General features: G+C 41.2%; 3 protein-coding genes across 5 annotated transcripts; 1 reads left to right on the top strand and 2 right to left on the bottom strand.

Moving 5' to 3' along the window:
* The first annotated feature begins 15,459 nt into the window (after positions 1-15,459).
* ANO3 (anoctamin 3) lies at positions 15,460-175,995 on the top strand. 3 transcript variants are annotated; one of them, XM_053389410.1, is made up of 27 exons: positions 15,460-15,660; positions 76,569-76,775; positions 76,909-76,980; positions 83,696-83,832; positions 102,908-103,066; positions 103,593-103,693; positions 109,392-109,436; positions 116,961-117,092; positions 118,307-118,413; positions 121,205-121,260; positions 123,425-123,546; positions 126,194-126,328; positions 132,699-132,795; positions 136,367-136,427; positions 156,733-156,815; positions 157,410-157,550; positions 158,037-158,201; positions 160,919-160,955; positions 162,347-162,458; positions 163,212-163,269; positions 164,354-164,451; positions 164,944-165,089; positions 165,930-166,082; positions 166,722-166,869; positions 170,683-170,763; positions 171,812-171,917; positions 172,385-175,995. In XM_053389410.1, the coding sequence occupies exons 1-27, from the start codon at positions 15,609-15,611 to the stop codon at positions 172,565-172,567; spliced, it is 2,994 nt and encodes a 997-aa protein (XP_053245385.1). In that variant the 5' UTR covers positions 15,460-15,608; the 3' UTR covers positions 172,568-175,995. The 3 variants fall into 3 exon arrangements, with proteins under 3 accessions (XP_053245385.1, XP_053245395.1, XP_053245406.1); XM_053389420.1 differs by lacking the exon at positions 109,392-109,436; XM_053389431.1 differs by lacking the exons at positions 15,460-15,660; positions 76,569-76,775; positions 76,909-76,980; positions 83,696-83,832 and adding an exon at positions 93,705-94,032.
* MUC15 (mucin 15, cell surface associated) lies at positions 139,607-153,016 on the bottom strand. Its single transcript, XM_053389456.1, has 4 exons — positions 152,740-153,016; positions 145,380-146,119; positions 143,711-143,866; positions 139,607-140,649 (listed from the first exon to the last, which is right to left on the bottom strand). The coding sequence occupies exons 2-4, from the start codon at positions 146,074-146,076 to the stop codon at positions 140,483-140,485; spliced, it is 1,020 nt and encodes a 339-aa protein (XP_053245431.1). The 5' UTR covers positions 146,077-146,119; positions 152,740-153,016; the 3' UTR covers positions 139,607-140,482.
* A 2,517-nt stretch (positions 175,996-178,512) lies between the features above and the next one.
* On the bottom strand, positions 178,513-200,208 carry SLC5A12 (solute carrier family 5 member 12). The gene is made up of 15 exons (XM_053389445.1): positions 199,561-200,208; positions 197,254-197,319; positions 194,322-194,373; positions 193,629-193,696; positions 192,451-192,605; positions 191,435-191,575; positions 190,640-190,769; positions 189,883-189,971; positions 188,603-188,715; positions 185,830-185,897; positions 184,512-184,598; positions 182,900-183,075; positions 182,329-182,432; positions 180,757-180,887; positions 178,513-179,150 (listed from the first exon to the last, which is right to left on the bottom strand). The coding sequence occupies exons 1-15, from the start codon at positions 199,915-199,917 to the stop codon at positions 178,986-178,988; spliced, it is 1,902 nt and encodes a 633-aa protein (XP_053245420.1). The 5' UTR covers positions 199,918-200,208; the 3' UTR covers positions 178,513-178,985.
* Between the last annotated feature and the right edge of the window lie 88,150 nt (positions 200,209-288,358).

Here is a 288,358-nt window from a genome sequence, read left to right on the forward strand (position 1 = left end):
AAACACAGGCCTTTCTAATGTGATTTTGTTTGACAGCTAACAGGAAGATGGGCTTAAATTGCTCTCCAGTGGCTAATTGTCCACATTTCCAAAGCCACAATTTATTTTATTTTTATTCTTTGCATACCTGACACTTTTGTAGTTCCTCAGAGCCAAGATCAACATTACAAGGGAATGAGTGAGTGTCTCAAAATGACTGAGGTAAATTGGCAGAGAGATTTTTTAAAAAATAATAATAATCTGGAGAACTTGCCCAGCTCTGACTTGCACAATGTCAAATGTGATAAATCTCTCACTTTCAGTTTGCAGGAATGAATCATCAAAATTGATTTTTAAGTTCACCTCTCTGGTTTTGATCCCACAGGTCACATACGGCTTTTCACATATTTTCATATACGTGCCAGATCTCTAGAGCAATTATTTTCTCCCCTGCAGGTAGTAGAAATCCACCAGCTTTTACATTTCATCAGGGAGGATGCAGTGCAGTGAGTCAGTGACTCTACAATATTACAACAAAACACTGCCTGTTGGCAAAGAAATGAACACTGCTGGAATGAGAAGAAGCTGAGAGTTTTGACCCAGTTCAGGAAACTAAAAGTGGCATAAAATGAGCAAGTCTGACTTGAACAAGGCAGTCTCTATTGTTTTTAAAGTAAAATGTTGACTTTTTTTTAGGGAATATCTTATTTTAAAAAATAGAAGCAGAACTGCTAAATTCTTCAGAAATGTGAGACAGCATCAGCCAGTCAGTGCTGGAAGCCTCTATTAGGGATAGACAAATCTGTCAATTTCTATTTCATTTATGTTTCTCTGTTTTCCAACTTTAAGTTCAGTTTTCCCCATACTGTATCTGCATCAGTTTGTAATTAGGAAAAAGAGCTGCATGAAAATTTGTTTACATTTTCAAGTATGACAATATATATACATTTCTGTACACAATTTCCCACAATACATACATTTTTGTAAGCAATTTCCCCTAATATATTTCCCTAATATTTGCATGCATCATTTTCATCAGTATAAGCATTGTTTTCTCCCCACGCAGTCCACATATGCTTTTTTTTATCGGCTGGAAAACTGCACCTCGGAGTTCAGAGAGGTGCAGATTTTGAAGGTTAGCTGCATTTCAGTTTTGCTGTTGATTTGGGAGCTGCAAATTTCGTAGAGTGTGCATTAAAATGTGAACTAAATTTCCCCCCATCTGTAGTCTATATAGAGCAGGAAACAGTAACTTTGGAATTTAACGTATTAAGTATGCATGTACATAGAAGGATTGGCAGTGAATCCTTCTTTAATGCAGATAAAGAAAAAGCTGTCTGTGCTTAGTTGGGCTGCTTTATCATTTCTCCCTTGTTTCTGAGAGAACAATGGACTTTATAGTCTGCAAATGTTATCCACAAGAAACCTTTTACATGCAAGTAAAGGAACCATACACCTGCAGCCATTTAGCACTGAAGAACTTAATCTTCAACCAGCCATGAAGAGGTAACTAAGGAGCCTAGTTTGTGTGTGCGCTCTCTCTCTCTCTCTCTCTCTCTCTCTCTCACTCACACACACACACACACACACCAGTTGTCATGACCAGTGTTTAGGCTATATCACCTCAGACTTAGGATGGGGCTTTCGTAACTAGAATTTATGCGATATTGGGGATCCAAGGAAAGCTAGTGGATCAAAATATCAAAAAAATCTGATATTTAGTCCTCTAAGAAGCATTAATGGTGCTGTTGCATTCTGAATTATCATTCCTCAAGAGAGCTTGTTTCTTATTCCAGTTTATGACTGGTGAACAGCATAATGATAATGTTTAGCGAGACACTTTGTATCTGTGTGAAGTTTCCTATTACTGTTCTGTTCTTTCCTGAGAGAGACAATAAAGTACTTGTATAGTGGCCCTCACTTTTATTTGCCCAGAATATGACTGCCCACAAAACTCCGTTGCCATTCTTCCAACTATTTTTGTAGGTTAAGTGATTTCCTTTCTCTGTAAGATTTAAGTACAGTGGTACCTTGGTTTACAAACTTAATCCGTTCCAGAAGTCCGTTCTTAAACCAAAGCGTTCTTGTCTCTTTTCGTTTTTCATCTTTTTTGCCATTATAAAGGCTTCCCAGTAAGATTGATAGATTCCTCAACAACTTTTTAATAAGTTCATTATTGAAATATTATTGAAGTATCACTGAAATAATTTAGACTAATTTGTATTACTGAAATAATCTAGATCAATTTGTATTAGTTGTGAGGTTGTGTGAGGGTGGGTTGGACTCTAACCAAATTCGGAATTAATAGATTGTAAGCTCACCAGTTGGGGTCTCAATCGGGAAATTTAACCGACATCAGAGATCCTAGAATTGAAGCTGGGAATTATTTAAGCTAACTTGGCAGCATTAACGTATCTGTTGGAAACCAAAGGGACTGAGAATAATTTGAATCATCACATTTAGTTTCCACATACCTTTTTATAATTCTAAAAGGTTAAAAACTTGAAATCCGAGTGTTCAAAAAAGTGTTTGTGAATTTAATGCTTGACAATTAGTAGGATAAGGCTTAGATTGTGCGCCCCCTAGGGGAGAGAAAAAATATTGCAAGAGACTTAATTTAATACTAGAGAAGGACAAAATGTCGGGAGGAAATGGAAAAAAGATAGGAGGAACACCATTGGAAAGGAAAACATCCCGACAAGAAGAGATTAAGGACCTAGATATTTTATGGTTAAAAATAAAAGAAGAGTTCAAACAGAGTGAAATACATATGGGGAAAAAATTAGGAGAGATGCATGAGTTAATAGATAAGAAAATAGAAGGGGCAGTAGGAGAACTGTCAAACAAAATTAAAGATCTGACAATTCGGTCAAAAACTCTGGAAGAAACAAATAAAAAAATGCAGAAAGAAATTAAAGAACATAGAAAGGAGACAGATAGAATAAAAGATGAGATAGGAGAATTGAATAGAAATCAAGACCAAGTTTTGGACAACCTAGCGATGATTGAAATGAAACAAAAACAGTTAAATTTGAAATTTAGGGGAGTAGGAGAAGAAATAAATGAAAACATTAAAGAAAAAATGATTAAGGAACTAGCGAAGTGGCTAGAACTGAAAGAAGAAGAGGTTGCATATATGATAGAAAATGCTTTCAGAATTAAAACAAAGACCAAACAAGTAAAATAAAAAAAAGTTGCAGGAGACTGTTTAGTCATTTTCAATTCGATAGAGATGAAAAATATGATATTAAAAATAAGCTATCAAAAAAGACTAATTATTGATGGCAGACCAATCATCATCTTTAAAGAGATACCAACTAGACTCCTACGCAAAAGGGAAGGTTACAGACAGCTGGCAAGTGTCCTAAAAAAGAACAATATACAATATAGGTGGGAGTTCCCGGAAGGGATCTCCTTTTTTTATAAAGACAAAAGATTTAGGATTGCCGAGACCCAAGAAGTGAAGAAATTCTTGCGTAGATATGAGAAAGAGTTAGGAAGAGCAGAGGAGAGATATGAAGGAAAAAGTGAAGGTCCAGAGGAGAAGGGAAAGAAAAAAGAATTAGGGAAAAATAAAGAAGATAAAGTCAGAGAAGAAGAAGTAGATGAAGAAGAAGAGATAGCAGCGGAAGAGGAAGAAGAAGAAGAAGAGGAAGTGAACGGAGAAAACAAAACCACTCGAATCTAAACTATTAGCTATTGGTAAACGGGAAAGTAGTCATTATAATGAACTTGAAAGTTTTGTCGTGGAATGTGAACGGTCTGAATGAAAAAAACAAAAGGAATAAAATAGAAAATGTGTTGAAAAGAAAGAACCTAGATCTAATCTGTTTACAGGAGACACACGTGACTAAAAAGCACAAACATATTCTGGTACACAAGTTGGGGGTTGAGTTTACAAATTGTATAGCCTAAAAGAAAAGAGGGGTAGTGATATATGTGAAAGAAAAATGGGAACCCAAAATGATTTGTAAAGACGATGAAGGAAGGATTTTGGGAGTACAAATTAACTTCCAGGGTAAAAAATTTAATGTGATAAACATATACGCCCCAAATCTGAATAAACCGGAATTCCTTAAAAAACTGGAACAAACCTTATTGGAGTTAGAATGCAATAAGACGATATTTTTAGGAGACTTTAATGGAGTACCGAAACCAGAATTAGATAGACAATCAGAAAGGAAAAAAAACAATCAAGGGAAACTGCCAGGATCCTTTAATAATTTGGAAGAAAACCTAGATCTAATAGACATTTGGAGATACAAACATGCTTTAGAGAAACAAAATTGCAAAATTGATTATAAATAATAATCTAACAAACTCCTTTAAAATTGAAAAAGGAACAAGACAGGGATGCCCTCTATCCCCGCTTTTATTCATTATGGCATTAGAGATAATGACAAATAAAATAAGAGTAACATCAGAGATCCGAGGGATCAAAATAGGAACAAAAGAATTCAAACTAAAAGCGTATGCGGATGACTTAATGTTATCCCTGGAAAACCCGCAAAAAAGTGTTGGCAGGGCTTTGGAGTTGTTAGAAGAATTCGGCAAGCTATCTGGTTTCAAATTAAATAAATTAAAGACAAAAATGCTGACCAAGAATATGGGAAAGGAGGAAAGTGAAAAACTGGAAATGCAGCATGGAATTAAGGTGGTAAAAAAAAAAGATATCTGGGAATCTGGCTAACTACAAAAAATATAAATTTAATTCAGGATAACTATTTTACAACATGGAAGGAGATTAAGAAAGACCTAGATACGTGGAACAGAGTGAAGCTCTTGTGGAGGGGAAGGATGGCGGCGATAAAAATGAACTTACTTCCAAGAATGTTATTCCTGTTTCAAAACATCCCAGTGATCAGAGGATCTAAAATGTTTACGGATTGGCAAAGAACCCTTATGAAATTTATATGGCAAGGTAAAAGACCAAGAATTAGATTCAAAATCCTTACAGATTGGAAAGAAAGAGGGGGTTTCTCGGTACCTAATCTGAAATTATATTTTGAGACTGCTTGCCTCTGCTGGATCAAAGATTGGATTAATCTGGAAAATACTGATTTGTTGGACCTAGAGGGGTTCGACAATAGGTTCGGCTGGCAAGCCTATTTATGGCAAAATAAAGAAAAGGTACATAAAGGATTTTCAAGCCATATTATAAGAGGGCCCCTATACGAAGTGTGGGAGAGAAATAAAAAACTCCTAGAATGGAAGACACCCTGGTGGTTATCACCAACTGACATTCTAATAACAAAAAAAGTAAATATGGAGGGGAAAAGGCTAACCTATGAAGACCTACTGATAAGATCAGAAAATGGATGGAAGATGAGAACATACAAGGAGTTGAAAGACAAATTAACTGGCTGGTTACAATTCCATCAAATAAATGCAGCATGGACAGACGATAAAAAAGTAGGGATGAATGAAAAGAAATCCAAGTTTCAGATAGAGATAATTGAAGGTAAATCCAAATTATTATCCAAAATGTATAACATATTATTAGAGTGGGATACCAAAAATGAAGAAATAAAGGGGGTTATGACAAGATGGGCAATGGATCTGGGATATAATATAAAAAAGGTAAAGGTACCCCTGCCCGTACGGGCCAGTCGTGTCCGACTCTAGGGTTATGCGCCCATCTCACTTAAGAGGCCGGGGGCCAGCGCTGTCCGGAGACACTTCCGGGTCACGTGGCCAGCGTGACAAGCTGCATCTGGCGAGCCAGCGCAGCACACGGAACACTGTTTACCTTCCCGCTAGTAAGCGGTCCCTATTTATCTACTTGCACCCGGGGGTGCTTTCGAACTGCTAGGTTGGCAGGCGCTGGGACCAAGCGACGGGAGCGCACCCCGCCGGGGGGATTCGAACCGCCGACCTTTCGATCAGCAAGTCCTAGGCGCTGAGACTTTTACCCACAGCGCCACCCACGTCCCATGGGATATAATATAGAGTACGACAAATGGCTGAAATTATGGACTAGTGGAATGAAATTTACGGCATGTGTAACACTCAGGGAAAATTTAGAAAAGATGTATAGGTGGTACATCACACCGGCAAAGTCAGGGAAAATGTATAAAACAGGAAATAAGAACTGCTGGAAGTGTAAAAATAAAGAGGGCGATTTTTTCCATATGTGGTGGACATGCGACGAAATGAAGAAATATTGGGAACATATTTATAATGAGTTAAAAAAAATATTCAAATATACATTTCCCAAAAGACCAGAAGCATTCCTACTAGGAATAATTGGGGATGAAATCAGAAAGGAAGATAAGATATTATTTCAGTATGCCACAACTGCCGCCAGATTATTAATTGCCCAAAATTGGAAAAATCAAAACACCCCATCAATTAGAGACTGGCAAACAAAACTATTTGAATTTGTTGAACTCGCAAAAATGACACAAAAAATCAGAAACCAAAAAAATACAAAGTTTATTAACGATTGGAACAAATTTATGATATACATCGAAGGGAATTACAGAAACCTAAAAACTATAGCAGGTTTGATATAAATCTTACGATGTGCAAACCATTAACAATCACTAGCTGCAGGAAAAATAAATTATGTATATTAAGAAGCCTGAAAGCGGGAGGGATGGAGGTCAATAGGGTGTAGAAGAATGATTTAAGTTCTTAAAGATATAAAGAGACAAGCGTGAAGATAAAGAACTATAACGGAAACAGATAATATTTTTATGTTATGTTTAGATATTTTTTATCTATTTTTTCTTTGTATCTGCTGATTTGTTTTTCTTTTTGGTTACTTACATGAAACTTAATAAAAAGAAATTTTAAAAAAAACCAAAGCGTTCTTAAACCAAGGCATGCTTTCCCATAGCAGCAGGGGACTCGATTTACAAATGGAACGCACTCAACAGGAAGCGAAACATGTTCTGCTTCCAAGGCAAAGTTCACAAACCAAAACACCTGCTTCTGGGTTTGCAGTCTTCTTAATCCAAGTTGTTCATAAACTAAGCTGTTCTTAAACCAAGGTACCACTGTACTGTTTTGAATACATCATAGGCCATACAATAAACAATAATCTAAAGCAGGGCTAGCGAATGTGGTGTCCTTGCTATGTTGGCTATCTTTGCCGGAAAAGATATTGGCGGGGAAACAGCCAATGTGTGCGAAGATTCTCTGGAGCTTCAAGGCATACAAAAAAAAAAAAAAAAGGATATCACTTTTTAAAAAAACATAAGAATTCAAATACCAACCATAGCCAGAAATGCCTAAGACTTCAAGAAGAGCTTCTCTTTGGACTGCTCCATCTTGCCCTTATTCAACATCTTCAGGTTCATTAGGCGTGTCTGACCAAAGCTGTCATGTTCATTCTCTCTCTTCACTGTGAGGTATCATCCAAGTCACAAGCTGCATTTCTGTAGAGATACTGCAGGTATCGGAAGTGAGTGTTCCCATACAGCAAGGTACACTTCCTCCTGGTTCTGGAACATTCTGTAAATGATGTGATTTTATTTGAAAATAGAATCGGACAAAACAAAGTAATTCAGTTTAAACGGGAGCATGGGATTCTGGATTGGTGGGGGGGGGAGAATGATATCTTTAAAATAAAGAACCTTCTTTCGTGTGGACACACAGTATTGTTTTTTTAAAAGCAGCGTCTAAGTGAGCACTGCATTGTGGAAGCACTTAAAATGCACTGTATTATTTATCAGATGTGTGTGTGCTTTCTACATGCTCCAGTGATTTTGAAAAAGTCATCTTGTGTGTGTAAAATTAGTCTGGCCCGTGACGAGAGCCCTGTGCTCATTTCCAATTCAAAATGAATTCACTTGGTTCCCATTGTGGATGCATACCCGTTAAAGGCTGTGGAGGCAGTGCCTTTAGAAACTGCAAGCATTAGAAACTGTAATCTCATTTTAATTGGGTCGTTTCTGTTTGTGACTGAATATATATTGGTCTTCTTCCTGTTTCACCTGCATCTTCTAGTTAATGCCTTTGCAGCACAAAAGGGCAGCTTGAGTGATGAGTCTAGCGGGTTACTTGTGTGGAAAAAATTGTTAATCAGTCTGGTGACAGTCTGCCAGTGAATCTGCAACAAGGGTTTAGCTGAACTTTGATTCTTATTTTTTTTATTTTTAAAACTGAACTTTTCCAAGAGAGAGAGAGAGAGAGAGAGAGAGAGAGAGAGAGAGAGAGAGTGTGTGTGTGTGTGTGTGTGTGTGTGTGTGTAATAGCTAAACTATCTCACTTGCTCGCTATCTGGTGCTTTTATATGTTGCCCTTTCTCCAATATGGAGTGAAGGGCAGCTAGCAAACAGAGACAAATAAAATAACAATAAAAGAATAAAACCACATAATAAAACTATATAATCATAATACAACTATGCTAGGAGCAAAGTAATAGTCTTTCTAAAGTAATTCAGCTCAAGGACCAAATGAGAAGATATTTGGCTTCCTCTTAAATATCTGTGCAGTAGCTGACAAAGCAAACATCAATGGGGAGGGAGTTCCATGGGTGAGGTGCCACCACTGAGAATGCCCTGCCTTATGCACCCCTGTTCCTCCGCCAGTGTGTGTCCCTCCATTTTAGCCTTTGATTCGCATTTAAACTATTGGGTAAGGTTGGTTTGCTTTCTCTCTCCCCCCCCCCCCCGCATTCCCAATGTGGATCTTTATTTCCCCCTCGTTCCTGATGTATATCTTCACTCACCCATTCCTCCCTGGCAGGGAGGCAGCATTTTGTGGTTCACCTCAGGTTCACCCAGAGTATCTTGGGCCTGCCCTGGTCTTCTCTCACCTTTCTTTCCCTTGCCCCAACTTCCTGCATTTCTTCAGTCTTTAAACCCATAATTCTACATACACAAAGGCAGCACTTTCAGACTTTCCAGTCAGCAGAGATATGGGGCCAATGAGCAATGCTCCCCACATTTACCACATGCATGGAGACAATGCCTCCACAAGGCTATTATTTCATATTCATCTCCAGACTTCTTCTGACTCTGAGATGCCCAAATTCTTACCTGACCACTTCCCACAAAAGCAGTTCTTACTGTCAAACTAACTCAGGTCTTAAACTACACGTTGTGAGGGAGGAGCCACACAATATGACCACACACTGAAACAATTCAACTGATAATTTCAGCAGTGCCCAATTTGAGTTCAGCTTAAATTCTTTTCATGCTAATGAGCAGAAACACTGCAGCGATATCTGATTATTTAATTGGTTTCTGTAACACAATTGTTTGTGTCTGTACGATGCAAAAAAGCACCCAGAAACACTGTAAGTAGTTTTCCTTTGATTTAAAATGACGAGAGGTCTTTAAAAATTGATGCTTAGCTTCTGGTGCATGGCTTATCAGTGTTCATGAGCACATCTTATCATTCTCAAAACAACATTGTTATCTGATTGATTCTATTGTTACAGAGGTAGCGAGGTAAAACTGCTTGGGTTTTATCAGCATTTTGAATCTAAAAATGGAATGAAAGTGACATTGGAATTAAAGGAGGGGATTGGAAATCATGATCAAATTATATTTTGCTTGTTTAAAGAGATTTGGTCTGGCTAGAGTCTTATATTCCACTCATGATCCTAAAGATGTAAAGGTTGAAGCAGAGAGAGAGTGAGTTCTGAATATTTAGAAGACTTTCAAAAATATAAATTACATTTGCTCTTGGATGCCTTTTCAGGTCTCTGGATCATTACCTTTGTATGGATGGAGACCATTGCATCATAATCAGAAATAAAAAGGTGAAACATTTTCCCTGTCTGGTGATGTAGTAATAGGAAAAAGCTGCATATCTTGATTTCTTCCTGCCATTCAGCTGCCGGATAGAGACCCAGAATGAGCTAATCTTTACAAATCCTGACTCCCAGGGAGTTGTGGGATTACACCCAGATGGATGAAGGGTCAAATGAAACATCTCTGTGTACTGAATTACTTATGGATTCATTTCCAGCACACTAACACCATATTTTCATTTTCATTTTTTCTTATTCTCTGTTACAGATTTGAGTTTAACATTATTATTATTATTATTATTATTATCATTATTATATTTATTAATTAGATAAAATATTTTAAATGGTTTATATTGTGTGTGTGTGTTTATTGTTAAATCACTTCAAGATGCTTCATAGGAAGTAGTTCATAAATGAAGATAACTAAATGTAGACCCATTTTCAGTTGGCTGTCTAATCAAAGATTTAAGTAGTTAACTTGAACCTCTCATTTTTTTAAAAAGCACTGTCTTTTGTGTACTACATACATATACAGTGGTGTATTTATTGTGTCTGCCACCATATATTAGTATAATATAAAGATTGAAATATTTATGAAATTCTTCCAAGTAGACATTCACATCAGGCTCAGTTGCTCATCTGAAGGCTCAACTTTCAAAATCTGCCATGGTTATTTTGACTGGTACAGGTATTGCAAGTTTGGTTATAAAACCAAAATCCAGTGCTTATCACGCCACATTTTGTTCCACACTGAGATTTGGTTTGTACGAAATGCTAAGCCAAATCATTATTTAGTTGAATGAACCAATGTGCATGTTATTGGAAGGAAAACCATAGCTGCTTTGCGTCCCTGCCCCTGGGTTCTGCTCCAGCTTTGCTACCCAGGACTAAGATATGGTTTGGCTTAGTGTTATGCCTGAATCTTGGGTTTTGTCTTGCTTCAGATAAATCATGGTCTGTAACCAAGGTTTGTTCTTGGTTTACCATTTGTGATTCAGTAGTATGCCAGACCATGGCTTAGCCCCATTTAGCATGGTGGCAGCAGCAGAAGGTGATGCTTTCTTGGAGGCCAGATCCAGAAGAAAGTCCTGAATTTGAAGGTCTCAGGGTCTGTTCTATTGGAGATGATACATAATAGCAAGAGTGTGTGTGTGATGCAGGTGAGATCTGCCCATCCCACAAGGCCTATTGGAGATTATGTATTTTGACAAGTAAATGTGCATCATTCCTTCTCCACGGTCAGATTAATTCCCCATTCCCCATGAGGTATGGTGAATGTACACAATGGCCAATTGTTATTCATATTAACTATGCAACTTGCATTACTCACTCTCAGGGCTATTAAGAAAATTTTATAACTAAACTTTATGACACACCACCAGGTGTTCCATAAACCCAAGTTAAGAGTGAAGGAAAGTCAGATGCAACTAGGCTAGAAAAGACAGAGATCTTAAGCATGGGAAACATTTGCACATCAGGCAGATGGAGAGCAGGAAACTACAGAGGAGAAACCTAATGGCTTTCCTCAGCAACATGTTACCTAGAGTGAGGAAAAAGAAGAGGAGGAGGAGGAGTTTGGACTTGATACCCCACCTTTCACTCTCCTTAAGGATTCTCAAAGCAGCTAACAATCTCCTTCCCCTTCCTCCCCCATAACAAACACTCTGTGAGGTGAGTGAGGCTGAGAAGTGTGACTAGCCCAAGGTCACCCAGCAGCTGCATGTGGAGGAGCAGGGAAGTGAACCTGGTTCACCAGATTATGAGTCCACCACTCTTAACCGCTACACCATGGTGGCATATTAGACCTTAAAGCTGGATAAGAGGAAGCAGAGTGGGATTGGCTGCTCTCAGTTAACTGACTCTCTAGCTCAGCAGTTTCTAATGCATGGCCTGAAATGTCTGTTGCTCATTGAATCAGGAGCCAGCGGGTTCTGATTCAGCCCTCTCATACCTGATGTGCACAGCCTAAGAAACCCTGAGTACTAGGAGACATTTGTATGGGGGACAAATCAGGGAGATGAAATCCACCTCAAAATAGTGGCCCTACCCTGAAGCAAAAAAAAAAAAAGCTTCACATGCTATGGCATGGATGGCATGAGGGTGCGGTGGTTCCTGAATCATTGTGAGGTTGGAGGGTGGGAAGATATTTAGTGTCTGAGTATGGAATAAGATACATGTGGTGTAGCTTCTTTGAAGTCTCTCAGCCCCACTCACCTCACAGAGTGTTTGTTGTGGGGGAGGAAGGGACAGGAGAATGTTAGCCGCTTTGAGATTCCTTCGGATATCAAATTCAAACTCTTCTTCTTCTTCTCCTCACACACTTTAACAATGGGGAGAGAGGAAAGGGGATTTGAAAGGCAGTTAGAAAGTATCAACCTTGAGGGTAACCAAAGCTGTGCCCTCCACATATTGTGGGCTAACTTTCAACATCTCTCAGGGTTGGCCATGCTGGCTATGTGATGGAAGCCTATAGTTCACAACTTTTGAAGGGCAGCTACACTGGCTACCCCTACAATGCTGTGTTACTAGGATGCTACTTTTTAGTAGGATGGATGGCACAGAGGAGCTTATTTAATTTCTTATTCATTAGCGCCACTAAAATATCTTTTCTTGTTTAGCTCACGGGTGACAACAAATTAGTGAACCTGCAGTTTTGTTTTTCTTCTAGGTTAACAAAACAGTTGTACATTTCAACTGCTGCATAATTGCTCTCTTTTTTGGCCATTGCCTACCAAGATTTCTCACTTCTCCAGAATTTAGTTTTAATAATAACACATTCATAGTGTTTGTAATATGGTGAAGGATAGCAATTCCTAATGAGACTGCTATCTGAAACCTAATTACTTAAATCACAATGATAAAACTTATCCTATGTTTATACTGGTGGATCAGGCTTATTTTATGAGGTTCATATTTTCATCCTATTACCTCTTATTTTATATTCACAGGTTGATGGAGTGGAGGAAAATGAATTTAATTTAAACTTTAAAGTTTAAAGCCTATTTTATGGGCATATATTTGCCTTCTTTTAACAGGCCTTCCCCAGCAGCCATATTTTCTATCTCATACTTATGTCTGCCTGAGGGTTAAAAAAAAAGTATGTTTCTATTACAAACAGCCTGGCAAAAAATGTTTGTGTTAACTATTTCATACCTTCCTCCAGATTTGCTAAAACGGAAAAAAAAATCTGGTAATGTGAAAAGCAATTTTGCTGCCTACGCTCAAGGGAGCAGTGGCTTTGAAATGTGTGGATATTTCTGTCTAAAAGCTGCATGTTGGTATGGTGCTTTGACTGAAGCTGACAAACTGCTCAAACATGAGAAAAAGAAATCTGGGCTTTAGATGCCATGAGGTCCATTAGATTGAATCCAGAGTTAGTCATCCTTAAGCTAACTTAAGTCCCATTGATTTCACTGGGTCTCCTTTAAGGATGACTAGCTTTGGCTCCAAACCATTGCTTTTTCTGATATGGGAGACTCCCCAGAGCAATGAGAGCATCAGATTCACAAGTAGATCCACTGGAATGAATTGTTGCAACTCATTTAGGACTATTGATTTGAATGGGTCTACTCTAATGTAACTGGATAAAACCCTTTGCCTTTGTGAAGAGCAAGCCAAAGCTCTAGCACAATATTTAAATAATACATAACTACCCTAAGTTACATTTAAAATTATATTTTTTAAAAATATTTTGTTTTTGTCTTCTTCCTGTGCATCATTAAAAGAAAGCTCTTCAAAAAATAACTCTATGCTGACATTTTTTATTATTATTATTATTATTATTATTATTATTATTATTATTATTATCATACCTGCCCTTCCCTCTAGGGTCCTAGGGAAGGTAGCAACATTAAAAATATAACATTAAAAGCAATGTAAAATAACAATATATAACTTCATGAAACAAACACATAAAAAACAAACCCAACCAACCAGGGCAGTATTATAGCACTTTAAATAGTCATGACTATGTGAACTGTAGTCCGTTAAAGGGGCTTAGAATTGTTTGAAGACATCTATTCTCCCCACAGAGCTACAATTCCAGAGTGGTTTAACACTCAATTGGGGGAAGATATGATGAAGTAAACAGTAAAAATAAGGGGGGGGTGTTTTTCTATGCTTTCCCCTACACAATAAACTTAGGGTCCTTCTTTGGAGGTGACATTTCCCCAGTCTAATATTTTCTGGGGATTTATTCTGTTTTTCCACACACACCCCTTCCTGTGTGTAAGGCAATGGAGAAAGATTTCTCTTCCAGAGAAAAAGCTGCATCCTCAAAAATCTGAGCCACAGTACAAGCATGATGTCACCAAGGTACCTTGTGGTAACAGAATTCTTGCTAGAGTGACATTTCCTGGAGATCCATGATCTCTCTCTCTCGATATCTCTCTTTTAAAACACCACCCCCTGCCCTCTATTATTCCTCTTGGACACATTCCCAAACAGTAACGTACTGTGGCTGAGTTGGAATTCAAAACCTGGACCTTAGCACCTAATTGTGTTAACTCTACTTCCCATGTGGGATGCGGGTGGCACTGTGGGTTAAACCACAGAGCCTAGGACTTGCCGATCAGAAGGTCGGCGATTTGAATCCCCGCGACAGGGTGAGCTCCCGTTGCTCGGTCCCTGCGCCTGCCAACCTAGCAGTTCGAAAGCACGTCAAAGTGCAAGTAGATAAAAAGGTACCGCTCCAGCAGGAAGGTAAACGGTGTTTCTGTGTGCTGCTCTGGTTCGCCAGAAGTGGCTTAGTCATGCTGGCCACATGACCCGGAAGCTGTACGCCGGCTCCCTCAGCCAATAAAGCGAGATGAGCACCGCAACCTCAGACTCGGTCACGGCTGGACCTAATGGTCAGGGGTCCCTTTACCTTTACCTACTTCCCATGTAAGGGGGGATTCCTACCCAATCAGGGTCCCCTCTCGTATGGAGGGATCTTTACTTACATCCCGATGTATGTGCTTAGCATCCCTTATCAATCCTGTGGTTGGCAGGAGGCACAGTTTGTCCCCGTATCTCTGTGATGTCCGTCACATATTCTTGGAACATGAATCCTGCCTTTCCTTAGCAAGAAATGTGTTGAAAGTTCCATGCCCTTATTTAGAGTGAATAAAGCCAAGTGTCCATTTGTGTCATAGTGATCACTTATAAAGTTTATTTATTCTGTGTGAAAAAGAAATGGAAGGAAGGAAGGAAGGAAGGAAGGAAGGAAGGAAGGAAGGAAGGAAGGAAGATTGTAAACATGTTGGCTCCACAGTCATTGTATTTGTAGCAAACTATAAAATACCAGTGAACGTCACCCATGTGGACAGTTTTGGGGTTTTTTTCTTACATGGAGATTTGGCATAGGGAAAAAATGCCACGTGTTGTGGGTGACTTTTAGAAACCTTAAACTCGGGAGCTCTGAAACGTAAGACAAAATAAAATGTGTTGTGTGCACTGCTACTCTACAAAATTCCTTGGTCACCGGTGTTCTGACAGAAATTTAAATTTCTCCCCACTGTTTAGCTCAAGGGTATCTTTCTATGGATGTCTGGGAATGGTTTGCTGATACAGTGATCATAAAAAAGGGGGCGGGAGGAGAATGTGCTTGAGTTTTCTTTCTTTACCTTGCCGGGTGGGGGGAATTTTACCACCAGAAGGTTCAGAACAATATATTGCTGCATTTCCCATTAGATTGATGTAGTGACTTATACCTAAAGCATCCACTAAGGGGAGTGTGATGCTGGATCAGCCTTTCTGGTTTCTATGACAACAGAAGGGAGTAGAGTCTTCCAAGCTGAGAGCGCTCACTGAAGCAGGTGCTGGGTTACATAGCTGTTCCAAATCTGCTGGATTCTATGGAGCAGCAAGCCAGGCTGTTTCCTATTTTGAAACACCTTGATTCCCTGAAGCTCAGTAAACGGCAACAGCCAAGCTCCCATATATGAAGATGGTTCACCACTCGGGTTCTATACAGTCCTTTAAGCAGCAGAAAGGTAGGTGTCTTTTGTCTCTTGAACGACGAGTGTTAAATCATTCGGTCTGCATGCCCTTGCAGTATTCTCAAGCTTCAGCACAGTGGCTGCTGAAAGCATCCAAAGCCCTGTGCAATGCAGGCACCTTTTAAACTCTTGCATCAACTCAAAAGGTTCTTTTACTTTCGACAATGGAATAGTTCTCTGGGTAAAAAAAATGAATCCCTCTTTGCTATATTAAATAGTTTGTTTTCCTTGAGTGGCTCAAGAGGATCTGAGTTATATACCAAAAATCATTCAGAGATCTCTTTGTCACAGGAAATTCATTCTTTATACAGTTGCAAAGCTCATGGTCGTGGGCACACACACACAAGAGACCGACACTGCAGTCATTCAGCATTGAAGAATTTTGCTATCACTGTATTTATGTCATGGAATTGAATTTGGCTTTGTAGACTTGAAGATGGCAAGTAGACTGCTTTCCTGCCTTGCAAGCATGCTGGTACAGTTTCTGTGTCTGGCTGTAGAAACATTTTCAGTAGCTGATCAACCCAACTTTATTCAAGATTTTACCCCTCTTCTGCTGATTGAACTGTATTCCTGCTATCTCCTTTTGGAAAGATGTGGTCTAGCTTGTGGTGCAGAGGGGAAGAATGCTGTGTGGATGAGCATACTGGGGGTGATCTGAATGATCTCGTGGTTCCATTCCATCTCTTATAGTTCTATTAACCCTTGTATTTCCAGCAGTGTCTTGAAAGGAAATTGAGTTGTACTTTCATGGGGAGTGCATTGCTGCTGGACATTTGTATGGGGTTAATTTCTACATCACTTTCCAGCATGCAGAATGTGCTCCAAATCCTATCGTCTTCATCTTCACAACTAATCCAATTTTTGCCGATGGGGAACTGAGGTTGCGAGATACAGACTTAGGACATCCAGTGATAGAGAAGAGAAAGTCAAAAATCTCCAAAGCCTACTCTGTTTGCTAAGTCAGACTAGCTCTCAGGGTCCCCCCCCCCCAGCTGTTTAGAGTACTTTCTTTCTTTCTTTCTTTCTTTCTTTCTTTCTTTCTTTCCTTTTTATATGCTGTATTGGTTTTTAAAAGTGTGTAACATAAGTAATCAACATAAAATAAAAACGAAAATGAAAATGAAAATAAACAAACATTCATTCCATGTTTGGAGTAATTTCATTTTAATTTTAATTTTTAAAAAGGGGACAGTCTAGGAAGTTGTGTCCCCCAGAACCACCACAGTGTTCTTGAGGGATCTTTTAGAGCAGTATGTGAAGTGTTACGGGCTGCAGGAGAAAAAATGAATCAAAAGTCACCATATTTCCCCTTTGCCAGAAGGATCAAAAGCTTCTTGTGGATGAAGAAGACATTCTATTTGTGGAAGGTGAAGTCTTCAGTGCCAAGCCAAATACTATTTTTCTACATAAAAAACTTTGCATTCTTTCTGTTCTTTCCTCATTCTTGCAACCATAGGCCAGAAAAAATACATGGCGGTGGCTTGATAGTCCTTTCCTATGGTGTATAGTCAGTGCTGTGACCACTCTGAGCAAGAATGCCTTTGTCTTAACCAGTCTGTCTGACCATTTGTGAGAGACTCACTAGTGCCGAGTGGAAGTTAGTATTGCACCCTGAATCTCCAACAAGGCCCACAGAAATGACTCTTTGCCTCTCTCATACTTGTTTACAGTTATTTCCTAATTTAAGAAAATGGTCTGCTTACAGAAAAGTCATGGTCCTACAGCCTGTGACCCTCCAGATATTGTTAGACTCCAGCTTCTGACAGGCCTGACTATGGACAGTGCTGGCTGGATCCTGATGTAAGTTGGAGTCCAGAAGCATCTGCAGAGCCACTGGTTGCCCATCCCTGCTCTACAACAATGAAGTGCACTCCTGGGAATGTAGCCACAGTGGTGCCATCAGAGTTCTGCTGGTGTAGTGGCACTTCCATTTACTCACCACTACCACCACCTCCTTGCCAAATGTTTTCTGAAGAGTGCTCTGATGTCAGGGACTGGTTGGATATAAATGAATGATGTGGGGGGGACCAGCTGGGGAACCCCCAAGGGAAGAAGGCTCAGAGCCCAGGGAGTGTTGGTGGGATGATAATGAGTGGTCAGAGGGAGAAGACTGGGAGGAGGTAGTGTCAGAAGCTGAAGAGGTAACAGGGATTATTGAGCCAGGAGAGTCTGTGGCAGAAAGAAGTCCAGAATTAGAGACAGAAGCTGAAGCAGGGGAGGAGGGAAGCCGAGAAGCAGAGATGGTCAGGCTTGTGAAAAAGCACAGGTTGGAGCGGGAGGGGGCAACACAAGTTCCCCTCCCCCTGATCACCCACAACCAGGAAAGGCATGAAGCAGGAGGAGAGACAGGTACACATGCAGAGGAGCCAATTGCTTGGAAAGCACCTTAGAGAGGAGGAGACATACCTGGCTGTGGGGAAGCAGGACCTTTAGTCTTAGCAACTGCTTCATGAGGGCAAGACCTGAGTTGATGTGCTCGTGACTCCTGTGCAGGTCCTGTTTTGCTAATAGAGTTAACTCCAGCTTGTTTGCTGTGATTTACTGCTGGCTTGTTCCTGTCACCCAACGTACTAGAGCTGCTTTTGAGAATGTGTAGGGGGCTGCAAGGGAGAGGAGGAGGAAGTTCCATTTTGCTGGTGAAAGTCAAGTGAAATTCACAAGTGAATTTTAACCTGCCATCCCATCTTACGGCATATGATAATGGGCTCTTATACCAGTAGTTGCGTGTGGGAAAGAATGCATATGGCAGACACTGATTGCCTCATAGCAAAGTCCATAGAAGCAACCATTATCGTTGAGATGAAAAATCTGTAGGGTATCTATAGTACCAAGTCTGTGAGGTGTATATATAGTATTAAGATCTCCTTATTGTTAGAGCAGTACAAGGTGGATTCAGTGGGTACATTTCCTGTTTTGCCAAAGAGTAATATAGACCCATGGAGAGGGATATTTGGTGCAAGAGAAGTCCAGAGCAAACCCTTTTCCACAGTACAACCCCCCTTCTTTCATATGGGTAGTTGGGATGGAGAACTCTGGTGCACTTGCTTGCTTCTCCTTTCTGTGGAGATTTCCTTGCTACCATCTGCTTACTTAAGAACCTTTCCCCTCAGTTAACCAATTAAACGAAAGATCCACCAGAATATTTCAGTGCCATAAATAAACGTTAAATGTAGGCTGAAAGGCCTCAACTCAGTGATCCATTGCAAGTTTTGTGACAACCCACTTTTTTCTTCAGTATAATCAAGAACAGCTCTTGTCAGGGTGATCCTATATACTTCCTTTGGGGTGGGGAGGACAGTCAGTACAGTGGTACCTCGGGTTAAGTACTTAATTCGTTCCGGAGGTCTGTTCTTAACCTGAAACTGTTCTTAACCTGAAGCACCACTTTAGCTAATGGGGCCTCCTGCTGCCGCTGTGCCACCGGAGCACAATTTCTGTTCTCATCCTGAAGCAAAGTACTTAACCCAATGTACTATTTCTGGGTTAGTGGAGTCTGTAACCTGAAGTATATGTAACCTGAAGTGTATGTAACCCGTGGTACCACTGTAATCTGCAGGCTGTCAGCATTCGCTTTCTGTGGAGCTGTTGTTGTTTGGTGGGCTGGCTGAGGAATTTGTCTCCTGCAGGTGATGCTATGAAAGCGCCTTCGGCACTGTGGATGCTCTGTGGCCTGCTTATTTCTAGGGTCTGTCTAACAAGAGCTATCCCCCTCAACATTGTTGTTTCCCCACCCAACAAGTGAAGAATCCTAGACATCTTGTTTTTTTAAAAAAATAATATTTATTGAAATTTCAAAAAAATACAAAAAAAAAACATCTTGAAGAGTTACGCAAGGGGCGGAGAACAAGTTTTAACTGGCAGGAGAGATCCAGTTGTGGCCAAGCCTCTGCAGGTTGCACTTAACAGGTGGCAGAGCTTCCAACCTATCCGTCACCTAGTGTATGATGTCAGGGATGGCTGAAGGTATACCACTTTTGCAAAGTAACAGTTTGGAGCCTTCGTTCCATACTTGGCAATGAAAGCCACAGTACCACATTAGATCCACTCAGGAGCTTAGGAGTGGATCTGACCCTGACCTGCAGCTGTGTGGCTTCTGTTTGGCACTGTATGCAAGTTTTGCAGCTTTTGGCAGACATCACATCCGCTTGGGAGCTCTGATTATTTGCTCTCAAGTGGCTTCAACCCTGGCAGCAAGGTTTACTTTATATTAATTGTGTAATCTTAGATCAACACATTAAACACTGAGGATCATACTTTGATTTTTGGATCTTTTCTATATGGCATGCTATGTTAGAATATGGGATTCTTTCAAATCACATAATTCCAAAGAATCCTACCAAAGTGTGTCCAAAGAAAATAGGTTATCAGACGCTTTTCTGAGGAAATCTTCACTGGTGTTAGTTGCCCAAATATTTTATTATGAATTATCAGACATGAACACTGAAGGGTTTAATTAACAAGGAAGAAAATTAAGGCAAACATCCACAGCTTTAATTACAAAAATCATTTACTTTAGTTTTCTGTGTATTTCTGAGCCATTCATGCCATAATCTCACACTTATGAATCCAAGCTGCATGAAAAATGAAGAGAGAGAAAAGTGTCCTAAATTCTATTTATACAAAAGCTGTGATAATCTCTCTGGATTGGCCAACTGCCCCTCACAGATGTTTTCTCCATGCTTCAGAACCATTTAAACCTTGTGGCTGGCATGGGGGTAGGAAGCAAATTTTATTTACTGGCAGTGTTTAATAGGGATTTATTTGTTCATGGAAATGTTGATATTTTAGCACAGAGTCCAGCCAGTTCTGCATATTTGCATCTCTTAGATGCAAATATATTAAAAGGAAGTCATTCCTTTTTTCCATCAGTAAAATATTTTGTACTAAGAATGGTTAACTTTTACCATATATTTTCCAGCAAATCTTCAACTGACGCATGGGAAACGTATTTTTACCGCTTGAGAGGATGATGAAATGGGTGGTTAAAAAACAAGTATTTGGCCACACCTGATATGTGGCAAATTTTCATCTGATTGTGTAGTAAATTATGTTTACCACTTAGCTCCATTGTTTCTATCCTGCTGTAAGGGTGAGAAACCTAATGTGGACAACTGGGTTACCAAATAGTTACATGCACATTGCAGTAAATTACTGCCCAGTAAATTCTGTATTCATGCTCAGTCTTGTCCATTTCACAAGGCAAATCTATCTTCATTGATAGCCTACTGCTATTTTCAGAGTCCATAAGCATCCGTAAATTGGGTATGATAATAGCAAGAGCCCATTAAGATCCATCTGTTTAACGACGCCATGCTGCACACACTCTAAGTGCACTTTCTTAATAGAGCAATCTTTAAATGTTAAAAATTAAAATTATATGAAGCAAAATAAGCAAGGCTTATTTAAACACACAAACACACTGGCTATTCATAGCAAGATTCCACAGTGATGTGGACCCATTTAGTCCAACTGAGTGCAATAGAACTAGAGCGGCTTAAATGTAATGCTTGCAGCATAATATAATTGAAAGACAGTTGATATTGAGGGTGGGATTCAACTAAGGTTTACTCACAACATTTACCCATGTTGGTACATTAATTTCAGAAGGTCTACTCTGAGTAAATCATAGTTGCATACTACCCTGAGTATTTTATTGATACCTTCTGGGCAGGTCACCAAATTGCTCGGTTAAGGGCAAAGGGTGATGTTGAATATTGCACTAGCACAGTGGACCTTCACTTGTGCAAATGGGACCTTCACTTCTTCCTCTTACAGCCCCCCCCCCCATCTGTGCTAAAAGAGGGAAGAGAAAAAGTGAAAGTCCTGTCACATCTGCTGGATCTTACCTAATGCCTAGCAGGCCAAGGATATCTTGCAAGCCAGTGATGTCAGACTCAATAGATATACCACAAAACTAAAGAGGTGATCCCATCACAAAAACATTCTGAGACTATCCAGAAAAATGTACATGTTTGTGTACCTTGTAATCAAAACCTACATAGACATAAATGCATTTGTCTCTTATCTATGGTCTTTCAAGGAGGTTAGGTATACACACACACACACACACAAACAAACAAACACAAATGTCTAACGAAACAGATATTAAAGTTTTTAGGGATGCGGGTGGCACTGTGGTCTAAACCACTGAGTCTCTCAGGCTTGCTGATTGGAAGGTCAGAGGTTCAAATCCATGTGACGGGATGAGCTAGCAGTTCAAAAGCATACCAGTGCAAGTAGATAAATAGGTACTGCTGCAGCGGGAAGATAAACAGCATTTCTGTGAGCTCTGGCTTCTGTCACAGTGTCCTGTTGTGCCAGAAGTGGCTTAGTCATACTGGCCACATAACCCGGAAAGCTGTCTGAACTCACTTAGCCTGAAGCAAGATGAGTGCCACACCCCATAGTCACCTTTGACTGGACTTAACTGTCCAGGAGTCCTTTACCTTTACCTATTAAAGTTTTTAAGCAAAAACAGTTCAGCTTCCACTGTCTTCAGTTTCCCTTAAAGGTAAAGGGGTAAAGGGGCCCCTGACCATTAGGTCCAGTCATGGCCGACTCTGGGGTTCTGGAGCTCATCTCACTTGATTGGCCGAGGGAGCCGGCATACAGCTTCTGGGTCATGCGGCCAGCATGACTAAGCCGCTTCTGGCGAACCAGAGCAGCTCACAGAAACGCCGTTTACCTTACTGCCGGAGCGGTACCTATTTATCTACTTGCACTTGGACGTACTTTCAAACTGCTAGGTTGGCAGGAACAGGGACCGAGCAACGGGAGCTCACCCCGTTGCGGGGATTCGAACCGCCGACCTTCTGATCGGCAAGTCCTAGGCTCTGTGGTTTAACCTACAGCACCACCCATGTCCCATTCAGCTTCCCTTACATGAATCAAATTGTGTTGTAGCAGCCATCACCTTGCTTTAAAACTTAAATGTTTATGCCACTGTAATAAATATATGGTTTTTAGTGATTAACCACATCCTTCCACCATCCAAAGCAAACTTTTCTGAATTCTGTTTGAAGCTTTAAAATTGTGTGTGTGTATTCTGAACTGTCACTAATTTGTAGTAGTGGAATGTTTTCTTCTAGAAACATAGCTGAATGTGATTTCCAGTCTGCTAAAGGTCAGTGGCTTTGAATTTGCTTACTTTAGAGACCACTTCCTTTCTTATGTTCTCTTAGATCTTTTGGATGTGGGGAGAGAGGCATTCTGGGAGGTTGCCTTCACAACTGTGATGTTCTGCCTTTGAAAGGTGTGTGCCTAAAGTCTGGCCTGAATATTCTCCCAAGTCATTCCTGGTAATTTGGGCTTGGACTTCAAGGGCTGTTTTGAGGTCACTGTAACTGGAGATAATTGTAGCTGACACCAAGCCCCAATTTATGATTCAGCCATTTCTGGAACTCAGGCTCTCTACTTCTTTTTATTTTATTTTTTAAAAAAGATATTTATTAAAATTTTCAATTTTTTATGCAAACAAAAAACAAACAAAAAAATTAAAAAGACATATAGTTCATAATACTTAATTTTCAATAACATATTTCTCTGACCTCCTCATACCTCCCCTTCTTGTATTCCAATTCAAATTATTTGTTCAGCAAATCCTTAACTCAAAGCATTACAGCTTATAAAAACACCTTATTTTCTATCCAACATCTTAAGTTATTATAACCTTAAATTTTTACTTATAAAGAACCATTTTTTCGTATTCCTTTATACCATTACAGCTAGAAACCACTCGATTTCAATCCAGCATCATTCAACATTCCTTAATTTTACAATATTTCTGTAAATAGTCCTTAAATTTTTTCCAATCTTCTTCTGCCGACTCTTCTCCCTGGTCACGGATTCTGCCAGTCATTTCTGCCAATCCCATACAGTCAATCAGTTTCATCTGCCATTCTTCCAGAGTGGGTAAATCTTGCGTCTTCCAATACTTTGCAATGAGTATTCTTGCTGCTGTTGTGGCATACATAAAAAACGTTCTATCCTTCTTTGACACCAATTGGCCGACCATGCCCAGGAGAAAGGCCTCTGGTTTCTTCAAGAAGGTATATCTAAATACCTTTTTCAGCTCATTATATATCATTTCCCAGAAAGTCTTAATCCTAGGGCACGTCCACCAAAGGTGAAAGAATGTACCTTCATTTTCTTTACATTTCCAACATTTATTATCGGGCAAATGATAGATTTTTGCAAGCTTGACTGGGGTCATGTACCACCTATACATCATTTTCATAATATTCTCTCTTAAGGCATTGCATGCCGTAAATTTAATCCCAGTGGTCCACAACTGTTCCCAGTCAGCAAACATAATATTATGTCCAATGTCTTGTGCCCATTTAATCATTACAGATTTAACCGTCTCATCCTGAGTATTCCATTTCAACAGCAAATTATACATTTTTGACAAAGTCTTAGTTTTGGGTTCTAACAATTCTGTTTCCAATTTAGATTTTTCCACCTGGAAACCAACTTTCTTATCCAAATTGTAAGCCTCCATTATCTGATAATAATGAAGCCAATCTCGCACTTTATCTTTTAATTTCTCAAAACTCTGCAATTTCAGTCTGTCCCCTTCTTGCTCCAAAATTTCCCAGTATTTTGGCCATTTGGCCTCCATGTTAAGTTTTTTCTGAGCCTTAGCCTCCATTGGTGACAACCACCTTGGGGTTTTATTTTCCAATAGATCCTTATATCTAATCCAAACATTAAACAATGCTTTCCTGACAATATGGTTTTTAAAAGCTTTATGTGCTTTAACCTTGCCGTACCACAAATATGCATGCCTCTCTACTTCTTTTTATATCCAGTGGTTGATTTCTATTGATGGCATTAAATGGTTCAAACCTGGTGCATTAATATAAACACATTTGCTGCGGGTATAGGCTATATGGTACTGTTTTACTTATCCTTTTGTTTTACTTGAAATTTTAAATGAATGCAAAATAACTTGCTGTATTCTAAAGCAACAACTCTATGAAGCAGCTGAGGCTGCAATCCAAATTCACCTTGTACCAGGCTGGGGAATGGGTGGGTAGAATTGGCTAGTGGTGTCCCTCTGCCCAGCCCAGCCTCTGCTAGATCAATGCAAGCAGGTGGGTGTGGCTGAGGCAGCCCCACTGTCATCTCTTGACAGAATCAAGCTGAATGTGGGCCTGATCACTGTGCCACCTGCAGGCTGCCACAGCAGTTGACCTGCCTCTGTCCTTCCCATACCAGCTTGCATGAGTGACAGGGCTTCAGATGCAGGGCTGATTCTGCTGTTGGGTTAAGCTCTTCCTCTGCCTAGCCAGGGCTTGGTCTGCAGAGTCAGAGAAAGTGAGGGACTGGCCCAAAGTCACTAAATGAACATTATGTCTGAAAAGGGATTCAAACACTGGCTTTCCTTATTCTTTCCCAACACTCTACTTGTCATCCTACACTGGCTCTCTTTCATTCACAACTTAGATCATAATAGAGAAATGCTGATGAGATCTATAAAACTTCCAAATCATAGTCAAGCCAATTCTCTGGCAATTTGCTTTCTGAACAAACCTAATGATTTATCTCGTGATCGACCTCAAGGCAATTTTATCTGGACAATATTTTCATCATAGTCCATTTGATCTGAAGTTTTGGGTGCTGTTGCTGCTGACATTTGCAGCAGGAGTTGAAGCTTTGAAAAATTGTTTGAGAAAACATTAATGCCTGCATTGCATACAGGAGGCTTTTGTTTTGTTCTTTAGCTCTGCACTTTGGGACAGATTATTAGTCTATGCTTGTTGGCCATCAGTAGCAGTGACGAGTTCATGCTTTGCATCCAAGTAGATGTTCTTCTTCATTCTGTGAATTCTCAGTGTGCTTATATGAGTGTTAAGATTGTCAGACTAGGTCCCGGGAGACCAAGGGAGCGAATCCGTATTCAGCCATTAAACTCACAGGGTGACCTCTGACCAGTCACTGCCTCTCAGCCTAACCTGCCTCATAGGATGGTTGTGGGGGTTAAATGAGGGGGGTGACTATCATATACACCACCTTGAACTCCCTGGGAAAAGGTGGGGTATAAATTGCATTTTAAAAAAGATTTCTGAAAGGAGTTGGTGCACTCATGTCACATTTACAAGCCCAAATTTTGGAGAGACTAGGAAGCAATTTCGGTAATTTCAGTAAATTGTCACCACTTGTCTGGAAAATTGAAGAATATCGGGGACAAACAAGATATCTATTTTAGAAAAAAATCTCATATTTGATCTAGAGATGCAGAGAAATTCGTTCGGTTTACCTTTTAATAGAAAACTACCAAATTTGCCTTACTTGAACCAGACCACAAATTAAAACACAGCTCTGCTTGAAAATTCACACTTGTCCAAATTTTTTGATGCAATTCTCCAACCAATGCATGAAAAAGTGTGTATTAGTGAAAAATGTGTGCCATAGTGCATACATTAAAATAACATACAAAAATGCACTCTGTTAGGCAAAAGTTGTTTGCAAATATGTATATACTAAATGAAATTGCTCACAAAATGTGTAATATTAAGAGAAATGCTCAGGAATAGGCATTTAAAAAGTCAGGTTTTTTTAAAAAAGTTATTTTGATCATTCTGTAATTCTTACCTTTGTTTAAAAGGCGGGAGAAGTCACTAGATATATCTATTAATTCACAATGCTCTTTCTATTCTGCTGCTCTTCCCTCACATTTTCATAAGGTCCATGTTAAATCGCTTTTCTATTGTCAGCAGACCAGCATGGGGTGAGAAATCACAAGGAGGGGAGTTTTAAAACATCGTTTTCTGAGTGTGGGGAGTAGCATATCGACTTGGGTCATGCTGGCTTTTGTCCCAGCTGCGGCACCACTAGAATGCAGCTGCTGAGCAATGGCAAAGAGGCATGGCTTCCCCAAGGCTGAATGTGGTTCCATAGCCCTGCTCTACCTTGTCAGTGACTGAGTGGTGCTGCTGTCAGTTGAGAATCTGAATCTCCTTCTCCCACATAGTTGAAGTGCCCTAGTGATGTCACTTGGCAGCCTTTAGTAGGAAACTTCACTTCTGTAAGGGCTTGAAGAAATTGATTGCGGTTTCCATGTGTTGTGCCAGGAATGGCATTTGTAAAAGAAAACACCTCTCTAACTTTTTATTGGATTCATTAAGGAATTCTATACGTACATTTCCCAACTTATGACACAATCCATTCTCCTCGTTGCCCGTAAACATAGCTACACATATGTCAGGCAACTCATAAAAGGGCATGTTGATCCATTTCCTCCTTCCTGATTTTGCTGGCTATTTCTTTCTTCAACGGGAGGCACACCCATGCCTCACTTGCAAGCAAACCACTTGTTACATGTGGAACTATAGCCTGATGGCTCTGTTTAGCTTCATGTTGCTTTGGATGGGTGCAGCTGAGAACAGAGAAGCAGAATGAAAGGTGGGTGGGTTGTATCTGTTTCCTTGGCCATCATTTTCCTACTCCAAATCAGCCCCTAACTTCATGGCTTTTCCTTCCACTGAGGTTTACATTGGATGTTAACAGATTTGGAAGTACTGTATACCACAGGGCAAAATATACCAAGGAGGTAGTGTTATGTACTGAAGTTCTCACCCTGGGCCAGCAGAGGGATACTGTAGATAGTTTTCACTCAGGTCCACATATGCAAATAAGGGATTGAAAATGACGTTCAGTGATTGGATAGTTACAGAAAATGGTTACTGTTGCGTTCTAGTGGAGCTCTATATAAGCAGGCTGGCTGAACCCTTCAGTTCAGTTCTGTTCTGGCCTGTGAATAAACAAGAGCTGTTTGAAGAATCGCTGTGTCGTCTGATATGTTCATCCACAACTTAACAGGTAGCATTTAGAGTAGGGAAATACACAGGGAACAAGATGAGTTACCCCTTGCTCCTGCTGCTTCTTTGGAATGACACAATTGTTGGGGAGGGCATTTAGAGAAGGGAAGTGGGCTTATTAGGCAGAAGCTTCTTCATTCTCAACCACCCTTTTGGGTTTATTTATTTTTAAATGCCTCCAAGCTATAGTTACACACCTTTGCACTCGTTATGCAATCTGGCTTATAGAGAGAGATGACTCATTCATACTACTGGTGCTCTGGGCAATTGGATTTCTCTATCGGAGGCATGGATAAGTTTCCCACTGGAGGTAATGACCAGTTGTGTTGTCATGCATCTAGCCAAGGGCCATGGTTTTTTAAGTAAAAAAAAAAGGGAGAGATAAGGAGCTCTAATCACCTTCATGTTGAAGATGGGCTAGAAAGAATAAATGAAATGGTAAATATAGTGTATAATATTTAACACACCTAGCATAAACTTGTAGTGCAAGTATTAAAGGTAAAGGGACCCCTGACCATTAGGTCCAGTTGTGACCGACTCTGGGGTTGTGGCACTCATCTCGCTTTATTGGCTGCGGGAGCAGGCATACAGCTTCTGGGTCATGTGGCCAGCATGACTAAGCCGCTTCTGGCAAACCAGAGCAGCACATGGAAACACCATTTACCTTCCCACTGGTGTGGTACCTATTTATCTACTTGCACTTTGACGTGCTTTCGAACTGCTAGGTTGGCAGGAGCAAGGACCAAGCAACGGGAGCTCACCCCGTCGCGGGCATTCGAACCGCCAACCTTCTGATCGGCAAGTCCTAGGCTTGACAACCATATGTCAGGAGTGCTCTGATGGTGTTTCCTGCTTGGCAAGGGGTTGGACTCGATGGCCCTTGTGGTCTCTTCCAACTCTATGATTCTATGATTCTATGATTCTAGGCTCTGTGGTTTAACCCACAGCGCCACCCACGTCCCTTGGTGCAAGTATTACCATCCTGGCAAATCAAGGTCTCTCAGTAACCTTTTACAATTTCTGTGGCATCTTTTTCAGAAGCAGTATTTTAAGCAGTTATTTTTTGCTGGTGTCTACTTGTCCTGTAAACAGTTTCCCTCTCCTTCCAAGCTATAATTTAAAATATTAATATCTGTTGGCTGGGCAGAAGGGGTCATGGAATGACACACTAGGGGAATTCTGGGAAGTATCTGAAAAGCACAACACAACAGCTTTAAAGCTTGAGCTTTGAGTGATTTTGTTTTCCAAGGGCAAGAGCTAAATAATTGCACAGTGCGCTGGCTGTGACTTTTTCACATCGCTCGCAGGATAATTAAACGTATACATAGAACAATGCTCGTTAGAAAGAGGGTGAATGAAAGTTAACTACACTAATTTAACAAGGCCAAAACCTGATTGCACAAGACTAAAGCAACAGTATATCAATTGGCATAGGTTTTCTTTTTTTAAAATAATATTTATTCAAGTTTTAAAAGGTTACAAAAAAGAACACAATATGTAAAGACAAAACATATCCAAGAGAAAAATAAAAATAGAAAAATAGAAAAAGCCAAAACAACTAAAACACACACACACACAATCCAAAAAACAAAAAAGAAAAGCAAAAGAACAAATTAAACCTTAATATAACTCCCTTTCTGAACTTATCTCCTTGACCTCCTCACACCTCCCCTCTTTGCATTCTAATTCATATAGATATTTCAGCAAATCCTTCACCTTATTTTTATCCTTATATCTTATCTTATTATACTATAGTTTCCCATTCTTTCTTTCACCAATTAATCATCCACTTTTACTTTATTTAATCTTATTTCTCATTAAAACTTATATATCTAAGCTTATTCTTAAAACGTTTCCCCTAGGGTCAGAAAAAATTCCATTCCACGATTTTCCCATCTCTCATTAAAAGATAAACAAAACAAAACAAATTATAATATATACATTTTAAATTCCCAATTTTCTTTCACCAACTCCCCTCCCCGGTTTCGGCCCCTAGCGATAGTTCCATCAATCTCGAAAAACCATCAACCCAGAGATCTTAAGTCCGAGGCTCTTAAATCTCTTTCATGTCCCCTCTGCCAGTCTTTTTGGTAGTCTTTGGTGTTAAAGAACAGATCTCGGTGAAGCTCCAACCCGTCGGTAGTCATATTCCTTCATAGCAGGTATGCCAGACTTCCGTAGTTAAAAGTAGGGCCTATAGGATATTCCAAATCTTGTTTCACACTCCTTTCAAATCCAAAGGCCCCAAAAACTCCAGCCTCTGCCTGACTCAGATTTGTATCCCAAAAGTCATTTGATCTCCACATAGGGTGATCTCTCCATCTTTCATTTTCCAAACCAAGCCGGGCTTCCATCTCCAAAAACTGGCTCCTCCTAGTTGCCATCATGTAAGGCCTCAAGTTATAGTCCACCATTTGCCTCTGTAGGGTTACGGCTCCCCCTTGCATCACTTTAATCACAACAGATTCCTCCTTCTCAGATTCTTCAATTTGTTCAGTTGGAAAAGATTCTTGTGCCGGGTTCTTGTCAACTTCTTTACTAATGCCCACTTTTGTCCCCAAGGTTACAACATTGGTAGCCATAACATTTATCTGGTCTTGCAGCTTTCCCAACAAATAAAATGTTCTATTCAATTGACACTCGACTTCCTTCCCGACCGCCATCCTTAAGAAGTCCAAGGTCAAAACTAGTTTCTCAGAACTTTTATCTTAAGCAATTTCCCAGCTGCATCCTTACGACAATATCCCAGAGCTCCCTCTAGAGGGACACAAGTTCCTTTTATCACTCCTTCCAGCACAGTCCCAAAGGTCCCAAACGTAAAATTGTAACAATTCCTTCCTTCTTTTTAAATACTGAAACGGACAGTAGAAACAAAGTCCTTCTTTTATATCTTGATAGCTAGCTTGTATCTTAACAGCTAGCTTGACAGCTGTCAGATTTATCCGTCAACGGGCTCTCACAGACCGCTCCCGGGTTTAGGGAAGTGGCACTTCAGTTCCCAAATTTTAACCCTCACCTGCAGGCTTCCCTGCTTCTAAGAAGATATTGATAGTAGTTTCAATCAGTGGAGTTTAGATCCTTTACGTAAGACTTTCCACGACCTTAGTTAACAAGTTCTTTGCTTCAGTTTATTTACAGAAAGGGGAGGTGGACTTCCTGTTTAGACCTTCCCCGATCGGTGCCAATTTAAAAATACTTTAAAAGCCCAATTTCCGTTCTACTCATGGGTTGTTGTTTAAAATCCAATTGTCCACAAGAAAAAGTCAGCGCTCTCCAGCAACGGCTATGCGGCTTCGCTCCGCGACAAAAGCAGTTGACTCACAGCACCGCGCCACTCACCCCGCTCCGCTCCGAAGCCCGTAAACGGGTCTCCTTGCGAGTTGGGGGGGCGCAAAAGGTGCCCGCCGAGTCCCACATTCACAGGCTTCACCCGCCTATGATTTCTGTAGGGTCTCTGCTTCGCCGTAGCGGTATAGACCCAATTTCCGCGGAGCTAGTCCCTCCAGATCAGAGGGAGTCCGCCATTAGCTGATGGCGCTAACCTGGAAGTCTGATGGCGCTAACCCGGAAGGCATAGGTTTGCAGCTTGGTCCCCAAAGCTCTCGTTTAATACACATTCAGCTAATATTTGAGCATTTGGACACTTGCATGTAAATTGAGTTCATCAGTAAGCCGCAGCTGCTTTCTCAAGCTGACCTTGTAGGAATGAACGAATGTGTAGGGTCTGCCAGTTCATTATCATAAATAGTATGGCCCAATGTAAAAGGTCTATTGAGGTATGTTTGGTGGGGGTGGGGTTGTGATTTCAAGATTCTGGGCAGAAGCTTTCAGTGTCCTGTTTTAATGCTTCCAAGAAATGATTTGCATAATGACTGGAGAGGTGGTACCCTTCACAGGCACACTCTACTGCCCCATGCCACACATGAAGATGTCCATTCTTCCCAATGTGTCCATGCCTTCTTAGGTTCTGAACATAATGTGTTTGTTCTTAACACATGTGGTTCTGTACATATGACAGAACCAAAGCTCCACTTAGCCTATCATCCTGTCTCTAAGAGAGGCCAACCCAATGCTTGTGGGAGTTGGCATGAAGGAAACCTTCATGAAAATGGAGTGTACAATTAGCCAGCAGAGCTAATAACCGCTGATCTTTGAGTTTTGTCTAATCCCTCATCAAAGCTATCTGAGCCATTGACCACAGATTCTAGAGGTCAATTAATTGGTTTATTAGCACTCATTGGATGGCCCCAAGTTCTGGTATTATCAGAGAAGGATATACATTCCCTCTTCTATTTGCGTTTCCATTACATTTCTCTTTCTAAACTTCTTGGTCTTATTCCACACCACCCAAATTTCATTCATTTATATATCCACACTTTATTAATTTAAGAAAACTTATATGCTATTTGATTACAGTGGTACCTCGGGTTACATACGCTTCAGGTTACATACGCTTCAGGTTACGAACTTTGCTTCAGGATGAGAACAGAAATCGTGCAGCGGCGGTGCAGCAGCAGCAGGAGGCCCCATTAGCTAAAGTGGTGCTTCAGGTTAAGAACAGTTTCAGGTTAAGAACGGACCTCCAGAACCAATTAAGTACTTAACCCGAGGTACCACTGTATAGTAAAACCTTTAAGCGGCTTACAAGAAATATTAAAATTATCAGTAAAGCAATTGAAAACATCTTAAATAATTAAATAATTAAAAGTAACAGTGAAAAGGATTCAAATACACCAACTATGTGTATTTTATGTGTCTTGCTAGGCTTGCCTAAACAGTTTTAGCCACCCAGAGTGGCTTTTGTGGCAACCCAGTTGGATGGGCAGCATGCATTTTTTTTTATTTTCTGAAAAGAGTACAGTGAAGGTGCCTGCCTGTTATCATTAGGCAGGGAGTTCCAAACTATAGGCCCTGCCACAGTGAAATATTGATCTCTGATCATTTCATTTCCTTTTGCTCATGCCATAATGCAGTGCATGTTATTATCATTTATTATTACTTATTAAATTTCTATTCCGCACTTCATCTGAGGATCACAGGGTGGTTTGCAATCTAAAGACACAAAAATACATGCATGCTGATCGTTGAATGGTGGAGCACAATGGAAAAGGAATCCAGAGCAAAGCCCCTCTCTATTTCAAGAAAAATTGGAAGAGATGTGCTCAAAGACAGAGATAGATAACATTAAAAGGAAAATAAGGAATGGTCCTTGATTGGCTGGGCTTTCTTCAAAGGATGGGGAAACCTTGTACAATCTTGCCACTTGGTTTTTCTTTTACTGTCCTAAATGAGCACTCATGCAGTACAGAGAGAAACATTTGTCCTGGTACAAGTTCTTTAAAAATATATACCGTATTTTTCGCCCTATAGGATGCACTTTTTCCCCTCCAAAAATGAAGGGGAAATGTGTGTGTATCCTATGGGGCGAATGCAGGCTTTCGCTGAAGCCTGGAGAGCGAGAGGGGTGGGTGCACCTTCCTGCTGTCCCCCGACCTGGTTTGGAGGCTGGCGGCGGGGAGAAGCATGCTTCTCCCCACCGCCAGCCCCACAAGCTCGGGGGACAGTGGGGAGGCGGAGCGCTGCCATCCCGCTATTCCCTGACCTGGTTTGGGCTTCAGGCAGATATCTGCAAGGCGTGGGAGCCCGGCAGGAAGTCGCGCCGGTCTCCCAAGGCTTGCAGAGAGCTGCCTGGTCTGGGGGCTGGGGTCGGGAGAAGCTCGGGCTTCCCCCGCCCCAGCCCCGTGCCTGGGGGGGGGAATAATTTTTTTCCCTTTATTTCCCCCCTCCAAAACTAGGTGCGCCCTATGGGCCGGTGCGCCCTATGGGGCGAAAAATACGGTATATAAAACAAGCCCTAAAACGAGCCAACAATTTTATGGACATAGTGCAGATGAAGAACATGTTTCTTTTTTGACATTACTGCTGCAGCATATTTATTTTCTTAACATATTTTATATTCTGGCTTTTAGGGTAGCCATCTGAAGGTGATGTACAACTAAAGGAGAACCAGTTGAAATACATTTGAGTGGCAAAAAAAATAAATTCAGAAACATTCAGGAATCAGTGGTATAAAAACACTGTTAATGAACGGCTGGCAGGAATAAATCAGTCTTTCTTCAAAGGTCTGTGCTGTAGGAGACTTTTGTCAGTTTGTAGAAAAGCTATTCCACACCCGGGGAGCCATCACTGAGAGGACCCTATCCCTTGTGCCCATCGACCTAATAGATTGTACTTGTTGACACTCAAATAAGGTCTCTGTAGATTAAAACAAAAAACAGGCAGAATAAAACCATTTAGAGCCAGCCAAAGCACACCAATTACTCCTGGTGATCACACAGCCATGACTGAATCCCATTACGCAGACTGAATTCTTGGAAACCCACTCAGACATTTTATGTTCTATTAAATAAATAAATAACTTTATGGCAATGTCAGATGTAGTTGGAGGGAGAAAACAGCACTGGCTTCAATCTTAGAGGTCAAAGGTTGTATTCCATACAAGCAAAGGGCTTTAGAGGGTCCAGGGCATATCTATACACAACCTTAGAATGAGGTAAACAAGTTGCCTTAAACTTTCAATGTTGTGGGAAACCTTTTTACAGCAATGTTTCTTCACAGATACTGGGGATATGTTGGCAGGTGGACACCGAGTTCAGGCCATATTCTTGCCAAATTGCTTGAGCATCTCCGCCATCTCATGTGAAGTAACAGTGCAACTAGAAGACACCGACTGCCCAACTCTTCTTATATATCATTTTGCTTCAAACATTTCTGTTGTAATGCCTAGCTGACTTCAAAATAATTTTCTACTTTGTTTCTCTTAAGTGTTAAATTAGTGATTTTGTGAATTATCAATTTTTAATAACTCATAATTGTTTTTATCTGCTGAGCTTAACAGGCCGTGAGACTCAGGGAAAATAGCTGCCTAATGCCTCACTTAAAACCAACCAAATTGACTCATTTTTTAAAAAAGCCAATTAATACTGAAAAGGCTGCCTTAGATACTTTCCATAAAGAGTAAATTGAATTTATAAAGCTCTATCATTAATCAGAAGGAATAGTGTAAAGCTTTGAACAGCAAATATTTTGGGCTTAAAGTCACATTATTACAATAAATAAAAACCTTTAAATTTAAACGTGTTAAGTGCTTGGACCTCACCAGCAGAGCATGTAATGAATCTATTTAAAGTATGTGGTAAATTAACTATCATTAATATAAATGCATATTCCAAAATGTGTGTAAGAAGTAGGGATGAAGATCTCCCAAGGTTCAGTGCTCTCTTTTTTTTTAAAAGAAATGAGGTGCTAGTACTCCTATGCTGATACACATCCTGTGGGTGCCAGCACAAAATGGCTCCCATGGGTAGCACAAAAAGCCCTTCTGGTTCTTTGTACTGGTGAGGACTGTCACACACAAAAAAAGCCCTGTCCAGGGTTATTCCTTTATTGCAGGGACAGATCCTTGGGACTCTGAAAATGCCACACCCCCTCACCAGTTGTGCCACTGTCCCCCAGGCCACACACTCCACTCGTCCTGCTTCACACACCCTTGGGTGTTTTGCTTGACTGGAATGTCTCTTGGAGCTCTGACGATGCCTCTTGCTTTCCTAAACAGGGGAAGGAGGGTTGCATGACGAAAGCCGTGCTCTGAGCAAAAGTAAGATTTGCATTTGTTGCTCTGCCCACTTTTGCCTCTAACCCCGCCCACCAGCATCATGGGGCCCGCTGGAAGATTGTACAGAAGCGATGAGGCCCTCAGACTGAAAAAGATTCTCCACTCCTTCTTCATTGTACTGTAGATTGTTCTGCCCTCCATGCCACATTCTATGAAAGGAGAAATGGGATGTGGATGAGTTCTGATGTTCTACCCCCTGGATGTCCGCAGACTGATGCAGACATCTGCATAGAGAAGGCTTCCCCACTGTGCTCCTTCAGCACCTGCAGAAGCTGTGCCTAGAGAACAAGTGAGCAAGACTATAGAGGCAGTCATAGTATAGGACCCAGGTGGAATAAAGGGTAGCCCATCAAGGGTGGGTGGGTGCCTGCCTGCCTGCCTGCCTGCCTTATAGACTTGACTCACTTAGGCAGCCAGGCCAGAACCAAAAGAGGATGTAGCTTTCTGGAGGCCGACGAGGAATAGGACATATTATAGGCCATTTGGGAAGGGGGGGGGACAAAATCTGGCATTTCAGCAGCTTTGTGTGGCGTCATAGTGTTTGTAAGCTGCTTACCATATGGATAGGCCTGATTACAGACAGAGTTGCCATGCCAGCATCAGTGGCTGTTAGGACTGTGTGCCTTAGCAAAGTACACTTGGGCTTATCGACATATTAAGCAGTTTATAAGCTTCCACACAGAGTTGGCATGATATACAAGGGTTTTTTTGTGACACCCCACCCAAATTGGTCTGGAGAACATAATGTTAAAATTGTCCCTACGCATTATCTAGATCCCAACTGCCGTCACTTTTCATTTCATTCCATGCAATATTTTGTTCGGCCCTAGGAATTATGGACTCCAGAAGGCACCTCATCTAGCCCCATTTGCTACAATGGAGTGTCATGTGTCTAAACCATTTTTTTTTAAGGTGGAATACCATGTGCCTTTTATAGAAATAGTGCATGGGGAAATAGTAACATCCCACAGCTCCACTAGGTAATCTGTGCCACTTCTGAATCCATTTTCTCACAAGAGAATGGCCTTAAAGCTCCAAGACATTTCTGGACTTTGTTTTTACTGCCAAGCTTCCTGCATTTGACAAGCATTTCTATTATCTGTCCTCAGGAGGGCTTGGCTAACTGCCTACTTTTCTCTCCAGACCCTTACATGTAAAGGTCAAGAGAAATTGTCTCAAAGCCAAATTCCATCTCTCTCTCTCTCTCTCTCTCTCTCTCTCTCTCTCTCTCTGTGTGTGTGTGTGTGTGTGTAAAAGCACTAGGATTCAATGGGGTGAATACCAGGGTGCAGTTTGTGTACTGGCAAGGGATGCATGATTTCTCCCTGTTACCTTAAGTGTCTTTGTCAACCTCTAATTGACAGTATCTGTCAACCTCTAATTATTCTGTAATCGCGCAAGCAGCTGTATCCCTGTTGCAGTTGAGAAACACTTCAAAGGATTTGAAAAGGAAGCTGTAGCAGTTGCAACATCTCTACTTCCCAGCTAGCTAACAAATCTGTATTATTCATTCCTGTGGTAATATATAATACATTGCATTTGAAAGGCAGATGACTGCAGTGCTAATGAAAAATTGAAAATAATCCTCTGATATTGGCAAAACAGCTGCATGGGGCAAGTCCAGTTGAGCATGGGCTCTGCAGCTATCATTTAATCTCCCCCCACCCTTTGCATAATCCTCTAAACTACATTTAGGCACCCGAGTGGCAGGCACAAACTAAACCATTTCTGGAACTCATTCAAAAATCCACTTCAAGGAGAAGAACTTGCAGTCCTATGCATTTGGTCAAGTTGTAAATCCCACTGAATTCAGTGGGGCTTACTTTTCAGATAGTGGGACTGTGATTGCAGCCTCATTCTGCTATGTTTTTCTGTGCTACTGGGACATTTCCAGGATATGGTGAGCAATCACAATGGACCTCATTTTCAGAGTTAACAGCATGGGCTTTCAGGGATGCCGACACTGAATTAATGTTAATCACTTCAATGAAGCAATGTTATTGATTCATGGTCACCTGTCTCTCCTAGACTTTCTTTCCTATTAATGGAAAGTGGCTTTGAAAGTCCTTGCTTGAGGTAAAGTTAGCCAGAGGTTTAAGTGGAACTACACAGATAAATTTCCATCTGATTTAAAATGTAACTCACAGTCTGAGTAAGGTTTAAAAAAAATAATCCAGGGATTGCTACATGGTGCCCTTCAGATGCTGTTGCACTACAGCTTCCATCATCTTGGACTATTTACTATGCTGGTTGGGGCTGATGGGAGTTGGAGTCCAACATCTGAAGAGCCACAGTGCCTCCCCTTCTGTTTAATTGGTTCTCCCGCTTGGACTACTGCTTTTCTGTCTGATTTCAGAAACCCCTCCCTCCCATAGTGTGACTCCTGGGTAAACCTAGGAGCAATACCCGGGGCAGGTGTTGGTAGTCTTTTGTAATATGGCACCCTGTGCGAGGCCAAAATCTGGCTCCCCCAAATGGATCTTCTCAATTTTGTGTCCCTTTGGCACGGCACCCTGTGTGAGGGAACCGCCTGGACCCACCCTAAATCCAGCATAGCAACACACTTAATTATGCGTACCCTCCAATGTTCCACCAATTAAAATTGGGATGTGCACCTTTCCGTGTTGTGCTCCTGTATGAGCCAACTGGGGCTTCCCTGCCCCAATCCTCCGTTACTGGCAGCAGCAAGCTCAGCGAGTGCTGCACTGGTACCTCTTCTTCCCTGTCATTGTCCTCATCCTCATTGTCTTCTTCTTCTCCAGTGGGGCAGCAGCATTAGGTACAAGAGGCATGATGTCTGGGCCCAGTGGGGACAGCCTGGTGGTCTGCGCCATTATCAGCTCCACCTCCATGGGCTCCTGCTCGGCCACCTTCTTTCACATGAAAGGCAAGCATCTTTCAGTGCCAAGCTTTTGCAGGAGCTGGCTGACTCAGATGAGAGAGTGGCACTGAAAATGGGACATTACAGGATCCAGTCAGAAGCCAGGATGGCTTTTGTAATTCTGGAATGTCCTGGTCAAACTGGGGTGGTTGACAGGTATGATATATATCATTCTTTCTTTAAAATGATTGGGTGTGGGGTTTTTTAAACACACACACACACACACACACACACTGATCATGCCCTAGCATGGCCAGGCACATCCAAAGTCCATTTGGGGGCCCTAATCCGGCCCGCCGGTTGATTTAATCTGGCCCCTGTGGCAGTATATGTCCTGGGCTAAAATCCTTAAAAAGCTCAACAACTTTGGTCGGTCCCCACGCATGTTCACTTCATCAAATCTGGCCCTCTTTGAAAAAAGTTTGGGCACCCCTGCGTGACTCGACAGTCAACATACTAGTTTATAGTAGATAAGACAGCAAAAATGTAAAACAATTTAACAAAACCCCATCCCACCATATTATAAATGACAACTTATTTATAGCAGGCTATAACATACTATCCAGAAGCAGTCATAGTTAGCTAGTCCGTGTCACCCAGTTACAAATTTAGGCCTTCTTAAACAGAAATGTTTTCATCTGCTGGTGAAATGCAGAGAGGAGGATAGTCAAGCTCATGTTTCCCAGGAGCATCTGGTTGACTGCAGGATGTTAAGCGAGATGAACCTTGGTTGAAAGGGCCTCATGGTTGGGTTTATGGGGTGTTTGTTTTGGTAGACTATTCCCACAACTTGAATGCTGCTAATGAGTAAAACCTGTTCTGGGCTCACACTGAAGGAAAGAACGGGATGTATGGGCTGTTCAGAAGAAAAGCCTCCACATGTTTGTGTGGGTGAGGAGTGGGACCAGGCCCATTGCACACATATCTTGAGTGGCTACATGTATGGTGTTGCAAGCATTAGAGGGTGGGGTTGGTGGCATGTGACAGCAGGTGCATCAACACTGGGATGGAGCTAGTGGATGTGGTTCTGCTCTCTGCTCATACAATAACTGAATGAATCAGGGGGGGGGGGCTTGTTTTCTGAACAACAACCAGGCTTTTCTGGTTATTTGAATTCATTTGGGAGGAGTATGTGAGGGACCCAGGCCATGGTCATAATGGATATACCTTCTGATTAATCAAAGGAAGTGACAAAATCTGGCGTGATAAGCTTGTGGCGTCTTCATTAACATATATAAAAGTCTTGAATGAGGCAAATGACAAGATGTTGTCCAAGGCAAATGATAAGCTGTCACTCACCTCTCCCCCTGTTCTATGTGCATGACCTGGCTGGATTGGCAGCTGAATCTTACTTCCACACAGGTGCTCAAGCATCCTACTCTAAGACAGCAGGCAAGTTTAGGGGATGCAAAAAAGGCCATGTGGCATAAACAAAGCTTTTGCCCTCCAATACCTCCCTGCTACTCCGCAACTCCCACCACTTTCTGCCTGAGACAGGTTGTTCACTCTCCCCAATGGTAGGATTGGTTTCTGATATGCCTTCTGATATGACTTGCTGCCAATTCTCATTAATAACGATACTGGAAGCAGGAGTGTCAAACAATAATGAACTATCCATGTCCCCACTAGATAAACAGGAAATGATAGATTGCCCTGGTTTCTAATGAATTTTCTGCAATGAATTGTCAAAGAGAAATTAAAAATTTAATCGCTCACTGATAGACAAATTGCCCTAAGAGAAATTCAACTGGCAGTTCTGGAGATTGAGAGAAAAAACACAATTGTTCCCAAGTGTCTCACAGCATTGGAAAAGAAGTAGCTCTGTTTTTATGAGCCTCTTGAGGTTGGTGCCAAAACCTTAACACAGAGAAAATAAGAGTATTGCTGTAATGGATGGTTTGTGTGGTTAAAATGACTGCCAGAAAAAGAAGCATTTAATATGGAAGTGCAAAATGTGAACAGGGAAAAATGCTGCAAATTTTTATAGGCATTGTAGTTTGATAAAAGGAAAGAATAAAAAGAGTATCCCGGGCACAATCTGATGTAATCCAGTTCCCTGATGACAGTTTGCTTTCTTGCCTTCCTATTCCAAAGTTGTGATGTACAGAGGGACATTTGGTACCTAAAGATGATGGGACCTATGCCATCTCTAGCCTTCCCTACTGCCAGTTTTCCTCTTCCATAACACCCACTCCACAAGATGACTTTGCAAAGTAAGGAATGGAGGAAAAGGGAAAGAACTATCAACTTTCCCAGTCCTATACAATATGTATATGGTAAGGAAAGCTTAGTAGCTGTTAATGAAAATTTGCCAAACCAGACAAGACTAGAAAGCAACCATCATCTGTTTAAGAAGATGGGCTGAGAATTTCTTGAGGAATCCCACATTAGGACTGAAGGAGCCATAATTCTGGAGAAGCATCTCACAGGTATTTGAAAATGACTCTTTAGGACAATGACTGCACTATTGGCTTTTTACAAGCTCCAGTTTATGATGTCATTGACATAGGTACATGAGGCTTGGTGCCCAATAGATTTTCATATTTTCCTTTCATGTTTTTAACACCTCCTCCTCACAGGAATGAGCTACAGGTATCATGATTCAGAAAAGGCTGGGATGAGCATGCACATATTTAAAATGGAATATATCTAATATTTATTTATTAAGGATGGGATTTATCTAATGAGCTCTGTTACTGGAAAGCCTACACAAGGACCCCTGTGTGTGCAATGGAGCTTTCCTTTCTTCTCCCCCTGGTTTTCTCCTGGATTCTCCAAAATTCACTGGGGGGGGGGAGCTTGTAGGAACCCCTAGAACAATGCATACAAGGAGATGAGTGGGGATCATTTTGTCTGGCATGCTGAAATGCTTGCACAGATGGGACAATTGGAAGAATGCTGTGTTGAAGTCTACCTTCCCAACTTTCCTCCAAGGAGCTAGTATACATGGTTTTTCCACTTCAAAATGTATCTGTACATCAACCTTGTTGAAGTAGGTTAAGCTAAGTAAAATCACCCAGTGAGTTTCATGGCTGAATAGGGTCACAACCACAACACCACACTGGCTCCCACACACTCTTGTACACTGTTACTTCAAGTATAGTATTGTATAGATGGAAAGGAGTACAAATATATCATTCTAGTGTTGCAGATAAAAAAATTTAACACTGCAGCCTAGTAGAAAATAATGCCTATAAACACAGCTCCTGCAGTAAATACCCGATTGCAGGTGTTGTGTTGATACCACAACTGTTCCAATTACTACATGATAGTTTGAAGAATGCACCATGTGACTATAGGATCATCTCAAGGAAGGGACGGAGGATGCCACAGGATGTAAATCCCATGGGACTGGGAGTGACAACACCCTTTCCACATATTCTTGCTTAGGATAAACACAAGGCTGCGTACCTCCAATTTGTTTCATACTAAACAGATTAGCTATTGTAATGAAAACATTACAATATGAGATAAGGCAAAAATTAAAAAGTGTAAGATAAAACTGGTATAGAATGTTAATCTTCCTGCTGTCGCAACAAAACATTAGCACTTTAACACAGCTATTCTATGCACACTTTCTTTGAGATAAGTCTCACTGTGTCTTACATAAATCTTAGTCTTTAATAAGTGTGTTTAGGATTGCAGCCAAATTATTTTTTGTGCTGAAAGTAATTTTGCATTCACCTTCAATTATTTATGGAATTTTAAAGGTAAAGGTAAAGGTACCCCTGCCCATACGGGCCAGTCTTGACAGACTCTAGGGTTGTGCGCCCATCTCACTCTATAGGCCGAGGGCCAGCGCTGTCCGGAGACACTTCTGGGTCATGTGGCCAGCGTGACAAGCTGCATCTGGCGAGCCAGCGCAGCACACGGAACGCCGTTTACCTTCCCGCTAGTAAGCGGTCCCTATTTATCTACTTGCACTTTGACGTGCTTTCGAACTGCTAGGTTGGCAGGCGCTGGGACCGAGCAGCGGGAGCGCACCCCGCTGCGGGGATTCGAACCGCCGACCTTCTGATCGGCAAGTCCTAGGCGCTGAGGCTTTAACCCACAGCGCCACCTGCGTCCCAATGGACGCGGAATTTTACAGTATAGGTATTTTACAGTATAGGTTATGGGTCAATTATTTTCATTGCTTTTGGTTATGAAAGCTAGTTGGTTTTGCATTAGCTATCTCATTTCACAGATCTGTTGGTGACGTAGGAATCCTGGTTGATTGCTCCATTTGTTTTTCTTATATTAACAGAGTTGATATTTTCACTGTGTCTTTGGGATTAATGCAGCCTTTCTTTTTGCAGTAGATTTAGTATTAAACCCTTGATACACTATGGACAATAGTAATTTTCTGCCTGAGTTTGTTCCAACTTCTAAAATGAATTGGCTTTGTTGTCTCTTGTTATGATTAGTTTCACTAGTTTTAAAGCATCTTTGGCAGTCCAAGGAACAAAAGGTACCATTTATAACACAAAATGATGGATAATCCTTCCTACTGGCTTTGCAGATTTCAGCCAGTCGTTGACTTATCTAATATACCAATGCTCAAAATGATTTGTTGCTGGATCCAATTTATGACCTTCCATAGGTGGAATACATCATTAAATGTTTGCATTCTCCCCCTCCCCCCATCTCTCACAAGGGCTACATTTATATTAAACAGGTAATCAGCCAAAGCAGTTTATTCAGAGATATCGTTCTTGTTTATCTTATCTCAGGATTTTCATTAACCTGTTTTATATTTAGAACAGGGACACAAAATGGGAGTGGGAGGTATTAATCTGGAAAATGATGCTAGATTAATGCTTGCTGTAACATTCACATCATAGCCCCCATCATAAATAAGTTAAGAATGAGAAGAACTGTCTTCTGTCTCCTGTATGTGGAGAAGGAGACCATCTTCTGCCACCCAGACAGAGTTAGGAGCATGAGGCACCCAAGGAAGTGGCCTGGACTGGGACCACAGCCCAGGCTTTATACTTTATTTGGTCCGAAGAGGCATGTGATTAACAGACTGCTTAAATGCATGTGAGATAAAAAGGTATGAGCTAAGCTAGTAAGGCATTTGAATGATGAAGGGAGGTTCACCTCAGGAACTTAGCAGCTCAAGGAATCTGGCGGCAGTGATACTAGCAGGACTTCCTCATGAAACCCTTAAAAAGTGTGAGCAGAGAACAGTAGGAACAACTGAATATCTGATCCAAAGCTTAGAACAGGGTGGGGATACCTGAGCAAGGAAGATAAGGAGGTGATGTCATTTTCTAGATCCTATATTGGTAGTGAGAATTCCTGTTGTGCTCCTGTTGAGGTCAGTGCCTCTGACTCTTAACCAGAAGGCTGGTAGTTCAAGCTGATTCAGAGAGAGTTGTATTCCTGTATTCCTGCATTAAAGGGTATTGAACTTTGACCCGTGGGGGCCCTTCCAACTCTACAATTCTATGATTCTATGAATCAGAAGCAGTGTTTGCCATGAAATAGCAGCTAATTAGTTGACTACATTGTAGATCAGCCATGCAAAATTAATAAGTAACAGTCCATCACTAAATCTGTGCATGTTGCCTTGTATCTTCATATCACGGGTGCAAAGGGTAAATATTGACAATAGTTGCTGTGGGTGCCTTGAATACTTTTGGGGAAAGTTATAATTAAATTAGTTGTTACAGGGTTATTTTTTTAAAAAAAAAATACTGCATCATTTTAGCCCTTATAGTTTATTAAAGAATTTAACTGCAGAGGAGAAAAAATCTACAAGAGCAGAAAGTAAGAGGCAGTGTAAAAACAGATCCAAGTTGATTGGCTTGGATCTAGAGTTGCTCTTCTGCAAACAGGAAGATCTTTGATCCAGGAGAGGACCCAGTGGGAGGGGGGATTTTTGCTCCTAAGCCTCAAGAGCAGATTTGGGAGATGCAAAGTGGAAGGCAAATTTTGAGAAACATACCTTCTCTCCTTCCATCATATGATCTCTGCTTCCAATTTATTGTTTTCAACCCTCCTGAGTTAAACTCTCCAAATATGGATATATAATCCTGCTCTATCCTGAAAGTTAGTAAAATACAATTGCTATGTGAAGGCCAGGCTACATTTTTCACATTTGTGAGCAATGCTTTTTTAATGAGCATATACTGTAGAAGACTAAGTGCATCATGCTTACCAGCTATAGTTTGACATATGGCACCTCATCAAAAATATATTTAAATTGTTAATTACATGCAAATAAATATGCAGAGCAGCTGCATCAGACTTGTTATATATTTCCAACATGCCCTTCTGTACTGAGCAAATTGCTCATGCTATCTTAAAAGCATTTTCATGGTATCTTTAAAGCATGTTTCCAAAATATATTTTTTTATACAAAAAGAAAATAAATTACTTTTCAGAAATGTTAGTTGAAAATGTTTACAGTCCCATCTGCTTGTCTGAGATTCTGGTTCCACTGCTGCTTGTTCAATCTTAGGAGATATAGTAACTTGAATTACACCGAGAAATGGACCAGCAACTCCAAATCTCTTGATTTAGAGATCAGGGTTAAACATAATCTCTAAAATTAGCACTTGTTGGTCTCGTAGTGACAGCATTTTCCCCACTAACTGTAATTTCCAGGTGGTGTTCAAGCACAGCCTCACATTAGAACACATTACAGTAATCCAACCTAGATATAACTAATGCATATGTGACCATGGCCAGAACTGGCCACCCCAGGAATAGGTGTAGCTGCTATACCAGCCAAAGCTGGAGCAAAGGGGTGTTCAAGTGCACCCTCAAACTGCACGCCTGATCTTTCAAGGTGAATGCAATCCCCTTCAAAACAGGCTGACCCTATCTCTGGGACAAGAGCGTTCCTAATTCAGGAGCAGTTCAAAATGCAGCTGCCCAGATGATACTGGGTGCATCACTACCAACTTAATTCATGTTAAAGGAACGTGGTTTCTTGAACTCGCCTGTCTAAATTGGGTTTCACAAAGGGCAAAGATGCTCAGAAAAAGTGTCCCGCTTTTAGGTTAGGAGCAGAGACCAAAGGGCTTCCTTATTCATTTTGGTAATTGCACAAACTTTGCTGTAATTTGACCCTGTGAATCTCATCATAAAGCTGAGCTGCTCTTTTAGGGGTGAGGAAACTGTGACCATTGATCAGGCATGATGGAAGCTGTAATCCAGTAATATCTGAACAGTGGCATGGTTCTTTCCCCTGAACTGTTGGAAAATAGTCCTCTTTTCTCCAACTCCAATAGTAGATCTGTGTTGTAATCAGGGATGTACAAAATTAGTAATATCCGCCCAGTCATTTATTCTTTGTAAAGTGAAATGGTTTCGTTCCACTGTTGTTTCCATCCAGTACATTCCTGTATCCACTACTGTTTGCTATAGCTGCACTATACATATTTGTTGTTGTCATGATCTACACTATATAGATTACACTATATAGTTACACTATATTTACAAATCAATTGCCTTTCCTAGCGTTCCCTGCTGAGGGATAAAAGCAACATAGAGCTATGTGATACCTTAAACACAAACATAATAAAGTGACTAATGGCCCATCACAAAGCTATCTAAGGCTGGAAGATCTACTCAAAAGTAAGTCTCATTGAATTCAGTGGGTCTTACACCTAGGTATGTAGGGTTAGGATTGCTGCCACTCTCACTACCTTGACTTCACAATTCAGTGTCAGCTTGTCATCCTATCTCCTCCCCCCCCCCCACTTAGGCATCATGGGGGGAGAGTTTAGATATGTCAAGAAAACATTTTGTGAGGGGAAAGGGAGAGGAAGGAATTTTAAAGTTAAATTAACATTTAAAATGCATTTTCAGGGTGTTCAAAAATGGGCAGTCAAATTCAGATGGTTCTCCCTACTGGAACTTTAATGGAGGAACACAGATGAAATCTACCAGTAAGAGAGAGTTCTTCTTTCCACATGGAAAGAAAATAATGAGTGATACATAACATTTTTTAAAAAAAAATTCACAATTGGAAGCAGATTAATGCTGAAATCCTAACCCCTCCTTCCTGGGAGTAAGCCTTACTGAATTCAATGGGATTTATTTCTGAGTAGGCATGGCTAGCATTGCAGTCTTAGTGCATGTAGGCTATCTTTGGCAACTTAACAATGTTTTAGGAATCAGACAAGCAAAGAGGCACCTCACTACATCAATGGCTTTCTCACACCTTGGCAGCCCCTCTGTTAGCCAAGAACAAATAACATGTGTTATTAGATTCCCTGTTTGTTCCCTTTCATAGTAAATGAAGCAGCTAATGGCCCATAAATTAGCTATCTCCCTGCAGGGTTCTAAACCTTTATTGAGCTTCATGATAACAGAAGGAAATGGCAAACAAAGTGACATGTTAAAAACGTGTCATTAATTACATATAATCTGCAGACTTTAAAAAACAAACACATTGCATTTGGTTCAAGGGATTCTATTCCTGAACAAATGAATGGAGGGGATTTCTGTGTCTTCATCCATTTAGAGCAGGTTTCTCTGACAACCCCATTTGCAAGGACTTCTAAGCAAAGCCTCTCATCATACCAGCCAGCTGTTAAGAAGCAGGAAGATTTCCCAGTCTTCTCGTGGGGTTCCCCTTTCTCCAGGCTTGCATTTCCATGTGTCATTGTGGCTCAGAGCATGGGGAAGCTTCTCTTCATATCCAGTTTCTCAGTGAGACTATGAAGAGAGTAGCAGAGGAACACCTTTCTTTTGCACTTTTGGCTCTTTGAATTTGAGACAATCATTCTATCTTATTTCTATGCTACTGTTACAAGGTGTGCAATCTTTCAGGTGAACCTCACAAGGCATAAAAATATTAACAACAATGAATGAGAGACCAGAAATAAAACAGCAAATACAAGCAGGGATGGGGAAGCATTGTCTTAAAAGTCAAACCACATCTCCTCCCTTGACAAAAACCATCACTGAGTAGCCCTGTCGTGGCACCTGAGGAAAGGAAGAGCCAGCAAAAATGGATTAAGTTTATTTATATGCCACTTTTCCACAATCGGCTGCGCCCACAGTGGCTTACAGCAAACATTCAAAAATGTAAAAATGCAAATATATGAAATACAGAGCATGTCAGTAAATTAAAAAATGACAAAAATCAACAATTTAACAAACACAGAATAAATTCAATATTACCAAAACCAACAATTAAAATACATAAATACAAAGCAAAACAAGAGTTAGTGCTCCGTGTGTGTTTGTGTGTGTGTGTGTAGCAGAACTCACCATGAACGCCACCCTTGTTCTCTTATAATGGCAATGGCTACCCCCTGAGAGGTGCTGGAACTGAATTCCAGTGAATTCCTGCTCGGGAAAAACCCCAGGACATCCTGTCCTTCAAGAAGTCTGACTTATATACAGTTCAGAGGGGAATGGTTCTCACATCAGGCTAGATGATGAGCTGGCTCCCATATCCTTACTCCAGAATTTCAGGAACTAAGTGGTGGCCATTTTTCCAGGCAGAACTGTTTTAGTGACAATAATTTATTTATTTATTATCACATTTGTAGCCTGCCACCACCACCACCACCCCTGGTTTTCTCCCTGCACATGGTTATCCTCACAACAAACCCATAAGGTAAGTTAGGTTGACAGACTGGGACTGGCCCAAGTTCAACAAGTGAGCTTTCTGGCTGTGTGGGGATTTGAACCCAGATCACCTAGGTCTTGTTCCAACACTATGGTTCTAAATTCAGAGCGATTCATGCCTGCAAACTAGTTGAAATCAAAACAAACAAATTACTTTGGGTGATATTTTTGAGTGGTATTACTCAAATCACACATATTGAAATTTATGGACCTAACTTAGCCATCTTCATTCATTTCAGTGGGTTACTCTAAACAGAACTTAGTTGAATTCTACCCTGTGTGATTCAAGTACAGACTTGGATGGTAAATATAAACAGTTATTGAAATCATGATCAAGTTAAGGATTTGCCATCAATGAGCTCTTTAAAAATGCTGCCTAAGATAACTTTGAATGTAATTTGGTGGAAGATAAAGCTAAAAATATTGTTCAAAATAACACTGAAATAAGAAATGTCAATATTATCCTACATCTGACATTTTCAATATGTCACACAATAATTTTTTTTAAAATTTGCATTTTATTTATTTGTTAACATTCTTAAATTACATCGGTAAACATTGCCATATTACATTACAGGACTTACTATAATATAAATCTTATTATGGTTTTGCTTAAGATATTCTGAGTTTTGCATTTTGTGATTCCTTACAAACTTCAGTTTCTGGATTTCAGTCTTGTGGGAATAAATTCTAGTTTAACTTTGCTTTGGTCCACTTCACCGAACTGTATTTTTTAACCATCTATTTCATTATAACTATGCTGTTCCAGCTATAAACACTTGCAAATGTCGTGCCTAAGCAGTAGACAAACCTTTACCAAGAGCCCTCAATTCAGCTTCAAATAAGCATCAATTAAAAACCAGTACTGCATGTGAAGGAAAACTCTCAGCTTACCCAGCAAAGCACTTAAAGTAATAGGACTACCCATGCTTGAAATATATATAAGTGTTTTGCTGGCAAGAATTAAGTGAACGACACTTTTATAGGTGCTCGTACAAATGTAGCATCTAAAGCAGTTTCCATTTGAGGCATTACCTCTGGCCTGCTTATATAACTCTAAAAACAAAGCATAACATTACATAATGCAAAGTTGAACTAAAATAGGAAGATAGTAAGTGCCTGCCAACAGACTCCAACCAACTGAAATGTCATATTGGAACCCATAGTTACTGGCTATGAGAGTTCTGGCTTCAGTTGATTGCACCTGCTGCCCTCACCATTCCATGAACATGCTTACAACATGTACATGCATAAGCTCTCTTGGGAACTCTGCAGAAAGCAGAACCTCCAATGGCAAGCATAGACCCTAGCTGTACTTGCATATGTTCTTTTGTAATTTATGCACAATATGCACAGACAAGGTGGCAGGAGCTTTCCTCTGCACTCATTCATACGTGGCTGTTTATGGAATGAAGGCTGCCATAAACAGATTTGCCCAGCACACTTCCCACCAGGCATCAGCAGGGTTGAAACAGAGTAGGCAGCGAAGGGAGAGGAAATCGGCCATGAGACTTGATTGAAGAGCAACGCATGCTGATCAGAAGGTCGGCAGTTCGAATCCCCGTGACGGGGTGAGCTCCCGTTGTTCGGTCCCAGCTCCTGCCCACTAACAGTTTGAAAGCACGTCAATGTGCAAGTAGATAAATAGGTACCACTCCGGCGGGAAGGTAAATGGCGTTTCCATGTGCTGCTCTGGTTCGCCAGAAGTGGCTTAGTCATGCAGGCCACATGACCCAGAAGCTGTCTGTGGAGAAACACCATCTCCCTTGGCCGATAGAGCGAGAGGAGCACGCAACCCCAGAGTTCTCCACAACTGGACCTGACGGCCAGCTGATTTAGGGAAGCTTTTAATATCTGATGAATTATTGTATTTTAATGTTTTGTTGGAAGTCGCCCAGGGTGGCTGGGGAGGCCGAGACAGATGGCGGGGTATAAATAAATTATTATTATTGTTGTTGGTATTTATTAGCTGCCGAACATTCCGGCACCTAAATGATCGAAAACTGGAAGTGAGTGTTCCGGTTTTCGAATGTTCTTTTGGAAGCTGAACGTCCAACGGGGCTTCCTGCAGCCAATCAGAAGCCGCAATTTGGAAGTCAAACATTTCGGAAGTCAAACGGACTTCTGGAACCGAGTCTGTTTAACTTCCAAATAGGCTCTAAATAAAAGTGCAAATGCTTGGAGCCAGTCTGAATAAGGATCAGTATAAAGAGCAAACTGGGAGGGTGTTGCTAAGCAGATGGGTTCTTCTGTTAGGCACCGGCTGGATCTTTTGTCAAGGCATGTGCATTATTTTTTTTTCAGGCAAACAGGAACAAGCATATAGTTCCGAACAACATGACCATTGCATGGCAGAAGTCAGAGGTCCCCTGGCAAACAGAACCTGGGAAGCTGCCTTATACTGAGTCACAGAATGATAGAATTGTAGAGTTGGAAGAGATTCCTAAGGGTCATCTAGTTCAATCCTCTGCAATGTAAGAGTTAGCCCATGGGTCCACCTAGCTCATTATTGTCTACAATACACTGATAGACAGCAGAGAGTTCTGGTGATTTATATATATTTTTCAATGTCTGCTTTATTGGTATATATATGCAGATACACTTTTGGAAGCAAAGAGACCCCTATAATAGGCAGGAAAACATCAGCTCCAGATTTCTGGGGAGCTACTGTTTTGGTCTCCCAAGGCTGCATCCTGAGTCCAGCTAACTTCAGCTAAACTCTGCCCCCTGCCTGCTTTTCTAAATTCAGACTGAAAGACTGGATCCAGGCTGTTCTATTTCTCTCACTAACTGAAGTGCATCATTTTCTAAAGAGTGTTTTCCATCCATTAGAATAATATCCCCGGTCATTAAACATTAAGTCTTTGTTCATTAAAAAAAACCCCTCTATCAGGCAATGGCCCATTTAGTCCAGCAACCTGTTCTCACACTGGCCAACTGGATGCCTATTGGAAACCAGCAAGCAGGATTAGAGCACCGGAGCACTTTCTCCTGCTGAGGTTTCTGGAAGCTGGTATTGTATTCAGAAGCATTACAGCGCTAAACTATGGAGGCAGGGCATAGCTATTGTGGCTTGTAGCCATTGGCAGCCCTGTCCTCCACATCCAATCTTCTTTTAAATCCATCTAGACTGGTAGCCATTACTGCCTCCCATGGGGTTCCTTTTGTCAGTCCTGAATCTTTCTATGTTCAGCTTCATGAGATGCCCATGTTAGTGTTGTGAGAGAGGGGGAAAACACTTTTCTGCATCAGTTTCCACCATGCCACCTCTTACTCGCCTTTTTCTCTAAATTAAGAATTCCCAAACACTTCAACGGGACGCGGGTAACGCTGTAGGTTAAATCACAGAGCCTAGGACTTGCCAGTCAGAAGGTCAGCAGTTCGAATCCCCGTGACAGGGTGAGCTCCCGATGCTCGGTCCCTGCTCCTGCCAACCTAGCAGTTCGAAAGCACAACAAAGTGCAAGTAGATAAATAGGTACCACTCTGGCGGGAAGGTAAACGTTTCCATGCACTGCTCTGGTTTGCCAGAAGCGGCTTAGTCATGCTGGCCACATGACCCGGAAGCTGTACGCCGGCTCCCTCGGCCAATAAAGCAAGATGAGCACCACAACCCCAGAGTCGGCCACGACTGCACCTAATGGTCAGGGGTCCCTTTACCTTTAAACACTTCAACCTTCCCTCATAGGGGAGTCATTCCATCCCCTTGATCATTTTGTAGCCTTTTCCTGAACCTTTTCCATCTCTGCAGTATCCTTTTTCAGTAGAGGTGACCAACTAAATACTGGGCACAGTATTCCAAACGAGGTCACACCATACATTTGTATTATGTTTTATTTTCAGTTCCTTTCCTAATGATCCATAGTGTGGCATTTTCTTTTTCCACAGCGGCAGCACACTGGGTCTCTAGTTTAAAGTTCTTTGTCACTTATTAACTGCCCATTCACAGTGGCCCTTTCATAATATTCAAGACATCAAACCCACAACACTGTTCTCCCATCAGTGGAAGATCCCCAAACAAAGTCTATACAACTTCCTGGGAAAAAGAAAGATTAGGTTAACACAAAAACTAGCAAGGTGATTCATGGCAAGCTACTTACCAAGGTATTTCTCCTCCCTCTAAGTGAACTGTCAGTAATCCTCATCACCAATAAATGCTTTTTCCCCAGACAAAACTCTCCCATAAATGATTTCCATTAAGACAATTACAGTGTCCACCATTAAGAAAACAGAAAGTCAATGTTCACCCATTATGCAAAGCCACTGTCCCATCCTTATGTATATATACACATGCTTATTTGAAGTCAGGCACATCCTCAGGCTCCCAGTAGATTACTTGCTGCTCTGAAATACAAGTTACAATTCCCTTAATCATGGTCCTTCTATAGTCCTCATAACTGAGGCCCAAACTAGACATGATATTAACTCTGTCTTTGAATTTAACACACACTTTTAACACACACCTGTATGTAGCCAATATCCTAGCAGGCAAGGAGGGTTGCCTGTTTGTAATAAATTATTATTATTATTATTATTATTATTATTATTATTATTATTATTATTTTATTTATACCCCACCCATCTGGCTGGGTCTCCCCAGCCACTCTGGGTGGCTCCCAACAGACTATTAAAAACACAATAAAACATCAAACATAAAAAACTTCCCTAAACAGGGCTGCTTTTAGATGTCTTCTAAAAGTCAGATAGTTGTTTATTTCCTTGACATCTGATGGGAGGACCTTCCACAGGGTGGGTGCCACTACTGAGAAGGCTCTCTGCAGTAGGAAGAAATCCTACATTGACACAAAATGCAGAATTTCCTCCCAATCCAATGGTTTCAGACAAGGGATTCATTTCCCCCTCTTTGCCAGTTGTGATCGTGTTAATTATACCGCCCCCTCCCAGAAACAATACTTCAAAGAAATGAAAAGGGCCGGGCAAGGAGAGGCAAGATGACAAAGCCTTGGGCTGCTGGGGGAAGAACTGGGGGAGGAGCCTTAGAAACCAGTGGGAAGGCGGGGTCCCTAAGTCCTCCTAACTGCCTCATTGGGGCAAGAGCTACTGGGAAGAGTTGCTGTGAACACTAGGCCTGCACTGTTTGGGTCTCTTTAAATAAAGAGTTAACTTTGCTGACACTGGGTGTTTTATTGCTGACTGGCTCCTGGCAAAACCCAGTAGCATAGCACTTTGTAAGTGGTTACAGCCAAAAAAATCTTACTGCAGTACTCAAGTCAGCAGCCTAGCAGTCAAAGAAAATTCGATTGGATAATTTTTCCCTGTGAGAAAATGGCAAAAATGAGCCAGAAGCATTACCGAACCAAGGGAGACGTATTCTGTCCCATTAATCTCAATTAGAGAGTCAGAAAGAGAATTAAGCACATGCTTAACTTTCCTATTAAATACTGTGCTTAACTTTGGCTGGATCAAGCCACGCTTTATATATAAATTTGAACATATTTTTTTTTACCTATATATAGAAAAGGTTAAGAGCAAAGGCACACAATGAATATGGATTATAGCTTTCTAATTCCAGTGTCACGGTGAATGTATCAGGTGCTTTCATAATGCTCTAAAATAGCATTAATTGTGCCTTTTGAAATTTTGAAATGGCGCTGTTTCCTTTTTCAAAGTCTTCTTTTAAAAGAACCCTGTCCCCTTCCCAGTTATGTAACTTAAAAAAAAAGAGGTTGAGATCTTATCTGCAGCAGTTTTGGTGGGAAATAGGTTTAAAACGGCACATTTTGACTTAACATACCTGTGCAGTAAATCTTCAGGTGCATACAGTGGTCCAAAAAGCATTGACATACAAGCAAAGAGATTTTTGGATCAGTTATGAAACGGCATTTTTAAAAGAAGAAGGAAGATGTATAACAATGGGCTGGTTCATTCTGTCCTTACCAAATCCTCCTTTGAATGGGAACCCAATAGAAAGGCACATTGCAGCTGTCAGAGGAATTCTTTATATCTGCTGTTTTACATTCTCCTTGCCTACATGTATCTTCTTTAATCTAAGAAGCAGTGTGCTGTGAAGTCAGGGTGATAGTATATAGTGGTTGCTTTTTGTTTTGGTTAATGGGGACTACTCACAGCTGGAGGTGGGGGAGATTTGATTCAGGGCACATTTAAATGTGAATTGACCAAATTTCCACTTTCTGGTGAAAAATACAGACCAGAACACACCTATTATGCAGAATTCGCACTAATCCGAATATTGTGATGCAGTTGTTCAACAAAACAATGTCACATGAATGCACATATTAGGGGAGATGGGGCATACAAATATATATATTGCTATAAATGACATACCATTAGGGAAATTTACTAGTCAAAACTGCATATTTTAAAAAATGTGCACATTGTAAAAAATTCACCCAAAAATCCTGGTAATTTTTCATGAGAATTTTTACAAAAAAAAAAAAAATACAAATTGCTGCAGAAATGTGGGGAACTAAATTTAAGATTGGAAAAATTAGCTGGACTGAGAAAACTGAAATGGACAAATCCCTGCTCACAGCTAAGTGTCTCTGGTTGTAGCAATGAATTTCATCAGCATGGACTACAATCCAAAATAGACTTCGTCCAGAAAGAATAGCCTTTCTCTTTTTGTTTGGGCTCAGAGCTTAGAAGAGAAATACAAGCAAGCAATTTTCTTCATTTGGGGTATTCTGTTCTATGGCTGTGGTTGACCAGAGCTGTGTTTCCGTGTGACCAGAAACCGCAAGTGCAGTCATTTATCTGTTCCAGTTGTCGACTCAAGCTTATCTTCTCTTGGGCTGTGGGCACTGCTATGACAGCGGAAATTCACAGAGAAAATCTGGCATTGTACATACATTCATATTACTGAAGTACTTTTTTTTAACATTGTAAAAAGTAACATAAAAGATGCTAGCTTAAGTATCTAGTGAGGTTGGGGGCAGGCCAAGATTGACGGAGGGCCAGAGGGCGCACATGCCCTGGGTGGCAGGTTTGTGAGATTAGAGATTGTGAGGTTAGAGGGGAGGGAGGCCACTCACCTCTGCTAATAAGCAGAGCTCAGTTGGAATATCAGGAGCCACAAACATGCGCTGCCTCCCTCCTCTCTCTCCCACAATGCATCATCCTCATGGCTGGATTTCTCTTTTATGTTCCTGCTGGCCCTGACAACAATGAAAGGAAGACTGCATGGGACATGAAGGCAAGAAATGTTTTCCTCATCATGCCCCCGCACTAGCTCCAGGAGAAGGAGGAACATTAAGGCAGGGGGTGAACATTAAGGGAGGAAAAGCTTTGTTCCCTTTCTGTCCCTCCCCTGTGCCTGCTCCCTTCTCTCGGTGGCAACGATGGAAGCACACCAACCTGCAGGAGAGTGGGGGCAGCAGTGAAGACTTTGGCCCCTTAATGGCAAAAGGTTTAGATCTGGTTGAGGGAACAATGCGCTGCATGTGTCCTGAAGAGGGATGCTACAACATGCATGGTGAGCTGCCTGGATGCATTTTGCTGGCAGAAGAGCATTTGCCTGGATGCATGTGGACATTGAGCAGTGGCAGGAGTGCGCAGGCCACTCTTATATGAATGGGATTAGAACACTAAATGATCAGGAAATGCGATGAGCATCTTGCACATGCTCTGAGGAGGAGCAGGGCTTGCATACTTTTCTTCAAGCCCACATACGTTCACCCCAAACCAGGTCCTGCAGTGGGCTGATAGCTGAATATTCTGATAATAAGCTCTTAAATACCTTGTAAAGCATGGGTAGGCAAACTAAGGCCCAGGGGCCAGATCCGGCCCAATTGCCTTCTACATCCAGCCCGCGGACAGTTCGGGAATCAGCATGTTTTTACATGAGTAGAATGCGTCCTTTTATTTAAAATGCATCTCTGGGTTATTTGTGGGGCATAGGAATTCGTTCTTTTTTTTTTCATATATAGTCCAGCCCCCCACAAGGTCTGAGGGACAGTGGACCGGCCCCTGCTGAAAAAGTTTGCTGACCCCTGTTGTAAAGGATACAATGTATGAAGCTTCCTAAAGAGTTCTAGTATCTTTTGTAATTAGCTACAGCTTCTTTTCAACAAGCAGAGCTCTCTGCTGCCAGTGAGCTTTGGTGTGTGAATACAGAAACTTTTTACGCATTGCTACCTTTTTTTCTTCCTGCCTCTAACCTCTGTTACAATTTGAACAACAAGCAGGCATTTAAGAATTGAAATTTACCCCTTCACTCTGTTGCCGTCATCACTTTTGTTCCTGTATTGTACTTAGAAAATAAGCGAATTTCAAATATCTAAGTAAATTGTGCCTGTTATTAAGCTATTTCACAGCAGCCTGACATGAACTGATTGAGGCAATAACTTCTAATTGATTAGAGACTCGCCTTGCCTGGACAAGGGGAAAGTATATGTGCAGAGAGTTTTGAAGAGAAATTGAAGCATGTAGTAGTATCCTACCAACTTTCAGAAATGGTACAGTTCTTGAGGACTGTTTTCATAAACCTCTTGCTCACTTCGTTGTCTGGGTTTGTTGTTGTTGTTGTTTTGTAGAGGACAATAATTCAATAATTTATGCTGTGTGGATTGAATGTCTGCTAGTAGGGTTCCTTCTTCCTTTTGTTGTTTGTCTTTTACCAATCTGCATTTCAATCCCTTGCCCTTCCTTCCTGCTCACCAATTTTCAATTCACTCATATAAGTTTAAGAAAGCTGTGGCCCACAGGAACTCACAGTAGGCTTCATTTCTTCATCTCAACAAGCTTCCACCTGTTCAGCTGAGTCCATGGTGATGACTCATGCAGGAACACAGCCGTTCTTCCATTACTGTCACCAGCCTGCCTGCACTGAGCAGAGTCCCATGAGACTGTTGGCAGTGCTGCTGGGTGCCCCTGGGAGCTACCTCAGTACAGTTGACTTGAAGTCAGGCCCAGTTGTTTTGGCCTGTGTTGTCAGGACAGTTCTACCCAGAAAACAACTCTCAGTCTAAGTGGGTTGACGGCACTGGCTATCATTTGGGATCCTAACACAATAACATAAGCATAATAATGGATGAAGTGACTAATAACTTGTGAGCAATAGAGCCCCCCCTTTTTTCACTCTGAAGGACGTGGCAATTCATCTTGCTTGATTATAATGAACAGTCGTCTATCTACAGGGGAAAATATAAGCACATTACCCCAACTGAATCAGACAACTAGATGTACTAAATCAATGGTAGGCAACTTCGTGCTCTTGGCCTAATTTCACGCACCTCTCAGCCCAATTTCAAAAGCTCTCTGCAAGCAATCAGCTCAGACTACTGTAAAGAATGATCTACCCCATCCCCTGGAAGCCTGCAGGGTGAGGAGAAAGTGGGGAAAGAAGAGAACAGGGAGGCTGAGGGAGAGAATGCAGTCTCCCATGCTGGGTTCTGGTGCCATCCACCAGTGTCCTAGGCCCACCTACCACCAGAATATGCCCCCAAACGTGTTGTCCTCGGGGGGATGTGGTTCTTTAGCCAGAGCTGGGTCAAGACATTTTGCTGCCTGAGTATAAGGACAAGGGGTACCCTTTCCCCCATTCCATGTATAGAAGTCACCTGGAGTGGCAGGTGAATCTCACTTCAAGGTAACAGGTTAGTTTAAGGGCCATGGGATAAGCTGACAGCTCCATCTTTCAAAAGAGGGGAATGGCTGAGGACTCGGGAGGAAGAGCCAGTGAGCTGCTACCTCTGCCCTCCAACATTTGCCACCTGTGGCATTTGCCTCATTCTGCCTAATAATAGGACTGGCCCAACTAACAACAGGAAGCAGAGTTCCCACCCCTTTTCTAGATGAACAACATCCTGTTTCCCACCATGGCCAGCTAGATACCTCTGAGAACTTCACATGCCTGTCCTGATGGCACTAGCCCATTCTTACAGTCTGCCTATCTATCTATCTATCTATCTATCTATCATCTATCATCTATCTATCTATCCATCCATACAGCAAATTGCCTATGAACATGACAGTTCCGTTTAGCCATCAAGGCTAACAGCTATTGACAGAGTTATTCTCGATTAATTTGTCTTCTTTCCAAGTTTCATTTTATGACAGCACCACATCATGTGTCGGTAAATTCCATTAATCAATTAAACAAGGGAAAGGGTGCCCACAGGAGGTTTGTGGCATAGTTATAGTGCTGGAAATATACTTTAAGGATCACATATAAGTGAGTCAATACAGGTGAACACCAGATTTTTTTTAAAAAGATCTCAGCGTCACTGGGTTTTTCTAAAGCTTTCTCTTCCTATTGTACTTTGTGGTTGGTGTGCAGGGGAGCCCAAGAAATTGAAAAGCTATGAAAGGTATGAGCACTGTTTCCATGTGTTCATTAACGAAGATGCATGCTGACAGGAAAGGAAGTTATGCTCCCTTTGGGTTTTGTCTCCATTCATCACTGGAGCTGCAGTTCCTATGGAGAACAGGAGTCCCTTTTCCCAGCAGACACAGTTTTCCCCACCTTCACCCTCGGAACCTTTAAAGGATGAAAATATACCTTGTGGGAAATCAGCCTACAGTTTGTAAGGCGGGGGGAGAGAAGAAAAAACATAAAAACTGATCACCGTGGCAGCCAGAAAGTAACCTGTCAGTTCTTGGCAATACTTTTGTTAAAGAGGGAATTAAAGGCTACAAAATACAGGATTTGAGTACCCCAGATACTGTGCATTTCTTTCTGCCCAAGAGGTAGAGCAGAAGCAGCTGTAGTCTAAGCTTCCTACCAGCAGCACTCTGAGTACCCAACATGGAACATGTCTCACTATGTAGAATGATGAAATGTAGGTGTCATACACATTTGGCCTGTGGCGGCTTCTCTTGAAGAACAAGCTACCACATCAGAAAGCACTGGGTGGGAAACCTCAGGCCTGATAGCCAAATGCAGCCCTCCCATCCTCCTTATAAGGCCCTTAGGTCTTTCCTGAGGCCGCACCCTCTTCCTAGCCACACCCCTTATGGACCTTGCTTCCTGCCTTTCAAAATGGAGTTTTGCAACCAAATACCTATGTCACATGTTCAAAAGACAAGCCACCAGTGTTAGAGCAGAGAACATTCAACAGTTAATTATCAACTCTGTTAGAGTTCAGTATGCTTCCATGGCAAAATCCCAATGTTAACAATACACATTTAGCCATTCTCCATTTCAGTATCAATTAAACAATTATACTTAACACTCTTCACATGTGGAAAAGAGTGCTGCTGGTAGGGCTTTGCTCTGGTAAGAGTGGGGAACTGGAGGCTTTGCATTGATGGGTTACAAAACCTTAAGGGATCTATTCCTTGAACCCCGCAGTTGTGCAAACTGCAGGCAAAAACAAAACAAAACATCCTGAGGGGAAATAGCTCCCACTTTTCACCCTGGCCTGAGCAAGCAGCAGAGCTTGGGATGTGGTGGTCAAGTCGCTGCTCCCTCACTGCCCAGCCAAGGTTAGGAACAGGATTGCTCTGTAACTCTCTGAAGTACATAAACAATAGTTTATCCCCATCCTCAATATAAATTTGCTTAAGCCAATGGTCATACTGGAAATAAAAATCACTGCATAAGCTGCCTGACATAGCACAGCTTCTGGAACCAACAGTTATAAGTTAGATTGTAAATAATAATTAATACATCAGCAGATGAGATTCATCTTGAAACACAAGGGGAACTCATGGGGAAACAGATGCTGCTCTAGGTATTTTTTTTGTGGGGGTGGAAGAAAAGAGACTAGAGGCTGTGAAAGCAGCAGCGGCAGAGCCAAAAGTGCTAATATGGACATATGAGAGTGGTAGAAATGCTTGGGGGGGGGTGAAATCCTCAGGGTATAATTTAGGTTTCTGATCAAAATCACATCCTTTTGCCCAACTATGTCTTCCTTCACAGTACTTCTGTAAAGTCGGTGTGGTATTATAGCCACTTCCTTTATATCAGGAAGAGGCTTGCCTGGTGCCATCCCTACATGTCTTTAGGCACCAGGCAAAAACATTCCTCTTTACCCAAGCCTATAGCCATTAAATAACTGGTGGCCTGTGAAAGTGTGGGGAAGTGGATCGTTATTATGATTATGATTATTATTAATTTACTATTAGGCTTTCTGTCATTATGTTTTTTATCACTGATGTAATGTGTTTTTGATGTACACCACCCTGGGATCTTTTGATAAAGGGAGGTATATACATTGAATTAATCAGCATCATTATCATCAGGGGGGAGTGCTAGAAAAGCACACCTAAATGCCGTTTGTGGCAAATAGGACCCTGTGGACAGACCAGACAAATTTATGCCATATCAATTTTTTATTTTTATTTTTTGGTATTTGGGAAAATTTAATAAAATTATCTAAATAATAAAATAAAATCCAGGGGAAAACAAATGAATTTTTAAGCAGTGGAAGGGAGCAAAGCAAAAACATGACTTGGTAGGCTTCCTCAGTCAGGACATCCTGGAGGTACCTCCAAGGAGGGCTTCAGTTTAGTCACCGCTACACCACTTAAAGCAGCCGGCTTCCCCCAAAGAATCCTGGGAGTTGTAGTTTACTCTTCACAGAGCTCCATTTAGCAGCCCCAGTAACAAACTACCATTCCCAGGATTCTGTGGGGAAAGCCATGGGCTTTAAATGTATGGTGTGTATGAGACAAAGATTTTACCTCATGCAAAAATTATATTTTTCTTATTTCTTAAAGAAACTAGGAAGCGCATAATGGGAACCATAACTGGTTCTTTTTCTTTTTCTTTTCTTTTTTAAGAAGAGGAAATGCGAAGGAGGTACAAGATACAGTGCAGCCATTGCAAGTCAACAGGGAAGCAGATAAACACGCCACAGGAACCATTAACTTTTGCAGAAGAAAGATCCCTAGCTAAAAATATTCTGGCAGAGAGTCAAAGCCCAGCACCTACGCACGTATAGCTCAGTGCACTAACCTGTCATGCTGAACAAAAAAGCACCTGAAAAGCCGTGCATAAATGACATTTAAAGAGACTCGGAATACATCGTGATTGTCTGCAAGGCACAAAAGGTGGCCAGGAGAGGGAAAGTGTGAATTCCTTCCCCACACCACCTGTTTATCACACACACCCCAACGCCTCCACAAGATTCTAGTGCTGTGGTTAAATTTAGCCTGCCCCCCTCCCTTGATTCTGCATTTTTTCGGGTGTGGAAGAAAATTAGAGGAGGCAGCTAAGGGCTACTCAAAGCCATGTCTCCGTAGGACTCTGATAGCAGCAACAGATCCATAAGTGTTAGTATGAATATATGCGAGTGTGAGGAATGCTAAGAATACAGGAAGCATCGCAGCTCAGAGGTAGAGCATCTGTTTCGCAGGCACAAGGCACTGACTCAACCCCTAGCATCCCCAGGTAGGACTGGGGATGTTTTCTGACTGAAAGCCCAGAGAGATGCTACCAGTCAGTGCAGACAATTATGTACTTAATGTATCAATAAGGCCTGCGAGATGAGCACTGCAACCCCAGAGTCATCCGCGACTGGACCTAACGGTCCCTTTACCTTTTACCTTTTCTGTATTTCTTATATTTGTCTTTTTACATTTTTCAATCTTGGCTTTAGGCTGCTTTCAGCACAGCGCATTGTAAGAAACAGGCATATAACTTAAGCAATCAATCAGTCAGTTGTCTGACTTGGTATAAAGCAGCTTCCTATGTTTCTCTCATCTCCACAGTGAACTCAAACAAGGGTTTGTGCATCCACTGTTCCTTCAGGCAGCAATTTGCTAGCTGGGTGTTTGGAACTGGTATGAGGCGATGTAACATGTTGTTTCTCTGTTAACAGAACTATGGCTGCTGTTCTGTGCTAAAGGAAGCCAGGAATTCATTCATTCCCATTCATACATACACATCCTTGTTGTCACATTTCTACTTGTGCCAAGTTTCTCCTCCCTATGAGCCCAGGAGGGCGACTGGTTGCAAAAGAGGCAAGGCCTCCTCAACAATTTTCTTAGATGTGGGAATTACAGCAGGTGGAACTTTTCTGTCTCTTCTCCATGCCTGCTGAGGTAAACCTCCAAAAACACCCTTCTCCATAGCTATTCATGATCCAGAAGCATTTGTTTTGTCAGGCATCATGATGCCATTATACATCTATGGTGTGTGACTGAATTTGGAATACTGTGTACAATCCTGGTTGCCTTGCCTCAAAAAGGATGTGGAAAAGATTCAGAAAAGGGCAAGTGAAATGATTAATGGGATGGAATGACTCCCCTGTGAAAAAAAGGTTGTAGCATTTGGGACTTTTTAGTTTAGAGTAAAGGTGAATGGGAGGTGTGTAACATTTTGTATGATGTGGAGAAAGTGACAAGAGAAAACTTGGGTTTTGTTTTTTGCTCTCTCATAACACTAGAACTCGGGGGATGGGACACAGCCAGCAGCAGTTCTATTTGGCTGATTCCAATCTCTGGAAGATAGTGACCAGGACTTGTGAAAGGGGCATTTTGAGATGGAGTTTTAGGGGGAGGCCTGAAGTGCTGTCCAAGAGAAATAGATGGCTAGGGAGTTGCTGCAGTGACTTTCAACACCTATGCCATGTTTGTCTTCCTGCCTGAGAATGTGCAAAAGTACACCTGCAGCAAGTGCAGGCTGGTTGCCTTGCTGATTCTGTGACATTCAGAGCTTTCTGAATTTGTGGAGGCTTACTGTGAATTTTTTTAACTCTGTTCTTCCAGGGTTTCAAGTGTGTGTGTGTGTGTGTGTGTGTGTGTGTGTGTGTGTGTGTTGGAAGCAGAAAGCAGAAAGCCCCCAACTTCACACAGAAATTCAAACAGTGAAAAGTGGGGCAGACCTAGCATACCCCAGTCCCCCCCAAACCTTGCATGACAACTTTCCATGGCAACAGAATGCCCAGATAGAGCTGGTGTGACAGAGAACTGTGATGACTTTTGATCTGAAGTCCCTTTTCAGCCACAATGCTCACTGGGTAGCCTTAGGCCAGGCACCTTTTCCTAATCTAAATGTCCTCCTAGGGTTTCTATGACAATATAAAATAGGATAATTCCCATATGTGCTTTTTTGTGCTCCTTGGAAAGAAAAGTTGGGATGCAAATGTGATAAACAGTAATCCGCACGTCAGTTCTTGCTGATATATATTCTTGCTGCTCTGCTTGCAGTCTGCCACAAGCCTTCCCTGTGTTAAACATTTTCTTGATGGAAGATGAATGTTTCAATCAAACTGGTGGTCACACTTAGGAATTTAAGTCAAGAAATTTTCCATGTTCAGCCTTTTCCCAAAGGGGAGCATTAGTGTAGTAGATGCATACAATTTCAGATGCTTTGTGTCTGAAAACACTGACACCAGTGGAAATAACTTAAGGTTTACAGTACAAGCATTTAGGACTCAGGTCAGTCACCCTGGTTTCATATAGCAATTTGCTGTTGCTGGCATCCATCTGTCTTGGCAGACAATGGAGGAGTGCACCTTTGGGGTTGAAGTCAGACTGCTGGAAGGTTACAGCATTTGCTATGGCTGTAGATACAGAGAGACATGTTTTGTCCTCTGATCACTGCTATGGATTGAACTGAGGTCTGTCTCCAGGCACTGCAGTTGTCTGCAAGGGATTCCCACAGGGTGGTGTTGATGTTACCAACTTTCATGTCACATTTACAGACATCTTTGTCTTGCATTCTGTGCACATGACCAAGCCAGCATAGACATCGCTGAGACAGGAGTGTGTGCTCCAGCATAGCTGTCCCTCCTCCACTGTCAGTGCTCTGATGGTGGAAAGGTGAAAAAGAACACATTTCAGGGACATCTTGGAAGCAGACCAAGTGAGACTTTGGATTCATTGGAAAGAACTCTGAAAATATGCCAGCCTTGGAGTTTGCATGCTTCTTTCTCCCTCCTATTGGAGTCAATGGATGGGGAAATTGTAAACAAAACAAAAAGCCAGTGGAGGACTGATAGCAATGTAAAAAACCAAACAAACAGCACATGCAGATACTTTCCCCCATGACACGGTGAGGCTGGCAGGGCTTTGGGTTAGGCAGTTTTTCTGCCTCTTCCGCCACCCAACCCCTGCCGCACACACCTATTAGGATCAGTGCCGGATTTACATATAAGCTAAACAAGCTATAGCTTAGGGCCCCACTTTCTTGGGGGCCTCCCCAAAAAATTAAGAAAAAAACAACTGGATGCACATTTCCAAAATATAAGATAATAAGTAAATAAAATAAAACCTACAAACAACAACAGTGTTTTGTGTTGTGTAGGCTCCTATGCTGTAAGTAATGGACCCTGCCTGCTAGCCTGCTCCCTAAGATATCACTGGTTTGCTCATTTCTATATATAGGGTGCCAACATTCTGCATGGACTGGTTGCATGGTAACATGTGCAAATGGCTTTCAATACCTGTTAGGTCCATAAATTACTATATCACATATATTCAACACACACACACACACACACACACACACACACACACACAGAGTGATACTTTGTTGTTGACAAAGGACAGCTGGACATATAAAGGGCCCCATTATCTTCAGTAGCTTAGGGCCTCATCAAACCTAAATCCAGCCCTGATTAGGATCACTCTGCTTCATAATATTTTGCTTCTAAGACATTAAGACAGCTGATAAACTATATACATTTCTTTTGGCTTATCATGATGCACCTGAAAATGCACACCACATCAATATTTCAGATGCTACAGCACAAGCAAAATGCCCCCGTTTACAATCAATGGAGGTGCCAAAATGAGAGAAGCCTCTTCTCAAATGTGATTAGGGGATGAAAAACCAACATTGAATACCTCCATCAGCATATGAAGCTTTTGTAAATGTTGATCAGCAGTTTTTGTAACTGTAGGGATATGTTTTTTTAAAAGCAAATGCCTAATGTGTTTCCAAATTATCAAAGAAGTTTGCTTTTGGATACATTGTCTAAAGAATTATCTGTTCCCATTTGTGTACACTTGTTTCTGGAGGTCTTTGATCAAACTGGGTTCTGAAGAGGGATGAGGATATACAACTTGAACAATAACCCCCCTATAATCTACTTTTAACCCTCTCTCACACACACCCCTATTTTCTGATTCCTGTCATTAACGATGAGTGTATTATTGCACTAGAGGGCAGTAATGCACTTGTTGACTCTTCATTAAAATAGCCAGGTTCACTGTATGTCCCTTTATAATGGATGTAATCAGCAATGACATATAGCACTTGGGGCTGTCCTTAGGAATTTCCCACGTATATTTGAATGACTGGCGAAAGAGAATCTCACAATGGGTTTAAACAGGCAGTCTTCCATTGCCTTTTAATCCTTGACCATCAGAAGAAATGCCTACTATGTAGCTCAATTAAGAGCTCTGGAGAACTTGAAAGCTTGCATGCTAATCTGAGAAATTTTAGGAGCAGTCCTAAATATGGGAAGTAGCGTAAATTACACCAACTGAGTTGAATTGGTGTAAAGTACACCAGATACAGACTCTGGCTGAGCCTGCATAAGTCCAGCAGAGGTAGATCAAGCCTTTAAAATAATAGTTTGAGTTGCACCACCCTTTGTGCTGGGGTAAGGTCCACCAGGTTGTCAGGTTGCATGACTGAGCTGAACAGAGTTAGGATCCATAGCAAGTACCCTCAGCCTAATTTTCCCCAACACACTCCTTTGGAACTAGGGCCAGATTAAGACCTTCAGAGGCCCTAAGCACGTAAAATACTTTGGTGCCTCCATATATATCTAATTCAAAATATAAACATGTGAGCCTTGGTGGACTGAGTGACAGTTTACCAGTTAGCCAGATTCTTACTTTGTCACATCCCCAAGATTAATATATTATTATTATTATTATTATTATTATTATTATTATTATTATTTCTGTGATTTTTCAGTTATGGTGGGAGCCTTTGTTTTTAGCTGCACCATATTGTCCTTGGTAAATCTGGCAAGCGAAAATTTATGTAGTGTCCCCCTTCCCTTGATGCCCTAAGCATGGGCTTATTTTGCTTAATGGTTAATCCAGCCCTGTTTAGAACTCTCATTTTTCAGGGCACATACCAGCATAATTTCCACCAATCTTGGCTCAGCCATTTAGCCAGGATTGGGGATAGTTCTATCCATCTATTTTGCTCTATTCCTGGAAATGGTGCTATCTCCCACATACCTAAAAGCCCTAAAGCATTGTAATTGGAGAACTTCAGAAAGGAAGCTCAGAGGTACTATTTTGCGTAGGACTTCAGAGCAATGGTGCTTGTAATTGGCATTTGATTTAATCCACTGTCAACAGAAAACGATTCCCAATTGAGAAATGATGTAAAAGGCTAGGCTTTTATGTCAACATGTTGAGCCTATCAAACAGGCTTCAGAGTTGCATGTGTGTATATTTACATCCTAATCTGAGTCTTTGGAACTTTGAGGGGAGCATTAAGCTCTTCAGACATTCCCTTTGCAGTATCCTTCCCGTAAGAGGTGATGAGAATAGTGATTCAGTTAGGGACTTCTGTGTGCTGAAACTGAAATAAGGAGATAAACTTGGTTTGCTTAGTGACTTGTGGGAGAGTTCAGCTCCCCTTGGCCGCTCTGATTGGAAGCTTCCAGCTGGAGACAATCCCAGTGGACTTGCATTCAGAGCTGAATTTGAAAGGCGCTGAAGGCAAACCACACTTGCAAAGGAATAATTGGAATGCCCTTTAATGTTTGTTCCTTTCCAACCATGACTTTCTATACCCCATAACTGTCATCAGATGTGATGCCAGGTATGTGACAGCTGGGTGTGACTGGGGGTAAACAGGGCCATGGGCCAAATTAGGACCTCTGGGCCAGAAGTTCTCCATGCCTGACCTAGTCCATGTTTTCCTTTTAAGCTACATTTCCTTTTTTTTTGGTCTAATTTTTATTATGGTAATGTTGATAAACATTTTATATATTTTTGTTCGCCATTTCCTTGGATGTTACAAAATGCTCCAAAGGCTTGGATCCTAAGAGGTGTCAAAGTAAGGAAGTTCGCAGAAGGGCAATTTTCTCTACTCTCCTTTTCACAGCCACCTGCAACCCCCCGCCCCCCAAATCCTCACTGGAGGGTTGGCTTGAAGATCATCCTGAACAATGTAGGATGGCTGCCAGGCTGCCATGTGAGGGCAGAACTCCTTCAAACAGTGATTCAAGGAGGAAGCTTCCCCGTAAGCCTCCTCTCCCTTGACAATCCCACGTACCCCTTCCCACATTCTTCAGGAAGGGCCCCAATGCTCCAATATTTTCTTCTTCTCTCCCCCCTTTTTATAACAATTTTTATTAATTTTTCAGTTTATACATCTCAAAACAAACTTTTTACGTAATACCATGTAACAATTGATTTCTCTCCTTCACCTTTCATGGTTCATTTTATTTATCTATCATTCCTGCATATTTTACTGTAGCCAGTCTAATTGTTTCTCCATTTTACATCCTTCAAATATTTACCATACTGTTGAATGTATCTAAATGCTACCAGCATTTAATTGTGCACAATTATTTTCTAAATATTCCACACAAAAATTCCATTCCTCTTTGAATCAGGATTCTTCTTGCTCTATAGAATAACAGTTAAACCTGCTGCTTCCACAAATTCTATCATCTTAAATTGCCAATCTTCCTTAATAGGGATCTCGCTCACTTTCTATCTCTGGGCTAGCAAAATTCAAGCCTTCATGGTTGCGACATAAATAAACCATTTTTTTCCTGGAGTGGCAGAGGACTGCACAAAGAAGGAGGGAAAAGGAAACTTTACCTCTGTGAATGTCCTCACATTAACATATCTCATGTTCCTAGCTCAAAATAATAAAAAAGTTGTAGTTACAAAATAAGATGAGCAACTGAAATGATGATGCGATGATAGGTTGGAGGAGTGATGCTTTGTGTGACTTTGTGTTTCAGAGTCAATAATCCACTTTTTGGTTCATAAAACAGAAATTATAAGAATGTGATAGATATTTTGCCAGATTATTTCATCTACCAGGAGACATATAGATGTATATGATTTATGGCAGTAGCACCTTGTAAATTTTTATTTTGTTATTATAAACTACTACCATGAGCAGCACTGGCATGCATGATCTGAGGAGGAGCATACCTAGGAGACAAAAGATCAATTTCTGTTCTAAAAAGCAAGATAAGTGTATGCTAAAATGTTACTAAATGCTTTACAATGCATCTGTACAGTATGCATTTTATATTCCTTTTGAGATCTGATTGAGAAGAGTTCAGCAGGAGATGATATTTAGAGACAATTAAACACTGTTCCATTTGTTCTCCTGCAGCGCATCCATATGGTATGACCATAGGATGGGGGCTATTCTCAAATCTCTTCAATTAGCAACTCCCCTTTCATGAAACACTTCCGGGTGTTTATAAATTATAAAGTGTGAGCATCATAGAAATGGACAAGCAGAAAAATGAAGCTGTTTTTGAAAGGATAAATATTGCAATATATCACTTCATTTGCATGTGGAATGCTTATCTGCTTCAGGTACTTACAGTTGCATAGTTTCTGGCTTATTATTCAAATAAAACACAATCGCAGTTCAGTGTTTCATCTGCGTAAATTAATTCTTGGGTCACAGATATAAACTTGCCAACAGCAAGTAAGAGTTGTGTTAGTTGAAGAAATGTCCATGGTTCTACTAAAGCAGACTGCAATGTCTATCTAGGGGAAAGCTCCATTCACTTAATGTGTACTGTTGCCATCTCAGTTAAATCATTCGCCTAGATGGCTTTCTTGGAGAAGGCGCATGCCTCTCCTCTATCTGCTTTGTGGCCCAAGGTGCTCATAGGTACGCAGGCTTTGCATGATTCTTCTCCCTCAAAATGAAGGGTTTTGAATTGGATGATTCAAGCCACTGTGCGTACAGGTCTCCTCATGGATCACCTTCATCGTCACATGTGCCTTTTGGATAAAGAAGGAACAGATATTTCTTCTCTTAACACGTGAAGGAATATATTAGCTCATATATTTTCCTAAGGAGAGATGAATAATATGAGCTGGGTCACTTTTCCATTCCTCCCTGTGAGACTATAGTTCCTATTCTTGCTTAACACACACACACACACACACACACACAGGGCCTGTGCCACCAGAGACCTGGTATTTACATTATTTTGCTGCATTAGAGAATACAGCACAACCTTCTTATTAATTTAACCCCTATCTGCTGTTTGTTCAGGCTTGTTTAATTATTACAGGTCTCATAAATCACATGGGGCACCATCCAGCAAAAACAAGCAGAGCCTACAGTAGCTCCGTCATAAAGGGCTAACAGCAAGTAAGAGTTGTGTTAGTTGGGATGTAAATGGCTAAATGGGATGTAATCCTAACTGAGTTCTGCTGGATTGTGTTTCTAAATTCAAGTCAAGGTGCTGGTGTTAACTTCTGAAGACCTACTACGTGGTCAGAATCTATATTATTCATATCATCTGTGCTCCCTTTCTTCTTCCTATTCGCTTGGATCACCAGCTAGAGATCTGCTCCAAGGGAAGTGCCTATAAGATTAACAGTTACAAGATGCATGACTATTTGAGGAGTCAGGGAGGACAGTAAAGAAATCCTTACACTGGGCATTTGAAGATGATTTTAGTGTGTCCATGGATCTCATTTGAATAACTTTGAGGTTGCTGTTTTAATATTGTCTGTTGGCAGTTTTATCGTGGATGCTTTATTGTCTCAGCTACTTTCAGTGCTTTTTCCCTGGGGGGACACGGGGGGACACATGCCCCTAAACATTTTGTGAATCTAAGTTTGGCCTCATTGAGGGGCAGTATTTCAATGTGAATAGGAAAATGAGAGTCCCCTAAACATTTTTTTAAGAAAGAAAGCACTGGCTACTTTCATTCTGGAACTGGTGAAGTGCTTTTGGTAGCACTAATAGGCCAAAAAGTCTGTCCCTCTCTCTCTCTCTCTCTCTCTCTCTCTCTCTCTCTCTCTCTCTCTCTCCTTCCCCTCCCTCTTTTTCTCTCTCTTTCTCTTGACTGGATAATTCACTCCCTACTAGAGATAGATGAATCAGAGTGATATATAAATGCTTCCTCTGATCTGAGAACTTCATATTTGGATTTCACGAAGTCTTGCTTAATTGCCAGTTAAAGCATCTAAGATCTAAATGGTCAGCCATCAAAGTAATAACTGTGGTGGTAATATAAATTTCTTTTTAAAAGTTTCCTCTCTTCATGATTTAAGCTGCTTAAAGTCCATTGAAGGAAATGGTTCTCAAAATACTGCTTTCATGTTCACGGCTCTCTCATCTCCCTCAGTGATAGAAAGTAGCAGGCAGCGCTGCTACAGTGTTTGCTTTTTTTCTTAAGAGGAACGTGCTTGCAAGGTTTATGGCTTTGTTGTGATGTTCTTTTATTTACAAATGTGCACATTTTGCACAAGGAAGTTCTTCAGGAAGCAAAATAGCGTATCTTCCACTCGCTCTGCACAAATCAAAGACAAATTAAATTTCTAAAATTTAACTTGATGGCAATTCCTAGTTTTGGTGCTTGGTTATTTATTTATTTAGAATTCCTATAGCTCATTTAATAACCCCAAGAGGTGGCCACAGTGGCTTACAAAAGATTCCTAAAAATCACACTAAAATCTAGTAAATAGCATGGTGTACATATGAAACTACAGGTGCATTTCCTACTCTTTTGTTGTTACCCCAAGAACCAGTTCCCACAAAAATGCCCCTGAGACAAGGAAATAGAGCTGGATCTGTCCAAGGACATGATGAAACAGCTCCCCCTGAAACATAAGGCAAGTGTTACAACCCCCAAACTCCTCTTCTCTGGCTTGGATTTTAATATGAGCAAGAGAAGTCAAGTCCACTCTACGAAGAACCAGATGGGGAAGGAAGAGACAAATGATTTCACTCCCATGCTTTATCACACTGCCTCCACAACCACAAACCAGGTAAAGCTTTGTGTGGAAGGAGGCTGCCAGGTGGGTGTGAGAACGGTGAGTCTCCAGACGCACTCAGGATAAGGGCTCAGGCTCCATCATGTCCTTGGTGGTATGCTTATTTTGCATGTGGGAAGCATTAATTTGGGTTGACTTGGCACCCAGAAGAAATTGAGCTATTTAATTATTTTTTTATTTGCAGAAATCCATTCATTTTCCAAGCCCATTTTCAAGAAGTCTGACCAGGAGTTTGTCCCTTCACTATCAAAATCATCATGCCTACACTTGATAGCACACAATAACCTTTGCATCACCGTATAGAATGCAATGGCAATTTTTAAGTCACTGAACTAAAGCATTAAATAAGGAACCAGGAATGTGGAAGTGAAGGTAATCCTGTTTGGTCCAACAAAATATATGAACTTGAATTTTAACAAGATTGTGTTACCTGTTTTAACTGCCCTGCTTTTTAACCCTGCGTTTTATCCTGGAATTCTGAATATATTCGTGATCATATTAAGAATGGTTTAATGCTCTTGTTATTGTATATTTTACATTGAGAATTGATTCCATATTTGTAAAATATATTATATTACATGCCAGCTATGTCAGCTAGTTATATTATATGGAACCACACCCCATTTTTTTAACCTCACAAGAGGAAAAGTGGTTTAAGGAGACAGTTGGGCATGGAAAAAATGTAAGCAGGAAAAGGCTCAAATGAACCCACCTTCCCTTATTTCTCTATACCTCTTGAATTTGCTTTTCTTTTTTTCTTGTGATGGCATCAGAGATGTCTTACACATCTTGTCTGAAATTTTACAAACAAATGTCTGTTCTCTGAAAAGTGGAACCTCATTCAGTCTCTAGATTTCATCATGTTTTCATCTGCAGCTTGTTTCTTTCTTTGGGCTATAATTACAGAATTCAGATCCTAGGTATAACAGAAGCAAGAATATATAAAGGCAAACTAGTTATCTCTGTGTTGTTGTTTTCACCAGGGAAGCACAATGTTTTTGCTTTGAAGTGTTAATTACTTCATAAACTAGAAAGCCTGCAGGTCTGTACTCTGGATACTTAAAAAATTAATTGAAAATGCACCTTGTTCAGTAACCGCCCCCCCCCATTCTTTAATACTTCCCAATGTCCTTCCAAATGTCTTCAATGTGCAATGCCAAAATTCGGCACCCCTCTGCCTCTCTCACACCATTCTGAATCATAGTCGCAGCATCCCCAGCAACACCCCTGAAGTTCCATGCCCAGTGCAGCCAACTGCTTGTGCTCCCCTAAATCTGCCTCTGCTGTGAAGCACCACCTTCCTGAACAGACAAACCATCTACTCATAGAACCTTCACCTTGGTGGAATCTACACACATATAAAAAAACACTGTGAAAATGCTTTAAAAAAAGTTTTGGGGAAATATATTGAATTTGCCATAGCTCACCTTTGTATATTGCACTTTTCAACACACTTAAAATGTTTAATAATAATAATAATAATAATAATAATAATAATAATAATAATAACTTATTTATTTATTTATACCCTGCCCATCTGGCTGATTTTCCCCAGCCACTCTGGGTGGCTCCCAACAGAATATTTAAAACACAATAAAACATCAAACATTAAAAAATTCCCTAAACCTTCTGCCTTCAGGTGTCTTCTAAAAGTCAGATAGTTGTTTATTTCCATGACATCTGATGAGAGGGCAATCCACAGGGTGGGTGCCACTACCTAGGCCACCCTCTGCCTGGTTCCCTGTAACATCGCTTCTTGCAGTGAGGGAACCGCCAGAAGAACCTTGGAGCTGGACCGCAGTGTCTGGGTTGAACGATGGGGGTGGAGATGTTCCTTCAGGTATACTGCAACTATATAGCTGAGTTTTCAGTTATTAGCCCATTATCCAGCCAATTACTGTTGCTAGGCACTGATCCAAGACTTCCACCGCTTCATCCGGATTAGATTAAAAAGAAAGAGAGAGCAGGGTGTATTCAGCATACTGATGGAGCCTCACCCCATATCCCTAGGTGGCCTCTCCCTGTTGTTTCTTGTAAATGTTTTAAAAAAATTCAGGAGCCTATAGCATAGATGCCAAAGGGCCACGTATAGCACTTCCTTTTGAAATTAGCTCTCCAGAACCATCATATCATTGTATGTCCAACTCCTATCCCAGAGAACCTATGTGGAAGAATAGGTGGTCAGTGGTATTGAAAGAATGTGGTCAGTGGTACTATAAGGTGCTAAGAGAACCCAGAGACTTAGCAGAATTGTACTCCCCACATCCTAAGGCCTGCCATCTTTCTGCCAGGATGCAAAAAACAGAGGGTGGCTACCAGTTTACACTCTTTATATGAGATGCAGGGGAAATACTGATATATTGCTGTTCTTATTCCAAGTAAATATTGCACATGGTATTGAAAACCCTACTTGATTTAACTAAGATTCTTAGATCAAGAACCCACTGACATATTAACATATTCTGATCACTTTGATGAAGAATGAAGTCTCAATTTCAGCTTGCCATTATCATTCAGCATCTTATTTCTTTGCTGTGTGGGGGGACTGGACAGTCCCAGAAGACATGTCCAGTGAAGGTTAACACAATCAAATATGTTTCTCAGTTGACTTCATTTGATACATTGACCAATGGACACAATGTCCCTGTCTCTTCAGCTTCCAGGATCCATGACAGAAATAGCACAATATGTGGGTAGCACCACATCTGCTTGCTTTGGGCATCAACCCATGGGCTCTGGCCTTGATCAGGAATGGACTTTCCAATTCACTTACATGAGAGGAGCAGTTCTTCACAAGTCCCTGCCATTGAAATGATTGGGGCAAAGTCTTTTATAGAACTCTATAGTGTTCATCAGTGTCCCAACAAGATCAGAATTATCGGATTGTTAACCTTCTCTGATACATACACAATATAGGTTTGTTGCTGCATCTTGTAGGGCAGGTCTGAAGCATTTATGGTGCTGAAATTTTAGTAATCAAATGGAATTCTGAGGCAGGAGAATAAATATTTAAAGAATCAATAACGGTAAGTCTGTTTTCGAGGAAGATATCTGTATCTATTCACTCATAATACTTTTATCTTGCCATTCCCTAAAACGATTGCTACTTATGCTGGCAACTTGTGCGGAAATATGATTTTAGTGTTTCAGGAAATAAATTACTATTAACTGGGGTGGCACAAAGCCATCTGACAATTTGCTTAGATTTGTTTGGTTAGATTTGTAGTCCATTCTGGGTTGTTGTTTTTAAAGCTATGTTTACAGAGTAAATGCAATAGTCACAAATCACCTGACACTCTTCTACTTTGATCTTTCAGTAAATAAAAGGGGGGAAAACATAGCAAGGGTTATGTTTTGGAAAGTGGAAATTGAGACTGCTGGAAAAGATTGGTCTTTTTGTCTGCATAAGCTTACCTAAATCAGCATCTGGGGCAGAGAGCTGCCTTATCTCCTGCTGTAAGGAGCATATCCTGAAATGTATAAAAGATGACCAATAATGTGCATTGTGGTCCTTATGTAAGTGGTGGAAGAGTACATTGGCTTAGCTCCAAAGACACACTTGCAGAAGAAGGAAATTCCACTAGCTCAGGGTGGCAATCCTGATTCCCTCCTCCCTTTACAGCAGGTGTGGTTGACCTGTGGCTCTCCCTATGTTGCTGGACTACAATTCCCATCCTCTCTGACCATTGACCATGCTGCTTGGGGTTGCTGGGAGTTGGAGTCCAGCAACATCTGGTGAGCAACCCCTCCACTTCAGCCTGGGCCCTTGACTGTCATTTTGGAGGGTTCACTTTCTGGAGTTCAGGGAGCCTGTAATGGAGAGGAAAGGCCCAATCATGTGCCAGGAACATCACTCTCACATCTCAAGAGCCAGGTCTTTGTTCAGTAGTCAACACGAAAATCACAAATAATCTGGTGCTCTTCTACTTTGATGTTTTGGGAAATAAAAGAAAGCTACAGCAAGCTTTACATTTTGGAAACTGCTGCTACTATTGGGAAAGATAACCCTTTTGAGCTTCATTTTTAAGGATCACATAAGTTTACCTAATTGCTATCTGTGGCAGTGATTCTTCTGAGAAAAGCAGGAGGCTGTACAAGAAATACCCATAAGAGTAACACATAATTATTATTACTAAAAAACCCTTTTACTGGCTTTTTCAAAGATTGGTTTAAGAAAGATTACCAAGATGGTCTTAGACATCATTTTTAAGGCATCCTTTAATGCTTACTGCTCCAATATTTTATCGGAGGGTTAAATGGCTGTTCAGCAAGATTAAACAACTTAACATTTTGGCTATGTTCCTACTCCGTATGGTCACAGTAACGGTGCATGGAGGAATCACCAAAGGGCATTACAGAGTCCTGTTTCTATCTCCATTCACACTAGGCTACTACAAAGAGCAAGAGGTCTCTGTGTGTGGAGATCAGAAGATGTAATATCTTAACACTGCCATAAAGTGATAAGCAAAGTTATGCTCGCACCTGACAAAGTTTGACAGCATTAGTAGATACAAAGTGGATTCAAGAACTGCTAGGAATAGCCAAGTTAATCCCTTGCAGCAAAAGTAGCATGCCTTGTGGCACCTCAAAGACCAATAAAAGTTTCATTAATTAACTACAGTCCACTTCAAGGTGATGACACACTGTGCTATATTTCATAGAATCATAGAGTTGGAAAGACCTTAGGAGTCATCTAGCCCAACCCCATGCAATGCAGGAATCTCAACTAAAGAATCCTTGACAGATGGTCATCCAATCTCTGACTCTATGTGAATCAGAAGAAGCTTTGAAGGTGTTGGACCAGGGTCTGCAGACTGATAAGACAGAGATGGGGGGGCAGATTTTGTGTCCAGAAATTAGGGGAACAAGCGGTGCTAGAAAGGCTGGTACTTGCCTTGAAAGAACAGGTATGTAGCTACTTGATTTAATGTGTCATTGGAGGCCCAGCTGACATCTATGCAAAGGAGTACTTATGCAAAACTTTTGACTAGTTCAGCCCTCTAGGTGGAGTGCTAGGTTGCTTGTTGAGGAGCAGAATCTCTTGCTGTGACTACCCCATCCCTTTATAACACAATTGCAAAGTGTGTGTCCTTGTTGGATCAAGGGCATCACTTAAGTATGACCTGCTGTGCCTTGGCATATCAAATCCTTTGAGTAGTTGTGTGTATTATTGTGTGCCTTTGAGTAGTTCTTCTGCATATGTACTGTATCACACTGATCTGAGCATTGCAGCTTTGGGGGGGGGCAGGTATCTGAGTTTGGATTCATGATCAAGTGGGGGCCAAAACACATTTGATACTTGAAGAGCAGTAGGTTTATAGCAGCCTTCAAAATTGCTGTTATTCATGGCAGATCTGTAATGTTAGTTTAAATTTTGGTAATGTTCTAAGCTCTGGTGTATGGCTGCCCCAGGCATCTTTCGGTGGAAGAGCAGAATGAAAATCATCATCATCTTCAAAGGTTGTGCATACATAGGTTTTACAATTTCACTCATCAATTTGTTTTCACTTGGATTTCTAAATATGCCTAGTTCTGTTGTTGCATATTCGGAGTCAATTCTACAACAGAGGCGTAGCTTGGGAAGTATTGCTTGCATGCCTGTAAGCAATTATCAGTTCTAAAACATATTATGATGTGCCCAGTGGCAGTATTGTCATAACTGAAAGTTGATCTGTTTGCATAAGTAAAGGCATAATGAAACCTCCCCAGTCAGCAGACCACTGACCTCTACACCTTCTGCAATTCAGTTTGTTGAGTTACACGCCAACTCTCAAAAACTGCTTTACAGGGATCAGGCAGGCCTCTTGAGTGGGTAGGAGGTGTTGAAGAAAATCAAACTCCCTGCTTTATGTTAGCAGAAATTGGGTGCAAGCCACTGAGTGTAAAAACTCTATTTTGAAAGTAACCAGTAGCCCACATGTTTACTGTCTCTGTTTGTGCTGTTAAAAGATTCCAACACATTTGCAGATTGTTTTTTTTAAAAAAAATGTACATAAAACTGTCAAGATTATTGCTGTAAAAATGACTTTTGCAGTGCAGGTTCAAATTCCCTTCCAGCAGTTGACAGAAATTGATGAATATTTCCTTAACGGTTCTCTCTTTTGTTTCAGGCATGAACACTAGCAAGAGCGAGAATGTCAAAGAGCCCCCATTGAAGCCATCCCGGAGATCCTTGCCATGCCTTGCTCAGAGCCAAACACACCCGCACAGCCTCAGCAAGCATTCCTCATTCCTGCAGCCAAATCGAGTGCAGCCTCAACCTCAGCTAGGGACTGCAGGGACATCAACTGCTACCGTCGATGTAGTGTCAGAACGAGGTGAGCTCTGGCACACTGAGGCCACTGGCATTTTTCCACATCTGTGATACATTCTGAACTTAGCAAACAAAAGGAACGGGGCTGTGTGATATAAACAGTGACCTGAATGTAAAATGTTTATTATGCCTTTCAGCTAAAGTGATGGAAACCTTGGAAAACAATTTACTCAAATTATCTAATACAGAATACAGCGATCCGTTCTTAGGTGAGTATGCCCTGCTCAGTTATATTCTATTGTGATTGTTCAAAATAATCCCCCTTTCCTTCCACTTTGGGCAACCTAGAGCTGAAATGTGAAATTATTAACCTCTGAAAGATTCATTTTAAAGCAGCAATTGAAATCCCTGTGTGTTGGCCTTTAATTCATCTCTGGTAATTCAACTAGGTAGGCCAGGGGTGGGGGGCCTCTAGAGCACAGGCCAAGCAAGTTGACCCATGTTTTCCCCCAACCACATTCATGTCCATAAACCCATTAGCTGATGTCATTCATGACATCATCTGATGAATACAAGGATGGAGTTAAATCCTGCATTGGCTGTTCCTGCCAGTTCCCACAGAAAACAGCAGTGCACAACCAATCTGAGCAGGATTTAACCATCGCTCACCAGCTGATGAGTGTAGCTTAAATCTTCCTGAATTCTGCAGGATTCCAAGTAAACCTCTTCCTGATTCAGTAAGGCAATTCTATGCAAATCTGTATGGTAGGGGTGGGGAACCTTTTTAGACCCATAGACCGGATGTATATCAGGATCTGCCTCTTGGGCCAAATTTGACATGTGAGTGGGGCTCCCCACCTGTCAATCATGTGATGACATCTGATGAGTGGGAAAGTGGGATTAAACCTTGTGTTGGCTGTTTGTGTCTGCTCCCAGCAGAGATCAGTAGTATGCAACCAAGCTGAGCAGAATTTAAGCCCCTCTTATCAGGTGATGAGTGGGGGTTAAATCCTGCTGAGTTTGGCAAGATTCTATGCAACCCCCTTTCAGATTCAGGAGCAAGTTTGCACCACAATCCCCTGCTAAAATGGAGGGCCCCCTCCTTCATTTTAGTAGATGCATACATTTTGATGTGATGTGATCTCTCACTTAGGTCGTACATATTTAGGTTAAGAACATAAAATATGAAGGTTGGATCAACAAAGTTAATCCATTGTGTGTAATTCTGTCCTAAGCATACAGGCGACTCCCTACTTATGTGCGGGTTACGTTCTGGGGGCCCGTGCACATAAGTGAAATTGCATAAAATTGGGATTACCTTCTCGACACCCTTTAAACACCCTCGTTGCTGCTCTCTCTTCAATCCATACCAAAAAATGCTGTATCTAATAATATCCACAACTAGAATTGAAGCTCTGGGGCTGGCAGGAGGCTGTAGGATGCAGAGGAAAGTGATTGCTGCTGCTGTGCTACCCCGCATATCAGCTGTTAGGTAGAGAGGCTGAGCAGTACAATGCCCCGCTGTGTCTCTTTGGGGCTTCCTGTGCCCTCATTGATGTCCTCTTCAGGCTCCAGGTAGGGTCCACTTATGAGCCTCAAAGTCTGTCCAGCACTCTCTTGCTATTTCTGGGTATGAATTGAATCATTTAATGATTTTCCAGTGCTGCGCATATACATGGTCAGAAATGAGTAGAACATGGATCAGTGCGAGGGTGCCTGTACTTACAATTGCAGCTTCAGACTTTGTATAGAGGTATTTTTGTTTTTAAGCTGTAGCCTCTGATCCACAACATTTCCACTATCACAAGACCTATTAAATGGGGCTTGTTCTTCTTGTGAAACCCTCTGGCCACGGAGGTGTTGCATGAAAAAGTCAGGACGACATGACTGCAGTCACTCTTGGAATGCTGACGGGGCTTACATAACCCCTGTGATTAATGACTTTCATTTCTTCAGTGATCTACTACGAACTGCCCCAGGAGGATATTAAAAGATGGATCTGAATTAAGTGTGTGAGATAAATATTTAATCATGAAGCTTCTAGGAAGGACAAATAAAAGGGGAAACGGTACAGCTCTGTACAAAAGAAGGCAAGGAAGCACGGCCACTGAAGCCATTAGTGCAAAAGGCTAAATTCCAGCTGAACTTTGAGCCAGCAATACAATAAGATGTAATTGCCATGTTTAGAACGACAAGGTGCTCTGAATGAGTATGGATAAAAACCTTGTCTCATGGTTTGAATGTGTATGGGCAAAAAAAATGTTGATGATAATCTGATGGGTGGAGAATCCTATTGCAGGGAAGCAGTGGCTAAAGATTCAGTTCTGGAACGATACAGTTCATCATTGATGAAATGATTCAGATTTGGTCTGAAGAATCTGTAATCCAGCAAGGCGAATGCCACTTTCCAGCCACCTATCGTAGCCAAAAAGATATTTGGGGATCCACACACCCAATTTTTGCAGCCCTAGGCCAGCAACAAAGACTGGAGGCATATGGCAAGCTGCAGGCATATCTGGTGGTCTGCAGTTGATTTGACTCACAGGTTGCAAAGGCATAATTATGTGCTGCACTGAAAGAATGTGCTACTTGTAAACTTTTCTTTCCTGGTTTGCACATGATGAGACAAAGTTTAAAGGTTCTGTGGTTTGTAACAAAAAGGAGCTTCCCATTATGTCTCATACAGAAACAGGGGTTTGTTGAAGCCACAGTATATTATAGCAGTCTACAGTGGGCTACCCTTGATGGTCTAAACTGCAGCTATGCAGGGGGAAGGGGAAATTGGCAAAAGTCACCACCCCATTCATTCCTTAGAAGGTTTCACCAGATTTCAGTCTTTCCGCAACTGGAAGGAGACTTTCTGTTCATGGAATAGACAGTCTGGATCCAGACCTCTGTTTTGAATGTGGTTACTTTCCATTATACAAGTGCTGAAATTTATATATGGCAGAAGTTTCACAGAGAAGAAGTTTTATGTACAAAGACATAAAGCATGTTCCCTCTTTACTAAGAGAAAACACGGTTTACTTTTAGACACGGAATGGAAACACTCCCAACACATCAATCAGTTTGTGGAGTAATCTGTAGAGTCAGCATATTAATTAACCTACATGCCACCTTGAGATTTCAAATAAATTGCAAAAAAAGCTTAGTAAAACTGTGTTTAAAATGTTGACCATGTGCATGAGCATAGGAGGCACTAAACAAGCTTTTCTTGGGGGAATGGCTGTGCATAGATAAAATCTGTGAAGAATCTGTGCTTTGGTTTTTAAAGATGACACAGCTGAAATCATCAAAGGAAGCCAAGTAATTAAAGGAAATCAATGTTTGCTTTACTATTTGATGTTCAGAATCCGTGTGAACTACTTTTAGTGGATCTCTTTCTTTTTTTTAGTTTTAAGAGATAGTAATCTTTGCATCCCAAGCAGTAATGCTTTTTTGTATATGCTATAATTTAATTTTCAAATTCCTTTTTTGTTGGCTCCAGGATCACTGGAATGGTGCAAATGTAACTGCTCCATGGCTGAGAGTTTAAAAATGTGCTGTGGATGTGAATGCTCCCTTCTTTACTCCCAGTGAATTCTGCCATGCCTTCCACAAATTGTTGTAACAACAGCATTATATGTGCAATACATCAGCATTGAGAATATTTACCAGGCCTGTAATTAGATAATTAGATTTTGTAACCAGGATTTAAAGCAGATATGAATCCCACAGTTATTACAAACCAGGGAGAATTGGGTGAGAGTATGTGAGGCCATTCTAATCAAGCTGGGAGTTTGTTATATCTACATTAGCCAACAAAATAGGAATGCTAGTTTCCTGATAAGATTATAAATTCTGCTATTTCTAGAACATAATTTGTCTGAAAATTGGTAAATAAGAACCAGTGAGATTCATCCATGAATGTGGGTTTAATGCACACCAGAAACTTCTGCAATAGAATCTGAGAACTTCCTTGCCACTGTAATATCCTAGATTGTAGAATATATTCCTTTAGTAGATTCAGGGACTCCCAGCTCTTTGGCACAGAGATCATTAGTGCTATTTTTAGGATTCTGAAGTTGGCAGCATCTGTGTCACATGCATATTAATAGCCTGCCATGTTCTCTTGCATGCCAGCCGGTGAGTTTGAATTTGGGTACTCCAAAAAATAAAAAAAATAAAAAAACTGTCTTCTTCAATATTTCACCTTGGTCATGAAATATTACTTATGTACTAAGTTAAACTAAATTATAGATGATGATACTGCATCATTTGGATGGAGTGAAGTGTTGTGTGTGGTCATCTAAGACACAATTAATTCATGAAAGAGTAATTGAAATAAGGGACTCGGTGGAAATCAAATTACTTTTCCAGACAGCAAAGATGCAGAAGGTGTGAAAATTAATGGCTACTACTGCCCTCGACCTGCCGTCCACCACAAAGAGTTGTGCTGATCTTGTATCTTTACGATGATGTTCCAGTACTTAGAATCAATACATTATTTCGCTAGGATAATGATGAAACTAGCCTAGTGAAAAATTCCATTCTACCGTTGGAATTCTATGTGAATTAAGTAATCATTCCAGAGTGTCTTCTTAGAAGGCTGGCTTAATGAATGGTCTGAAGATGAAACTTACATGATTCACAAATCTACTCCCAAATAATGTGTGTGTTTGTATATGCACAAGGCTGCTTGTAAAGTCAGCTTTCATCTCTGCAGCTTAATCATCACATTTATTAGTCATAAAAAAATTCAAAGCTTGCTAAGGGTGAGGGTGGGGAATTTCAAATCATCTCTAAGAGTGGGATAAGGGTTTCACTTCCCTAAAGATTACATAGTAGTTCAACTGCTTAACAAAACAAGGGCCTAAGAAATATTGGCTTGGATTCAGAGTTCCTAATCGTATGATACTGGGAAAAGAGGAGGTGAAAGATTTTGTGACCCATGAAAAGCTGCTTTTGGGATCTGAGGCATTGTCTGAAAACAACCCATCAAAATCAATAGGGCTTGGTTGTCAATCTCTCTCTCTCTCTCTCTCTCTCTCTCTCTCTCTCTCTCTCTCTCTCTCTCTCTCCTCTCCCTCTCCCTCTCCCTCCCTCCCTCCCCCAGCTGGGTCTTAAGTTTAGTTTGCTCCAGTTCTACATCAGTTTACGAACAATTTTTTAAGTCTGCATGGAAAAGTATATGCATTCTCTGTGCATTTCTGTCAGTCCTTTCTTTGTCTTCTTTTACAAGCAATTTCCAGAGAATAATGCATTTCTGTATATGCACAAATATCCAGGCTGTGTACAAGTAACTCAGAACTTATACATATTAACTTGAGTGCATTCAGCTTTATGTGGTTGGCAACAATTTTTTAAAAAAAATAAAGGTGGCAAAAAAGCAGGCGGCACCTGGGGTCTTTTAAAAGGTGAGGGTTTTTTGGGAGGGGTTATTGGGTAGATTTTGTTATGATTATGTATTTTGTGGTTTTATATTTTGATTTTATTCTGTAAACCGTCCTAAGACCTCAAGGGTGGCATATAAATTCAATTATTATTATTATTAATAATATCACCCACCATTAGACCCAATGTATTTTTACTATGCACAATTTTGGCTTTGTGCACTATCCCCAGAATATAACCCTCTGTATACACTTTCCCTTCATATATGCTTTTTTGTGCACAAATTTTGGTTGGAGAACTGCACCACAAAATTCAGAAAACTGCAAAATTTGAAAGAGTCGTGTTTCAATCTGCATATTGCTGTAGGGAGTGCAAATTAAGTGTGTAGTGAATAAATTTCAGCCCTATCTCTACTTGTTTCTGAGTAATGCTTATTTTGCACATGTTAGATCTGGCTCTGGAGAGCTTAAATTTGGCAAGATCATGCGTATTATGTTTTCAAACTATTTTTGAATTGACAAAATCATGATTTTAAAGCAAAAATATGATTTTTCGCTTCTGCCTTTTGCATATTTACTCAGATGTATTAACGCTGAGTTCAGTGGGATTCATTCCCAAGTAAATGTGCATGCCATTACACCTTAAGTTGTCTCCCAAATATTTAGCTTTGGAGAAAACTGGGAAACTACCATCCCGGTCACCAAATTTGAAATCAGAGCTGCATGAATTGTAAAATTCCATAATGGAAGATTGCACCCTATTTTTACCACAATGTACTATTATCTGCAAAGGTGCTATTAAAAAATAATAGTCTTTTGTAGCGAATATCAGAAGAAATGTGAATACTGTAGTAAAACAAACAAAAAACCTGAAGAAATCCTGTGTGAGATATTTTTAGTTTTGTATACATTATTGTAAGCATTGGCAGGCAAAGCATTGCAATAATAGCGAACAAAAGTGTTGACCGTGCTTTTAGAAAGTGTTTGTAGTACTCTCCCAAAAAAATCAATGTTTGGCTTTGCTCAATGTCTATTACTTTTGTGGCCTGCAAGCACTGTGCTTTGCTGAAAAAGCAAAGCAAAAAACAAAGCAGCTCCTTAAAATTTCTATAGCTATTGAAGATGTTCCCCCATTCATTTGATGGCCAGAGCACCTGAGAATTATTCATCTCTGAATGGAGAATGGAATGTGAATCCTCCAGTTGTTCAGCAGCATTCAGCAGGGAGGGCAAGCAGGGTGGTGTTATGTGCCTGGCTTCCCAATCTGAGCATAGTTGCCATTTTCTGAGAGGGCAAGGGCAAGGGGTGAGGCTCAGTGCAGTGCTAGTATGGCAGCAGAGCCAATTCAGTGCTCCTGTTGCCCATGCTACACTGAATTCCCCATGCTTCACCCCTTCCCCTTCTGAAAGCTCTTCAGAACTAAGCAAAGAAAAAATGCTTATGGTAAATTTTGGATTTTTCATTACAAATAGGGCATTGGAAAGTGATGGGAACATGTGACAGAGAAATGAAAGGTGGATCATTATGGGAATTGTTCTTATAGCTTTTCTAGAATGTCTCCATAGTCATATCAAATGAGTCCATCTGTTTTTGGTATTTTTTCCCCTCTCAGACATAGGAAGAGAAAAAGACACATATACTGATGATTCAGAACATGGGAATTATGATTCTCGTACAGATCAGTCTCTGCTTATTAAAAATACGCCTACGAGACAGAAACCAGAGACTCGGACTAAGTCATCATTGAAGGTAATGAATTATAGGATACGGTTCTTGCAATGTATTGTTATTTCTGCTATCGGGATGGTTTACTTTTAAACATGCATTAGGTTGGTCCATTACAGACAAACGGATTGACCACTGTAATGTAATACTAGAGCTATGAGGATGATGAAGTCTAAGAGAAGTCTTCCAAGTATGAAATGTCAGAATAGATTAAATTAAAGAGCTAGGATTAGTCCATGTGATGTTGTCGTGTTCTCACCAGTGCAATAATTGTTTGTTTAGTGTCTTCTCAGTTTAAGATTTTCAGGGCTATTTAATGGAAGGACAGACAGACAGAAGGGACAAGGATTTTACATGGTACAGATAATCTTGATTTGTTTAGTCAGTGACCCATGGCCAGAAGATGTGATGGATTGTACATCACACATATATGAGTCAACTTTGAGGTTACACAGTTTCCTGGTTTGGAAATAACATGATCTGCTTGCCTGAGGCAACCAATTCTTCACCTGTGATATCAATCTGACATAAAATCCATTCCATTAATAAAAGGTCCTCTAAGATAAAGGATCATCTGTATTGTAACAAATAAAATATGGCAAGCTGATATTAAGCACAAGTCCCTAAATGATAACATGCATGGCTGTAGCAATGGATCCTTCCATTTTCAAATACCTTCAGTTTATGTATGTAAAGATTGCACGGGGAAAAGTGAATTCATGTCTGTCAGAAGCTTTATGGTGCATTTAGAACCATATGTCAATGGTTGCCATTTGAGGATTGTGTCAAATTTGAAAGTGTATTAGGTTATTATGCTGAAGTGAAGAAAGAAAGTGTGCCTGAAAAACTAGGGAAGGAATTCAGTGTCAAGCTCTTCTGATTATTCTGTCAGCACAAGTATTTATGCTTGCCAGATGGAAACCCCCCTTTCCCCCTCTGTGTGCTGTTCTTGGGGTTCTTCTGAGCCTACAGAGCAGATTTGGGGAAGGAGGAAAGCCCCATTTTGCTAGCAGGAGCCCTGTTCTCAGCTGCTGGACCTTGCTTGTCGGATGGTGAGAGGCTCAGCATGTGCTAAGCTATCAGGAGGAAGGGGATAGCTGTGGATGGTGAGAGCACTGAAGTCTCTCCTCTTACCCTCTTTCTCCTGTTTGCCTCCTTGCCATGAATAGTGGTCCCCAGTGGCGTAGCGTGGGGGGTGCAGGGGGGGCCGGCCGCACCGGGTGCAACATCTGGGGGTTAGGGTTAGGGGGCGCAAATCCATGGGTTAGGGGGCGCAAATCCACGGGTTAGGGGTGCAAATTACTTGCCTTGCCCCGGGTTCTGACAACCCACGCTACGCCACTGGTGGTCCCTTACTTCCTGGACCTCATCAGAGTGTGGGCAGGTATCACTGATCTGATTGGCTGCAGGACGATGGGACACATTGCCACCTGCAAAGTTCTCCAGTACAGGGTTAAACTACTTGTGCCTGTGTGGATATTCTCTCTGAAACTGGTTTTTATTCAAAAGTGTGAGTGCATTAAAAGTATGCTCAATGGGTAGAGGGGTGGCACATCTCCATCCCTTTTGGCCCTATTATTAATTCAAAATTGGTCTTCTGAGTAAGAAAAAGAAACATTTTTTTCTTTTACCCCCTGAAGCGAAATGTGGCTTGAAAGTGGTGACTTTGCTAACAATAATGGCTTAAGCAGATCCTTCCTTCCTTCACCTGACCCTCCAACGAAGATGCCGTGGGCCAGCCTTCAGGAAAATGGAAAAACTTGGGAAGTTTGCTGCTATGGCCTAACCCTAACCCATTGCCTCAGATTTGAATAAGAAAAGAAAAGGCATGATAATGTCAGGTTTGAGATGGAATGGTTTTATAGAAATCATATAATTGTGGCCATATGTAATTTGTCCACTTGTAATGCATTTAAAAACCAATGCTATAGACCTGTAACTTTCTGCGTCTTCGGCAGGACAATATTCTTTCTTTAAAATTAATAGTACATTGTGCTTTGTTTAAGCTTGCAATATCACAGTTAATTATAATTTTAAGTTAAAATATTCTAAATTAAATTTATATATTTGTCAAGAAAAGCAAAGAAAAAGAAAACCTGTGAGGAAAACATATACATGATTGTCGTATTTAGTTTGCGTCACAAACAGAGGGAAGTTTGTTGTAATCTGTAAGCTTTCTTGACAGACCTTTCAGATGCTTCATTGCAGTTGTAAAGCTCTGCTGAAAGGCTGTAACTCCTGCAGCTTGGATTCTTTCAGATGAAAAGTTTCATGGGCTCTGAACGGTGTCTGCATGCTAATGCAAACTATTTAGTTGCTGTCCTCAACAGCAGTGACCAATTTTCTGTAAAGGGCAGATACCTGGGATTCATTATTCATTGCTGAGTTATTTACCAGTCCTTCTCTTGGGGCCAAATGATGAAGTTCTTAATCCCTTTCATATTGACTTCTGCAGGAAACTTTTCAGCAGTGCGGCAAGCTCAGGGCATTAAAGCCTTTCAAACCTCTTACCCAAAAGATTGGTGTAATTTAAGTTACAGCACTGTAATACTGTGTAAGGATTTTGAGTATAATATCCATGAAAATGGTAAGGGCAGCCAATGAGATAAAGCAACATGACTCCTACATGCTACTTCAAGGAAGCAATGTTGATGCTGCAGTTTTCTGCAGTATTCATAAAGTAGCATATATTTCATTGCTTGTTCCGTGAGTTTATTTGGCTCTTTAATTGCCCTCACTCCCTAATCATACAGTCATGCCAAGTACCTGCTCCCTGCTGGACATGGTCCCTTCAAAGTCTCCATCAGTTGTACTACCTCACTTTGGGTTCCAGTTACTCACTTCTGTTCACTCACCAAAGGATTCTGCCACTAGCCATGGTGATCTTCCCTTCCTTTACTGTTAACAGGATCAACTCTTCTAGCCTTCCATAATCCTCTAGTGTTCAGAAATATAAACTGAACCTGTGTAGACTGGGCTTTGGATTTTATTTATTTGATTCCATTTCTGAATTTCTTCCCATAAAATATCTCAAAGCAATTTGACAGTACAATCATAAACAATTAAAACAATTTAAAAAAATCCCACGTGTAAAAACCTTTCCATATGCAAACAAAAAGAACTTCAGGTGTGAAAACAATTTTGAATCCAAAATAGGATAAAAATCTCCTTTAAAGAAGCTTGTTAAAAAAGGATAGTCTCCAATAGGCTTTTGCTACTGACAACTCCTGCAGGTGAATCCAGAATTTACTGATGCAAAAAGTCCTAAATATCAAATGCCAAACACTTGTGATAAACTGCTGAAACTAGAGATTATTTATTGCCAAGAGCAATGTCACAATTGATCATGGCCTATAACGTTTGCAGTTGTCCGATCTTTGACAGACCGCTGCATAATGACTTCTTGGAAGATGTGTTACTGTGTCAGCAGATTTGGGTATGATTTTCCATCACCACGAATTGCTGCGTTAGAATCACCTGTGGGCATGTATGTTTTCAATTTATTCAACTCAGAGTAAATGGGTGCTGGTTACGTAACCTTCAGGGGTGCTAAAGGCAATGGATTAGTATCTCCTAAGAAAAACACCTGCTGTCCTCTTGTTCAAGTGTGTGAACAAACGTATGGAGTATAACTGGGTTTCTTTTAAAAATGAAGATTTGGTTAAGACTGAACTGTATTTACCGGCATCATTCTTCTGTGCCATTTTTATATTGGAATTGTGCATTTTATTTTATTTTATTTTATTTTATTTTATTATGTTGGGAACCAGGATTACTCTTCATTGGGTGATGAAGGGGAGGACTCCAAACCTGAAGGAAAAAGGCACACAGGGACAGACCGAGAACTGCTGCTGTGAGATGAACCTGCAGGGCCAACCCAAAGATGTGGCACAGCCACCGCCATTCTCTTACTAAGAGAAACCCCAGGTGGACCTCAGGCTCCCCAGCTCCATCACAGTAGTAGATAAGTGTAGAAGGCTGGTGCCCTTTAAGTAGAGTCAAAGAGAAAAACAACTACAGTGGTACCTCGGGTTACATATGCTTCGGGTTACATATGCTTCAGGTTACAGACTCTGCTAACCCAGAAAAAGTACCTCGGGTTAAGAACTTTGCTTCAGGATGAGAACAGAAATCGTGCTCCGGCGGCGCAGCAGCAGCAGGAGGCCTCATTAGCTAAAGTGGTGCTTCAGGTTAATAACAGTTTCAGGTTAAGAACAGACCTCTGGAACGAATTAAGTACTTAACCCGAGGTACCACTGTACCAGACTTTTAGAAGACATCTGAAGGCAGCCCTGTTTACGGAAGCTTTTAATGTTTAACAGACCACTGTATTTTAATTTTTTGTTGGAAGCCACCCAGAGTGGCTGGGGAAACCCAGCCAGATGGGCAGGGTATAAATTATTATTGTTGTTGTTGTTGTTGTTGTTGTTGTTGTTGTTGTGGCATCTTGCAGTACAGGTACTGCTAAAAATCAGGCCACACCTGTTGCTACTGCTATATATAGTCTCAATTTCCTCTTGTCCCTTGCTGAAGAAAATTCAGGGCTCTGTGTTCCCATAGGCTTTGCCTAGCATCTAGGCTGCCCCCTGCCTCACCTTGTCCTACCCCCCTACATAGGCCTTGCCTTGCCTTGCAGGACACCTTCATTCATTGTTAGGAATAATAATATCCATGGTTACTAGAAATGGGCAAGCTCATATTCAATTTACTTGGAAATTATTTGAATATCTCTTCAAAGAATTGGGAAAGCTCAAATATGATTTTTGAGCCAATTGAAGGATTTGGGGAGATGCACCAGCCGATTCCTAACAGCCCCCTTTCCCCCTAGCAACTGAGCCAGTGTGTTATCCCTCAAAGATCCCTCACAAGTGGCAGAAGTGAAAGTGTAACTGTGGTGCACAAGTAGAGGAAATAAGAGTTTCCCGTACTTCTCACCAAAACATGCTGATTTTAGCAGTGTAGCTGGGCAACTCAAAGTGGTGAACAAGGAGATAGATATGCAGAGCAAGAAGGTAAGGCTGAGTACCATTTTTTTGCCCCAAGCTCAGAAAATTTCATTTGGCAGCCCTGTAAACTTGGAGGACCATCTGTCATGGATGCTTTAGTTGAGATTCCTGCATTGCAGGTGGTTGGACTAGATGACTCTCAAGGTCTCTTCCAACTCTGCAATTCTGTGAAATCTAAAAGCAGCTTCTCTTGATCAGTTTAGATTTGTAACATTGGCCAAATAGGGTTATGCTGTGCATATTCTGGTTCAGGATTTCAATCCAAAACATACATTGTGATTTAAACATTTTAGAGTATTATATGAAAGGAAATAGTGGAATGATATCTAACTAATGCGTCCCATCGGCGCAAAGATTTCTGCTTGTGAATGGAGCTTTCCCCACCACCTTACACCCCCTAAATCTGTTCTGGGGCTCCCTCAACACTCTGGAGCAGATTTGGGAATGGTGCGGGATACACATAGGGAGAGGGGAAGTTAGAGTGAACAAGTTCAAATTCTTGTGCTGATGGAATGCGCTAGTTGAATACCACCTACTATTTCTAAAAGGAGGAGAGAAAGTTCTATACCTTTTTCTGATGTGAAATACTAAACTTTTACTTTCAGTGGTATATGAAAAGTTGGTAAGAAAAGTTTCTTACCACTATTAAGTACTTCATCTCTTACCTTATTCATCTCTTATTCTTATTCTTTTGAGTCAGACTGAGTAACTTTTCTCCATTAGTCTCCTGAGGCAGGTTCCAATCGTCCATTCTCACTTTGCCCATTTCTTTAGATGTTCAAATTAACTATCGCACTGTGCCTTGAATGCTTTCAACACCCACTGCTTTAAGTGGGATATGAGTCGTCACGTCAGCTAAGTGACTTTAATGCAAAATTGTTCAGCATCTGAAATTGGATTACAGGAAGAATGAACCAGTTAAGAGGAGAACCACAGGGAGGGGAAAGCCTTTTGATGGAAAACCAATCACCACCAAATGCAATCTGAAAATGCAGCCACAAATAATGTTAATATGGGGAGTAGAATCCTGAACCCAAAGTGAAATGGCACGACTTGATGGATGCCACAAGTTTAACTTCATGTGCACTTCTCATTTATCTGCCACAGTTGTTAAATTACTCACTTGAACTAATTGGAAAATTGCTTTCCCAAGACCTATCAATCATAAATTATTGCTGGATGGTTTGTCATAGTTTAGGGGGGGAAACATGTTTTGTGTGTATGTTACAACACTTCAGGAATGTAAGAGTTGTGCAGAAATGAATACTTACAGGTTAGACTTTGAAGGGGAAATGTAGAGATGGGGCAAGAGAGAAACACTCCTCCCTGGTCCTTACTTATTCATAAAAATTGCCCATGTATAGTGGTGCTTTTATCAATATCCACTGTCAGTATTCCAGTGACCAAGCTGGGACAAAAGAAGCTGCTTTCATCAGCTTGCACAGAATTCTATGGGTTTCTGTTCTGGCCTTGCATAGCAGTTGTGTAAACTGTGCATGCCTTCCTCATTGATCAACACTTGGCAGGAAAGTGTCGTGAATTCTACTCATATTGATCCAGAACAGAATTCAACGTATAGTTAGCAGAGAAAAAATTAAACACGTTGCAGGATTCCCCCCCCCCAAAAAAAAAACAGAACAGAGGCAATTAATATTTCATCCAGCAGAGCTTTACTGCTACTGAAGGCAAATGAGCATAATGGTCACAAATTGAATACATTCAGGATTGGCACTGTCCATAAGAAATCCAGTTGCAGCAGCTTAACTTTAACTTATAATAAGACTACAACCTTAACACTAAGCATACTTTATACAGAATACCACACCAGAAGGAAAAATAGATAGTGAAGCCCAGACTCCTTCTGGCCTTATTATTATAGTCAGCTTGACCTTGACAGAAAGAGATAACAGAACCAGTTTAAGCCAGCTGTACTCACCTTCTCTGAAGGTGTTCTCCAAACACCAGGAACCTTCTGCTTGTTTCTAGAATAGAAACTTATGTGGCAGATAGAAATTTCCAGCTTGCACCAGTTTCTTTCACAGAGAAAAGTTTCCAGAACCCTCTTGAATTAATTAGAATAGGAAAGATCTCTACACATCAGATCAATACTTTCTGTACCAAGAAATGCAAACTGACAGAAAGGTCTCTTCATCTGTCCCATCTACCCCAAAACCACTGTTTGTTGGTAGTAGCCAAGAATAGCAGTGCATGGGCTCCACAACAGAGCACTCCTTTTTGCTTATTGATTCTTATACAAAAAATCTCTTTAAAGGCAAAGTTCACGGAAAAACGAAGGAACAAGTGTAAATACTTAATAGTTGCCTTAAGAAGAGCATAGGGTAGATTCAAGCTTAGGCTGAATGCAGAAGAATGAATGATGATCCCAGGATCTAGGAAAATACAAGCAAGCACCTCATGAATTTAGAGAAGGGAGTGGGAGAGCTCAAAGGAGGGGGGAGAGAAGGTGTGCAATTCTGGAGTATGAGAAGCAGAATGGGGTTTCTTGTGTCCAGGCAGTCACAGACTTGGGTGCTGGAGATATTACAAATGAAAGGGGTGTGCTTTCTAGGCTCAAATAAAAAAGAGAGTTGTCTTTGACAAGATAAAGACAGAATGTGAGTATTGTGTCCATGTCTGTCCACTTGTGTTTATGTCTATGAACAAAGTGGTTTACTACCAGTATTTTTACTTCTACTTACGGATATAATGCTAGACTTAATAGAGCAGCTAGCTGGCCAAAAAAACTGATATCATGTTATCCTATCAATGGAACAGAAGCAAAATAGTTTCATTTGAGCTTCAAAGACTCCTACGTTTTGCTTTTGAAAAGTCAAACCAGTGTAGGAACAGATCACGTCCTGAACCCTGTTGTTAATCAGTTTGCTTTTAGAGCTGAATTACTAAGACTAATGTTTCTCTGAGCAGAATAGCTAGAATATGTTCCTTTGTCATAGCCTTGAAATGCAATTATCAGTGGGCTTGTACAGTTTTCACTTGCAAATTTATGTTAATGACATTATCATTGGTTGATGATCTAGCTGAATATGGGACATCAGCTCTTCATGTATTTATCACTTGTTATTTAATCAGGAATTTTTATTTAAACAACCAGGCAATTTTTAAAATGTGCAGGTTTTTTAATGGTCTGTTTTTCACTGGTAAATCACCAGGGACCCTCATCACCAGATTTGAACCTCAGCAATTAAAATAATTTACTAAAATAAATGAGTGGGCTGGTTATGCACTCTGTTCTTGTTTTGCCAACCAGACCCACTTCCATACTGGCTGAAGTAGCATCTTCAGTTCCTCCTATGGAAAGAGGTTGGACTGCCAAAGAAAGCTACCTGACAAAGGTGAGATGGCAAGAGGGAAGGGGATTTAGCCTACTATGATAACAGGGACTAAATTCAGAGGCATGATGGGCTGGAGATTCCTGCTTTAAGTGGCCCGATTTTCAGAGTATCTGAATTTAGCCATCCTAGTGATAGCCCATCTTTCTTCAGAAGCCCAAATCTGGTTTTTGAGGTTTAGCTTTAACATGATAGACTTCTCATGTAAAAAAAGCACAGAAACAAAATAATTCCCTTGCTATAACTAACCAGTGGCCATCTAGTTTAGCACTACAACTGTGGCCAGAGCCTGGGTTGATGTTGGGGCCCTCACTGTTGCATAGAGATGTCCAGTCTCAAAGAGGGAATGTCTGGTTTCTCCCTCTTTCCATTTATCTATTTATGTTTCCCCATCCACATATGTAACATGAGCATTAGTTGCAGGTGCACTGTATTCAAATCTGCCACCTCTCCTAATCACAATTAAAGGCATCAATCATTTCAAGCTGGGTATGAAAGTTGACTCCTCCTCCAACCCAGAAAGAAATCATTGGTATACTCTGAAAGCAGTAAGCTGACCCAGCTTTTCCACACGTGCCTGAACCATTCTATCATCCCTACTGGTTCCATTCTATGAAAGTGGCAAGAAGTCAAAATAAGTTCATAATCACCAAAATAAGGAGCTCGAAACTTGCAAAACTCTCCTGCTACATCTGTTTATAGGGTGTTATAACCTGTGCACTACTGTACCCTGTCATGCTATTCCAAGCCCACAAAGCTGCCACCATCTTCTACTAACAATTATCTTTAGCTGGGTTCTTTCATTTAGGACTTTGGTTTTATTTTGTGGATGGGGAGAACACTTGGTTTGCATCTCAGCTAGTGTGGTCCTAGAAATGAGACTACCCACATTCAGAAAGGTTCCTTTCCCCATATTTCTCCACTTTTCAACTTTCCTTCAAAGCAGTGAGCACAGAGTAGCCTAAGGAGAACAGTTAAAAGTGCTTGACAATATTATTTTCTCTCTCTCGCTCGCTTTGTGTGTGGATATTTTATAGCTATTGCTTAAATGATCAGTAGATCAAACTGCTTTAATAATTGATTCAAAAGCATATTAAAGTACATTAGTAGCAAATTACTTTCAGAATGGTTAGTAAGAACCCTATTAAAATAAAACAGATCTTGTTGAAGCAAATGACTATGCTAATGGGTTTAAGGTACCGTGGACAAGTTATAAATCGCCGTGTAACTATGAAGCCGATACAAGGCTTTAAACGGCATTGTGGAAAATGAAATGTTCACTGTTTCAGGGAAGGATATCAAAATCCATGCAGAAAGGCTTTGAGCCTTGTGGTTCTTTAAATATTGGTGCTGATGATGAGTGAATATTGCATTTAGAGTTCGGTCACGCAGGGTTCTTTTTTTCCTTTTTCTTTTTGACAAAGCAAAACTCCTACACAAACCACTGGGAACGTTGCCTCAGTGTGGACTATTGAATCAAGCTCCTTTCTGTTTCCAATATTAAGTAATGTGTGAGTGAATATCAAGGTGGTGAATCAAGCGTACCAGAGGAAAGCCTGGGGGCATGATGACTTAAGATAATAATGGGTTGTCTTTGGACACTCATTGTATAATAGAACTATGTGCTCAAATTTGAGAAACCTCCAAGGGGTTCTTTTTATGAATCCCACTGGAGCAATTTCACATTACCAAGAAGGTTGAGACAGCAACAGTTCTATAAAGTTGTAGCAGTGAGAGGCTCTCTCCAGCATTCTGAAATCTTTGGCTTTATGAAGGCTACAGAGAAGCAGCTCCATGGAAAAGGCTACCTTGACGAAGACCTTCTACATTCACATGCTGCTCTCTCACTTTCAAGCATGGACAAAAAGGTAACATACATAATTTAGTGTTTCTGTTCTAGGGCAAGATAATTCCCAGTTAAAGGGAAATGTAGTATCTGAGCTGCTGCTTGTTCGGCAGCTGAGTAACTTCTCTGTTGAATATGATTTGCTTCTCTGTTTAAACGTCTGATCAAAAACAACTCTGAAATATTGTCTAAGTAACTGTATTAACACTGGCAATTTAAGGGTCAATGTAACTACAATCTCGCTCCTTTAAAATCTCTGTGGGTGTCCTCATTGACTTCAGAGAAACTGAAGGACTGCACCCTATGTAATTTGAGAAAAGAGTTACTGGTTTGCTAGCACAGAGTTGTGTTGAATGGTTTGCCGGCTTCTTGTTTTTCTCATTGCCTACCCAAGATTATGCAAAGTTTGTTCATCATGCAGTGAGCCATCATTTTTTGTTTGCAATTCATTTTTAGGCATCCTCAGGGTTAAATAGTTTTCTAGTACAAGAGAAGCAGTTAACATTACAAATGACCAGGCAAAGCTCAACTGTATTACGGAGAGGGTAATGTCTGAAACAAGGAGTAATGTGGTAACTGAAGTAAAGATGGTGAAGTTTTTACATATGCTGGGAGTCACTCAGAGTGGCTGGGGCAACCCAGTCAAGGGGTACAAATAATAGAATTGTTGTCTGTTCATTTGAGTCAAATGAGTCAGGTTTTCAATCATGTTTCCTTCTCTGCATTTTATAAAGCTGTCTGGATATTTATTATAAAAGAAATGTTTCTCTGTGGGAGATTACAATCTTACACTCAGTTCCAGTGAACTTGGTAACAGGCATTAACCTAGAAAAAAACAACCCCTCTATTCAAACCACAGTTCAAGCATATTTTGGACTTCATCTACAGTTTATCATATGCTGAAAATCTAGCCCGGAACATGTGCATTGATTTATATATAATGGTGAGTCTTAACAAGCAGACAGATGGTTCCATCTTGTCGCTTCTAGTTGTTTTGTCAGTGTAATATGCTAAAACAGCACCCAGCACTTGACAAAGTATAGTACCACCATATAGCTATGCTCCGCTTGCTACGTGTGGTACTCAAGACCTCTGTGCTTTTTGCTTATTGTCAGAATTTTCCAGCATAGCTTCACACTAATACTACTAGCATGAGGCATTATCCTATTTCCAAGGTAACAAGCCTTACTGAAGCAAAGTCAATTGTGAATTAACCGGGAATTTGAGATTTACAGCTGAAAATGCCTGTTCTTCTGGAAGCAATTTAAGATAACAGCAGAGCGTGTTGTGATTTGGTGCCACAAAAGAGGTGAAAGGGGGGGGGAGGCAGAGATAAAGTTATCATCAGCTGGCTATCTGCATGGCATTTTATTATAGGACTTCAAGTAAAACATATATCACCCCCTTGAATCCAGTGCTTATAAATGTTCTGCAGAAGATGAGCTTTACAATTACTTGATGAACTTTAAAGTTACTGATACAGCCACTGTGGTGCTGTGCAGATGATGACAGGCTAAAACCCCCATTCAATACCAGCCAGCATGGTCAATGATCAGGGATGATGGGAGTTGTAGTCCATCAACATATGTCAGGCACCGTGTTGCCAATAGTCTGGATATTAGAATTTAAAACACTAGCCTGGAGTTGGCTCCAGTGCCCTCAATAGTTGTGCAACAGCTGTGACAATTGCAGCAGGAGGCTTGATCTTTTTTCTCTCTTTCTCAAAAGGATAAATTCGCAACATTTGGTAGACCCATACCTTTGTCAATTACCAGGCAGGTGCGCCAGCCCCAAGTGCTGACTTGTACCTGCAGCTTTTGGAAGCAGCCCAATCTGTTTCAGAGCCAGTCTAGTTATTCATGACCGAATTAGATTCTGGGGGGAAGAGCATGGTTTCCCCAGAAACACTTGGGTGCAGAATATGTCACTTTCCACCAAGGACCTCTTTAGGATTCTTGGTCAGTAGTGGGCTTCCATCACCTCCCACAGATTTTGGAGATTCAGATTTTGGAGACTCTCCATTGACATGCATGGGGAAAGAGAGGTGAAAATGTCACACACAAATTGTTACCCAAAGGATCATTGACAGGGGGTGGGCTTCTGCTCTCTCAGTGGATTTGGAGGATACAATAGAGAAAATAGTAGAAGGTATAGATTAAATGAAAAACAGTTTTTAGTCCCACACTGTGTCTGGGGATTGTTTACTCTGGGAAAATAATTCACTGTGGATAAAAGCTAGACCTGTCCATCAAGACAAAAAAACTCCCTCATCTATTAAGTCTGGGAATTTTCCCAGTCAGCTTCATTTTGTTTCTGGGGGGGCGGGGGATACAATTTTTTGTGCATTTTTTGTGCACTTTTTGAACAGGGAAGACCACTGAGCTTTTCAGAAGGTTAAAGAGCACCTGATCTGACTAAATACACCTTATTAATGGTGCAATCTGATTTAGGAATATGAGGACCTTTCCCAAATCACTCCAGCTTACCCAGAGCTGATGCATGCCCTTACCAATTACATAGCAACACTTTTAGATTTGCAGTATGTTAGGTATTTGCCTTGTAAGTATACCAAATATTGAGATAAATGTGTGGAATATTGTCTCATGGTCTTGTCATAATCAGAATATGGACCATTCCGAGACCAAGTTCAAAGATAAATAGTACATGGTTTTGAGGCTGATCTTTGTTCAGCCCGGGCTCATGTGTTTCCAAGATTCACAGTCCATTTTATTAGTAGTAAAATGGCATAGTTTACTATCATTAGGATAGTGTGCAAAGAATAGATTAGAAAATTCACTACTTGCCAGTCTCCTAGTTCTAAATGACCCGTGGACTGAATAAAAAACTGCAATCAGCATCATAAAGCAGAAATGCTCAGCCCCTGAAACAAGTAAAGTAATGAGAATGAAGAGAATATGGGCAGAATGTATCTATATCTATCTGTCTCTTTCTCTGGCGTGGCAGGAGATAATAGCAAGTTTGGTGGGAAGATTCAAGAAACATTTAAACGTTATAGTATGGTATAAACATATTTATTTGTAGAATATGGATAGATATCTTTTCAAAATGAAAGCAGGAGTATAAAGTGATACTGAGGACTATCCTAGTTGTTTTTCAATGTATTTATAAATAATAAATTTGATGCAGCATAAGCAATTTTTTATTTTGAAAGTGTGGCCCAGATAAAAGTTTGAGAACCACTGAGCTAGAGGCTGCAGAGGTTTCCTTAGTACCAAATCAATTCACCAATCATCCAATGTTCTGCAGAAAACACTCACAAAACACAGGATCAGATCCTGAAGCATGACAGGCAAACATATTCCTAAACAACTCTTTTGACACCATGCTCTCTATGATTTTCCTCCCAAATTGATAGTCTACCAAAGATTAACATATTTATTCATCTCATTGCTGAGCCATGACAAGCAGTACGCCACACATCTGTTTTCAGCAACTCGGGATTAGTTAGGTCAGAAGGTCCTGTACCTAGGGATTTAGAAATTAAGCATGATTTAGAATATCGCCTTCAGTCTGGGACACTGCAGACAGCAGTGCAAAGTCTGAAGTCAGTTTGTAGAGACTTTGATTAATCGCCCAGGTGGCAATATCTGTCCGTCCTTTGTTTCAAATTAGTGCCTTGCATGAAACTTACAAATTACACATCTGGCTGCTGTCCAACCACTGATGTCTTAGCATAGCTAAAATATAGCAGGAAAATGGATTTAATCTTACATTTGATTACATGGTAGTACAGGCTAAAAGGCTATCTGTGAACACCAGTTGCAGATTCTGTTATTGAGTTCATTATCACATATAACAGGAATGCTGGTATTTTGATCAATACGTTATAATAAAGAGAACCTCAGCAACATATCAGTAGGTCTTCTAATGCTGCAGCCACCCTGCCACTTGCTATTTTCCCCTCCTATCTGACATGAAGTATATCCAAGAAAGTCCACTTGATCAATAAAGAGCCAAAGGCATATCAAAGCTGTAGGAATCTTATCTACAAAGTGGACCTTTGATATATTGGTCATTTTTTCTTTCATTCTTTTACTATGCAATGGATGTAACTTTTCTATTAGGATTAATGTTCAATCAGGAGTGTGGAACAAAAAAGGATTGATTTTTATAACAGCAATGACATTGCTCTTACCTCTTACAAAAAGAATAGGAATTCTGCAAATGTCATGCTAGTTCAGGTGGTGTGTACATTTTACTATATTCAATTCCTTTTGTTAGCAAGTGTTCTGCAGTGTTGACATTTTGGAAGCCAAATAAAGGCCTTTCCCAATGACTAAATACATTGCTTTCCCCTTAATGTAACACTTGTGCTACCTTGATTCAGCATCAGCCATACAATATCTCACCCTCAACTAACAGCCAGGAATAACTGGGCTGCAGGAATAGTGTATATTATACAATCAAATTAAAATTTACTGTACTGCAGAGAAACGCCTTACAATGCATCGGAGGGACTAAAGAGATCTACAAAGATACTATGCAGTACAGTGGTACCTCAGGTTAAGTACTTAATTCGTTCCGGAGGTCCGTTCTTAACCTGAAACTGTTCTTAACCTGAAGCACCACTTTAGCTAATGGGGCCTCCTCCTGCTGCTGTGCCACCGGAGCACGATTTCTGTTCTCATCCTGAAGCAAAGTTCTTAACCCGAGGTACTATTTCTGGGTTAGCGGAGTCTGTAACCTGAAGCATCTGTAACCTGAAGCGTCTGTAACCTGAGGTACCACTTTACATAAATGTGACTTACAAAACCATCGCATGACTTAATTTAGTATACCTCTACCACCCAACCATTCAATGGTCAGCGTTTGAGAACGATACACTGAAAATGAGGCTACTTTAAGAATCACATACTGATTCGTATCTCTGGGCAAATAAATGAAGCTTAAACTTTACAGGCCAATCTGTTACACTCACTGGTGTGGCCACACTTTGCCAACCTCCGCATTGCCTTGCTCCTCTGCTTCCCAGTAAGTGGTACCAACCTTGCTGCTGGGAAGCTAACACAGTGGGTCTGCCCCACTGGATGTGATGCTTCTGGTTCACATCCTAATTAGTGTGTTTAAAATGGCAGTCATAGATTTAGGCTTGTTTTTAAATCCCTCTCACTGAACTCATTTGAATACTTTTCCATTTAGATTATGACTATTTTTATTGCTAGCTATTAATGGGAGCCTTGGGGGGACTGATGCACCACATTGCTCAATAAATTTTATTGTTCCATATGATATAGTTCAGTTGGAGTACAACTGAAAAGTGCAACCCTAAGATGGAGATGAGGAAAAGCAGGGGACAAGAACCACTGACTAGCCTTAGAGTTACAACTGATGCATATTTAAGGATGCATCCTATATGCTAACAGCAAACTCATTCCCTGAGTGTGGATCTTGATACAGGTAATATAGTACCATTCCCAATTACATCACCTTTCTATAATGAACTATAATGAATGAAGTATCATACAAGATGGCATAACTGGCTGTCACCATAAGCAGTAAACATTTTAGTGGCAGTCCCACTTGTTTGCTTAGTTTTGGCCTTGCTCTAATCCAAAACATAGCTCTGAGTACACCACTTGTGAAACAAACAATTTTACCATATTTCATCCACACTCACTGTTACAGTCCCTTAAAGTGTCCTAATTTTCCAGGGACAGTCCCAGATTTACAGAAGCCATCCCAGTTTCTGATTTGATCCTGGAATGTCCCGTCTTTCCTTAGGATGTCCCTATTTTCAACAGAGAAATGTTGGAAGGTATGGTAAGACCTCCTTGTTTTCATTGGAGAAATGTTGGAGGGTGTGGAGTCAAGCCATCTGAAGGCAGCCCTATATAGGGAGGTTTTTTAATGTTTAATGTTTTATTATGTTTTTATATATATTGGAAGCTGCTCAGAGTGGCTGGGCCAACCCAGTCAAATGAGCAGGGTATAAACAGGAAAATTGTTGTTGTTGAATAGGATTTCCTATTTTCATCAGAGAAACAGTGGAGGGTATGCTGTTAAACAGCTCTACTGCACTCTTTGTTTATGGAGGACGGATACAATCCTTAGCTACTGATGCATGTTATACTGATAGGTATATATTTAAAAAGCTTACTGGTATCAAGAAACAAGATAGCAATCTGTTTTAAAAGTGCAATGAATTCCTAATCTGCTGTTCACTTCAGACTGCTAAGGTAGAATATACCTCAGTATCATCAACATGGCAGTTAATATGAAATATATAAATGAAGTTTGAAGCAAAAGAGAGAGAGCCACTAACCCCCTTCTCCTTTATTCATAGGCCAGACACTGTTTTAAGAAAGAGGATTTATTTATTAGTGGTGCTTATAGTGCCTGATGTTCCCTGGTGTTTTACTGTGCAAAGGCCAACTGAATTTGCAGTAAAGCTTTATAGGAGTTATATCAGCAGCAGCTGTATACGATGGGTGCTGAATCAGTGTCCTTGCCTGTCCTTGATATATTCCAAACTGATTTTCCCCACAGAGTTGCAGTGACTTGCTGTTGTTAATACCTCATACAAAGGGCAGTGAATATTTCTGAAGAGCTTAGAAACATGTGAACATTATTGTTATTAGTAGTAGCAGCAGAAGCAGGAGTGACCCAGAGTGACGTACCAAAATAGTATAAACATTAAAACTGAGTGTGACAAACACAACTAAATCTGTATGGGCATATTTTCACATTAATCTGCAAGGTTAAAAAGTATGCATGAAATTGAAAGACATTATTTCTGGAAGTAGTTTTTCTATAAAATGTGTATATGTAAACTTACTCCCGCTCAATATGCATGTTTCTTGATTTTTTAATCTGAATAATAACTATGTTTTCATTTGCAACATTCATCTGGAAGGTGTGGATCAAGTCAAGTTTGTACAGAAATTCACAAAGACCTTAAGAACATAAGAATAGCCTGCTAGGTCAGGCCTATCTAGTCCAGCATTCTGTTCTCACAGTGGCCAACCAGATGCCTGTGGGAAACCAGGGAGCAGAACATCAGCACAAGAGCCCTCTTCTCTCTCATGGTTTCCAGCAGCTGGTATTCAGAAACATTGCTGTCTCCAACTGCGGAGATAGAACTCAGCCATCATGTCTGGTAGCAATTGCTAGCCCTCTCCTCCATGAATTTGTCCAATCCACCAGCCATCCAAGTTGGTGGCCATCACTGCCTCCATGGGGAACAAGCTCCAATATTTGGCTCTGCACTGCATAAAGTACTTTCTTTCATCTGTCCTAAATCTTCTAACATTCAGCTTCTTCAAACTGTGTTCTTCAAGCACCTCTAGATGCATGGTTTTTAGAAACCAAAGAGTTGTTTCAGTGTTTAGGCCAAGAGATGTAATGTACAGTCATACCTCTTGTTACGTTCGGTTCAGGTTACGTCTTTTCAGGTTGTGTCCTGCGGTGACCCAGAAGTACCGGAAAGGGTTACTTCTGGGTTTTGCCGCTCGCACATGCGCAGACATGCAAAATGACATCACGCGCATGCGCAGAAGCGGCGAATTGCGACCCGCGCGTGCACAGATGCAGGTTGCATTCTCTTCAGGTTGCGAACGGAGCTCCAGAAAGGATCCCGTTCGCAACCAGAGGCACCACTATACAGTTAAAAATGGGTAGGCAGGAAAAGTAAAATCGAGGTGGCTGCTCTATGCACACTTGCCAAAGAGTTAAGACCCACTGAATTAATTCCCAGTGGAATTTACATGCTTAGGACTGCAGTGCCCATAGCCTGAGCAGCAGCTAGTACTAATATTAGTGTTTCTACTGTTTACCGTATTTTTTGCACCATAACACTCACTTTTTTCCTCCTAAAAAGTAAGGGGAAATGTCTGCGCGTGTTATGGAGGGAATGCCTACGGGTGGCATGCCTACGGATTTTCCTCCTCTAAAAACTACATGCATGTTATGGTCGAGTGCGTGTTATAGAGTGAAAAATGCGGTATATTTGACAATTCTTGGACTGCACTGTGACTTTTGGTTTCATAAGCTTTTAGAGAGCATGGTGTAGAGACCAGGCTGTTGCATGATATGCACTTAGGCATAAAATATAGACCTGTTGCTAGGAACTTGCATATATTAAGAGACATCATCAGCTATTAAATATATTTGGCAGCTCTATTCTGTAATAGTAATGAGGAGTGAGTGCCTTCTGCTACTACCTAAACTGTTCCAGCCACTGGCCCTTGTTAGTTAAAACAGAAATGGGTATGTATCACTATGCAAAAGACAAATGGGGCTGCAAGCTTATGCACACTTACAAAAGAGTAAGTACTATGGAACTCAGATTTATTTCAGAGTAAACATATTTAGGATTCTTTTGTTCATTTCATAATGAGCTGCAGCAAACCTTTTTAGAAAAAAAATCATACTTGTAATAGTAATAGTAATAATAATAAAAAAATTCTTGGACAATTCCCTAAAAAGCCCATCTGTCTTCTGTGAGTTCTCTCCCAGCTCTCACTGCCAGAGCAGTCTTTTTGGTTTTACTTTGTTTACACCATTGTCAAAATCCATCAGTGAAATTGTGGTTGCACCCTGCATCGCAAATGCTGCATTGAGTGGGGATTGGGACCAAATAACTCTACAATTATATCATGCCGTAAAAGTACCCCCTTTTTCTGTGAGTTTTCAGTGCCCGCTCAAAATTCCATATATTTGTGCGTGTTTTTGTCTGCAGCATACTTTTAAAAAGTATTCTAGGTTCGGTAATCAGGGCTTAATTTTACCATCTAGGCAAAGTGAATTTCTAGGCCTCCCTTTGTCACTCATCCATGCCCATAGCATTCCTTTAAAAAAAAAATTGTCTGGACTATGATACTATGTTTAAACATCTCCCCCCACCCCATCCCCACTTTTTGTCTTTGTTTTTCTTTCAGAATGACATGAGCGCCCTAGCAACATCAGGTCTCTTCTTCAAGGATGGCAAAAAACGTATTGATTACATTTTGGTCTATAAAAAGTCCAGTCCACAAATAGAGAAACGGAGCACTTTTGAAAAGAACCTTCGGGCAGAAGGACTGATGTTAGAAAGAGAGGTATGTTACATTTTCCACCTTTCTGCAGAGACTTATTCTGAATAGAAGACCCACATCTGAGGCTGTGTTCGCACGGCAGTTTATTCTGTTTTCAGTTCCACATTAAGATCCGCATTATATTTGAGCTTCCACATGATATCAAAACCACTTCTGTGGAACAGTGGATTACTAGGAACCCACAGAAGACATTCAGTGGGGGGCAGGAGGACATAAGCACTGCAAAAGGAATTTCTGGAAGGGGTCCGACTCATATGTTACATCTGTCCACATTAAGAGAGGGCTGGCTGTACTCCATCCACAGGTGAGCCTTGTTCTCAATACACTAATGGCCTCATCCTTGAAGATGGCTTAGATAAGACAGCTGACCTCTTCCTTTCAGACAGCTGTGTTTAGTCCCAGCTGCAGTGCATGGCAAGCTGAAATTTCCATAACCACAGGGATCAAACTTAAAGGCCAAGTTTGACACAAAAGTCAGTACCCACCTGGATTTGGAACATTAATCAATTCTATTTGGTTACTTTTTCAGCCAGCTGTTACAAACCATGATATTATGTTTGTTAAAATTCATTGTCCTTGGGATACATTGTGCAAATACGCTGAAAGAATGAACATCAGGATGCCTTTCCGGTAATATGAAATATTTCATTTTTAAAAAATTTACTTAATCAGTTTTTTTAATGCATGTATTAATGAAATATGCTTTACTAGATTATTATTTTTTAATTTACAGTCGTGCTTCCATAAGTTTTCTTGAATATATGGTTGTTTTCTAAAAATATGTGATACAACCGCATGCAAAGTTACAGTGATCACAGTTATTTTATTAGCTCAGAGAAGGTGTGGCAATGGTTAGAGTGTTGGACTAAACCTGGTAGACTGGGGTTCTAATCTGCACTGTATGAAGCTCACTGAGTGACATTGGGCCTGTCACTGTCTCTTAGCCTATCTCATAAGATTGTTCTGGGGATGAAATAGGGGGAGGGAGAAACCATCTTGAGCTCCTTGGAGGAAAGATGGAACATAAATGAAATATTAATTAATATTTGCAAGGACATCAATAGTTTTAGGAATAGAGTCTTTCTACTGTTAGATCTCTAGAGGTGGATTCAGATCATTATTTGTTCTGATAACTGACCTAATGAAACTTTGTGTGTGGCTGGGACAGGTGACCAGTTTTTGAATACTCCAAGTTTTCAGACACATGGAAAGATCTCAGCCCACCAATTTTTTAAAACTGGGCGAAGTCTAGATTGCGTTGCAAGATAGAGCTAGTCTAGTTTTTTGTCATGGCTAATTTAATTCCCATGAGTTTCAGTAGGAATTAAAACTAAACAAGGTGTACAGACATTCTTCCCCATGCTTACACTGTGTGTTTGTGTGTGTGCAACACTGGCCACACACATCTCAAAACTCTAATTCACATCTCTTCAGAGGCTGTGAATTTGGCGCCAATGAGAAAGGGCCCTAAGTACTTATTTATCTACTCTGCTGTTTGGTCAAAAGGGCTTTCCTGCACTCGGGCTTAGAACCTCCAAAAAACACAACACAAAAGGAAACAAAGAGGAAGGGTAAAACCAAGTTCAGGCACTCCAGTGTACAGCTGTTCACACATATGCCTCTTCTTCATAGTTAAGGACCCCAGTGAGGTTGTGAATCTGCAACATGTTAGAGCTTCAACAAGCTGGTCAGCACCAAAAACGAGTCACCACTTTCTGCCTCTTTGTCTACCCTTCCATGTCCACAGAAAATAGGCCCTACCTATTATGGCAACAAATCAAACACTAAGGAATCCATTATCTGCATTCTAGGAGGGAGCTAGGATTGGCAGAGGACTCCCTCCTCCATGATGGAAACCCCCATAACACCCATTGAAGGCATAGGCTGTGTGAGGGCTACTAGAAATGCTGTTCCTATTATCCAGATGTGACAATCAGCAGAGGAAATAGAAGGCAAACTGACTGTTTTCCACATTCCCCTGTCACTTGCAATGGTTATAGATTCACATAAAGCCTGCACAACTTGAATTCAAGTTTCCACCTTGGATCTGATGACTTTGCACTACCAGACGAATGAGGAAGATGACACATTTTCATTCAGCCCTCTAGGATCATCACATGCAAAACTCTCTTTAGCTACAAGCTTCTGAAAGTTAAATAGCCCAAACTGCTTCCCCTACTCCCATTTAATCCAGTTTAATCCCTAGGGAGCAAAGCAGGATAGTTATAGCTGCTGACTCAAGCAGATTGGCTGCAGTCCAGAGCCCATTTACTCTAGAGCAGTAGTATTAAACTCAGTGTGATTCTTCCAGAATTGAATGGGTTATGGATTAGACCAATTGTCAGAAAATGAGCCATCAGTTCAAAAAAGACAGCAAATCATTTTCAGCAAGTGACTACAATGGTCGTCAGCAATCCTGTAAACAATTTGGTATTTTTATCATATTTACTTCAGCAATGGGAGAATGGGAACAAAAGTAAAACAAGGAAACTCACAATGAAAGTGTCTGAATGCAGGGCTTGCTCTTAGAAGTCTTTCCTGCTTTGATCTATGAGGAACTTTTTGTACAATGTGAGCTGTTTCATGCATATGGAAGAGCACAAAAAGTAACACTTTGGTGACTAATCCAGCAGCTTTTATGCTTTAAAAGCTGTCCGCGCTTAAGAGTCTGTGCAACTCACTGTGTGACCTTGGATTAGTCTTTCTCCCAGGGTGTTTTGAAACTGTGCACCGCTCTGACCTCCTGGGAAGATGCATCCATGTCGGCTCCTGTGCACGGTCAAGAATCCCAATCCACTTTCAAATGTCAGCCTGAATGCACAGTCATTGGAGGTGCTGCCCTCAGGGTGCAGGATGTCAGGAACAAGGCTATCAGGCATGGTCTACCGTCCCTTTCACATCTTAGATGTCTGCACGGAGGGGGTGATCTGAACACCCCTTAGGACAGCAGTCAAAATGAAGACCATGCTATGGTGTTATCTGAGAATTTCCCATCATGTAGCTATTTTTCTTCTTACAAAGGACTCATATGGAAAACTAGACATTTACAATACAATGACTTGTTGCCTTTGCATCAAAGAGACTATTGGCTCATGTTTTGAACTGTAGGGAGATTTGTTTGTTTGTTTGTGCTAATGGATTTCCAAGCTGTCCACCATAAGATTCCAAGGCACATTACAACAATATAAAAATGCTGCATTTAAATCAATTTAGAACAATGACTTGCTGCTACTTCTGATTCTTCCTCCTTGCTCTTGCTACAGTTGCCTCCTTCTGCTTCTTCTTCCTTCCTCCTTTTTCCATCCTATTTTCTTCCAACCTTCTGCTATTCCCACCTTTGTGCATCAAAAGACTTTGGTGACTATATCTGTGCAACCATGATTCAGACCAGCATTATCCTATTCATGTGAAGGGGCTGAAGATATGCTGCTGCCCCCACACCTGATTTCCTGGCCCAGCTCCTTAACATCCATGCCTTGAGCAGCTGAAGAATGAGGGCCTATGCAGATGGACCTCTATGCGATCTGAATTCCCTGTGCACTCAGAATTCAAAACCATACAGCAGCTTACACATATAGAATGCTACACACGTAGACCTCCCCACATCAGCCAGATGTGTGGACATTGCCAGGGGGAGAAGATAACAGTGTGACACAGTGGTGGTGCCTACAAAATGGCTTCTTCTGCTCCTTCTTCACATCAGTATAGGGTCTGAGAAGGAAAATACTGTGTGTGACACAACGGCATAGCTAGCCTCTCGGGTGCCCGGGGTGGCGCACGTGCCCTGCACCTGGGAGCAAAGTGAGCCCCCATGGGGGCAGGGCAAACCAGGTCAGGGCGCACTGTGCAAAGCCTCTCTGCCACCTCCCCCTCAGCTGTAGGGCGGCTGAGGGAGAGGTAGTGGGAAGATGCAAGCCCCATGCTGCTCTTTCAGGCAGCGTGGAGCCTGCAGCTGCCCAAGCCACAACTTCACTCCCAGGAGAGACGTGTGGCTCAGGCAGGCTGCAGACCCCACAGTAAGTGCTGGCCCCTGCTGTGTGGCGCCCAGTGCCAGCCGCATTTCATTGTTTGTTGACTGAACTAAAAAGTTTTGTGAGGGGGCCCCCCATTTTTTATTTTAAAAAACTCATATTTTTGCCATTTTGTCACCCCCCTCAGTGATGACACCCGGGGCAGACCACAGCCACCACACATCCCTTTCTACACCACTGGTGTGACAGATTCCATGCCCATTACGCCGACAGGGATGGGGAAGGAGTTCATTCAGGACCAGAGCTGAGAAGCAACAGGTTTCCAAGTCAGCTTGAGATTGTTCAGACAGCTGCAGGCCACCTGAATTGCTAGTTGCCCTTGCCAATCTCCTTATCTCTAATTTTATAGCTTGGTCCAATGGACCAAGCCAGCAAATGGCACAGATGCAAGTGCCTTTTGCAAGCTAAACTGGAGAACTCTCTGTAGGAAGGATGGGAACTGGGATACAGATTAAATTAAACTGAGCAGATGTTATTTGTCAAGAAGAGATGGTCTGCCTTGCTTCACTTGCCATTAAAGCTGCTTATTTCTGGGGAAGAGTGTTGCACGATTGAGTTGCTGTTCTTTGCTGATAAATGGCTCATAGGATGACAAAAAGAAAGATAGGAAGAGGTAGTACTGTATCTTCCTTCCCAATGTACAACTCCCCCCCCCCCCCTTTTCAGCTCTGCTGTGCAGAGATGGGTCTCACAGACTAGGGCATCAGTCTTCAGCGCTGGCAGCTGGTCTGACCATAGAGTTTAAGTTAGATGAAAGCCCAGACATGGTAAAATGGATAAACTGTCCTTTCTTCAGTTCTGAGCTCCATATACTCTTATATGATTCACCGTCCCTCTGTCTGTTACATTTATATTCCATCTTTAGATTTTTTAAAAACACACACCACATAAGGTAGCAAGCAATGAAATCCAAATAGAAAATAACTGATCGACATAATAAAGAATCAATACCACAGCAAAACTGTATAAAATCGCATAAAATAAAAAGTTTTAAAAGCCCCCAGTTAAAACATAATTAAATTAAAAATACATATTAGGCTATCCAACTTGGTTGTACTCAGAGTAGTCCAACTTCAGTTAATTGACTGAAGTTAGTCATTAATTTCAATCAGTTTATTCTATGAAAAGCATATTGAATGAAATCCATCTGTCATTTTTGTAAGTGCTTATTTTTAAGTGTGATTTGAGCTAAATAAAATCTATTATTTGAATTCTGCTAGACTTTGTCCATCCTTCCAGCTAAGTAGCAGCATCAGCGGGGTTTATTTGTTTGTTTTTTTAATAAAGAAAGCTAATAATTAGTATAAGGCAGAATTCCAATATAATGAAGAAACTATGAAGTTTGTGTTTACAGTGTGCCTCATGAACAGCTCTCTCTCGCTCTCGCTCTCTCTCTCTATATATATATATATCCTCAGTGAAAATTGCAGAGATAATTGCATGACTAAAAAAACCAAAAAAACTCAGGCATTACTGTAGTCATTTAAGGGTAGCAAAAAATATTGAAGTAGAAAAGCAATCCGTTCCACTTCCTTCATACAGCCATCTGCTGTCCGCAGTTGTGTGCAAAATATCAGCTGATATAATGACAATAATATTAAGAAATCAGTGTGCAAATGAATGGGGAAAGATCTATAGTCTCTGGGCTTTCTGAAGCTGTAACTTCTTTAAAAAAGGTAAAGGTACCCCTGCCCGTACGGGCCAGTCGTGTCCGACTCTGGGGTTGCGCACCCATCTCGCTTAAGAGGCCGGGGGCCAGCGCTGTCCGGAGACACTTCCGGGTCACGTGGCCAGCGTGACGAAGCTGCTCTGGCGAGCCAGCGCAGCACACGGAAACGCCGTTTACCTTCCTGCTAGTAAGCGGTTCCTATTTATCTACTTGCACCCTGGGGGTGCTTTTGAACTGCTAGGTTGGCAGGCGCTGGGACTGAGCAACGGGAGCGCACCCCGCCGCGAGGATTCGAACCGCCGACTTGACGATCGGCAAGTCCTAGGCTCTGTGGTTTTACCCACAGCGCCACCTGCGTCCCTAGTGTCTGGGCTTTCTGAAGCTGTAACTTCTTAGTGTATGTTAAATCTTTAAAGTAGCTAACTATACTATCGATATGTACTATAATTTTAGCCAAGGTTTTCCAAGTTAATGGTTTTAAAGATATTTGATTGCCTTTGGAACTGTGATTTGTTGCACCTTTATTTTGTAAAGCTGCTTGTGACAAAACACTATGGTCTGTTTCCTAAGTCTTCTTCCTTCTCCTTTGTATGCAACTGTTCTCAGATTATTTCTGCTATTCTTACAGGAAAAAATGTTATTACACTGACTGGAGGAGCAAAACCATGGGCAGGTTGGTGGGTGATATGTAGCTTTTCATTTTGCCAGATAGTCACCCTGCTTAAAACCAATCCATCCTAGCAGTTGTAAATTTATTACAGAGGACCTTAAACAAGTTAATGGAAGCAGTAGACCTTGGCTGATTGTTTGTGTATATGGTAGTGTTGCTGTAAAAAAGAAAGAAAGAAAATGCGGGGTGTGATTATTCTTACAAAAAGATGGTGGCATCCAAGACTCTGAAAGAGCTTTTGGGAACCCTCTATTTTGACACTATCATGGAGTCAGATCCTGAGAATGGTGCAGAATCTTGCAGATTACTTTCCTGTACACACACACACACACACAAACAAACAAACAAACACACACACCTGAAGCCCTCTATGCTCACAGAAAAGCCTCTCCAGGGATCCCCAAAATTGGGAGGAAACACTGGGTGTGAACAGAGCAGCACTCATGCAATATGTCTCCATCCAATTTTGGCCAGTTCATCCCTTCCCCAGCAGCCCCCTCCCCTTCCCACACCATTCAAGAGGGAGCCTCAACTCTCCAAAAAGCTCAACAGGGGAAGGAGAGGATGCAAAAGACTTCTTCAACCAGCTTCCTTCTGCCCATGGCTCTCAGGATCCAACCCACCATCTTTCTTAGTCCTGCTGCCTAAGAACCTTTTTATGTACACAAAGCATGGAGTTTAGTGCTGTGCTGAAAAATTCTCTTTGTGTGTGTGCTCTCCATTTTCCATCGATTAATGAGAAAAGATATTGCATTGAAAAATGATCAAAGTCACAGGAAACGTTAGGTGAAATTCTTGTGTATGGTTGCAGGTTACATAATTCTCATGAATGGTTACATAATTTTGAGGTGAGTAGCATTCCTTTCGTTCTGGAAATCATCTTACTGGTGGTTTGCACTCTGCAACCTTCCTGGATGTCTGTTTCTTAGTTAGCCCAAGACATCTTTAGATAAATCATCCTCCAGATCTGAATATTCAATAGCAACACCCTGAAATATTTTATTGTGTAAATTTACAACTGCTTATCTCCTCTCCCCAGTCATGCACGTGCTTGCTTTGCATCAAATACATTACAAATACATACATAGATATATAGAAATATAGTTTGCTTTGTATGGTATGTGAATTGTAATAGGGTTTCCCCCATCCATCCCAAACATCCACACGTGGAGATATATTCCTGTTGTATTAACAACTATTACTTACCTTGATTATGGTTTAGTTTTTTCCAATGGAGCTGTGTGGTGGCAAATTTACAGATAATGAAATCACAATGCCTAAGTGTGCTGGTGGCTTCTTTTTATTAACATTGCTCTATAAAGCTCTTGATTCTCAGTGTGAGGCAGAACTCCCAAAGGATAATCACAGTCAGATGAAATTCTCCTTGACCTTTCTCAGTTCCAGAGCCACAGCCACATGGGGCCTGGCCCCCTTTGAAATATTCAAGCTACCCTTTCTGAATTTTAAGCTTTCACATTCATTTTTTAAAAAAAAAATCTGTGGAGAAAAGGATTGAGGCAATATTACACTCAATCAAGGAAAAGTAAGAGGTAAACACCGGGTGAAATTAATTGGGCTGATCAATTAAAGAAGATTGGTTAATCATACGGGTTTTAGTCTATTAATCTATTTGGCATATTTGTATAAATACTTCTGAAGCATACTTTAGAGCATAAGAAAAGCCGTGCTAAATCAGACTAAAGGCCTACATAGTCCAGTATTTTGCAGTCACCGTGGCCAACCAGATGTCTATGGAAAACCCACAAGCAGAACATTAGCACAACAGCACTCTCCTGCTCATAATCCCCAGAAACTACTATTCAGGGGCACAAGATCTCTGATCTTGGAGGAATCATATAGTAATCATACTTACGTAGCCAATGATAGTCCTACCCACCATGAAGTTAAGTCCTTACCGCATCTTGTGGTGTCAAATTTATCTTGACAAAAATGGCTGGTGGTTGTGTGGATAGCCTGGCCCTGAGGTGAACCTGTACACACCGTTGTGAAGTGATAATCCAAATTGGCTTAACCATAAAGAAGCCAACCAAATTTGAAACCAACCTTCCACCACTTTCTCACCAGAGAATCCAGGTATCCTGGTTTCATCTTACGGCCAGTTCATGTGACTTAACTGTTGTGGCAACATTCATGAACTGTTTACCAAGTGAAAAGATGTCCACCAGCTTTTGGGGATGATGGAAGCCTACTGCTCACTACAGCCGATCTGGAGTTCCACACAACCATCTTATTACTTTGGCCATAAACTAGTGAAATCAGTCTGCATGGGCAATTGGGCTTTCCTTGTGATATCTTGGGAGGCAGTAAAGCGTTGCCTATGCTTGTGGTTCTTTCCTTTTATATCTAACAGGACCAACCCTCTGCCCTCACAGGGCTGTTTCTTATTTTCTTACTATATCTCTAGTCAATGAGTTTAGGAAGGTCTTCCCTTCAAGTTGTGAATATTGGTATTCTCATCTGATATTTGTATATGTAACACACATCCTACTTGCAAAAATTGCACCCTGACTTTAAAATGCAAATGTGAGAAGTGACTTAAAAGTGACTAATTTGACATTTTAAAAAAAGGTAAAGGACCCCTGAAACCAGAGCAGTGCACTGAAACGCCGTTGACCTTCCCACTAGAGCGGTACCTATTTATCTACTTGCATTTTGATGTGCTTTCGAACTGCTAGCTTGGCAGGAGCTGGGACCGAGCAACGGGAGCTCACCCCGTCATGGGGATTCAAACTGCCAACCTTCTGATTGGCAAGGCCAAGAGGCTCAGTGGTTTAGACCACAGCGCCACCCGCATCCCTAATTTGACATTAGTAGCTTCTTATACTGAATGTTATGCACCAGGAACATATTCCACTCACTTACATTATGCAACCATTTTCCATCATGTGTCCTTTTGTTCTCATTTGCATGTCATTATTAAAATGTTAACTTCATTTTAAAAAAGAAATATATATATATATATATATATATATATATATATATATATATATATGCAGTTTTTGTTGCCCTGGGCTGCTTTGGGAGGAAGAGTGAGCCATGAATGTAAAAATAAATAAATGAATAAAAACTTGTACTTTCACTGCAAATTTGACTAAAATAGCTGTACTTTACAAGATTCAACCATGGTGGTTGGCAAAGGCAGGAATACTGATACATTAAATAGTCAGATGTGAAAGCTGGGAAGAGGAATTTGATGAGAATTTTAAATTTTAATTTAATTTTAAATGTTAACTTTGTTATTGCTCTGTTTATAAAAAAACCCCACCCTAATCATCTTGTTTATAAGTTAATTTAATGTGTGTTGTTTCATTTACGCTGCTGTCTATTCAAGATACCTGAGAATACAGGCCTTGATCAAGAGAAGCATGTATGTAACTTGTGAACCTAGCAGGGCTTTTAATATATTTTGCCCTGTATTTTATGGCATTGCAAACTCATTCACCCCTAAATTTGCTCCAAAGGGGCATGGGGCTTGGTGCAAGCAAGCATGTACAAATCCTTCGAGGGCATTCAAGAAGTGTCATTTCCTACTTCCACTGCCTGAAGGCAAAGAAATATATCTTTGGGAAGACAGAGGGACAGACAGAGTGCCCCTTTCCCACTGGGAACACCCATCCTCCCCAGTGTTAAAACTAATGGTGTGGGTGGCTCTGCCTTTAAGATGGAAGGCACAGCCAGGGCTGGCCCTAACATTGGGCAAAGTGAGGCAACCCTCATGATTCCTCCCCACAGGATTTCATTCTGTTGCCCCATTGCCTGTGGAGAGATAAGGCCCCCTATTTTGGGTAAAGATTTAACAATATTAATTATTAGTCTACAAAAGGGAGACCATAGTACATACAACAGAATCATTAAACCATGTGATATAATAAATAAATCTGCCAATACTTTTTTCTCATCAACTCTCTGTAATTTCTTATTCTTTTAAAAAATGGCACTCCTATTAAAAATAACTGAATAGAACTAACAGTAAAATTCTGTTTGTCTACTCAGAGGTAAGCCCTGCAGAGTTCAATGGGGCTAACCCAGTCTACTTGGGAGCAAGTTCAATTCAATTCAATACGACATACATGGTTACTCTGGTTATAAATGTCTGCAGAATTGCAGCCTCAGTGGCAAAGGCTCAAGACAATTAATTGAGTATGTCCTAGAGAACATCTATGTCCCATTTGCTGCATAAGGTTTCTAAGTTTTTTGTGAAACAGAACATTGCATTTCTTTCTAAACAAATAATGAAATTTTGTAGCCTATAAAAGTTAACCAGTTTTCAGCAGTGCAAATGAAACAAGAGTTAATTTTGTTAAATCGTTAATGCAGTATGTTGTTATGGTTACCATTTACACATTTCAATTATCTTGGTCCTATTTATTTTCAATACATGCAGTATTGCATGTTTCGGTCTCTTATGTTTTGTTTTCTTTATATATAAATGATGGTTATGACCTTCTGGTAAAACTGAATTCATTCATTCATTCATACCTGAATCATTCTATGAAATAAAGTCTACAAGTAAACATACGGTGCAATGAGCAATAATGTATGAAATGCAATGCAGAGAGCAATAATATCTATGGGTGCAATTTAGGCTTTTAAAAGTCAATACGGGTTTGGAAAAGATTTTAATGATATGTAGATTACATCTCATACCAATGCAAATAAGATCACTTTCAGGACCCGATATTGAATTTTAGTGAAAGATTGCATTCCTTTTGTATTTAAATGGAAATTTTGCCTGGTTCAGTGCTTCCGGGGTGTGCTCCTCATTATTTGAAATTATTTCTTTCATTACCCCCAGTGAATTTATTAAGAGTGATGGCCCATTACAGCAAAGAAGTGTTACCTGTTTATTTGTTGCACTGATGTGCCAGTTGTACCTTATAAAGATGAATAAGCCATTCTGTTAAAAAACACTGTCTAGAGTTCAAGCAAACAGCAGACTCAGACACTGCAGCACTGAATACCAACAGAGTGAGGGCAAGATATTTGCAGAAGCAGGTCTCTGTGTGTACGTCCCCTGACAGAGTTGGATCCGTCCCCTCTCCCCACCCTTTACTCTGTGCACGTTGCTCCCACTGCTGGGTGACTGCAACCAGCACTTTGATCTTGGATGTGTTTTTCCCGACACTAGATTAGAAATGCAATTTAGTGTAAACAAGTGCAAAGTGTTGCACGTCAGGGCAAAGTAATTAAATAAATTTTAATTTCACATACATGGTCATGGGGTCTGAACTTGCAGCGACTGACTAAGTATGAGATAGCTTGATAAAGATCATCATCATTTTTAATTTGTATCCTGGCTTTCTATCTTACAATACTCAAGGCGGTTTACAAGCTGAAGAAACAAAAAATGTACATCTTATAACAATCTAATGCAATAGTAAATGTGACAATAAAACAAAACTTTAAAATAAGCAACCTACATCAAAAAAAGTAGCATTCAACAAGATGTCAACGGAGTGTGCAGCAGCTGAGAAAAAGGCGAATTCCATTAGAAAGGAATGGGAAATAAAACTGCCAAATTGTGTGACTGCATTTGGAATACCGTGTACTGTTCTGGCCTTTGCCTTACCTCAAAAAAGCATACAGTAAGCCTACAACTTACATGGGGGGTGCATTCTGGAGATGACACCTAAAGCCAAATTTGCATGTAGTCCAAACATATTGGGTTCAATGGCAGGTGGGATTGCCCAAATCTTTCTTCCTGAATGCCTCCCTCTTTATTTTATTTTATTTTTTATTTGCCAAGTGCATAAAGCTGAATGTGCAGGAGTTAAATGTGTGCAAGTTGTGGGCTGGCTGTACTGTAGAGTTGGAAAAAGGTTCAGAAAAGGCTACCCAAATGATTGAGGGGCTGAAGCAACTCTGAGGAAAGGTTGCAGCATTTTGAGAGTTTTTAGTTCCAAGAAAAGGTGAGTAAGAGAGGAAATTATGCATGACATGGAGGTAGTGGGTAGAGAAAAGTTTTTCTGCCTCTCTCTCATAACTTGTGGGCGTCCAATAAAACTGAATGTTGAAAGAGTCAGGACAGATGAAAGGACTTTTTCGTGCAGCACATAATTAAACTATGGAAATCACTCCCACAGAAGGCAGTGAGGGCCACTAACTTGGATGGCTTTAAAAGAGGATTAGACAGATTCAAGGAGGATAAGATTATTACTGGCTACTCTCCACAATAGCTATGCTCTGCCTCCACAGTCAGAGATGGCAACGCTTCTGAATACTAGTTGCTGGAAACCACAGGAGAGGAGAGGGCTCAAGCTCAGATCATGTTGGCAGGTTTCCCATCGGTTCCTGATTGCACATCATTGGAAGAAGATGCTAGACTAGATGGGCCACTGTTCTAGAGGCTCTTATCTCTCAACTCCCACAGTGCATCTCCACATCAGAAGCAGCAGCAGCAGCTGAACAAGAGAGCATCTGATGGAGCTCTGTGGTGACAAGGGCAGACCAAACCTGTGGTTCCTCTTCATAAGACTTCAAGAGGCCTGTAATTTGACCCTCAATAGAAGAGCAATATTTGGAGAGAGATTGTTTTATGCATTGCATTTGTATATTTTATTGATTTTTGTAAACCACCCAGGAGAGACTTTGGTCAACGGGGGTGGCCTAGAAATAATTCAAATAAATACCACAAGAAGAGCCCGGATAGATCTAGTCTAATGTCCTGTCTTGTGGAGAGACATCTCACTAACAAACCAAATAGAGTCAAAGAATGTAAAATGCAGATGACTCTGTTTTTATTTTGCTACAATGTTTTGTCACAGGCCCTACATATTAATTCTATTGCAACTTACGAATACAGGTTGGATGTTTAGTGAACATGTATAATGGAAACACAGCTATTATATTTGTGAGGCCTCATTGTATATTTCACCTCAGACTGAATGGCAACCCGTGAGTTATGTGAGGGGAGCTCTGAACCTCCAGATATTGCTGGACTACAATTCCGAAACTCTCTGACCATTGAATTTGCTGACTGGCACAGAAGGGAGTTGTGAGTGAAAAAACATCAGGGGCTTGCAGAGATTCTTTTTTTCTTCTCTAAATCCATTCATGTGGGCCATTCCATTCCATTTTTCCCAACCAGAGCAAGGGGAAGGAACACGCATCACTGGTAGAGCATCTGTCTTGCAAGCACATGTGTCTCATGTTGAATCCACAGCATATCCAGGTAGGTTTGGGAGAGACTCCTGCCTGAAACCCTGGACAGCCACTGCCAGTCAGTGTAGACAATAGTGAATTAGAGGGACTCAATGGTCTGACTTGCTACAAGGCAGCTTCCCATGTTCCTAGTGTTGGCAGTGCCACTTACAATACATTTTTTAATCCCCTGGTTGTGCAGCTATTTTTCTTCATTTTTGAAGAGGAGGACATTATAAAGAACGTGGCTTCATCTTCTTTGTTTTCCATTCTAGTACAACCCTCCCATTGCTGAGTAGCATGTAGCGAAATCTCTAGGCAAAGTGCATGCAAGAGATTGAAGTAATTTTCCCCCCAATGTTCCAGTTTGCAGAGGAATATGAGAGAACTGAAGAGCTGGTTGCCCAGAAATCCAATGAAACTTGACAAAGAAGCACTTCCTGACCTGGAAGAAACAGATTGCTATACAGCGCCCTTCAGTCGCGCACGCATACATCAGTAAGTGGGGGACCCATATGTATATATTCATAAGGCACCCTGATTAATATTTCACTTTTGCTCAGCAGGTGACATAACATCAATCACCATTAGCAGATGGCTGATGTCAAAACTGAATGGTATTTATATTCTAAAAATCCTGTCATCTATATTCAGTGATATCTTCTAGCGATAAACCTTTAGCAACGTAGGGTCAGGCACCAGTACCACCCCCTAGACTGGCTTTCTTTTCTCTAGGGTAATTTTGCAGTATTCTCAGAGCAACAATACTAAATTCAAAATGTATAAGCTACTCTGAAATCCTAAGGGCCAGAATCACAAGTGCTACATTTTTGTTTCATAAAGCAGGATCACAATTGAATGTTCCTGATTAAAACCATAAATCTCATATTCATGAATTTTGTGACCCAAGAGGGAAATCTCAGTGGTGCAGGGCCATCCAATTGGACATTAGCAGGTCACCAAAATACCCTATAGTGTTTTGTGTACATAAAGTTTTGGAAGCTTATTCCAAAAGGCCATTGTCTCAGAACCAGCTTGAAGATTGCTTGAATTGCACTACTTGCAGAAATTAAAATGTTTCAGGTTTTAGTTGCTCACAGTTTAAATGGGGCAATGAGATCCTTGAACATTTGAAGTCACCTGACTCATGGATTTGCTTTTCAGTATTCATTTAACTAGACTGAACTACAAGTTGAACAATTCAAGTGATATAAATAAGATCTTAATACATGCCCTTTTTAAGAAACATGTTAATTGTGTCTATTCAGAAGTACCAGTACGTCCCACTGAATTCAGTAGGTCTTAATACCAGGTAAGTGGGTATAAGAGTGTAGCCTAAGCTTAGGTTCTGAACCACATTGGAGTTAATTATTTGAAAATCATGGGATGGAAAAGGCATCAATGACTATATGGCATCCAAACCATTCCAGGGAGGCAAAGGTTTCTGGCACAAGAAGTGCGTGCTGCAACAGCAGAAGGGAAACCTAGCTGGGGAGTGATATTGGGAAGGGCTACTGCTGTGGAAACAGGACAGCAGGTGAACCCAAAAGGCAAAGGAAGTTTACTGACAGACGTTTGAATGGCAGAAAATGGCAGGTGCCCGTGCTTGTATTTAATGTGTGGAGCTATTTCGTTCATTGTGAGATATATTGTATGGTGATATTTTGACAGTTGCTTTGAAAATTAATCGACATCAACTATCTCTTCAACAGTTTTACAATAAACAACAAAGACAGTTTCTTCAGCAACTCCACGAGAAGTAGAATAGTACACCATATGCTGCAGAGAACGAAGTATGAAGATGGAAAATCAAAAATGGGTATAATTCCACTTGGGTATTAAGACTGCTTGTTGTTAGCAACATATCCTCTGCTAGCCAAAATTATTGAGTGAATATTTATACTAAAATATAGATAACATCCAATTGGAGAAGACATAATGGAATTTTCACCTGGGGACCCTCCAAATGAACACTTTCTTAAGCTTTCATCCAATTTTGCATGCACAATGCTTACGCAGATGTTAGATTATATCCAACATTTATTGCACATTTCTTCTGATTTGTTTGTTACAGGACAATAAGCATTCGTGCTGCATTCATTCTCATTTGTTTGTATGGTGTTGACACTCGTTTCCATTAATTAGTCTGTCAGTCATCCTGTATTTTTCAATGCATTTCCCCATCACTATCCAAACCATGAAAAGACTAAGGACTGGTAAAGAAAAAGTTATTTATATGCATTGTATGTGCCATATAACATTGTGCCACCAGATGTCGATGTGCAGTCCCATTTTTCTCTACCTGTTTTCCCTGTTTAAATTTACAATGCTTTAAATGGAAATGCTTCTTTGATGTGTCTAGATCCAACCTAATTCTTTCTAAAAAGCAGATTTGTTGTGCTAGGACAGCAGAGTCCCTTAATCAACATTAAAACACAAACCTAAAGCTTTGGAATGCACTTGAATTCTTCCTGGAGGAAGAGGCGTCCCTAAGATTCTTCACATAGGGTTACTATGTTTCGAATAGTTGTTGAGCTTTGGAGGAGGGGGCAAAGCAGTTGAGCTTTTGGGCAAATTCACAAATTCAGCTATTTTTTAAAGGAAAATCAGCGAAAAAGACACTGCCAACATGGGTTGCCACACATCCAGATTTTCCCAGACATTTTAGCAATTTCCACCCAGACGCTGCTTCCAACTGCAGTATTCCGGGTATGTCCAGGAAATTCTGGACGTATGGCAACCCTAGAAGTTCACAGAAAACTAACAATAGTTGTCAATTTAACAAAGTTTGTTAATAAAGGCTTGAATCCAAAGGTGTTTTGCACTTGTGAATAGGCCCTTATACTTGTGCAAGGTATCTACATCCAGTTCTTTTTAATTTCCTCATCCTGCACTCAGTCTTCTTTATAGCCATCCCACTATCATTATTTTGGAACTTATTTTTGATTAGGGATGCAAATAATGTATTTAGTTAGGGACACAAAGATTGTAGTCATTCCGCTTATCAGCCATAACAAAACAGAGCACAAACCTCCCCCAAAACATTCAGTTGTGCCATAAGTTCTTATTTTGTTAGATGCCAGCACAAATAAACAAACACACAAAGCAACATCACTTTCATTATGAAACTGGAAATAGTATATCATCTCACTGGGGGAAACAAAGTTCTTCCTGCAGCTAAAGCTGTGGGGATTCCGTGGGGATCCTTATAAAGTGAGCATTGGGGGATATAAATGACAGCATCCTCTGCCCCAGTGTAGGAGCTGCATGTTTATTGTGAGCAGCATTTTTCAATCTAGGACTTTGAAACTCAGACTTGATTCCAAAAGCAGCAAACTGATCCACGCCTCATAGCTTTTGACAGTAACCATATTAGCAAATGACCAGATGAGAAGCAGAAGAGCAAAGAGCTTTTATCCGCTTGGAGAAACTTGCTGACTTGACTTGAAACACCATTAGCCTTGCATATAATGATTTTTGAATGGGTTCATCGTTTCAGGTTAAGGAGAACTAGAATTAGGGTTGCCATATTTTGAGGAGCAAAAAAAGAGGTAGCCTGAGCTGATGCTAGCCAGAGCCAGGGAAAGAAGCCATGGCAAGCAGAGCAACCCAAGCCTGCCCCCCCCCAAAAAAAAAAACACCACACCTTGGGCATTTCCTTTTAAATGTAAAAACCTGTCTGGATAGGCCTGTTGGCAACCAGCAAAAGAAGAACATGGAATCCACCACACTCTCAAATCAGAATTCCGTTTTTGTACGATGCAAAAACACACACACAAACCCTGAAGCATATGCACAAGTGTGCCTTGAAGATATTACAGTGCCATAGGCCCACTTGAAGCCTTTGTGTGATGGCATCAAGATTGCTGTGTGTGTGTGTGTGTGTGTGTGTGTGTGTTGCAATTCATTCCATACCCAGGTGCTTGTCAGCAGGGTAATCCTATCCAGTGGCGGAGCAAGCCAATCGGGCACCTGGGGTGGCATATGTGCACTACACCCAGGGGTGGGGCCAGCCAACCAAGGGGGCATATCCAGCCACCTGTGGAGGTGGGGCCAGCTGCCCACGGGGCGGGGCGAGCCAGGGCAGGACACGCCGTGGGGCCTCTGAGGAGTTGGCCTCCTCCCACTCAGCCATCCTACAGCTGGGGGGGTGGCGGACCATTTGGGGCAGCGCGGAGCCTGCGGGCACCCAAGCCACCACGTCACTCCCAGGAGAGACGCGTGGCTCAGGCACGCTGCAGGCCCTGCTGTGAGTGCCACCCGGCATTTTGTCACCCCCCTCAGTGGTGACACCCAGGGCCCCCGCCGCCCCTCCGCTGCTCCTGAACCCATCTAGAAAAAAAGAAGAAGAAGACAGAAAAATGGGGGGGGGCTGGGCATGTGTAGCAACATGAACAAAGCCAGAAAATATTCTTAATAAGGAAATTTATATACTACTTCATATTTCAAAGAAAATCTCTAAGTGGTTAACAGCCAGCTAAAAATATCACAAATGAAATGTAGAAATAACGTTAACAAAATCCACATTTTGGAGCAGCACTTGGATGTTAGCACTTGTGTTGAGGAACCTGATTTCTAAATTGTGTTATTGTCTTCTCTTCATTCCCTAGGCATTAACAGATTACTCAACAACGGAACTTACGAAGCTGCATTTCCACCTCACGAGGTAGATTAAGTAGTAGTGCTTTGAGTATGGTATGTTCATTCTAAGTTTGCCTTAACCTCCTGCAGTCTGCAAATGAAATGTAAATTTGCTCTCAGGTATTTCTGTTTCTCCGCTCCGTCAGTTTTCTCTGAGGACCCCTTCTTCAATCTTCGTTGTGTAGTTTTTTGTTGCGCTAGATGTCATTTGTTGCATAGCATGCAACCCATCCAATGCATGTTTATTCATGAGCACAAGGTTCTAGCCTAAGGCACAACACCCACAAGCAAGGGGGAGCCTCAGGTCCAGATGCTGCATATGACCCTGCAAGCCCCTTTATCCGGCCCCAGGACATGCACGCATCCCAGGCACAGTCCCTCCTGGCTCTGCTTTGCACCCTCCTTGAGGTTTTCTTGTTTGTATGTTGCCTGGCTGGGATGTGCTCTCAAACTCTTGCTTTCTTAGATGGAGGATAAAGAGAACTGTGTGTATGTGTGGAAGCTAGCCTACAGTACAAAGGTGATATTTGAATTCATTGCTCTGTCTGATTTTGCCTTTGACTCCTGTAAGTTTGCCCAGAAGGGATCGTGGCCTTCTGGCTGAAAAAAGTTTCTCTAGTCCATGCCATGGGCAATAGGAACTTTGTTTCCTGGAAAGCAGATAGTCATAGGTAAGGTAAAGGGGACCCCTGACCATTAGGTCCAGCCATTACCAACTCTGGGGTTGTGGCGCTCATCTCGCTTTACTGGCCTAGGGAGCCGGCATACAGCTTCTGGGTCATGTGGCCAGCATGACTAAGCCGCTTCTGGCGAACCAGAGCAGTGCACGGAAACGCCAGAGCGGTACCTATTTATCTACTTGCACTTTGATGTGCTAGGTTGGCAGGAGCAGGGACTGAGCAACGGGAGCTCACCCCGTTGCAGGGATTCGAACCGCCAACCTTTTGACAAGCAAGTCCTGGGCTCTGTGGTTTAACCCACAGCGCCACCTGCATCCCCAGTCATAGGTAGCATAGTGCATATATTATTATATATTATTATATTAATTTTTTTGATTAACAACATTTCTATGCACCCCCAAACTTGGAAGAGGGCCTAAGTGGTGTTCTACATTAGTATAAAACAATGGACTATGTTATTTCAACTCACTGCGGTCAAGTTCTGCCCAGTGCACCAGCCTGTAGGACGGCAAGTTCCACTCACAAAGTCCCATACCTGCATCTTCCATAACAAATCAACCTTTCAAGTCAAGCAGGAAGCTTTGGAGATGATGTTGGGCTGAGCATGGTTAGAATCCTCACTGCAATGGGGAATCCTTGTTGTGTATGTTTCTCAGTCAGAGGGAGGATTCTAAGTGCATTCAGCTGAATGTGTGTGAGAAAGAAAAACCCTTTGGACTTTCCAACATCATTGTCATCATCATCATCATTATTATTGCTGTTGTTGCTGCTGCTGCTATTATATATGCGTGTAAATGCAATGCCATTTGTTCTCAGCAGTGGCTTTATGCTAGTGGGAAGTGCTTCCATTCACATAAGGTGGGCCCCCAATTTTTGTCAATCCTCAACTGCAGTCAAAACTTTCCACCAATCCTCAAGAGCAGCTTCTCAGGGGGGTGGGGGGGTGGACTGCAGTCTGCATAAATTGGGTGCCCCACATTGCACTAGCAAAAAACAAGTATTTCTTTTAAAAAAATAATTAATTAAATTTTAATATTGAGACAAGCAATATCATTAACAATACAATAACTTTATGTTACACACACACACACACACGTTGCTTTTCCTTCTCCTCATATTTTTAAACATGGGAATTATTGTGAGGATGAATGTAACAATTGTGTACTTTATATGTAAATGCACCATATACTTGCATTAATAATAGACAGTATCTTCCAGCTGGAAAGTACTTCAGTTCTATGCTGTCAAGACAAAGCACTTCCAGAAGGATCTCTCTGTTTTTGTTCCAAAAGAATGTTTTCCTTCTGTGGAGATGTTTATAATTACCTCAGCTTGAGCAGAGTACGCTCAAGACTGTACTGTTCAGCATTGTTTAGTAATACATGGAGCAACTGTCCTGTTCCATTAGAAATGTTGTTTTAATATTTTTCTTAATTTCTTTATAAGAACACTTTTCTTTTGTATAAGCACATAACAATCCCCCCCCCTCCTCCACTATCTGTCTTCCAGGGAAGTCACAAGAGCCGGCATCCCATCAAAACTCACGGAGCCCAGAATCATCGGCATCTGTTATATGAGCGCTGGGCACGGTGGGGAATGTGGTATAAATACCAGCCTTTGGATTTGATCAGGTAATCCAAGAATACTGCAGAACTTGGTTTAGTCCCATGAAAAGGGAGGAAGGCTGAATGGCGTTCCAATGAACATTCTGCTGTGAACAGTCTCCTTATATCAGCTTAGTGTTTTAAATTGGTTGGGTAACCTCTGTTCCAGGGACTGAATGCATCCCATCATGCCACTGTTATCTGGCCCTTGGGACACTCCCTTGGCCACACCCCTTGTCCTTAGGCCACACCCCTCACCAATAGTGTTCTACACTCTCAAGTGGTTTTGCCTGACTGGAATGTGTCTTTGAACTGTAGTAATGTCTCTTCCTTTCCTAGTTAGGATGGAGGGGATATATGTACAGGGCTGTCTTAAGCATATGCGGCGCTGTGGTGCAAAGATCCACCCAGCACCCCCCCCTCAGGTTGCCCAGTCTCAGGCATACAGGAGGGCGGAGCTGGCCGGCCGCCTCAGCATTCGGTCGCCCCCAAACTCACAGTGCAGAGCCACCCACAGCAGAAGAGCCCACTGCAGCACTCTGACCAATGGGCAGGCTCTTCCCCGGACTCAACTCACAGGCTCCAGACTCTTGGCCTTGTGCCCCTGGGAGCCCGGTGCCCGGGTGCCCCGCACCCCTAGTGCCTATGGGTAAGACGGCCCTGTATATGTAAAAAATAAACCTCTGGCTTTTGTGCAGTTGAAATCTGGCCTGTGTAGGTAGACATTTATTGTGCCGTGCACTTTTCCATCTGGAGTGTGACTTCTGGATGATTGATGGAATCCAGCCCTCAGCCTGAGAAAAGTTCTCCATCTCTGCTTTAAGTAGTGTATAAATTGATTTTTTAAAATCTTTGATTTGTTTCTTAGTTCTGATGAAATGCATGCTGTATTCAGAAAATGTAAGATAATAATGTAGCATGCATCTGCAAATAAATACAATAGTGCAAATACAGTAGTGCAATCACACTGAATTGGCTGTGCCAGTCCATTTGCAATGTGCCAACTTTGCCAACACCTCTCCCTTTCCCTCTGCCTTCTGATAAGCAGCAGCCATGCAACAACCCAGTGGTCAGGTGAGTGCTGCCACCCCACCATGCCACCTGCTACTGGTGTTACCAGATCTACTTTTGGCATGTGTGGAAGGAAAGACTGCCTAGGCCATGTCCAGAGACTCTGGCTGCATTTTGACATCTGGCTAAACCATTGTTTAATGTGACATGAACAAGCCAAGCAAACCAATGGTTCATGCATTTCCCCCATCCCCTCTCCTCCTGTAGCATCACAGGAGGATTTTGAAAGTTTCTCTTCTGTTTTCCATTAATTGAAGTTTAGTGTTTCAAGCTAAAACTATGGTAAACTATGGGTTGTTGTTTTGAAACAAGCCATTTTCGAAATCCAAAGATTAAGGTTTTAAACAAACTATGGTTAACATTAACACATTGTAATGGTTCTAGGGGTTGCTCGTGCGTAAACCGGCACCACACCTGGCTGGGTTGCCTGAGTGAACCTTTTCTGTCCGGACAGCCACTCGCCTGTGGCTGTCTCAATCGCTGGCAGAATCCAACAGTGGGCGTTTCTTGAACTTCTTCCAGCAAAGAAGCTCTTTGACGCCTAGTCTCCGCCTACTCTCCCTGCGCGGAAGCCTTCTGCGCAAGGAGGGTGTGGGCAGTGGAGGACCCCTACTCTCCCCGCTGGTTCCCGGCAAGGAGTCATGGAACCGCCTCGCCGCTTCCCCCATCTGCCCCCCTTCTCCACTGGTGCTACGCTGATTCTCTTCCCCAGAAGATAGGCTGCCTCTCCCCATCCCGGGGCGCTCTCTGGAGTCCCTCTGGAGCCTGCTCTCTCCCTCCGGCCCTGATGGCAGTTCCCTGACACACATCAATACAAGAAATTGCAGTTAAGCAAAAATCAGAAGCAAAACTATGAAAAAACAACAACCACAGAGCAAGGTTGCCCTAAAACATTTTGCTGCCAGAGCAGAACAGCAAGTCAAAGTGTCTAGTACTCAGGTAAGGCCAAGTCATTTCAGCAACAAAGTCCCACAAAAATACAATTGTAATAACATAATAACTAACAAATTGCTTCCCTTTTATGACCACCAAAATCAGCTGCCCCGAGGTGACCACCTCACTCTGCCTATTTGCAGGGCCAACTTTGCTGCAGAGTTTTGTTCATGCCATGTTAAACTATGGTTTAGTCTTGCATCCATATGTACTTTTAACCTGTAGTCAGTGATGGCAACAATACTCCCTGCTCCAAGAGTCTCTCCAATAAATAAACAGGCAGGACTCTAGTTGTGCCTGACTGTGTTAAATAAAAAATATGTATGGTCCAGCACAGGCTTTTCCACTGTGATGAACTCCCATTTCGGACTACAACTCCCATTGCCCCTGACTATTACTCAGCTGGCTGGGACTTAGGTAAATTGTAGTCCAAAACATCTGGCCAGCACCAGATTGGGAAAGCTGACCTTGACTGCAATCAGTGGCCTTCAAATTATATGTTGAAGTAAAATAATATGGGTTTGCCATACCCATTTCTAACCAAATCCCATCCCAACTGAAGAGTAGTTCCACTTCCACTTAAGGTGAATGCTCTGTTGCCAATGCTGGCATTGACATTCAATTACTTTGATATTTAAGCATATTGTATATTTATCTTTTTCTTACGCAGGCGGTATTTTGGAGAGAAAATTGGCCTTTATTTCGCTTGGCTGGGATGGTATACTGGGATGCTCATTCCTGCTGCACTTGTTGGGCTGTTTGTTTTCCTTTATGGATTATTTACCATGGATTCCAGCCAAGTAAGGTAAGAGGTGTGGGGTTGTCCTCTTTTATAAAATCATAACACAGCATGCTCTGTCGCTATGAGCTGGCAGCTCTCAAACCCTGTCAAAAGTAGCTGTTGAAATGGATCACGAGAATAATGCAAATTGGCCTAAGCCCCACTCTGCTGCCTGAATATCATATGGAAGAATCACAGGGTGGGTTTTTCGTACCGGGCCTAAGGTGTTTGGTGTGTGCATGATGCTTTTAGTGTGTGATCATCTTCAGTCCAGTTTCTATTTGCCTTTTAAGGATTGTTTTGAGATGCAGCAGATCCACTTCACAGTAATTAAAAATGAAATATCATTCTGGTATGAGCTACTTTCCCTCCTTAGATAAGCATTTATATCAAAAGGTGGGGGGGGGATGGGACAAAATGACTCTCTCTATACTGAAAAGTTATTATTCTATGATGACCATAAAATAAAAGCATGACAATGCAATGTAGCATTTGAAACTAAAATCTCCCCATTCTGACCTGTGCATCATAAAGTTATCTTGCCTCAGTTACCTTGTGTTGTGCTGCCATCACTTTGTACATTCTCTTACCCCCTTTGGCAACAGCCAATGTGACAATGTTATCAATTACAGGGGAGCAAGGAAGAAATAAATGCCGAGATGCTCCAATAAAATAAAAACCAACAACATTGCTCTGGAGGGTTGGGGAAAACCCTGAGGAAATTAGGGGTTGGTGAAGGGATGAGGGGGTTGGAGTTCTGTTGCACAAGCCAAAGTTCTAATGATTCAGTGACTTCCCTGCATACAAACACACAGCTCTTAGGTTGGATGGGGGAAGAAAGCTATGCCCCCCCCAAAGCAGAACTGTCCAAAACCTTCTAATGTCCTATTCTTTTAAAAGAATATATTTTACTGCTTTTTCACATGTCATAAACTTAATTAAAACATAGCAGACAACAAACTGCAGCTAGTCTGTTCTTTCTTGGAAAAAAGCGTAACAGCGGTTTGAAATTAGAACCATTACTTAGAACAAGTTTATGATGCACATTAAAGTCTCTGATCCAAAAATTTTCTCCAGATGTTTTGATAGGTAGATTAAAGCATCCACAGACCTTTTAGACAAGACCTTTCCCTAACAAATGGAAGGTAACCCCAGACCTGGCCAGTAGGTTTGACTGAGCAATCCTCCTGGTCCCATTAACCCTCTCCTGTCCCTGACATTGATCCACCATTGCCTCAAGGCCAAACCACAAAACAGTCTTATTCACAGTAAACAGATGGCAAACCCACAAAAATATTCTGGGGAAGAAACCTCATTCCAGTAGGCATCATTATGATGGGAAATGGGATAGAAATGCTATCTATAAATAAATAAATAAATAAATTTTTGTGAAAGCCTTTTGATAATCAAAATTGTGGGTGGGATTCAGCTACAGAGGCGCATCTATAGAAGACCCGTGCCAATACATCCATGTGTAGAATGGGCCCTCTCCTCACATGGCTCCCCAAATTTGCTTGGGTGGGTGGGTGTGTTGTGAGAACCTATGAACCATCATGTTGCCAGGGGCCGGAGTCAGACACAGGTCACACGAAAGGTGCAAGACTCCATCGTCAGTGAAGTTAACTCTTTACTCAAAGAAACGGCATACAACTCAGAAACACATCCCAGAAGGTCTTGCCCCTGTAGAGCGGTTGCCAGGACTGAAGGTCCCTGCCTTCTACCTTTTCTAAGGCTCTTCCTCTTTCAGATGTTTCCAAACATTCTCAAATTGCATGTGCGTACCACTGGCCTCTGTTCTGCTCTCCTCCTTATCCTGTATGTTCTTGGAGACCAGGGGGAAGGGGAACTTGTTACAGCAGGAGAGGAAGACTCCATGGATTCTTCAGCAGTCTCTTGACCTCCCCCCTTTCTCTGCTTCAGCCTCAGAGTCTGAACTATTCCCTGTCACAGGCTCTTCCTGCTCACTAAACCCTGTTGCCTCTTCAGCATCATCCCCTCCTCCCAATCCTCTCCCTCTGACCTCTCCTCAGTGTCCCACTACCAATCCCCAGCTTCTGAGCCATCCTCCTTTTGGGGTTCCTTTGGGGGTTCACTGGCTGGTGCCTCCTACTACTTTAACTAGCCAGTCCCTGACACATGTGAGGAGAAGAGGGAGGGGTGTCATTCTGTCTGTCAAGCTGAAATGTTTGCACTGACGGAATGATCAGAAAAGCATTGAAAATTAATTAAATGTATTCCTCCCTAACTCAGAAAACGTGGTTATTATTCCTAACATATTAATTGCATAGCTACACTGCACAACTGCAGTACATTCATTGCACTGTTTTAACCTTCATCAACTAAAGTGTCAAGGAACACGAGACTTCCGGGTTGGCGCCATTGTTTAATGGCGGATTCCCTCCGAGCTCCGGAGGGAATCGGCTCCGTAGCGTCTGGGTCTGGCCGCTGCGGCGAAGCGGGGACCCTTAAAATCACAGGCGCGGATGCCTGTGAACACAGAGACTCGGCGGGCACCATTTGCGCCCCCCCAATCCGCGACGGAGCCTTTTTAAAGGCTTCGGAACGGAGGCAGGGTGAGGCGTGGTGCTGAGAGTACTCCCTCGCCTACGGAGTGAAGCCGCAAGCCATTGACAGAGAGCGCCAACTTCTTCCAAGACCGATTGGACTCTAAAATATAAACCCGTGAGTAATACGGAGATTGGAACCTTAAAAATCTTTAATTTTGGATTTGGAACGAGCGGGAAGGGGCTAAAAAGGAAGTTCACCCCCCCCCTCTTTGTAAATAATTTAAAGCAAAGGACTGGGCAGCTAAGGTCGAGAGAATCTGTTTTTTGTTTTTTAATGAAAGATCCTGACTTCACGGTTTTGACACTATAAGAAGATTTACTGGAGGATAAAAAGAATTTTGGGAGCTGAAATTTCACCCCCCCCCCGAGACCCGGGAACGTCCTATGAGAAAGCCTGTTGCATTGAAGATTTTGACAGCTGTCAAGTGAGCTGCTAGTCAGCTAGTTGTCAGCTGGAAAAAGAGAACATTGTTTCTGCTGTTTTTGCTGGTTTACTTGGTATAACTTGTTGAAAATAAGGAGGGCTGATACAAAATAACTGGACTTTTGGTTTTGAGTTGAAAGGAACATTAAGGAACTAAAATCCCCCTAGAGGGGTAATAGGGACATTACATCACAAAAATGGCTGGAGTATGTAAAATCCAAGCAGAATTGGACAGAGCACTCGTTCTCTTGGGAAACTTGCAAGATGAGTACAATGCTTTGTCTACAAAGGTATCACTACTACACTGGACAGTAAACAACAGTTTTGAGCCTGATAAGGACTTGAAACAGGAAGCCCATTCAACTGAACAAATAAATGAAACTGAAAGTGTAGATACGATGGAGCAATATGTTGTTTTTGAAGAAAATGAAGGAGGAGCAGGAGATTTGCAGGAGTCAAAGGAGAGTTACAATATGAGGCCTGACATGATGATAAAAAAGGACAATAAAAACTGGATGTGGAAAGCCTGGTCTGAATGGGAGTCTGGAAAATGGAGAGATCCCTTTTGGAGGAGATCTGAAGACCTGAGGATTACAAATTTGTTGGTGAAAGCTGGAGCTTTGGGGACATCTGGATTTGAAAGAAATTTGAAACAAGAGTTGGAGCACCCCATAGGCTTTGCCTTTAAGTATGGAGGACTGGCGGGAAGCAACATGGATTCTGTTGGGCCGGAGCCCCTCCGAGACTTGGGGTTTAACATCAAGGACTATCAAAGAGACCGGCAGAAAGGAACTGAGAGAGATATAAGGGCCTCGGATGTGAGATCTCCAGGCTAAATAAATAACATAAAGACTGATGAATATTGGTTGGGGACTGGAACCGGGAAAAGGGTGGGTGGAGGTTGGGAATCCAAAGGGTACATAAGGATAATTTGCTTTTTATATTTTTTTGTTAGTGGTAAGGAAATTGGGTAAATCGTGGAAGGGAAATTTTGGTCGACTTTAGGAAAAAGGTTTAAGAATAATTAATGAGATATAAGTGTTGATGTGTAATTTTAATAAGGTAAAATTGGTTTCTTTTCTTTTTAAATTAATTGAAAATAAGGCTGTTAAAAATAAATTGAAGAAATGGAAAAAAGAAGTAAAGGAAAGCAATAGTATGTTAGAACAAATGTTTAAGCTAAGGTAAAGAAATAAGTTAAGGACTTGCTGAACTGACAATTTAAATTGGAATACAAGAAGGGGAGGTGTGAGGAAGTCTGAGAAATAAGGTTAAGAATAATAAGTATTAGAAACTTTAGGTGTTTTTTCTATTCTTTTTTTGTTTAGTTTTGAATGTTATGTATTTTTGTGTTTTTTGTTTTGTTTATTTTTTGTTTTTGTTTGTTCTGTGTTATTTGAAAATGCTAATAAATATTTAATAAAATAAAAAAAAAATAAAGTGTCAAGGAACACAAGGATCATCCTGGATTTTCATTATGCAACAAGACTTCATGTCAGTTTGACAAATTAGCATCCCCAAAAGACATAACTATTAATTTAATGCGTCAATACAAAGCCATCTGGTTTTAAGACTACTGGATTCCAAAATCGTTGATGCTCTTAACTGAAAAATGAGCAGAGTGTGTTGATAATGGCTTCATAGGTTTGTCCACAAAATGTAACATTTGCTAGCCAGGCCTAACCAGAGCTTAGTGTAATCAGAAACCCATTTTAAGTGCAAGAAGCCAGGACAGGGATACTTTGTTTAGTTATCTATCTACTATTTCCACTTCTATCCCATCATTTGTCATTTCATGACCCCATGATGGGCTACAACATAAAATACCTCATTGTGCATGGCACCATAAAATACAACATAAGACACTATTAAAACAAACAGAAAAATCAGTTAAAGCAATTAACAACTCAGTTTTGTAATATTTTGCAGACATGTTATGTCATGCCTTCGTAGCTGGCAACCTGGATAATATGAACCAATGGAAAGTTTGATACAGAACAGATTTTGACTCATCAACAGACTCATTGATGTTCTTCAGTTATTTTATATATTTGTATATATCATAGTAATACATGATGCAACAACAGGCATTCAGCAGTTTTCACCATATAATTACTTCATATGTAATTGCTTAATATAATTACATATGAAGTACTTACAATCATATGAGCTATATGACTCTGAGCATCTGCAGAATACAGGTCCCTTTGCACTAGATACACATAACAGGTACTCATACAAACTTGTTTAGGGGACAGGTTCTTGCTTTCCAGAAGGAAGAGGATGTAACTAGAAACATCTCTTTTTTTTAACAGTTAACATAGTGCATGGCTGATATGCCTTCATTCTGGCCCACACCTTGAAACCTTCTGTTTTCAGTGATTAATGCTGGTTGTATTTTAAAAAGCATACAGCAATGCAAATCAATTCTTAGAGTTATGTAACAGGCTGGCACTTAGGTAAAGTTAGTATTCCCTCTAGTGGTTTGTGATGAATTTGATTTTTAAAACAAATCTGCACAACACAACTTGCTTTCACGAAACATGATGCACAGGTAACAGAGGGGTAATTAATATTCACAGCTAGACATCCCTTCAGCAGTTTCTGAATTTTTTATTTGATTATGAGTCTTCAGCTTGTGGCAACTGGACTTTCAAACCTAGCCCAGTATTCAGATAAGTCAATGATTAAACTGGCAAGCACTATAGTTGATATGGGCTTCATGTCTAGAAACAAAACTAAGATTATCATGTTTTAGCAGTCGATAGCAGTTGCTTAAAAAGGAAATGCATGGGTTTAAATATTTCTTTTTCCATATCTACTTTTGTAGAAAGGCCTGGGAGAAATTTCTCTGTTTTTGTAGCAAGGCCTGGGAGAAATTTTAATCATCATCACCAGCCAGGCAATATCAAAGACATAGATTGATACAATCCAAACGTCTGGGAATATCTGGACTCTTCATTCTGCCCCATGTGTGTGTCATTTGGGGCCTGGGTTGTGGTGCAGGAAGCTGCAATGGAAAGAGGAATCATACAAAATCAGGAAGAAGCAACTTGCACCAGCAACTTCATGCTGACTTTATGCACTCAGTTCTGAGGGTTTCTTTCCTGCCAGGGTATCTGCCTTGGCTACATCCCAGGACCATCATGTGACTTGGAAGGGGGTGTGGTAAAGTGAAGCAGAACTTCCAAAAATCCTACTGTCAATGAAATCATAATTAAACTGCCATGTCCTGTGTTGTGCCTGTGCAATAAAATAAGTTTAGGTCCAGCTTCCAAAGTAAGGTACAAACACAATGCTGCAAATATCAGAAGCCTTGCGGCCTGTGTCAGCTACCATAATAAATGTCATAAACATCAGTCATCCCTGAATAAACATTCACTGTCTTTATTTCCTGGTGCAGCAGAGAGATCTGCGAGGCAAATGAAACTGTCATGTGTCCAATGTGTGAGAAGAATTGCACCCTGCAAAAACTCAATGAAAGCTGCATCTACGCAAAGGTAAGTTATTTTGTGCTCTAGAAGCCCTATGCTTCAGATAAATCAGTTGGAAACTGCACACGGCCTCTTGTTGTCATTTCAGTCAAATGTTTTTCCATTGTACCACATGTGGGAGACATCTGGCCCTCCGTAAGTCGCTGAGCTTAGTGTATTTTTTGTCTCTGTGGAAGCTGCCCAGAGTGGCTGGGGAAACCCAGCCAGATGGGCGGGGTACAAATAATAAATTATTATTATTATTATGAGCTGTAGCTTTCACCATTCATGACCATTGGCTCTGCTTCTAGGGCTGATGAGAATTGTGGGTCAGCGACAGTTGGAGAGACAGAGGTTCCCACTCCTATAATGCACAGTGGTGCTTGGTGGACTCTTCAGCAGCAAACCCAAAAATATATTCAGCTTTCATGCTCATCACTTCACAAGGATTTGCCCTGCCAAAAAAGGTTATTGCGATAGAACCTATAAAAGCAACCCAGGCCAAGTGAATATCTTTGGCCCTTTGCTATCAGTGGTGGGGCTGAGAGCCCGCCTCCCTGTCTTCCCACTCTGTAGGAAAATATTTCTGCTCTGCAGAGACAAAAAATGATTATGAATTCACATCAAACACTTAAACACCACTTCAAGACTTTTCAAGAGCGGAATGCAAATACTCAATGCCCGATTTTTTGTTGGGGTTATCAGTAGGATGCTCACATATTCTGGACCCATGACCAGCAGTATACCCTGTGTACATTTTGGCTCTTGATTAATTTATGTAGTCATGGGGTTGGATCCAATGAAGTAATTAGTTTCATGAAAGAACTTCTGCTTGAAAAGCAGAATTTCCCTCTCCTTCCACGTCCAAAACATCTGATCTGGGCTTTATTCCAATCAAGGAGAGGGGTTATGGGGCACACAGGGAGAGGAGAGGAGGGGGAGGGAAAGTTGTTGTACAAAGCAAAAGGCCTTCTGCAAACAGAAAGAATTCACTGGATGTATAACGAAAGCAGTTTTACAGATATAGCAAACCTATACGCAGTGCTATTTTTCTAGAAAAAGAGGTGCTGGAACTCACCATGAACACCTCCCTTGTTCTCTTATAATGGCAATGGTGCCCACCTGAGAGGTGCCGAAACCGAGTTCTGGTAAGTTCCGGCTGAAAAAAAGCCCTGCCTATATGTGTGTGTTCAATAGCAGGCCCTACTGAGTTCAATGGCGCTTTCTTTCACGTAAATGAAAATAAGATTACAGCATTAACTTACTCATCTGTATTATTACTAAATAAATACATAAATACAATGTAAAACAACAGATTACAGTTGTCTTATTAATTTGTAAGAATTTGTGGTTTTTCTACTTCCATTTGAAAACAGAAGCATTCCTATTTTCATCTGATTCACACATACAACAAATCACTTCCCAGTCATTTTATTTACCTCCCAGTCCTTTAATAGCACTCTGTCTGTCTGTCTATAAACACACACATCCACACCAGAGTTACCTTTGAATCCCACATTCACTGTAATGAAATTCATGGAGCACACTTACCGAGCTGATATTCTTGAGCAATGGATAGTAAATGTGCACTTTTTCAAATGTGCACTTTAAATCATCTGAGGCCTGAGTGCTTATCCGACATATGCATTAAATAACTACACGCTATATAGTGGATTCATTCAAAAGAAAATAAAACATTCCAGAGGGATTCTACACTATAAATGTTGTTTAAACCATTTTTATTACATTCACTCTAAAGAAATATATTATAGTTGCCTGTTTTGTGTAAACATTTCATCCCCTCTCTGGTAAATATTTTCGTATTGGAAAACAGCATTCCTCTTAAAACAGGGATGTGTTAAATTAGCTAAGGTTTGCAGTTCCTGAAGAGGACTGTGCAAGAGAAAAAGTCTCAAGGCATCTAATTAAGTATGTCATCTTGTGTGGGGAATGAAATCCTCCTACAGCAAACTATTCAGCCTCCTCAGCACTCCTTTTCACCCAGATACCCATCGCCTTACAAGCATCACATTCCTAAGGTCCATTGCTGTTCCTTAGACTTTGGGGTTATATGTAACACAGTGTAGTTATAGAGTAGTTAAACATTGGCAGTGAAGTCTCCTTCCATTAATAAAAGTGTTGTAGACACTGTGTCTAAATGGTGAGGAAATAAATGGTAGTTAAATGGCAAACAGAATTAATTACAGTATTACAGGTTAAGTTAGAAATAGTTCTTGTTCCAGTAAACCTGCTCACAATCTCTGCATGCTGTGAACTTCATGTCAGTTTTGTTTAGCTAAATCAGACTAATATTGTGATAGGAATAGATTCAGGTAGGTAGCCGTCTTGGTCTGACGCAGTCGAAATAAATTAAAAATTTAAAAAAATTGTCCAGTAGCACCTTAGAGATTCACTAAGTTTGTTCTGGGTATAAGTTTTTGTGTGCATGCACACTTCTTCAGATACACCAAGTGTATCTGAATTATTATTATTATTATTATTATTATTATTATTATTATTATTATTTATTAATACCCCATCCATCTGGCTGTGTTTCCCCAGCCACTCTGGGTGGCTCCCAACCGAATATTAAAAACACAATACAGCATAGCATGCAGATAAAATAGAAAAACAGATTATATAAATTACTGATAAATTATTATTTGTAAAGGTAAAATAACTGAACTGCTGAATAATAATGACAGCAGTCAATTCATTATAAAATGCACTTTGAACAGTTCACACTTGTGCATAAGGGAAAACAGAATTACAGCTTTGCTATAAAACAAGCATTTATACATGAAGAAGTGTCCATGCACACGAAAGCTTATACCCAGAACAAACTTAGTTGGTCTCTAAGGTGCTACTGGACAATTTCTTAATTTTTTTTTATTTATTGTGATAGGAAAACATAGGTTAGGTTATTTTGGGACTGAGGTTTTGGATTACATCATTCCTAACCATTAACCATGCTGCCTGGGGCATTGATGAGAGTTGAAGTCCAACAACATCTAGAGGGCCACAGATTCCTCCTCCCTTTTCGAGCCCATTTCAGAATTAAACAAAACCACACAAGCATCCAGTTCACTGAATGTGTGGTAGGGGAAGTAATAGTACCACTTTATTCTGTCTTGATCAGACCCCACCTGGAGTACTGTGTCCAATTCTGGGCACCACAGTTTAAGAAGGACATCAGCAAGCTGGAGTGTGTGCTGGGGAATGTGACCAAGATTATCAAGGGTCTGGAAACCAAGATGGGTACATTTAGCCTTTAATTGCTTTAGGCCTTTGAGCCAGGATGGCGGTTGCCACGAGTGGATATGAAAATGAGCAGAGAATTAGCCTCCACAGCATTAGCCCAATGAGCTAATATAATAGATGTAATTTTATGCTTATTCCACTGCTGATCCTTTAATAGAGTTCATGAAGGCATGGCCCATGTTTAAACCCAATGAAATTATGCATCCACTTTACTCGAGTCTGTTTGCAATTGTTCAGTATTATGGCACTCTTTAATTAAGAACATATTAGCATATGGTAGATTTTATTGCTTAATAATTCCCTTTACTTGCCTTATATTCTTTCATTTCCTTCTAAGGTTACACACTTATTTGATAACGGAGGGACTGTCTTCTTTGCCATTTTTATGGCTATATGGGGTAAGTGTTGTTGTTCTTATTATTATTTCACCTGTTACTGTAAAATAAAAGGTATTATACTCAGCAAGTCTTAATGAGAATATACATTTTGAAGCTATTATTGTCATGCTTGTTAGGGATGTAGATCTCTATACACAGCTGAAATAAGCCCTTCAGGAACACAAATGACTCAGTAAATTACTCTAGTGCTAGAGAAACCTCTTCACTTTGCAGTGTTATACTAGAGGTATATATGAGTTGTATCCAATGCTAGTCATACGCAGAATAGACCAGTTAATGAATGGAGGTGACTAATTTACAGCCATTAATTTCAATGAGTTTACTATGAGTATAGAATCATAGAGTTGGAAATGACTCTGAGGATCATCTAATCCAACTTGCTTCAATGCAGGAATCTCAGCTAAAGCATCCATGAAAGATGGCAATCCAACCTCATATTACTATCTGTGTTCTTTAATCCATTGTTTTCCTAAAATATCCATCCCATTTTAATCCTATAGTGTACAATGACAAAGAGCTTAACGGTTAAAAAATAGCTTTATTGACATAGTTTACAAATATGTATTTATATGCATTTATCACAATCCCAGCTGCTGGGTTGGTGAAGGGGAAAGGGTGACTCTCCAAAAGCATCAAAATGTCATAAAAAATAAGCCACAGTAATGATTCTATACGCAAAGCTGGATATAGATCAACTCAGTAGACCAACATAAATCCACAGAAGTCCAAAACCAGGTAGGATACAAAGACAACCCCACTGGATTTGTAACACAGTACTTACACTTTCTACATTTAGTCTCTGACTCATGGTAGAATGGTTGCTGCTACTGTTGATTTATTTAAAGTCCCCTTTGCATTATTTACATACAGTGTGCAGGGCATGCTATTTCTAAAATTCATATAAGTATATCCTTAGGGTACCCGGTTGGGTAACCATCAGAGACATCCGATTCCCATGGTCTGCACATAACATGAAATTTCAGTCTGTATGTAGGAAGGAAGAACTGTGGGATCAAGGCTCCCTTTGCTGTCAACACAGCAGACTTCTAAGTCTCAATTTTTGGGAAGCATGAAGAGTTCTCTGGGGGAAAGGCACCTGCTATTTATTTATGCTCATCAAGATTGAACTGGAAAGCAGGCTTTACACAGGACAATTTGTTCAGCATTCTGTCTTGAAAGCTCTGTTTGCATTATCAAGGTCTGTCTCTAATCTCTTATTACTACAAGTTGAGAGAGTAACAGGGTACAAATTCTCCCCTTCTGTTTCAGTTCATATGTCCAGTGTGAGTCAGTGCTGCATGACACCTAACTTTTAAAAAGCATAGAATAATATCTCAGCTTGTGTGGTGAGGGTGGTCAACCCCAAAGCTAAAGACATATTGTGCCTTGGTCTAATAATATTTAATAATAACGGTGGCAAATTCAGAAGCCAATGGAAATATTATTTTTCACATTTATATCCTTTTATTCCATCAGGGGGCTCTGGGCAGCATTCAATAAATGCTGGGTAGCATTCAATTCTATTTTCTCCTCACAACAGCCCTGTAAGGTAGAGACTGACAGGGCTAGAGCCAGATTCCAGTGGGCCTTCAGCATGAGTGTTGCCAGTGGAGCCTGGCCTGGGCTTCTGCCAATACTGCTATCTGCTATTGTAGCCTCGGCCACAACCACTGCCTGTCACTCACTTCACCCTGCATCAGGGTGATACAGGCTGCTGCTGCTGCTGCTACTGCATACTACTGCCACTTTTGAAAGGGAACCAAACTGGTGCTCTGCTCCGATGTGCAGCGTGGTGACATTTAGTCTCCCAAAATGCAATGCCCTACTAGACATCAGTATATTGCATTTTGGATGATCAAAATACCCAGTGGACACCACACCAAGGATTGGAGCCAAGCACCCATGCAGCTCCCATTCAAAACTACTGTTGCCGCTACCACCAACCAAAAGCACCGTGTCTGGAGAGAATGAAGTGAGACAGCAAAAGGTTCCATGCTATGGCTCAGTGGTAGCAGAGGCACTGACACTTCATGGTAGTCCCAGTGGAGTGACAGTGTTGGCGACAGGCTCTCCTAAGACTCTGTTTTCCCGCAGTTTATCCAGCAAGTTCCCAGACTAAACTGAGATCTGATGACACTCCACCCTGGCTCTCAGTGCTCTTTCATATAGCAAGCATTTCCTGCATGTAGCAGGGAAGTGTGTTGCTCTTCTCAGATAAAAGATACTTGGCAAATTTTAGGACCTATGTTTCGGGATGAATTTGGTGTTCCCTATCTTGCATTGTTATTGAGAAGCATCTCTTTTGTCACATAGTTTCCTTGGCGCCTTGTGATCCCAAGCACTAGAGTTAAAGCAATCTCACTTCTCTTGGCAGTCTAGCCTGTGTGGAATACAATATGTAATAAAAAATACATTGCTTTGGTTTTTGTTTTATTTTCCATTATCCTAGTTTATTACTCCCTTCTTCCACACGCATCTGTGATAAATGACAATTTGCTCTCCTTACATGTAAGACTTGGGGCCAAACTAATTGTATGCAATGCTGAAGGTAATTTAGACAAAAATTTGTTCTGTAAATAGCAGCCAAGGGGAAACCAAACAGCCTCAAAACTGGGGGGGGAATGGGGAGCGCCCTTTGATTCTCCACTTGGGTCCAGACGATAATTACTCCAAGTCTTCTATTTGTATTTCAGCTGAAACCACTTTTGATGCCAATAGGATCTTGCAATAAATTGAAAGCTGAAAAAAGCCATTTTTGTTGAGACTGTGGCATTCAGATTGGTGTTGCAGTAAGAGAAAAGACAGCCTCTTTGCCCGGACATCTGGGCTGATTGTTCATTGGCCAGGCCAGTCATACTTCATTGACAAGATGTGGCAAAATGAGGATGGGGATGTGAGCATCCCAATGAAACTAATGCACTGTAGTTGGGAAGAGTGTACATTCCAACCTCCAGCTGAATCCATGCCAAATTGTGCATTCTTATGCACATTCATATTGCACAATGCATTTCTTTCCATGTGCAACTGAATGCATTCCTATAATATATGTGCTAATCTGAACTGAGGCCAGAATGTTGCTTTTTGGCAAGATGGGGAGCACTGCTTCTCCACCCACCCCAGAATGCTGCCCATAAGGTAATGTGGCCCCTGGGCAAAAAAAAAAAAACCCTACCCCCACCTCTGTGCCAGTTCCTTGATTTTAGTGCTTTTTGCATTTGTAGAACATAATTGGCTCCCTCACTTTCCCCCCATTCATGGCATTTCCCCTAGAGTAAAAACAACATGCATGCCATAATTGATTTGCTAAAATAGTCTAAAGTCCACCCAGTCCAACATTCTAGCAGCAGCCAAGCAGATGGTCATGGAAGTTGACAAGCCAGACATCCTCTCTTGTTTATGTCCAGCATCTGGCAGTCTAAACATACTGACTGTGAGCGTAGGAAATGCATTCTGCTATCACAGTGAACTACTACATAAAGAGCTATTCTTTGTGATCTTTCAAAGTCGACTAAGATTTTTCAGAGCTCGTGCCTATCGTATCTGGTGGTAACAAATTGAATTAGATAGTTAAGACTTAAGTTAAATAATACAGATGAACAGATGAAGAAAGACATGAACTGAGAATTGGTTCACACATGCAAGGTCATTGACTGATGAGAGGATAGCATTGGTACCATATTTGTGACACTGACATACTATAGATCCAAAAATGTAGGTAGAATGTTCTTATTGCTTTGTATAAAGCACAATTCTTTGCCATAGAATCAGTTTGGACCTGTGTGTTAGCACTGGAATTGACCACTCAGTAAAGGGCATTGATATGTGAACCATCCAAAACACAATGCACACAAAAGTGAAATTCTGGGCATATAAATTTGTAAACGTGGCCAACAAGCGTTGCCTCGCTTAGATTATTGAAAACTGTACATATCAACAGGCAGAGGGCTGGTGCCACACAAAAAAATCTTTCAAACCATTATGACCCGATCTTTAAGCTCAAGAAGAAGAAGAAACCATGGATATGAGGTGTTTTGTTTTGACACAAGTTATTCACACTACTGTGCTGAAGGTTGTGATGCGGACATGTCATTCATTTGAATTGCATCATAGGGAGATTCTTTGCTGCTCTGGGCTGCTGTCTCGTTGACTGTTGTAGGGCTGTAGTATGACAGATTTCCAAAGCTTGCACCATAAGGCTCATGCACGTTGTCTAGTCGTAGAACTGCAAAATAAATGTAGACAGATATTTATAGGGTTCTGAACAATGCTTCCTTTGAATAGAATGTTAAAAAGGTCCTTGAATGATTTATTTTATCTCAGGATGCATCTGACTAAGGAAGTATTTCTACTCTTGCCAGTTGTAGGTGTTGGGATGTGTATGGAATGAAATGTGATTAAACATCAAGCTCCATACACACTTGCTCATGTGTGGATACACCCATGGCTGGAAATGTCATGAGTGAATAATTAATACTGAGGAACAGAATTGGAATTGCTTCAAGACTCTAGAGCGACTCAGCAGCAGTAAATCTCTCTTTTTCTTAGGTGACTAACATTACGGTTTGGGATTTAAGTGTGGCTTGCAAAAGCATTTCCATTTTTAAAAATAGTTTAAAATATAATGTCAGAAGTATGAAAATAAGGCCTTGATCAAAATCATATAGTAGTCAATGGGAGGCTCTCTAATCACTTTGACAGACTGGAGTTTTGCTACAAAATGCAGCTATTATTTTTATCCCACCCATTTCCCATGAGCTCAGAGTGGCATTTTTAGTCTCACAACAATCCAGTGAGATAGGATGGGCAGTAGACAGATAGATACTCTTCAAAGGCTGACCTGTGAGTGCCATAACTGAGCATGGACTCATAAGTGTATTTACCGCTTATACATATCCAGCTATCTAACCACCTCACCACACTGGCCAGGGCATGAAGTTTTCAGTCAGTTATTATGGTGCAAGCAATAACCATCCACTTTCAAAAAATACAACACAAACTTGGCAACTCCTTTCCCATATATTTTCTGTCATGCTCATCTTCCTCAATACAGGTGTTGCTGAAGCACTATATTTTGGCAACTACAAGTCTCCTTCTCCTCTAACCATTATAGGGGCTGCTATACAGGACTTCCTTGCTCAGGCCAAGAAAATGGATGCAAATGAACCTTCTAGCTTTGTAGAACTAATCTATGAGCAGATGTTTCTGCAGCATGTTTTTCCCTTGGTCTACCTTGCCTGTAGAGCTGGCTCAGATGTAACACTGACCCATAGCTTAGTGTGGTGAGAAAATATGACCATCTCTGGCTCATGCACTTCCTCTCCTTCATGTCATCCAGACCTGACACATTCTAGTTAATCGTAACTACAACTGAACAGAGGCAGCCTGTCCAGTTTTGCCACCTGGGGGGAAATGGGAAGATGCTTCCCTCCCCCCTCTGCTGCCTCACTGCTGAAGCCTTTGTTTACCTGGGTCACACAGTGGTGGCTTCCAGTGAGTGATGGCAGCAGGGGTGGGTGGGGCACCCACAGTGGTGCTGTCCAGCAGGATTCTGCCACCTGAGGTGGCTGCCTCAGTCTGCCTCCTGCCAGCCCTGCAGCTGAAATAAGCCAACTTAAACCATAGTTTAAGAGCAACCACAGTTTAGGTTTAAAATGCTAAACCGTGATTAATATAAAACAGAAGTAGTAGGTCCTGACCTTTCATCATAACTTCACTAGGAGGGGAAGGGAAACATGTGAGCCCAAGCCTCTTGCTTGTGATGCTACATGATATAGCATTACAGGTAGATGCTGCACTTCTCATAGAGTGGAAATCCAAAGGAATGGAGGAGAGAAAAATGCCTGATCTTTTCTAGGTGCTAAATCACTGGGGCAACCATCACAAATGCTTTCCTTCCGCCCTGACTAAAAGGCAAGAAAGAAGCAAGATAAGACTACTTTAGAACTGGAATCCACTTCTAATCAATTGATTGAGGTTCAGTGCCTCAAATAAACATGTCAAGATAGCTAAGAGAAAGAACAAATCATTGTTTCTACACCTAGCCCTAAAGGGGCCATTGAGCTTCTCCTGTGCTGTTTAATGTAAGTTAGAAAGCAGAATAAATCCATGTTAAAACTGAATGTTTTAATACAGTTAATATGGGTTTAGCATTCAGTTGTCGAAACAATGCAGGAAATGCAGATACATTTTTTGTGTCATGTGATCAAATATTTGACATTTGAATAGATAGTTTGTTTCTAATGGTTGTTTATTGCACAGGAAACTACCTAAAGCAAGAGCACATTAATTTGGATTTGGGTGTAAACTAAAGTCTTCAGAGACATCTCCTTACAAGAATTTATACTGCTTTCTTTGCTTTGATGTGTCCAGGTTTGTGTTTGCGGAGCAGCTTGTAACAGCATTTTATGGGCAATTCTTTTCTCTGAACATATCATTCCATAGCCTATTGTTACAGAGAAGAGCTATCTGCTTCAGGAATAATGTAGATTGATGCCCATTAAAGACTTCATTCTGACTGCTTTATTGCTGCTCATAATTGGAGAGGGCATAATATCACCAATAATGTGATCCAGGCATAATGTGCCTGGATTTCAGAGGAAAAATGTGGACATTTTAGTGCCACAGTTGTATAGATAATAGAAGGGGGATAACAAACCTAATGAGCAGTGTTTCAAGTTTAGTTCTGAAACATCATGCCAGAGCATTTTTTTCTGGTAGTATTTTATTTTTAAGGAAAATTAAAATGAGTGTATTTTGAGCATGAAATCTGCATTTGGTAAGGGAAGCCAACTGAATTTGTAAATTACATTTTCTGCTTCTGCAGATGTCCTTGCAGTTTGACCACAATAAATGCAGTCATGTAAGCATAATATCATATATGAGAACAGCCTGGCTTCCCTTCAAGCAACACAAACAAATAAAACTCATTTTCCTACACAAATGTGGATAGCTGGGTATTGAACTGCAATGTGTATAAAGTGTTGGTGTTGATATGTTTTCCAGTAGTATGGATTGTGTTTTGCTTTTATTACCTGCTTCCATTGAAGCATGAGTAAAAGCATACGTGCAGAATCATCTGATCCTTTCCTTTCTGCAGTCTATAGTTTGGATGCCATTTTTAGCAGAAGATTCAGTATTTAAGTACCTCCTTTGAAGTCCAGACAATTGGTATGTTCTCAGGATGATCTCTGTGCTATCAAAATCTCAAAGCTATCTCAAAATGATTACAATAAAATGAAATCTGTGTGACCATAATGTCTCAGTTCATTTTGCTGTTTCATTACCTGGATCATTCCTCATGTCATCATAAAGTCGCTGATGTGCAAATGAGTCTGTTTTTCTCTTCCCACACATGAAATACCCCACCAGAGAGATTAATGCACACCCTAGAATTGCTCCTACTATTGCACCAAACACTACAGCTCCATTACTATGGTTTTCTGAAAAACAAAAACAAAATGGATTTTTAAGCAAACATATAACTTTCACAAGCAGCTCTGGAAAATAATCCCTGAATGTTAGGGGTTTGGGAGCAGAGAGAGACTATATAGTCATCCCAAATAATGACTGGCAACTGAGCGAAGGCAAAATGTCTAGATCCCTGATAAGATCTGAACATCCAATCAGAGTTTATGATCCAAAACATTCACTTCTACATATAACTCTAAGTCATTTTAAAGAAACTATTATGAAAACAGTTTATCATATATCATTTATTTATTTATGATATTTTTGTTCTTCCCCACAACTAAAGTTGTGTAGATAGAATTGTCACAATACAACATGAACAATAGAATTGCAGTATGAAACACAGTGCAGGACAGATTAAGGAGTAAAATTAAATGCAAACAAGACTTAATCTGTTTAGTAAGTAATATGATATTCACACATCTGTCTATCTATTCCACTTTTTATACTGAAATTATTTCCTGTCCATCAGAATCAGAAGTATAGGCTTCACCCATTATAGACTTTTTGTGTGAAAAAGAAAATGAATTTATTATATCTGGGTTTGAGGATTGAAGAAAATATTGGTTTATAGAAAGCAAAATTGTTGGGTGCTATCTTGGAGCAGATGTTTTGGATAATTTAGATGAAGAACCAGAAGTTCTCTTTTTTGTTATTTTACACTTTCTTTTTTTCACCGTCTGGTTTGTGTTTTTATTTAAATTACTTTCTTTTATCTTTGATAAAAAGATATTGGAAATTTGATTTTTAACAGTTGTATATTTTCTTTCCAACTTTAATAAAATCTAAATGGAAAAAAGAAGTGTAGGCTGCATAGTTTGGTTACAAACTTTATAGCACATTTTATACCCTGTATTGGTATTTTCTGTTGACATATTCTTTATAGCAGCATTTGGATTGCGGGGGATAGACATTGTCAGAACTCTGAAGACAAGTTGGGAAATTATGAAAGCAATGTTCTTTCTTCAGAACAGGCTGTACAATCTGCACTAAATAAGCTTTTCTTCCCTATAAACAAGGACCACGTGCAAAAATAAAATAGAACCTATGGGTGGTATTCAACTAAATCTTATAAAGACTAGACCTATGAAATTAATGAAGATGACTGTTAGCTCTATTAATTTCAATGAGTCTGCTCTGAGGAGAACTTAGTTGACTATCCTTCCTTGGTGCACTGATGTTCTTCAGAATTAGTTCACTCAGACATAATGCTACATTGAAAAAGATGTTCTTTTATTTCAATTTTACCATTATTAGAATGCATTGGAGGGAAAGAAGAAGAAAAGTCTGTCTATGGCCATGTAAATGTAAACTAGAATCCTGTCAGGTTTTTCTTCTGCAAAATAAATAGCTCAACTTCTGTAACTCCTTTTAAAACTGAGCCAGCTGCAACAGTGGGTCTAATAATATCTATCTACTCTGGGTGGACTATGGTAATGTAGATACTATTATTGAGTGGTGAAATATTCTTGAAAATTAAGGTACCTTTTTGGGGTTCTCTTGCTTCTGCCAACCCATCAGTAAAACTGGAGTACAGACTCGTGGTTTGCAAACTTATCCGTAAAGCTGTTGTAACACTGTTGATCTTAGTACCTGGTGACATGGTTGATGTATTTGACATACTACTGGTAGGATGAACTGTTATGCCATCAATTTGAGTTCCATTAGAAGAGACTATGGTGGTAGAACTGACATTATAGTTGGCTGTGGTAGAGTTGTTCATTGCTTTCTCTGTTGAATTGATATAAGTTGTGACTGAATAGTTTTCAGAGATTGTGAACAGGCCACTGCTGACTGTAGGCATCTCTGAAGGAGCTGATGTTCCATTGATTATTGCAGAAGTCTGATTTGAATCTTTTGTTGTAAGATTCAGCTGATGTGCCGTTGAAGATAGCCAAGTATTAAGGAGTGTCACACTGCTGCTTTGGGTACTGCTTTCCATCACCATATTTTTTGTTGTGTTGTCATCAGTGTCTGTTGGTGATGTAAGAGTTACAGAAGGAGTTCTTCCAGAAGTTACAGATTTATTGGATGATTTATTTATAAATATAGTAGAACTCATGGTTGTGTTATTTAAGCTGCTTGTAGTGGCTGCGATACTTAGCGCATTGACACCAGCATTTCTGGTTGGCTGCAAGTTAGCCAACAGCAAAATGAACATAATTTCTTCTGGGATCATCATTTTCCCTCCACAGGTATGATACTTATTTCTTGATATGATGAACCTGTAAAAAAGTTCAGAGTTTATATTTATCTTTATATTGCATCTTTTTTATGTTAAAAAAGTCACAGAGATTCACTGAATTGAAGATCGAAATTAATAAATATGTACACAAAGGATATCTTGCAGTTCTCATTCTGGTTGTTTCAGTTGTGGTCAAATACTAGGTTTCCCCTTTTATAAACTTGGTGTTTTCATGGATTCACTGGTACGCTATAGACCAAGATATTGCGGGGTATCCCAATCTTCTGTAAAAAGAGTCGATGAATATATGTGGCTTACACTCAGGATCTGACTGACTCCCATATTTGGGGCTAAGAAGGAAACGTTATGCAGGTCTAAACTGCCCAATTACAGTACTCACACAATAACAAGTTTAGGTGTGAGTGGGGAAAGATCAGTGTGTTGTCACTCCCAGTCAGCTGATGCAATTAATGGCAGTATGAAGGACTGGAGTTACCATCACTCTGCTTGTTTCTTGAAAAATTGGAGTCCCAACTACTAAATTCAACACTTGTCTACTGTAATAGCTTTTTCTCAAAACTTTGCAATTTAAGAACACATTTCTCTTTTTCTAGATAGCAGGATGGTTTGGTCTTATAGACAAGGCCTAATAGCTGTCATTATTCTTGAGCTAGACATAGGGTCATCTTATAGGAATGTATTTTTAAAATGTATTGCCTTTCTCATTGTGTATTATCAGAAATTGTTTTCTGTAAGATTGGTTTCTCTTCTCCGAGCTTTCTGATAGCACAGCTAAGGGACAAAAAAATAATAATTTTTTTAAGGAACAAATGTCCTGGTCAGTTTTCAGATCCCATAACTGTCTAAAAGAAACCTCACTTTCCTCAGCTACCTTTCTTGTTTCGGTACATTCTGGTAACTTTTTAAGTTTGGTGATACTGGGGTAAGTCTCTTCAGTGGACAGAACAGATTTGTTAATCACTCAATTTTGTGAATCACACAAAATTGTGTGATTAATGCTTTATTGCATCATTGCATTTCATGAATTATCTTTCCCCTTTTGTGGTCTTGGCAGAATTGTGCTCATAAATTCCCATCAGGCAAATCACCATAGCCCCCCTCCATACATTACTTGTGTGAGGGCTATGCATGTATAGGAGTCCTATTCACTAAAATACACACATGGAGCCTGGATGTTTGCACGGGAAAAACCTACGTTCATAAACTCCCATTGGGAGATGTTTATGCTCAAGACAAGGACCTCAGGGGAAAGAGAACAGCATGATATGAGGAACAGGGGTGAAGGGATCTTGTATCTCCTCTTAGTTAGGCACCATGTCAACTGTACAAATTGGTGCCTGTTTTCAAAATATGTTGCATATGTCACAGGCAACTTCAGTCAAATTTACAAAAAAAAATCACTCTTTTTATTTGCTTGTAAATATTTTGCCCACAAAGCTGAATATAAAATAAAAGCAAATTATTTGCTGCAATTACTTTGTTCAAAATATGGCTGCAATTCTTGTGAAATGAGTCAAAGCAGAAGAGACAAATCATTATTTGGCTGATTCCCCACCCTGCATAAGTGGCGGTATTCAAGATGTAATTAATCTGCTTATCCTGAGTTACAAGCCCTCTGACTGAATGAACAAAAACATTTGTCATACCTTGTGACTGCATTCCCTCTCCCCCCCTCCCCCCCGCCCGCTATAACCGATACTTTAAAGAACCACAGGAAGAACAAATAAAACATCGAGTGAGCTTTTAGCAAGCTCTCAAATATTCCTTTCTCTTCATGGCCATACTTGTTGTTTTCCTTTCTGGCACAACCCGCTCTGCTTTCCATCAATAGCCATTTCATTACTACACAAAGTGAGTTTTGTCATTTTTGTTTTTATTTCACCTTGACTGTAATTTGAAATCCCCACAGGAAATTACCCAAAGTTCACTTAACTAAAGCTTTCATTTACAGGGCATGATGCTGAAATCGCTGTACTTGCAATACAAAAGTCTCTCTCTTTTTTTTTTGTTCCATCCACTATAATTTTCCACTTGGAAAAAGGGGGACTCAAAAAAAGAGAAATAGTTGAGTTTATTTTTAGTTATGTGTTTCCCAGAAATCCTTTCATGTGTAATAATAAACCGGTTTCTTGTTCTTTCGTTTAACATTTCTCGGCATGCGCATGCCCGCAGATATAATAGCACATACACTTAGTGGCAAAAGCTGAAATGCAGGAATCAGCTGATTTGGCTTTTGTCCTTTGCTTCTAATTTGAGTTTTGCCTCTTTCTCTCCAACAAGGTTGTTTACAAAGGGCCACTTTAGCACCCAGTAATAACTTAAACCAAAAAAACTTCTTTTTTAAAGACACTGATGTTTATCATTTCATTTCTCTGTAGCACAAATTCTTTATGAACAGGTGGAACCCTAATTACACCTCGTTCCCACCAATGGCATTCATCATGGGAGGAACCTCCAAGTTCACAGGAAGTGAATCAGTGAATACAGTTACTGGTGAGGAGCAGCAGGAGAGAAGGACTATTGCCTTCACACCATGCTTGCAGCTTGCCAGAAGCATCAGATTAGCCAATGTAGGAAGCAGACTGCTAGGAGGACTTTTGGGTTAATCCACCAGGACTTCCCTTGTAGTCTTATGGGATCTTGCTAGGCTACTTTTTAGTAGTGATTTAGTGTGATTACAACTCCAATGCTTCATGTATTTGCCCAGTTTACTGCTTCTCCAAGTTCTCTCTCCCTTTTGTTTAAAAGAGGGGTGGTGGTGATGGCTGTTGTAGTTATTATGAGATATGACTTCTCAACTGCTGTAGTATAATTTATTCTTCAGCATATTCAAATATATAGCATTGTATCCAATTAACTTTTACTCAGATTACGCCCATTGAAATTAATAGCCATGGCTAATTTGGGCCCATTAATTTCAATGTAAGATTAATTGAATTCAGCCCATATACTGTATTTTTCCATGTATAAGATGCCCAAATGTATAAGACAACCCCCCTTTTTAGCCCACAATTATGAAATCGAGTTGTTTAGCTTTTGGGGGGTGGGGGGGTCATTTCCGCCAATCACTCACCTGCCTGCCTGCTACTGCCAATCGCTTGCCACAGTCACTGCCAATCGCACACCTCACTGCAGCTGCCAATTGTCTGCCCGCTCACCGCCACCAACAGCCCACCCACCCACTTGCTGCAGCCACCAAGAAGAAGAAGAAGAAGAAGAAGAAGAGTTTGGATTTGATATCCCGCCTTTCACTCCCTTTAAGGAGTCTCAAAGCGGCTCACAATCTCCTTTCCCTTCCTCCCCCACAACAAACACTCTGTGAGGTGAGTGGGGCTGAGAGACTTCAAAGACGTGTGACTAGCCCAAGGTCACCCAGCAGCTGCATCTGGAGGAGCGGAGACGCGAACCCAGTTCCCCAGATTATGAGACTACCGCTCTTAACCACTACACCACACTGGCTCTCAAACGCCTACCCACCTCACCACAGCCGCCAATCACCTGCTCAGTTTCCGCAGCCACAGCCAATCGCCAGCAGGCCTTGCCACAGCCACCAATCACCTGCCCAATCGCCACTGCCAGTCTCCTGCTTGCTGCTGCCATTAATCGCACATCCGCCCTCTGCATTCACTATCCGTGTATAAGACAACAGCCAATTTTTGCCTTATTTTTTTTTTAGCAAAAAGCATCTCCTTATACACAGAAAAATATGGTATTTCACATTTGCCCTGATTTTTTACTTTCCTGCTGAAATATTCCCACCTTGAAAATGATGGACCTGCATTTAGGCAGCCTAAGTTGTGTGCAGGTTTTCAGCCCTAGTTTGGATTAAATTTATGTTAATATAATATGCATGGATCTCATGTCCAATAAAGACTGTTAATATCTCTCTACCCCCATTTATTTAATTGGTCTTCCTTTATCTTTAAGGCTTACACTGGATTACAACAGTAAAAATACGCATAATACATGTCAATTAAAAAACAACACAAATCAAAATGCACTAAAAGATATTTTTAAGTTAAGAAATTAAGACTAACCCTCACTATAGTCAGCTTTGGGCTTTGATGAATCTCATAGGAAGAACATTCCAAAGTTCTGGGTGTCACTGTGGAATCTGATCTATGTGTCCTTGCTTCAGTGAGCATGAATAGGGACTATGCAAGGGAAAATTCAAAGCAGATGTAAATGATGAGACATTGAGGAAAATATTGATTCTCATGAATTCAAATAAGGCATATGCCAATTAGAGTTTTGATTTATGAGAGCCAGTCATAATCATATATCTCCTCCCTCCCTCCCTCCCTCCCTCCCTCCCTCCCTCTCTCTCTCTCTCTCTCTCTTTGGTTGTGTGTGTCAGTTAAGGCACACCCATACCCAAGCAGACTACAAGGTCATGTAAACTACAAGGCAAATAGCAACTGCAAATAGTTTAGAGTCCTATTATCCTTGCAGGGTATACTTTATACACAGTAAGACTTCACTTAGCTTTGCAATAGCAAAATCACATGTGTGACGGTCATAAGATCCCTTCACATGATACTTCTTTGATGGGGCATCATGTAATTGATAGGATTGCATTCTGCCTCTAGCCTTGCCCTGATAATTCCATAATCTCATTGGCCCTGGCCCTGCTATCCACATATTAAGATGAGATGCAGAAACCTACGCAAGTGGACTCCTATGCCCTGGAATGCTGCTAACACTTGCGCACTGGCAGAGCTGTGCATTATCAGGGGTGTGGTGAGAGGTGTGGCCAGGCAGCCCCTTTAAGCACATGATGCCTCTGTAAAGAGAAATTTCTCTGGGTATCTTTCCTCCATCTGAATGACTTTGGGCATGGTGAAAAGAGAGGAGGCGCTTCCTGCCTCTGCAACACTCTTTCGTCTTTGGCATGACACTTTCACACTTCCTGCCCTTACATTGTAAACTTACATATCTCCTGGGCATAGAGGTGAATTTTTCAATCGTTAAGCTATTGTAGAAGGAGAAAGTGGGAGGCATTCACTCTTCTTGTACCTAATGCACCTCATTCAGATTCATAGCCACCAATGATTTTTGTATTAAAGCAGGCATGTCCAAAGTTTGTTTCGGGGGCCTAATTTGGCTCGTCGGTTGGTTCAATTTGGCCACTGTGGCTCAACAACTTCAATCCTAAAAAAATGGTCAACAGCTTTGCTTGGCCCTCACAGCCCTTCACTTCATCAAATCTGGCCCTCTTTGAAAAAAGTTTGGACACCACTGTATTAAGGTATAATGTCTGTGAACCAGCAGCCCTGCTCTCCACAGTCTCCCGCTCCCCTGAGCCAGCCCCAAACCACAATGTTAAAAGCTGTTTTAAATTTTAAACATCATCTGTAGTTTGGTAATGGTGGGGTTGCCATGTCGAAAACACACTGGTGCAGCTATCATGCCTGCTGTACTTCTTCTAGTATCATTATTCATAAAGGGTAATAATAAGCATGAAATAAAGTAAGTTAATGACCTTCGTACTTATATTGCGTCTACATATTGTCTTATATACCTTGGTATTAGGAATGGGTGAATATGTCAATGTCAGTTCCTCATTTGTCCAATCTTAAATTCAGTCCTCTAGATTTCCACACCAGTTTATGATTTTTTATATGAAATTAATGGCCCCGTGAAAATTCATCGGTTGCAATGTAAACTTCTAATATGCACATTGTAATGCAGGTTTCTCTAGTCCAAAGCATTATTATTTGTTAATTTCACTACTATATGAATCTTTATGCATGTGCTATTTTAGTGTATGCATTTTGCACATATTACTTGACTTTGAGGGCCACATTGCAAAATTCAGAGAAGCGAACATTTCAAAGCTTCAATTTCTGTATTGCCCAGAAAGTGCAAACTAGGTAGCTTCACCTTTAAATGTGAACTTAATTTAATTTATTGCCCCATCCCTACTTAGTATGTTCTAGTGATATCATTTAGCATATGTCTTGTAAAGGCTAAAATGCTACTTGACCATAATTGTTTGAAGACGTTTTTTTTAAAAAAATCCAGTGCTAATCTCACTTTTTCTACCCCATCATTAATTCTCGTTTGTGGGGCAGAGGGAGGTGTTTTTCCAGATAGTTTCCCCTATCTGCTTAAATAGGAAAACTCCAATAATCCAGTATTTCCTTCCTGAGTACAGGTGCATCTTAGCCAGTGTATACATTCATAGACAACTACAGAGAAGTGTTGTCTTCTACATACATTCTCAGCAAGTAACTGCACATGTTAAAGATGAAATACTAACTTTGAAACTTTCAGAAACAACAGCAGACATTATAATGTTACTGAACAGTAAAAGGTCATTTGGGGTAGTGTTTATATACAGTTAACACATGCTAGAGTTTATCACTTTGAGAAATACTGTCATTTAAATTGCTTGAGACATGCCTCCTCTTGCCCACTGCTTAGAAGTGAAGGAGAGGGGGAGACGTTGCAAGCAGAATGTAAGTTAAACGCAACTAAGAACATATCTTCAGATCTGTGCCAAGCCAGGGCATTACCTGGCTGATACAGCTGTTAATTTCTAACCGGGATCACTTACAGACAGAGATATTTTTGAAGAGTTAATGCAAGAGACTAGAAAGATTACTTGGGAAAAACCATTAACTAAAAGCCACTTACCTTTTCAGCTCAGCAGTAATATTTAGGAAGTTGTTGAAAAAACTCTCCCCCTACTTGGAGTGCAATAAGACTAGTCTGCTGAAAACTGTGAAACGCAGGTAATGTAAACGTGTCAGTGTTGTGGTGGTCAGGAATGCACAGTAGAAATGAAATTAGGTGGGGCTGCATTTCTCTGAGTGTAATAGAGCACCTGAGAACCAGAATGACCTGCTTCTCAGCTGTCTTGTTGAGACATAGCATTAGAGAGATCATAGAATTCGGAGCTTTCAGGATCAAGTGAACAGGTCATTTTGTTGCTCCGGGAAAGACTACCAGGGGCTGCTTAAAGATGAACGGTTTTTAGAAGTTCAGCATTTAGGTTTTTAAAAATATACATTCAATGAACCGTCATTATTTTATAGGAGGCTTGTAGCAATTTTGGAGGGAACTTTATTGCTACTCAAAATGTGCCCCAAAGCTGAAGTCCCGAGAGATGTGAGTCAACATACTTTCTCTTCTTAAAGGGAAGGAATGAATACAGTACTAAAGTATTTGGAACAACAAAAAAAGTGTTGCCAGCTAACTTCCTAGTGGCATATATCAGCTTCTGATTTAAAGGGCACTGTCATTAAATATTCTTATCTGCATTTTGTAAGCAGAATGAGAAACTCATTTTCTAGTCTTCTGTAATGCTAATTAATAGGTGAATTGAAAGAAAGAAAGAAAGAAAGAAAGAAAGAAAGAAAGAAAGAAAGATCAGTTTTTCACTTTATACTACTGCACTAGCCTGGAGGTATACTTTATGGCAACAGTATGGCATTTTACTTGTTGCCTTGTAACCTGCTCAGGGAACATGTCGATGGGCAGCCCTATAAATCTGCTAAGAAAACAAATACATAAAACTTTTAAGTACATTAAATTGTAATCTGTAATCGTGGGGTAAAAGTTTTATTTTTAATCCATTGACCCTGAATCCCTGTCAAAATCCCCTCTTCTAGACAATAATTAATAGTTCACGGCCCCTGTCCTCTTTTGCATATAATCACCCTTTGTGGTGGTTGTATTAACTCTTGTGGTTCTTGTATTAATTTACAAGGCCCGTAACAACTTGGGTCCAAGATACTTCAGGAACTGCCTGTTCTCTTATTTTATTTTATTTTATTATTTTATTTTATTTTAATAAATTTTATTTTATTTATGTCACCCTTCATCCAAGGATCATAGAGTGGTTTACAGTATATAAACACAATATATATATATAATAATAACAGACAAAACAATATCCTCACCCTATAGATTGATTAATTAGCCAAAGGCCTAGGAGAAGGTTTTCTCCTGGCACCTAAACACATGTAATGAAAGATTTAATGTAATGTGGATTTGAAGAAAATGCCATAAAAACCCAGAAGCATGTAAGTAAGGATGTAGGTGGTAAGTATCTTCCTACCCAACCCTTCTTCTCCTGTCTCCTTGGGCTTCCCCTCCTCAGCGCTGCTTCCAAGACTCTCCAGAGGGTCAGGGGACTCTCTTGAATGTGGTGGGCTGCAGCAAGGAAGGCTGTGGTAGGGGAGGAGATCATCCAAGCTGGGGCTGAGGCACCTTCCGTGAGCAGAACCCAGCCTGAATGCCAAAGCACACTCAAGTTCAAAGGGTCACTTGGAGGCAGGGCTTGTAGACAGGGCTGCAAGCGGGAATAGGAAGCAGAATGGCCACCTCCTGCTAACCCTTGATCAATCTATAAATATATCTGATCAGATGTAGCTCCCAGAAACAATACATCTATTTCTTGTGTGAAGTGGGTCTACATTGTGCCAGGTAACATACTGATCTCACCAAAGTTCTGGCCTTTGGGTCTGGTCTTTGTTCTGCTAATATTTTGAGACAACATCTCCTGTGCCATTATATCAAAAAGAGGGGTGTCAATTGCTTTGTTTCTAACCTGCAGTTCTTGAAAGCTTTAAGAGTACTTCAAATAATTCCTCAGTGCTTTTGTTGGTGAGAAATCCATGCAGGCATTCTCCCATGGCCATCTGAAGTGCTATTAAAGGCAACAGGGTGTTGCATGAGTGCAGGGACTTCCATGGGCACAGCCTTTTCCAAGATCAAGACCTTTATTTCTTAAAATGGAATGTTGTTCACTACAAACAGTAACGTTGTGGAGGTCTCACTGCACAGCTTAATGGAATTGTCTCCTATTTCCTTCCTGGCTGGTAGACCTAGACTCCTGACAGGAAGCATAATTCAGGTCTACCTGTTATATTTAATGAACAGTAGATCAGAGAGCATTGTCCTAGAGTGGAGATCACAGCTGCTGCACACATCCTCTGGCCCTGTTCTTGCCATGCTGCCCAGAGCTAAGCTATGGATTTCTTAACATTACATACCTCAGACAAACCATGAGTAGTAAATCAAGAAAAAACCTAGGTTGCAGCTTAGCTACAAACCATGAGCCTGGGTTGGGACATCATGCTAAGCCAAACCATAGCTTAGTCCTGTTTAGTGCAATAGCCACAGAACCAGGGGAGTGCCCAGTGCCTGCTATCTTCACTCCAGGGAACTGCATGGTTCATGCTAGGCCATGATTTAGCTGAGTGTTAGATGTGAGCTGGGTCTTTCTGTCGCCTAATCCCTGCAAAGATAGGGAATGTATTCTCGGTCTGTAGCCCAGAGATTCTGTAGGGTGGAGTAAGGGGTTGTATTGGAGAAAAGCTCATAGATGTAGCTTCATGCCTGATTAGGTTTCATTTTGTCCTAAAACTCTTAAGTCTTGACAAATGACAGCTGTTGGCTGTGTGTGAGAGAGAGGGGGGGGGAGAGGGAGAGGGAGAGAAAGAGAGAGAGAGTGCGTGCCAGTCTGGATGTTTCTCATCTAGGTGTAAGCATTACACATTAGAGAAGCAATGGGGAATCTCAGGCCTGGAAGCAAAATGCTGTCCTTCAGAGCTTTCTATCTAACCCTGGCAAATCTCTCCAAGTCACAGGCCTTACTGTCCCTGCTTCCCATCCGTAGCAGCCTACTGCTAGGTCCAAGGTCCTGTCACCCCCTGCAATAAAATATTTGAGGAGACGGGAGCCCCATTCAAATAGTGTCTGTGTGCTGCATCTTGTGTAAGGCGGGGCTTACTAGGGGGCATCAAATATTTTATTCAAGTTTATTCAAGTTTTATTCAAGTTCCCATCCAGGCATCCCCCCCACAACTGAAATGTGTTTTAATGCTTCATGCTTGTCTGAATGGAGAATAGTAAAGGTGTGGGTGTGTGGAAACTAGCCTGCTGCACAAAAGTAAAATTAACATGGTCGCTTTGCTCATTTTTGCCTCCAGCCCCACACATCGCTGGCATTCAACCCTCAGAAGGTTGTCCAGAAAGAAATGTGGCCCTCAGGGTGAAGTCATTTCCCTGCATTAGGGTATACAGTGGTACCTCGAGTTAAGAACTTAATTCGTTCTGGAGGTCCGTTCTTAACCTGAAACTGTTCTTAACCTGAGGTACCACTTTAGCTAATGGGGCCTCCCACTGCCGCTGCACCGCCACCACACAATTTCTGTTCTCATCCTGAAGCAAAGTTCTTAACGCAAGGTACTATTTCTAGCTTAGCAGAGTCTGTAACCTGAAGCGTCTGTAACCCGAGGCACCACTGTAATTGGGTGTTACCCATTAAGCTAATTCTTTCAATGCCATTGGGGTTCTTTGGAACTATTGCATTTCTAAACTAAAAAAATGAGTTAGCTTTGCAGAAGCTTTTGAATTTCTGGAGTGCAGAAGGTTTCCATTTTTTGAAAATGATACCCAGCACTAATTGGCTAGAAAGAGAAGATTCACTCTTCTTCATAATTTTCAGCTGCAGCAGAAAGAGGAGCTAGAGGGCCAGTGAAACTGGACAAATCACAGTGCTATAGTTGGTGTCCTAGTCAACTTAATCACACTGCACTTTAAAGGCAATTCAATGAGCAATTCATTGAGCTCGGTGGTCATTTGATTTTAATGTTAACATGCAATTCATGGCTTTCACAGCTACAGTGTTCTTAGAGTTTTGGAAGAGGCGAAGGGCTGTGCTAACCTATGACTGGGATCTTATAGACTGGGAAGATGAAGAGGTAAGATTCATAAAAAGTACATTACAACAGCAGTTTTGATGTCTACATTCAGGGTGCCAGAGTTTTTGAAGTTTTGCATGTGATGTTAGTATATTGTGTGAGTGCTGAGTTTGCCTTGATTTCACCCGCCTATGCACATACACCCAAATATGTGTGGGCACAATATGGGCACTCCATTTTCAGGGTACCAGATCATACATACAGTATCTGGTATGGATCTGAGTGACGTGCAGCTTTTCATGTGTGGAGGTCAGGGATGTGGCTGCTGATATAGGGCCCAGCGATCCCCAACAAATAAATATCTAAAAGGGACATAATGTGTGAAAACAGAATTTTAAAATAGGACTACGAATAAGACACTCAGCTGGCACTGATATCACATTGCTTGTCAAATAGCAGTTTTAAAGATATCTATCTTCGGGGTTTTCCCAGAGCAGCTTAGTGTTAAACTTCCATAATACTTTATGAAGTGATATATAAAGTATATGGAGCATATCAACAAGAAGGGAAGTATTAAAATTTTTCATCGTTGTGCCATATGTATACATGCCAACCACTTCAGGCATGAACTGAAATAAATGTTTGTAATTGCAGGAAGAGCTTCGCCCCCAATTTGAAGCAAAATATTCTCAAGTGGAACGAGTGAATCCTATAACAGGGAAGCCTGAACCTTTTCAACCCTTCCCTGATAAACTTAGTCGACTGATGGTGTCTGTGTCAGGAATATTCTTCATGGTAAAGTCACTAAAAAATATTGGACATTTTGTAAAGGAATTACGGGCTATTTCCTATCAGCCTAAATTGTTTATAGTTCTTCTCAGATTCAGAGGTAATTCATTATATAGTAGAGTAAAATAAGGAAATGCGGGTCATTGTCTGCAATTTAGTCCCAGGGCTAAATACCGTATTTTTTGCACCATAACACTCACTTTTTTCCTCCTAAAAAGTAAGGGGAAATGTCTGTGCGTGTTATGGAGGGAATGCCTACGGGTGCCATGCCTACGGATTTTCCTCCTATAAAAACTACGTGCGTGTTATGGTCGGGTGCGTGTTATAGAGCGAAAAATACGGTAATTATTTTAACTGAAAAATAAACAAGCAACTCAGTCTTGAAAGAAATGTGATGATTTCATAGTATTTACAAGCCTGTAATTCTGTGGAATCTTTTCCCAGCCAATGCCTATTTTTGGTATAAATATTCTTAATTTTATCTGTTTGCAGATTTCGTTAGTCCTCACCGCAGTGTTTGCAGTTGTAGTCTATCGCCTTGTGGCTATGGAGCAGTTTGCCTCTTTCCAGTGGTATTTCATTAAAAAGTATTGGCAGTTTGCGACATCAGGCACAGGAGTCTGCATCAACTTTATGATCATCATGTCTCTTAATGTTGTAAGTTCCCAATCTTTATTCATAAGTGAAGGGTCGTCTCAGTATATACAAAATGAATTAAAATGTAGAATTGGTATACCATTTGTTCCTTGTGTAGGGCAGCAGCCGGGGGGGGGGAGTGGTGGGATAGCATTGCTTCTTTGGCTTCCCTGTTGGGGGGCTAGGTGATGGGAAGGTTGGTGTGGTACAGGTGCAGTGGTAGAGTCAATCCAACACTCACCATGCCACACTTGTCTGACTTCTCTGCTGCCTTGACCCTCTCCCTTCCGGTAACCAGCAGCAACCTCTGCTTGGGGAAGTCAGTTAAACAACACTGTCCCCAACCAGCTCTAACCCTCTGGCCGTTAGTGGGCAGCACCTTCAATTAAACAACCCAATCTAATAAAAACTAACTTCAATTAAAGCAATTCTAGTAAGCTAAAATTGTAAACAAGTGGTCCAGTTTGCCAGTTTCTGGGACTCCTTCATTTTGTTTCCACTGCAACTCTGAAAACTAATTATAGTATGAACTTGGCTTTGGCCTTATAACCAATCACATTAGCAAATATAACTAGATATGAAGCTTCTCCTTACGCAGCCTGCCTCCAGATAAAGTGTATATCGAGCAAAGCATATCTCCCTTAATTTTGATATTACTTTCCCTAATGTATTTTGTGTGCTGTTTTCACTCATATATGCACTCTATGAACACTTCGCTTTAGTGTATCCATTTTTGTACACATTACTTGGCTTTGAGACTTGCATTGCAAAATTCGAGGTTTTGTATTTCTGTTCGCATATTAGGTTATTTGCCTTTAAATGTTAACTGAGTCAAATTTCTCTGCTATCCCTGTTCAGTGCTGAGGCAAACTGATTAGACTTTAGGCTTCCAAGTATCTGATTCTGAGGTGTTCTCTTCAAAACGCCCTTCTGGCAAATGTCTGCCATGACAATATTTCTCAGTATCATTGCACAGGAACTAAGGAGATGAGGATCATACTGAGAAACAGGCTTTTGAAACATTATGCTAACCATTATTCATGTTGTTTGAAGTTCCGTATCAGGATCAAGGCAAGTATAGGCATGTTAACAAAGAAAGAAAGTCAAAGCTCTTACAAATATGGAGACACTCCAGGAAATAAATATTTGATTTAAATCTGGCCGTGCCCTAAGGCAAATGCTCGTGTAAGAAGAATGGGTGTGGATATACCTTTCATGACTATATACGTCCCTGAGCTGACGCATATAAAACTAGAAATTCTAGTCTAGGAACTTATTGACTTTGTTTGGATAAGCGTGACACACATAGTACTTTAATTAAATATTCAACACCATAATAATATATTTGATACTACTTAACAGAATATCTGGCTAGGGCACACTGATTTTGAGGAGAATAGTTGTAATCATCGTAGCCTGATCTAGCTAAAGTTTACTGTTTAACACCCCAATAATATTTCTGATTTTATTTAACAGAATATCAGGCTGGGACACATGGATTTTGAGCACGACAATACTAAATACAGTGTCTTCAATGCATTTAAAGTTAGCCATGATTTTGTCCTGTGAAAATCTTAGAGAACTAAGTCGCTTCTTCCATTTTATTTGGCAAGTCTTTGATGAAGGAGCTCCAGAGCAGACAAAAAAGTTATTTCAAAGAACTAGAAACAATCACCCACAAGCACATCACATATACATTTACCATTATTCAATGGAAAACATGTTTGACAGTGTAATTCAATACAAGTCTACATGAATGTTAGTTCCACTGAGTTCAGTGAGGTTTACTATCAAGTTCGAAAGCACCCCCGGGTGCAAGTAGATAAATAGGGACCGCTTACTGGCGGGAAGGTAAACGGCGTTTCCGTGTGCTGCGCTGGCTCGCCAGATGCAGCTTTGTCACACTGGCCACGTGACCCGGAAGTGTCTCTGGACAGCGCTGGCCCCCGGCCTCTTGAGTGAGATGGGCGCACAACCCCAGAGTCTGTCAAGACTGGCCCGTACGGGCAGGGGTACCTTTACCTTTACCTTTTTAAGTAGGCACAATACTGAAGCTGAATGTACTATGTAGCTAGACTTGTATATTGTATTTTAAGCATCTTCATAAATAGCACTCAAAGTGCAGATTCATTTTAACTCTATCCCTAGAGGTGAGTTTGTTACATTAGCACTCTGCACTGGATGCAACTGAGTCCTGAACTGAATCAGGCTGGTTTGGGGAGAATCTGGTTGTTGGCTGAGCTGGGTTAAGATAGCCCTAGCTCAAGACAGGTCAGGTAAAAGGCCCAGATCCAGGGCTGTCAGAGGGGTAGAGCATAGGAAGCAGGGGCAGGCTTGACTGAGATAGGGGGGGGCTACAAAAAGGGGAGACCTACCAGGCAACTGTGTGTTCCTGCAAGAAGGTAGGGGTGGGTGGATGAATACCTTTCCTGCCTGACTTCTTCATTCCAGCAGGCCCCTCCTTTTCCTGTCCCCTGAATCAGCACCACACAAGAGGATTTGATCCTATTAAGTGTTGGTTGGGAAGCTGCCCACAAAAGAATTTGTCAGATTCACATCAATTGATTTCACATGAAAAGTGAATTAGTTAGTTTCCCATGCAAACCAAAATTCAATCTCCCCCCCCCCCCGCTTAGTATGCATCTATGCATGCACACACACCTGTGGTATATTTTTCTCGAAGTCTTTCCAGAACTCATTGCTAGAACACTTTTATTCTCTTCTTATTTCTTTTCCAGGTATATGAAAAAGTTGCCTATCTCTTAACAGATTTAGGTGAGTGATTTGCACTGATGAATGTTTCCATACTTGTGTTAGTATCTGATAAAGTGTCTAACGACACAGATAATGTAACATATGCAATTACAAGCTATCGATATCTGGTGTGCCTGAAAGAGGAGAAGGCACGTAGGGGTTGACATGACAAAAGTGTATAAAATTTTGTGATGTGTGGAGAAAGTGCCCATGAGCTTCCCCAAGAACCTGGTTAACTACTGTGAAAACAGAATGCTGGACTCCAGCTACAAACGCCTTTGCTTTGATCTAGCACCTAAGATTGGTTAAGGTCAAGCTGAATGTGTACAAAGTAGAATTCTCCCTTAAGTTGTTCCTTTAAGTTGTTCTCATCTTCCTTCAAAAGCGCTTTGCTTTGGTGCCATAGGGAAAGGAAAAAGAGGGAGAATATAATTCATGTCTTACAGGGCCCTCTCATTCCTATTAAGCTGAAAAATCCATTTGACATCAACTTGCATATGACAATTATTATTTAATTGTAATATATCTTTTTGTACCAAATAAGACCATTGGTCCTTCTGCCTTATTACTGTCAACAATGACTAGAGTTGTTGGGGGTTGAGTTTAGACTCTTCTGCATACAAAGCAGATGCACTACTACTGAACTTTTGGAAGCTTTTGGAAGTCTCAAAAAGTCAAATTTCCCTCTCCATTTTGAAGAGGCCGATTTTGAAAATGGGGTGTTGATATTTGGGTTGATTTGGGGGGGGGTGAGAGAGAAACTGCTAATACGTTTTTGGAAGGGGGTTGTGGTTAGTTTACTTCATAGGATGAGTGTTGGGTTGGTTTTCGTTTCCTTTGTAATTTTTTACACTTTAAACAGACATTCAGTGTGGTGGCAACGCTCTCCTGCTGTAGCCTTCTTCCAGTGCCAGCATCCCATGGAAACAACAGCAACAACATTTCAATGAAAAGAACTTGGTACATAAAGGCTGCATATATTGCATCTGTTTAAAGGGACTTAAAAATATTATTTGCAAAACAGCAGCACACAATCCCAGCCTAGCCATGACCTCAACAAAAATTGCCCTCCATACAGCAATTATCATTAGTTTAAAAAAAGAAAACTCCAATTAGTAGCCAGTGTTATTAGTTGGCTGTATTGGAACCACCACGCTCATAGCAAATACACTGAGGAAAGGGATAGTTGCCTTTTTTGTAATATTTTAATATAAACGTTTATCTTGTTCAGAGCAAATGTAAATAGTTGTGTTTTTTTACAACTAAAAATAATCTTTAAACAGTGCATTTCAAATGTACTGTCCCAGACAGCTTTATGTGTATATGGCAATCTAGATCTTACCTGCTAAAAGTTAGAAATGTTTATTTCCAGACTAATGTCTATTGTGAATTCTGTTGCATTTTTTTAATAGAACACCCTAGAACTGACTCAGAATGGGAAAATAGTTTTGCCTTGAAAATGTTCCTCTTCCAGTTTGTCAACTTAAACAGCTCCATTTTCTACATTGCCTTTTTCCTTGGAAGGTATGTATATCTGAAATGAGTTGAGAAAAGCATGTAAGAAACTCCCAGAACAAAATAACATTATATTTTAAAATCTATTGTTAATAGATGTCATTTCTGATTTAAAGTGCATCCCAGTTTTTTAAGGAGTGCTTCACCAATCACTTACATGGAGGGGAAAGGTGTATGTATTGTAAACCAATATGTGTGAGGAGTTTACACATGTGTATTCCAATAGTTTCGGGAAATGGGGATGAACTAATTCAGATAATTTTGGTTATCAGGAAAAGAGTGCTTAGGTGTGTTTACTGAAGTGGAAGCTTCCCCCTCCATTTTTATCTGGAGGGAAACTGCCAGTTGTGGAGGTGGCATCTGCTGGAGCAGAGTTCCATTTATCATTTCCCCTCAAAATGCACTTCTACCACAATGAGGCAACATTCACACTATACATTCAGTGCACTTTGGAGAGTCATAGCCTCGCCCCTCAAAATTCTAGGAGCTGAGATTTGCTTGAAGTGCCGAGAGTTGTTAGGAGATCCCATTTCCCTACACAGAGTTGCAATTCCCAGAGTGATGTAACAATAGGTTCACAATTAGTACTAAAAAGGAGATACACTTTTCCTTTTCCAACATGCATCAAAACAAAAAGTGAGATAAGTAATAAGGATTTACTTTGGTTTAGCTTTAACTTTAATTTTTCAGTAAAAATGTGTGAGAGTCAAATATTTTCATTCTTTCTGAATTCAGCTGACAAACCGAAATCTCATTTTACAGGTTTGCTGGACGTCCTGGAAAGTATAACAAACTTTTTAACAGATGGCGACTGGAAGAAGTAAGGATAAATTTTACTTGCACCAATGTAAAATCACTGTCTGTCTGTCTGTCTGTCTGTCTGTCTGTCTCTCTCTCTCTTTCTTTCTCTCTCCCTCTGTGTGTGTGTGTATACAAACACACATTCCTTTGCTCATGGACCAAATTACTGTTGTCTGAAATGGTCAACCTCTTATTCTGTTTCTTTTTTAAAGTATTTAAACTATTTTTGTATGATATGAAAACGAATCGTCTTTTGAAAATTTTCCTTTAAAATGGTTGTGAATTTTCAGGAATTAAAGTATGTTCTGGAATAGCTTAAACACCAAATTTTCTTTGTAAGTGTGTGTTTGTGCTTTAGGGTACTAGCTTCATCAGGTCAACCAAAATGTTACAGAAGCATGTGCAATGTGCAATCTTTCAAGTTATCCAGAACTACTACTTCTAACCTGCTTCTTCAACCTTTTGACAGTAGATTAGATAATAATTTAATCATCCTCACCAAACCTGACTTCCAAACAGTATAGAACAGTTGATCGCGGGGGTGTCCCAGGTCGATCGTGGTGTGATGTACAACCCAAAAAAGGGGGCGAAGGTCAACAACTTTGGTCAACCCTCCCCTAAAAATGCTCAACAACTCCTGGCAGTGACAATGGGTATATCACACTGGTCTTTTTATACTGTGAGTAGATTGCAGTCTCTTGGGAGTTGGACGTGCCTGGTATATAGAACAACAGTATGTTTTAATTAACCCCAAATCCTTACCCAGTCAAGTGGATCCACAGCAACTGCCTCCTGGCAGCAGCATCACTCTCACTCGCCAAAAGGAGGAAAGCAAGGTGGCAGCAAGGTCAAGGCCTTGCAGACACAATAATGGAGCCAATTTGGTGCTCCCACTAGTGCGTACACACAGACCCAACCTCTTCACCATCTTGCCTCTCCACCTACCGGTAAGCAGCAGCAACACTACTGCCCGGAGGCTGTTGCTGTAGCTCTGCCCCACTGAGCAAGCAACAAATGTCTGCCAATTTGTTGCAATTGTATCTTGCCTTTTTTCCTCTATCTTCTTTCTTAATGTTTCTGCTTTCTTATGTTTCTGCTTTCAGTGTCATCCCAGTGGCTGTTTGATAGACCTCTGCCTGCAGATGGGTGTCATCATGGTTTTAAAACAGATGTGGAACAACTTCATGGAACTTGGCTATCCGTAAGTATGAACAGAGGCATCATATCAGATGCTGACTTGATTATTGTATCTGCTGGCAAAGGGAATGTCCTCTCCTGCATGGCTAACTCTTGGAGGTGCATAAAGAGAAGCTGTCTCTATGGAACTCTGTTTCCTAAAGACTGGAGAGTTTGAGACTAAAAATTAATACTAGATGCAGGACATGGCAATCAGTTGTAATATTTAAAGGGATTTTGGATAAAATTTAGCTGTACTTTATCTGCAGAGCCATTAAAAGTGTTGTAATGTGGTTTGGGGGGAGGAATTCTCAAAGTGTTTGCAAGCACCATCAACAAGTCATCAGGCATTGATAGGACTGTCTCTATTCACAGGGATGTCCTTTTCTTAGGAGACAAACATTCACAAGGAATGAGAGAAACTAGGAGGGCAGTGATGAGTTAAGCCATCAGTTGAATGATTAAATTGTTACCATGAGTGCTATCATAGATTCTATGCTCTGACTATCTAATACAGGTTACTGCAAAATTGGTGGGCACGACGCAAGATCAAGAAAGGAGGGCAGTTACTGGAGCATAAAATTTCTCTACCTCAGTGGGAAAAAGATTGGAATCTACAGCCCATGAATCTCCACGGTCTGATGGATGAGTACTTAGAGATGGGTGAGTGTTCTTATGAAGTTGCCCTTTTTCATTAAAAAAAAGAAGAACTGGTAGATTCTTGGCTGTGAGTTGGGTAAGACCTGCTCCCTGCCTTGCAGGCCTTTTCCCACCTGGCCTGGAAAGGTGGGACCCTGACTGACTCCAGCTACAAAGGTGAGTCTGTTGAATAGTTGAATAGACTATTAGGCTGAAGTATTATTTAGGTGTGTTTTTTTTAAATTGTGGATAGAGTTGTTGCTATCTTTTTTGTATTCTTTTGCTTAATTTGGTTGTGTACTTTTCATATTTTATTTATTTTTTATGACTACTTTTGTTACGTTTGTAATTATTTGATTTTTGTGTGTGCTGTAAGCTACCTTGAGCATGGTTTGAACTATGGAAAGGCGGCATACAAATAAAATTATGTATGTATGTAATTTGATGAATGTCATAAAAATTCTGTCTTTTCTTAGACATGGATTCCCCATTTCTTTTCTTTTCTTTTTGACCATCACTTTGAGGTTGTTTTTTTTAAGTTTTTCATAATACAATAAAATAGCTGCTATTAACAATACAAATAGAATAAGACTCCTCTCTTGAAAGTAATTCTTAGCCCTTACCACCAACAGAAGATAGTAGCTTCTCCCAGCTCTCACCTGGGATCTTCCCTTTCTTCCAGCCTCTCACCTTGGGACACAGACATTTTCCTGACTCTCACCTGGGGTCCTCCATCAACCATCTACCACCCCCATGAGTATACAATCTCTGAACCTTAATAAAGGCCCGAGTCATAGGACTCCAAAGGAAGAAGGGTAACCAAGAGTGGTTCTCCCTTTTTGATCATGTGTACTTTCTTTCCAGTTCTACAGTTCGGCTTCACCACAATCTTTGTTGCTGCTTTTCCTCTGGCACCTCTGCTGGCCTTGCTCAACAATATCATAGAAATCCGGCTTGATGCATATAAATTTGTCACTCAGTGGAGGCGACCGATGCCTGCAAGAGCAACTGATATAGGTGAGACAAAGCGCAGTCACTGTAGCAACTTCTTTTTATCATTTAGTCTGCAAGTTTTGTTTTTGGTTTACAAATACTAACCAACATGAGAGAGAAATCCCAAGCCCTGGCTTGGAAACAGTGAAGCAGAACTGAGTAGCAGGTCTCCTACCACATACAGTTCCACGCTGCTTGCACTACCCAGGGCAGAGGGCAGCAGTGGTCATTTTTCACTCTCTTGTTTTCTGCTGTATCAGCTCCAAGCACAGGTCAAAGTGCTGCTGTGTGTGATCCACCAGTTCCCAAATGAAAATAGATGGCACCAGAAGTAATCTGATATGGTCCTAGCCTTTTGGAAGGGCAATGGTGTTGTTTTCGTACCTGCAGTGTAATAATTATAAATGAGTCTCAAATGAGGCATCACATACTGTGGCTGTGGATGATAAATTTGCAAACTGGATCTAAAAATGGAAGCTGTTTGTTTTCTAGACTCAGATCGAATGAAGGGCAAGCTGTGCAGGGCAATTGAGAAAGTGCAGATTTAATTCTATTTTAGAACAAAGGCTTCTTTGAGCATGGACTGGGAAAAAGTATTAAATACTCTGCTTTCTCATGTTTGCTTGTTTTGTGTTTAGCCTCATGATAATTATCCTCTCCTAGGGATCTGGTATGGAATCCTTGAGGGAATTGGAGTCCTGGCCGTCATCACCAACGCTTTTGTTATTGCCATTACATCTGACTATATCCCACGCTTTGTCTACGCATACAAGTATGGTCCCTGTGTCGATCAAGGATACAGACAAGAAAAGTAATTACACCGTTTCTATATTTTTCGCTGATGGGCTCACTTTTGTATTTTGACAAAAGTTTGCATTTTCCCCTTTTGTATATTTTGCTCTTTATTTTGCATGTTTTATTATGGTTACAGTGGGCCAGAATGGATTGCATCAGAGGCCAAGCTAGAGCACTTGAACTGTGTGGGTTCAGTTTTAGTCACATGCTGGAAGTGAATGAGACAGCTGGAAAATTTCAATTGCTTAATATGCCCCCAAATAGTGAAAGACCTAGAAAACATTGTGCTAGAAACAAAAAAATAATAATGCAAGACTACATCCCCTCCAGGCAATTACAACAGAAAGAGGGATGTTAACAGAAATATGAATGTTGAATGTTGTCAGCTGCATCCCTTTGCCATGGTTCTCTCCACCTCAATTACGGATGGAGGAGAAATTTGTACCAGTTTCGCTATGGTCTAAACCACAGAGCCTAGGACTTACCAATCAGAAGGTCGGCAGTTCGAGTCCCTGCGACGGGGTGGGCTCCCGTTGCTTGGTCCCTGCTCCTGCCAACCTAGCAGTTCGAAAGCACATCAAAGTGCAAGTAGATAAATAGGTACCGCTCCGGCGGGAAGATAAACAGCGTTTCTGTGCGCTGTTCTGGTTTGCCAGAAGCGGCTTGGTCATGCTAGCCACATGACCCAGAAGCTGTCTGCGGACAAACGCCGGCTCCCTCGGCCAGTAAAGCGAGATGAGCACCACAACCCCGGAGTCATCCATGACTGGACTTAACTGTCAGGGGTCCCTTTACCTTTATGTAATTCACACCTCCTGAAACAATACGCAAAGCGAAGCACACATATCCGTCAAAATGCACACATCTCTGAATTTTGTGATGCGGTTCTCCAACAACAACAAAAATGTACGGTCATGCATATATTAGAGAATGTGTTCATAATGTGTATATTCACAAAAAGAAAAGAAAATACATTATATTAGGTAAAACTGCATGCAAAAATGTGTATATTAGAATACATATGCACAAAAAAAGTTTTCACGCGGATTTAAAAAAAAAACAACTGGTGTGGCAAAAAGAGAATCTCAGCAAAACTGGCAGATTTGCCTCTAATTCCAGTTGATCTCATATCCTGATGTACAGAACGCAGCTTACCCAGTGGTGATCCCAGCTTCCCAATAGTGGCATCACTGCCGCTTGCTAGGAATGGCAAGGCTGCAGTGAGGTTGGGACTATGAGTCCTAGAAGACCTGCTCCCTGCATTGCAGGCCTTTTCCCACCTGGCCTGGGTAGGGAGAGCCCTGACTGACTCCAGCTACAAAAGCTGAGGCTGCTGAGCAGACACTTGCTCTGGGGTCTTGTTGAGGGCGAGGTTGTTGCTGTTATTGATATTAATTTCTGTATCCTTATTTTAGAACTTACTATGATTAAATGTAGAAATGGTTCAAATTGGTTGTGTGCTTTTTGATGTGTTTCATTTATTGTTTATGACTATTTTTGTTCTATCATATAAATTTGTTTCATGCTGTAAGCTGCCTTGAGCATAATTTAACTATGTAAAGGCGGTATACAAATAAAATGATGAATATATATATGTTTGATTATTATAATAATAATTTATTATCTATACCCCACCCATCTGGCGTGGCTTCCAGCAGGATATTAAAAACACAGTAAAAGATCAAACATTAAAAACTTCCCTAAGCAGGGCTGCCTTCAGATGTCTTTTAAAAGTCAGATAGTTGTTTATTTCTTTGACATCTGGTGGGAGGGCATTCCACAGGGCGAGCGCCACTACTGAGAAGGGGGAATTGGCAGGCAGTGCACTGGATACAACACATAAAGAGGGATGTGGTGTTCTTCAACAATGGAACTTTATTTCTTATGAAATATTTCCAAAGCCTGGGCTTGTTTTTGTATCAGGGTTTATCTTCTAGGATGTGGAAAGCTTACGCCAGGGAATGAATTTTGAGAATTATCATAAGAACTAAGCCATTTGTGGTCTCTAACCTAGTCTAATGATGTACTCTCATCACATAAACATTTAATCAGATTTTTGGCCGGTTGGTGTCAGGGGTCACCTGTTTCACACAAGGCTTTGGTAGGGTGTTGCATATACAACAGCACTATTATTTATTGTATACATTGCTGTCGACAATATGAAATAATGGTTAAGCTAATTTTTGATGTTACCAATTGACAGTGTGTGTTTTTATTCCTTGGCTTTACAGTTACACATTTAATAGGTGGGTATTAGGGAAAATACTGCTTAACACAGAGAGTTTTATCTTCTTTTTTCTAATCTGCTCCATCATTCATAGCTCTTTCTTGGCTCTAACTCTTTTCACAGCCAGTATCCTGCCTTCCATACAATGCCCCCAGATTTTGTAGCCCAATGAGAAAACAAAAAAGATAAGCTTTGGGCCTAAGTGTCAACTTCCTCATCAAATGATACCATTTAAATGCATTGATGCAGTCCCTGTATTGTATTGGCTCATTAATGAATGAAAATGTTTATTTATACTATGTTGATCTGCCCTCATCCAATCAATGTTCTTCCGCCTAACAAAGGAAAGCCATAATTTCACTGAGGGAAAGGCAGAAAAAACCCAACCACGTGCCAATCAGATTGAAAGGGGGGGGGAATTCCTTTCTGGCCCTGTCAACCAATGACCCAAAATTGGTCAGTGAAGGCTCTAACCCAGGAGTCAGCAAAAATTTTCAGCAGGGCGCCAGTCCACTGCCCCTCAGACCTTGTGGGGGGACCAGACTATATTTTGGGGAAATAAATGAACGAATTCCTATGCCCCACAAATTACCCTGAGATGCATTTTAAATAAAAGGACACATTCTATTCATGTAAAAACACACTGATTCCCAGACCATCTGGGGGCCGGATTTAGAAGGCGATTGGGCCGGATCTGGGCCCTGGGCCTTAGTTTGCCTATCCATGCCGAGGGTGGGCAGACAGAAAGCTCTAAAAGCAAAATGGCTGTGAGCTCCAGGGGAAGCAGCCTTATATAGGCTTCCCCTCCCCTCTTCAGCAGGGCTCATGGGACAGCTTTTTCCCAATGGCCTATCAAACAGAGATGATACTGGGCAAAGCCTTGCCCAGTTTTTTTGCTGCAATCTATGGGCCACAGCACCATTGGGAAAAGGCATCCCATGCTTATTGGGCACAGAACGGGGCTTACTGCAGTGTTCAACATTTCTCTTATGTTGGGAGTTTCAGCATCTAAGGCTGCACATGTGTGCACATACCAAATATCTTTTTGACATATTGGAAGATTCATTTATCCTCCCCCTACCTACCCCCATCCAGGCAGTGGCATCCATTATTTCATTATTTTGATTGCACGCATACAGCCCAATGTTGCATGTGAGGACCTCTGAAACTGGGCCAGTTTAACAGCATTAGTTGCACACCTGCTACAATTACTGCATTGCCATTTGGTATCATTAGTCAGTCTGAGAAGGGAACCTGGCTGCATTCAGCACCTCTGATTCTGGTTGGCCACTGCACAGTGTGGAAATGTTACTTAAACACAGTTTTGACCTCTTAGACAAAGAGTTGAATTGTATGCTGACACAAAGCATAAACCTCATCTTACATATTCAAGACTTTATGGGTCTCTTGCAGCATAAATCCCAATAATATTTGGGCACCATCATCCTTTGAAAATATGATAGGCATGGCATTTGAATCATAGGCACACATTGATAATGGCAAGGAATGTGAATGAGACCTGCTTTGCATGCATAAGCACAACAGAACCATGATGAGCTCATTTCTCATTGGAAACTATTTCCTGGGCTTTCTTTTTTCCAGATGTTTGAGAGGATACGTCAACAGCAGCTTATCAATATTTGATCTGAGCGAGCTTGGCATGGGATATTCAGGATATTGTAGGTATGTATTATGTCACTTGCTTAATTTCAGTGGAAACACCAAAGAAGTTTAACCAAAAAGTCTTGAATATCCTTTTAAACTGCTTTGATGAATACAGTCAATAGAGTTCAGCTGAGGGGGAGATGTTGAAATTTCTCAGCAAATTCACCAATCCACCACATCCCTATTTATATACAGTCATACCTCGGGATAAATATGCTTCAGGTTGAGCGCTTTCAGGTTGTGCTCTGAGGCAACCTGGAAATAACAGAGTGTGTTACTTCTGGGCTTCGCCGCTCACGCATGCGCAGACGGTCAAAATGACGTCACATGCATGCACAGAAGCGGTGAAACAGGACCCAAGCATGTGCAGATGCGCTGTCGCATCTTACGTTCTGTTCAGGATGAGAACAGGGCTCCAGAACGGATCCCGTTCACATGCCGAGGTACCCCTGTACATGGTTAAATCATGTTACTGTGTTTGCTTTAAAACATTTATATCCCGCCTTCTAAGACTCACACCTACTTTGATAAAAAAATCAAAACCCAACAGGGCAAAGGGGTGGGGGTGGGGAAATGCTAGAAGGTCAGTGGAAAAGAGCGCACTTTTTGCACTTCAGAAGGGTTGCAGAAAAGAAATGTTCAAAATCTCATTGGGTGGTTATTCCATAGCCTTGAGGGGATTGCAGTGCTGCCTTCTCTTCATATCATGTGGGCCTCACACATAGCCCATGAATAGTACAGGATCATATTTACTGTCAGAAGTGTGGATATACCAGACCACAAACTGTACTTCATTTTTGCCTTGCACATAATTCACTAATATTGCCTTTAATATCTTGTTTTCTAGACATTCTAATTCATAGAAGGTATTCATTTATTTTGCAACTTTGAACATAAATAGGCACATCTCTTACCCATCCTTCACACTGTTTTGGTGGGTTTCCATATATAGCTGCTTCTGTCTTCTGCCAAAACACCACTGAAATGGGGAGCTCAGGCTGTCTGCATGGTTACAAGTACTTCTAGTTTTACCAAATGGCTTTCATCTCCTTTATTTCCGTCACAGGTACAGAGATTACAGAGCGCCTCCGTGGAGTTCAACACCCTATGAGTTCACCTTGCAGTTCTGGCATGTTCTTGCTGCTCGACTGGCTTTCATTATAGTGTTTGAGGTTAGTTATATAGTTATGTACAAAGCTAAAATTTACATCCATTGCTCTGCCCACATTTGCCTCCAGCCCCACAAACTATTGGAATATGGCTCCCAGAGGATTATCCAGAAGACATTTGTTTGGAAGGGTTTCCCATTCCCTGGTGTAAATGAAACACACATTCATAACCCCCTAACTGCTGGCATTATGTTCACATAGGGAGGATTGGAGGAACTGTTTTAAGCCATGTAATTTTGGGATAAAGGAAAAGGGGTTCTTCATCACTGGTACAATATGTATTCTATCTTCCCCTTTCAGCCCCCTGCCACAAGGAGACAGTAGATCACTGATATATGCTAATGTTAATAATCAAGGATAAGTAACTAGTCAGTGCATTGCTTCCCAAATATACTGCAGCGATCCAAGCAAGACAGATCAGTGCAAGAATTTTAAATCTCTCTCTATATATATATTCTTTCTCTTTTCAGCACCTTGTTTTTGGAATAAAATCTTTCATTGCCTACCTAATCCCAGACATGCCCAAAGACTTGTGTGACAGAATGAGAAGGGAGAAATACTTAGTTCAGGAAATGATGTATGAGGCCGAACTGGAGCATTTGCAGAGAGAGCGGAAAAAGAATGGCAAGCAGTATCACCACGAATGGCCTTAGTTTAATACGGAAGGAGAGTCACATCATCAGGACTGAAAACTCCCAGGGCGAGCTGAAGAAGATGGGAAGATTTGGGAACGAGGCAAAGGAATCCATCTGCATGTATATCCTGCTGTTGAGAAAGAATATTATCAAGCTTTTCTGTGAACAAGGCAGTGGGTGGGTGGGGATTGTGTTACCAACAGTCAAGACAAACAGCTACTTCCCCTTAACGGTTCGTGGTAAAGACTGGATGCTGTCTCAGCTGCAGCTATGAAAGGAGGTAGATTCACCAAGCAGCAGTAGAATGAGCTACAACAAGTCTGCGAGAGTCTTGCACAGCAGCATACTGAAAAAGAAATGTCTGTTACTTCTAAAACTTTCATAATAAGGGCATGGTTTTTTAAAAACAACAACGTGTTTATTCACTCCTTCTACAGCTTTCAATTGCTCAAATGAATTTGTATTGCCTATGATATAAAAAAAAAACCAAGCAAGATTAATTGTTGCCTTTGTGGCCATAATTTGATGCTATAACACTCCTTGAGGCTTCCCGTTCTGTCAGGTTTGTCCTCGTCTCTTGCTGAGATTGTGGATGTGGCTCTGCCCTTTAAAAGGGATATCAGCCTGTTCAATATGTACTATGCAGTTTGATGTTTGCACATCACCTCTTCTCCATTTGTCTTTATAAATCAGTGCAGGGGTGGAGGGTGGGGAATCAAAACAGCTTCGCCATTAGAAAGCCTTAAGGCTGGGATCTGGAGATGCTCTCCAGCCAGGAGGAAACTGGTTTCTGCATGCGGCGCAACTTGTTTATCTCATACCGGAATCTTACATGAGGAAAATTACATTGCACCCAGAGAACCTTGGCCGAATGCAGAAGCCTGTTTCATATAGCTAACTGTGCACATAGCTCAGGTCCTGTGCACCTGTGCAGAGGCCTGCACAAGTGGTATACTTTCGCTCTCAATCTGCTCGCAGGCATTTGATGCCGGCTTATATACCCTTGCACTGTTCTTGATGCAGCACTTTCTCGGGACGCAATGCGACTTTTTCAGTGGTTACTGATAGTAAATGTGCAGATTAAGGTCATCTCATATCTCTGAAGTGAAGAATCCTATCCATGCTCTAATGTGGCATGCAAAAATATAACTGTATGGATGTAACCTTCTTGTCGAGCTACCTGGATTTTATATAGTTCACCAGCCATGTCAACTTGAAATCTCATGGCATTGCAGACAAGAAGCCAGTTTTATTACCTGCCTTATGCAAGCTCCTGCTTATGCGGAATATATAGTATAACATCATGGCTTGCTTGTTCAAAGTTAAAAGAAAGAGGACCCTCCCCCCAATTTCCCCCTTATAAAATCAAAGTATGGAAAGAGGCAAAGGGGTAGTATTCAAGTATCCTCCAGTTTTATGCCTTCTTAAATTTTTGCTTCAAAACAGTACATGACCTTGCAGGGACCTGCACTTTTGATTCTCACATGCCTACAGCTGAGAGCAATATGATTTGATGGCTTTGAAGTCATGATTTCGTCTAACGATGCTTTACTAATTATCATTTATATTACCTACTACTTCAAAATGTGGAAGAATTGAAGCACTAAACTCAAACAAGTGTGCAGGATTCACTTGTACATGGGGACCAAAATGTTCCTGGGTTTTCCTTTTGTAAAAATTTCAGGTGTAGAATTCTTTCTTATTTATATCAACCAAAGTAAATTAACAACTCCACGCCGCTGCCCCCCTCAAACTTTCAAAGAGTCACTTCATTATAATCAAGCACAGCAATGATATCATATCTATATATATAAATATTTGCATGAGTCTTAGGATGACTTCTGTAGTTTAGGAGAAAAAACACCAGATTGTAGAAATGATCTTATTATACCGGGGACACGCATCACATTCCATCATTTGGAACCATAAGTGATCTGATTATGATACATTATTCTAACCCTGTGGGATTTTTCTTACTATATTTCTGTCATATAATTAATGTTTTTATATGATGACAATCTTGTTTATAGTATCATAATGCCCTTTTTATATATTGATACCCAAATTCAGGGGTTGTTGTGCAGATAGAAACTCTAATGCACCCCAACCCCCACCTCACGGGCTTTCTATACATTTCAATAGAGGGGGAAGCACTGCACATGTAAACATTGGTGCTGAAGACCTCTGTTGATGTGCCTGGAAAAGCCTGCCTGCACACAAATACTATGGGTGCATCAGAGTACACAAAGATCTCTGGATTAGGGGCACAAATGGCAAAGTGCACACTTTATTTGTGTGCTGTAAAACATGTTACCTTTGTTTTGCTACTGTTAAGTTTTGCTGTTGTTATGTTTTACCTAACTGCTGGTTGCCTTGGCTGGATCCAAGCTTTAAAACCCATATGGTTTGCCAAGTAGTCAAGTTAACTATGCTTCTGCTTGGCTTTTCTTCTGTCTATCCCACTTTGATCAATACACAGATATATTCTGATGGGTCATGTAAGAGGGTAATGCTATACATATCTACTCAGAAGTAAGTCCCACTAACTACAGCAGGATTTACTCCTAGATCTGAAATCCTGAGCCCAGATTTGTAGAGATTAGTTGCCATCCGACTCAGATGAGTTTACTGCTGAGTAGATATGCTTAGGATTGCATCAGCAAATGACAGAAAAACAACGGCAGCATCACATTCTGCTGAACTATAAAACTAATTTCAATGCAAAGTTCACGATCAAAGTTCTAGGCCACAATACTGAAATCACTTGTTCCTAGCTAGTTACACTGAACAGCTGAAAAGTCTAGTGGCTTCAGTTTTGTAGTCTTTGATTGTTGTAGTTTCCCCCCCACACATACTTGGAAAGCACATTGAAAATGCTCACTTGTACCCTTTTGTATTTGTTTTAAAAACATGCATTAACAGTGTCTAACAATTTGCTGATCTATAGCCATTTGCTTTAGCTGAGAGAAATGCTCTGCTTGATTTGGTTTACTGTGGTTGCATTGAATGCAAATTATCTTACAAAGATATATGGCACACTCTGTTCTCAGGAAATATGTATTACATGAATGCTGGTTAAATATCTTTCTCTTTCCACTTTTCTTTTTGTATTTCTAAATACTTGTCTTTCCAAACAAATTACCAGTATTAGTGGTATGTGCATGCAAGCTGAATTTGTGGAATCTCCCAAGCTGCAGAGCTTCAGAACTAGCATCCATGCAAACAAACTGCTTTAGATCATTGTTGATCTAGTCTACAATAACTTTGGTCTATGCATGTTCTTTCAGGGCAGACTGCATGAGCAGCTACAGTCTGGCTTTCAAAATACTACAGTTAGTTACTAGTCCAGAATGTCTTAACTATTACCAACTCAAATCGGTGTCTTGATGCAATCAGAAGGAACCCTTGTTCCAGAAATAAATATTTGTTTACGATTTGTTATTCTTCTATTTCATTCTCCTTCATTTTGCATTTGCGTATAAATTTTGAAGTGGGGGAGGCAGTGGGGGACTGGTGGGGATTTATAAAAAGAAACCCTTCATGCAAAACCTCTTCTTGTATCTGCCTTTTGAGAGGACTGAAAGTGAAAGAATCAAAATGTGTATATAGAAAAGCCTTATATATATAGTTGGGGCTCTAACTGGCACATAGCCTTGTGTAAGAGGGCACATAGCTCAAAAGAGGACGTACTTCGATTTTAGAAAGCCCCAGGTTTAATATCTGACACCTCAAATTAAGCAAATCTTAGGCAGCAGAAACTGGAAGGACCTGTATCTGAAATTCTGCAGAGCTGCCATTAATCAAAGTAGACAGCATGGGGCCAGCTAGATAGATCAATAGTATAATGCAGTCCACAGTTGCTTCATGTGTTTATAAATCTAAAGCACTGGAGATGGATTGGCACGTTACAATGTAATATTTGTCAATCGCAAGATCATTTAATGTTGGATTTGAGTATTGAGTGGCTTTTTCAGGTGCCCACCTTTTGTATACTGGGCCCTAATTATTATGCATATTTCACCTATCTCTGCCCCTTACATTGTACGGAAAAGCTTTAATAATATCAGAAGATAAATGGAAGCATTCCTTCACCAAGAACAGAGTAATGTCTGTCCTCTTTGAAAGCTAGTTGTGTACCTCTGGAGCAGTGTCTCCATCTGTTTTCCCCATCATCCCTGACTGGTCCTTCTAGCTAGGGATGATGGGAATTGTAATCCAAAAACAGCTGGAGACCCAAGTTTTGGAAACACTGCCCTGGAACATGGAACCTTTTCAAACACAGAGTGATATGTTCCCTTCTGGGCAACCTTACAGAAGCCACACGCCAAGGATGTGATGGGTCAGAGGCAAAAGTGGGTGGAGCAACTGGTGTTAATTTTACTTTTGTACAGTGGGTTCTTTTCTGTACACTCACAGGCATACACACACTTACTTCCATATTCCATCCAGACAAGAAAGATGCATTACCAGAGTTCAAGGATAATCTTTATTTCCCTTTATTGTTTACCCTTAATTAAAGGATGACCAACTTGTAGCCCTCTAGAAGTCATTGGACTCCAATTCCCAACAGTTAGTGGTCAGGAATGAGAGTACAACTGGGGGGCTACGTGTTGTCCCATCCCTGACTTAATCTTTCAAAGTACATGCAGAGGGTGGAATTTGAAAATGAAACAAAAATATTTCCCTAGAAAATGCCAATCAAGTGAACAAAGATACCATGGCATACACTTCTTATTTTTGGGATGCTGTTTACTTTACGAAGGTTTACATGTACAAATTCAAACTAATGACTGTATCATTCACATCTGAAGATTGCACTTTTGTAATAAATTTGGATATTGTTAAAGCGAGCACCATATTTCTTCTACCAATGCAACTCTTGCACCTCAGTTCACGCAACAGAAGTAACTTAGCCTTATTCCATAGGTAGGCAAATCAAGGCCCAGGGGCCGGATCTAGCCCAATCGCCTTCTAAATCCAGCCCGCGGACGGTCCAGGAATCAGCGTGTTTTTACATGAGTAGAATGTGTGCTTTTATTTAAAATGCATCTCTGGGTTATTTGTGGGGCATAGGAATTCATTCATTATTATTTTTTCAAAATATAGTCCGCCCCAACCCCCATAAGGTCTGAGGGACAGTGGACCGGCCCCCTGCTGAAAACTTTTACTGACCCCTACCTTAGTCTGTCAGCTGGTGGCAGGTCAAGTCAGGCTGGAGTTGCAGGACCTTGGACAGTTCCAGGCAGAAAATGTGGCTCTACAAAGTCTGGAGTTCAACTGAGCACTGTTATCTTTCTTGCCCCCTTTACCAAACTGTTCAAAGTCTTAAAATGATACTTCTTCCTTAAAACCTAGCACTCCATTGATTTTCAGTATGCTCTGCCTTGTGGGTTGCCTGCAAAGCTGCAGAGGTACAGAGGAATGTGAGGCCCCAGTATGAAGAAGCATCTACCTTGAAGGTGCTGCCTCTGGGAGGTCCCACTTCAGCACCAGTTGTGCAATTTGCTCCTGCCCAATGGAGGCTCAGGGCTTCCTTGCACAGGTAGTGTTGGAGTCTGGATCTGGGCACAGACCTAGTATGCACTGCTGCCTTTCCTAATCCAATTGGTTCCTCCCTCTCTGCATCAGAGACCTGTCAGCTGCTCAGAGTCTGGGGTCTAAAAACAGAAATATAGAACCATTGTTTCCTATATGGCAGGGTAAATCAGTGTGAAAGGGGACATTTCAAATTTCCCTGCAGAGCTTTGCCACTGTTTTTAGTATTCTCAGTAAAACCTCTCACAGCATTACTGAGCATTCACACAGCAGGAGTAATAATAAATGGGTACATAGAATAATCAGGTCACCCCTTCCCCCCTAAAACAAACAATGTTGCCAAAGAGCTCAGTCACTGAAGATCTTTTCACAGCTTCTCTGATCAGCCACAATGGGAAAATCCATAATGAATTTTAAATCACACCAAATTCTGCAAGTACTTTATTAGGCAACCTGTGGTACTCCAGAGGAAAAACTCTACAATGACACTGTAGTTTGGTCAGGAAATATGCATCTGTAGCATAGTTCATATTTTAGAATTCCATGTTAAGACAAATGGGAGACGAATACCCAAGTTGCACTGGCAAAAAATACAAGGGGATTAAAATAAAAAAACTTTTTAAAGAGTTAACTGCATGCTCCATTCTTCCTGAAAAACACACACATGTATATGTCTTTCCATCTTTTCTCTCGCCACATTCACCACCACTGAGTCTTAGAAAAAGTTTCTGTGTTATAAAATGACTTCTGAAAATAAAAATAAATGCACCTTCTAACCCTCTACTAAATTATAATTAAATGCCTCCTCGGCTACTCGTAGTGCCACTGATTTGTTTTCCTAAAGTTTGGACAATTCCATGCCATTCCTATTGTTAGCAGGATGACCTTTTTCCTGTACATCCTAAAAGTAAGATTCCGTCTCTATGCTTGTATTAGTGTAGGATTTTTCACTTGGGTTGTAACCAGGTAAGTGACCCAGCATTTCTTTATTGAATCCATTTGTAAGGGCATCATTTGCTTCTGCCTTCTTTCCAAGACCTTTATGCAGATCATCTTCTGATCCCTCCTGAGAAATAATGTAAAAAGAAGAAGAAGGAAGGACAGTTAAGTCAAGAAGTGGATTAGTTTCCATTCCCGCTTGTAATGGCCCCAAATGCATATGAATGTGAGTATACAAGTGCATACCAGAACTTTGCACATTTAAAGTGGATTATTAGGAAGCTAAATAGCTCAGATGGTAGAGTCTGAGACTCTTATGCTCAGTCTCCATGTTGGGCAAAAGATTCCTGCACTAGATTACCTTCATGCTCCCTTCCAACCCTACAATTCTATGATTCTATAGCACTCTAGAACAACAAATCCACTTAAAACACACATGAGATTTTTTTTGTGTGGTTTGGAAAGTAATGGGGAAACGCTCTGGGATGAACAAATAATGAATTTGCAAATTAGGACAAACGCAGGATGAATGACCATTGTTATGCACACGCGCGCGCACACACACACACCATAAACAAATCAGAATGAACAATGAATAAACAGCTCATCTGGAGGAATCCTTATACGTACAAAAAGGTCATAAACTGTCAGACAAGGATTGGGAAGCTGTAGAGGGAGCAGCTTTGGAAACTGAGAGAGATGTGAGTGAAACCTGGGAGGGTGGCCTGATGCCAGTGAGTTCATTTTCTGGCATATAAATGAACTGGTTGCATTGGCTTTCATATACAGCTACACATTTAAGAACCACAAAGAAATATTTGGGATAAAGCTTTTCTAGATATGGATTGTTTTGTATAAGCATGGCTTGTGCCAAAAGTCTTTTTTGGGGGGGGCGGTATAGATGACATTCACCAACAGCTATTTCTAGAAATATAGTTAAAGTAACATGACTGAAATATTCTATGAATATTGTATATTCCTTGATGATCATATGCATTAGCAATTGCAATTTACAAAAAATAAAATAAAAACAAAAAGCTGCTTAGCTTTTTTTGATTATATGTTATTTTAAGTGTTTTATGAGTAATAGGTGGTGTAAATTTATGCTTGTATATGTATCATCATATATAGGCCATTTTTTTCTAGAAAAAGAGGTGATAGAACTCAGTTCTGATGAGTTCCAGTTGAAAACAAAGCCCTGATCCTATACTGGTTGGAAAACTGATGTTGCTATCCAACAGAATTATAGAACAATATGTCCTTTCCTGTTAACTCCGGAACTATGGGGGTGTTTGAAAATTGTCTCTTCCATCGGCAACCAAATTGCATTAAATACTCAACTGCTACTGGGGGGTTACTCTAATGGTGTTTGTTTCCGCAGCAAGCAGCTGACAATGCAATCCTCAATCTAGTATCCTTTCAGAAACCTGCCTCTTAGATATTTCCGTTCGGAAGAGTAGCATACTGGGCCATATTGGCCATATTGCCATGAAATGTGCATTTCAATTAGCACTGGCTCCCGGCTGATTGTGTTAACCAACCCACTGTACAAGTTTCTCATGATGGTGAATTGATCTGCTATAGAGGTGGCATTAAAAATATAAGTTCTGTTATCAGGTTTGGAAGCACATATTATGATAATGCACTCAGCCTAAATTGGCTTGTGGGTTTAATGGAGTCCAGAGTCCAGCAATTGCAGGAAATATGGGAGGCTTATAAGGAAAGAGTCTCACGTGAAGTGCTTTGCTGTCATCATGGTCCACTCCACACCAGCACAAGTGTTTGCATTTATGAGACCAGAAGCAAAACAGGTTGCAGACAGGGCGAATTAAGAGTGGCTTGATATCTTCTCCTTTATTTGGACCTTGGCAGAAGAAAGTAAGAGTCAAGCATCTATCAAAATGCTGTTGTTTATTTTGTATAATAATATTCTATGCAAAACATTGATAATATGAAACAAAACATAGATCTATTCTTTTATAACCACGCTGACTAGTCTAGCACAAAATGAATAGAGTCCATGTTCCCCCAGTTCAACTAGGAATTTGGATTGGGGTGGGGTTTTTTTTGTAATGAACGTTATTTATAGAATTTGCATTCTGCCCTTAAACCTGAAGGTTCCTCTGCTACTACATAATAATCTGTTAAGCACATTTGTATTGATCTCTGTGTTTTATCAACTTGTCAGTTTCAACTGCCTGTTTTAGCTTGATCAGCCGTTCTTTGATAATTTGAATTATTGCTGATTTCCAGAAAAAGGCTAACAAAATGCTGGAGAAGAGCTGAGATCCTTATCCCCAACCTGGGCCCATGAGATTTTGTAGAGCTGCCACCACATCCACAGCCTAGCAGCCATGGCGGAAGGATTGGCAGGATGTTTGATATCAGCAGCATCAGCAATGACATTGTCTACCTGGCCACCATTTTGCATTATCATATCTTGGACTTTTTAGTACACTATGTGGGTAGGTGGGTGGGTGGGGGAATGGTGGTCATCCCCCTCACACACAAGAGAATATTCAGATAAAATTCTGCAAAGTCGCCTTCATTTTCTAGGAGAACAAGAAAATGAAAAATGTCAAAAAAATTCTCACCAAAAAAATGAGTTCTGAGAAATTGAAGCTCAGACTGAAAGTTGAATCAGACTTGAGAACATACAGCTCACTTAAAGGCAAATCACTCATCCTGTGCACTTCAAAGTGCACCCTCGTACCTATGGGACCGCCTCTTCTGGTATGCCCCACAGAGGACCTTACGGTCTGCTAACAACACCTTGAAGATCCCGGGCCCCAGGGAAATTAGACCGGCCTCAACTAGAGCCAGGGCCTTTTCAGCCATGCCCCGGCCTGGTGGAACGCTCTCCCACAAGAGACCAGGCGGGATTTGACATCTTTCTGCAGGGCCTGCAAGATGGCGCTGTTCCGCCAGGCCTTGGGACAGGATGCAGCTTGACTTTCCCTGTATAAATCAATCCTGAAGGAGGCCCCAACTCGCTCTCAGGTCCTTGTATGATCAGTGGAAACAGTTGGTCCTGGCAATTATTAACCACTCTCAATTCCACCCTGATAATTGCCAGCTGCCCGGATTTTAACTTGTCTGAATTAATTTTAAGATGTATTTTAATTAATTGATGTCTGTTTTTATGCTTATTGTGTTGTTTTTATGATGTTAGCCGCTCTGAGCCTGGCCTCGGTCGGGGAGGGCAGGATACAAATAAAATACTATTATAATGGAAAAGCTAGTATCAGTTTTGTAGAAGAAAACAATGTCAGAGTCCGGACCACAAAATCCAGTAAAGAACTGACCTGTAACCAAACTGATCAGAAGCCCCGCAGCAATACATCCAAGACACCCAACAGCACTATAGTAAAGATAGGAGAGAGAATACCACGTCTCTGCCAGATGTGGCCTAGGATGATAAATTTGAGGGACAGTCAATATATATGACCACTTTGAGCAAGAATTGGTTAATTTATCATACCTTCTAATTCCCAGCTCCAAAGAAGAATGACCACCATTGTGCAACACCCACACGCTAGGGCAGAAGACTCAGCAGAAGCCCATGTTTTGCAGAAGTATGGACAGTCATTATGGGGCAAAACAAAAAACAAAAACAACCTACCATAATTCATGGGGTGGGAGGTGGGGAGATGATCCAAATAGCCCCATAAAAACTCGATGGCATTTTGTAAATGTCCCCAGTCCAGGATTTTAATATAGCTGGGGATTGAGCTCAACAAAATAGTAGCAAAGGGAAGAGTTTCACTTTCTAATTAAACTATTCTGTAGTCAACCACATTTGCTTAAAAACTACTGCTAATCACAGTTGTCTCCATATTGTAGCTTGGAAGGAGAGCAGCTGAGAGAGAATCTTACCTGATGGGAGATGAGGTAGGGAACATAGTTGGTACAGTCTCTGTATTATTGACAATGCACTCAGCTGTGGAAAGGTATAATGGAAGGGCCTTTGCAGCTGGAGCAGGGTACACAAAAGCTCCAAAGCCAACCCAAAATGCCAAGGTGATTCCAGTAAGGAGTCCTCCCAAAGCACCCTTAAATCACAAAAGAAAATTAGACATTCACAGTATTATTGGAGACTCACAGGGTAAAGTGCTTGCCAGCATTACCAGCTGGAAAAGGGGTTGCTCATCTCTGGAGCACATTTTCAGTGTCATCTCCATATCACAGTGGGGAATAGACCAAATCCTAAACCCTCCATGGGTCATGGATGATATCAAATAACCCAAATTCAAAGGAAAGTATTGGGAGTACCCTCTAATTGCACTTCCGGTTCTTTCCTTTTTCCTTTGGGGCTCAGCTTGAACTTGGGCTGGGCTGCAAAAGAAGATGCCTACCCAAAGTGGGACATGCAATCCTATACTTTTACCAGGAATTGGCTGCATTGGAAGCTCACAATCAGGAACTTACAAGCATAGCTGACTCCTGCAGGCCTTACTGTCAGCACAGATGAACAGATCAGTGCTGCCAGCAAGCCCTGCTTGGGCAGGGATTGGCTGCACTAGGGAGTTCCTGAAATCCCCAGTGCAGCTGATCACAGCAGGGCTTGTTATCAATGTCAATCAGCTGATCAGCAATAACAGCAAGCCCTGCTTTCAAAGAAGAAGTGGGATTGCATTTGAAGGCTCCCTATTGTTCCTACCCCACATGGGACACAGTTTCGTGTGGCTTGGGGAATACAGCCAGATTAGGTCCCCAACTAGTGCTAATATGAGCCACAGGCTAGATGGTCCCCCACAGCTAACATATAGGATGTACTACAACCCTTAACCATACAGAATTACCCCTCTCAGTGGTCTGCTTGGTGAAATGATGTGTTTATGGGGCAAACTAAATGAGAACCAGGTTATCGTATGTTTTTCATATGCAGTGTGATGCAGTTTGCTAGGTTTTGCACCAGCACAAAAACCAGTAATAACAGCAGGCCAATCAGTCAGTGTTACTCAAAAACCAGCTCCACCAGGATTTTCCTCTCCTTCCTCTCCAGAAACAGCCGCTCCACCAGGATGCAGCGAGTATTAGTAAGGAAGCAGCTCTGCTGCAAATCCAGCTCCATCCGGCTGCTCCTTCCATCATCTATCACCCAGCAGCAGGCATTCCGTCAGGTTGCAGCACAGAGAGAAATGGAAAGTAATGCCACAGATAGACCAACTTTTGGCTCCTCCTCACTTTCATCTGATTCTAATCCAGCTGGTCACTGTAAGAACTTTGAGACTAAGATCTAATGCCTAAATTTGCCTCTTCTTTTCCTGCCTCTTCCCTCTCAATCCCTTTTCCATTTTGTGTTTTATGTCTTTTAGATTGCCAACCTGAGGGCACAAACTATCTCATGACTGATTGCTGTAAGATGCCCTGGGAGAGTTTTCACTGAAGAGTGCAGTAAAAATTGCTTTAATTGGTTGATTGATTGGCAAGAACAAATACTGTAAGTGAAATGAGCTGTCTTGAAAATGTGATTCTTTTTACTTACTTTCCAGTTGGTACAGGGGAAAATGATCCCTAGTGTAAATAATCCCAGCATAGGTCCCCCGCACATCCCATGAATGCTAAGTGAAGCCTGTTGAAAGGAAGCACGGGAGATGCTTTAGAAAGCTATTTATTGTCATCAAGTGTCTCTGCAGCATCCTTCTATAATGGTTCTTTCAATTTCTTATCTCAGAGAACATGCTTTTTCTATTTCTTCTTTGTGTGCCATTTCTTGACAGAGTTAAAAAAAAAAAATCTGTATTCAAGTTTAAAGAAAGGAGTTCTTATATTTCCTCTATAAATAGTAAGGTATGGAAGGGGAATTAGCTTTTTGAACCAATACATTATGGCAGCGCATTCCACCCTCAACGAAATAGATGCCCCTAATGTATTCTTGATATAAGAATCAGTGTGGATGGATGGAAGAGGAGTTTGTGTGGCTTTGGCCCCAACCACTAATCCTGCAGCCCCAAGAGAGAATGCAGCCTTTATGCTGAAAGATATTCTCCACCTGCGGCTCTCCAGATGTTGTGGAACTACAACTCCCATCATCCCTAACTATTGACTTTGCTGGTTGAAGCTGATGGGTGTTGAAGCCCAGCAATATAGGTCAGCCACCATTAATCTAAAACAAAGGAAGCATGATTTCTCCCTCCCTTTCATATGCAACATTTAATCAATAGATCAAAATTTAATAAATCACATGAAATGATTTAATCAATTATATCATTAAGCAACTAATAATTTCCTTAATTGGCTAGCAGTTCAAATAGCAAGTAACTCGAGACCCAGACACATGCCTGAAAGCATGTAAAAATAATCTTTCTGGATATCCCCTGTGCATTGAGGAGGCCCTGTGATGAACATGAGGGAGAGCACTCCCCAGGATCTAACTTGCAATGCCAACAGTTTGCTTGTTCAAGGGCAGACCCTACAAGTTGAAACAATACTGGAAAATCCAGCCCGTTGTTACACACGAGGGTTGCTGGACTGGGTATTTGCTCATATCTCCAAGGATCCCATTTTGTTTCAACATACTCAGACTAAGAAAAAGACTGGATCTTAGTTTTGACCAAATAGAAGAGTGATATTTCATCCTGCTTATCCACACAAGGAAAAGAATTAATGCAGAAAAGAATGGGGGCAGGGGTTCCTAGTAGCAGCAAACCCATGGGTATGTGGAGCTCCCTGGTATCTCCTATGACCAGACAAACTTCGTGTACTAAAGGTGCTGGATTGTCACTTCTCATGGGAGAAAACACAAATTCCTGATACACGCAGGGGCTCCAGTTCATACCAACCATCTTAAAATATGTAGTTACCTGCACAACAGGACCCATGAACGATGCTGCTACTGCCATGGAAGTACATATCACTCCAAATACTATGCCTGAAAAAGAGTTGTCCACCATCATCAGCTAGGGCCTTGAACATTCAGATGCACTCTTGTGAGATTTTTAACCCGTGAAAGATCTCCATGATTCTGAACCTGTGTTCTGCAACCTGATATATGCCCATTTGGGGGTCTGTTCATTCGATTACTCTGCTTACTGGTGTCAGTACCAAAGGATGCCCTTTGCTTGGAATTCTCTTCCAGACAAGTCATCTATGACATTTTTAGAACATGGGGAATAAAAACCTTCAAACTTCAATTATTCATAGTTAGAAGCCAACACGGTTAATTCTGCAGCTTAATTCTGAGTGTGTATAAACGTTCTTATCCTCATCTTTATAGAAAAAGATAATCTGTATTCTTTTTAAAGCTCTTAACATCTCACAGTGTCAATAACATCTGTATGGAAAGCTGAAGCTTAATATGAACAAAACCATATCCTATCGAATTCAGAGACTGTTGAGTAGCTCTTTGACTGTGTGACAGATTTTTCATGGTATTAATTTCAGCTCAACACAGTGCAGTGCTGAAAACTGCTGTGCATGATACCTCAGTAGATCAAGGACGGGCCCTCTAGATGCTGCTGGGCAATAACTTCCACCATCCTTGACTATTAGCCAGGCTGTCTGGAGCTGATGGAAACATGGCTCTGACAACACCTAGGGGGTCCCAGTCAGATGCAATAGATGAAGGTTGCTCTGAGCTGCTTATAGAACATAAACAGATCATTAGTTTGTACAGCTCAGGACCTTCTATTCCTACTTAACAATGCCTCTCCAAGATCTTCCCAAGGGTACAGTTGGAAATATTTTTATGATAGGGATAGAAACCCAGACCTTCTAAATACAAAGGATGAGCTATGCCATCAAGTTGTGGTTCCTTTCATCTGCTGCTTTGACATAAGCAGCACGGACACCATGTAGCAGTGGAGCACAAATCATTAAATGTACCATGGGATAAAAAGTTCAGCCATCTTATTAGCCTAATCTTATGTTGCACTGGCATCAGGCCAGACATTCACTTATTTTTTAATTTGGTCTATTGGGTTTGCTTCTTTGCTTGTTTCAGTTCACTTTCAAGGCCGGTCAATGGCCAATTAAGTCATGTGTAAATTAATTAACTTTTGCAAATAAGAAATGGGTCCCCCCTCCCCTTGGTCAAGAATATAAGAGCATAAGAAGAGCCTGCCGGATCAGGTACAGCATCCTGTTCTCACAGTAACCAGGTACCTCTAGGAAACCTGCAGGCAGGATTTGAGCACAAGAGCACTCTCACTCCCTATGGTTTCCAGCAACTGGTATTCAGAAGCATTGCTTCCTCCAACTATGGAGGCATAACCATCATAGCTAGTTGCCATTGATAGCTCTCTTCTCCATGAATTTGTCTAATCCTCTTTTAAAGTCATCTAGGTTGGTAACCGTACTTGCCTCCTGTGGGAGTAAGTGCCATAGTTTATGCACTGTGCAAGGAAGTACTTTCTTTTATCTGCCCTGAGCATTCAGCTTCATTGGATGTTCTTGAGTTGTAGTGTTTTCTCCATCCGCTTTCCACATGCCATGCATAATTTTATAAACTTCTATCAATGTCGCTTTTTATTCAACTTTCTTCTAACCAGGGTTTCCCAAACATGGGTCTCCAGCTGTTTTTGGACTACAGTTCCCACAATTCCTGACCACTAGTCCTGCTAGCTAGGGATGATGGGAGTTGTAATCCAAAAACAGCTGAAGACCCAAGTTTGGGAAAGCCTGCTCTACGCTAAATGGTCCCAAACACTGCAGCCTTTCTTCATAGAAGAATGCCTCCATCTCCAATATAATTTTAGTCGTCCTTTTCTGAACCTTTGCCAACTCTACAATATTCTTTTTGAGGTGAGGCAACCAGAATTGTGCACAGTATTCCAAATGTGGTCACACCATGGATTTGTATAATGGCATTATGATATTGGTAGTTTTATTTTCAGTTCTTCTCTTAATGGTGTTTAGCATGGAATTTGCCTTTTTCACAGCTGCTGCCCCCTGGGTCAACCTCTTCACTGAGCTATCTACTATAACCCCAAGGTCTTGTTCCTGGTCCATCAGTCAAGTTGGTCTATGTAAACAAAATCAGAGCTAGATGGGCCAATGGTCTGACTAGGTATGCTATGTTCTTAACACTTCACTCCAAAATAATAAAAAATAGTTTGCATGGTTACTGGTACAGCAACTTCTCAGGGAATGACTCCAAAACTATTATCAATAAAAATCAACTCAAGGACAATAGAGGTTAAATGGCCAAATATCCATTAAGTGATGACATCATATTTTGCATATAACTATCCATGGGCAGTAAACCCCATTCCAGTATCATGCATCATGCAGTAACAAGCATGTGAGATGGAAAGTGGGAACCTGTTTATTGGCCCTCTCCCAATGATGCTCCACTCCCACCTTCCATACATTGGGGAGAAGGTCTGTGGAAGGGAGCCTGTTCTGTGCCCATATGCTCCCTAGCACTTAATGCCTGAACAGGGCTATAATATACAAGGAAAATGATCAGACAGGCAAATTAACAGTCACCTTAATGGTAATATTAAGGAGTTCAAAAAGAATGCAGGATTTGTAATATATTGGAATCATGCAAATGACCTGTTAATTTTAGTAAGATCTAGTAGCATATTTGTGGCCTTACAGTTCAGAAGAATCAAATCCATTTACTGTACCTACATAAGCCTTTGCTGACCCAAGTGCTCGTACGTTCAGAGAGGTTTGGTAAGCAGTGCTTGACAAAATCTTCAAATGTGACAGTTGCCAGAGCATTTATACTTGCAGCCACAGTGCTGTGAAAGTGAAAACACACATTGTGAGGACTTCGGCTGCATCACAACCACAAAATAACATAAGAAGAGCCTGCTGGGTCAGGCCAATTGCCCCTCCAGTCCAACATCCTGTTTTCACAGTGGCCAATCAGATGCCTATGTGAAGCCTGAAAGCAGGAGCTGAGCACAACAGCACTTTTCCCACTTGTGATTCTGCCATTCAGAGGCACACTGCCTCAGACAATGAACATATAACATGGATATTGTGGTTAGTAGCCACTGATGGCCTCGTTGAATTTCTCTAACCCTCTTTCAAAGCCATCCAAGTTGATGGCCATTACTACTTCCTGTGGGAGCAAATTTAGCTACAGGTCCCAGAGTGGGTTGCACTGCTGTGAAGTACGCTGGTTTGGATATTAACAATCCTGAGTGCTGATTCACACAACTCTAAAAACTAGGAATGTCTGTGTGAGAGGAGAACTTAATATGCAGGTTGCGATTTTACATCACCTCTGCTTGAAAGCCTTTTTAGTGGTATGATAAGATGTCATTCTACATGAAACAGAATGGGGAGCAGCAACACAATCACTTCACCATGATTCCCCCCCACACACCTAAAAATAAAAAATACATCAACTCAGAGGGCACAAGGTTAACTACTCCAATCTACCCCCACCTTCCCTGCCAGCCTATTCAGACAGGTACCATTTTGTCTCCAGCTCTTGTCTGATTTTTACTCTTCACAAACACCTGACTGACACAGTATTTTCCACCAGAAAGACAGGGAAGTAGGAGTGACATATTTTCCCATTGCCAGCTTAACTTTTGTGCATGCTCATCTATGTTTCCTGACACCGGAGGTTCTTTTAACATGAAAATCACTGTTTGATAATTTGGTACCTAAGAGAGCATATTGAGGTTTTCTGATAGGATGAGAAAAATATGTGGAAATCTGCTTGCCAGAGCACATGACAAGCTCTGTGCTGGATTGCATACGAAAAGACAAAGCACTGCAGCATTTCATTGCAGAGACGGAGTTGGCAGAGTGAGAGAAATGATGCGGCAGATTCGAGAGCAGCAGCCCCACCAACACTAAACCCCTGTGCGATGCTCTGCTTGGTTTGCCTCCATTAAAACCGAGTGCAGCAGACAAAATGTGAGTAGAGGCAACCCAGTTAAAACACAGACCTTAATGTTCCACTGAAGGCACATGCAACAAATAATCCTGGTAGTCCAGGGGTTGTGGAAAAGATGATCATAACAAAATACGGCATTAGCTGGATGGCAGAAAAGAAAGGAAGGAAGGTTAGGAAAGTTTATTCACTCCTCTATGGTACAAAAAGCTGTTCTGTGGGGACCCTACAAAGTAGAGTCTGTCAATGTTGATTGTTATTTAATGGTTGTCCCCCCCCCCCATGTTTATAGTGGTTCTTGTTTTAATCTATATTATTATTTAGTAAATTTCTAGAACGCCCTTCATCTGAAGATCACAGGGTGGTTTTCCATATTAAATATAATGTGAGGTGAGGTGATGCTTAACCAATCCGAAATATCTTTTCAGTGAGGCAATATAACCTGGTACAAAACATTTGATATACAAATAACAGTGAAAAACAATGTTTTTAAGCAGAGGGAGCATTGCAGGAGGTTGGACTAGATGACCCTTGGCTTCCCTTCCAACTCTGCAATTCTATAATTCTATTATTCTATCCCATTTTCAGCATCACCCCTCCTAAGAGCCTTCCTGGCATGATGTGTATCTGCCCTCATTTGGCAAGAGTACCACCAAGCCTGACCCTCTAGCAACATTTAGAAGTGCAGTTTTAGAAGTGCAGCAACAAGTGAATTTCAGTAAGGGAAATAACAAGATTCAGATGTGTATTCTCGGATACATCCAATATTTAAAATGTCACATTGCATTTACGTATCTGATTGGTTGCTGTACCTGATCAGGTGCTGAAATAAAACCAGCCGTCCAAGGATCACAGGTCTGGAAATGGGAATACATCACCAATCCTGAAAGGACTGCACATGTCAGGATGACCCACAGCCCCAGTAAATTTAGATACAGTGCACTGAAGAGAGAAAAAGAGAAAGGGGTTATATGTCTTAAAAAATAAGTCATTCCTGTTTGCTACTTAAAAGAAAGATAGAATAAGATGTGTCCAAAAACTATGAGTGCCCCTTTTTCAAAGATTGTGGCAGTCATGTTGGCTGTATGTATGTGAGTGGTGTACACTAGTAATTCATAGAAAATATATAAATTCCAATCTGGTTTCTAACCCAATTTGGGGATAGAAATTGCTTTGGTCTCCTTGGTGGATGACTTGTGCTGGAAAATGGATGAAGAGAGTGAAACCCTCTTGGTTTTCCTGGACCTCTCAGTGGCTTTTGTTAACATTGACCATGGCATGCTTTTGAATGACTTACTGGGCTGCACTTAGGAGACACCCGTGATACAGGGGGCCCAGTGCTTCCTGGGAAATAGGTCACAGTAAGTGGTATTGAGAGACTTCTGTTCTATCCCATGGCCTTTAGACTATAGGATGCCTCTAGGTTCCATTCTGTTAACAACAATAAAGATCCCTTGGCCATCTTGTACAGTGCGCCCCCTCCACCCTCGTATTTTTTTTAGAAATTCACAGAAATAGTTGTGCATGCTTCCCCCCATAAATGGGCAGTTGCCTGTATGTCTCTTTAGTTATGTTCCAGTTTGGAACTAAATTTAATGCCTACTTACGCCTTGGCATGCTTTTCGGTTTTGCAGGAAATGCATCTTTGCATTGTGGACTGATTGACTCCATAGATTCCTAACCAGGTAAATGTCCCTCCTATAGCAATTGTCCAAAAGGTATGTCTTCTCAGGGGATCAACATCAAAGCTACATAAATGAGACACAATGGTGATAACTCATTTAGCCTCCACACGTCACACCTTAAGTTAGTTTAGGATGCTGCAATCCTGGAGACAGTTTGAATACTTAGATCCCTTTTACTTAAACTGGGTTGAAAAAGCATCACTATATCTAGGAATACAGCAGTGAGGTCTCTGTAAATCCACATACACAATCCCTCCCTTGATTATTATTATTTGAGGGAGGGACTTCAAATATGAATTGACTCAACATTCAAACAACATTTTCCTAGCTATAATACCTCAAATTATTCATGGAAAAGAAATACACATCTCCACAATGAAACAGAAAATGAGCTGGATCCTGACTGAAGGCAGTATCCAATTATCATGTCTCACAGATGTAAGGATTTCTGCTTGTGAAATGGGATTTCCCCCCATTTCTCTGTGTGCACCCTGTGCTCTCTCCAAAACTCCTGGGGGGGGGGTTCGGTAGAGCTCCCAGGACACATGTGGGGGGGGAGGGGAAGTCTTGTTGTGCAGGTGGAAATCCTTGTCCTGAAGTTTTAATAATTTAAATATGAGTTTTAGTGTGGCTGCCCCTGTTCTATGAACCAGCATTCATTTCAAGATATGACAGGACCACACTATCTGCAGTTTCCGGAAATGATTGAATGCCATCAGTTCATTTTTTGTTATTTTCTGTGCCATTTTTAACTTTTTAAAGCTGTTTTTATTATCCAAGGTAATCCACAACACTCCTCAGTACCTTTCAGTATCCAGTCTGTCCATACACAGTAGACAATGATAGACCCATCCTTGCTGGCCACTTTTAACAATACTGTTATTGACAAAGGAACAAACACGTCCATAGATCTGAGTATGAGAACCCATTCTGCTTACTCAAATATAGTGAGGCGTGAGCCATTCCGGGCATCTTCCCAAATGTTTGTGAGGCCCCCATTCGTAATAGTTCCTTGAACCAATACTGTTACGAACCCAATCACCATAACAATCAGTTGAAAGGCATCTGTCCAGACGACCGCTTTTAATCCTCCCTAAGACAAAGAGAGAGAAACTATATGTACTTTGTGTTTATTACAGGAAGAAGCCCAATCAAAGTTCAGACCTTAGCAAGATCTTGTCATGTTGAAAACCAATTTAGGGAGGAAAGAGAGGGAGGAAAGAATGCAATTAGTGCGGTACTGAATTCTCAAGAGGCTCTGCTATTTGCTGCAAAAGTTACCATTTCAGGAAGGTTTAAAAAATGTGTCTTTGTGATTTTCACACCTTTTCATAACATTCTGTTCAGCTAGTCAACTAGCAGGACACATCTGTTCAAGTCTATTCACAAATAAGTCCTATTTTCTTCCATCAGACTTACTCCAAGGTAAGGGCTCTAGAGAATTGCTACCTATGTGCAACCGTGTAAGACAGGGGTGCATAACCTGTGGTCTGCTAGATGTTTTTGAGCTGCAATTCCCATCATCCTTGGCCATGCCAGCTATGGCTGAAGGAGTCCAAAAACATTTGAAAGGCCACTCATGTCCTCTTCCCCCAACATAAGGGTATATGAAAAAATCACCTCCTTTGTATCAGTAACAGCATAATTTTATTCCTATTAACTCAGAAAGATGTCCCACTGTGTTCAGTGAAGCTTAATCCCAGGAAATTGTGATTAGGATTCCATCCTCTGATTATGGGAGAATGTGTATTACTCAATAATAACAATAGCAATAATTTTATTATTTGTACCCCGCCCATCCGACTGGGTTACCCCAGCCACTCTGGGTGGTTTCCAACATATATAAAACATTAAGTCTTCCCTATACAGGGATTGTAGGCTAAATTGAAATTTATCACTTACCGGTACTTGTTTATCTGAACCAAAAGACTTCGTCCATGCCCTGATAATTTCACGGAGTATTTTGAAACAAATTATGATGAGAAATTACAAGTTCTCCTTTACTGCGCACAAAAGCACAGGATCATTTTTTCTCTCACTAACATAAATATGAATCCAAATTATAAAATCCTTGTTACATAAGCTTTTTGAGTTGAACTGTATGTCAAGTACATACCAGGGTACAGTAGAAGGTGCAAACAATTCCTGTTGCAAATACTGAGCCCCAAAGATTAAATCCAGTCACTGCAAAACCAAAGGAAATAAAATTAGGCAAGGTTCATCTAGGGACACGATGAAATCTAAAATGTATTATTTTAGATAATAAAGAAAGACACAGCTTTTATTTATCTGTTTCCATTACCTCCTTTTACATCCTTTATAAGAGAAGTTCAATTTTATTGTTTCTCTGAATGATGCATACTATTTGCAGAGAATTCCTTACTCTGGTGAACAGACCAAATCTGGTTTAGAAGCTAAATGATGGAGTGTCAGACTGCCTAAGTCTATAGCCTTTCGAGGGACATCAGTTTGTCCTTGTTCACATTACACATGACATTAAGACAGAAGGGTGCAAAGAGAGAAAGTATCAAAGTACATGACATGGTGTTAGATCATTATGCTAAACCAGGACCTTTGCCAAGACCTTGAGTAGCACGTTCGGCGCACATCTCCGGTTACTTTTTAGCAAAAGGAAAACCTAGCAAATAAATAACATGATCCTGCATAGAAAAAGGGGGAGAGCTGCCAATGGGAAAGTAACAGTAGCAGACATAGATCTTTTCAGAGCATTTGGTGTTCACATTTCTGCTTTACAGTTCTTGCATTGTGACAATTGGCAAAGCTCTAGCATGCTGGCCTGGACACTCACCTTGATTGAGAGCCAGGGCTGGAGCATAGACAACCACTCCAGTGTAAAGAATCTGCAAAGGATCAGAAGGAATATGAAAAGGGCAAACTGGAATCTTGACTAAACCAGTTCTAAACAGACAACTGTCCATAGAAAAGAGCCAAGACTAATAGATAAGCAAAACAAAGGGCACAGGGATTCTTCGCTGCACCAGATTCTGTGGTTCCATTCATATAAATATATTCACTTCGGCCAGCACTGATGCACACACACAAAGGGGAGCATGTATTCATGCATGCATGTGAATACAGAGATAAGTTATTTAACACAACTTCTCTCACTCTTTTTTATCATCTCAGTTCGTCACATTTCCCAAATTTATATGACTATATCCAGTTGAGTTGCTTGCAGTGCCAGCGATCTAAATTTGCTTCCACCTGAGCAAATGGCTATTCTGCTTATAGCAATGAATATTTACAGCGGTCTGAACTGCAGTGTTGAGCAGTGACTAAACTGTCAAATGAGTCCCCAGGAGTTTGGGGCTCAAAATCCCCTTCAACTATGGAACTCATCTGGGCCAGTGACCCATCACTCAGTCTAGCCCACTTCCATAAAGTTGCTCTGAGGAAGAAAGGTGAGAGAGGACCATGCACGCTGAGCTCCTTGCAGGAAAGGTGGGATCAAAAATTAAGTAAATATTGATCATAATAGCACTTAAAAGGATTCAAAGGGATTTGGAAGAAAAGGTCTTGTGGCTCCTTAAAGACTAACTAAGACTGCATTCCCAGCCCACTTACTTGGGAGAAAGGCCCATTGAAAAAAATGGAATTGCTTCTGAGTAGACATGGTTAGGCTTGCACTTCAGATGACCACCTCAGGGTGGTTTATACATATACAATTATTAAAACTATAAAACACAACAACCCATTAAAACCAACATTGAATGCAGACCAAGGCAACAACAGAAAGTGGTCTCTCATTACAAATGGGCAACACTGATCAACTGTCCTCAATTGCCATTGTGGAGAGAGATGTCTTTAGCTAGGGTCAAAAACCATACCATGTAGATGCCAGCCATTTTTCTGGTGTGAGAGAGTCCCATAATCAGAATGCCAATTTGGGAAACATTTGGCCATTACTCCTGGCAACATTCATTGCAAGTTGCTTTTAACTTAAACCTTCAGGGTATATGTCTTCAAAGAAACATACCTAGGCATACAAAACCACATTTCATTTTGTGGTATCAGTGATATGAAATAGTATTAAATGCATGAGCAGATGGGGTGGGGGCTGGAGCAGTCCTCACTTGACCTTCCAAAATCTGCTGCTTACTGGACAGGAGAAGGGGGAAGGACAAGGTGGCAGGCAGATCATCATGGTTCAAGCACACCAGTGGATCAAATCCTGCCAATGCATTTCCACTGCACAGACCTCTCTACCATCTTGCCCCCTCCCTTCTGGTAAATGGAAAATTCCCTATCAGAGCAAATTTGGTGCTTCTGCCAATGTATCTGCACAGCAGCAACCTCCTTGCCAGCTCCCCCTTTCCCCCTGTTAAGAAGCAGCGACTCAGCTGTCAAGTGAGCTCCATTATCCCACTGTGCCATCTGCTACTGATTAAATGATACACATATCCAACATAAGTGTTGTTCAGAGTATACTCATTGAAATCAGTGGACTTCAGTGAGTCTAGTCTGCATTGGGTATCACCCATAGTGTCACACCAGGTAAGTTAGCATCTCGCTCTGAACTGGATTTGACAGTTCTGTAGAATTCTCCAAACAATCACCTAAACGTTTTGTAAGGTGAGCAGTTCATCTAAGTCTCAATGCATTGCTGGTGCTATCGAGTTGCATGGAATTCATTTGGAAGGTGGAATTGTGTTGGGAAACAAGAGAGTTCCCTGAATAGACATATGTATCTGGTTATCCACTAAGTAAAGTTAATTAAGCTTTACACTTGCTTTGCAAACTACCTTAGACATCAACAGAGTCCTCCTTCTAAGCTGGCAATTTGTGACCCATGTGATTTGTGAAGATTACTCTTGGATTCCTTCCAGGAAGTGGCTATTATTGCAATGTTAGGGAACATTCTTAGAAGCTGCCATGCAATTCTAAGGAGAAAAGGGAAGGATGTTCTCTTTATAGCACACAATGTGCAAATAATGCCAGATGTTCCCTGCTGTGCTGAAGCAAGCCATACTATTTCTCCTCAGGATGAATCTTAAAACAAATGAAAAGTCATTAGTCTGTCAGGCTCCTGGCATTGAGCTTACATGAAGCACGGTCTGCTTTTGGACATGAGTGTAGTCTTTGACAACAGTGGAATATTCCACATTCTGGGCAGAAACTTTGAGACATCTGCCAGAAATTTCCATACAAAATACATTGTGTCCCTGGGAAGAAGGAGCCAGTGGTTCTTTCCTGGCTTGAGGCAGGAAGTTCACTGTTCCTTTGCTCCTGACATGCAGCTGGAAAGCTAATGCATCTAAAATACTTTGAGCACCCCAAAGGTGCTACATAAATGCAAAGTAGGATGATCTTGTTGATCAGTTTCCATCAGTTGGTTCCAGTAGGCCCACTCTCTGATTTAGAAAGAGGAAATCTTCTTGCTGTATGCAGAATTCCATGGCAACCCGAGGACAAGGAAGAGTTAGACTCAAATGATGCTTTTCTACTAAAAAGAAAACCATTAAACCCCCAGAGAAATAATATTGCAGATATGATCATTTCCAAATAGTAACCTAGGGTCCAGAACTGCAAGAACTTCCCATCCTCATCTAAGATAGAGACACTCTCCATGCACATATGAACATTCTCAGCCACATCCTGTGTCAGCTGTTTCAAAGACAAAAATGGGAAGATGGGCAAAAAAGAGCCACACATACCGGATCACCTCCACACTATTTAGAAACCATGACATATACCACTCATTGAAATGTAAAATGTCTTACCGTTTGCACTATATAAATCATGGTTGCAGCCATGCGAACGGGCTTGTTAAACCTTAACTCCAAGTACTATGAGAAATGATGAATAGAGTAAATGCAACTTATGTATTAAATCATATTTGATATTACTCAATAAACAAAATCATATATGAAACAGTACACACATATAAAACAGTGTAATGCATATTTCAATTATGTCAAAATGTGTTCATTAATCTGAATGGATGTGGACTGCTTTTTTAAAAAAAATAATCTCTAATGGTGTCTTAAGTGATTTACTGTCCAAATTAATGCAACCAGAGTAGATGTGATATGGGATATGCATGATTAACAGCCCTGCATACCAGCTTTAAAGATCAGGGAGACGATGTTTAGCCTGTTATTTATTTTCTTTCTCCAATCTAAATTCCACAAGAGAGGGAGAATGCATTGCTATTAGCTTTGTAGAATTAAAAAAAGACAGGTATCAATGTTGCATGTGCCTTTTATCTGATGAGCACATAAGAACATGGGAAAAGAAAGGCTTTTCTCCCTCTCTTTATATTAAAACGTGACAAAGAAAGCACATCTTGGCAAAGCATAGTTAAGTTTTGGAATTTGCCCCCACAATATGTCATACTGGCCACCACTTTAGACAGCTTTAGAAGTAGATTAAGTGAATTCATGGAAGATAAGGGCCATCAGCATCTACTTGTGACAATGGTAATATTGCACCAGCATCAGAGACAGTGTGCTTCTTAATATCCATTGTTGGAAACCACAGGAGGAGAGAGGGCTGTTCTTCTCAGGTTCTGCTGGTGAGCTTCCCATTGGCTTCTGGTTGGCATTGTGAGAACAGGATGCTAGACTAGATTGGTCTTCATCCTTATCCAGTAGGACTTTACTTATGTTCTCATGGATATCCCAGGTCACATCTAGTTTGGCTTTACAGCAGTTCTGTACCTACATATTTAAACTGTCTTTACCCATTGTGTTGCACCGCCTGAGGCAAAACAGGTAGCAATCACCTTCCCCCCAAAGTCTTGCTTATCAGAGTTGTGCATGAGTTCTTGCTGGAACCTGGGAGCCACCACTGCAGTCATTTCTTCTTGCTTCTCTTGTGGCAGGCAGGTGGGTGCTGACTGCTGTGGTGCCCAAGAAGTGAGGAGAAGTGCCATGTCTCCTCACTTTTCTATCAGCAGCAACAGGGGCAGGCAGAGCACTGTAGTGACACTGCCTGAGGTGGCTGCCTCAGTCTACCTCAGCCAGCCTTGCTACACCCTATATCAAGGATTTGATACTACATATCCATATTTAAGTACAGATACAAGCTGTCAGCTATATCACAACACTCAGCTACAGAAATTGTACACTTTGTAGATCTATCTATCTCTTTATTCCAAACCACTGAACCTATATAATGTTCATAGTACAGGAAGTATCAAAAATAGCTGTTCTGAAAGAGAATCATTATTGATCTGGTATCCAGGCAAGGCCGATTTGTGCACATTTTTTATTTTTTAAAAAAAATCTTGCTAATGACCATATGTCATTCTTTACAGGTTTATAAAGCCATTTCTTTAACGTGCCATATCTTAAGATATTCATTCACTAAAGGATATCCCTTATTCTTTCATTCTGCTGTTTTATAGATTTTCACAGCCCATAATAAAATTGCCACAACAAACCTTAATAACCTTTATCAATAAAAAAAGGGTTTTCCATCAGAACTAGAAGCCTATTTAAAGTTACCTAAAGTACAGACCTATTTATTGTCATTACAGTGGTACCTCGGGTTACATACACTTCAGGTTGCATATGCGTCAGATTACAGACTCCGCTAACCCAGAAATAGTACCTTGGGTTAAGAACTTTGCTTCAGGATGAGAACAGAATCGTGCTCCGGCGGCGCAGCCCCATTAGCTAAAGTGGTGCTTCAGGTTAAGAACAGTTTCAGGTTAAGAGCAGACCTCCAGAACAAATTAAGTTCTTAACCCGAGGTACCACTGTACTGATTTTGACATACTGCATTAATCTAGACCAGCCACTGCCAATCTGATACCCTCCTGACAACTCCCACCAACCGCAGACAGAATGCCCAATGGTCCGAGATGATGAGTGTTGCAATCCAGCTACATCTGGAGGGTAGCAGATTGGAGGCAGCTGATGTAGACAGGTTGATACCCTCCATGCTGAGCTTGGCAGGCAATGCAATTTAGGATTAGAATGTTTAAAGAATCAGTATTGATGTTGTCACAATGCCTTCAGATTTCCAAATATAATGTCAAGATCCGTTTCTTGACAGAAACACCTTTTGTGAAAAGTGCTTACCTCATAAGTGCTTGTGATGCCAGATCTGTAGAACACAGGTAGGAAAAGTTCTGAAGTACAAATGATGACAAACATATATGCGAGGAAGAACAGAATGAAGGAAGCCCCATGCCGATACACCTCAGCTGGCGTTCCCAGCACAGTCACTGCTGACATGAAACTAGCAGTGAGTGACAGAGCTACTGGTCCACAAGTCATCTGCCTGCCGCCAACTAAGAAGTCATTGGAAGTGGTTTTTTTCCTCTCTGTGATTGCAAAAAAGACTCCTATGCCAGAAGAAATGAGAAAGAGTGCTGCAAAGACCACATAATCCCAGGCGACAAAATTGTTGACCTTCGGAGGGATGAAGGAGGCCATGGTGCTAATGCGTGGAGCTCTAGTCAAATCTATTTGTCCCTTTGTTCATTTAAGAGACTGAGCCTCCAAACGAGACAAGAAATGCCATCTCCATGATGTGATGATTTTATATTCTTATAATCAAGAGTACAATCCAGGATGCAGCAGAAACTTCAGATTTGGTTCACTCGAGAGTCGCAGGGATTTATTGCACAGACAGGATTAAAGGGACTAACTGATACTTTCTGTGCAATTATTACCTGTCTTGTCAAAGAAGTGTTCAAAGCTCTGTGAAATAACGGTTTGAAAGGAGGAATTCAAGGATTCACACCCTTTTTATCTGACAAGCTTTTTTATTTCAGGTTAAACATTACTCAAACAGACTGACTAACATCCAGGTTGGTCAGCATTTCATGTAATAAATTAGGCGGCCATCAAGCAGTATGTTGAAATTGCTCTGTGTGAGCGTTGTAAGCTTTGTGAAAATGTGAGAGCACTCGTTGAATTTAAGACACAGAGATATATGAATCTGGATTTGAGAGTGGCCTGGCACTTGCGCTGCCCTGAGACAAATGGAAGAACTTCTTCTCTTCACAGCAGGGACTCCTATCCAGCTAAGGTACCAACTGGCAGAAGGGGGAAAGAGAAGCCAGTGCTGGACCCAACAGCCTGGACTAACTATGCACCCTTTCTAGGGAATGCAGAGGAGAGGGCCGTGGCAGGTGTCCTGCCTATAACTGAATGATTAAGGTTCCTGCCAAAATCTTTAACACTCAAATCAGTATGGTACAAAGGCAAGGCCAAGGGTTAAAAGGAACAGCTTGTGACATGCATGAGCAACACACCTCCCTGCCCTTTGCTTTTAAGGGTGGACACAGGTTTAGTGTGGCAAGTAAAAGAGGCATCTTTGGACTGCGCAGGCAAATGAGCACTCTTCCAGGCAGGCTTGGCCTGAAATGTTTGTACAAGCCAGCACTAGCATCTCTGTTTCCTAGGCGACTGGGAGAAGACATTGCCAGCTCTGAGCCAGGTTTGTCACCTGGTGCCTCCTTTGCAGGTTCAGTCCCACCGACAAGACATGTCAGAAGTGGTTCCTGGGCAGAAGGGGGCTGGACAGAAGCCTCTGGTGGTGTAGGGGTGGGTCGCTTCTCAGAAAATCTACTTCAGGCATAGGCAAACTCGGCCCTTCAGATGTTTTGGGACTACAACTCCCTTCATCCCTAGCTAACAGGACCAGTGGCCCGGATGATGGGAATTGTAGTCTCAAAACATCTGGAGGGCCGAGTTTGCCTATGCTAGATCTACTTGATCTGAGTATTCCCATGGACCAGTTTAGGCCTTTTGCTGTGAGCTACTGTATGTCTAGTAAGTGAAACACAGTTGCATGCACCCTATACAATTACGGCAGCACCCTCATAACACTCTAGCAGTCATGGATTTCCCCCAGAGGATCCTGGGAAGTGAAGTTTAAGATGGCTGAGAGTTGTTAGGAGACCCTTCACAGAGCTACAACTCCCAGCACCTTCAGCAAACTACAGTTCCCTCAATTCTCAGCGGGGGGAGCAAAGACTGCTAAAGTGGCATATGAGTGTCTTAAATATATGGTGTTAACATGATAAAAATGACAGGCATCTATTCAGCATGAGACCTGTTGTGATTGCACCTCCTGGTCCCATCCTGTATGCACCTTCAGTACAAGGCCTGAAAGAGTCTGAGCTCCTGCACCTGTATATGTGTGCAGTTAATGTTCCTGTATTTGCATACTCTAGAATAGGCAGAGGTCACAGGAATGGGGAGAGAATGTGCATGCTTTTGTATAGCACTTGTGTTGGCCTTTCAGATCGTCTACCAAGCACATGTAACAATGAAGCTAGAGAACATGAGTTTATGCGAGTCTCTTTTGCCCTCTGCAGGCATTCAGATCAAATGTCTGAACAGGACTATTTTCTCCAGCACTTCACAGATGAAAACCGAGATATCCCTGGTCTCACATCAAAGGCCTGAGCCTCCACAATTGCATGTTGCCATCCTGCCATTTCTGAAACAGGGCACGTAAGCAGACTGAGCAGAAACAGCTTGCTTTTGTAAAGTCTAAGAATGCTGCACAGCCTATTTCAGGCATCCCCAAACTCAGCCCTCCAGATCTTTTTGAGACTACAATTCCCATCATCCTTGACCACTGGTCCTGTTAGCTAGGGATGATGGGAGTTGTAGTCCCAAAACATTTGGAGGGCCAAGTTTGGGGATGCCTGGCCTATTTCATTGCACAGTCAATCTGGTTGTACTTACTATAGGATAATTGCATTCAGCAACGTCTTACAATCTGGATAGGTGGTTCTGGGATCTGGAAAGGAAAAGGTGTGCTGGGATTTTGTGTGGATTTTGCATGCACACACTTGCAAACTGATGTCATCTATCCCCATCCCGCCAGGGGAGGGAGCTGAACCCTTAAAAAAGGGAAGGTCTAACCAATTCATATGATTTGAAAGAGCCAGAAAACAGGGACTGCCCCTCAAGAAAAACATGTTATGTAACATGCTTCAGCCCTCCGCTTGCAACATTGCAGCTTGCAAGAACTATGTGGTTAGCTGAACATGTGTGTAGTAGTAGAGGTCATGCTCACGTGGTCTGTGAGCTCTTGACTCTGTGGTTGCACAATTAAGCGCAGTGAGAGGGATTAAGGGGAAGAGGAGGAGGAATCAGTTGGTCAGCCTATCGCCTTCCTCCGTCTCACCCCACCTACTTCCTTGTAAAATGCCTCTTGCTTGGCAACCCTCAGTCATTCACACACAGACACTCTCTGCCCTTCCTTCCACCCACAGAGGAATTGGATCTTAGCCCAAATGTTTTGCTTCTGCCCAATTGAGGCCTGGTTCTTACTAAGGCAATAAACATTTTCTGAGCTGGACCATTCCTAGGTGCGGGGGCTCACATGGTTGTACTCAATGTGTGGAGTAGCAGAAAAGTAGATGTTCAGAAGATGACTAAGAAGCCAAAGCCTTTCTTCCTGAGATTTCATTTTGCTACGTGAAAGGGTTTTTTTTAATTGATTGATTCATAAGTAGCTGCCTGAAGAAATGAGCTTAGCCAAGAAATAAGCTGAACAACTCGCTGATAACTTGATTTATCTATACCGGCTTACATAGCTAGAGAGCTAGCTAGCTAGATGATAGATGGATAGATGATAAATAGATGATAGATAGATAGATAGATAGATAGATAGATAGATGATAGATAGATGATAGATGATAGATAGATGATAGATGATAGATGATAGATAGATAGATATAGATAGATAGATAGATGATAGATGATAGATGATAGATAGATAGATAGATAGATAGATGATAGATAGATAGATGATAGATAGATAGATAGATAGAGATAGATAGATGATAGATAGATAGATAGATGATAGATAGATGATGATAGATAGATAGAGATAGATAGATGATAGATAGATAGATAGATGATAGATAGATGATGATAGATAGATAGATAGATAGATAGATATGGTTACTGCCACTGAAAATGAATTTTGCAGCATTTGAAGTGATTTCACCAAGTTCACATTACAATGCAACAATTATGGCTTAGGAAAATTGTAAAGCAAATGTTTTATGTATGACAAGCCATTATTTTTAATGTAAGTTGCGTAATGTTCAGAATGATGAAATATAGATACAACCTACCTGGTGGTGGTTGTTTTTTTAGTTTAATACATTTTCCTGAGGAATGAATTTCACGTGGCAAAATCTAACTTGATTTGCTAGTTTTTTCCCTTGTGCAGTGCCTGCCTCAGTTACATTTTAATTCCTAAAGGTGCATAGTTCTTCAGCTCGTCTGGCAGAAAACAGTCTGGAAGGAACTATTGCACTGGAGGCATTCCCCACCTCACCCCAGTGTTAATATTAAAGCAGGAAAGTATGGTTAACAACTTATAGAGAAGCCTGACAGTAGTAATGCCATTCCATTACACCAAGGAGGTCTTCAGGCCAAATACCAATTGGGATTTGTGAGGGAACATTAACTTCACAACCCTCACGCAAAGAGTTCTGTTCTTGGACAATGAATACCACGTTGAGCCCAGTACAACTAACCACATTGTCAGAAATATTGATTAAATATCTTAATAACAAATCTGTATTGTTAGGCTGGTATGATGAAGGGATCTCTATTTCAACAGAAGAGTAAACATATATTTGTGGCCTTTTGGGGATTAAAAATCACTCCCTTTTAATGGTAAACTTAGATAGTAAGTGCCAGCAGAAATGAATCTGAAATGAGGCAAAATGATGCTTGGGGAAACCCTGAGGATCCAGAAGTACAAAAATCTTCCTCCTTTTTTAAGCAACAACCAAAACATTCAGCAAGGATTAAGCATGTTCAGTAGCCACAAAATATTGGGTATCAGTTGGAAAAGAAAATCAGAAAACATTGCATCGGTAGGAAGATTCTGTTACTCAGTTCACTGACCTATGTCTTTCAGGGCCAAACTAGATATAGCATGAATTGTCTGATTGCTGTTAATGGGCATTTTTTAAATTATGCAAATAGTAATCACAGGGGAACCTGAGCAGCCTCAGGACTGTTGGGCAGCGTTTAAAAATTAACCTCCTTTAAAGGGTTGGGTTTATAAGTTATTAAAGATATACTATTTCTTTATGTACACTGTAGGTTTGGGGGGGTTTGTTTTTGCTGTTTTAATGTTGCATTGTTGACGGTTTTTTTAATTAAAAAAATAGTCATTCATCACCCAGTCCTTGGTTATGAGGTGCCTAAGAAATGTGGAAAATAAACAATGAAAAATGATGAAAAATTAAAGGATAAAAATGTCTTCTGGGAACCTTCTGGCTCTGAAACAAGGAAATATATCTCCTGAGTGTGTTGCTACGGCTTGAACTGAACAATAGAATTTATTCATAGTATTCATTTCCAACGCCTCACATATTCCATCTTTTAGTAAAATACTTGAGCCTCAAGGGCCATTTGTTCTAATCTTGTACTTAGTTCAGCAAATATAAAAATTGTGCCGTTTCTTTACCTTCCAGTAAGCTAATGCTTTCTGAGGTTTTCCCCCACAATTATTGGTAAATGTGCCTCCACGTAAAAGGAATCCTTATCACTGTGTTAATGCATAACCAATATCTCAAGTCAATTGGAAGAGAGTATCTCAGGTGCAATAGGGAAGTAGGAATGTACGATTTGTAAGACCCCCAACATGTTGTGCAATGAACAGGGTTTAACAGTAAAAACGATTAGATGTCCCTCTCACAAGCAATTGGGGCTGACTTTCAAATGTCCCGTGTTTACTATCTGTTTTTAGATTTTCTTGATAACTCAGTTCTGGGTGAGACCAATTGTAACAAGATTCACATAGGGTAGACTTGCCATACGTCAGGAAAATTCATGACATGTTGTCAAGGCTTCGGGAAAGCTATTCCTCCCCCGGTTGTAGCAAGAGCAGAGAAAACAAGGAGAGTCCTTTTTAATGAGTTTATTCGATCATAATAGCAAGAGACAAAAGAACGCGCAAGCCTTAACAATGGCATTGCCCTGAACTGAGCTCCTCCTCCTCCTCCTTCCTAACAACAGCATCTTGCCTTACGGTGGCCACTCATGGTCAAATGTCTCTAATTCCTTTGTTCCTGCACTCTTAACAAAGGCAGAGTTCTGGGAGAAGGAGAATCAGAAATACTCTCCAGTGACAACATGTCAGCTGGCTGCTCTGCCACAGTCCCCCCCCCCTTCTTCTAACACTTCCCAACTCTTCTGTTTGTCTACCTCTGAGCTGTGACTTTTCTCAAACCCCTGCTGCAAATCAATGCTGCACCCCTCTTCTCCTGAAGCGCCAGGGTGATCTCCACCATTCCTCCTCCATCTTGCCCTCTTGAGTCCAATCCCTGACATGTCCTGGTTTCCGGGTGTGAAAAATGACATTGGGGGAATTATGCCGAATTGGCAAAACGTCAGGGAAAACACGGATGTATGGCAATGCAATGGAAAAAGTAGTGAAAACAGCTCCAAAAGATTAAAATCACTATTTTTTGCAAGTCTACACAGAGGGGAAAACATGAACCGCTATTTGTGTTGTTGTTGCTGCTGCTGTTGTGCAAACACTACACACATCTGTTCCATCACTATATTATCTATTCAGGAATATCTATTCTCGCATACTTTGCATAGAGGGTCTAATTAATGGCTAATATCAAACAGAATTTATCTGATTTTATACATAGAGCAGGCTTCCTCAGCCTCGGTCCTCCAGATGTTTTGAGACTACAATTCCCATCAGCCCTGACTACTGGTCCTGCTAGCTAGGGATCATGGGAGTTGTTGGTCAAAAACATCTGGAGGGCCAAGATTGAGGAAGCCTGACACAGAGAGAAAGAAGTTAAAGTTAAGGAAAAGAAGTTACATAGCTGATGGGCCAAATATCAACCCATTCGTCTTTTGCCAGGGCTCTGAGCTGATTTCCTCACGCACACCCCAACACACACATTTGCAGGCATGAAGGCTCTTTAACTGGAGATATTATGTGTCTCAATTAACCTAAGTAGGCAGGTTTGAGGCTGTGTGTCCACAAACAGCTGGTGAGAGGGGGTCATAAGCAAAGGAAAGTTTTGTTTATGTCTCCTTTCCCTCATTTCTGAGAAGGAATGAACTGGAAGGGACTGACTTTCACTACACTACAGATCAAGGGTGCCGGCTCCTGGGGACCAAGGCACTTTGGGGGGCCCTAATTATTTTTTTTTTGAGGGGGCAGGCCCCTCAATTGTCTGGAACAGCTGATACCTCTGCTACAGATAGATCACAAGCATTCACGTGTCGGGAGGTGTCAGAGACATGGCCGGCAGAAAGGAATCTGCAGAGGGGGAGGAAGAGGCAGAGGAAAACAGGAACTTGATTCATTCACACAACAAAAGTGAGATAAGCCCCTCTCGCTCTAGATTGCTGCCTGTAAGTTTCCGCAGCAGCACAGCGGTGAAGGAGCAGGATGCAGGTGGTAGGAGGGGGTTGGATTCAACTCCAGAGGGGAGTTGGGCTGCACCTGAGTCTCCAAGAAACAGGTGGCAGAGCAAGCAATTAGAACAAAGGAAGACCCGCAGGAAGCGGGTGAGGACAGGGCGTATATCTGGCCTTGGGAGGGGCCAGAAGCCAGTCAAGTCAACTGACTCCGACAGTGAGGAATGAGTTGTGGGAAGCTCAGGTTGCTGAAAGCCTGTTGTTGATAAATACACCTCAACAAATGAATTTATTACAGTGGTACCTCGCAAGACGAATGCCTCGTAAGACGAAAAACTCGCAAGACGAAAGAGTTTTTCGTTTTTTGAGTTGCTTCGCAAGACGAATTTCCCTATGGGCTTGCTTTGCAAGACGAAAACGTCTTGCAAGTTTGTTTCCTTTTTCTTAAAACCGTTAATACCCAGGGTGCATTGCTTGAAGAGGTGCAGTTCCGTGCTTCGCAAGACGAAAAAACTCGCAGAACGAATTAATTTCGTCTTGCGAGGCACCACTGTATTTCGGTCACAGACCAGTTCCAGCCCACATACAATATCAAGGAAGTCATAAAACATGATAGGGATACATTCGAATTTGCAATTAGGTATAACAGGGACAATACAGATATAGCAACAGTTAAAAAATATATAAATTAAAAGTTAGTCACTAACGTATAACCTAAAAGCGACCACTTACCAGCTCAACTGCCAACATGTTGTGTCTTGTGTGGGAGAAGTGCTTAACCTACAAGAGGAGGCTTGCATTTTTGATGTTCCCAAATGCTTATTTCATCCTTACTTGAAGCTTCCAGGTTAGTTCGGTTCACATGGAGGCCCTGTTTGTATGAACCAACACCTCCATGTGGGCAGGGCATATGTAGCAGTCCTTACTACTTGAGCTGGGGTTGACTCAAGAAAGCTCCCACTTCTTCTGCAAGAACTGAGCAGCCACAACTGCGTAGATTGCTGACATGGAGACAAGAGTTCACACGAATGGCTCCTATGCACGAATCGAGGCACAGCCCATCCGTGCTCCTGTGGCAACAGAGGAAACCACCTCATGGAACTAGCAAAAGGCCTGTTTAGATTCTAGTTGCCCTTTCCTTTAGCATTATTAACTAGGGGTGCTGCCAGATAACCTATTTATTGAGCATTCATCCTGATTTGAATGGACAACACTGGCTATTTAATGAGCATTCATTCTGATTTGTTTGTGGGGAGGTTGGATGACATTGCATCAAAGCAAGCGTTATGCCACACGTTCTGGTGCTTTTCCCAAACACTTTTCTTACCTCAAAAAGTCTGATATATTTTGGGGAATTGGATCTGTTGCATGAGATCTTCCAACCAATTTTATTTGCGCAACCAGAATTTGCCAGTATGCAACTAAATCCCACCCAAAAATAGCAGCACTCTGAAAGCAGCCAGGAGAATTAGAAGAATAGGAATGAGAGAAGAATTTGTTTCATAATAGCAGCTGAAACTTTGCTAGGGTCACCAGAGAATTCAATGTGCCCAAATGATGAGTCAAAGGCTTTCAACCCATTTGACCCCCCAGAAGCTACTTATACATTTTGGTGTGTTATGCATAAATTCTTTCAGTCAGCAAATAAAGCTAAGTATTCATAATTCCCAATAGCTGTGGAAGCTGCACTTTCTTTTCCTGAAACACTTTTTTTTCTTCAAAGGAGTCTTTTTTATCATTATGTCAGCAGGATACATTTACCACAAGATGAGAAGAATTATTCTTTTTTCTTTCCTGGGGTAGTATCTTCTCATAAAACTAGAGCATCTCTTATTAATGATTCCATTGTTTTATTTGTACTTCTGCCCTGGTTTAAGAAGACCTAAATATTTGCTACTTTCATCACTTTAGACAGGCAAGTGGGAAAGTATCTGTTTTTCTTTTTAAGGCAACCTATGTAATAAATCTTGTGGAGCCTTTTATATATATTAAAGTGCCCACCTCATTGTTCTCACACCAAAAGCCCCTTTTCCACTCACCTATTTCTAATTTTTATATTTCACATGTTGCCCATCCCATTTCCAATTAGCAACATAGCACAAAATGCCTAAGCAAATTCAGGATGCCTATTTAATATCACTGATATAATTACCAACCCCCAAACACTGTATTGTTAAAAGAATACTTCTGTCAGGATACTACATGAGCTCTATCGATGAGACTCTCTTCTTATGGCATCTAATTCATCTGTCCTGTCCTCCATATCAGCATGCCCATCTGCTTGTGCAACATTATATATGAGTAAGTTAGGACTCTTAAGGAGTAAATGGTTTTGTTTTGGTTGACAAGAGCTTGTCATACACCAGAGCTGATGGACAAAGGGGGTTCATGAGAGTGACTTTAGCAGCTGCTTTCAGTGTTTTTGCTTCAACATTTGAAAAGAGAGCTTGTATCCCAAAAGACTGTGATTGATTTCCTGTGGTGATAGGAAAGACGCATAAGTTCTATTCTGTTAGGTGGGGGTGAGACTGGAATCTCCAAGAACAGATATACAGACATCGTATTTTAATGGGAACCTGTGTACACAGAACAAAACTAGTATAGAACTATAGTATAGAAAAACAATACTAGAAAATTGATGAACATAATCCTGACTCTTTGATGTACATACATTCTGTTTAACTGTATATCTGTCCTAAAGTCATTATGAATGAAAGAAAAAATTCTCTCTCTCTCTCTCTCTCTCTCTCCTTAAATAATAGGATTAGACTTTGAAAAATATTTTAGAGCAAACAAACATACTTGGCTGGAAATGAATGGGACTTTTGAGTACAAGTTCTTTTTACCGTGATATAGCAGGGAGAGGCAAAAACTGATATGAGCACCACTTAACACCTCTTTTGCTTTTGCTGCTTCTCTGTAGCATCCAAATGAAACATCACTTGCATTAAATATGGGGAAGCAGAGTCCTATGTTTACCATTAAGGCATTGACACCAAAGACTCCTGAAAGCCCTCTAACCTAAGCTCAAGATGGTAACAAAAAGGCACTCTGCAGGTGCTAAAAGGAATCCTTACATTTATTATTAATTTACCTATTCCAGGACCTAGACCCTTGCGGGCAGAATAGGTCCTAGAGTTCATCACTGTCAACCCCTAGCTCAGATTAAGGCCTGACTGCGCATCCCACAGTTACCTGACACCTAGACACTCCATAAAGCAGAGGTGGGCAACAGCCGCAGAGCTTATGGGACCATCAACCTAATATTAGGCAGCTCTCAGTCTAATTTCAAAAGCCTTCTGCAAGCGATCGGTTCAGAATTCTGGAAGAGTGATCTGTTCCTCTCCCAGCAGCATGCAGGACAAGTAGAGAGTGAGGGTGTGGCAGTGAGAGAGAAAGAGAAAATGGGGTGTCAGGTAAAGAAATGACTGCCTATAGTCAACAGCCCTCAACATATTGCCTGTCAAGGAATGTGGCCCTGCCATAAAAGTTTATAATACTGAGCTGAATTCCATTCCTCGAAGTGTGTGCATGTGCTACTGAAACCATTAAAAGGCAAGAGCAAGAAATTTCACAGCAAGATGAAAGGAAGAATCATTTTGATGGCTGGTGTTCAATCAACCAATCAATAATTTATTACGGTCAGAGACCAACTTGTGAAACACAAATGGAACTACAATTCCAGAAGCAAAACAAATATTTAAAACAATATACAACAATGGATTTTAAGTTTTAAAATGCAGTAGGCATATAAACACATAAAAACTTTAAGACAGACTACCATAGAGAAATGACCTAGAGGCGCCCGTGGATCCGAGTTTGGGAATTTTCTTAACAAACTAGATTGAATGGGGGGATGGTCTGCACTTACAGATCTGTGCGCAGAATCTGGCGATCATCCAGGTCGTCTTGTGATCTTTGCCTAACAGGAGAAAATCAAATTTTTGCTTTACCTGGAAGTCAGCAAGCCTCACCAGCAGGGGGTCAATGGTTTCTATACATGCCTCATCATAAAAGGGACATCTAAAAAATAAGTGTCCGGGGCTTCCTATATCCCCCAATGGACAGGCGCAAATTCTCTGGTCATATGGGAATTTTTTTAAGGATCCTTCCAAGACTGGCAAGGGCAGAGGCAAGCTTCTGGCAAGGGTAAAAGCTCTTCTTGCATTTTTGGATACAAGAAAAAAGAGATATGCTGCCGGTGTAGCTAAATATCTCTCAGTTTCTACAATTTTGTAGTCAGGGCACCTTAACCAGTCCTGTTGTCTCTCGGTGTCTATAATTCTTTGCCTTACCCTAGCTTTTGCTTGGCCCAAGCCCAGACTTAGAAGGGCTTGAGGGGCAAAACCCAGTTTCTGAAGAGTGTTCAGGACTGCTGTCTGGCAGCCTGACTGGAACTGGTCGCAAAGGATCGGTGGAGCTATACCACGGGGCAACAGTTTCAGTGACAGCCATTTATAGATTGATGTTAGGCTGATGTGAGCCTCCACTCTCATCATCCCCTTTTCTAGTCTGATCCATGTGTTTGATATGCATCTGGGGACTAGTAGGAGGGCTCTAAGGTGTTTAGATTGCACTCTTTCAAAGGGGGAGAAAGCAGAGGATGGCGGGCCCAGAAAGGATCCATAAAGGAGCTGTGCCAATGTTTTGGCCTTATAGAATTTTAGGGCAACGGGGGACAAAAAAGCCCCCTTGGGTTCTAAAACATTTGAGGATACAATTTGCTGTTTTTCCCCAGAGCTTCTGATGGAATTTATGGGTAGTTTATTGGATCCTGAAGCCTGGACCACGATTCCTAAATACTTATAGTTTGAAACTTGTTCTAGTTTATGGCCTTGGAGTTCCCAGTTTCTAATCTTTGGTTTCCCCCCAAAAGCGAGAATCTTGGTCTTTTGGTAGTTTATATTAAGACATTCCGTTTCACAAAGACTGCAAACTTTCTTAATGCTCTTTTGAGCCCATTGGGGGTTCTAGATAGAATTACTGCATCATGGCTGATGTTCTTTTTTCCCTATTGCAGGGATCAGTGCTCTTAATATAACAGATCAATAAAGTAACAGCTTCACAGATCAGGGGGGGAAACACTAGGCAGATTTTCAATGCTTTCACATCCACCTGTAAACCAGAATTAGTAGTAGAGTATATTATTATTTAGACTTATTTTTTTAGAATCCCAGATGAATGGAAATTGCCACTTTCTAAGGAACCCAATTAATTCATGAAGCTATTGTCTTGTTTCTAAGGGGAATTAATTGAGCATAAGAATCATGCTCTCTTGAATGTGTATTCATTAGCTTACCAAAAGAGCCAGTTTCTAATTAAAGCTCCAGGCATAGACAATGGATAGAGCCAATCCAGCCAAAGTTAAATACTCGTAAGTACCATTGATTTCAAAGGCGTAGATGTGAGCTCTTTCAGTGAAATAAATGGAACTTCACAGTGTTTAACTTGAGATGGCTTCTATGCAGTACAATCTATGTGCACAAGCACCAGCCTAAAGTTGGAGGACTGCCAGACAAATGCTTCTTGTGGGATCTGTGGTGTTCGCACAAAATCATCAGCATCAAAATGCAGTTTCATACAGATTTACCTTTTGTGTGGAAAATGCAAGAAGCTAAGAGATCCTGTTGCCGAGGTTATCTGAGTCCTATTGAGATCATTGGGACTTGTTTCTCAATAGGATCACAGTGTGAACAAAGCCAGCTTGTGCTAGCACAAAAAAGAAGTATAGCCAATGAGCTGATAGCCAGTTTGTCTGACAAAAGACCTGCCCAAAGGTTAGGAGACTGGCAATCTGAAATGGTGTCAGGTAAGTTTTCTAAGCAGGGCTGGGCTCACAAAAGGCACTTGATTCCTAAAAGTTGTGTGTGCATGTGCTTGCTGCGGTCAACACTACAGCCAACATATATTTACAAGTGACACCATACCTGATTATGAAGAGATCCCCGTCATGTAGAGGCTTCTACATATAAATAAAGCTATACATTGCACTGCAGACATTTCCATGCTTTCAGCTGAATACAAGGCGGCGGGTGGCTTGTAGGAATGCTGACACCGAGAACATGGCCGGCAGGCACACTTCTGTTCTGTATTCTTTCCCACAGGGGGATAAGTGAAATGAAGTCTCAAGTCCTTTAACTTAAGGAAATACAAGAAAAGGAATGTGAGTAGCAAAAGGCAAGCACTAGGCACTTATTTTTTATATGCATCCAATACAATTTTGTTTTAGTAGTATTTACTACAGTCAAAGAACTTTAACATAGTGGACTACCTGCATTGATTTAAGTGCAAGCTGTTCTGCACACACCACAGTGTGAGATTCCAGGGGCTGCAGACACGCTTACCAGGGTCTGTGTTCCCTTTTGGGACAATGAGGCACAGCAGAGACCTCTGATGGTTTCCTTGATGGGCCATCACCGCATCTGCCTTTGTCCCCTGCTAAAGGCCCATCCCTTGCTGGTCGGAAGGTTGGCGGTTCGAATCCCTGCGACAGGGTGAGCTCCCATTATTTGGTCCCAGCTCCTGCCAACCTAGCAGTTCGAAAGCACATCAAAGTGCAAGTAGATAAATAAGTACTGCTCCCGCAGGAAGGTAAGCAACATTTCTGTGAACTGCTCTGGTTTCGCCAGAAGCGGCTTAGTCATGCTGGCCACATGACCCAGAAAAACTGTCTGCGGGCAAACGTCAGTTCCCTCAGCCAGTAAAGCGAGATGAGCACTGCAACCCCAGAGTCGTTTGCGACTGGACTTAACTGTCAGGGGTCCTTTACCTTTACCTTTTTAATGGCCCATCCAGCTAGCTCTGTCAAAGTGGCTTGGCTTGTTAGCTTAACTAAATCCAAGAGGTTTCTGTGTTTGGCAAAATTAAATCAAACCTTGATTATTTCTAACTTTTACTAAAACCAGGAATTATGGGAAGTCTGCCCCTCCCCCAATTCATAACACTACCCTTTGTACTATCTCACTCCCAAAGGATGGCATCTAACTAAGTTTTACTAAGGGCCGCTGAAATTAATGGATATGACTTAGTTAGGGCCATTAATTTCATTGCACCTACTCTGAGTAAAACTTAGGTGAATACCACCCAAAATGTCCAGCTATGGGCCTGCTGTAATTGGGGGATGGTACCTAACACCACTTAAGATGTCTTTTTTCTTCCTATATTTTATTTCCATTGCTTCTTCTCCTATCTTCAGTAGTTGGAGAGAAATCCCATCTCTCCCTTCGGACGCTCTTTTAAATATGTGAAAACAAACAAATGGCCTCTTTTACTGAAATAAGGTAAACGACACATCACTTTTCTCAGTGTATCCTTGCTTTATTTTTATTTTATTGCCAAGTCTAATTTCAGTTGCCTTTTTTCATACTGAAGTTGGTGTTGGCTTTGTTTTGTATAAAAAAATTTATTGTGTGTGTGTGTGTGTGTGTGTGTGTGTGTGTGTGTTGCAAGTTGTCCTTTCAAGTGTGTGGCTGAGAGGGAAATATTAACTCCTCTGTTAAAAGGAAAAGAACATCTGGCGCATAAGATACATCCAAGTCAAATATATGGAGTTAAAGATTTCTCTCTGGGGATTGCAGAGGACTTTGGCTTTTCAAAGGCAAAGCTCTCATTAATGATTACTTCCTCAAGTAAGCAGACATGCTTCCTTATCTCTTTATAATGAAGGTCAGCAGAACAATAAGTCAGGGTTTTAGCATGCATCCTGAAGCGATAAAAGACCCGCCCCTGCCCCATCCCAGGCACTCAACTAGCTTTATATTGCTTAAGTGTTCTCACAAGGTTTCCATGTTCTCTGCATGCCACAAACATCCTAAAGTAAAGCCACTGATATCATGATTATATTTAGTGGAGGCAATAAAGCTTGACCTTTGTCAATCTCTGCCTGCCATCTATTGCCACTTTCATTGTACACGTTGTGACTTGCTAGTGGCACATTTTGTTCAAAGGTTGTTAAAGTTATTCACACTTCACGGGTTCACTTATGAATATGTGAATGGGTATAGGGAAGTGATTTGAATTGAGTTTGAATCTATTCACTTTCACATTTGCCTGGGAATACATTTTCAGAATAGCCCATAAGTCACCATTGTTTCTCAGAAGCCCCATGGGTAACATAGGTCATAAATGGGCTGGGGAAACTGTTTTCAAGATTCTCCCCTGAAACTGCACATCAGCTGCAGGCTAAGGGGAAAGGCTTAGCAAGTTTGCACAGCAGCGCTAAGCCAGATTCGTAAGAGAAGAGTCCCTTTAAGAAGAAAATCTTGCATTCTCCTTTGATAGAAGAAAGTACATCTTGGAGACTCCACAGCCTAGCCTAATACAGGGCTGAATCATTCATATGGTCTGGCTTGAATGACCATGAATATGTGGTGGATCAGTCTGCTACCAATATGTATGCATTGAATTACAATTTCCCAGACCTTGAGGGCGATGTGCATTAAGAGCAATAGAATAACAGTTTATTTACCTATTAAAGTTCTTTGTATGCACAGTGATTTGCATCGGCAATGATGGTGCATAAGATGATAGCTGAATGCACTGTGCATGTATTCTATTGAGTTGTCGGAGTGCAGCATATTTGAATTACGTGTACATGATAAAATAAAGAAAGGTAAAGGTACCCCTGCCCGTACGGGCCAGTCGTGTCCGACTCTAGGGTTGTGCGCTCATCTCACTTAAGAGGCCGGGAGCCAGCACTGTCCGAAGACACTTCCGGGTCACGTGGCCAGCGTGACAAAGCTGCTCTGGCGAGCCAGCACCAGCGCAGCACACGGAAACGCCGTTTACCTTTCCACTATAAAGCGGTACCTATTTATCTACTTGCACTTAGGGGTGCTTTCGAACTGCTAGGTGGGCAGGAGCTGGGACCGAAAGACGGGAGCTCACCCCACCGTGGGGATTCGAACCGCCGACCATATGATCGGCAAGTCCTAGGCACTGAGGTTTTACCCACAGCGCCACCCGCGTCCCTACATGATAAAATATAATCCCACTAATAGGGAGGGGGAATAATCACAGCAGGATCTCCCAAAGAAGTAATATTCCAGTGAGAATCTTCCCAAGTTTAGGTCTCACTTGCAAATATAAACCTCACATGCATCTTAGAATGTGCATGGCATTTGTCAGGCTAAATAAATGCAACCAAAATGAACAATGAAGGACAGAAATCAATTCTGCAACCACAAGGTGGCAGCCTCTTCATATTTAACTCTAAACTTTCTCCTGAAGTTTCTTATCTTGAATTGACCAGAACCATGTGTATAAATGAAGAAATATTTCTGTGACCATCAATTTTGATTTGACAGAGAAACTATGTGAAACAGGCCCCTTACCATGTCCTAAATGTGTTAACAGTTTGGATAAAATGGTTGCCCCATATATCTCAGCCATCAATAGTACATGTGTCCCAGCAATGCCAAATGGCATATTTGGTAAATGACTCAACCTGAAACAAAGAGCCAAAAACATTCCAAATACACCCAAGCTTTCCTATTTGGGTATTCAGATTTTGAATTAGAAATTTCCAGTTTTACATTCACATTGGGATTTTGAACATGCATTTTAAAAAAAAGAATTCAAAGTTCAAATATAGATATTTCTTGATTCTTGTGGTTTTGCTCTGATTCATTAGGGTGTAAATGTGTTAAATGAAGAAAAAAATAGTACTCCTGTACAAATAGCCTTTTTTTAAAAAAAAAAGCAACTTCCAAACATCAGTACCACTTCTTTCTCATGAACTAGATCTAGCCAGGAATCCAGTTTTAGTTCTCAGGAACAATTTCATGAATTAAATAAATAGTGTAGATAGCATATTTCTAAAAAAATATGCACAAATCCACGAAGATAGTACCAAAAGGCAACTGAAAAGTTGGGATACCTGGATTGCTCCTGCCTGCAATTTTACAATTAAAAAAAATGGGAAAGAGGATTAGGAGCACAAGAATGGTTGGATGCAAAAGAAAGAGAAATCAGGGAAATCAATGCATGAATATCCTTTGGTGAAGGAAAGACCATAGCTCAGTACTAGAGCACTTGTCTTGCAAGCAGAAGGTCACAGGTACTCTGCATGGCAGCCAGGGTGGACTAGGAGAGAACCCTGCCCACGTCCCTGCAGATCCACTGCCAGTCGTTTTAGATGATACTGAGGCAGATGAACCAATGGTCTGAATCAGTGTAAGGCAGCTTTCTTTGTTCCTATGTATCCATCCAAAATGCATGAGTTGAAAGGTATGTAATTGGGACCAACAGAACTAACATTCCCTCCAAGTTACAGTCTGGGCTGTTGTTTAAACCTCTGCCTGGGCAAATCAAAGCAATGAAGGGAAAGCTGCCAAATCCGATAACATTCAGCAGACTGTGCACAATATTAATTATTATTATTAATAATAATAAATCAATAAAACAATCACTGTGTTCTCTAAGGAAGAAACAATCCTACAGTTATGTTAAAGGGAGAAACTCTGTCCTTAAATACTGCACCTTTTTCATTTGATTTTCAGTACATAGTTTGTTAACAGAGCTCTTTCCCTCCCTGTGTGAGAGGTTACATTGGGATACTGACATTTCAGTCCTGCACAGAGCTTCCAAATTAAACAAGGAAGCTGTTTTTCCACCACTGCAAATTGAAACAATACCTAGGACTTTCCCTGGTTTTGCTCTTTGACAGGCAAGAATGAAAAGCATAAGCTGCAGCCCTCAAATAATTTCTCTCTGTTTGGAGATCCATTTGTCATGATAGACTATATCCTACTAAGAACCAGAGTTCACCTGTATGCAGCAGCATTTGTTTTTCAGGTAATTGATTGATAAACTTCCACAATTACAAATAAGCACTGCATGCTGTGTTTAGACCACTTATAATGATGGACCTGAATGAACCATTAATGTCCTAGCTTGATAGACGACTGAAAGCAGAAATATTGAGGGCTGAGAGCAGCTGTGATAAAAATCATGCTCTGACTTTGATAATAGACATTATTTAAAAAAAATCCTTCTGGTTTCTGAACTCACGTGATTACTTCTGCGAGCATGAAACCCAGCAAAATCAAACTAGAATTTTTCCTTCTAAAGGGGGGCTCCTAGAATCTTGACTAAAACTAGCCTTAGAATCCGGGACACAGCTGGTAAGGGCTGCAAATCATCTCCCGGGTGCAGGCCTTAATTTTCAGCTAGCGGGAGAGACCATAAAAGGCTGTCTCAGGCTGTGCTTCATGCAGTGTGCTGTGGTTACTTGTTCTCCCTCCATTCTGTGTTCTTTTCTTGTCTGAGCTCTGCTCCCTGTTGTTTGTTGCTGTTTAAATGAACTTTCTGCCACGTTGAAAAGAAATAATTTTGTCATAATTTGTGTCAGCCAAAGTTTATGTTGTCCTTTCATCCTGCTGTCCTTCCATTCCGTCAGGAGGAAGTTTTTGTGTTTGTGTAGAATCTAGAAAGATTAGCAGAAGGACAGAAATGGACCAAAAAATTTTTTGGAAGAAATGAAATACAATTGCGGTCTTGGTGTGTGGAGACAGGTTCAGAAACAGAGGAGCATGTGAGGAAGAGAGGAACAAACATGGAACGTAAGCAGAGAAGGGCGGGTGAAAGAAGACCAAAATACTTCTGAGATACAACTATGGAGAACTCCAACAGGGGGAAAGGTTTGTGAAAAGAGGCAGTTCCAGTAATAATTATTTAGAGTATACATTTAGGTTGCTTACAGGGTTCTTCTGTGTTAGAGCAAATTGCTTTAGACCAGGGGTCAGCAAACTTTTTCAGAAGGGAGCTGGTCCACTGTCCCTCAGACCTTGGCAGGGGACTATATTTTTTTTAAAAAGAATGAACTCCTATGCCCCACAAATAACCCAGAGATGCATTTTAAATAAAAGCACACATTCTACTCATGTAAAAACACACTGATTCCCGGACCATCGGCAGGCCGGATTGAGAAGGCAATTGGGCTGAATCTGCCCCCCCCCCCGGGCCTTAGTTTGCCTACCCATGCTTTAGACAATCTGGGGGGGGGGGGTTCAATATAGTGCTAATGCAATCATTCTGTCCACACAAGGTTCTCTGCTTGTGCAATGTTACATTCTCCCTCTCTCCACCTTTGTGTCCCCCCTAAATATGTTGCAGGGAGTTCCCTCAACCCTCTGAGGCAGATTTGGCAAGGGCATAGGGTGCACAGAGTGAGGAGAGGGGGCAGATTCCATTGCATGAGCAATGGGTTGATGGTACTCTTGGGTTGATGGTACTGCCCTCAATACTGTGGTTGTCAAATAAAGGTTGGACAGGAAAGCGCATGAACGACTGCATTGGAGTCAGGACTCAGAACCCACCACATTTTAACATCCCTCCCTATCACCTCACCACTTCACCACATTAGTCCTCTCCACTTGAGAGTATGTAATGTGGATCAGTGACTGGGAGTTGCAGCACTAAATCTGTCACCATGCAACATTCCAACTATTCCCCATATCAGGGTAGTCAACCTAGTGTCTCCCAGATGGTTTGGACTACAAGTTCCATCAGCCCCAGCTTGCATAGCTGATTGTCAGGGATGATGACAGCTGTAGTTTACAGTATCTGGAGGGCACCAGGTCAGCTACCCCTGCCCAGAATCGTAGCCTAGAAACAGGAACATTGTATAGAGAGGGAGTGGTAGGGTTGCCATATTTCAAAGAGTATAAGGAAGACCCCCAAATTGTTGAACCAATGTTTAAGAGAAAGTGCCACCTTTCGGATACTCACCCTGGATGTAAATTCTGCCTCTGAAATCCTGGTGATGTCTGGGAAAATCTGGATGTACGGCAGCCCTATGCATGCCATGTCTGTTTGTTGTCTGCTAGCCTGGGCTCCCCTATTAAAAAAGACAGGCGTCGTCCAGGTAGTCATCTGGACTTGTACCTGCTGAGTAGGTGTCACTGTCACTGCGAGAGAGCCAGTGTGGTCTAATGGTTAGAATGTCAGGCTAGGACCTGGATTCAAATCCTCCATTAGCTAGGAAGCTCTCTGGATGACCTTGGGCCAGTCACTACCTCTAAGGCTAACCTGCCTCACAGGGTACTTTTTGAAATTAAATGAGGAGCAGGAGAACCATGTACACCACTTGGAGCTCCTTGGAGAAAAGGTGGGGTGTGAATGCCATAAATATATAATAAATTCTGTCTTTTCAATAAATAGCAGGGCCGGCTGTAGCAATATATCTTCTTAATCACCTCAATAATACAGGGTATGATTAAATAAGGAGTCAAGCCGCCCCCAAACATGCCTAGAAGTCATATAGAATCATAGAATTGTAGAGTTGGAAGGGACCCCAAGGGTCATCTAGTCCAACCCCCTGCAATGCAGGAATCTCAACTAAAGCATCCATGACAGGTAGCCATCCAACCTCTGCTTAAAGCATTCTGGTTTTTTCCAGATCTGCATTTGTGCCTACTATACATGCTGTACGGTAGCACTGGCCCAAATCCTGCAAATTTGTCTGGTATGATTTTTGTTGCTGTTCTTGCTGCTCTTCCATTCCCTTTTGTTTATTTTTCTGCTAGCTTACGCTTGATTGAGGAAGACCAAAGGAAAGGGATGCTTCTCTTAAATGCTGCTTTTTGAACCACTGTTGTTGTTGTTGTTTCTTGTTGTTTCCAGCTGGAACATCTGCAGAACCTCTGTTCATTCTATTTTTATCACAGACAGAAAAGTATAGACAGGGTGCTGGGATATGTCAACTTTTTGTTGTTCTATGAAAACGGTGTCTCTGGCAGTTCACAGATGCAGACTTGGAATCCTGGGTTCTCCCAACCCCCACCCACCACCCCATTCCCTGTTGTCAAAATGTAGACAAGTAATTTCAGGACTAAATTTAAAAACAACTTTGGGAATTGAAAGTTGTTGAGGAATATTTGTAGGCAGCGAGTGGAAGCTTCTTCACACAGCTTCTTCAGCAAAGTATCAAAAGAACAAGTTTTGGAGAGACATCTCTTTAACATTTTAGGAAAGATGGCAGCCGAGGACAGAACCTTCTAGTCATTTTATATTAGTGCCCTACCAGTTTCTCTCAGGATATGAAGCACAAGGCAGGTATATTCAGAAGAAAAGTGTTGCAGGAAGAAAGAGAGATATTGCTGCCACCAGCATTTATAGAACTCCATATAAGAGATGGAATGTGACTCTTAAGGTACTTTACCAACTACCCAGATATGCAACAATGTACTTGTTTTTTAAAAGGGGGGGGGACTCTTCCTGGTAGCAATCTTCGGTATAATTTAAGGTTCCACTAGCAATCTTTAGCATAAGCCAGGATACTCATAGTGTCACTTGAAAACTCTGATGTCTGAAAGGACTCTGAAGTTCCCAGATAATTCTCTAGGCAGAGGGTAGTATTCAACTAAGTTTTACTCAAAGTAGACCAGTGGTGTCTTGGCCCTCCTGGCTTGCTATACCAGGAATTGGTGATTCATTTCTTCATTAAATTTCTTTCCTTCATTAAAAGCAGCAACCTGCTGCATGGCTTTTTCCTGCCATAGAAAGTTGTATCAAAAGAGTTCTGTCAAACATCCTATATTCATCCTCTGTGTGGCCTCCATGATACTTCTCACAAATGTTTTCCTAAATGTTAATTTCCACATTATACATGAGCTTTCACGTGATGTAAAAGGCATGTCCAGAATCTTGGCTGGGGAAACCAGCAAAGTCTCCTGTCTGCAGAGAAAGCTGCCAAGCACTTTGGCTGGTACTGTTGGTGAGGTAGCCTCAGAGAAGGCTTTCTGACCCTGTCACTCTCATAGACTTTCTGGCCTTTGGTCAACAACTCTAAAATCAAAGCTGATATCTAAAAGGGATTAACTTGCACCTTGTGTTAATGATGCCATAAGAAATCTTGTGAAATTCTGAAAATTAAATACCAGGCGTGAAGGCAGGGCAGTGGGGTGGCACCAAAGTATACAGGAAGAGGAAGTTTTGCTTCCCCAGTTCCACTAACAGCGACCCACATTAAGAAAAGAACTTCGATTTGGTATCAATGGGAGTTCTTTTCCTTCTATGTTAATTGTCGCATGGGTAATTTTTACTGAGATCACAACTAGGCAGGGAAAATTTAAATCCCCCCCGCTCTGTGGGACATGACAGTTCCCTTGCCTCTCCTAGCTCCGGTTGTTGTTGTTTTATTGAAAAAACACACAATCAGGTCATGAATGTAATGTGCACCTGGGCCCTTAAATCATCACAATAACGTTTTCTTAAACTGCTGAAATAACTGGCTCTGTAGTTGAGAACACTTTCATGCATCAGTTTGGAGATGAATTTCTTGTCAAATTTTAATTTTCATAAGAGTTCTGTTGAGCAGAGGCTATAATTAGGAAATCAAACATTATAAGAGTGCTGAGAAAATAAATTAGCTTATATCCCTTTGGGTATGCTGTAAATTAAAGCTGGCTGCAAAACCAAATGTATGTTATTTATTTTCTCCCAAACTTCTGCATTGAGCTTCCATTAATGCTGATGGAATTTACATGCTCAGCTGCTGGAAAATATATTCCTAAAACGTGGTCTGATGTAATTCCAAATGTCTGGGATATTAAACCCTAGAGAAATGTGACATGAAATAGAACATACAGAGAGATCTATTATTGGCTTTCTCTTTCCAAAGACAACAAAGCTTTGAACCCCCAAGAGAAGTTTCTAATCTGAGTTCGTTACTTAAAGGGCCTAAACATATTGAGCAATTGCTTAGAGTACATACAGAGTGATTATGCAAAAAGGAGGGTAATATTCTGTAACTGTGAACGGATTCTGCCCTGTAGTGTTTCAGTGGAAAGGTATACAATAAATTGCAAACAGAATCAACATCACCATTACTATATTTTGCAAACAGAAACAACTTCATCAGAATGTGATTGATTGGGCTCCCGGTACATTTGTTCCATTGACTAGCACTGCAGCAATTTGGAAAACACAGCAATTTGGAAAACAGGCTCTGGGGTGGAGACAAATATGGATACCCTTCTGGGACTTCCTGACTGTAGCACCAGTTTTCCAAACCAGCTCTTTAAATTTTTTTGAATTTGCATGCAATTTGGAGAACACAGCTCTTGTTTTTTCTAGGGGACAAGCTTGGGGCAGATTTCTCCTAGGGAAATTGAGGCATCTCGGATTAAAAGCCCAAGAGCCAGGAGTTTCAGAAACAGATTGTTTTCATACTAGAAAGACCAAAAATGGGAGACTGAAGACAGAGTCAGCTAAAGAATCCATAACAGTATTTTCTTTATTTCTTTTTTGCAGGACCAAGCGACTTCAGATTTAAGATCACTCCCCATCCGGGAATGAATATTAATGCCAGTAAGCAGAGCACTTGGTCTTTCCCAGCTAGCTTTCAGCAGGATGAATGGGCATGAATCCAGCTCTCAGCAGGTGAGATTGTACTAAACCAAGCCGAAGAAACAAGGCAAGAATGAGTGCTCAGGGCCTCAGATGTTGAAAAGCACAAGCTACTATGTGAAAGATAAATAATGGCACACTAGTCACATTATACTGCACCGCTATCATTTTGTATCTTGCCTTTGGATGAGGTTTCGCTTCCCAAAAAACAAACTGCAAGAGCTAGTTTGCTCTCAAAGCACTGGGTAAATTTCCCTGTCACCAGCCAGGATGGAAAATGGTGTGTAATCGGAGTATAGTCACCTCCTGTGAGATAACAGAAGCAAGATAACAAACGTGTCAGGAAAGCAAAATATTAGCTTTAAAAATAGACTTCCTGTCTTTTAATTCTCAACTTAATTTCATTAGCAAATCAGCATTCAGCAGTTCCCAGCCCTGTTCAAAGAGTCACCCAAAACACTCATATTGTTTTACAGCTTAGATGTAAAACACTTGGGAAATGGCCATCTAACTCACTTCTCTATTTCTAGTTGATACAGCGGCTTAAAATGAAGTAATGAAGGGGGAATGTGTTTCTTTTGGAGAGACAGCATGCGCATAAAGTGTCGACCAAATGTAACTAGTTCTGCTTCTGTGCTGAGCTGAAGAAAGGTTCTGTAAAAACATGAATGCAATGGGGCTTCTCCCTCCTTCTAAACCCCACTCCTGCCACACTCCCAAAATTTTCTCCAGAGGCTTGAGGGCCTTTGTGTAGCTTATCTGAGGGCTGCATGGCCTAGAAGGTGGAGCAGAGAAACTGGAAATCGTAAGTGGAGTCCCTTTTGTGCAAGCAGTGGAGATAATTGGAACTCACCCTAAATCTAGATCAGACCTCTCAGCATGTGGACAAATAAGACGATTTATTTCTCCTTTATTAAACCTCAAGAGCTCTACAAGCCTCAATACCAACATTAAATAAACCACTGGTTTCATGAGAAAAGTAATAAATATGCCAGACTTTTTTAAAAAAACAACAACACCTTTTGTGGAAATTTGAGGAAGCAGAAAGACTTGAGAAAGTAACTCAGCCACCATTGTGGTTCATATTACCACATTAAACATAAGACCTTACCAGTGTTATAACTTTGGGGCTTCAACTTAAAACAAAACAGAATTAGAATTCAGCTGATATTTTATTTTAGTGTGTTGGGGCTAGACAGGATGTGTGAGCCTCTTGGTGTATGTGCTGGTGCCCACCGTGGTATAACTCTCAGAGAGGCACAGCAGAGGAAGAAAGAGACCGCTCCATCCTCAAAATTCTCAAATCATTACCGGTCTTGGTCCCAACATTTGCTTGTTTCCCTGGCCTGGATATAAAATACTTCCAGCTCAAACCTGCATGTTTGACTAGGTGTGACCATATAGCCTGCAATTGCTCTTGCCTCTGGATCAACTATCCTGTAGAACTATTGTAGGAACACTGGAACCTAGGAAGCTGCCTTACACCAAGTCAGATCATCTGTCCATCTAGTTGAGTGCTATCTACACTGACCAACAGTTGGCTGTGCAAGGTTTCAGACAGGACACAGGAGATTAAACCCATTGAGCGATGTACCTTCCCCAATCCCTCCCTCTGCCACTCCATCCTTTGGGGACTTTCTATTCTCTACACAGCCAACTCCCTCCATCTCTGTGCTGGATAGTACTGCTAAGAGTGTCAGTAGCCCTGTGCAGGAGTTCTTCTCCTCCCCCAAGTAGAATTGCATCAACACGTCAGCCACAGCATACAGAAGGGTCATCCTCATGAGGGAGCTGTGCCTGGAGGAAGAACTGTGAGGGGAGAGACTTCATCAGACAAGGCCTCTTTCTACCTGCCTTGCCCCACCCTCTAGGCTCTGCTTCTCAATTTGTACATTTTTGTTTCTTCAGCTTATAAACCGCCTTGAGTATTGTAAGATAGAAATACGGTATACAAATAAAAAATGATGATGATGATGATGATGATGCTAGGTCAGCTGGGAGCCTCCGCTTTGTGTGCAGAAAGTCCATGCTCACTCCTGGGCATCTCCAGGTTGAACTGGGAGAGACCTTCTGTTTGCCATCATTAAAGACAATACCAAGCTCCATGGACCTCTGGTCTGACTTGGTATAAAGCATATTCCTATGTTCCTATCCCTACTCATGGAGGAGTTGGTGTTCTTGAAACGGCTGCATTGGGGTCAAACTAACCTAATGCTTCCTATCCAAGACATTCCAAACTTTCCTATAGCTTCAGTGAAACTTGATCTGTTCTGTGTCCATTCAATTCAGCATGCTTCATATTGAATTGGGAGAGGAAATAGAGGGAGGAAAAAACACTGTATAACTTTCTTGATACCAGTTGACTCTAACAGCCTTCAATAGTTATTATACTTTACGCCCACCATGAAGCTGACCTAGTAGATATTGATGAACTGGTCAGTGTTTCCTTGGAAATGTTGCCATACATGATGATTCCTTGGGTACCTTTTATGTTTTCCCCTGCCTTAGCTAGTTTATAGCCATGTCCACCTTTGCCAAGTTTTGAGAATGGTTTTGGGAAGGACTACATATCTAAATATTCATTCTTGTCTTCAACCTTCTTGCAGCTGCTTCTCCTTTTTGTGTATGCCAGACATCATATTTTTCTTCTGTTTTTCCATCCAGAGCTTTTATTCCACATGGTCCCCTGTGTGTTGCAACGCCTAGAGAACTCTCCCATAAATCAACAGTTTAAAAAATCTAAACAGAGAAATAGCTCTCTATGCTTTGAAGAAATCACTTGCAGCCTGATCCTATGTGCGCTTTTAGTCAGAAGTAAGCCTTATGAATTAAGTAGGGCTGACTCTCAAGTAAGTGCATAGGATTGCAGCCTTATAGAGCAATCCTGTTTACTGAGAGTTCAGTGGGACTTACTCCAAAGTAGGTGTGTATAGGATTGAAATCGTGAATACTCAGCAATGTTGGAATGCTTTCATCGTTGCCTCCAGCTTGTGAGCTTCTCAGAGGCATCTAATTGATGGTTGTTGGCAGTAGAATGTTGGACTAGATGGAACCTGATGCAACAAGGTAATTCTTACATTCTTAGCTCAATAAAGGCATTCTGGCTAGTTTTAACATGGGAAGGAACACTGCAGCTCACACTTGTTTTCCTAGAATACGTTTGCTTCTAATCTTCCTCTTGTATTGCAAACTAAGTTGTCAGCTAAATTGAGCTAGGTGGTTATTGGCTTAACTAAACAGCTCCTCCATGAATGGCAGGCAGTTCTTCTCGGGAGCTGATAACTTATTACTTACACTTACACCCTTACCTCCAAATGGGATGTCTGCAAAGGCAGAATTTATGCACGTCAGGTTGCACACAACCTGGAATTTATTATTACATTTATATTCCAAGGAGCTCAAGGAGCTCAGTTCTCCCCTTCCCCATTTTATCCTCCCAACAACCCTGAGACATAAGCTAGGCTGGGTGACTGTTCCAAGATCACCCAGTGAGCTTCCTGGCTAAGTGGGGATTTGAACCTACTGCAGCGCTCTAAGCACTATGCCACACTGGTTCTCACAAGAGAGAATCCAGAATGATTGGCGTTCCTGGTCGTGGGAAGCCTACATAGATGTCCACTCTCAAAATGTGGAAGGAGGGGTGTTGCATCAAGTCAGGGCCACTGTGGAAGCATCTTCATGCTGATGACACTTGATAACACAAAGAAACAGAACTGGCTTTGAACCAGATAATATGTACATGATGCATATTATGTAAATATGCACAGCTATACTGTGCCTAAGGGGACGCGGGTGGCGCTGTGGTCTAAACCACTGAACCTCTTGGGCTTGCTGATCAGAAGGTCAGCGGTTTGAATCCCCGCGACAGGGTGAGTTTCCGTTGCTCGGTCCCAGCTCCTGTCAACCTAGCAGTTCAAAAGCATGCCCCAAAGTGCAAGTAGATAAATAGGTACCACTCCGGCAGGAAGGTAAACAGCGTTTCCGTGTGCTGCTCTGGTTTCGGTGTTCTGTTGCACCAGAAGCGGCTTGGCCATGCTGGCCACACGATCTGGAAAAACTGTCTGCAGACAAATGCCAGCTCCCTCGGCCTGTAAAGCAAGATGAGCACCACAACCCCAGAGTCGTCTGCGACTGGACTTAACTGTCAGAGGTCCTTTACCTTTACCTTTTAAGGCAACTTCCTACATTCTGTGTTAATAGAGAAGCATGTGGGAATGTTGTGCCTTTCACAGCACAAGCTTGGCAACAGATTGGCTCTGTATGAAATTTTAAATACTATTTGCTATTGACAATCCTGCACTGAAAGTGATGTCACCTGTGAATCATTGTTTCTGTCTTCACCACAGTTTGACAATGTTTAAAGTTTGAGTTGTAATAGCTACAGTGTATAAAAGAAATCAAAGGTGAATTTGCTGACGTATTGTGTCCAGGAAAACAGCCTAGCAGAAAAAGAGCTGGGATTCTTCAGTCTCTGAAGCTGACATAGTATTTGCATGCTTGAGCTAAGATGAGTCTATATATATGAGGTTCAATAACTTATCTCAAATAGTTTAAGGTAGCCACAATTGTGGTACAATTAACTTAATTTCTCCAATTATTTTGAAAAAGAAAATGCTTAATAAAGAGTTTAATAAAAAACAAATTCCATATTGAGTTTTGGGAAGATTCTTCTTACAAATATTTCTGCATGTTTTCAGATCTTACTTCTCCAGCCTGTAAAGCAAGATGAGCGCCGCAACCACAGAGTCATCTGCAACTGGACTTAACTGTCAGGGGTTCCTTTACCTTTACCTTTATACTGTGCCTATGGCATATAGTCATGCCTTCCTGGCAATAATAATAAAATAAATTAGACAAATACCATGCATGTTGGCTTCTTGAGTGAGTTAATTAATCTAAAGATTAAAATATTACTTTTTCAGTAGTGTAATAATCCCATTTCTCTTGACTGAACTATTTTCATACAGTTTTCCTTTTGGTGCAACTGAAAGCATAAAATTAATGGAACTGCTGGCAGTACAGCAAGGGAATAATACCTCTGTTTGATTCTTTGTTTAATATATTTATATATATTCTTTTATTTCCATTGCAAATGAGTCAAGGAAAAACAAGAACAACGGTTCCTGCATTTTGCCCAAAATGTTTTCTTTGACACTTGAACAGTGTTTCCACTTAAAACCACATTTTGTCAAATCGGTTGCTTTTTTAAACTTGCCTGGAAAGCTGTCAAAAGATGCAGCACAATATACTAATCTCAATTGCTGATGGCAAGGCATTGAGTTTTTCCATTCTGCATTTATTCTATCATAGCAAGTTCCATCATTAATTGACAGGTTTTTTGTTATTAAAAAACCAATTAAAAATGTATTTTTGCAATGTTTGTCATTCATAGTAGCCCAGTTTCTTCAAGTGCAGAAATATATTATAGCTTTTATTAGGAATAGTAATGGCTTGTGTTAGAACAGCGCTTACAAAAATACAATACAGGATAGATATTGTTATGTGGCATGGTCTATCATGAGAAGTCAACTCTTTGGCTACCCTATTTTAAACCAACCATCTCCCCACCCCCTCTGCTTGCTAGTGACTCTCTAGCAGTCTGCTCTCTATGCTCCTTCTCCCATTGGACTGCTCTTTCCCCTCTGAAGAGGTATGTTCCATTGTTTTGTGAGGCTGTGCAACACATTACCCTGTTCCACCAGTTTTTGTTGACATGTGGAAGGGAAATTTATGTTTTGGTGATGTCACAGCATTTGTTTCCTTAACCACACAATAAAGGGAGAGTTGCCGTATTTAGCAGTAGTCCTCTGATTGGCAAGATGTCCCATTCCAACCTCAGAATATCAGATGGTCAGATCCAGCTGGAACAAAACCATTGGCAATTCTTGCTAATCATAGTCACCACATGTTATATATAGACGCTGTCCTTGTACCATGGAATACGATCATTTTTTTCTGCTTAGTTTTTAATAACGTTTGGGAGTCCAGTGGTAGATGGAAAACATGGCAGAAGATGAGAAGCCCTTTGACAAATTATCTCTCTTTCGCAATCTTCCATCTGGAAAAGACATCAGGCTGTGTGTGCAGTAAATCTGGAATGCTTTGGTCACTGGGGAATAAAGTTAATATAAATTAATTGCAAGATGGGGATTACATAAATGATCCTTCCTGCTCTGTATTGCCTCCCTTCAAAAATTAATCCAAGAAACAGCAGCAGAAAAAATATATAGGATCACATCATCTGTATGGTAAACCTATTGAGTAAGATTCCCCTGCATTTCTAATTATATAAAAGTTGGTGTGAGTGTGAGAATAGAGAGAGATAGGCAGACCAATACCCCATGCCTCAAGGAGCTTATCATTTTTCAGCCTCATAGCTACACAAATCCTCAGGCTATTTCCGTTCTAGAAATGACAGCAGGAAATGTATATTCTGTTTACTCACTGGGGATACCAGGAGATTCCATTAAGGTTTAGTGCTTTCAGAGATTTTCCATTGGCAAAATAAGGCTGACATTGTTTGGTCTGCCGAACTTCATAAGATTGCTAGGAAACCTCCATTTGCTACTCTTGCAAATCCATTTTGAAAAGCAGCATATAAGTGGTAAAATGATGAGCACTTTCCTTTTATGGGGACGCTGGTGGCGCTGTGGTCTAAACCACTGAGCCTCTTGGGCTGACCGATCAGGAGGTTGGTGGTTTGAATCCCCGTGATGGGGTGAGCCCCTGTTGCTCGGTCCCAGCTCCTGCCAACCTAGCAGTTCGAAAGCACCCCAAAAAGTGCAAGTAGATAAATAGGTGCCACTCTGGTGGAAAGGTAAGCGGTGTTTCCGTGCACTGCTCTGGTTTCAGTGTTCCGTTGCACCAGAAGCGGCTTAGTCATGCTGGCCACATGACCCGGAAAAACTGTCTGTGGAGCGGACAAACACCGGCTCCCTCGGCCTGTAAAGCAAGATGAACGCCACAACCCCAGAGTCATTCGCAACTGGACTTAACTGTCAGGGGTCCTTTACCTTTACCTTTTTCCTTTTTTATGCTGTTCTCAGGGGTTTCCAACATAGCTTTTGAATGCAAGGGAAAGATTGTGGGGCAGAAGGAAAGAGAAGCAAATTATTTATTAGTAGCAATTTATTCTCCGTGCCCATGTGGACTTTGGGAATTTGAAACATGTCAGGCTATTGCACAGCGCTCTATATTTCACTTGCATCACACTGTAATTTGAGTTTCAAAGGAATGTCTATTAATTATATGTGTTCAGCATAGAGGAATTGCCATGTTTAAAATAACATGTCTACTGAGAGGCCTATAAATAGTGGCTATATATAAAAGATACCTATAAACAGAAAAAATGAATCACTATTTAGTTAATAAAAAACAGGCTGCAATGTAATTTAAACCAATAGATGTAATTTAATTTACACTTTTTATCAATACCCCCCAACTTGGAATCTGTTCATATAAGAGCAGCACCCCATTTCTATAGGGTACGCAGCAAGCAGTGATAGCACAGAGTGGTTTCATAGATGAATACCGTATTTTTTGCCCTATAGGGCGCACTGGCCCATAGGACACACCTCATTTTTTTTGGGGGGGGAATGAATAAAAAAGAATTATTTCCCCCCCAGCCACGGGGCTGGGGCGGGGGAAGCCCGAGCTTCCCCTGACCCCAGCCCCCAGAACAGGCTGCTATCTGCAAGCCTTGCGAGCACGGCGGCAACTCCCCCCAGGCGCGCAAGGCTTGCGGACACCTGCGCGAAGCATGGGGCATCCTCCGGAGGGGGTTGCAAGCCAGGCTTGCAAGGCTTGCGGATAGCTTCCTGAAGCCTGGAGAGCAAGGGGGTCAGTGCGCACCGACGCCTCTCGCTCTCCAGGCTTCAGCAAAAGCCTGCATTCGCCCCATAGGACACACACACACTTCCCCTTCATTTTTGGAGGGGAAAACTGTGTCCTATAGGGCAAAAAATATGGTAACTTGCCATACCTAAACTCATAAAGTAAGTTTGTGTGGCTGCATTTGCATATCATTATGCATATCATCATGCACGAGTGAATGGGGCCCACTTTTCTTCTCCTAGTGACAGGGTAGGCTGTGTAGCGGAGGAGGAGACCAGGAGAGTGACCCAGGAGAGGGGACCAGTGATTTATGGAGTTTGGTACCGCCCACAAGGCAGGAGCAAGTGAAGCAGGGAGAGTCAGGGCAATACAAGATGAAGGAAGGTGTGCCAGATGTGGTAGAAGAACAGTCTGTTCTGCCGACAGACGTGTCAATAGACTTCCCATCTTGCCCCACCTCACTGTTTCCTACAGGGGTGCCAACTTGGATAAAATATTGGGGGGGGGCAATTACGCCCTGCCCTCATAATCGATCACATGGCATAGTGCATGTGCACCATTTGAATAGCAATGCTCATCAACTTTGCGGGGACTCAGCTCCCTCAAATATTTTGGGGGCCAAAGCTCTCTCAGCCTCTCAGAGTTGGCTCCTATGGTCTCCTAGAACCAGGAGGGGCTTGAAGCAGGAAGAGCAGTGGCGGCTTCTGTGTAGGAGAAGTCTCAGGTTACAAGTGAGCAACCCATAAGGGGAGGATATATAGGGAGGCAGGAGGTGGGTCTCCTTTTTGATGCAGCTGCTCCATAGGGCCTAGACCTGTGGACAGCTGCTGGAGGCTAGAAGTGTTTGTGTGTGTGTATCCAGAGCACCGTGGAAGCCGCTGCAAGTGATTTTCTTGTCAATAAAGACTTAAGTATCAGACATGTGTCTTCCTTGGCTGGGGAGGGGGGCAAGTGAAACAAACCATGGTGTGAGGATGAGCAACAAATCAGGATTGCTAAGCAAAGAACAAGTCTTGACTTCTTTTTTACAAAAAAAAAAAGATTTTTATTGGTTTTCAAGAAAGAAGAGTTAAAAAGAAGAGAGAGAAATTACAAAAAGAAAGAACAAAGTAGAAAATAAAATAAAATTACATCATAATATCGTAAAATTTCCACATGTTGAGATTACTCTGAATTTCTTGACTTTGTCCCATCCCGTCCATGGGTCCTATTAATTCTATTTGAAATTAATGCTAATGTTTTGACCTGTTAACAATGATTTTGTATATACATAACAAACATTTCCTATTCTTTTTTGAATTAGCTTGATTTGCCATTCTTCCTTAGTCGGGTTTGTCTCTCCCTTCCAAAAACTTCCAAAATCTTTACTTTTTATCATGCTTTGAAACAAACCATGGTCTCTGGTCTGGCTATAGCATTAAACTTGGGAGCATGGCTTGTTTCCTCCTCATGGCTTATCATGATGTGCAAATACAGCCTATGTGTATTTATTCATTATTTAGATTTTCACTAATATACTTCATCTTTGCAAGTCTGCTTAGATATTCTTAGCATTACTTAGAGTCCTTCTTGAGAAAACCACTGTAGGTCAATCAATATGTTACTGGAGTGGCAAAGAAGCCATTTCTATATGGCTGGATTTCACACTGCTGTGTAAATCTCTTCAGGAGATCACTTTGATTCCTGTGCCAGTTATATTGGCATGATACATAATTCATCACTAACCTGAGCAATTTCCGTAGTGGTGAGGCAGAGGCAGGAGGGCAGCTCCATCTCAGCACATGCTACTGCTTACCTAGATGGAGATAGTGCAGGGCTGGGCCAGTGTCAAGGCTGGGTCCACCCAGTTATACCCTCATGAGCACTGCCACCAGTTTGGCACTCCAGGCACTGCAACCCCAAACCTGCTACCACTACTTCCAACTCCAGCCCTGTCCAAATAAGTCACAGTTTCACGGGTGTCAAGAGGGCAGCTCTCCTCCACCACATGCACCACAACCACTTATGTGTTCTCTGAAATTTGGATAATAAATGAATTCCATAGGTCTGAAACCAGCAAAACTATTTTCTCTGGAATTCAGCAAATTCCTAGACATATATGTTCCTTTGCTAGTGGTGACTCCTGACTGCATGTCCTTGGAGTAAAGTGTGAGAAAATATCCAGGTAGATTTTGCTGGAAATATAAGGTGGCGGATTTTGAAACTGTCACAACCATAATGTTGAACAGGAACCCTGCCATTTGTTAATGTTGGCAGCAGTTCCAGTGTGGTTCTCCTACCTGCACTTAAATCATGCCACATCAAGTTGCTCAAAGGCTGTCAGATTAGATCAGAGGCTATATCTGTTATTGCTGGCAATTCCTAGTGAAGTGAAGATCGTCTGTCCTTCTGGATTGGTACAGCATGCTTTGATAGACATCAGCACAGTTAGGGATGAACAAATATGTCATTTTGGGTTGCTCTCATATGCTCATTTTTCCAGTCCTGAATTCCATACTCCACATTCCTGCATCTGTTTGCAATAATCGTAAGAATACGAAGACCTCCTCTCAGCCTTTTAGTACACATTTCTCCTAATATACACATTTTCATGTGCAACTTTGCCTAACATAATGCATGCTTGTATCTTTTTTTCAGTAATATAAATGTGCAAAGCACATTTTCCCCATAACATGCCCTTTTGGTATACTTTGTTTGGTTGGAAAACTGCATCACGAAATTTGAAGTGCACATTTTGAAGGATGGCTGTATTTCAGTTCATGTATTGTTCTGGGAAGTGTAAACCACATAGGTTTGCACTGAAAATGTGAACTGATCTGAATTTCCTCCCCATCCTAAGTACAGCCCAAGGCACAAGTATGGACAAGTCCAGTTACTGCTTTGCTTCTTACCACACATTTGTTTCCCAGCACATTGATGTTGGAAACAGACTATGGCTTAGACTGCTTCACACACACCACTGGCTTCTCCTGTGGCATATATATATAATGCCTGTGGCAGCTTCCTATTCATAACAAATGGAACATCTGGAGAAGGTTTGCAATGCAATGGAACACTGGCAGATTCTGCTCACGTTGGATGAATCCCATGCCATCAGCAGCAGAAGTAGAAAGCTCCCACCACAAACCAAATGTGAGCTGAGCCTTGTTCGTAGAGAAAGAATAAGGAGAGACGAGGCTTTTGACATCTGAAAGGCTTAACTAGTCCATTGCAACATGAGCCTTAAACGAGACCTTTGGGTTAAAATCCAGCATAGAGTTTTAGGTGCCTGTTCAAATTAATGGGATTTGAATGTTCCTGTGCTGGCTGTGTTTCTCTTTTGGCTTCCACCGACAAATCCAGTTATGTTTGGGAATATGTTAGAATAGAATGCTGCCAGTGCTGTTTATTATTTCTAGAGTTGGACTTCCTGTAAGTCCAGGCATGTAATATTAATCCAATCAGGGCTAATTGTCATCGGTAGAGACAGGGCATGGACATCATTCGAGCTCTCTGGCTCATCCATCCCTTTCCCCCTCTTTGCTCCTTCTGTATCCATTTAAAGAGCCGGCTCGTACGTTTTCTGGAGTACACCCTGTACTAAATGCTTGAGTGCTACAAAAATAAAATAAAGCTGTAAAACCACCATGGAAGAGAGTGCACCACTCACTGCAGCGGCTGCCAATATGCTTTTCATCTCTTAGGAAATGCTTGCTTTCTAACAGCAGCTACCACATATGCTGCCGGGGGATGCGGGAAGGATAACCTCAGTGTAAATGAGGTACAGAGCTATGGGAAGCAATGCATGTGCAAGAATCAGAAACCCTACGGGCAATGATTATCCCACTGCTTTGCAAAAGATGTGGCAAGGGCTCAGAGCGAAAGCCACCGGATTTCCCAAGTTCATGTAAGGTTTTGCAAGCTTTAGAAGCTCCGAAATGTGGTACCAATATTCCAGTAAGAGAGGTGGAATGGTCTGGGTTAGAAAGCTACCGGCTATTAATTTAACATCTGTAGTCTATATAAAAGCATGGAAATGTCATGTCAGAACAAGTCAAAAGGGCATGCATAGAGTACGGCAGTTGTTCAATGTAGCATCATGGGCTGCAAAACTCTGGGTGACTAATTCCCTAGAGAAAATCATAAATGTGAATGTCTCATTTGAATGAATGGGAGGTGAGAACATTGTGTTTACTTAGGAAGCATATGTACCTAATTGACTGGGACTACGCACTAAGCGACTATCATTATATAGTAGTCTGCCACTAAGGATGCAAATCCCCTTCTTAAAAGAAGGAATCTGTGTTCAGACTACATAATGGGGTGGGTGTGTTTTTAATGGAGGATTGAGCCTTTGAGTCTTTCTGTGACTATGTATATAAGAAGACCTGTGCTGGATCACACTAAAGGCCCATGCAGCCCAGCATCCTGTTCTTACAATAGCCAACCAGAGGACTGGAGGAAGCCCACAATCAGGAGATGAACACAACAGGACTCTCTCCCCTTATGAATCCCACAACCAGTATTTTTTATGTTGCGCACCACCCTGACTGAGATGTGGTATAAGAGGCATCTTAAAATATCTGAAGGGCCATCACATGGAAGATGGAGCAAGCTTGTTTTCTGCTGCTGCAGAGCAGCAGACCCAAACCAATGGACTCAATTGACAAGAAAGGAGATTCTGACTAAACATTAGGAAGAATTTTCTGGCAGTAAGAGCTGTTTGATGGTGGAGCGAACTACTTTGGAAGGTAGTGGACTCTCCTTCATTGAAGGTTTTTAAGCAGAGGAAGGATGGACATCTGTCAGCGATTCTTGAGATGTGATTGCTGCATTGCAATACGTTAAACTAGATGACCACTGGGGTTCATTCTGACTCCTTAGTTCTATGTTTCCTTCCATGGCTGCATTCAGCTGTTCCACCTGTTTGGCTTTGGGATCATACTTGCCATACTAGAACCTTTTATATGCAGCCTTGGGTAAATTCAGTCACAGATTTTACAAAGAAATACTGTGGGTGGTGCTGTGGGTTAAACCACAGAGCCTAGGACTTGCCGATCAGAAGGTCGGCAGTTTGAATCCCCGTGACGGCGTGAACTCCCGTTGCCCGGTCCCTGCTCCTGCCAACCTAGCAGTTCAAAAGCACGTCAAAGTGCAAGTAGATAAATAGGTACTGCTCCGGCGGGAAGGTAAACGGTGTTTCCGTGCACTGCTCTGGTTCGCCAAAATTGGCTTAGTCATGCTGGCCACATGACTTGGAAGCTGTATGCTGGCTCGCTCGGCCAATAAAGCGAGATGAGCGCCGCAACCCCAGAGTTGGTCACGACTGGACCTAATGGTCAGGGGTCCCTTTACCTTTACCTTACTGTGGAAACAAAGAATTGCTGTTTCTCTCCTTCTCGTGTCTGTAAGTCTTATTCTGAAGCTTGGTTGGAGTTTGGACATGGAGAAAAGGAGTGGAAGAAGAACTATGTGAATGTTTCTCAAATGTCTGTCCTGAATATCTGGCATTTGGGGCATTTCTGCTGGTCAGAGCTTTGGTTACCTTAAGTGTAAGAATATGAAGGAAAATTGTCTCACTGGATTGAAAATTGGCTAAGGGAAAGGAAACAAAGAGTAGCCATGGACCGTGCTATTTCAACTGGAAAAGAAATTTCTCCCTAGGCCTCCATTGGGAAATATTATGTAACTGCTAGCTTTTTATTATTTCTAGAACTGGCTCTGCAAAATGGCCCTCTTCTCATCTTTTACTTTGCTGTTTCTCTGGAAGATGTCATTCTCCGTGACTTCAATGGGCCCTCTATGCTGATTACTTCCAGGTTTACCTCTTTGGTCCGGGCATCCTGCACTCCTGTGCAAATAAAAACATTGGCCTGTGTCTCTGACATCTCAGCCCAGCTGTTCAGCTGACAGCATAAGCTCAAAGTGACTATAAACGAGACCTTAATAAAGCCATCTGCTGTCTGGTTGTATACCTTTACCTCAATAATCACCTTCTTTCTAGCCTTAAGAGAAACCTCTTTCCCTTCTTAAAACACTGATTCAGTGTAATTTTCTAGGCTTATGCTTTCTGATACCACCCTGATTCCAGCAGCTCCTCTTCTTCTGCATCTACAATGACCTGAAGTTGCAATCCATATTCTACGGATATTAGTTGTAACTCTGATTGTTTTAAATGGGTTGCATGCCCTGCCTTATGCATCACTTTTAAGAGATTCTGCCAGTACTTCTTCCAGCCATCCAATCTGTGCTTCTTGTATTTATTCTTAATCCAAAAGATCTATATTTAGCAGATTTTTGAAATAATACCTGCATTGTGCTTCTATGCTTGTATCAGTTCTTTTTCATTTTCTTTCCATCTTTTTTTTAAGGAAGGAAACTACAGTATACAGCTGTTTCTCTTTGTTGCTTCAAGAGACTGAGGTTTTTGCTTTGTTTTTAATTACTTGAACCCAATTTGCCCATTACTGAAACACCTAATGGGGTTCTGCTATTCTTTACAATAACCTCTCCGTTTTCCCAGACATATATATTCTCCACAACAAAAGCGCAGTTTGTATGTTGTTCCAAAAAGTTTAAGTAATGGCTGGCTATTAGGAGCTGAGTTATTTTCTTGTGTTTACCTTGGCATTAGAAGGCAGACTCACTTTTTCCAGTTCTCAGTAGTTAGTTCATTAACACTAAAGATGGGAAAGAAGTCATTCATTTTAAAAAATAATAATAGAGATTTCATATAGAATTTCTGGATAAAATGGACATGTCTAATAGAAGTCTTTCATTTACTTCTAAAAATCCCTGCTTGTACCAACACCAAAAGAAACAAAATATTTTTCATAACCAGGTTAATTTGCTAATGAATGGGAAATGAAACTGACATCACCACCACTTTCTTTACCCTCCTGCTCAAGGGTGTATCACCTGGTTTTCAAACTCCATCACAGTTTGAAGTGCCTTGGAAGCGTGGCCCTGGCAACAGAGAAAGAACATTTGTAACTTCAAGTTACTTTTGCACACATATCCCTAGAGCAGAAAATATAGTGTAAGGGCATTTCATACCAGCAACTTTTCATGTGATTTGAGATGCGCTGTTTAAGCCACATCCAATGAAATGTCCTGACTCTATTGATCAAATACCTTTGAGGGGTGCAAAGCTTTCAGCAGTTGTTGACCCTTCCTTGCAATCATCTCCCAGGCTGCAGCCAAGCAAACAGTCACATGCATTGTGTGTTCAAAAACAGATGAGAGGGGAAGACTGTCTATCTCCCTCCTCCTTGATCCAGCAAATCCGTATTAAATGAAGGACACATTCAGAAGCTTGATTTTGATGGATGCTTCTTAATAGATCCTCTACTGCAAAAAGTGGGGTGAGTGACATTGAGAAAGGGTCAGAGCCTGTGTAACTAACATCTCAGCAGCTCATATGCAATGTCTTGCCATGTGGCAAAACAAGCCTTACCCACTTATGCACCTAATCAGAAATTCAGGGAAGCAGGGCACCAATTCTTAAGGAAATCAGCCCTGAGTGCTCACTGGAAGGACAGATCCTGAAGCTGAGGCTCCAATACTTTGACCACCTCATGAGAAGCGAAGACTCCCTGGAAAAGACCCTGATGTTGGGAAAGATTGAGGGCACAAGGAGAAGGGGACGACAGAGGACGAGATGGTTGGACAGTGTTCTCAAAGTTACCAGCATGAGTTTGACCAAACTGCAGGAGGCAGTGGAAGACAGGAGTGCCTGGCGTGCTCTGGTCCATGGGGTCACGAAGAGTCGGACACGACTAAACGGCTAAACAACAACAACAACAACAGGGCACCAATAAAATTCTTCTCCCCATTTGGTAGGGCTACTACTAAATAGCTCCATGCATCCACCAATGCAGAAATCAGTACTGGGATTTAGCTACAGGAAGGAAATTTCAGAAAAGTTTTCCTTTCCTCTCTCATCCCTTGTAAGAATGGACAGGAGAGCACACAGCCTAGCCTGGCATCATCTTGGACCCAGATGCTATCTGAAACAGAACACTGTAGGAAGCAATCATGTACACAACTCAGTGTTGCCATGCATTAATTTGGACTTGAACCTTGCTCTGCATGGAGCCCATAATTTTAAAGGACAGTTTTCTCCAGCATCTATTTGTCTCTCTGTTCTGCTACCAGATGTTCTTAGTCCAGCCTGAATTTTTTTAAAAAATGGAATACTTAGAGCACAGTTTAATGATACCATGCTAAGATCATGTTTTGTACATTTACATTCTTACTTTCCTAATTCATATGATTTACACATACAAGTAAGCTCTCCATCCCTTACTCAAATTAATGGCAGGAAGCAATGGCAGTTTCTGACATAAATGAAAGAAAAATATATAATGCTGAATTGAACCAGCTGCCATAGATGACAGAAAGAGCTTAGATGAATGTAAATTCATTTCTTAAATTCCGTAAATGAAAAACTAAGAAGGAAAGTACTTCAACAAGCAATATTGTATATGATGCTTTCAATTCAGCAGAAATAAGGCATAATGAAAATAACACAATAAGAGGAATAAAATAGCTTTGCACTGCTAGAGACAGTTTTTTTATTTCTTCTTGCAGATTAGATTGTTTCTGAATTATCACGTGCTAGGAATGAGATCTCAGGCAAGATTTTCTTGATCCACAGTGTATTGACCTCACAGAAATGGACTATGGACTATTTTATATCTGGATGATACAAATTTAATTTATAGTTTGGGTATACTTTGCTTAAAGAGAAAGGTCCCTACGTCTGTGAACCCTATTCATACATAGCCACTTCAACTGTGCAAGGCAGATATAGGTTGTACTACGTTTTTATTTTTTATTATTTATATTTGTTTTCCAATATACCATCAATAATAGCCAAATTATAACAATAACAATTAATTCTCAAATTATACAATTATCAAACTTCCAATTAAAACATTTTAGTTAAAGTGGTTCCCCACATGGTGGTTTGGGTGCATTTCTGATCTTATATCACTGCATTCCATAATCTTAATTAATGTCAGTTACATTTGAGTTATAATAATAATCCCTTAGTCAACAGCTACATAATTAATGATTTCTATTCAAGATGCTACAATATATAAATTTATAAAGCTTCAAGTGAGGACCTTAAACTATTATCTTTATTCTGCCCTGTGTGTGAAAACTGTTATGTCCATGGAGATTCCTTCTGTTCATATATGGTGTTGCTTTCACTTCTCAGCTGTTGCTTTCTCCCATCATGACTTGGGGTAGAACTGAACCGTTTAACTAAAATGTATTTATATCATGAAGTTGCGTTTTTGCACAAATGGTGCACCATTTCTTAAATGGCAGAATGTAAAACAGTTTATCCAGGGATTGCATGTGGAGTTGGGCTAATACATGCCCATGAACAGTCTGGTAAAGCCCCCACAAATGACAACATGTGAACATCAAGCACAGGTTCATTGCAGGACAATGCTGAGTATTTCTGAACAATCAAATGAAACAAAAGCAAAATGAAAAGGAAAGTCTTCAGCACATTCAAAGTCAATATTCTAAAAGGCACTTGTTTGGGCCAAAATCAGACACAGTCATGGCTTTCATTTGGAGCTCAGTCATTTAACAATGCAAGAAAGATGCTGAATTTCCACTGAGCTTTTTTTGCAGTACAAAAAAGCATGAAATGCACTGGGTGGACATGATTTATGCCATGTTGGAAAACTACATTGGAGACAGAAGAGAAGGGGGAAATCCTGGACATGTCAACCAGTCATGCTTTCTAGTTTTTCAGTGTTTGTAGCACCTGATTATTTAACTTTCAGCCAGCCTTTGGCACAGCAATAGCAAAATGACACTCCCATACCTCTCTCCTATCAAGTCTTCTAAAGCAATTGCACCCCAAAATTACTATTGCCAGGCCAATCTGATAGCAAACAGATGTTGATTCCACTGTCATTTGCCAAACCTCTGCTATGATGTAGTGTTCCTGACCTAAGCTTCTTCACAATACTGGGGCTGTATTTGAAACTCTACGGGGATCTCTAAACCAGATCATTTTTATGCCAGTGGTTTCTTAGGAAAGTGCTGCAAATGCACAACAGCATGTTTTCAAGTATTACTAAGAAGCAAAATGCCCATCATCATGACAGGTGGAGGAGGCAGGAGTAGGAAAAGACCCACATCCTACATTGGAACACTGATGTACAATGTTCCTCAGTGCCCACTAGATCCCTGTCTGTAAAGGCTGAAAAACTAACATGACTGGGCAGCTTTGAGAGTGTCCCCAATTGTACTGTTTAACTTTCCTCCCATAGGAGTGAATGACAGCCATTCACTTATATATGGCAGAAGTAAAGTAATGTACTTTAAAGGGGGCTTTAAAGTAAGAAACACTTGATTTCTTTTTATAGGTTTTACCAGTAGAAAGCCTAGTTCTCCAAAACAACTGGTGCATTAGATTTTCAAAGAATCACTTTGAGGAACAAGGGAGCGTTTGTTTAATTCTTACTTGAAAGAAGGGACCACTTTTCATGAACATGCTTTGGACACCACTGGGCTCTTTTTGGAGGTGTGGCTGCACTAAAATCAAGACACACAGAGTGAGGACAATGGACTATAATATCAGAGGATGGAATTCAAAGTAACACTAAGGAGATCGCTCCATCAGCACAAGCATTTTTGGTTGCCCAATGGAACAATTTCCCCTTCTCCTCCTCCCACATTATTGGGGTTCTCCTGATTCTGTGGAGTGGGTATGGGGGAGGTATGGGGGCACAAAGGGGGAGCAGAGGGGAAACCAGTTGCATTAGTGGGAGTCCTTGTGCTGGCTTCTGCTAGCATCACCAGGTATTTGAATCTGACTCATGGAGCACTTACTTTCACCAGGTCAGTTGACTGCTGTTAAAGAAGTCCCTCCTAACTGCAAATGCAAGATGTGAAAACTACAAAGAGGTTTAGATATGTCTCCTACTGTGCAGGGACAAAAGACCAGGCATACCTTAAGAGTGTAGTTCACAATGTAGTCAACTTACAGTATAATAGTATACCTGTCTACTAAGAAGTAAGTGTCTTTGTGTTTAAAGGGCTTATTCCCAGGTAAGTAGGATTGCAGCCTAGGTGTTGGTTTATGGGTGACAGTGGGAGAAAGCAGCATTTTTTTGTGCCTTGAACAACTGTGTAGCAGACAGAAATTCAAGAGGTTGTCATTTCTGGAATGAAAATACAGACCAGGGGGAAGTTTTAACTGTTCACATTGTGTCTGCTAGACATTTTATTACCTGTGTGGCCACTGATTTATTTTTTGGACTCTCTCAGTCCAGTTAAACGAAAGCACTTCATGTTAATCGCATGTTATTGTGCTGAAATAAATGGCATGCTTTGGATTTAAGCCAATCACTTCAATGTCATTGTGGTTGTGGCTTTGACAAGTAATTCATGTATGTGTCACTCAATCACAAAGACACTGTGAAAATTAAATTTGGGGCACATTTTCTTTTTTATTTCTCCTCAAGGGGACATTTTGTCAGACATTGCCCTTCCTGTAAAAGAACTTTCAGTCAAAATGACACTTGCATTGTGAATTGAAGACAACAAAGAGGAAGGTCTAGGCAGAAAATTTGCTGTCCTAAGAGTACCACAGTAACCACAAAATACAAATTGTTTAAGTCAACGTATTTGGATTTATGTCCCATTGAAATGTAAGCATCTAATCTGGCATACATCCAAGTGCTCTAGTTAACAGGCTTGTGGGTCACAAGCACAGGGTCTTCTGTGACAGTTTCCATAAAGCATTAAAATAGAAAAAGCACATTTCAAAAGATGCATCCCATCCAACAGGCCAGGACTATAATGGAGTTGCACCACACACAGGATCAAGAAGTGATGCCAGCAGGATGAGCTGTTGTAAACCATTTCTCCCTGCATTTGGGATGATTGCCATTTTGCTTCACTTTATTAGCCTACAAAGAAGATTCTGAGCTTTAACATTGTCTTTTCAACTCCTAGAAGTTTCAAGTGATTTATATGTTGTCATGAGATATCATTGCCAACAACATAGCAAATGAATTCAAATAAACAGAGCAGTTGCCTCTGCTGTTAGCTTGGATATATTTGGGCTTTGTATGGAGATCAGGTGGGCCAACTACTCTTCCTTGCCCTTCATGTTTATAAACCATTTTTTTCACTTGGTCCAGGGGGAGATGGCAGAGAAAAGGATTCGAATAACTGGCCAGATCCAGTTCCACACTCCTATGCCAACTGGAGATGTCACCCCATATATCTGAAATGTCTTCAGTAAGAAGAGATGAATGCTGAAAGGAAAAAAGTGGCTTTTTGAAACAATAGCAAAAGCTTATGCAAAGCAGGGGTGGCTGGATGTTGAAAGAAAAATCAAAGTTTTAAACAACAACAGAGATTTGAGTAAAGCAGGGGTAGAGGGACACTGAGTGGCTGTTTTTAAAACCAATATTACACACACACACATCTGACAGAATTCAAGACTATGTTGTCTTGGGAGCAGACAACTGCTGTTGCTTCCTGGGATGGTACAGAGGCAGCAAAGTGGCAAAGGCAGGCTGGCATGGGTGCAGCAGATTGGCTCCTCTGGTGAGCCCACGTCACTCAATCATGCCACTGCCCTGTCCTGTACCACCCCAGCAACTGAGGCCTGCTCCAATGTGCCACTACACCATGCTGGTTTGCTCATTCCTTCACAGTTTGTCTTTCTCTTAGCTGCATCCGCAAATTTATATTGGCAAGCCCCACTCCAGATGTAGTCTTTGCCCCTTTCATAGGATGCCCACTGTGCCCACAGCATCAGCGCAGAGATGAGTGACCACATGGTCAACCCTTTTTCTCAAAGCCTATGCAGATGCAACCTCAAAATGATGTTCTAAAGTAAATATGGATCCAGGCAGGATTGGAAGCATCAGGGGCTTAGGGATTGATGGATGTCAGGTGGCAGGCTTTTAAAGTACATGGCTTAGCTTCAGTTGCTATAATATTCTTGCAAATCCAAATATATCTTTTAAAAACTGAGTGTAAACCATAGGTTCTGCCAGCAAAAAAAGTGATTTTGGCAGCTGGATTTGACAGGGGAAAATGAAGTGGAAGCATATTTCCTTACAAAAATAATCAATATAAATTCATGATTCTAGGGCAAGGATGTGATCTGCATTGTGGGCAGCAGAAAATGAACACAAATATACCTTAAAGCAAGAAATGGAAAGTGTTGTGTCAACATATGCAAATAATGGCTGCCTGGAGCAAATTACAAAAAAGAAAATAAGTCATGACATAATTTTAGTTGAGTTTTTTTAAAAGGAAGGGTATTTTTTGTTTTGTTTGGGGGGGGGGGTAAAATGAAATTGTCATGAAAGAGTTTTGGAGTTAGTCCAAACTGTTTCTACTAAGAAGTAAGTCCTATTGAATTCAAGGGAACTTTTCCTGAGGTAAAGTTGGAATTTAGAATCGGATTGTAGCCTCAATCTCCTAACCATGGTTAAGTACATGGTAGTACATCATAGGTTCAAACAGAATTAAAGTCAGGCTTTCAAACCATTGTTTGAGCTAACTTTACTTTCTCTCTGAAAATGTTGTTTGTTATAATAAAAGCATCCCTACAGGCAAATATTTCAGATTGGGTAACAAACAATATTAAACAATCAGTGAATAACAAAATAAAATAATAATTGATTTTTAAATTTGGAAAAGAAGATTATAATTCTAACTGAACATTAATAGCGGTCAGGTTTTAAGAGAGAGTTTAACAATTGGGATGCTACCACAGAAAAGGCCCTTTCTCAGTCCAGACGCTGCTCTATCCTCCGCCCTGGCCAGAGAATAACAGACAGACAAGCACAATACTTTTTGGCTGGGAAATTCCTGCCCAGTTCCGAATACAGGAATCAGCAAAGTCAGAGCAAAATACAAGAGAGGGAGGGTCTGAGATCTGTTGATGGAATGGATGAAGGGGTCAGGGAAGGATCATCTTAAGTACCCTGGGAGCAGACCTGAACAAAGCCAATGGCCTTGGTCAGTCCTGCCCCCCAGGCTTGGCCAGCCCCAAAGCCTGCCCCCAATTGGCCAATTTGTGAGCAGGCTAGGATCCACAGCCAGGGCCTGTAAGCCTCCCCAAAGGCTGATGGGTGCCATTAAAAGGCATCCCATTGTTGGCTTGTGTTAGCTGGGCAACACTGGCCTGCATCATCATTGTGCCTGATTCGGGAGAAGTGTACTTCTTATACAATGTATAATTCCTAGCTCTACGATGCTGGTAGAGCTAAACGTCCAGGTGGGTCTCTGTAAGAAGAGATGCTCCTTCAAACATGTAGATTCGAAGTTGTTTAGGGCTTTATACATCAGCAACAAAACCTTGACCAGACAGGAACCATATTGGCAGCTATCACTGTTTTTTAGGAGAAGATGAAGTATGACCTCAGCTGGTCACTTCATTCTGACTGCTCATTCCCTTCAGTTCCCATAAGGAGGGAGTTGGAGGAATGGGAAACGAAGACATGAACCCATGCTCCCAATTTCCTAACCATGGTTAGGAGATCAAAAGAATGCTATCTTATACAAAGAGGTATTATCTATACAACAGTTTTAGGATGCAGTCATAGACCCACTTACCTGGAAAGCTTAACTGAACTCAATGGGATTTACTTCTGAGTCAATTTGTAGAGGATTGTAAGTAGTATAAACATGCAGCAAGTTCTACCATCCACCCCACAACTCTTTGAGGTAGGTCATTCTTATTTTTATTCTACAGATGGGCAACCAGGTCTAGGTGAAAGTGACATCCCCAGAGTGCAGATGAGAAACAAGTTGAACTCAGGCCAAGGCAAATGCTTAAGCCACTGGAACACATTTCCTTGTTTACTGTTTTAAAAGCAAGACAGTAACATTTCCATTCTGGTACATGTATACATAATTTTATTGTAAGCCACCTTTCCATAGTCCAAACCATACTCAAGGTGGCTTACAGCATGAAAAATAATAATACAGTGGTACCTCGGGTTACATAGGCTTCAGGTTACATACGCTTCAGGTTACAGACTCTGCTAACCCAGAAATAGTACCTCAGGTTAAGAACTTTGCTTCAGGATGAGAACAGAAATCGTGCTCCGGCGGCACGGCAGCAGCAGGAGGCCCCATTAGCTAAAGTGGTGCTTCAGGTTAAGAACAGTTCCAGGTTAAGAACAGATCTCTGGAACGAATTACCGTAAGTACTTAACCCGAGGTACCTCTGTAATTACAACATAACAGAAGTGGTCATAAGCAATAACACATCAAAGTACATGAAAAAATGATTGCCACACAAATCATGAGGTCTAAAATAAAGATTTTTAAAAATCAGTAACAGAAACAACCACCACCAACAAACCCTGCTAAACAATACCCCAGCCCTAAAGCCTCTTCGGCAGCCTCAGCTTTTGAATCTGGAGTCTGCCCTCCCAAGAGAGGAAGAAAAAGGCCTCCAGGACTCACATCCAAAATGGTCTCTGGCCACTTCAGCAGCCTCAGCCTAATTAACAGGTGTAGAGTCATAAAAAGAAATGTGAGAAAAGATTTCATGAAGATGTTTACAGGAAACCTTTGCAGTGTGCGAGCGAAAATCAGGGTGTAGGTCTGCAGTCTTGGCTCGTCCTTTTGTAGGCTTTCCATTGGCTTCCCACCAAATCTACAGGAGCTTGTTTTGTTTTTCATTTTTGGCTACAGAGCAGTTGGCTTCCAACAAATTCAGTTCAACAACAGGAATACAGGGTGTTGCGATAACTGGTTATCATGCAATTGTGTATTTAATTCAGAAAGAATGCAGACAACATGGTCTGCATGGAAGGATAATGATGGAAATTTAGCAGTAGAGAATACAGATGGGGGAAAATTGTGTCTGGGCACTTAGTCAATGTTGTGACTCTAATTATTATTATTATTATTACTACTGCAAAACCACAGAATATCATATAACAAAGGCCAAAAGAACAAATGAAGACATGTTTCCATATTGCCTACAGCAGAGGTCCCATTGTGATATTTCTTCATGCACAGCGGCTACTTTCAGGGCTCAAACTTCCACTGATGGGACCTTAGGAGACTTCATGTCATTATGGATTATGCCAGGAAAAAGAGACTCTTCCTGAAACTTTATACACTGTTGCATTGGAGATCAAATCTGCCTTTTCACTTAGTACCCTACAGCTAAAGTTAACTAACCAATGAACTGAATACCTGATTCCGTTCTGGCTTGTTTGATGCTTGAATGCACAACCAGCTTGGCTTCAAGCCTAGTCCAAGTTTAACACTTTTTGCATTTAACAGAGCCAAGGTCCATTTACACCTAAAAGCATTCCATCCCCCCCCCCCTTCTGCCTCACATAGTACTAGGAAACTAGGTTGGTTTAAAATGGGGTAGGGATGGAACAAGAAGAAGGGAAAGAAAAGACTGGGATTACTTTTGGTTCACATACGATGATTTCTGTAACAAAAACAAAATTAGAATAGTTTAGTCTTGCTGGAAACAATATTTCAGTTGGCACATGTAATCCAGCATACGAACGTTTTCCATCAAAAACAAGGTTTGATTATATTGAGATAATGTCAATAACATTTTGCAGACTACATTTAAAAGAAAATGTATTTAATTTGTGTTGGGATTTATTGTGATGGAGAACAGTGCCAGCCCTTCCATTGTCAGCAGATGCTGAGAGATGGCAGCAAAGTGAACATGTGCCATTGCCACACCCTACATGGCCTTAAACTAGCCTACTGCTTCAGGTACGGGGGGAGGATGTTGCCTTGTCGTGAGGGTTGAAATAAGATTCAAAAGCCAGTCCAGTCACCCCCAAAACTGGAAATGTAGAGGGGGCACCAGCGTATCCTTCTCCTCAGGCAGTCAAATGTCTTAGGCTGGCCTTGATGGAGAATAGGTACCTAGACATAGCTACATCATAAACTTCTTGTGCCCATATACTGTAATTGGGAGGTGGGGTTTGGTGAGGCACTTGAGTATTCTGTGTTAAAGAATCCTCATACAACAGGGGACCTGAAGCCCCTACATATTTCTTCTTTCATTTAAAATGCAAGCCAATGGTTAGTTTTGTATGTGTGACCAGGACCGCTTCTTATTACTTTCTCTGAAACGTGCAAACTCTCTGCAATTTCCATCCCATTGTTAACAGATACAAAGTTGCCTGTTTTCATTCCTCTTTCTACTATACTTAGCAGATGACTTTTATGAATCTTCATTTTTCCATTTTCTTCAGAAATGTTCAGGGTTTTTCTTAGAGACATAATTTCCTCAAATGCGAATAGCTCTCCATTTCTCCCATTTAAGTTAGGGTAGCTAAATGTGGCATGTGCCTGTTTCTCTTGCACAGGCATCCCCAAACTTAGCCCTCCAGCTGTTTTGGGACTACAACTCCCATCATCCCTTGCTAACAGGACCAGTGGCCAGGGATAATGGGAACTCTTCCCTGCTCTTGCATTTTTAGTAGGAGTCAGCTGACAGGAACATACGGAATTGCCTTATGCCATGATAGACAGAGTATTGGCCCATCAAACCCAGTACTTTTCATACTGACTAGCCTCATCTCTCCAAAATTTCAGACCTGGCTCTTTCCTTGCCCTAACTGTAGATGCCAGGGAATGAGCCTGGGACCTTTTGCATATAAAATGTGTGCTCTACCATTGAGCTCTTGCTCATTCCCTTATTCAGCCATTTATAAACATTGTTAGCAGTGCTGAAAGTTCCTCCTCTTTCTGGTGATTTTCCAGCACTCCCTAGCAAAAGGAGTCGGTTATACATTTACATCGAGCTTTCATTCCTTCACTCTCAGTTGCCCAATTACCCTTAGTGGAATCATTACTTGGCCAAATCGGATTGGCTACTTCATGTTGTGATGCCATTCCATTTGTTATGTGATTCCTCATGGCATGGAATGTCAATGCAGCTAATTGCAGAAGGAGGGAAATGTAGCAGATTGGGATTTTAAAAACTAGCACTGGTGCAGCAGTTAGCGGAAAGTACAAGTGCCTGAAAGTTGAAAAAGGAGAGCGTATTCGCTCAAAGTGGGTTTTTTTTGGGGGGGGAGGATTCCAACTCTGAAATTGCTGAAAATGGAGGATTTTTAGTGCAACTTTAATTTTCATGTGAATAGGGAATGTGCAAAGCTTTCAGAATTCTGTCTCTCCCCCTCCCGCTGTGAGCTACAGTTTCTCAGCCCGATGAACCCTCCACTGGTGGAAGAACTGATGTATTGTATGGGTATGAATGCACATGTGTTTTTGCAATCAGCTAGTAAAGTTTGCACTGTGCTAAAGGTCCAACTCTGTGAAAGGTGATACCTACACTGAACCAAATGTTCTCGAGGCTACTCTAACATAAAACTTTGCAGTAATGATTAAAAAAACAATAAATGTGAACTTGACTTAAATGGAAGAACTCTATCTACATCACACAGAAAGGAACATCACTGCACATCTGCAAGAGAGACCAAAGGCTCCCACACCCCTCCTTTCCTAATGACGTCAAACCTGCATTACTATGCCTTGTTTGCAAACTATTGCAATCTTGCCACCCAGCTTTGCAAGATCTAATCAGGTTGCCCTGACATCTTGAGGTTCACATGGTTGAAAATCTACTGCTCGTAAATAACATTGTTAACATTCCAACGTGTGGATTTTGATCCCCAAACCCAGGCTTCCCAATCCCTTTTATGCACAGTTGAGAAGCAGATTTTTTCCCCCTGATGCTTACCAAGGGATTAATAATGCAAAACCTGGCAAGGAAACTACTGTCTGAAAGCTGGAACTGATATCACTTGATGTAATCCAGATATTAAAATTCCTGGTGTAAAAAATTTTTCCCCCAAACCATCATACGTCATAGCTTGATAAACAATGCAGATCCAGGGACATTTGTATTTCTTTGCAACCACAGAAAATCACGTGCTCCGCACTTCCGTTTGAAGTAAAAATAATTCAGACTCCATTTAGAAGTAACCAGATACGATGTTTAAATCATCAGCCTTATGGAACTTTCAATCCTGGAAAAAGTGGTTTAAGTTTTTTCTCTTTTTTTTCTTTTAAAGAGATATTTTATATTCTCTTTTGCATGCCATCCAAGCTTCTGTCTATTGTGGATTGAATCTGATCAAGACTGCATTGACACTATGCCTTTGAGGAGCATATAATAATATCTTGCAGTTCTGGGAAATAAAGTTGTTTTGAGCATGATCATGCTGGAATCTTTCTTATGTACAGACTACCTGTGCTTAATCCTGCCAAAGTGAGGCACTTTTACATCCCATTAATTTTCATAAAAGTGTTAAGCTCATTGAAATCAATGGAGCTTTAAAGTGCTTGACTTTTGCTGGATGTTGCTTACAGTGAGCTGTATCTGTTTATAATTATCTTAAAAAATAGATGGTTGCATTCATTTACATCAACGGCAAATTTGTCTGGGTTTGCAAGATTTATTGCTTCATGTTTTGGGGGTTTAAAACCAATTTCTAAAAGAATTTTCCAAGAACTGAACATCATCCACTACTTAATGCTCATGTTTGACTTGCTCAGCTGCCAATATATACTAGCTAACCAATTTGAAAGACCTTCAATTCTCTACCCTCAGCTCAGCCAATGCATTAGAACAACGTGTCAGAACAGGGAGCCAATTTAATATCATTTTGTCTCATTACTTTTCCTACGAAACCATCACTTGACATGTAAATTAACCCAATTTTAGGGCTCGCCAGCATGTGCAAATATGCCTATCCATTTCTATTGCTGAATTTCACAGAGATGGAAGTTCATGGCCTGTTTTATAAGTTACTCTCTTTGTTACAGCCCTTTGCTACTCTCTTTCACATTGTTGCAAACTGCATGCAATTAGGAAACATGAAGCATCCCCCTAAATGACTGGGTGTGGCCCCCAGGGAGAACACTTCTTCCGACTTCTAAAACAAGACAGCTTCCCTTTAGAACCAGGAGACAAAAGGAAATTCCACAAATTCCTAGAGCAATTGTTTTCATGGCCTAATTGTTCCAGCAGCTGAAGTTTTCCTATTATATATCCATGAATCTAACGACTAAAGTATATAATACAACAACCATACCATATGGATACAATACATTCACTTAGCTTGTCCTGTCTCTAAAAATTAAAGCATGATCTCTGTACCTCCAAGGAAAACCACGAAAATGGCCCAGATCTTCTGCAGGCACATTGTGAGGGTGTGCGTAGTGGAGATTGGCCCAGTAGGATAAATGGGGCAGTGCTCCACCAAACCCAATCTCAAGGTCATAATACATGCCATTCATTCCACTCCTGTCTAAAACCCTGGAATGCTGCTACCTCTCAGTGTAGACAGTACTGACCTAGATGGACCAGTGGTCTGACTTCTAATAAGGCAGCTCCCTTTGATCCTTTGGTTTCCCCTTCTTGCTGTCTCCTCACTGCCAAGGAGCACTTGTCCATGAACCCCTTGATGGGATGTAAACTCTCAACAGATGCCCAAGCATCCCAGACCCTCCAAGTGTCCCTATTTCCCAGGGATAGTCCCAGATTTGCAGAAGCCATTCCGGTTTCTGATCTGATCCCAGAATATCCCACTTTTCCTTAGGACATCCCTATTTTCATTGGAGAAATGTTGGAGGGTATGGAGTTATGTGACCCCTGAGCCAAGGAGATAAGTAACTATATCACCTTCAGAAGATGTCTGAAGGCAGCCCTGTATATATTTTTTAATTTGTAATGTTTTATTATGTTTTATACATGTTGAAAGCCACCCAAAATGGGCAGAGTATAATCATCATCATAAACATGGAATAGGACATCCCTGTTTTCATTAGAGAAATGATGGAGGGTATGGCAAGGGTCATTAGTTTAGGTAGCACTTTTAAAAGATAAGAGAAAACCGCTCCACTTCCTGGTGGGAAGGTGTTGCGGGCAGGCCACATGGCCTCTCGCACACAGCAGGGGCTGGACTTAGCCCCCACATCATTGGAGAGTCCCCGGCTGCATCACGGCCCCCAGCCAGCCAGTCCAGTTGGCCGGGGGGCATGGCTTGGCACATTGAGAGGGGGAGAGAGAGAGAGATTACTTATATGCTACTTTTCCACAATGAATGACTGCTAGCAGGGACAGAAATAAAGCTTTTGCATTCAGATACCATTTACTTCACTGAACTAGACCAAGCTTTGCTTTGCTTTGCTCTAACCCAGTACAGCAATCTTCGTGTACTTAGTGCATAAAAATCTCTCTTGTCAACACCTGCTGCTGTTGATCTGCCTCAGTATGAGGCAGCTTCCCTATGTCCCTAAAGAAAAAGTGGTGCACTGGAACTCTCTCAGTGGGTGAAGAACGATCCAGTCCCTGAATGTCTCCGCCTTCACAGTCAGGGACCCAGTGGGGAAGGGAGAGATCTCTGCGTACAGAATGCAAAGTGGAACTTCCGGGTCAGCGCCAACGATTAATGGCCAAATTTGAAGCTTTCCTTGTTGGGTCGAATTGCAGTTATAAAGATGAATGTATTGCCTAGAATGTTGTTTTTGTTTCAGACACTGCAAATTGTGGACAAGATGGACTGTTTCAAGAAGTGGCAGAAAGATATTTCTAGATTTGTCTGACAGGGCAAGAAGCCCAGAATAAAATTTAAGATATTAACTGATGTAAAGGAAAGGGGGGGATTTGCCCTGCCAGACTTCAAACTTTACTACGAATCAGCAGCATTCTGCTGGTTGAAAGATTGGCTGCTTCTTGAGAACACAGACATTTTGGATTTAGAAGGTTTTAACAATGTTTTTGGATGGCATGCATACTTATGGTACGACAAGGTCAAAGCACATAAAGCATTTAAAAACCATATTGTCAGGAAAGCATTGTTTAATGTTTGGATAAGATATAAAGATTTATTGGAAAATAAAACTCCAAGGTGGTTGTCACCAATGGAAGCAAAAGCTCAGAAAGGCTCAATATGGAGGCCAAATGGCCAAAATATTGGGAAATTTTGGAACAAGAAGGAGATAGATTGAAATTGCAGAGTTTTGAGAAATTAAAAAACAAAGTGCGAGATTGGCTTCATTATTACTAGATAATGGAGGCATTCAATTTGGACAAGAAAATTGGCTTCCAGGTGGAAAGATCAAAGTTAGAAACAGAGCTGTTAGAACCTAAAACTAAGATTTTGTCAAGGATGTATAACTTGCTGTTGAAGTGGAACACTCAGGATGAAACGGTGAAATCTGCTATGATTAAATGGGCACAAGATGTTGGACATAACATTATGTTTGCTGACTGGGAACAGTTATGGACCACAGGTATGAAGTTTACGGCATGTAATGCCTTAAGAGAGAATATTATGAAAATGATTTACAGGTGGTACATGACACCAGTCAAGCTTGCAAAAAAATTATCATTTGCCCGATAATAAATGTTGGAAATGTAAAGAAAATGAAGGTACATTCTTTCACCTTTGGTGGACGTGCCCAAGGATTAAGGCTTTCTGGGAAATGATATATAATGAAATGAAAAAGGTATTTAAATATACCTTCCTGAAGAAACCAGAGGCCTTTCTCCTGGGCATAGTCGGCCAATTGGTGTTAAAGAAGGATAGAACTTTCTTTATGTATGCTACAACAGCAGCAAGAATACTTATTGCAAAGTACTGGAAGACACAGGATCTACCCACTCTGGAAGAATGGCAGATGAAGGTGATAGACTATATGGGACTGGCAGAAATGACCAGCAGAATCCGAGACCAGGGAGAAGAGTCAGCGGAAGAAGATTGGAAGAAATTTAAAGACTATCTACAGAAATATTATAAAATTTATGAATGTTAGAGTGATGCCGGATAGAATTTAAGTGGTTTTCAGCTGTAATGTTTTAAGAGAATATGGAAAAAAGGTTTAGAAGTAGGTCAAAACATTGATAAGGATTTGCTGAACTAACAATTGAATTGGAATACAAAAAAGGGAGGTATGAGGAGGTCTGGGAAATAAGTTAATGAAAAATAAGCTATTGAAAATTTTGTGTGTTTTTTAAGTATTTTCTGTTTTGTATTTTTGTTATATTTTTCTTTTTTTTTCTTTTTGATTTTCTTTTTATTGTATTAATACTGAAAACTTTAATAAATATTTTATATATATATAAAAAACCAGAATGCAAAGTGAAGGCATTGTGCCTTGGTGGTCTCTGCATTATGTGGGTGCTTCCCCCCCCCCTTCCTCCACCTGTCATGAGGACATTTTGCTAGCCCATAAAATTTGCACATGTCTTGTTCTGCTTTTGCCAAACCTTCCTGCGAGACTATCAGAACAGGTATGTATGTAATAAGGAGGATGCCTTTGTGCATTTTATTGGCCATGATAAGGATCCCACTAGGGTTTCAACATCATTGTTGGGAAGAAATGTAGATCGGGAGCTCTAAATCATAGCAGAGCTTTGGCAAATGACAGTGGAATCAGCATCTGCTTGATGTAAGACTGTCCAATATATTTTTTTCCCCTGTACAATTGTTCACAGATGATTTGGTGGGAGACGGCAAAGTTATTCGGCTGTTTGCCTTGCCAGAGGCTGGCTCAAAATGAAACAATCAGGTGCTGCGAACCCTGGAAAACTGGAACATGTGACAGGTTCTTGTGTCCAGAAGGATTTTCCTCTTCTCTCCTGTCTCCAGCCTCATTTTGTAATTTGATTTATAGCAGGTCGCTTCATCCAGCAACTTCTGGTCCTGCAAAATAATGGATCTTGCTGATCTAAAAATGAAAGCCATGGCTACAGCTATATTGGCACAAGCACCTGATCTGTGGACTGAAAACTGTGGGTGTGTTCATCACATCCCTGCCATGACGGCCTGCTCAAATCTTCTCTTTTTGTTTCATTAGGAGTTTGGATTGACTCCACCATCCTGCTCTGTTCATACAAAGGCTTACTGTTCTCACGCAATCCATTTACCCCATTACATGTAGGAGGCTTCAAACTTCTAAGCGCCAACATTCAAGAGCAATTTCAGTTCATGCGACTTTGCACGGTCTGCAAAGAGGACCAATGCAAAAAGTAAGAGGGCTGAGTTCCACAGCTGCCACATTTTGTAATTCAAGCACTGAAAACAGGTACTAGTTTTTCAGATTTTGTGATGTAACACTGTTGCGCTCTCTCTCTCTCTCTCTCTCTCTCTCTCTCTCTCTCTCTCTCTCTATCTGTGTGTGTGTGTGTGTGTGTGTGTGTACTCCCCCTAAAGAAAACCTAAATTTATTGGGCTATGTTCAAGGTTCTTGTACTAGTATACAAAGCCTTACCCTGTATACCATATTGGGGAAAGCAATATTAGTGGTTTCCTATGAGCCAGATGCACGAATCACGTCAATGAGGAGTCATGCCTTTAGTTTTGTGGGTCCAACTCTGTGGAACTGCCACAAGTGAGGCAGACACCATCCCTACTGAGTTTCAGGTGCCTCATCAAAACTGTTTTATTTCAGGAAGCCTTTGCACCCTGAATGCTTCTCAAGTATTTTATCTTTTTTTTTTGAGATTATAAATTCTTTAAATTTTAGATGATTAATATGTGTTTAAAATGTTATATACAGCCATACATTGGTTTTCGAACAGCTTAGTTCCCAAACGTTTTGACTCCCGAACGTCGCAAACCTGAAGTGACTGTTTTGGTTTGTGAACTATTTTTGGAAGCTGAACGTCCGACAGGGCTTCTGCGGCTTCTGATTGGCCAAGCAGAAGCTGCAATTTGGTTTTTGAACATTTTGGAAGTCGAACAGACTTCCAGAACTGATTCCGTTCGACTTCCAAGGTACGACTGTATTTCATATTTTACTGTTTAAGCTACTTTGAGACCTACATGGTGAAAAGTGGGATATAATTTTTAAACAAATAATGTACATCAGGTATGCAAAAGTGGCTCACCTGGCAGGGCTGAGTCACTTCCCAGCAGAAGGGGCAAAGCAGTGCAGAGGATGGTGCAGTGCAAATGCACTGGCAAAGCCACTACAACATTCCTGCTGTTGCATTGCCACCACACCAACCTCCCCAGATGTCCCCCTCTCCCTCTTGGTAAGCAACCACCAGCAAGGATGGGGTGTGACCTTGTGACTGGGGTGGATGAAGGGGTGACATTAAAAGGTTGAGGAAGGAACAAAATAACTACAACAGTTTTGTTCTACAAATAGCACAAAGTAGCTATATATATTTACAATTTTATATGTATGAATGCTTGTTTTTGTTTTTAAAAAAAGTTTGAGGAACTAAATCAGCCATCATTTTTATTAGGGCTCTCTTGAGAACCATATAATTCTCCTATTACATGTATGAAAAATAGCCAGCTTCTGAGAGAGAGTTGTGTATACTACCATTATTTATTTCCAGATTTGCGTGCCTTCCTTCATGATCACTTTGTTGCTGGACTCCTTTACATTAATTGCCTTTAATTTCATTCTCACTGAACAAAAGGCTGGCTGCTTAACTTCCAATGTGTACATCTGCATATGTAGCTTGTGGTTTGGCCAGCATTATTTGCATTCGTCCAAACCAAAACTGCATATAACGGGCCATTCGGATTCAGATTCCAAAGTAAAACTCATGCTGTTCACTGGGCTTTTGCTAAAACATTTGGGCTCCGTTGCAACAAATCGAAACAGTGTTGTAAAGATAAAGAGCTGAGAGCAAAAGAACTTTTTTATTGCTTTCTTTTGTGAATTTGTAAAACACTGGTGAGAACTAAGGAACATATTAATTAGGCCAGAGTTGCCTCTAGGACAAAAGATATTTGAACTTTTACAGGAGTCCCTAGAGTTAAAAGTAGTGCCATAAGTGTGGCCCATTACCATTCCCCAGTACTTTTTTTTCTAGGGGTATGCAGGGGTACGCATTGAGGAGATTTCACCCCTCCCATATCCAAGAATCTGCTAATGTTCTCTGCTGATTCTCCAGAGAGGAGGGGGCGGTTTCTGCTCATCACTACTTATTTCGCTCCAGCCTCACATCAAAGTGGGAGAGAGAGAGACTGAGTGTTAGAGAGAGATCATGTGTATAGATAAGGTTGCTGCTAAGATCAGCTGCAGACACTCAGTGCAGTTCAGCGTTTTCGTTTAGACCTCATTTAGCTCTGTATATAGTTGTGTATTATAGTTGTAGATAGAATAAAGAAGATATTCTACAGAGCTGCTCTCCGAGTCGTTTATGCTCTGCTATACTCTGCTGTGCGACGACTGTCTTCTTGTTGGAGTGAATCCGGTGCTCACAACTCTAAGCTGTGAGTCCACAGCACTTTGACCTGTTCCTGTGTAGAAGGTGGTCTCTGGAAGTGCTACCCAGCTCGCCTAGCCCAGTCGGGGCTGAAGTGTGTGAGTCCAGTTGGTGGCACTGGCTCAAGGGCGATGCTGACACGCATACCCCTAAACATTTTGTCCATTTACTGTATTTATTTTCCCCAATTTGAACTATAAAATGGTGATTTTCTTGAGTCAAAATGAGAGTACCCCTAAACATTTTTTAGGGGGGAAAGCACTGCCATTACCTAATGCAGGTCTATTGACCCTTATTCTGGATGTGCAGGTTAATAGAAATATGAACTATCCTGTAGTAACTTCATGTACCAAGTACCGCGACCATCCACCTTCCTTGAACTGACAAGACATCACTAGCGGTTTCAGACCACTGAGCAGCATACTGTGTGACATTCATACTCCCTTGCACAGCGATTCCATTGAGCTGGGGAGCAAGCAGGGGAGTTCACATTACCACATCCTGGCTATCACCTAGAAATGTGGGGGTGGTGAGACTGTGCAAAGAGAAGATCAGCTCCATCATATAACTCGACATCCCCCCCCCCCAGATTTAGCACATTGACGGGGACCACAAGTAGTTCTGATGCCCACAATCATAGACTGGGTGGACAAACAGAGGTGATGCAGCAGCCATGCTTGGCAGATTACCATGAGAAGAAAATATAATATTTAATATTTGCAGCATTAAACCCAAATATTCATTAAACCCGTCAATCCATGGATCTATCCAATAAATCTCCCCTTTCTCTTTGCCACCAGATGACTATTTGGTTTGGGTTGCTAAGCAGCTGGTAAATAAATGTAACAATGGCTCTATATCAAATTTGCGCTCTGTCAAACTGGAGTCAAACTTGGCCATCTTGAAAGGTGGTAAAATCTGAAGTCTTGCCCAGTGGTGGTAGAATTAGATTGACTGCCAAAACTGTGGTGAATATGAGCCTTTTGAGATCATAGTCAGGTGATATGCCACACAAAATTGTTGGTACATGAGGAATGATGTTGACCACAAAGAATAAACATGTTACTGCTAACATTCAGAGCACAACTATGAACACCAACCATATAATTTATCCTCGAAGCACCTTACATTTTCAGAGTCTCTGAAGATGCTAGTGGGGTTTACTTATGAATTAACAAGCACAAAGAATGAAGCATGAATTTAATTTATAGAAATGTTGGTCAAGGCAAGAAGAGTAAGTTCTGTAGCTGCATTCAGGCAGCACTTTCTTCCATTTTCATTACATTTCCTCCCCTAATAATTTCTACAGTTTAAGTGAATTTTCACACAAAGGAAAAGTCATTTATCGAGATCTGGTGGAATGTAGACCCAATCTTACACTTATATGGAAATGCTAATTGAAAGGCTTGCCTTGTCAGTGTTCTTGAATGATGTTGTCACAGTGTTTTTAAATCCAGAGAGTAAGCCAAACTTTCAGAGTGTTCAATAGATTCAGGTCAGGGAGAAAAACATTTCTCTCCCCCATTCACCACCTATTCCACACAAACAATCCTCCACATGTCAACTCAGAAGAATTGGACTTAGGTCACAATTCTAACCATGTCTACTCAGAAATAAGTCCCATTGAATTAAATGAGGCTTACTCTAAAATTAGTGAGGATTCAATAGCAGCCTTACTCTTGGGATTTGCACTTTTCTGCTGTCTTTCTGGTTTTTACTACTACAATGGAGAAATCAGACAGGCCATGGTGGAGATAAACAACTTAAAATTGGATCAGAGATTTACTTTGGCAAAGCCAAAAGGTTCTCTGAAGATTGTATCACAGGTGTTTTCCCAAAGTATTTCATCCACTAAGATTCAAAAAGAATGACATTATGTCTTTGCACTCCCCCAGACAAGTTTTGTGCCAGTTTGTTCCCTCAGTGCAGTTCTATGCCAACAACTGAATTAGCTGCAAATTTGCTTGTTCAGCAAAAAGTCCTTGATTTCTTAGTTATTTCATTTAAGTGCCAAATAGCAATCTTCTTCTTTTTTTGGAAAGCAGACATTGTGAACCATTGTTCCTGCCTGATAGACTAGACAGAGAAAGGATCAAGCAGAGGTTAGTGTGTGCAATAGAGAAGACACAAGTCCTCTTTATGAACCTGCCACAGATACAGCTTTATCTGTCAAAGCTATGAGGATAAAATATGCAAAAGCAATGAAATCCTTTGACCTTTGTGTGAGTGTCACAGCCTCATACTTCTGACTCCACTGCACATGGTCTGTAAAAATGAATAGGATTTGCATAGAACAACTAGCAGCCCATAAATTGATCACTTGAGAGAAGTGCTGTAAGATGCAGGTATTTTGCAAGGTTTAATGTTGCTTCTCTCTTTGAATTTGGATGTCATGTCCAGCAATACTTAGGTATTCATATTCCTGTTAACTATGAAGCTCTTGCTGTTATAGTAAGGGACCCTGACCATTCGGTCCAGTTGTGGCCGAGGGAGCCGATGTACAGCTTCCGGATCATGTGGCCAGCATGACTAAGCCGCTTCTGGCGAACCAGAGCAGCACACGGAAACACCGTTTACCTTCCCGCCAGAGCAGTACCTATTTATCTACTTGCACTTTGACGTGCTTTCGAACTGCTAGGTTGGCAGGAGCTAGGACTGAGCAATGGGAGCTCACCCTGTCACGGGGATTCAAACCGCCGACCTTCTGATCGGCAAGCCCTAGGCTCTGTGGTTTAACCCACAGCGCCACCTTATAGTTCATCAGCTTTATTATCAAACCTATGTATGAAAATGTCAATGTGTGTGGCTAATATATAATCATTGATCCTTGAATTGTTCTGCGTATCCCCTTGGAATACAGCTATTGGCTCTTCATGACATTGATTTGGAGCACTTTCACTTGGCATTCATGAGTTACAGGGTAACAGTGTTGAAACATAATGTTTACCTTGCTTGCTTTAACAAAATAGAGGAGATTTTCAGAAGTACCATTGCCAAAGAAACCCATCAATCAAATGCCTTTCAATATAATTAACTTCATACATTTATCCCTAGTTCATATGATCAGCATTGGTTACGACACATTACTTGTGCCAAAAAGAAGAAACAAGAAGTGCAACTTAGTCAGGAATTCATGCCTTTACTTCTTAGGTATGTGAATATGGAGTCAAAATGGTTTTGGGTTGGATTGCTTGATGAACTTGGGAAAGCAGCTAGTATATTGATGGGGGCAGACAGACAACAACATTTGACACCTCTGTACTGGCTGCCTTTATGCTACCAGGCCAAGTTCAAGGTCTAGGCTTAATACATGAAACCTTGAACAACATGAATACCTTAAAAACCAGCTGAGCCCTTATATCACTGAAATTATCGGCAGGAATGCTGTTAGTTGCCTCCCATATCTCAGAAGCCTGACTGGCTTCAACTAGGTTGGACTCCTAGTGTCACTATTTCCATACTGTGGAATGCTTTTCCAACAGAGATTCAGCAGACATCCTTGCTGCTAGCTTTCATGTGTTTTTTTAAAAACCTTTTTTATGCCAACCATCCTGTCCAGTTGTTTCCATTTCCACAAGATGATCTTATCAATTTTATGATTATTTTGATTTTTTTTAAAGTATCTTATCTTTCATTGCACCTGTATGTATTGTTGTTTTTGTTGGCACCTGCCTGCCTTGAGAGCATGAAACCAAACCACTGGAGAATCACAGTGCCAGCTGTGGCTGCAAAGACTGGTAACTCAGAACTTCTGCATTCTGTATTGTTTTCACTGCATTAGCAGCACTGAAGGGACTTCTCCTGGGCTCAAGTCTGGGCAGTGTACATGGGACTGCCCAGGCAACAAGACCCCGCTCTTAACCTTCCTGATGTGGTCAAAAGATAAGCAGAGCAATACATTTGGCACCAGCTTGGCTGCAGCAGTTGCCAGAAGGAGGCATAGAAGACGCCATCCAAGTGTCTTATGGACTCCACTCTTTAGTCTTTTCTTTTCCAAGGTGCACTAAATATTTACCAGAAAACCAAAGTGGTTTTTGGCACTGCTGAAAATGTTCACAAAGACAGTGAGTCGCTTTACTTGATTTCTAACTGTTCTGGATCTTATAAGGCTGATTTCTTACTGTGCTTCTTTAATTCCTATAATATAAAAACCCAACTTTAGTCTTATTGACTGCTTTGTATTTATACACTACATAAATTGTGCTTTTATCATCTGTGTGGCACTGAAGAAAAAATGCTTTTGGAGACTATAGCCATGCATTTGTTACCTAATTGGTATAATAATGACTTTGTCTATAGGGCCTTGGATTGAAATCAAATTCCCTCTGCTGCTATGTCAAACTATTTTCAACTGAATGCACTTGTATTTTTTAAACTGAGGAATTTGTGCCAGAAATAACATCACTTTCAGATACATATTTTTACATATGAGTCCAATTTCACTTGGTTGCTGTGATGATTTGTTTCCCTGATGGTCTATAGTCTGCCTGTTAATAGCAGTTTACTAATGTGTTGTTGGCATGGAATCACAGGAAGCCTGATTGGTTTTTTTCCTGTTGTGAACTTCACAGTAGTTCATTTAATAGTCTTCTGTTAACTTTAACCGATACACTTATTCTACCAGCTATGAGGGGCATATTTGTGGAGGCCTTTTGATTGACTACACAATGAGCAATGGAGGCCAGATTTTAACAAGGACAGCTTCCCATTCTATCCACACAGCAGTCAATAAGATGAGAGTTGGATTCAGAAAACCTTTTTTTTCACCCCAGGGTTTGATGCCAGCTTACTCATGACATTGGAAGTTGTCACAGGGGTAAACTGAGGCCTATACATAGGTGTATATATTGTTTTGAGCCATGGCTACCACTGCAATACATAGCCCCAAATTGATTTTGTTTCAGTAATCATTTCATACTGGACTAGCATGCTCAGTATGGCATGAGTTGCACTGGTGAAGTAGCAACTGGAGAGTTTTGTATATCTGTCACAGTGATGTATAGACAAGGGAGTCCATTCCTTCAGGAAAGCTAAGAAAAGGTGGATTGAGAAGATATAAATCAATATGGTGGCCAGATTCAAAGAACTGAACTCCTCTAAAAGGTAAAGGTACCCCTGCCAGTACGGGCCAGTCTTGCCAGACTCTAGGGTGGTGCGCTCATCTCACTCTATAGGCCGGGAGCCAGCGCTGTCCGCAGACACTTCCGGGTCACGTGGCCAGCATGACAAGCTGCATCTGGCGAGCCAGCGCAGCACACGGAACGCTGTTTACCTTCCCGCTGGTAAGCGGTCCCTATTTATCTACTTGCACCCAGAGGTGCTTTCGAACTGCTAGGCGCTGGCAGGCGCTGGGACCGAACGACGGGAGCGCACCCCGCCGCGGGGATTCGAACCGCCGACCATGCGATCGGCAAGTCCTAGGCGCTGAGGTTTTACCCACAGCGCCACCCGCGTCCCGAACTCCTCTACCTGGTTGTATATCAAAGAGAATTGCAGGTTTTATCACTTGACAAACTACACCTGCCAAAACATTATACAACTATAAGAAACCTGTCCCCCTTTGCATTTTGTCACCCTAGTTAATAGTGCAGCAAAGGGTTTTCTACAATATGTTGTATTATTATTATTATTATTATTATTATTATTATTATTATCACTATTATTATCACTATTAAACTGATGGCAAACATAGTATTCATTCTTGCATCCTGATAGAAAGAATGACTCTGAATGTAAGAAGCACATCTTGTGCTTAAAAAATCAACATCAAAAACAGGCCACCCAAAAAATGAACAACATAGTAAACAACTGGGCAAACAAAATAGGGAGGGGGAAATGTGATCCTTGGGGTCCATTCCAACTCTATGATTCTAGGAAAGAAAAAGAGCCTGAATGAGCATATGGAGCTGTCTGTTAGTGAGTCAAGCCATTGTTCCACCTAACCCAGCTTTGTATACTCTGACTGGCAGCAGCTCTCTCAGAGGTCTCTGGAAGAGACCTTTCTTTAGCCTTTGACATGCCAGGGATTGAATCTCAAGTCTTATGTGTGAAGAGTATGTGCCCTACCACAGGGCAATGAGACACACACAAGTCAATTATGCTTGAATAGACTTCACTTTAGAAAGAGACTCACATTTTGTCTGCTAAAGAGTTACTGTGGTAACTCTGGTTACAAACTTTACTCTTTCTGGAGGCCCGTTCTTAACCTGAAACCGTTCTTAACCTGAGGTACCACTTTAGCTATTGGGGCCTCCTGCTGCTTCCACGCCGCCAGTGTGCGATTTCTGTTCTCATCCTGAGGTAAAGTTCTTAACCCAAGGTACTACCTCCGGGTTAGTGGAGTCTGCAACCCGAAGTGTTTGTAACCTGAAGTGTTTGTAACCCAAGGTACCACGGTATTTAGGAGAACAAGGCATCTCAGGGAGTACATCTCCTGAGCTAAAGAGGAAATATCATGAGAGGGAAGGAACACATCAGCCTCTGTGCAGTCTTCTAATTAGGCAATGTTTGCTGTTTCTTTTACTTCTGGGAATGCTCTTTGGCATCAGGCCCCTGAGTTTGTGATCCAAGTGGAAGAGAGAGAAAGTTACTGCTTGCTGCTGAAGTAACTGTTTTTCCAAGCTCTGGTCAATGAGCCCTTCTGAACTCCATTTATAAGCTTGCTGAATGTTCCTGTTTTCCTCAAAAAGGATGTGTTGGCATATCGTGGTGAGCACGTAACTGGGTTCAAGACTTTAGCATATGCTGTGAAATTTGAATGGTTGTCAAGCATTCAAAGAGTCACATTTTGCATGAAGACCAACCGAGCAAGGATTAGGTTTCCTGGCTCATAAAACGAGTTACACTTTATGCAAGGTTGTTCCCTGAACTTGCAATATGAATGAGAAGAAAGAGGGCGAGTATATATTTGGATCTGGGAATTATTTACAGGAGAAAGGCAACATAATCACAGAGTCATAGAATTGTGGAATTGGAAGGATCTCCAAGGGTCATCCAGTCCAGCCCGCTGTAATGCAGGAAGTGCAACTAAAGAATCTCTGGTAGCTAACTATGCAACCTCTGTTTAAAAACTTCCAATGAAGGAGAGCCCACCACCTTCTAAGGTCTATTCTTACACTGTCAAACAGCTCTTACCACCAAAAAGTTCTTCCTGATGTTTAGTCAGAATCTTCTTTCTTGTAACTTGAATCCTTTACTTCGGGTTCTACCTTCCGGAGCAAGAGAAATCAAGCCAGCTTCATCTTCCATGTGTCAGCTCTTTCAATAACTATCATACCTCATCTTATCCAAGCTCAACATACCCAACTCCCTCAACTGTTCCTCATAAGGCTTGGCTTCCAGACCCTTGATCATATTGTTCACTCTCTTCTGCACACATCAATATCCTTCTTGAACTGTGGTGCCCAGAACTGGACACAGTACTCAAGGTGTGGTCTGACCGAGGCATTATTATTATTATTATTATTATTATTATTATTATTATTATTATTAATACCCCACCCTCCCCAGCCACGACCAGGCTTAGAGCGGCTAAAATCAAAGTATGATACATTAAAAACATAAATCAAACAATCGATTAAAATACATCTTAAAATCAAATTTGGAGCAGATTATAACTATAGGGGATGGGGAACACCGAGTGCTCACTAGGCCCAACTGTTTGTGCTGGTCTTATATGAGCTGGTGGAAAGGGAGGCCACTTACACACTGGGTCTTACAACAAAAAAGAAGGGGGGGTCAGACTGGGCCCCGACCAAAGGCCTGTCAGAACAGCTCCATCTTGCAGGCCCTGCAGAAAGATGTCAAATTCCACAGGGCCCTGGTCTCTTGCAACACAGCACTCCACCAGGCTGGGGCCAGGGCCGAAAAGGCCCGGGACCTGGTCGAGGCCAGTCTAACCTCCTTGAGGCCTGGGACCTCCAAGGTGTTATTGTTTGCGGACCATAAGGTCCTCCACAGAGCATACCAGGAGAGGCAGACCCATAAGTACAAGGGTCCTAGAGCCGTATAGGGCTTTAAAGAATAGAGTGGTACTATTACTTCCCTTGACCTGGATACCAGATGCAGCCTAGAACTGAATTAGCATTTTTTTACTGCTGCATCACAGTGTTGACTTATGTTAAGCTTGTGGTTGTTAGGATATTTCCGTTCCACCTTAAAAGGGAGCAGGATGTTTGTATAACAGCCTGCGTAAGTTCCTGTCTCACAGGATGTTTATGTTGTAAGTTCGTTTCGTTTTTGGCTGTTTTGCCTAAGCAGTCGGAGGAGACGGTCATGATTTCTTTGTTCTGACCAATGCCTAATAAACTGTAAATATGCATGTTCTGCTCTCTGCTTGTGCAACTTCCTGCTGTGTGAATTCTGCTGATATAGTGTGCACTAAGCCTGAGGCTTAGTGTCGCTGAATTGCTGATATTGCCTGACTACGGGAGGTCGATGGATCGTCCGGCACCGAGCTTGGGGGCCAAGATGGACTTTATCTCCCTGGCAGTATCCCAACAACAGGTTTCGGGCCCAGATTCACGGCACTTGCAGGAGAGTAAGACTGCGACAGACTGCTGAGGTATGTGTGGGAAAAGCGAAAGCAGAGGCTTTTCTGTTGCCGCGGCAGCCTCTTTTGATGTCCGGCTGGCCTAATTGGCCTGGGAGCCGAGCCAAGGAGGCATCGTGATTTATGGGCTGCCGAGATAAGAAGTCTTAGAAGGCAATAAAGGCTCACGGCTAAAGCAAAAAGCTGGAATGGAGATTTTCCAAGCTTCTGAGGCCTCTGAGTGCCCTAAGTTAAATCGGCACAATTATCAGAGCTGGGCAAAATGGTGTGAGAGCTTGCTGCGTCAGTTTGGAGTCTGGCATACTGTATTTGAGGCCACTCCAGTTCCTCGGACAGAGAAATGGCAGGCTCAGAATTCGAGAGCCATAGACGTAATAGTCTTGTCCGTCTCTCTGGAGGAAATTGCTACGCTAGCTGGCAACACGACTGCACGTCAGATGTGGAATGCTTTGAAAAAAGCCCATCTGCCAGTCATCCCAGCCCAGAGTTTGACTGCATCGGAGGTCCTGGCTGTTTCCCAGAATGCGAGTGAATGCACGGATGCCGAGGGCACCGGTTGCAAGCTGCAGGGGGAGCTGACTGTGATGTCATCCCAGGCAGCATTCCAGCCTCCAGGGGGAGCCAAGGAGTCGGCAGCTGAGAGCTCTGTTTCCCGTGAGAACCAAGGTCAGAGCCTTTGCAGAGGCCGGAAGACCAGACGTAAACAGAGCAAGATGCTTGCAGGTGGCCAGGAGTGGGGGGGCAAGTTGCAAAAGCCCTCGCCAGTGGAAAACACGGCTATGTTTGCTGGCACAGCTTCACCAAAGGCTAAAGGCAAGCTGCAAAAGCCCACGCTGGTGGAAAACAAGGTTTTGTTTGCCAGCAAATCTGCTTCGAAGGGGAAGGCCAGGTTTATTGTTGACTCTGCGGCCACGCGCCATCTCACCAAAGACCGCCATCTGTTCATCTCCTTCACACCTCAAGATGGAGAGGTCCAGCTGGCTGATGGAAGGACTTTGCAAGCTACAGGAGTTGGGACTGTGAAACTTGAAAGTCTGCATACTACGATTAGTAATGTTCTTTTTGTTCCGGGAGCTGTGGACAATTTGATAAGTGTACCACAGCTGACTGGGCGTGGTTTTGAGGTATCCTTCAAGAAGACTATCTGTGTCATCAGAAAAGGCAAAGAGGACATGTGGCATGCAAAGTTGATGGATGGTTTGTTCTGTCTAACTTATGATGACAATGCTGTTGTATCTAATGCTGATTCTTGTTGTGTTGCACAAACTAACAAGGTTCTTCATGCAGGTTGCATTCATGATGCACATCGCAGGTTTTGTCACCTCTCTTGGCAAGCGCTAGCCAAGATGCCTGGGTTGGTTGAAGGTTTGGACATCAAACCTTGCAAATTTCACATGAAATGTGTATCTTGTGCAGAGAACAAGGTGAAGGTTGCTCCAAAAGGCAAGGAGTCTAGCAGGCAGGCTTCCAAACCCTACCAGCTAGTTCACGCAGACCTGGTAGGCCCTCTAGCGCCCTCTTTGGGAGGAGCAAGGTACTTCATGGTTCTAATTGATTCTTTTTCCAGGTACATTCATGTGTTTATGCTCGAGCAGAAATCGCAAGCATTTCCTAGGTTCAAGGCATTCTGTGCTTGGTTGGAGAATGCTCACGGTAAACGTATTGGTTGTCTGTTTACTGATCGAGGCGGGGAATTCACTTCTCAGCAGTTTGAAGCTTTCCTGACTGAGAAGGGAATCCAGCATGACTTGTCAACGCCTAGATCGCCATGGATGAATGGGCTTGCGGAGAGAGCAAATCAAACGTTGCTGCAAGGAATAAAAACCTTGTTGCATGATGCCAACCTCCCTGAGAAGTTTTGGGGGGAGGCTCTCTCGAATTTTGTTTACAGTTTTAATCGCAGACTGTCATCACCTATTGGTTGCACTCCCTATGAGAAGATGTTTGGTAAGAAACCTAATGTCAAGCACTTGAGAATCTTTGGTTCTGACATGTGGGTACACACCCCACAAAGCAACAAGCTTGGGAAGCGTGGGGCACATGGTTTGTTCATGGGGTACGAAAAAGGTGCATACAGGGTATGGATGACTAATTCTAAATCCATAAAGTTCACAAGGAGTGTTGAGTACAATCCTAAGTGGGGGGAAAATGTGGGAATTTTCCAGAGTTACCCAGAGGAGGATGAAGGTGATGTGAAGAAAGCAGATCATGCTGAGAAAGCTGAGGAAACTGAGGATGATGATGATGATGATGATGATGATGATGATGATGATGATCAGAGTTCGGATTCCAGTTCAGTGGGCGGCGCTGCTGCTGCTGTCTGTGACAGTGATGACACAGCAGACTACAAGAGCGCAAAAGCCTCAGTCAGACCATCTGATGAGTCTGACAATGAACTGGAAGAACCACTGTTCACCATTGGTCACTTTTCTCCTAAGAAAGAGGAGATGAGTCCAGAAGACTTGCGTCTGGTTCGCAGGTCTGAAAGGGCGACCAAAGGCAAACCTCCAAAGAGATTTGCTGATGAGTTTGCTAAGATGGCAACTGCTGTTCTTAGTAGCTCGGAGAAGGTGTGGGAACCTTCAAGCTTCAAAGAGGTCCAGGAGTTAACCTCTAAAGATGCTGAGCCTTGGCTTAATGCCATGAAGGCTGAAGTTGATTCCTTAAACAGGAACCAGACTTGGGAACTGGTACCGGTAGTCCCAGGAATGAGACTGGTTGGCAGCAAATGGGTCTTCAAGGCCAAGACAGACCAGAATGGCAAGGTTGTCAGACACAAAGCCAGATTGGTTGCCAGAGGTTTTTCACAGGTACCAGGGCAGGATTACCACGAGACCTACTCACCCACGGTCAAATATGAGAGCATTCGGCTGATGCTCAAGATCGCTGCGGAGGAGAAACTGCATGTTTCCCATCATGACATTAATACAGCTTTTTTGTACGGGATTTTGGGGGAGGAGCTGTACATGCTTCCACCTGACGGGATGCAGATACAGAAGGGAATGGTCTGTAAACTGCGGAAATCCTTATATGGTCTCAAGCAGAGTGCCAGGTGTTGGAACACAAAACTCACTGAAACGTTGCTTTCTCTAGGTTTTCACCAGGGCAAAGCTGATCCATGTGTGTTTGTCAAGGAGGAGGGGCAAAACAAACTGTATTGTTTATGTTTTGTTGATGATCTTCTGATGTTTTGGAAGAATCAGGCTTTCTACCAAAGCACCCTAGCTCAGCTGAAGGAGCACTTTGACATGAAGGATCTTGGTGAGGTATCCAACTATCTTTCTCTGCAGGTGGAGAGGGACCAAGCAGGTAATTTTCTGGTACACCAAACACAGAAAATTGCTGATGTATTAACCAGGTTGAATTTGGTTGATGCAAACCCAGCAGACACACCGATGGTGACAGGTTACCAGGTAGATAGTACTGCTGAAGCGTTTTCTGACACAACGCTGTACAGATGCATTCTAGGCAAGTTGAATTTCATTGCTAGATGTTCGAGACCTGACATTGCTGTAAGCACTAACCTGCTGAGCAGACATGCTAACAATCCTACTGTTCAGGATTGGAAAGCTCTGAAGCGCATAGCCCGGTATTTGAAAGGGACTATGCACTACAGGCTGAGGTTCACCAGTCAGAAGACTGGAGGTCTTGAAATCTTTGCAGATGCAAGTTTTGGAAGTGACACCACGGATGGTACAAGCACTTCTGGAGTATGCTACATGTACAACCACTGCCTGTTTGACTGGTTGTGCAAAAAGCAGACAACAGTTAGCCTAAGTTCCTGTGAAGCAGAACTCAATGCTCTGTCATTTTCACTCATGGATTGTGAATGGTTGATGCAACTGTTTAAGGACATTGGGGTTTCTGTGAAATGTCCTATACATGTGTATCAAGACAATAGATCTTGTTTGGCTTTGCTGAACTCAGAGAGTTGCAAGCAAAGGACCAAGTACTTGCAGATTAAGCTACATCGTGCAAGAGAGTGTATTCAGAAAGGACTCATTCAGGTGTCCTACATGCCAGGAAATGAAATTCCTGCTGATCTGTTGTCTAAGGTTGTTAACAGAGAACAACTGAAGGTTTACGCACAAAGGTTGCAATTGGGTTGAACCACAGGTACTACAGGTTACACGGAAAGGGGGAGGATGTTAGGATATTTCCGTTCCACCTTAAAAGGGAGCAGGATGTTTGTATAACAGCCTGCGTAAGTTCCTGTCTCACAGGATGTTTATGTTGTAAGTTCGTTTCGTTTTTGGCTGTTTTGCCTAAGCAGTCGGAGGAGACGGTCATGATTTCTTTGTTCTGACCAATGCCTAATAAACTGTAAATATGCATGTTCTGCTCTCTGCTTGTGCAACTTCCTGCTGTGTGAATTCTGCTGATATAGTGTGCACTAAGCCTGAGGCTTAGTGTCGCTGAATTGCTGATATTGCCTGACTACGGGAGGTCGATGGATCGTCCGGCACCGAGCTTGGGGGCCAAGATGGACTTTATCTCCCTGGCAGTATCCCAACAGTGGTCTCCTAAGACCCCTAGATCCTTTTCACCTGCACTGCTGTCAGTCCAGGTGTCCCCCATCCTATATTGTGCATCTGATCTTTCCTAAGTGTAGAACCTTACATTTGTCCCTATTGAAATTAATTTTGTTAATTTGGACCTAGTTCTATACTCTGTTGAGATCATCCTGAATCCTGATTCTATCTTCTGAGGTATTCGCTATCCTTCCTAGTTTGGTGTTATCTGCAAATTTGATGAGCATGCCCTCAATTCTTTCATCCAAGTCATTTATAAAGATATTGAACAAAACCTGACCCAGGAAAAAACCCTACAGCACCCCACTTGGCACTTTTCTCCAAGATGATGAGGAACCATTAGCGAGTACTCTTTGGGTTCAGTAAGTCGAATAGGGTTATTTACAATGTCTTTTCACATTTCATAATCTCATCCGTGAACAAATTATAAGTATGCTTTGACTTTGAGGCAGAAGTCTACAATAGCTACTCATGAGCAAGAGTGGAACTCCTCACATACACAAGAGTAGGTGTGGGACTACTAGCATGAGTGTGGTCTGCAACTCCCATGTGACCACCCATTTGCAACTGAAAATATAGACCAATCAACGGCAAGCCAATCCTAAATAATGTTAGTCAAATTCAATTTAACTCAAACTTCTAGCAGCTGTATCCTTTTGCTAAATTCCAAGCTACTTGGATTAGTCAGGCTTAGCAGTGTCCAAAAAGTCAAGGTCAACACCTTGTAAATATTAAGCAAAATTATTTCTTTTTGAGTATCACTGCAGGGTATGTGGCTTGAATTACAAATTGATACCTTTGCTGTGTTACGGGTTGACGGTGTACATAACCAGTTTCTGTAGGGTCAGGAATATATGAATATTTGTTACTTTCAACTCACATCTTTCAATTTTATATGCATTCAGATATTAAATTATAGCTGCAGATAGGGTATATAATTGACTAATAGTCATTTGATGTGAAGTTGTACTTTGGGCAAAGACATTGCCCTTTGGTTGATTGTATGAGACAGTGGGGGGGCTGACATATGAACATCATAATCTAAGAGCCTGATAGTTCAGACCAATGGCCTGCAACATTCCTTTAGAAATCATACTGGAACAAATCTAATCATTAGAGTAGTTTTATTGGTTTTATGTTCAAACTGAAGCAAGGATTCTCAGCTAGTAAAGCCTTGTTGATTTTCCAGAGTTGCTACATACACTGTTTTCTTATCTTCTGCAGGCTGTGTGCTCTGCAGACATTTTAAGTACTGTAATTAATATTTAGAATTTACACCCTGAGTCAGAACCTCCAGTCAGCATTTTCACATAATTTCTATTGACCTTAGTAGGAGTTTGGTACTTTGGAAGATAAGAAGATGGGTGATCTTTTCCGAGTACTAAAGGACTGATTTGCAGCCAATGGGCAATCCAGCCTTTGGAAATACTTATGCTGGCTGATACACAGTGAATTATATTATATTAGTAGGAAAACCACAAACTCAGAAAAATGCTCCAAAAATGCAGTTAGTTAATCCATGGCACTTATGACAGAGGATGGGAAATGAGGCTCTGGGAAGCATGTTGCCCTCCAGATGTTGTTGGACTCAAACTCCTCTCATCGCTAAGAATTAGCCATGCTGGTTGGAACTGATGTGAACTCAAGTTCAGCAACCTCTGGAGGACCACAAGTTCCTCATGCCCAGTTTAACTTAGACTTGAACGTTGCTGATGCCTTTCTCAGAGGTAGATAGTATCACAATTGCACAAGTTTTCCAAAATGCCTCTTGGAACTCTAAATGAGCCTCGAGAGAGGGACTGTGCATGTAGCTGACACCGTTTTCCTGGAAAAGTGTGTGCCTGAGTGTTCCAGATGTCAGTCTTGTTATCCGGAGGATTAAGATGAAAATTCTCTCTCTTGATACAACATGCCACAACATTTGCAGGTCTGAAATGAGAACAAGTAGAATCCTCGTTAAATAATGTAACATTAACAACGAAGTCTGCAGTCCTAAACTAGGAGTAAGTGGCACTGAACACAATGGGATTTATTTCTGAGTAAACAGGCACAGCATTGATAATGTTCTCCATTATAAGACTCCTGAAACATATATATATATGAGGCTTTTGAAATTTTGTTGTTTATCCCACCTTTCAACCACAATATCTCTGAGGTAGCATGCAAATCAAATAATTTCTAACATGCAAAATTTCAAATTAAACTACAATTTAAAGATCTACTGGGCAAAGATGGGTATGAGGACAGCAGTCATTAACTATTCCTGAATGCCTGGCAAAAGACTAATGAGCTTTTACAGGGCACCTGATGAATCAGTCTGGGGAAGGAGTTTATAACCTGCAGGCAGCCCACCTCAGTTCTAAAGTGGAATCACAAAGACCAGATCCTTCCCTAAAGATCTTAACAAATGGACAAGTTTATAAGAGTGGGCAATCTTCCAGGTAGCCTGGCCCCCAGATCATTTATTCCTTTGTAAGTCTAAACTAGGACTTCAAATGAGCTGGCAATCACTGCAAACCTTTAAACACTGGTGAAATATACTCCCATTTACCCATCCCATTTTACGGATTAACTGTTGTAATCTGATCAGTTGAAACTTCCAGTCAGTCTTCAAAGGCTGCCCTAGATCTAACACACTAGAGCAGTCTATTCTAGATTCTATGGGAACAAGGTTAAAAAATGAGGTGTGCCAACAAATGTAAAGCAAGAAAGCAATGAACAGGTGTTGAAGAACTTTATACAATGTGCATTATTCACATCTTAGCTATGAGTCCTAGAAGACATGCTCCCTGCCTTGCAGACCTTTTTCTTCCTGGCCTTGGAGGGCAGGACCCTGACTGACTGAGGTTGGGGAACAGAATCTTGGTCTCAGTATTGTTTAGGGGGTTGGGGTTGTTGCTGTTATTGATATTATTTTTTCATATCTTTATTCTGTATCTTATTATTTAGATAGAAATTTTTCAGTTTGGTTGTGCACTTTTTGATGTTTTGTTTCTTTCGTTATGCTTGTAGTTGTTTTTTTGTATGTTGTAAACAGCCTTGAGCATGGTTTTAACTTTAGAAAGGTGGCATACAAATAAAATGACTGATTGATACCCATTGAAAAAGATTTGTGATAAACCTGGGTCATCCCTTGGGGTCCCTTCCAACTCTAGAATTCTATGATTCTATGACTGCTCTGCAAAATAGAATACTATGTATTCAGTTGACTACTATGGAGCTGGGAAGCAGTCAGTCTCCCATTTTTAGCAAAGCTGTATGGCTTGACGGAAGCTACTGCCACGTGGTGATCTTGCTGAAAGTCATCATTACGGGGATCAGTTTTGTCCATTTGTCCATCCTTCCCTGGCTTGAAATGCTAACTTAGATTCTGAGCACGCTCAGATCAAACAAGCTGCCCAATGCAAGCTCCTTTAGCCCACATCCAGAAACGATGAAACCCATTTCTTGCTGATATTCTTGCCGATTGCTGCAAAATCATGCCACCATTCAGCAGTGATGCAAAAGAGAGGGAGAAAGAGTTAGAGACACCCTCTCAGGACTGCATCTACTGGGAGGTCACCATGGTCTTTGTATGTTCCCAGTGTGCTCTGGCTGCCACATTCAGGTGCTTGGCTTGCAAGTTAAATTAATGCATATGCGGTGGAGGCAGCACACATCACCCCACAACGGAAGCAGATTTGTTTTCTTAGCACAATTAACACTCTGCATGGGAAGGAAATCTAGTATTCATTGCTAGTTTGAATTAATAGCTCTAGAGCTGATAGGAGGGTTACCTGCCTGCTCTGTTTTATGTTTTCTTAATGGAAAATGGGCTATCTAACAACTCGGTTCTTCTTTCCTGGGTTTTGGTCATAAAGGAAGTTAGCATTTGAAACGTAGCTTGGCTGATCAAACAAGAACGAGTGGGAAAGCTCCTTGGCAGGATCTCTATAGGAACTTGGCTTCCATACAGTGAAAATACACTGCAGATGTATAAATTATGAAAGCTGGGACAGTGCTGGTCAAAATCTTCCATGCTGGAGTCATGTGGGAAAGAGAGTCTAGACATCCTAGATTAACTTATTTCTTTTACACTTGTGCAATCTAGACGCTGCGTAACGAAACGAAAGCAGCAAAGTGCACAGATGTAACACTATGTCACCAAATATGAGCGCCATAGTCAGTCTGCAGGTGGGGGGGGAGGCGTGTAGGAAATGTCCTGATGTCCGTATGTTTATTATCATTATAATTAACCAGTTGATACTGGGATGCACGGAGAAGAAAACCCTTTATTTTTTAGGACTCACAGCACATGCTTTTAGGTGTCCTTAATGCTTTTAAATGTTTTTTTCACACGTGGCTTTGTTTTAGTTTTGCCACTTTGGTGTTAACCACCCAATGTGCCTATGGGAAGAAGGGTGGGGTAGAAATGTAATAAAATAAAATAATGATCCTTTGTGTGTCTACTCAGACGTAAGCCTCACTGAGTTAATCTATTATTTTTCTGCATTTCTGTACAGTGCAGTTTCATTTAAGTAATAAATCTGTGTAACCCCTAATGAAAGAACATATGGAGATCCCTGTTGGACCAGATGAAAAGTCCGATTAGTCCAATGTCCGGTTTCCTCACAGCAGCCAACAGGGCAACCAACAAACTGGGCATGAAGGCAATAGCCCTCCTCCTTCTTCCTGGCAACCAGTACTGTGAGGCTAACTCTCACACTGCAACCTGCATTCCATTAAGGTCATCAATCAATGGATCATCCATCTTCATTGCTCTTAGACAGTCCAGAAATGCTTTACCAACTTGCCAGTGAACCTTTTGTCTTCCAAACCAGACATCCAGCCAGACATTTTGCAACCAAGGCGCACAAGAAAACGTTGTTGTGAAAGGGAAACAACATCAGTCTTTGTGTAATTCTGCAGAAGAGTGTTGTATTTCAACAGCCTTGGCCTCATCCAATTCTGAATGTCAACAGTTGGTTTTCTGTTTGGTTTCTGTTTTCTTAAATGAAGATCCTTGGTGGCAGATCAACACAGAGCCATAGGGAGATGCCTTATAGTGAGTTGGGCCATTGGTCCATCTACCTCAGTATTGTCTACACTTACTGGCAGAGGTTCCAGGCAGGGAATCTGTGGGAATGTTGAGGAAAGTAGGAGTGGATATATTGATTGAATATTATCCCTCCTCACTCACACTAGTGAGCAAGCAGCAGAGCACATTCCCTTGCAGATTGCTGGAAGCAAGTTGATGGATTCGTTAGAATCATTTAAGCTAAGCAATCCAGTCTGGCTTGTCCAGTCTGGATTGTTCCTGGTAAGTTTCCCCTTTTATTTCCCTCTTAAAATAATAATAGCATGACAGTCTTGTTTAAAAGTAAGGATAAAGTTGACTTACATTCAATTCACAGTAGTATTCTGAAGGCAGACTTCAACTTGTGGTTACAGTTACATTTGTAGAGAAAAGAAGTTTGAGCTACGCCTCGGACTTTCTACCTTGTGGCTTCCATCCTCTGTTAGGATGAGCCATGTGCTGCTGGCTAAGAGCCAAAGAGCAAAAGAGAGGCAAAGAGCAAAAGAGGAAGATGGCTGTGTGACTAGCCCTTTTTCAGGGTCTGCTAGGGTCACGTCCATCTACCTGGTCACACACAGGAGGAGGAGGCTCCAGAGCAGGTATGACAGGAAGTCCTCCCTGTCTGGAGCCACATCCCCCTGTGTGTCCACTCTAGGCAACAGGAAATGTTGTATTTGACTGCTTCAGTGATGATACATCCCACAGGATCTTTATCAGCCAGGGATTAAACCCAGGACTTTTGGCATGCAAAGCAGATGCTCTACCGTGGAGCTATGAATCCTCTCATCAGAGAGTAACTAACCATTTGCAAAAGAAAACAGACCTCCCAACACCAACGGGTGGTGAACTTGTTGCAACTCATAGACTGGCTTAGGCCTCCCAATGCATTGTCAGTGGCCGACCTGACCTCAACTTAACTTAGCGGAGTTGCCTCTTCTTCCTATTACCCAACATTGCAACCAGGTCAGAGTGCTCCAGATACAGGAAGGATTGCTCCCATTGCAGTGCTGGTCTGTGATGGAGACAAAATCCCTATCTCGGCTATTCAGAAATTGACCTCTAACGATATAGAGCAATTCCTCCTCACTTTGCCTCTGCTAATAGACAGACGAGCATATCCGCCAGTTTATGTAGATGCATAAGAGAGAAAGCAGGTTCAGGGTAGTCATTCCCCCTTCAGTGATTCCTGCTTTCACTTAGAACAGGCCCCCTGTTGGTGTGTGGTCCTCAAGACAGTTGGCCAACAGCAAGCACAGCCCTTCAGGCTGAAAAAGCCTAGCTGCCCCTGCTCTGATAGTTGTGGAAGAGCACATTTCCATGGGCACAGCTTGAATGGCAGGGGTGCTCACAATGGCATTCCCTTCCCACAATTATTAAGGATCAATGGACCTTGTTCTCTTTTGCATTTGATCATTGGCGAGAAAGGATTGCAGTCTGCTGAATGCTGTGATGGCACTATAAAAATATTGGGGTGGAGGGCACAAAAGAGGTAAGCTTTGTCCCACATGTCAGATTTCTGAAAAAGAGATGGAAGTATATTTTATGTTAACATGCCCATTTTAAATCATTTTCTCTGATAGCCCTGACAACTTTGCAGGGACCAGAGCAGCCTCGCCATCAGTGATGCCAGCCTGCTTAAACCTCCCTGCATCTTCATGTCTTAGCTTTATTTTCATTCAATACAAAGAAGGCCAATTCATGGGTTTCTCTGATTGATGTTTTTTTGGAATTGATTTGAAGTACTTGGTTTGTAGCAAAGCAACCTGCACCACATATTCAACTATAATATTTTTAGATATATCCAGGTAAAGGAATCAGAAGTGCAGGAATTTATTCCCTGAATGGAAGGAGCATGGATTCAATTCATGCGGCTGTATTAGGGAAGAGAGAAGAGGGGGAACACTGTCTTATTAAAGAAGTTTCTGCAGCACAACGCCTAGCTTGTTGGCTGGAGATCAGTTTCGTTTTGTTTATATTCGCACATCCTGAAACTGCTCAAACCCAGACCCTCTGGCTGCTAGGTACGGCTTTCACCTGGCACAGAATTTTTAAAATACCAGAGTCTGAACAAGGACAGGATCCAGCGGTCCAGCATTACAAAGGTCTCTTGTCAAGTGGTGCGCAAGACAGTTGCAGCTTGAAACACACATGTGTGCATACCACACACATACCATTTGAAGCAGTGTGCCCTAAATGCAAAAGAAATTGAATCTGCAACAAAATGCTGCAGCATGGAGTTGTCCTATCCAAGGTGCCAGTAAGCCCGCCAAACCCACATCCATACAGTGGTACCTCGGGTTACATATGTTTCAGGTTACATACGCTTCAGGTTACAGACGCCACTAACCCAGAAATATTACCTCAGGTTAAGAACTTTGCTTCAGGATGAGAACAGAAATTGTGCTCCGGCGGCACAGCAGCAGCAGCAGGAGGCCCCATTAGCTAAAGTGGTGCTTCAGGTTAAGAACAGTTTCAGGTTAAGAACGGACCTCCAGAACAAATTAAGTACTTAACCCGAGGCACCACTGTATTATTCTGTTCCATTCCTATTACCCTCACTCTGGTTTTCCTTCCTTTCCTCAGCATTCTGTGTGTGTGTGTGCATACACATATATACACATACATAGTGTACATACCATTGACTCCAACTTTGCAGTTCCTTCATACACATGCAGCACAGAACGGTGGTGTCTTTATGGTATACACACATAAAGAACCTGAGACTACAATGGAGGGATTCATGACAAAGGGGTCTTGTTTTTCCCATAGCCTCTGCCTTGGATTGAAACAAAAATCAAGCATTGTTCTCTCTCCCTCTCTATGGCTTGCTGCTTTACTCCTAGCTCACATGACTCCAACTCTCTGCTCTCAAGTCTGGCTTTCTCTTTCTAACTGCCCATGAGTTGGGCACCACTTATTTGCCGCCTCACACAAATCCACTTCCTTTGTTCCCCTTTTCATGATAACATTTATTAAGTTTTCATTTTTCAACCAAACATTTATAACCTATCTTTACATCACCTATAATTTGACACTTTCAAGCCTCAAACTTCCCTCCATCCCCTCCAAAACCGACTTTCTATCTTCTTTTTCATAATTTCCTTGCATTTCCAATTCCCCCTATCTACCTATTTTCATTCCTTAAAATTCCTTCTCATTGTAGGTAAGTTTCTATTTCTAATTTGGAAAAACCTTTAAATCAGTCCGGTTAGTGTTGTCAGAAATTTGCAATGTTCTTTCAAATATAAAATAAATTTACTCCAGTCTTTTTCAAACAGTTGAACTTGCTAGTCACAGATTTTTCCCGGACAGTTTTGCAAGTTATGCGTATTCAATCATCTTAGTTTGCCATTCTTCTACTCTTGGAATTTCTTGCTGCTTCCATTTCTGGGCTAAAATAATCCTTGCACCCGTTGTGGCATAAAGAAATATATTATAATCCTTCTTAGAGATTTCATCACCTAATATACCCAGCAAAAAAGCTTCTGGTTTCTTTTGAAAAGTATTCTTAAATATTTTCTTCATCTCATTATATATCATATCCCAATAAATTTTTACCTTAGGACAAGTCCACCACATATGGTAGAAATTCCCTTCTTTTTCTTTACATTTCCAACATAGATGTCAGGCTGGAGGCAGCAAGCAAACAGCAGCAGCTGCCAGACTTGGATGGCAGCCCAGGGGACGAAGTGAGAAGAAAGGACAGGGGGGAGTCCACAGCCCAGGGAAACACAGGACTTAGCAGATGATAGCTTGTCCAATCCAGTTTGCAAACCTCTCAGCATGCAAGAATGCAGAAGAGGAGGGGTACAAGAAAAGGGAAAATTGATATCACAGAAGCAACAGAAGAGATTCGTTTTCACTCGCTGATTCCGGAGGAAGAGGAACAACACTGAGGATTTGTTGAGTCATCATCAGGGTAGCCATAAGTCACGGGGGCAGAGAGCTCCGGACAAGTGGCATGTTTTTTCTGGAATAAAACCAACTTTTAATTGACTGTGCATGTATGTGTCTTGCTGCCTCTACATTAGATTGTCACTTATTCTATACATTTGTGCTAATTTTGTTCCCCTTAATGGCTCATCACCCAGGCAGTCACCTCACCAGGAAGCTTGCCTGGCTATTCCAAGAATTAAAAGGGGCCTAGGAATTCAGCCTAATTCCTTTGCCCAAAAAACCTCATAACAATATCAAGCACTGCTGCGATGCTTTGCAGATCCATCTCAATGAGATTCATACAGAAGCAGGCACCCTTAAAATGATCCTATGCACTGAAAACTACAGCCAGTATTTAATTAAATCTGTTTTCAGTTTCCATGTGAAACTAGATGGCAAATAAGCAGAGAAAACTTATTTTGTTGAATGTCTCACTCCAGAAATATGTATTAAGATGGTGTGCTTTGATGGATTGTATATTGCTCTGATGGCATTTGGAAACCAGAACTGCAACTCATTCCGGACTGTGGATCTGCTGGCTTTTGCAAACCACAAACTTCAAAATATGCTTTTCCTTATTTATCTTACATGGATTCTTGGATTATTATAACAGCATCCTGTTAGAGTGGTGCCAGTGTGAACCCTTTGTATTAGAAACACAATTCATGACACTTTTATACACAGCCAGCTTAATCATGAGACAGACTAAAAGTCTGAGGGTGCAATTTAGGGCAATGATGTGGGACATTTCTCTACAAAGCTTAGAGTGCTATGGACATTTGAATGCCGTCTTTGAGCTAGCTGACAAAGGGAAGATGCTAGGAAAAGATAGGTGGGGGGACAGGAGAAATTGAATTTAGTTCACATTTAAAGGTGAACCTATCTAGTGCACACTTTAGAGGTACTCTTTGAATTCACACTTTTCTGAATTTCACAATGGGGTGGACAACTGTTTGCATACTCTCCAACATTCTTCTGATGAAAATCAGGATGCATGTACTTTGGTGCTGCGCTGCCCTGCGAGTTAGCTGGCTTGCACGGCACCCAAAGACACCTGTCTTTTGGTGTTGTGCTCTTGTGAATGCAAATGTGTGTGGCGGGGGTGGGGAGCCAACAATTACCATAATGCTGATTATATTTGCTGGACTGATTTCCATTTTAGAAATGGGATGAATAACCAGCCACTGGCAATTTCTGCTTCCATTTCTGTTGCTGTTGAAATTCTCCAACATCCCTAGAGAGCATGTCGAGCTGATCAGGTCCATTTGCCTTGCACTGTGTGGTGCCATGGCTGCTGTGGCACAATCCTCTACTTGTATCCCAACAACCATAGCAAGTGTAGGAATGAGATCTCCAATAAAATTAAATTTACTGTCTTGGCACCATTTCACTGTGCCTAGGGACATTAAACAAGCCCTGAATTGGCAAACTAGACTTGTGATGATTTCCCACTTCATAGCAATTAGGTGTTTTGAGAAGTACAATGTCTTAGAGCTGTTAAGCCTTGTTAAACACAAAGTTGCGTCAGTGAGCCAATAAAGGGCATCTGTGCATATGTTTAGCCCCATTGACATCAATGGAAACAAACCAAATTAAGTGCAAAATAACTTATGGATCACTCGCTGGCAAGAGGCTATTGCAGGTGACTTTCTTTCACTGTGTTCCTATCGGCACATAATCTGAAAATAACAAGCATATTTATTCTGCAGGAGGTGAGCTGATTCAAATTGATGTCAAATTACTGACTCGGACAACACAAATGGGTGCATTTGTGAGCTGGATAGGGAAGGTTATAGGAGCTATAGAAAAGATGGCATCAGTCCTGTCTCCCACCAGAACCACCATGCACAGGACCCAAAGGTACGTGTAGAAGGCACACAAAGCTGCCATATTGCTGAAGCTAAGCAATCTCTGCCTGATCAGTGCTTGAACAGGTGACTCCCTAGGATCAACAGGTGAATTGCTTTGGGTTCCACAATGGAAGAATAGTGGGATATGAATGGAAGGAAGTAAATTAAACCATTTCCCAAGCATTCCCCAAAGCTTTTCTGCCTTCATGAACACCAGCAAAACTTTTCAAGGTGCCTCATATGGTACCATGTTCTGAATTAAATGCCTCGACATGACATCCTTTAGCCATTTTGATTCCTTATCTGGGATTTAGATAGAAAATTATGAAGGCGGTTCAGCTAAAGGGCTGCAGCTTTCCCCCTCCCTCTTATAGTTCATCCTGTACAGAGGATCTAATGGCCCACTTGAGAAGGTGGGACCACTCAGCAGCCTGAGAACAACACTATGCTGCCTAGGCAGGTATTGTAACACACAATTCAGTGGCTCACCACAAAGGACAGCCAGCTGCATGCAAACTGGAAGGTTCTCAGTTTGAGTCCTGGCACAATTGCTCCCTTCTGAAGATCATCTCTGACATTCTGGAAACTGCAGAAGGGAAACTACCCCGTTACTTTGTGGGGATGGAGACAACTGCTACCATTTTGTGTCTTTTCAAAATTTAGCACTGAAGCATTTCATTAAGATTCCTCGACCAAATAAGCCCCATAAAAGACACAGTTCACTTCATATTTGACACCAGGGAGATAATTTGCTTGAACGCCCATTCTCATGGCCAGTTGAAGCTTTTAAAAGGTTTTCACTAAACAATGCATGTCTGATGCAATGCAGACATGAAAAGTTATTTCACAATGAGTATTTGGCAGTAAATGTTTATTTAAAGCTATGTATAGCTGTTTTGCATGCCAGATCTTCCGAAGGCAATTGGGAAAGTGAAGTCATTGTATAAGCAAGTTGACAAGAAGCCATTCCTATAAGTTCTACAGCTGTATCAAGATTAAAAAATAATCAGATGAGACCAGTACATTAGTTTTTGCTTTAATTAAAAACATATTTCACTAAACCGTGACATGCATAATTCACAAAACTATGAATAAACTCAGTGGAGGGATGCCAAGATTGCCAAGTTGCCAGTCTCAAAGAAACAGGGACAAAATTGAAGGTCTCACCTTCTCCGGTAACTTTTTTCTTTGCTTTATAGCAACAACAGCATGTTTTTCTTATCAGCTCTGAAATGTACCAAGGCACACAGAAGTCCTTTTGCTTTTTGTAATGAAAACCTGTTTTTACAAACCCTGTGGATTTTTCAGCCGTCGTAAAAAATTAATGCTATCTTACGTTTGTGGAAACTTGGCGTCGTTCCTTGGGATGTTTCTGGCTAAGGTATAAGCTTGCTTCATTGGCTCCTGAAAGAATGATTTGTTATTTATTACTAAGAAAGGCAACAAACTCTATTAATATTGTAGAACTGACAGGAAAATCTTTTTCTGCCTGCCATAGTGGTCTCCCCCCTCCCTTTCTTGTTCCTTGTTTTCTCTCCATAATCAGATGTGAGCATGCATTTTAGAACAACAAAACAAAACAAAAAAATCAGTCAGGGGCTACTTGAGTCATTCCTTTGGGTTTCACCAGAGACAGGCTTAATTAACAATCTTTGCATAAAAGTTTAGTTTCTCTGAGTTCTAATTTTGTGAAGAAATATTAGCTAGGCTGGCCTAATTGTCACCGTGAGCTTGTAAAGCTAAGGACTGGCAAGACCTCATTTGGGGCATGACCCTCAGTTCTAGAAACCATAGTTAAATACAGGTGCTAATAAATTAAAAATGAACATGAAAACAGGTTTAAAAATGGGATAATGAGCCCAGGGGGCAGATAATAGGAGGGGGAAAGGCTGAGAGTGTTTTGCTCAGAAAGTAAAATAAAATATGGGGACAATTTTGTAAAGTCTTCAGCTATAATAGGGTGCCTTGATAAAGAAAAAGAAGAATAAGCAATGTGTTGGCTTATTTTATTTATCATATTAGCATCCTTCCTAGGAGTTCTCAGCAGACTTCATGGGACTACTCCTCACGCCCAATTATTCATTTTACCATCATACTGACACAGGCTGCATACATATCATTCTCTTAAAACACATTTCCCTCCCAACCCTAGTGTATCCCCCTCCCAAGATACGATTCTCAGTACCCTTAACAAACTACAGTTCTCAAGATTGTAAACACAGCCTTAGTATGTTTTATTCAGAAAGAGTAAGAGGAGGGGCAGGGTCACCAAACAGAAGTCCTACATTAGGAGCCTGCAGTTACTCTACGTATACATAATGTTTATAAAGCAGAGTGTGTTACCGTCTTTTTATTGTTTAGGGATCCCAGCACTTGAACCAGAAACTAAGGGCTTGAACTAGGTGAGATGCTATTAGTGAGTACATGACTGGTCTATTCATAGTAAACAGAAGGGGGGGCAATCTTGATTGACAGGTCAGGATCCAGGAATATTCCTTCTTAACAATAATTCTGTGATTGTTCCCATTTTACAGATGGGATAATGAGCCTGAAATGTATGAGCAACATAATAATCCTGTCTGCACTATCCTAAACTGGAACTTGAACCCAGGTCACACATAGGGAAAAGGGGATCACTTAATGGTAGATTACATGTTTTGCATAAGGTCTGAGATTCAATCCTGGGTATTTCCATGTAGGGAAATTTATTTTCTTTCTGCCTGAAACCCTGGAGAGTCAGTGCCAGGCAGTGTCAACAGAACTGAGCTAGATAGGCCCATGGTCAAATTCAGTAATAGGGAGCTTCATTCCAGGTCTGCCCTATTTTCTATCTGTGGGGCTAGTTGATGTGCCATTGAAAACTGACAGAAACTCCAATGCCTTATTTAAGTGTAGGTAGAAACCACCTAGAGAGAGTAATTTGCATGCAGTAAAGTTTACAACGCCCTCTTCAGACAATTTCTTTTTGAAGCTTCCATTGTAATAGCAGCAACGTTGTTTAAAGTAAATGGGAATTTTGCCAAGGCTAACATTTCAAGATTGGGGCATGAGATATCCACATTCATAGCCAATATAACAGTGACCACATCTATAAAATACTTTCCATAGAGGTCGGTGTAAAGACTTCCTTTTTCCAAATTTATAGGCAGGGTGTTAGGAAAAACCAAAATTTCCATATATAAACTGTAGAAAGTTTGTAAAATTTACCAAAGCAGAACACACACATGCACATGGCCTGGTAAGCAGCCAAAATGATTATTTTCCTAGTGGGGGCCCATCTCCATGCATAGCTATGGTCTATCCCTGCCACCCTCCAATGGCTTAACTAAGGATTGCCTCCCAGTCCATCATCAGTTCCAAATGAATGAATCACAGTATATTTCTTCCAGCAGCTTTTCTGATCACTAAGGCCTGGTCTGAATGGTTCTTTGGGAGCTGGAGGTACAACATATTTTTTGTCACCGAAGCTGCTTAAGGGTCTTCTCCACACCACTCTCCATGCCTGATATTCTCCATGTATTACAGTTCATTCCTTTCCATGGATTGAAGATAGCATTGTGGAGAGTGCTGATCACTTGCTACACGGGCATAAGTTATTCAGTGTTTGAATTCAGTGTTAATCTTATCATTCATTTATTTAATTTCTTGCCTGCCCATCACCATAAGGTCCCAGTGATATTAATATGCTATGAGTTTAGGTGAATCACAATGAATTAATAATACATTTGAGACGGCTTCTATGAAGACATGTGCATAATTATTTTGTTGGAAGCTTTTTTTACCTCAGTGGAGGATTCTGTACGGAAGACAACTGTATTAACTGGTGGGCTGCACAGATTGTGAGGTGCTGGTTGCTATTGTCAGTATCTCCAAACCATCTAAATAGTAAATATATTACTTTCCAAAACATTGACTGTGTGTTGCTATGGAATAAATAAAGCCAGCTGTGCCTATCTGTCCTACTTTGCCTTTAGATATACTAGTCACCCAGAAAGGAAGCAGAAATTGATGTGATTCATTAAAATCACCCACAATACATAATTTGCCATGATCCAAGGTTTAAAGGCTCAAGTCCTATTCAGGTGTTCACTGCCACACAAATATTCTAAGGTCCTACTGACCTTAGTGTGGGAGTTTTAAACATATGCCTAGCTCTCATAATGAAATCAACAGGACATAAAAATGTTGACATTTGGGCTGGATTCAGCCCATAGATTCCTGAAATACAGGACGGTCAGAAATTAAAGCATGGTCAGAGAGAATGCTAGATGCAGCTTTTAAGTTCAATATATGGGTCTCTCCAGTCTTACAGAGAATACAGCACAAACCTCTACCAGAATGGATTAATGCTAGAGGGTGATAACTCTCCATGTAATTGATTATGATGCAAAAATGGGCATCTCAAGCAAAAACAGATCTCCATTTGATGGTATCCTTAATATAGCTTTAGGAGCCAAACTTTTAAACATTTCCAATTTCTGCTGAAGTATGCAATTTTCGTTTTCTCAAAAAAGATTATGGTCTTTGTTGTTTCATCCACTCATGAATTATTATTGGATGTGAGATCACATAAACAGTCACGGTATTCTCCCTCCATCATTAGTAACCATGAAAACAAAAAACCATAAATCAACTGAGTCAGCGCAATCAGGCCCAATGTTTCACAGAGCAGATTTGGTGCATGAACAGATGCACAACCTCCATGCATATTTTGACAGATGCTGTAAATAATACCAAACACAATAAAGCCAAGAATCTCCTCTCTCTCCCCCCCCCCTTTGATGGCATCAGATAAACTGGCCTGCTGTTGTTTGTGAGAAATATAAAATAAGCACTTGAAAAGCAGGTAGGCTCCACTCAAGCACAACACATGTGCCCCATATGTTCAATTTTACAGCACTGTATTTTGCACAAAGTGGGATTCTTTTTCCTTTCCTCGGACCATTTGGAAAAACATGGCATCATTTTTAAAAAGCAAACTCAGCATATTACCAATAAAACAGCTAAACTTTGTGATGCAGTTCCACCCCTCTTTCCTGAGTAAGGGCTGGACTGCAAAAGAAAATGTGCTGGAGGGTAGAAATGCTGAGAAGCAATTAGTGTGGATGATCTGTTCCTTCAGTCTCATAGGATTCACAGGAGTAATGGCCACAATATGGACTCCTTACATCGGGCTTATAAAAAAATGTCTAGATTGCGGATAGCAAAGAGTTTTCTCCCTGAAAACTCAGGGTCATTCAATAAAGATGAGAGATTTGGGACAGACAAAATGAAGTCTGTCACACAATGAGTGGCAGACCTGCTACTGCATGTTAGTTGACAGCCACAACCTAGATGGCTTTAAAAGAGGTTTAGACAAATCAGAGGAAATTGTACATTTCCCACTACTGAAATGGAAAGAGGAGCTTCCCAGCCCTCTGTACACTGGCCTGGAAACTCTTTGGTTTGTCTGAAATGCCTTCAGCCTATGAGGACAATCTATAGTTACTCAGTTACTACAGGAATGTACGCCACAGTTACTAAGCGCGCTTTGAATGTTTTCTTACATTATTTGTCCCAGGGTTGAGTCCTGCCCAGAAAACAAATGCAGAAGCTGAGCTCTAGTAAATGCATGCAAAGGTCCTAATCCCCACTACTGCTATTTCAAACAGATAATTGCTTTTTGTACACTTCATTATTGTCTCAAGGGATGCTGTTAATAACTTTGCTGTGCTCAGTGTGTTGTCTCGTGCACCAGAAGACTACATTCCTTCATCCTGAGCTTAATGCTTCACATTTGCTTAGAAGTTATTAAGGCAATGACTGTGCATCAAAAGCAGCCTGGCCATTGTCTTAGCCGCAGATGTTTTGGAAAGAGAGAATGCATTGTGCTTTTAAAGCATAAGGAGATAGCGAGGCTCGGAGCCAAAGCAATATGTGTTGGTTGCATATTTAACGATGATGTCACTGCGGAGAGTGTCTCTCTTCTTTAATCTCATTTGAGTTTCAAAGTAGCCCAAGAAAATGTCTTCAGTTAAAGAGTTTCCTCTTCAAAGCTGCTATCCACTTCCCTGAAGATGTATCATAGCTAGAACTGTGCATAAATGGCCTTTTGAAATTTTCCATTCTCTTTGTGGGCAAATTGTCATTCAAATGGTGTGCATGCATCACATCATGTGATCAGTTATGCAGGGCGGGGCTTACCTGCCCCCCCCCCAATATTTTATTCAAGTTGACACCCCTGCCCCTAAAGCTGCTGCAGAACGTATTTCAAGGGCACGCAAAAGGCATTAGAAAGAGGGGAGACAGAGGAAGTTTTTGCACTAGTGGAACTGCTTAACTGGATACATCCCACAGCTTCTTCCCTTCCTCCCAAGCAGAAAATGCCTTAGCAGCATGGCCACCATTTCCCGTTCTCCAAAATGTTTCTTATCTAGAGTTAAGGCATTGTGAGTGGGGGATTGCGGTCTACACACACACAGTGGATGAAATCCTGGAAAATGGTCTTTTTCGAGAGGAATGAGAAAAAGAAAAATTTTGATTATTTTTTTTAAGTCTAAGAAATTTCGGCTCACTTCTGTAACAACGATCATTTGCTCTAATTATTCTATAACTTACATCCCATCCTTCTCTACAAGTTCTCTAGGTTGGTTGCAACAAATAAATACCTTAAATGGATATCATTTACAGTTCTGTTCCAAGTGTTGTTTATGTATTGAAGGGGTGTCACATAAATTATGGAGCAAATTTGTTTTCTGTAGCTCCAATGGAAGTTTATTGATTTATAATTCTCACTTCCATAAAGCATACTGAAGTGGCGTGAAACAGGTTCAATGGGGGGAAAGCAGGATGTGAAACATTAGGAAGGATTTCCTGACTGCCTAAGCCTTAGCTGTGTTGGAGCATCTTTAAATGTCCCTTGAGTTTATTCTTGGTCTAACGTTTTAATAATATGTGTCGTATTCATTGGGTGACTGAGAGAGATCTGATATCAGGGGGTTGCCAATGTGATGCTCTTCAGACCCAGCCAACATGACCAATGGTCAGGGATGATGAGAGTTGTAGTCCAACAACACCTTGACTGCCCCCATCTTCAATGTGGTTTGTATGGCTCAATAAAGATTTTTGCATTAATCAATTTCAAATAAATAAATATAAACAAAGAAACGCTACTGGAAATGCACACATGTG

The sequence above is a fragment of the Podarcis raffonei genome, chromosome 1 (assembly GCF_027172205.1).
Source record: "Podarcis raffonei isolate rPodRaf1 chromosome 1, rPodRaf1.pri, whole genome shotgun sequence".
Classification (NCBI taxonomy): Eukaryota; Metazoa; Chordata; class Lepidosauria; order Squamata; family Lacertidae; genus Podarcis; species Podarcis raffonei.

Bases quoted from the DNA above. Each gene is read 5' to 3' on its own strand.
- MUC15 (XM_053389456.1), bottom strand. From the start codon at position 146,076: ATGATGATCCCAGAAGAAATTATGTTCATTTTGCTGTTGGCTAACTTG. The intron at 143,867-145,379 runs GTACCTTAATTT...TTTGTTTTTCAG, and splicing joins AGCAAGAGAACCCCAAAAAG to AAAACCATAGTAATGGAGCT. The intron at 140,650-143,710 runs GTAATGAAACAG...TTTATTTTGCAG, and splicing joins TGACATGAGGAATGATCCAG to TTCTACGACTAGACAACGTG.
- SLC5A12 (XM_053389445.1), bottom strand. From the start codon at position 199,917: ATGGCCTCCTTCATCCCTCCGAAGGTCAACAATTTTGTCGCCTGGGAT. The intron at 192,606-193,628 runs GTATGTACTTGA...TCTTTGTCTTAG, and splicing joins GCACCTTCTACTGTACCCTG to GGAGGATTAAAAGCGGTCGT. The intron at 191,576-192,450 runs GTAAGCAGAATG...TCATTTATGTAG, and splicing joins TCACGCCTCACTATATTTGA to CTTTGATGTTGATCCCCTGA.
- ANO3 (XM_053389410.1), top strand. From the start codon at position 15,609: ATGAAGATGGTTCACCACTCGGGTTCTATACAGTCCTTTAAGCAGCAG. The intron at 83,833-102,907 runs GTAATGAATTAT...TTTTTCTTTCAG, and splicing joins GGACTAAGTCATCATTGAAG to AATGACATGAGCGCCCTAGC. The intron at 109,437-116,960 runs GTTGGTGGGTGA...CCAATGTTCCAG, and splicing joins AGGAGCAAAACCATGGGCAG to TTTGCAGAGGAATATGAGAG.